The sequence below is a fragment of the Saccoglossus kowalevskii genome, chromosome 1, assembly GCF_978046115.1.
Source record: "Saccoglossus kowalevskii chromosome 1, keSacKowa6.1, whole genome shotgun sequence".
Taxonomy (NCBI): Eukaryota; Metazoa; Hemichordata; class Enteropneusta; family Harrimaniidae; genus Saccoglossus; species Saccoglossus kowalevskii.
In genome coordinates, this window is record NC_140641.1 from 17076100 (window position 1) to 17364457 (window position 288358).

The 288358-nt window shown below is 35.8% G+C and overlaps 12 protein-coding genes and 1 long non-coding RNA gene across 15 annotated transcripts in view; 6 read left to right on the forward strand and 7 right to left on the reverse strand.

The window, feature by feature from the left end:
• Positions 1-4956, reverse strand: part of LOC102810083 (cytochrome P450 3A29-like) — a 6646-nt gene extending 1690 nt beyond the window's left edge. Inside the window, exons 1-9 of the mRNA XM_078014292.2 lie at positions 4870-4956; positions 4313-4365; positions 3494-3590; positions 3233-3349; positions 2154-2242; positions 1659-1807; positions 949-1082; positions 634-813; positions 153-373 (exon numbers count right to left, since the gene is read on the reverse strand). Of these exons, the coding sequence (XP_077870418.2) occupies positions 153-373; positions 634-813; positions 949-1082; positions 1659-1807; positions 2154-2242; positions 3233-3349; positions 3494-3590; positions 4313-4365; positions 4870-4929 (1100 nt within the window). The 5' untranslated portion in view covers positions 4930-4956. The remainder of the gene's footprint in view (positions 1-152; positions 374-633; positions 814-948; positions 1083-1658; positions 1808-2153; positions 2243-3232; positions 3350-3493; positions 3591-4312; positions 4366-4869) is intronic.
• Positions 4957-28575: 23619 nt separating this feature from the next.
• Positions 28576-67947, reverse strand: LOC144343823 (arrestin domain-containing protein 4-like). The gene is made up of 7 exons (XM_085499684.1): positions 67672-67947; positions 48311-48430; positions 41695-41936; positions 35005-35184; positions 33649-33882; positions 32675-32912; positions 28576-31143 (listed from the first exon to the last, which is right to left on the reverse strand). Exons 1-7 carry the CDS (start codon positions 67796-67798, stop codon positions 31109-31111), a joined length of 1176 nt encoding a protein of 391 aa, XP_085355810.1. The 5' UTR covers positions 67799-67947; the 3' UTR covers positions 28576-31108.
• Positions 67948-69415: 1468 nt separating this feature from the next.
• Positions 69416-79495, reverse strand: LOC102802297 (transmembrane protein 183-like). Its single transcript, XM_085499688.1, has 5 exons — positions 79304-79495; positions 77742-77834; positions 76209-76370; positions 72874-73072; positions 69416-72154 (listed from the first exon to the last, which is right to left on the reverse strand). The coding sequence occupies exons 1-5, from the start codon at positions 79371-79373 to the stop codon at positions 71581-71583; spliced, it is 1098 nt and encodes a 365-aa protein (XP_085355814.1). The 5' UTR covers positions 79374-79495; the 3' UTR covers positions 69416-71580.
• Positions 79496-85468: 5973 nt separating this feature from the next.
• Positions 85469-147634, reverse strand: LOC100366818 (AP-2 complex subunit alpha-2-like). The gene is made up of 25 exons (XM_085499696.1): positions 147477-147634; positions 134828-134932; positions 125475-125543; positions 123214-123356; positions 114794-114987; positions 113131-113260; positions 111715-111816; positions 111066-111236; positions 109225-109313; positions 108326-108397; positions 106846-106942; positions 105656-105793; positions 104326-104433; positions 103830-103904; positions 103005-103102; positions 102325-102454; positions 101245-101346; positions 100527-100736; positions 99900-100111; positions 97657-97830; positions 96781-96903; positions 95201-95317; positions 94489-94558; positions 90811-90945; positions 85469-90354 (listed from the first exon to the last, which is right to left on the reverse strand). The coding sequence occupies exons 2-25, from the start codon at positions 134889-134891 to the stop codon at positions 90277-90279; spliced, it is 2901 nt and encodes a 966-aa protein (XP_085355822.1). The 5' UTR covers positions 134892-134932; positions 147477-147634; the 3' UTR covers positions 85469-90276.
• Positions 147635-176148: 28514 nt separating this feature from the next.
• On the forward strand, positions 176149-179565 carry LOC100368128 (uncharacterized). The gene is made up of 9 exons (XM_078009426.1): positions 176149-176291; positions 176779-176921; positions 177061-177268; positions 177596-177835; positions 177953-178051; positions 178181-178255; positions 178358-178534; positions 178653-178868; positions 179061-179565. The coding sequence occupies exons 2-9, from the start codon at positions 176868-176870 to the stop codon at positions 179345-179347; spliced, it is 1356 nt and encodes a 451-aa protein (XP_077865552.1). The 5' UTR covers positions 176149-176291; positions 176779-176867; the 3' UTR covers positions 179348-179565.
• A 9653-nt stretch (positions 179566-189218) lies between these two features.
• LOC100368277 (cathepsin F-like) lies at positions 189219-200377 on the reverse strand. Its single transcript, XM_002734932.3, has 9 exons — positions 200171-200377; positions 195023-195077; positions 193754-193867; positions 193303-193548; positions 191907-191987; positions 191091-191210; positions 190327-190482; positions 189994-190052; positions 189219-189311 (listed from the first exon to the last, which is right to left on the reverse strand). The coding sequence occupies exons 1-9, from the start codon at positions 200321-200323 to the stop codon at positions 189237-189239; spliced, it is 1059 nt and encodes a 352-aa protein (XP_002734978.1). The 5' UTR covers positions 200324-200377; the 3' UTR covers positions 189219-189236.
• Positions 200378-205026: 4649 nt separating this feature from the next.
• Positions 205027-227637, forward strand: LOC100368422 (5'-3' exonuclease PLD3-like). Its single transcript, XM_085499709.1, has 9 exons — positions 205027-205151; positions 208571-208788; positions 211180-211360; positions 216790-217053; positions 218194-218394; positions 218883-219022; positions 223223-223382; positions 224856-224958; positions 226642-227637. Exons 1-9 carry the CDS (start codon positions 205140-205142, stop codon positions 226818-226820), a joined length of 1458 nt encoding a protein of 485 aa, XP_085355835.1. The 5' UTR covers positions 205027-205139; the 3' UTR covers positions 226821-227637.
• A 2479-nt stretch (positions 227638-230116) lies between these two features.
• LOC100368575 (5'-3' exonuclease PLD3-like) lies at positions 230117-239805 on the forward strand. 2 transcript variants are annotated; one of them, XM_085499713.1, is made up of 9 exons: positions 230117-230201; positions 230497-230735; positions 231665-231845; positions 235492-235758; positions 236130-236330; positions 236638-236777; positions 237087-237246; positions 237517-237619; positions 238405-239805. In XM_085499713.1, the coding sequence occupies exons 1-9, from the start codon at positions 230175-230177 to the stop codon at positions 238554-238556; spliced, it is 1470 nt and encodes a 489-aa protein (XP_085355839.1). In that variant the 5' UTR covers positions 230117-230174; the 3' UTR covers positions 238557-239805. The 2 variants fall into 2 exon arrangements, with proteins under 2 accessions (XP_085355839.1, XP_077865553.1); XM_078009427.2 differs by having other exon boundaries at positions 230500-230735.
• A 2266-nt stretch (positions 239806-242071) lies between these two features.
• LOC102808994 (uncharacterized) lies at positions 242072-254220 on the forward strand. The gene is made up of 3 exons (XM_078009421.1): positions 242072-242288; positions 246711-246803; positions 248311-254220. The coding sequence occupies exons 1-3, from the start codon at positions 242228-242230 to the stop codon at positions 252120-252122; spliced, it is 3966 nt and encodes a 1321-aa protein (XP_077865547.1). The 5' UTR covers positions 242072-242227; the 3' UTR covers positions 252123-254220.
• Positions 254221-255831: 1611 nt separating this feature from the next.
• On the forward strand, positions 255832-261745 carry LOC102809129 (uncharacterized). The gene is made up of 2 exons (XM_085499722.1): positions 255832-255959; positions 258148-261745. Exon 2 carries the CDS (start codon positions 258167-258169, stop codon positions 260684-260686), a length of 2520 nt encoding a protein of 839 aa, XP_085355848.1. The 5' UTR covers positions 255832-255959; positions 258148-258166; the 3' UTR covers positions 260687-261745.
• Positions 261746-263940: 2195 nt separating this feature from the next.
• LOC144352350 (uncharacterized) overlaps positions 263941-288358 on the forward strand; it is a 30479-nt gene continuing 6061 nt past the window's right edge. The window contains exon 1 of one of the 2 annotated variants that reach the window (XR_013420581.1): positions 263941-263993. This is a non-coding gene — a long non-coding RNA (uncharacterized LOC144352350). Of the gene's footprint in view, positions 263994-266019; positions 266064-288358 lie in introns of those variants that run through there. The other variant, XR_013420582.1, reaches the window with a different exon arrangement.
• Positions 264256-265733, reverse strand: LOC102809260 (uncharacterized). Its single transcript, XM_078009422.2, has one exon. It carries the CDS (start codon positions 265709-265711, stop codon positions 264449-264451), a length of 1263 nt encoding a protein of 420 aa, XP_077865548.2. The 5' UTR covers positions 265712-265733; the 3' UTR covers positions 264256-264448.
• On the reverse strand, positions 277866-286545 carry LOC146750397 (uncharacterized). The gene is made up of 6 exons (XM_085502773.1): positions 285568-286545; positions 283133-283420; positions 282842-282974; positions 282420-282556; positions 281055-281232; positions 277866-278131 (listed from the first exon to the last, which is right to left on the reverse strand). The coding sequence occupies exons 1-6, from the start codon at positions 286543-286545 to the stop codon at positions 277866-277868; spliced, it is 1980 nt and encodes a 659-aa protein (XP_085358899.1).

The window sequence follows — 288358 nt, forward strand, 5'->3', positions numbered from 1 at the left end:
ACAACCAAACAACAATCTTACATGCACATGATGTATTTAACATGGCCATTGAAAGGCCGTACCTGTGTATGCGAGGGGGGAAATAACTAAAACGCACTAAGTATCGTGAATTAATGGCAATGAAAAATTGGGTTATTTATGGTAAAGCGTACCTTGTTGCCGGTGGATATTTTCTTAATGTCTCGGAAACAACCATATCTAGATATGTCATATCGGAAACAGCATCATAACCAACCTCCTCGTAGCTGAGCATGACATTGTCGATTTCTTTATGTAACGTGTCTTGTACTTCGGGGTTTGTTGCCAGATTATAACAGACAAACGCCAATAGCGTACTTGTAGTTTCGTAACCAGCAAAGAAGAACAATAATGACTAATAACAAAATGAAAAAAATAATTGATTCGTATAAATTGAAACGGCATAATTAGTGACTTAATTAGAAATGTCAATATTTCAATCACCTTTCATTCAATTTATTTTTTGGTTAAGCGTCTTCATATGATAAATGTTTGAATGTAATTAATCTCTTTTTCACCACCCCATGTGCGACATTTAAAAACGTTTTTTCACAGTCGCTGGAAATGTTATTCGGGTTAGTCTAAAATAAATCTGTCCCCCATGTTCCCGCTCACCTGTCCCACAATTTCATCGCGGGTAAATCCTTTGTGAATTTTCATTGATGAAGATGGATCGTCTTTGACAAATTCTACTTTGTTCTCCCCTTCATGCTTATCCTCTTCATATTCTTTGTTCTTCATGTACTTTTCATATACATCGTGGGCATTCATCATCAATTGTAGAAAATCTATTCTCTGAAAGAAATACAACATACAAAATATAAAATACTTTGTAATATGTTACATACGAGTAATGTAGAAATCGAGTACATCTTCACATCTTACTGCATTTTTGACACTCATCTCACCTTTGACATTCAGTCCACTTACCTGGTTCGAATCTGCGGTTGATTTTCGCATCTGAATAGCTTCATCAGTAACTTGCACGAAGAAATTCAGAATTTTTCGCGGAATAAAGGCGACGTCGAAATAGTTCAAAATTGGAACAAGAAATGGGAAGAACACTGCAAAACAAGTATCGACATAATTACTAATGTATTCATCGATCCGCTAAATTTGTACATTGTAATCATGATGTGGATCGAGATAACTCGTTCTCTAACGTACACATCATAGAACACCACAATCCGGTTCCTGCATGATTAGATGTATTATATACAACGGTGAATAATTGTATTTATGTTGTCTACTACATTGTTCGTTTCAGAAAATTGTAAGTGTTTAATTTAATATTGCTGTTGTTATCAAGTCAGACTTGGTAATTATGGTGAATTATTATAATTGAACATTATCGTTTTTATCTTATAATCTTATAACTAGTCCTCCTTGCCACGCAGTAATATAACGAGGTGTATGGTTATATTCAGAATAAGTAGTTACTGTACATATGGGTTTCACGTGAGGAGAAAAATGTGCGCACTATTTTATTTCAAAACATGCGACAACACTTGAATTGTTTGGCCCGTACATTTTCCCATGCAATATGGTGTGTGTGTTTGTCGGTTGTTTTGTTTTTTCGAGCTAGTGAATTCTATTAGTTTACAAATATTCGCTTGTTAGACTACGTTGGTGATACTTACATACAATTAATACCACAGGACTAAACAAACTGAACTTGAAGGCTTTCTTTATATTCACCACAAACGGGTGGTCTGGTTGCGACTGCGAATTAACATCGAGTCCAAATCCAGCACTACCAATGCTGTCAATTACAAAACTTCCAAACATTCTGCAATATGAGCGACAGAACATCATTATTAAATCTTTCACTACAGAACATAGTGTTGAAATTTAAAAATCAAATGCCTGTACGATATTTTATATTTGTTTTATGCAATGTTTAATTCCCAGAATTATTGAGGTGAAAATCCGAAAAAGACAGCACTGAAAATCGGTATTCCTACTCCTAAAATAAATCAATTGTTTACACTGGTAATGCAGTCATATGATTGCCTTAACCGAATACGTGATTCAAAATGGCTGCTTATTTGATGGGTAAACGACTAGAGGTACGCAAATGACATCAACATTCTGTGATTTTTTTCGAGGTTATTTTCATTAAATTAAATACTTACTCTTTGATTTCAACTGGTTTTTCCGAGTCACAGTGATTTTTCAAGTTATTCACCAACTCAGTGGCACACCGATTTATAAGAGGGGACATCTGTAAATTGCAATCAAACACAGTGAATTGTTAAACGGAATATATGAATACTTTTTGGAGGATTCAATGATGCCTTTGTTAGATTCATGCTTATTGTCGTGGTCCACCCGTGATTCAACACCTATTGTTTTTCCAACTAACTTGAAATGCAATACAAGTAAAATATAGCTAGTTGGCAGACGTAGACGGGGTGGGGATTTTCCGAAAGATGTATGTCGTGTCTAAAGTACATGCATGTGCATGATGGCTGAGAAGTGCTAAGCTGTGCATTGCAGCTAGTGAACATGACAATAACAATTTTGCAATTGTAATTAGCGATGTGAAGGGGTTACATGCTCATTTATGCCCATAGGATAATAAATGAATGCGATAGAACTAATCAACTGACAGTGTTTAATTTGCTAAATGTTCACTTATGTTTGGCCTTTAAATACGAGGTACTCTAAGGATACATTGGCAGGTTACTTGTCCCTTGACGTTCTCGGGGTGGGACAATATCACAGAGCGTTTAAGTTGCTCATCCCTGTTGTACATCGAGCTGCTGTGGAAAAACAGCAAAAGTCGAAAAAACGGCACAAACTCAACATTGGGGAAACAAACAAATTAATTAGGGATAGTCTTGGCATGCTGTTCAGGAGAGTCTCAATAGTTAGCCCAAAGTGTCGTTGTTTTCACCGGTTGTGTGTGCTGCGTAGTGAAAATGCCACCATGTTCGCTCCCGAGAATATGTCGACAAATTAGGTTAATAATAGGCAACCACCCTCTGCTCGCATAAGCTTATTGATATTACTGACCAAGTTAGTGAACGTAAGTCGACGTGTCTCGCTATATACTATGCTGTGATATACGTACTCGATCACTTTTTGGAGAATGCAAATACCAATGTCGAAACTGTAAATTGTCGGCATACTGTGACGTATGTCGTAGTAAAATATGACCCAGTTAGTTTCCATAATGTGAATGCGTCATTATTCACGATGTTAAACTTACCAGTTTCATTTTAGCGCCACTGAATGAAGGGGTCAGAGTGTTCCGCGCCCCTCTCCAGTGGTCATCGAGTAGCACAGTAAGGCCTGAATCTAAAGGTCTACTTTTCAGTGGGAGTACCTGTGATATGCGAGGCAAAAATAATGAAATAAGCATTTCAATGTATTCTTAGTTTCGTGTTTACAGTTAAATATCAGTAGCAAAACAGGTTGTCTGACGATACGCGATTATGGCACCTGAAATAGCTATGTAATCTGAACATACCCGTCTGTTGACGAAAGACCCAAAGTGTTTGACACATATCTGTTTACATATCTCTGGGTCGGCGAAGGTTATTACTGGTGTACGCCCTTCGTAGGCCCTATGTATTTGGAGAAAAAAAAACATTCAAGATTATATTTCAGATGTATAACATATCCATTTCTAATATTGTGTTGGAATATAGGAAACATACATATACTGGCATATAACCATCATGTTCTAAGCTACGCAGGTCATTTCTAATAGAATCGATCTGTATTTGTTGTGCATATTGATTTTTTAAAATATATGTTATCCTTCGACAGTTCAGAGTTGATATGACTGAACTTCTACAGTGATTCTGTTTAACCAACAATTTTTCCGTAATCACTAGTATGTCATTCTTTGGGTCAGAAATAACTCACGAAAGGAAGATTTAGTCTGACGACCACAGTTTGACATTTGTAGTTCACGTCCGATTGCCAGTCATTGAGTATTATCGTAGAATGAATTGCATACGTTCAATTGTTGCGTTAAAAGCTGATAAAACACATTTTGTATTGTGAATCTACTTTAAATAAAATATATGTTGTGAAAAAGGTTTGAAGCAATTATTTTCACAACTAGTGTGTCTTTAGGTCGGGTTGGCCAAAGACTATAAAGACTATCTTCTCTATAGTCTTTGGGTTGACATAATGAATATTCTCCTCGTTTACACATTAAAATAGCTCAAAGTAGCCCAATGTGTAACAAATGAAGTTGACACGAGTTTGGCGAATATTTATACAAATCATTTAGCAAATACTGGCAAAAATATTAACGATTATCGTGAGGCATACATACCCATATACTTTGCCATATTTCTTTATCCATTCCAGATCCTTGTACTGAATCCCCTGTAGTGAAATGAGTTAACCAATCGTTGACTCGTTGCATGTATTGGTTAGTATGCAAAAACCTGTATCCAAGTAATCTGATTGGACCATGACAGACTATCTCAAAATACACCAAAATTCATACATACACAAATTACATATTAAACTTAACGGAGATGGATTATAGAAAGACTCTTTTGCATTTAAAATACCACACCAGTCACTCGGCTTCACCATATATTATTAAACGCATCTAGTAATGTTTGAATTGGTCAAGAATTCAAAGGAAAGGAAAAATCAAATTATGTGTATTCAATTCATATATAGCAATTGATACCAATTGTATGTGGTATAGTGGTAATCGCATGAAGAGATTTCCTACAGGAAACATAGTCGTCATAAATCAGTGTGTTGCTAATTGTGGCGCCCTCTGTTATGCAATTCGATACAGGCACAGTGCTACGGTAAATTATGAACCTATTATTTTATAGTAGGTCCTTGGGTAAATGTAGTGCAAAAATCTACCTCTCTGTATTGCAGCATGTTACCAAATAGTGGCCATGGTGACGGACCGGGGATTCCCATTTTCTTTAAAGTTGAAAACGTCCATGTTGAATATCTACGGGAATATAGAAATGTATAAGATTGTGTTTGCCCATCGTCCGATTTGCACGGTTTCGCTAGAACCGACCATCAATGACCGTCCTTACGAAACCGTGCGTGGTCGTGTTGGGAAAAGCTTTATTTGACCTCAGTTACATGAATGATTGGATTGAACGCAGTTGGATTCGATACAATAACAGCAAGCCTCATAAATTTCAAATTAAACCAATAGATTGTGTCATCGTATATCACGCCATAGCTTAACTGACAAAAACATGTGACCCGCGGTTGATTTCACATGGAAACGTGCCACAGCACGAGACTACGTATTCGAGACTTTGTATTCGTATACCACTGAAACGCAGAGGATCACGCACCGTTGTTTTACAGGTGCATTGTGGGAATTGTGCCAACTTGAAGGTATAATGGTGAGGCGACGGCCAAATAAATGAAACTTGACAGGTAACGATGGTTTATGCCTGTCCTACCTGCTCACAATTTTACTGCTATAATAACAAATAATTCCAATTTTACAGATGAATGTATCTTTCAGTAAAAGATACGTACTTTGTAGTGCGGTTTCATATCATGAAGAAATGCAAACCATTATGACATTAAAATGATGTGTCACCTGGACAGGTCGGTCTCCTTGGTTTCAAAGGAATGGATTTATATACATAATGTACACATACCGGATATGATTCAGATAGGTAGCGTTGGTATGTACTGACTAGCATAAGCCTATACTATCTGAGGCTGGTGAGGTCACACCTGGTAATATCAGAAGCATTGTAGTATGAATATCGAACATGATGTGCCTCTGATGCAAGTCATTTGATTCAAAATAGCCGACTGACAGACTTACTAACGGTATTTTAAATTGGTTTACTCTCCTGTAATATTTTGTACGAAGGCAGAAAAAAAGCGCGACGGACTCACTGGAATGCTAAATATACAGATAATATAAAGGTTTTTTTTAGTATTCCCCAATCATCGGGAACCACAAATTTGCCATCAACGGCAATAATCAGTCGACCACAGTCGTCAGGGAACGACAAATTCCCGATGTTTGATAACAATCGTGACTGTGCCATACCATACTATTTTTAGAATAGCTTTTATATTACGAAATCATTGATAATCGGCAACCTGTAACCAAATATGTAGCCTATATAATATGCGTTTATATCCGTCGATTCAATTCAGTGGTGGCGCAAGGTTGGTGAGCAGACCCCCCTCCCCTCTCCATGCATAATTTCGTGCCGCCGGCTCTGTAATTTCTTTGTTTGATCATGAGTTACCACGGGGTTAACATGAGATCTGTGTTAACATCGATCTTAAGACAAAGTGGTCTGGTAAGTTTGAATCGTCAGCACTTCATTTTGAGTCATATTGCCAGTCGCCCCAGTCATAATCGTCATCGTCATCCTCTCAGTCCCATAGTCATCACGTTACTGTGTGTATAGAGAGAACATAATATATACACGGCCACCACGACAAAGAAACTAATTTCATATGTACAAGTAAAACGAGCATAATGGCATACTAATATGATACAGTGTGGTTGGTGTGACAAGACCACATGCTATTGACACGTTATCAATGACCCAACCGTGAACCATTTGGACTTTACACTACGTAGAGTCAATGCGCATGTCGCATGCGATTGAACAATTGCATTTGAAATGTATACATAAATACTACTCACAGAAGACTGTTCTTCACACAGTTCACACACGGACAAAGGCACCGCGTTAATACATACTTGGTCTATGTTTAGGTAGAACATGGCATCTACATAGCTACCACAAAATAATAATCTAGTTTCCTACTTACATGTAAAATAAGCATAACGTCATAAAAGCAAGAAACAGGGTGGTTGGTGTGACAATACCGCATGCTATTGATAGGTCCATGTTAACTGCATTCAATAGTGTCCTTGCTTCTACGACGACACGTTATCAATGACCCAACCGTGAAACATTTGCACTTTATATTAGGTGGGGTTAATGCGCATGTCTCATGCGATCGAGAAATTGCACAATTCATATGCAACACACGGAAGACGGCCACGATTATTATCTTATAGAGGGTGTGTCATCAGAAACTGTACAAAATATTTGCCCCCTTAGGTTTGTACTAATCGATTGTTTCCACGATGAATTTTCTGTATTCGTTTTTACACTATGTGAAGATTGTTTTCTGCTATTCCATTTCCAGTTCTGTCATCAGCCAATGCAGAGTTTCCATCGGTGACGCGTGAAAATAAATCTAACAAAATAAAAAACATTATGGTAATTTATGGTAACATACATAATGTAAGTTTGTAAAAAGTAACGTTGGCCGGTGATTGATGATCTTTTTTCTGGCTTGTATTCTAAAAACTCTTGTCACACCGCCAACGATGTGAGTGATACAGGGCGGTTCGTAAAATATTTATCATCACCAGGGCAACAATAATGGCCAAGACCCCGGGCCAAAACCGTAAGCTAATATGACAGTTTTTTTATGTGTTTCATAATTAATAATCGGCAACTTGACATGTAGCATGCTTTTTGACGCTGATGTGAAAACAACCGACGATTTTCTTGTTAGATAATGTATTAGACTATTAGAAGGTAACATGGGATGAACTCAAAGGTCGATCTGAGACACAACGCTGTCTGGTAAGTTTGAATTGTCAGCGCTTCTTTTAGGTGCAGGAAACTCTCATTGTCGACCTTCTCCGAGTCCTCATAAAAATCGTCCCCTAGAATAGCTTCCCTTTCATAATCGTCATCGTCCCAGTCAACAAATTCACTCGGAAAACGATTTTCTTTCGCTTGGACATAGTCGCCGCGTTACTGCATGATCTATTCGTAAATGGAACATGGCATCTACACAGCTACCACAACTAATGTATTTTACATGTAAAATAACTATAATGACATACAGACACGAAATACAGTGTAGCTGGTGTAACAAGAACGCAAGCTATAGATAGGTCCATGTTAAAATTCAATATCGTCTTTGCTTCAACGAAGATACGTTATCGATGTCACGACCGTGAACCGTTTGGGCATTATATCAGGTAGGGTCAAATCATATGTCACACACTATCAAAACATTGCACGATTCATATGCAATATATACGTACTACACAGGACACCACTAATGTTTATTTTGTGAACGCATCGTATTGAAAAAGATGTGTATAGTAATAAAAAATACATTAAAGTTAACTGACACGTAAAAATGAATCTAACAAAATATAATAGTTTTATCGTAAAATATACACATGCATTCTATCCTGTTTAAATTATTTTATTATTTTCATGTTAACTGCATCCAATGTCATCTTTGCTTCCACGAATGACCCGATCGACCGTGGACCATTTGGACCTTGCATAGATAGGGCCAATGCGCGTATGTAAGTGTATTGATGCGTCCAGGGCAAAAACGTGTCCAATATGTAACGATTTCCATTGAAACATGTTAACCACCTGCTTTTAATTTCATTCCTTTTTATACCAGATTTGAAGCTGTGGGAATTAAATATAAAAACAGTCCCGAGTTCATATTGCAGCCTGGATGTGTACCCGGCCCCTGTGCGTCAAGTGTTTAACGTAATGAAAAATTACACAATGACTGCTGGTTGGTATCAAATGTATGTTTTGAGAAACGTAATGTAATATATGAAAATCGAAAAATGACAGACGTGTCTAACCGTGACATTGGATATAGCTGAACAATAACATATATTTAAAAATGAAAATCTCCCACCTGCAAATCATTCACTACAAAATAAAATGATTAGTAAAGCACATTCGCGCATGGTTAGTACTTGCATGGGAGACATTCTGAGTAAACAAGCTGTTGGAATTTATTCCTTTTCTTTCATCACACACATGGTAAAAATATAAAGCAACGTTCCTGCATTCTTTCTTACTGTGATGTCAATCATTTACAGTGGAGTATCGTGGAATTGTATATTTTTAAATTAATGAAACTTTTCAAATTCCTTCTAATTTTCAAGAATAGGTTGATGCTATCGGCTCGCAGTAGGGTTTAAACTGCTAAAACACCGTGCAAAGTTGTTTAAAGTGAAAGCAAAATTGTGCAAAGTTGGTACATGTATTTGTATTATATATGACCTAAACTGTTGATATACAGAAACGCGCAGTTGTAATGTCGACAACTTTAATAAAAGCCAGTAGACAGCAGCCTATATATGTTCACATTATCTGACTGTAAAATGTGCGAAAACAGTGTGCAAAGTTGGAAAAACGATTAAAATCTTGGCGGCGTTGCTTGTATATTTAACATAAGTCATTGTCATGACAACCCCGCAGTTAAATTTCGAAAACATTAAGTAAATGTCTCTAAAATGCCTCACGTATATGCGATTATCACAATAGCGAAACGAGAAATCAACAACAAAATGCTTACAAAGTTGAGAAAAGCGATTTCAAAGTAAGTAGATTCATTCAGGATTGTTACCTGTGATGTCATACTAACAAGTCCTACAGTTAAAAGTTCGAAAATATGAATAGACATTTTGTAAATTGCCGTTAAACAAGCGCAGTGTTACTCGAAGCTTGTAGAGGTCATAGGTCAATTCTAGAAGGTACTTGTGCAAGCGATGTCAATTTTAAAACATTCAAAAACATGAAATAGTCACCAATTCGAATAAATTTCAAATAACTAATGCTGCTGTGTAGTTAGATGGTCGACCAATTTCGAAAGTAAAGCACAATCGGGCGTGGTTAGTACTCGCATGGGAGACTCCATGAGTGAACAACCCGTTGGATATTTTACTTTTTGTTTCATCACACACATGGAAACGTATAAGGCAACGTTCTTCTATTCTTTCTTACTGTGATGTCAATCATTTATTATAATAGTAGAGAATCGTAGATTTTCAGTAACTTTTAAAATTAATGGAAAGTTTTCAAATTCCCTCTAATTTTTACGAATACATTGTTGATGCTGTCGGCTTGTAGTATGTTTTAAACTACTAACACACCATGCAAAGTTGCTCAAAGTCATTGCAAAGTTGTGCAAAGTGATTGCAAAGTTGGCAGATGTATTTGTATATATCACCTAAGTTATTGGTATACAGAATCGCGCAGTTGTAATGTCGACAACTTTAATAAAAGTCAGTAGACAGTAGCCTATATATGTTCTGATTATCTGAATGTAAAATGTGCAAAAACAGTGTTCAAAGTTGGAAAAACGATTGAAATCTTGGCGGAGTTGCTTCTATATTTAACCTAAGTCTTTGTCATGACAACCCCACAGTTAAATTTCGAAATCATTAAGTAAATGTCTCGAAAATATCTCACGTATATGCAGATTATTACAATAGCCAACCGAGAAATCGACGACAAACTGCTTACAAAGTTGTGAAAATCGATTGCAAAGTTGGTAGATTCATTAAGGATTGTTACCTGTAATGTCATAAAAACAAGTCCCACAGTTAAAAGTTCGAAAATGTGGATAAATATTTCGTAAATTGCTGTGGAATTAGCGCAGTGTTACTCGAAGTTTGTAAAGGTCACAGGTCAATTCTAGAAGGTACTTGTACAAGTGATGTCAATTTTAAAACATTACAAAACGTGAAATAGTCGCCAATGCAACTTGTGGTTAGATGGTCGACCAATATCTAAAGTAAAGCACAATCGGGCATGGTTAGTACTTGCATGGGAGACTCCCTGAGTGAACAACCCGTTGGATATTTTACTTTTTGTTTCATCACACACATGGAAACGTATAAGGCAACGTTCTTCTATTCTTTCTTACTGTGATGTAAATCATTTATTATAATAGTAGAGAATCGTAGATTTTCAGTAACTTTTAAAAATAATGGAAAGCTTTCAAATTCCCTCTAATTTTTACGAATACGTTGTTGATGCTGTCGGCTCGTAGTAGGTTTTAAGCTATTAACACACTATGCGAAGTTGCTCAAAGTGATTGCAAAGTTGACAGATGTATTTGTATATATGACCTAAGTTGTTGGTATACAAAAACGCGCAGTTGTAACGTCAACAGCTTTAATAAAAGCCAGTACACAGCAGCCTATGGATGTTCACATTATCTGGCTGGAAAATGTGAGAAAACAGTGTGAAAAGTTAGAAAAAGCGATTGAAATCTTGGCGGAGTTGCTTGTATATTTAACATAAGTCATTGTCATGACAGCCCCGCCGTTAAATTTCGAAAACATTAAGTAAATGTCTCGAAAATACCTCACGTATATGCAGACTATCACAATAGCGAAATGAGAAATCGACGACAAACTGCTTACAAAGTTGTTAAAATCGATTGCAAAGTAGGTAGATTCATTCAGGATTGTTACCTGTGATGTCATATTAACAAGTCCCACAGTTAAAAGCTCGAAAATGTGAATAAATATTTCGTAGATTTAACAGAACAAGACCACAATCAATTATATTAATGTAATTATAATATATTTTCGTTGTTTCATGTTAATTTTTTGAAGTCTATCCGAACATTTTGATGACCTGGCCACATATGAATCGATAACAGATTTCCAATTATAGGTCTAACAGAAACTTGATGTTGATAAATGTTGATTAATTAAAATTAAGCAATTACAATACTGAATTTCAAAATAGATTAGACAGAGAAGAGGTGGTTTTGCCTTGTATATAAACCTAGAAATTGCATATACAGTGAAAAGTGATTTAAATTCGTTTAATGTTAACAGTCAAATTGAATCTGCCTTAATCTACCTAATCACTCAAATCATAATTTCACAAACGAATTTGTACATATACTTAACAGCTATTCATTAATTCACCTATAGACAAACCAACCATAACCACATTACACTCGGTTACACTGATTGATAATATATTCACCAACAGCTTACAACCCTAAACCAGTAATATTTTACTTACAAATATCTCAAACCGTCTTCCAAATTATATTTGCCAACAAAACGTCATCACCCACAATGAAGCAAAATTCATGATGCAAAATCATTTTCCGCTAAGATTGTGAAAAGCTCTCCATTCGTTATGACACACAAACTTAGAGAGATGTTATTACTGATAAAAACAAACAAAGCATATGATGCATTTGATAACAAATTGGATTCTGTTATTGATAAGTGCATTCCAATAAAACAATGTGATTATAAAGAATGTAGTAAGTGTTAAAACTAATGTAATGTATTTGATTGAACCACTTACACACATTTACCTCTGTGAAGTGGACAAGTTCCACTCCAATATTCATAAAAAAGAAACCGCATATTCTGAACAACTATGGTCCATTACAAGATCTGTCACGTATTTCGAAAATATGAGAACGTGTAATTTATAACAGAACAGTTCATATTCACTGATGAACATTACTGTATTAGGGCCATGATTAACACAGTTTAAATTAAAATAATTTAATTGGTTAAGAAATTCACAGTGCAGTACAAACAGTTTATTACCAAATAAAAGAATTAAATTTACGATAATGTACAGAAAATTTGTCATATGTTTGACATGTTTTAACAATGGCATGCTGAAGATAACCTAGGTGTCGTGCAACAAACAACTAAATAATGAAATTTTAGTGATGATATTCACGCCATGTATCAACAATGTAAACAGATGTATTCACAAACTAACATTTAAATATACAAAGTTAGTGCGATGTGAAGTAAATTAACTCACTCACGGGTTCTCGCTGCCCTTTTCTCAGAGCTTGTAAGCCCAAATTCTACGGCGAATATAAAAATCCACTCTTATAATCACAAAACATTTCGTTGTAAAACACATATAACCCTGGGAAAAACAGTTGATTAAGTCGACGCAGACAGACTTTTCTCCGTCTGGCACAAAACAGCCACTGCTTTGATATTTATTCGTGGCAATTCGTGACAATTAACAATTTTAAATGTTTGCATGATTCTCCCTCCACGGTCGATGAAGACCATATATTTTAATGTATTAACTAGCATAGTTGTTACTTAGGATTTGATGGTTCAGCGGTGTCCCCGATCAAGCATGATTTGGATCCAGTGATTCAACTTGTCTCAAATTATTTTAGATGTTCTTGTTGCGGATCAATATTTCTGGTCATAATTACCCTCTCAATCACAATTGCGATTTGCAATAGCCTCTATACTAGTGACACACATCTTATCAAAAATCGCGGTAACCGTTGTCTAAATATTACAAATATCTGATAAAATACAAGTTATACTATATATAATTAACGGATCGTAATGTATTAGAGATAAAAATCAGGTCGAAATGAACCTTTTTATTTGTGTTCTAATGTCCACAGTAATGTGATATTTATTTATGCACTTGGCAATTAAAAACGTTATTGTATTGCTCATGGTCGATAAAACGTTCAGTTCAAACAGGCGGTTGTCATATCAAATACGGATAATCAAATAGTGTTCGGATATTATGGGAAATGTGCTTGTATTGTATTGTATACAACATATTTCACGTTTTACAAATCACTTCAAAGTCAGTAGTTATATATATTATGCGTTCAAGGTGGATTAGGAGCTTCGAATTCAAGCAAAACACGCTGAAGTCCGTATGTGTAGAGAAATCCAAAACTATTTGGCATTGTTATCACATTAAATATAGTGTGTACACATTCGGTGTATATATTATACAAATAAAAAAAACTAGAACTAAGCGTCTTTGGTTCAGCCAACCCAGCATTAATACGGTGTCAACTAAGGTATTCTTGAATGCGACCATCTATTACCTCTTTCCCGCGAATGTCTACAGTAGCAGAAAATATAAAGATGATTACAATTCTAAGGTAGCCACTTTAATTCATATCAGGGATCAATAACTTCATTAGTGTATGTCAGTTTAGAATTATTGAAGTCAGGTCATCTTCCGACATGATGAAATCTGCATTTGGTGTATTCGCCTCGCAGTTTCACTCGTAGCTTGCATTCATTGGGGGGAAATTCGCCAGGCTGCAAATGTCTCGTCAAATATGAGAGCAAAAGCAACGATGATGCCTTTTGATTTGATTTTTTTAACTTGAACCCAAAAATTCGAATCTAATATCTGAATCAAAATAACAAAATTAATAGTAGCAATATCAACTATTAACATAATAACAACAACGCGAAAAATATGGCGAGTGTCAAAAATTGTGGTATGTTTCAGTATATATGTCAATATTTGGTACAAAAAACGACTTATCCACTTTAACAAATAACTGACACGTCCACACTTAATGTAGTTGCACAGCAAGTATATGATTATGTGTATTGCAGCTTGTTATAGTGTAGTAAAATAATAGCTATATATTAAATGATATATGTTGTCCTTTAATGTATTAATACATATTAGTAATAATAATGCTGTTTCAAAAATGTAACGCGGTCATCGTGATTATTTTGTCAAAGGTTCATCGTGGATGTGTCGGTCAATACGTGGACATAAGATTGAGCTGTCACCGTGGTTTAATTATTCAAATTAATATAAATGAAACAAGGCGTGTTTCTTGTTGGTAACATGATACATCATACTCAATGTTATTGCCAAGAATCAACTCAATAATACATTTTGTCGGAAGTAAACACATTAAATTACACGTGTTTTGGCGTGAAGTGTAATATTCGTCATTTGTCATGAATGTGACCTTCTAGTAACAGATATGAATATAGATAATTGTTTTGACGTAGTTACATTAATTAAACGGGGATCAATATCATGTGCTAGGGTCGACTAAATGACATTAGCTACCCTTCTAGCAAGATGAAAGCTATTATTGGTGTAATCGCTGTGTTACTTTTATCGCCTGGATTTTTGCAACTCAAGGAGGATAATTCATCAGAAGAAAATTCATCGTCTTCTGAAAAAGATGAAATCGAAAGCAACGAAGAAAATATGCAAATTGAAGACCATGGATTCGAATTGTATACATTCAAATTAGTGATAGAAAATGTCTCGGATACTTTTCTGGGCGGTAGAAACAACAACATCACCACCACCATCAAGAGCATCATCAATAACAATGCCAGCAGCATCAACATTACCACCAGCAATAATAATAATAATAATAATAACAACAACAACAAGGTAAAGTAAATTGGAGATGTCTTACAAATTGGCTAATTGCAATTTTCAAACCAATACAATACAATACAATACAATACAATACAATTTCAGTCAATCCAGCCAACACTTTTTCTACTGATCTTACATAATGTTCTTTTATTTATAATGATGATTGTCTATTTAAATGTTTGCAGCAGTGTACTGATACCAAGCCATACACAGCTGTGTGTGAAAAGAAACCATGTGAGCCGCCATCCACTTGTGAACCGTCGTGTGGTCAAGACAACTTCATATGCATATGCCATACGGATGTTTTTACTGGGTCTTACTGTGATAAGACAGCTATCTACTCCGGTACAGACTAATAACACATAATCCCTGGGAGACATTTTTGTCGAAATCATGGTGTGATATATGTATGATTTGGTCCTCCCGATTGACATGAATATTAAAAATTGATATAGTTGAAAACCCATTTTGTACTATTTCATACGGGGTTCATACATTTAAAAAGCAATTGTTAGCACACTGACAAAATGAAGGCTTTTCGCGTGAATATGATGACGCTTAATACCGAATAGCGAGTGGCGCATTATCGCGTGCTTTAGTCATGTGGTATCGTTTGATATTTGAACGGTTTTGTGCCTTGTGTCGTATATACATTATCGAATAACTTATTATTCTTTAAATATAGTATCACAGTAGTATTGTGTGTCGTATATTCATTGGTCTAGAGAAATTGACACCCAAAATTTTGAAATGTACTTTATGTCACTTATTTCTTGTTTGTTTTTGTTTATTCTCAGAGAACGTGACTTACATTGGATGCCACAGTGATGTTTCATCAGGTAGTTATCAACAGTCGACCTGGGTGTATATAGACTCCGTATCCCTTACACCTGGCATATGTGTTCAACAGTGTGCTGAATATGGAACTTATTTTGCGACACTTTTCGTTAATGACCACGGTGTAGTGAAATGTAAATGCGTTAACTTCTATGATAAAACCAGGCCAATCAGTGAGTCTCTGTGTGTCACACCATGTCCGGGTAATACACTTTATTATTGCGGTGGAATTGAGAGTGAAGCTGTTTATTACACCGGAATAGGTACGTCAATGTGATGATCATGCTCTGTCGTCAGGGTAACCACTGTCCCCGTATGCATTAACAATTAATTCATTAGCATTGTTTCAATTATACTTAAAGGGTGGCAGTCGTCGTGCCGCGTCCTGTTCGACATGGGACTCATAGCGACGTATACAACGCGTATAAAATACATTGTTTATTTACATGAAATTCGAACAAGCGCTGCGCGACGACCACCGCGCTTTAATGTAGGTCTTTTTATATATATATTTTCGTAACATTGCATTGTCGATGCTTTCGTTTTTTATCATTTAGGTTTTCCAGAGCTCGGTAACTGTATTTTCGGTGATATGAAGAGTTTCTCCTATGGCACCCAATGTTTTGGGATATCACCTATACCACGACCATGGATGGAAGCTGAAATAAATTGTATCACCAACGGAGGAAACTTAGCCACTATATATGATCAAACAACACTGGTGTAGTATTTCTTCTGTTTTATTAAAGTAGTATATATGTTCATTCCCAACTTGTGATGGGCATTTATGGGCAGTATTTTCTCAGAAATATTCCCACCGACATGGACCCTTAGTACTACATATATTACGTATGTAGTAATTTTTGTTATTTAAGGGCGGTAGTCGTTGTGTCGCGTCTCGTTCGATATGGGACTCATAGCGACGTATGAAACGCGTGTAAAATACATTGTTTATTTACATGAAATTCGAACACGCGCTGCGCGACGACCACCGCGTTTTAAAAGTAATGAATTTGGGTGATATATAAATTGTTAGTGTTTTTTTTTTTTTCTTTTTTTTTTCTTTTTTTTTTGGAAAATCATTTCATAATCAGTTGATTAGATTCTAGAACCGTTACTTGAATACTTTGGCATCACATGATCTGCTGTTTATATATTAAAATATTGTATTACCCTTGTATTGGTTTTGTGACGCCTTCCGCAATAGACAATTCACTTATTTTTAAATGTGTAGAATTATTAATTCCATGATAATGGTATGGTGTCTGCCGTCCCTAATTATCTCCATGATGTAAACGGTAGAGGTAACACTTGCGTATTACGTCTTTTCTCAGCAAGCAATAATATACTTCTTACATCGAAACTATGATGGTGGTATATTGACTGACTTTGCTATCGGTGGTAACAACTTAGACACTGGCGAGACTTACAAGTATACCGACGGAGTAGAGGGGATTCTAGATCCAGTCTTAGATTTGTTTGGTGTTGGTGATCCATCCGGTGACTTGCATCATTGTGTGGGTACGTAGAAACATCACTATCGTATTTTGTATTGTGTATACGAATATTTGTTCTTGGCACCTTTGACCAAAATGGCCGCCGAGATTTCGTTGAGAGAAAGACACGAGACTTGATTTTACCCCTCAAACATCATACCATTCTCACCCGTCATATCGTATAAATGTTCAGTTGATCTATCTAAACATGTGGTATTTGGAACAGTGGACGCAATGGCGGGGAGAATGAAATAGTATTGGAGGGATTGCGGCACCATTTGCGTCTTGTGACTAATCCTAATTCGACCTGCGCTTAGAGTGTTTTGGATAGCATTTGTGGAGGATTAATTTAATGGAACAATTTGCGTGTGGTCCTCGCCTGTTACATTGTTTTTATCAGTTGGCGGATATTCGACTCAAAATACTCATCACTTCCTTTCAGGACTGTTTTCTATATTCGGTTATAAGATGGGAACATACAATTGTTCTACCAGCATCTGTTTCATATGTTCCTCTGGTAAATACATCTCTATATACTTTCATCAGTCTATAATAATAAGGTTAAGTTCAAGTTTCTCGTGGAATGTTGCAATGTGTCTGAATGTATAGCTTTAAATTAAAAAATAGCATGCTAGGTATGACACATAATTTAGTGAAAACCCAACGAAACAAATGTCATAATTTAATCAGATTGGCTAAATGTGTAATTTACTTTTTACCAGATGCTATGAACATCAAGTACACATTAAACAAGACGTCAAGTGTGACCACAGTGAATCAAATAACAGTGTTGGATAATGTCACCATATGTACATGGGTGAAACTATTACGTCCTGGTTGTTTATATGCATACCAAAGCACGAATGGAACTGTTGGCATCGGGGTGTACCAGACCGAAAATAACAGTATCAATGTATACATAACATCGATAAAAATTACGATAAATGCGGTAATCGGTGATGATGGTTGGCATTCCATTTGTACATCCTGGTCGTCGACGCTCGGTCGGTTGGTGATGTTTAAAGATGGAGTCTTTGTAGAGAAATTCGAAAATCTTCTTCTTGAAACACAAGTTTCAACTACTGGACACATTGTCATAGGCCGATTCCAACGCACATTAACATCGAACGCACGTGGTTTCACGGGTGATATCTCACAATTCAACGTATGGAATGTACTTTTGAGCGAGGAGGACGTTAACAACTGTAGATGGGACATCACGTTAGGTGGAAACCTATATGCATGGAACAGTAACAATGTGTTACCACCACAAACGTACTGGGCTTCTTTCTTTGAGGGAGTCGATGGTAAGAAACAAACATGCAGTTGCCAGTTATGATGATAATACATATTCACTATGGCTTTGTAACAATACCAATCAATGATGTGTATATAATGTTATAAGTTAAAATTACAGAATATCACGAATTGAATTACGTAAATGTATTATATCGATTTGTTGCAATGTCACAGAAGAAGAAAACAACGGTTTCAAACGTAATCACCAGTGTTTACTTTAGTTAATACTTGTTCACCCACTTGCAATATTATTGTTGATGCCTTGCTCTATAATTTGCGATTGAGCTATTAAAACGAGTTTTGCTTTTAGTAATATACTAGGTCTTTCACAAACCATATTTTGCAGATAATACTAACGAAAGTTTGAACAATCCCACTACGTCCTACCATTGTTTTGATGCATAGGATTGTTTGTAAACAGCGTATCCATCTCGTTGTTAGGTATTCCATGTGGTTATAATGGAAGCGGCATTCTGTATCGAGATACGTGTTATCATTTAGTAGAAGAGGCACGTGATTGGTTCACAGCTAATATGGCGTGTGTGCCGCGCGGTGGTAGACTGACAAGTATAGACGTGGGTGACGTACAGGTAAACAAATATATGGTTGATAACGTGCAATGCATTCGTTCATTCATTTATTCATTCATACGTTACAATATACACATTTATTCTTAGACGAGTAAAACACACATAACCGAATAGGCAATGGAGCTTTCTCCATAGTTAGATGGGTTAGAAAATTAGTAATGTATCGATAAAAAATAATAATAATTATTATTCATCCTTTGAAATTATTTGACACAAATAATATTGTAGCAAAACAATATTAAATATATAAAACACAATGTAAATAATAAGTACAAATAACAAAATCTAGTTTTTGTTTTTAATTTCAAACAAAATAATTATGAACATATTCCTGAATCTGTTTACTTTAAGGTTTCCACGTTTACTTTAACATCCAGAAGCTAGTATATTTATTAATTTTAGTCAAATTAGATTTCACCGTGTTTATATTTTTTTAATATATTTGTAAAAGAAAAGGAATAGTGGATTCAAAGTTAACTAAAACCACTTTCCTTTAAAATATTGTTAGCTGATGACATTTGCATTTGCCGTTTTCAGTTTTCCCAATAAGCGTATTATGTAGTATTATCATTCGAGAGTTGTCTCATACAAAAACAATATTTTAGTAGTATAATTTATAGTAAAGACATTCCGCCAAGCTCACTTCTAGGCAGCATTGCATGTGTGTCTGTTTATTCCTAAGTGTTTTTTTGCAGAAATGTAGGTGCACTGAAAATTTATATCATTATTTGATTGTCACTATTTTCTTGTACGGTTTTCTTAAAACGGATGGGTCGTCACATGCGCGTGCGGGGAAATTGAGTTCCAAGCGACGATAACAACACACGCGAAAAACGCAAAGGATTTTTAATACAGATCGAAACAGAAATGTTACTGGGGTCATTATTATCTCTTTGCTTATATAGATGTGTTTATATAATTATATTTCAAGTATCAAGTATGATGACGTGGTGATCTAGATGATAACATCTTTTTTCAGTCTTTTCTCAGGTGTCATGCTCTGTTGACAGGAAGCAATATTGACTGGTGGTTCGGTGTGTACAAAGGACTGTTTTCATTGAGTACCACAAGAAACACATACGTGGGTGGTTATACTGTATTCACCAATCAGGTCGCAGAACGCGGAGACTGTGCGGGTAAAACAATATTTTTTATTTCTTTTAGAGTTTCCAGACTTGCGATATTATAGGAAACTATATTAATACATCTAGAAGGCAACAGATCAATCTTGTTTAACTGAATATTGCTTTCAAAGAACATTGATAAAGATCTGTAGCCGATTGAAGTGTTAATAATCAAATTATAGAAAGAAAAAAAATAACATTAAACCAGCAAAATATTTCATTGTTTTTACATGAAGAATGGTGCCGCTGAGGGCGGTATCACATTCTTAGTGCCAACATTTCAAACCCCTTCTAGTCATATATGGATACACCAAACAACTAGCAGTCCTGTTTAATTTGATATAAAATATTGAGCAAATGACCTCCGTAATTGAAACATGTTAGAAATAAATGAGCTACTACAGAAAGTACGCCCATATGCTGGCGTATAATTATAAACAAGTGAATTGTAATGCATGTTTTATTTTACGTTACATAGAAATGAACTTCGAGTACAATATGTTTTGGTCGTTGGAAAACTGTTCTGAGGAGAATTTCTTTATTTGTCAAGAGGGTAAGTAAGTCGCGGCCATGTTGCATTCTTTTGTACAAATATGGCGAGGTACTTGTACATCTTGTACTGGTATGTTATATATCAAGTTGTGTCATCTTTATTTAACTAAATTTATACGATATATTGCTAATATTTTGCGCATAATATTTGTCATTGTTATAAATATGAAACAGAAAAGCATATTGCAGGTTTAGAATACATTTTCCTGGTGAATTGACTTGATGTGTCAATCTGCGCTCACAGTTAACCAATTCTCTCTCTATTTCTGTCTACCTCGCTTTGTTGGTGTTATTCAACGTGTCATAGTGTACAACTGTTTCTTTCCGTGACTGACCACTCTTTAATGCATGTGTAGTAAATATATATTTACTTTGTGTGTTTGGTTATGGGAAATTTAATGCGATCGCTCCCCTATTGTCTGTTTACCAATATCTCCGCGTCATTATGCCATGCTGGAGACGTATTTGAGAAGACAAAAATTAAATTAATCTTTTATTTTATTTTGTATCATCGTCTTTTTCAGATATCGATGAGTATGGGTGTCCGTTTGGTGAGTGAATATATCACGTTTAGGCTCCATGTGGGTCAGTAATACAATTCCAGTAGGTAACACTAATGCTAACTAGATCGATATCAGAAATATCGTCCAGCCAAAATACGTGTGTGCCATGCAATCAGACAATAGAAATCAAGTTTTTGCATGTCAAATAATGGGTTACAGTAGTGGTTGGGAAGAAAGAAAAGATGGAAAGATGGTGATGAGTGTTTGCTTGTAATTTATGAAACACTTTTGTAAATGTCACGTGACCGCAGTGCGATAGTTTATTGCATAAACCACAGTTTCTCTATCCCAGAGGGACTGTGCATAAACCTCTGAGCTATATGCCTCCGCGGCGAAAACGACAGTGATTTCACCGATAATGAAACTATTACAATGGGTAGGAAATCTTAAGATTGAGAGAGCTGAGCGCCAACATTTATGTTTCTTACGACTAATGTATAGTCCTGTCCGCGTATAGCAATGTTGATAAATATCGGGACGATGTTCAAGGGAAAAAAACATGCATTGAAAATGAGCGACGTTAGACAACGCAATAAACATCGAAACATGGACTGAATTGGTGAAAAAGATATTAACAGTTATTAAATTTTGTACAATTGAACAGAGAAAAGCATCTTCCCTTATAAAAATCAACAACATTTTTGTATAGACTGCAACTGTTGGGTTTGTAATTGCGAAGATTTCTGTTGACTTGGAATGCTTGGTCAGGCCTGGTTTTATCCCATGTGTTTTTGAAGATAGTAAATTTAGGGTCGCAACCGGCATTGTCGACTATAGTAGATACAAGTGATAGTATGTCTGTTAGTATACGGATAAACTCAGGACAGTGCCATTACACCACTTTCATCTCAATTGCCTACTTCAAAATTCACAGTCAGATCTAGTTTTTAGTAACATAATTACTTCAAATTCGCTATATTTCCTGAGCTTCGAGTCCTAACACCATGCAACACCGAACTCACATTCATCAGGGCTCATTTCACCAAATATACCAGACACCTGTTCCTCATACTTTCGTTGAGACTTCATTGGTCACAATAAATTGAACCGATACGTCATGACTTCAATCTCATGAAAGTGAGAAAGTAATATAACATAATTTATGTAATTTTAATGTTGTGACACAATGTTTATTTCTGTTTTAGATTGGGAACATTTCAATGGTAGCTGTTACCATATTGTTAATGGAAGGCACGAGACCGATTTCGTGGACAGCCAGCGACTATGCAATGTGTATGTAATAAAATCAGTTATTTTTTTATCGAACCATGGAGGTAAAATACATGATCGAACATTGAGCATTGAGCAAAATATTTGTGTTTAGCTCCATAGGCGTTTAGCCGAATCATGTCAAAATACCTTCCTTATTTCATACACTGGCAACATTTCTGTGTATTAAATATACTGATTTACATTTAAATGCTTATAATAGAGCTGGTGCTCAGTTGGTGCATATAGATACTAATGAAGAATCAAAGCACGTAGTTGGATTGATAGCTAAAACAATACTGGGATGTGGCGTTGTATGGATAGGTAAGTTTGTTTCTTTTATTATAGAAAATAAAACCATACTTCAGCATACATCTTATGCTAATGTGTTCAGCACAATACTGGATTAATGTGTGCGTACTTCAAATAAAGCGCCATAGTCGTCACGTCGTGTGCGTTATTTCGTCTACAGTGCTTTCAGAAATGCTGTTTACATAATTTACGCTTTAATAAACATAAAACATTTATAAATTTGAAAACTGAAGTTGAGCAATCAGAATGATCGCCATGGCGACACCGCGGATAAATATATGCTCCTGAATGGGACGACAAGTCTGAGCGTGTGCGCAGGCGTATCGTGAATTATATCACTAGTATAGTAGTTTATAAATTAATAAACGCTGCTCGGACTGATAAATATGATATATAGAAGATAATATTTGGTAATCGTAGTTATTTAGGACTACGATTATCAAATATTATCTTCCATATATCATATTTACTAGTATACTGTATAGTGAAACGTTTGGTTACTATGTTATAAATTATTTATCAAATAAGTAAATTGCTTTTCTGAAAGCAAATAATTGCATTTGGCACACGTCGAGCTGTGCTAGGGGAGTATATATACATAGTTAATATTTATATGTATACACATATCATTTCTTTTATTAGCTGGTAATGACGATAACTGCTTGCTATTAAAGTGCGATGAGGACCAGGTGAAAGCTGATTGTCTGGAAAAGCATGCTTTTGTTTGTGAAATATAGTCCCGGGAATATAGTACATAAAGTTGTACGAACTTTTTCAAAAGCAATACTACAGGTGTACCCAAGCTGTTGGTTTGTTATATAATTTGATCTACTTATTCTAGGATTTCTCTATCAAATATTTTTCTTGCTATTATGTGTGTATAATTATAATGTGATAACTGAATATATCGACTTGATATAAAATGTTGATCCAAGCTCAAAGATAGATTGCCTTCATTTTGTTATTGTATATGTGTGTTTCGGTTTGTTCGTGTCAGCCACTTCTCGTTTTTGGTAAAAAGTGATATTTCCACAATCAGATTACTTTGATATATTACTTTGATATGCATAGGTACTACAGGCGGGCCTCTCTCAGATTTGCTCATTTCAAGATACCTTCAACTCTTTAATTGAAATGTGCATTGCTAACATGGGAGCTATCTGTCGAGAGGCTGCTTGTTTAACATTAAAATTGTCTCAACCATATTGATTTGGATACAAGTCAAATCTGCTAAGATAGTGTCTTGATTTGGGTGAGCGATAGGGCGAGTGGAGGGATCACTCGTCTTTGAAAATAAGGTCTGATGTAAGGTTTGATGATGTGTACTCGCTTTATAAGATAGTGTCTTGATTTGGGTGAGCGATAGGGCGAGTGGAGGGATCACTCGTCTTTGAAAATAAGGTCTGATGTAAGGTTTGATGATGTGTACTCTCTTTATAAGATAGTGTCTTGATTTGGGTGAGCGATAGGGCGAGTGGAGGAATCACTCGTCTTTGAAAATAAGGTCTGATGTAAGGTTTGATGATGTGTACTCTCTTTATAAGATAGTATCTTGATTTGGGTGAGCGATAGGGCGAGTGGAGGGATCACTCGTCTTTGAAAATAAGGTCTGATGTAAGGTTTAATGATGTGTACTCTCTTTATAAGATAGTGTCTTGATTTGGGTGAGCGATAGGGCGAGTGGAGGGATCACTCGTCTTTGAAAATAAGGTCTGATGTAAGGTTTGATGATGTGTACTCTATAAGATAGTGTCTTGATTTGGGTGAGCAATAGGGCGAGTGGCGAGTGGAGGGATCACTTGTCTTTGAAAATAAGTTCTGATGTAAGGTTTGATGATGTGTACTCTATAAGATAGTGTCTTGATTTGGGTGAGCGATAGGGCGAGTGGAGGGATCACTTGTCTTTGAAAATAAGGTCTGATGTAAGGTTTGATGATGTGTACTCTCTTTATAAGATAGTGTCTTGATTTGGGTGAGCGATAGGGCGAGTGGAGGGATCACTCGTCTTTGAAAATAAGGTCTGATGTAAGGTTTGATGATGTGTACTCTCTTTATAAGATAGTGTCTTGATTTGGGTGAACGATAGGGCCAGTGGAGGCATCACGCTTCTTTGAAAATAAGGTCTGATGTAAGGTTTGATGATGTGTACTCTCTTTATAAGATAGTGTCTTGATTTGGGTGAGCGATAGGGCGAGTGGAGGGATCACTCGTCTTTGAAAATAAGGTCTGATGTAAGGTCTGATGATGTGTACTCTCTTTATAAGATAGTGTCTTGATTTGGGTGAGCGATAGGGCGAGTGGAGGGATCACTCGTCTTTGAAAATAAGGTCTGATGTAAGGTTTGATGATGTGTACTCTCTTTATAAGATAGTGTCTTGATTTGGGTGAGCGATAGGGCGAGTGGAGGGATCACTCGCCTTTGAAAATAAGGTCTGATGTAAGGTTTGATGATGTGTACTCTCTTTATAAGATAGTGTCTTGATTTGGGTGAACGATAGGGCGAGTGGAGGGATCACTCGTCTTTAAAAATAAGGTCTGATGTAAGGTTTGATGATGTGTACTCTCTTTATAAGATAGTGTCTTGATTTGGGTGAGCGATAGGGCGAGTGGAGGGATCACTCGTCTTTGAAAATAAGGTCTGATGTAAGGTTTGATGATGTGTACTCTCTTTATAAGATAGTGTCTTGATTTGGGTGAGCGATAGGGCGAGTGGAGGGATCACTCGTCTTTGAAAATAAGGTCTGATGTAAGGTTTGATGATGTGTACTCTCTTTATAAGATAGTGTCTTGATTTGGGTGAACGATAGGGCGAGTGGAGGGATCACTCGTCTTTAAAAATAAGGTCTGATGTAAGGTTTGATGATGAGTACTCTCTTTATAAGATAGTGTCTTGATTTGGGTGAGCGATAGGGCGAGTGGAGGGATCACTCGTCTTTGAAAATAAGGTCTGATGTAAAGTTTGATGATGTGTACTCTCTTTATAAGATAGTGTCTTGATTTGGGTGAGCGATAGGGCGAGTGGAGGGATCACTCGTCTTTGAAAATAAGGTCTGATGTAAGGTTTGATGATGTGTACTCTCTTTATAAGATAGTGTCTTGATTTGGGTGAACGATAGGGCGAGTGGAGGGATCACTCGTCTTTAAAAATAAGGTCTGATGTAAGGTTTGATGATGTGTACTCTCTTTATAAGATAGTGTCTTGATTTGGGTGAGCGATAGGGCGAGTGGAGGGATCACTCGTCTTTGAAAATAAGGTCTGATGTAAAGTTTGATGATGTGTACTCTCTTTATAAGATAGTGTCTTGATTTGGGTGAACGATAGGGCGAGTGGAGGGATCACTCGTCTTTAAAAATAAGGTCTGATGTAAGGTTTGATGATGTGTACTCTTTATAAGATAGTGTCTTGATTTGGGTGAGCAATAGGGCGAGTGGAGGGATCACTCGTCTTTGAAAATAAGGTCTGATGTAAGGTTTGATGATGTGTACTCTCTTTATAAGAGGTGTCTTGATTTGGGTGAACGATAGGGCGAGTGGAGGCATCACTCGTCTTTGAAAATAAGGTCTGATGTAAGGTTTGATGATGTGTACTCTCTTTATAAGATAGTGTCTTGATTTGGGTGAGCAATAGGGCGAGTGGAGGGATCACTCGTCTTTGAAAATAAGGTCTGATGTAAGGTTTGATGATGTGTACTCTCTTTATGAGATAGTGTCTTGATTTGGGTGAGCGATAGGGCAAGTGGAGGGATCACTCGTCTTTGAAAATAAGGTCTGATGTAAGGTTTGATGATGTGTACTCTATAAGATAGTGTCTTGATTTGGGTGAGCAATAGGGCGAGTGGCGAGTGGAGGGATCACTTGTCTTTGAAAATAAGGTCTGATGTAAGGTTTGATGATGTGTACTCTATAAGATAGTGTCTTGATTTGGGTGAGCGATAGGGCGAGTGGAGGGATCACTTGTCTTTGAAAATAAGGTCTGATGTAAGGTTTGATGATGTGTACTCTCTTTATAAGATAGTGTCTTGATTTGGGTGAGCGATAGGGCGAGTGGAGGGATCACTCGTCTTTGAAAATAAGGTCTGATGATGTGTACTCTATAAGATAGTGTCTTGATTTTGGTGAGCGATAGGGTGAGTGGAGGGATCACTTGTCTTTGAAAATAAGGTCTGATGATGTGTACTCTATAAGATAGTGTCTTGATTTTGGTGAGCGATAGGGTGAGTGGAGGGATCACTTGTCTTTGAAAATAAGGTCTGATGTAAGGTTTGATGATGTGTACTCTCTTTATAAGATAGTGTCTTGATTTTGGTGAGCGATAGGGCGAGTGGAGGAATCACTTGTCTTTGAAAATAAGGTCTGATGTAAGGTCTGATGATGTGTACTCTCTTTATGAGATAGTGTCTTGATTTGGGTGAGCGATAGGGAAAGTGGAGGGATCACTCGTCTTTGAAAATAAGGTCTGATGATGTGTACTCTATAAGATAGTGTCTTGATTTTGGTGAGCGATAGGGTGAGTGGAGGGATCACTTGTCTTTGAAAATAAGGTCTGATGTAAGGTTTGATGATGTGTACTCTCTTTATAAGATAGTGTCTTGATTTTGGTGAGCGATAGGGCGAGTGGAGGGATCACTTGTCTTTGAAAATAAGGTCTGATGTAAGGTCTGATGATGTGTACTCTCTTTGAGATAGTGTCTTGATTTGGGTGAGCGATAGGGCAAGTGGAGGGATCACTTGTCTTTGAAAATAAGGTCTGATGTAAGGTTTAATGATGTGTACTCTCTTTATAAGATAGTGTCTTGATTTTGGTGAGCGATAGGGCGAGTGGAGGGATCACTTGTCTTTGAAAATAAGGTCTGATGTAAGGTCTGATGATGTGTACTCTCTTTATGAGATAGTGTCTTGATTTGGGTGAGCGATAGGGCAAGTGGAGGGATCACTCGTCTTTGAAAATAAGGTCTGATGATGTGTACTCTATAAGATAGTGTCTTGATTTTGGTGAGCGATAGGGTGAGTGGAGGGATCACTTGTCTTTGAAAATAAGGTCTGATGTAAGGTTTGATGATGTGTACTCTCTTTATAAGATAGTGTCTTGATTTTGGTGAGCGATAGGGCGAGTTGAGGGATCACTCGTCTTTAAAAATAAGGTCGGATGTAAGGTTTGATGATGTGTACTCTCTTTATAAGATAGTGTCTTGATTTGGGTGAGCGATAGGGCGAGTGGAGGGATCACTCGTCTTTGAAAATAAGGTCTGATGTAAGGTTTGATGTGTACTCTCTTTATAAGATAGTGTATTGATTTGGGCGAGCAATAGGGCGAGTGGAGGGATCACTCGTCTTTGAAAATAAGGTCTGATGTAAGGTTTGATGATGTGTACTCTCTTTATGAGATAGTGTCTTGATTTGGGTGAGCGATAGGGCGAGTGGAGGGATCACTCGTCTTTGAAAATAAGGTCTGATGTAAGGTTTGATGATGTGTACTCTCTTTATAAGATAGTGTCTTGATAAAACCCAAGAAATGTATACTTGTGGTTGAATCAAATATTTAATGGATGTGTACGTTTTTGATACAAAATGTGAACAAACGGATAACCACAAAAAGATTGTTTTCTTTTAAGTATTTGAGATATCTTTTCTTCTCAAAATAATCATATAAAAATCCATTCTTTGTAAAAATTGTTCGCTACAGCATAGATACCGATGACACAAAACATCTAGAGCTTTCTTTTCTACACACAGACACATAATATGTATATAAATATAAAATGTGATCATGGCTGTAATATGCTCAATGGGGCACATAAGACATGGGTTTAGCAAAAACCACTGTTGCTAAATAAATACTATTTCCAAGTCTGCACAGTTTTAAGAACTAAAGTTAGTAAAAACATTGATGAAGACAATTACAATGTACCAACAAAATGCATATATGAAACAAGTTCAGTTTTTTCAAATGAGAAATTTCAATCATTTTTTGTTGTTAGGAATTTTTGCTGTGTACAAATTTTGAAATTTTTGATGACTTGCGAAAATATGTTTCTCTCAAATCAATTTATACAGTAATCAGTTAGACATTTCAATTGTATATGAAAGACATAGTAATGTACATTCATTGATTCAATATTTTGCAATAAACGCTAGTTACAACATAGATTGTAGAATCCTTGGAACATGTTGAAGTACAAGAGTCTCCAACATGAAAAGTATTATAACATTTGATGTACATATTTTGTGCCAATCAGATGAACTTGCAGCTGCTCCATAAGTTTCTCCTCTAGCAAATCAATTAAATCTGAATAGTATTTTAAAAATTTCACGGTCGTATTAGGTTGTCCATCAGTTCAAACTCTTGGCCCCGGAACAACAGGTAGTGTTGTCTTAGGCGTCATCACCCCTTTGATGATAACATAAATAGATTTCCCAAGGACTTGTGTTTTTTTTTTCGCTGAATATAACTACTAAAATCACATCTTCATTGATAGAAAAATACAAAGTATTTTGATAGGTATGTCATGGCAGTGCCTGCAACCCAAGCAATCTAAAAGAGCTCTATAACTCCATTAGTGTGGAATAAAGCATCAAAGACATATAAATATAAGAAATACATATTCTTTAGAATGACTGATTACAGCAATATTCCAGTTTGAATCCACGAACTAAAAGTGCCACGTCAGATATATTAAAATTCACCATTATTGTACATTGTAAAAGGGATAAAAAGTACAAAGTTATTCGATATCAAATTTAGAATATAAATGTCATTTAAGTCTTTATTTAGGGTATATAATATCAAGGCACAGTTTATTTACTTTTTTTAAGAGAAGAATCATGCTGTTTGTATCACATTCTGTAATAAGAAACATAATTTTGTAATGCATTAATAGCTTTCATGATTCCTTATAAAAAATATGAAAAATACTGTTTTGTGTTAAATGCTCGTTATTATAAAGATTTTGTCCGATCAGTTCAACTGAATCAAGAATTTTTGGACAGAAATACAAAATCAAAATGTCAGTCATTTTGAATCAAAATAGGACAGAATGAAAATTCATTATAGCAATCGCTATCACAGTTGGAACCCAGAGCAGTCTCCAAGTTAAGGTCACCCTCAGATTTTGCGAGTCAGAAATTTGTTTTCAAGGTATCATAATGTTACTCACGTAAGTACATAGTAAAAATAGTAGAAACATAGAAGCTGGTAGTCAGCCATTTTGAAATGGGCAGTTGCTAGGTGGCAGGCTACACAATGCCTGGCGCGTATTAGACACATATATTAAAAAAAAAACATATAAGCCATAAAGTATAAAATACATCAGAATGCGGCATAACATTAAACTTACATGGTTACAATGTAACTTCATTTTTGTAAAAAATAAAAACAAAGTAATAAAATAAATAAAGCATGATGACTGAATACCCCTCTTCCTTCCTTCCTTCCCTCCCTCCCACCCTCCTTTCTTACTTTTTCTACAAAAAACTAATACTGTACTGCAGTGTCAGTTGATGGCTGGAATGAGTATTCTACTTTATAGGGTAGTAATCTTCCCTTATATTCCTGGTTGGTATACTATACACAGTATGAAGTATCATACAATATCATCATGGGATATGGTTTCTCAGCGATTAGTTTAAAGCCAATGCCTTACGTTGGAGTGCTATGAAATGGCTACTTTGCATCACTGACTGTCGAATATTTTGAATATAATGTGTCATGGATTACTTCTGCTGAGGGAATATTCTGTCGACTGGTGTAGCTAATCCATGGTAGTACAAGCAGGAATCAGCAAATAGTTGGCACATTTGGCACTTTGAACATTTTATTAAGGCAATATTCCTACAGTTGGCAAGGTTCTATGGGTACATGGAAGCACATGTTGGCTTTATAATGGCGCTGACATTCATACATTGCGAGAATTCCTTGGAGCGATTCCTTTCACCACATATTCCAAAGATCTGTTGTAGATCTTGCAAATTATGTCATTCAGTGTTACATTTCATCAATGTAATTATTGTGGACACACATGGCAACAATACTGCAGAATATCACCGGAAAACATTGGATACACCATGTTTTGTAATAAATAGTACATTTAGAGTTCATTTGGTGGTCAAACAGTGTTTGTAACGACTCCATGTCTAAACAATAGCAAGAACATCACCAGCTGATAAGTCTGTAATGAGAATGATTACATAACATAATGAGATAATAAATAGGATCAAAGAAAGCTTAGAAAGAACTCCCATGTGTTGAGAGTATTGGAGACACATTAAAAATAATTCGAAATTACTTGTACTTGAGATATTGAAAACTGAAAACCAATTATGCAACTCAGAAAATTAATATGAACAGATTTGAATGTAAAACTAATGAGGTCTGTGCAATGTAACAGAAAATCTATGTACCAAGTTTTATTGAAATGTGATTGGAACCAAACAAAATTATAAATTATTATGAACAGATTTTTACCCCAAACTAATCAGGTCTGTACATTGTCCTAGAGCATCTTTGTACTAAGTTTCATTGAAATGGAATAATTAGTACTTTAGATATAAGTGTGATAGCTTGGAATTGGTTAATTATGTAAATTAGGTAGTTAATATGCACATTTAGTTACCCTGAAAATAATCAGGTCTCTGCATAGTCCTTAGTCATCTATGTATCAAGTTTTATTGAAATGTAATGCTTACTACTTGAAATATCAAAAGCTGCAAATTAATTAATTATGCAAATTAGGTAATAAATATGTACTGATATTACCCTAAAAACTATCAGGTCTGCGCAGTGTCCTATGATATCTATGTACGAAATTTCATTGAAATCTCATGATTAGTACTTGAGGTATCAGTGGTAAAAAAACCGAAAATTGACTAATTGTTATGCAAATTAGGTAATTAATATGCACAGATTTTTACCAAAAACTAATCAAATCTGCGCATAAGTTTAGAGCATCTATGTACCAAGTTTCATCAAAATCCAATGAGTGGTGGTTTAGATATCAGTGGAACAGTCATGGAACAGCTAAAAATTAGCTAATTATCATGCAAATTAGATAATTAATATGCACGAATTTTTACCAAAACCTAATCAAATCTGCGCATTGGCCCAGAGCATCTATGCACAAAGTTTCATCAAAAACTGATGTATGGTTCTTGAGATAGCAGTGGAACAGACTGACACACACACACACACACACACACACACACACACACACACACACACACACACACACACACACACACCCACCCACACAGACAGACTAACTGCAAAAAATGACATTTACAATAACAAACGATGTAGTTGTTTACTTCAAAATAATACAACAAGCAGCAAGTAGTTTAGCTGATGTTGGTCCATTATATTAAAGTGATCTGATCTAAATTCAAAAGAAGTTAATCACTTTCACTGCGGTTAAAACAAGTTATCAACTGATGAAGTCGAAAGCAAAATGACAAGCGAAAAAGACGAGAAATAAAATTAAATTTGTTCAGCTTTCTAAAAAATAATTCTCATGAAAAAAATCCAACAAAAAACAAAAGAAATTATCGATGTGACCACTGATGGCCCTATTTCACTAGAGTTGTCCACCATGACAATTGGACTACATTTTTGTACTTGCGTTTTAAGACACCACATTTGAAGTTGAATGCAAGGAATGGAAAAAGCATAAACTATTTATAGATATCATTAAAAAAAATACTTACTTAAGCTTTGTTCTATTTGGCTTTGCATTGCACTAAGATCAGCTGGTAGACCCTCGGATGTTGGAACAGTTGTACCAGTTGTATTTGCTGTAGAATTGATTCCACCAGAAGCATTATGATGATTGTGATGTCTATGATGATGATGATGTCTCCGCCTATGTCTATTAAATACTCCAAGTGTTACTGGGCATTTCATAATTAAATCTGGATTACAAAACCCTGTGAATGAGGCCTGCAACTGAAATATGAGATACCAAGTTAGTTACTAGTGTCTACTATACTTATTCACACTGAGGCCAGACAAAAATAAAATCTTGTTCATAAGATCTTTCTTGAGAAAACATTTGGGCAGTGATTTTTTATGCCAAAAAGGGTAAATGTTTATACTCATCTTGTATGTCTTTTAAATAATGTACACAAGGCAGAAACTTCAAAGGAAATATTAGCAAACAATGAACAGGCTGATCAACGGTAGTGAACAAAGCCTATGAATGCAGTTGGGAAGTCGCACAGACAACCCTCGACAATCCTTTTGTTGAAGCTAAATCAATGAACAATAAAGTTTATTTGTCTTGCCTTACTGTTTTGTACATTTATACCCAACATACTTTTGCCCAACAAGCCTTTGATAATTCACATACATGTACAGTGTTTAGTAAATTATGATTTAAAGCGGGAGGGTCGTCACCTGCGTACGCACGGGGAAACAACACACACTAAGAACGCTAAGGCTCATGGGTAGATGCTTGTTTGTAAACAATGACACGCTATGGCCATCTGACGCATGCGCAGGTGACGACTCCCCCCGCTTTAAGCTTGACCAAAAAGAAGGCTGCAACTGTACTCGCAAATGTAAGTTGAACATTTCAGACAAATCATGTATCTACTGGTCTTGCATAAAGTTCCTCTAACAGACAAGAAGTAAGTTACATATATGAAAACAATTGTTCATTATTAATATCATACACACTGACCTCGACGTGGTATTTCACGTCAATGAATGCACATCCTTCTAGTCCCGTCGTTGCGCAGGCAATTGGAATCTTGAGTTCTTTTTGAACCCAACTTTTTGAACTTCTTGCTCCACATCCTTCCTCTTCAAGTCTGCTCATAACCTGCCTACATGACCTAGTTTGTGTGGCTCTACCAAAGACACCCTTTGCTATAGCGCCACTCAGGCCTGGAGGTGACGCCGTAAATGACGATATCTATCGAAGAATACACATATATATTGAAGGGACATGACACAATTTTTTCACCAACTTTTATTGTATTTTTTCAGTTCAATAGTGAGCTAAAATGACTGTCATAATGTACACATGTTAATATATTACAACAAATGCTGTATGTGATGGCACTGACAATACCATATGATAATAGCATGCATATAGTTTGGAAATGGGTGGTGTTCCATTCAGTGCCAGATCTTGCGTATTGCAAAAATCGAATGATTTGGTGTTTTTTTTTTAATTCAAATTCTACTTCATAGCTCAATGACAAATAAATATTGCATTGCAATACTTCATCAAAATTGACCGATACATCAACAATGCATAGCACATTATTGAGCATAGAATTACCCAAAAAATATTTTCGCATATGCCAAACCCAACATGATATTTTGACGCCAGTATGACACTGACGTTTGTTTGTCAATTTTTTTACTTATGGCTCTTTAATGTACTCCAAGTGAATGGCGTTTTACATAGTATTCAGTGTAGAAAAACAATACCAGGTTTCTGTTTTCACTCATTGGTGATTTTCTAAAAAAATTGCAACAACACAGTTTGCAAATGCAGCTGTAAAATATGTTTTGCAATACGCGATATTTCAACTGTACTGTGAAAGCTCTTAATTCCCAGTAATATAATTAATGAAAACCCAGTAAACAGAAATCCCAGGTGCATAACAACTCGGAATTTGATACTATTTAAAGTAGTTGCCATTCTGTGGTACTTTAGTTACCATAGTTACAAAGTCAATGTATATTCTCGTAATCATCATTATAACAATATTATGTCCACCTAGTGGCCATTTATATTATCATTATCAATTAATTTCACATCCCATGTAAAGATAAAGATGTAAAATCTTTTCAAATCACCACAAAATGAAATGAGACTTAAATCCAGGATATTTGTCCTATTTGTTTCTGTCACGGAATGATTGACCTCAATCCATAACTGTACACCTATGTTAATTATTTACTTTAATTTTCCAGATTTGTGAGCTCAAAATAGTGAAATTAAACATCAGTGAAAATTACAGCTGTCCCTATTTTGCTGCCATACTGAATGGCTTTTGAAACAATGGCACACAGGGTTGCTTACCTGAACTAATAGTAATGACACTGATGATATCCTAGTTCTACTATTATTATGTAGCTGCATATTTATATACATGCTTTCACCGGGTTGATAGCCTTTTTTGTCCAATTCTATTTTTATTGATAAATTACCAGTTTTATTGCAACAACCTATCGCTCTTTCTTCTTCTCGTTCTAGAGGTTCCTGTTAAGACAAAACAAATAATAAAATTAAGCGACGCAAGATAAATTAGATTCAAATTAGGATTAATTGGAATGATTTAATATTATTTAACCTCAATCAACAGTGACCCGTTTTTATGAAAAAGAACTCTTGAAGAGCGTCCTCTTTGGTGGGTTTGTATAGGTTTCAGGTTATCAAATTTCAAACCTTTCAAGGAAGCAAGTGAAATTGAGACCAGTTAATCTCCATGACCAGGTAAAAAGATAATTAAGCACATCAGCTTTCAAAGCGCTGATTGCAAGGATATTATATTCAATCACAGAAACATTTATTTTTTCAGGGTTTTTTATAAAACTCATCAACAAACTGTGAATCTTTCAATGCCGTCCCTCAAGACAAAGTAAAGTTAAGTTACAGGTACACAACAGGAGCACCATATTAGTTAGAAGCAAATATTTGTCAAGCTTGAACACTTTAAGTTCACTGAACTCACATTTACAAATCTAATTATTAGCAGGTGATCTTGGGGACATGGATGAATAAAACAGCAAACACAAGTGGTGTTCACATTACAGATTTTAGCACATGCTGACTCTGTCCCGACTGTCGGCACCGTCAACAAAAATAGATCTTGGTGCCAATGGAGAGTCGGCATTAAAATTTGGCTACTACATAGATTTGCTGCCTGAACATTGGTCACTAGCCAAAGTCACACCCTCAATGGTGGATTTATAAGATCATATACTGATTCATACTAGTATGAAATAACGATGGAGGGAAAGGCATCTAGATATGGTTGGATGTTGTAGTAATGAATGCAGAACGTTTATGGCGATGCATGATGTGCTGCTGTATTATGTGCATGATGACTCATAAAAAATACCATAACAGCAATCGAATATAAACAAAAATTTGAAGTGTGAAATAAATGCAACAAACAATATAAAAAACACACAACACAGTATGATTTTTGAACAAAGTAATTAAAATCATCCATGACCATTGCATCCCCCTAAACAAATAGACTACATTTATTTTTCATATTATTTGACAATATGAAATAAATGAAATTATTTGACTATACACACTACCGTAAAATCTGTATTAGAAGCCGCATCCCTAATAGAAGTCGCAACCATTCTTTTTGAAAAATTGAGAACCAAAAAATCATCATTTCTCATATGTGTAGATGCTCTAATAGAAGCCGCATCCCCTCTATTGCATTGTACCATTTTAATAGAAGCCGCGGTTTCTAATACAGATTTGACAGTACTACATGTAGCTCTTAGCCTTGTATAGGTTACTGATTCGGGTTGAATAAACAGACCACCACAGAGTACAGACCAACATGGTTAAGCAAGACATTCCCCACTCGCATGACTGTGATATGATTTTGGTGGAATAATTAGAAGTAATCATCAAAGTAATAAAAACAATTTATCTTAAAAGTTTATGGATTGACTATTTAAGATCAGTTATCTAATGGCTCAACACAGCATGCACACACACAGTCTGACTTATCTGTTATTATAAGGTCTGGTTTCTGTGCAGAAATGTTATCTATTTTTTCTCAAAAATACTCACAATTCCTACAAATACCAACACTAGTATTTAACCCCTGTCAATGCAATTATGTTTTCCCACCATATTACTGGTTTGGTATTTTGCAAAATGTTAACTTCTGCAAACAACTTTAAGATAAATGCTGCAGTAACAATAACGCCAGCCAACTTTTATTATTTTTTTTTTTTTAATTTTGTTATCAAATCATGTAACCAATAGGAAAGTTATGTCAGTTTGATTGAAAATTAATTAAGATTGTCAGAAAACATTTGAAGGGTTACTGAGTATAGCCCACATGACAGACAAAGCGGGTCTGCAAAGCAAGGCAAATTATTTCACCAATTTGACTAATCCACATAGACTGGGCAATTTTAGCAAGAATGAAATAATACTTGTCACTGTTGAGATTCAATTGAGTTTCACAGTATAGCATAAAACCAGATAAACAGCTGAAATCTTTTAAATACAAAATTACATCATGTGGTGCCTGCAAGTGGGGGAATACCTATAGGACCTAGTTGCAGTAACATGACCGGACAACTAACCTCATGTGGTCATCTCTAAGACCACACAATCCAATCATGTCTCCCATGGATTGTTTACATAACACACTAATACTAATGAGTGCAAGATATTCAACAACATTCCCTACTGGACATACTGAACACCAGACCTGACAGGATTATTTATACTGTACATGCTGGTATCTATACAAGCATGTCATTACTACAGCATGTATGTATGTATGTATGTGGCTGAATACAAATATAACAGCAAGTGCATTAACCCATATCCTGCCAGCTCCATGTACAGGTATATGTACTTTGACATGGACTTGACCAAATATGGGTTCAAGGGCGCAGTTATATACTGAAAAATAAAAATAAAACAAGTCAACAAAAATGACATAATGCACATCAATATTTAAAGTACTTTAACTTTCTCATCACCAGACTTTCTCGCCCAAATTATTCTGCACTTATGTTATCATACTTACATGTATATTTCTGGAAATGAACCCTAATTTTGGGGGCAACAGACACAATTTTAATCAATTTTCACTCCAAAAATTACACTATTTTTGTCCCAATCTTCTGGAGGAATGTGAAGACTATAAACAGGACTATTTTGTGAATTTGTGATGAAAAGTAGGAACTGGTGGTGAAAAGGTTAACATTCTGAAATAATTTTTCGGAGAAATAGTTTTGTGTCAGGCAACAATTTTGACCACTGAAGTAACTGCTGTGCCTACTTTTTTGCAAGTACAAACCAGACTCCCAAACCTAATACCACAAGTTCGGTAGGCAGGGCAGAATATACTCGAAAATCATGTTAAGTCACTGAGATTAAACTTAACAGTGAAGATTTGATCCAGAGAAACAGGTATAGTGAAAAAAACAAAATGATTGACAGCAGACCCATCAAAAATTAGCAATGTGAACCTGCAACTGCAAACAGTCACTATACCAAATTTGATGAAATCAGCAGACAGTAGATGAAACCCAAACTAATAGTCCCTGTTTTTACTCTTTGTTGTACAGGGCCTAATTACTAGCTAATCATCTAAAAACTGAGGGTGTAATATTCCCAGTAAAACTGTTTTTGTTCTGTTAAAGGTGCATAAACCAAAATTATATTCATTATAAACTAAATTGTACAAATATTACTTATTTGAACTAGAGAAACACCTTTTATTACAAAATCTCTGACAGAAATACACTCAAACCAAAATTCACATATACAGGATTATTGAAACATACTTCGTATGACCATAGTAGACACACCTCTGTCATTCATGAGTACATGCGTTACTAATAGAGCAATTACTGTATTTAGTAATAAGAGAGTAGTGACTTAAAGACTTCCTGTTCATGGCCAAATTAATTCCACACAAGATTTACAGAAGATTACGGACTCAAAAGTGGATCATTTGGTGCCCTGATAAACACTACTCACTGTAGGCAATGCTATGGATTACAATCCATAGGGAAGATAAGTCAAAATACCCAATATGTCATCTGTTTTTACTCTCCCATCAAAGTACTTATACACATTATCTTACCATACACATTCCATACTGCCCTCACTAATCAATTGGTTTTGATATTATTATATCCTGCCATTAAAAACAATCAATATTGATGTATTCAAATATACCGGTATATGTTTCAACACCAGGGAGGAAAACAAGCCACCAGTTCTATTTTATAAGACTGGTATTAGACAAGTACATGTAGGCCCTATGCCAACTTGACCCCTCCTTTCAAGTCTTTTTCATAGTTGCAGTTTTTACAGTGTACAGGGGGTGCCACTCCTGCAAGGTTTGGACATATAGCCTATATTAATAACTCCCTGGTAACGTTTAGTTAAGTTCATATAATGACACATTTTAAAACAATATGGTATATTGAATATTTTTACATGGAGTGAACTTGTTTATTTGTTAATGGGTCAGCAATACAACAATGAGAATCAAAAACTGAAATTGAACAACAGCAAATAGGACATACAGTGTACCAATTTGGTTTTACGAGAGACTGATTTTCACAAATTCTGTGAGGCTGTGAAAATTATAACATTTTGTAACATAGTGTGACTGTTGTGAAATTTACCCATAAAATCTTGCAATTGCCCAAATTCCAAGCAGTGAAAGTCCATCTACATGTATGAAGCAACCTTTATTTTAATTTGTATTGGTTAAAAGGAGAGTAGGAAATCAAACGGGCGGTTCACCATGGTAATCACAGCGACTCTCCGCGGTACACCGGGGAGAGCCGCGGACTGCTTATAATTAAGGGTCTCTACGGCGGTGGCAACCAGTACCGGTTGCAACCGCGGTCGTAGGAAAGGTGTGAAATACGTACTTAACAGTTTCCTTTGTAATTCCATGAGTCTTTGTTTCAAATAGCTGGCATGGAAATACTAAGCATATGGTAATATTATCGGCCCACATATTTTATTAATATAAAAATCCATCCAAGTCCAATGCTGCATACGAATTGTTGTTGCGTGAAACAATGTTGTATTTTATGCATGTATTTATCACCAATTCCAAGAGTAAAAGTCGTAACTTTCGAAGGTACGAGTATTATGACTCGTCCATACATTTCACTTACATTTGTTACACTTGAATAAAGTCTACCACATGAAAAGAATGTTATTTACGAAGTTTTAAATAGTCGAGCCTTCCTGATTCGAGCCTCTTGTTGATTTGACAACGGTGGGTATCATTAATGTTTATTCTTTGCCTTGTATCGCATTCCAGACAAAAAGTTTAAGATCGGTAAACAAGAAATGGACGAACTAAAATGTCTCCTTTGTTTCACGTGTGACATGATTATTAAAAAAAAAACAGAGTTAAGCGGTCATGTACGTTTTATAAATCCAACCTCGCACACATAATCTTATATTGACGTGTTTTTGTTTTTTTGGTCAAAAACGATGTTGCCTTTCAGTTAACTCTTCACGAGAGTTTACCGATTTGTTGAAGAAATGTTAAGTAACTATATCGTTTTGCGTCAAACTGGGTGGCCCGAATTTAAATGTCAGTGCGTGAACTCATTGAGGTCATTGCCCATTGCCGCACGTAATTCAAACACATGGTTATTAGAGTTCAGTCGTAATGTACGCGAGTAATGCGATCGAAGTGCGCTGCGAATTTATTATAGAAAAAATTAACATTACGCATGATATTGTATGTTATTGTATGGTTAATATTACATATTCACTTTATTTCGAATAAAATAATTCACCGATGAGTCACAAGTATTTAAAATATTTTCTCGACTTTCGTTAGACACCTGACTCCGGGACCTGACTATCTTTTTCAATGATTTAAATGCGCCCATGTTTATATTTGCGTAATAATTACGAATGCAACGCACTATCAAGTCGGTAATATTGAAATATTCACAGACCCAATAGCCCGGGTAAGTGTTCCAACAATAATAAAAATAACTTAGTTTGCGTAATTATTATAAAAGCAATACATTGCAAAGTTGAAATACGTAGAGCCCGTGCAATACTGTAAACATATTTGCATTATTAGAAAAGCAGCACACTTAGTAAACGATGTTGAAATATTCAAAGCCAATACAGAGTTGGATACAAGTTGTGTTATTACAGTACCGTCGGATATAATAACAAATTTACGAGATCGAAGCGCGGACCAAGAAAGAAAAGGGTTGCTAAGGTAACGCACCAGTTCAGTGCGTGACTTGGGGTCAAACTTCGGTCAACACACACTTGATGTCAGCATCGCCGCATAGCAAGTTTCGCAACGTACTTGAAGTTCAATTGTGCCCCAAAATGATGTCGACAATCACTCAATTGTCGCAGCGCATGTTGTACCAAGTCCATGATACACCCCGTTTCGACTTTGGCTTGCTTTTCCTTCTTAGTGCATGTTCTTGTTCACGTAAATGCGACCTCTCACCAATGTATTAAAACACTTTGAATTTATACTTATGCGTGATTATATTTGGTCTACGCGAAAGATTAATCTTTCTAAACATTTTCTGAGACCATGCATGATATATATTCACAAAATAATGCAATCATATTTTATATTATGTTGATTTCTACGTCTTTCTGGATCGTTTTGTGATTTCATTCCAAGGCTCAGGCAAATAAAATAATGTCAACTATTATAGACTAGTTTCCTAGCTTTTGGCTCAGCCAAATTGGTTTAATTTTTCATTAGAACTTTGTGATCCTTTTAATTTCCCAGTTCTTTGTGTTCATTAATGGTCTTGACAATAAGTGTGAATTGCTGTGCGAGCCCACCGCGGAAGACCGCGGTCAGCCGGCGTCATGGAATCTATGCATAAATTTGCAGAAAATGGGGTCGAACGGCGAGCACCCACCACCACCGCGGTAATGACCGCGGTGCACCGCCCGTTTGATTTCCTACTCTCCCCTAAGTTAAGTTTTTCAACAATACATAGTTAGAAAATAGTTCATACTTACTATTAAGTCAATAACCTGTGTCAAATCTGGAGACGTTCCTAAAACTAAAAACCTCCTATCTTTATGTAAATTGTATTTTCCACGTATACAGTCCAATAGAGTTGCTTCTATATTATACCGGACGTATCCTTTATCAGTCGTTAAGGAACAAGGTAACGGACCATCTGGTAATGGGAAATTAAATTTGAATTTATGCACGCCAGGGTCAAGGGTCAGCAATTTAGGATCATCAACATCAGGGTCTGAAAAAAATAACACGAAAGTTCAAAATTGTAAAATGTACTTTGTGACAAATGTAGGCACTTAACACGCAAAACCTTATATTAATATTATAATAAAAATGTAATACTGTGTTTGCTCTATTAGTAGCACACACTCAAATAAATAACAGTTATGTTTTAATGATGAAGTATTCAACGAATGCGATTTAGGGTTGGATTTTGGAGATGCATTTTTAATAGAGCAAATACAGTAACATTTATCAGTGAAATGTTAAATATCATACATAAATGTTGTTATAGCTGAAAATGAATGAACATGTCTGATTATGATCACAATACCTTGCCTCACATTGTCATTCAGAACATAAGATAAAATAAGATAATTCTTTATTACAACCTTATAGAATGAATTACATATCTATTTTGGTTTATGAAATGCAATAAAGGTGTTAAAATAAACATAACAAGTTAGATATCTAAAATCTACTACAATACAGTTACATGAAATAATGTTAAAAAAAAAAATATTAATGACCCATTAGGTGGTTTTCTCTAATGGTATTTGCTGTTTTTATAAATTTGATAAGCTCTGTTAGTAAATATTTGTTGTTTGTATTCAATATATGAATGAATTTTTCTTTGTTTGTACAGTGTTGAAAATTGTTAATTTTCTTTGAAAAATGTGAATATAACAACTCTCTTTCATCTGTGTAAAGTTCACATTTTGTGATGTAATGAATTTCATCCTCAAGTAGGTTGCATTTAGTACATTTTCTGTCTTCTGTTTTTATTTTTGGTCTTTTGTGCCTTCCCATCTCGATGTTTAGTTTATGGGCACTTAGTCTCAATTTTGCTAATAGACCAATGTTTTCTTTATATATATAGAATGGTGGTTCATGAACATACACATACATGTACCCGTTAAAACATAGTGCCTGATTTGCATATTCACAATTAACATATCATTAAATTACAATATTTCCTTGAAATCAAAGCATTCATGAACCAAATCAATGTTTTCAAGAATTTGCTCATATAGCAGACTTTGACAGAGTTCCTCAGGAAACTCCAGACATGAGATTACAATCTCTACCAATTAGCATTGGTTCCACATTAATACTCAGACATTCAGACATTGTACATGTACATGTACATACATGGTGCAAATGAGAGTTGAGGTCAACACATGCAGACATGTGACCCCCGATAGTTCAAACAGAAGTCAGTCAAATTGAAGTTCATGAAACAAAAGGGTGTCAATTACAATGTCATTGATTTTAATAGTAACTTATCAGAATCAAATTCTGGAATTTCTTTTTTCCACAAAATGGATTGCTAATAATTGCAATGAGAAAAACAAACTAGGGATAGAGTTGAAAAGAAAATTTTTAGGAAATTAATAATGGCAGTTATGCTAGTTTTTTGTACTGCCATATATGAAAACGATTCCCGGCATATCTCTTAACTTATCATTAAGCAGCGATACTAGACACTTTATTTCTAGTGATAACTTATCAAAGTCCATATTTGTTTGATTTATTGTATTATCTTAGTTCTTTAATCATTGTATAAAATACACACTACCAGAAAATGATGCTTATCTTCAACATTCTTTTGAGCACACGTTTTTATTGTTCCCCACGACTACATGTTTCTACTGTTGCCTAAAATATGCCAAATAATTTGCATACTCATATAATTTGCAAGTTTAATTTTTTTAAATCTTTCCAAAAAATATTTCATGCTAAAATACCTTTTTTTCATCATGTCTATAACGCAATATTAGGTATGTTTTTGTTGAGTTCTATGCAATGATTTGACGTCAATACGACGATATAAAACTTGTTTGACCTTGTTGTGATGTTCGATTTCACACATAACGTGGGATCCCACAGTAAACAACAGGTGCATATGCATGTTAGATTAGCAGCTTGTGTAAATTAATATTCAGTAAACAAATAATTTTTAATATAAAAATTAATGTGTTTTTTTTTTTATTTTCTCCTGGCACTTAATTGCATTTGTTGTAGTTAATTTATTTGCTACAGTGCTTAATGTTGTTGACATAATATACACATGACAGTTACATTTATATAAAGTACTACAGCATACTTTATTTTTATTTTTTTTATTTAAATTATTTTCACTGATTTTTAATTAGCTGAAGGTAAAATTTAGCAAAAATAAATTAGTTTACAGTACTGTAACCCGCTTTAATTTCAGAAGACAAATTTTTATGAATTTCACGAGTCAGTTAAAATAGTGAAGTTTGTTAGTTTGTATGATGTGCATACATGTACTGTATCTGCACTATTGGAGGTAGAATAACAGGTGTGCATTTGACAATTGTTATGAGTTTTGTTTGCACTTCTATTAGAGTAAATATAGCATGATTTCTTTGTTTTATGGTGAGAAAGCATGCCTGTACAACTTTTGGTTTATGAGCGCATCTAATGGAATAAATACAGCATATTTTTGTTTTGTTCCATGGTGAGAAAGATTACCGGTACATACATGTACATATTAAGAAATTAAGTAAATCCCAACACGTAGACTGTACAGCAACACAGTGTATACACTGCTTAAAATAACCCCACCTCAATTACAATGTTCTGTGGAATAATACACTCAGTAGTTACAAAGAATGTGTCCAATGACCTAAACTTATCAGTAGGTCAAAGGTCACGCACTGGGATTTACGACAAAGCTTTGCGGGGTTTTAGTATATTAAGACGGGAATACATTCTAATTTATAAACGATGAAGTAAAACACCAACGCATGGTGTTTATATTATACCGCCATTGTCTCTGGTCTCCTGGTAATTTTCGGTCAGTTACCACCTGGGGTTTTCCATCAATGCATTCTGCGCGAGTGTAAATTTTGATCAGAGAACGACACGTAGTTGTTCACATAGTGATACTGTCAAACTACTGTTCCATGTTTGTTTACCAGTCAACAATAGAGATGCAGAATGAATTTAGATTTTTCAATTTCAGTTGATACTGATACGTTGCATTGTGATGGCGCTGTATTTGCTTATTTCATGTCAATTAGCAAACAACATGTATGCTGTCTGAGGATTCTTTAACCTTTTCACCACCAGACTTCGTTTGCAAACATTTTTCTGCACGTTTTTCTTATATTCTTCAATATTTCTGGAAATAAACCTTAATTTTGGAGCCAACAGACAAAAATGTGAGTCAATTTTCAGTTTTACTTCAAAAATTTGGTTATTTTTCTCCCAATCTTTTTAAGGAAAGTGCAGACTATAAACAGGACTATTTTGTAAATTTGTGATGAAAAGAGGTAACTGGCATGAAAAGGTTAACATGAGGGAGGCAAGCTAGGTCATGTGTGGTTGAATCTATGTGAAGTAGTTATGAACATAGGTGTGTCTATCATTGGCATAGATTATATACTACACATGTCAATATGAGGGGCTCTGTGGCAAAAAACATTCATGGCTACAGAGACATCAGAGAAATTAGAATTAGCCTTATACAGGAAAGGAATAAAAATTGAGCACATATACAAACCGGTATAGATTATCGCATTTGTTTAAGTTTTGAGAGCCTATATAGTGAGTGGGTTACCAAGAACTGGACAAGTCGGACCCAAAGATAAAATGATAAAGTTGTTCGCTGCTGTTAAATATTAAATGTACTTGTATGTGTCCTTTGTGTTGGTAAAACAACTATTGAGTGACAATTTTTATCAGAAATTAGCATATATGTTAGCAAATAAATGACGTCACAGTGTGACATCCTATATAGCCAGTAATGAAAAACACTCACCCATACAGGGAATTACACTGCTATTCTACAGTGGTATTGGTAGTACATGTATATATTAATTTGGATAGACAGAAAACAGGCAACAAATCCCTAGGCGTCTCCTCTCAGTTTTAATGCAGGACACAGCACTACATTCACAGAACAGAGGTAGTGTTATAGTCTGTTTCCAATTAATGTCAAGTCATATGCACATGTACCTAAAGTGCACATAATAATGTCAAAACCATTGCTCAACAGCCATATTAAAAGCAAAACATGCAACACATACTTTAGTCACCTTTCACCAAGAAATGCCATCCATTTCTATTTCTGGATATTTTCATCCAAAATTCAAGCTACAAGCTCTAAAATAATCCTCTCGCTAATGGAGGTTTGAGTGGGTATTATGAAGTGACCACTTCTTAAATAGTAAAACGTGACATCATTTACAGTAAACAGGAAAAAGCCTGCACTATCAGGTTTCAATGGCTCAGTATTGGCAACTATTTTATTCTGGGCTGGATGAATAAAATTTCGTGAGCAAATTTCACTGAGCCAGATTACGACCTTGGCGTAAAACGATGAGCAAGGTTTCCCAGTGAAACTGATAAGGGACCACACACTGAAATAAGTAGGAGTCAGCAGTTTATTAATGATTTAAGGTCAGTGAGTTCTTTAAAATGTTATTCGCAAATATATATATGGCTATATTGAAAAAAGTCCAAAAGTTCTGGGTATACGAGGATGAAAAATACCCCCCCCCCCCCAATTTTGATTTCAAATTGTCAACTACCCGGTATTAATCATTTTAGGAGAAGATTTTGCTGACTGTTTATGATAAGGATTCCTTATCTAATTTGGAGAGCAATATTCTGTTGATTGGCTCACTACTCATTTTATTTTCACTGACAAACCACAAATTGAGTGAACACATATACTTGATTTTATTGATCAATATTATACAAACAATGATGGAATAGCTGCAGATGGCCAGGAATGAAAGTAACAACTTAGGCAAAACGTTACTGGCAAAGAGAGTGTGTGTATTGTGGCTGTTTATGATAATGCATCATTTATGTTATTGTGAGCCCTCTATCTGCATTGAATAACCACCAAACCACACACTCAATAGGAAGTTCAAATGGTTGAGGTGAAACTCAGTCTCTCAGTGATCTGATTGGTCATTAAATTGAAGAAGAAAGACAGTGAAGAAACTTCACAACAACATGTATATGTGTGTACAACATACAGGTAACTAGTATTGGTGCATTTGCAAGGAATGCTTGCGAGAGGAGATCACTAAATCTTGTTCTTTGAAATTCCCTGTATTTCAGATGCAAAAACAAAAGTCACTTAAAAACAACTTTTTACCTATGGGAGTTACTGTAGATGATGAACAGACAACAGCTTGCGCCACTGGCATGCAGTAAACTGACACCACAATAGACTTGTAGTACTGGGAACAGGTCAAACACAATTGCAAGACACAGAGAACGCCTCAACAGACAATAGAAATATAGTGATAATACTGAGTGCATGAGAAAGCACACCCATAGGTCAATAAGCCAGATTCACAATGACCTGATACAATACAAAACAGACTTCATGCAATATATAGCATTGATAAAACAAGCAGCCTCTCGGCTGAGATAGCTCCGCTGTTAGCAATGCACATTTCAATTAAAGAACAGAAGATATCATTAGAAAATGAACAATAGGTATAGTATCAAAGCAATTGCGGTTTTCAACAAGAAGTCGAAAATATCACTTTTTACCAAAAATTACAAAAAAAATTCACCAAAATTAGAGAATTAAGGATATCATTGCAAAATGAACAAATCTGAGAGAGGTCCACATGTAGTACCTATATATGTAATATCAAAGCAAATGGACTTGCGGTTTTTAACAAGAAGTTGAAAATATCACTTTTTACCAAAAATGACAAAAATATTCCCCAAAATTAGTGAATTGAAGATATCATCATGAAATGAACAAATCTAAGAAGGGTCTACCCAAGGTACATATACACCAAGTATCAAAGCATTCAGGCTTGTAGTTTTCAAGAAGAAGTCGAAAAAGTAAAACATTGACACAAACGACGACGGACATTCACTCATATGATAAGCTCCGCTCAACAAAGTCGACAGCGGAGCTAAAGATGAGCAAGTACATTAAATTACAGACTAACAAATAAGCCATACATTTTTACACACTGACAGTCATTTGAATCAATAGGTGATTTTCCGTACAATTGCGAGATCTCGTGAGATGTATGAAAGATGCGCGTCGAAGGTCTGCCGCAAAAGTCGAACGATTTGATTTTGAACTAGAATTTCTTTATTTCGTAACTCACATCAACTGGCCGATCTTCGACAGAGAAATATTGCTTCCAAATATTCTTACTTAATTGAAATTGCCTATCATGAAATGTGGACAGCACATAATTATGCATGGAAATGTCCCCCAAAATACTTTGTGTTTGTCGAATCCCACGCAATGTTTGATGCCACTACGACGCTATGACCTTTGTTTGTCCTGTTTTTATGTTCGATTTCACGCATAACGCGCGATTCTCACAGTGAACGGAAAATGGTCTATTATCATACTGAATATATACTTACTTTGTCCCCATAGCGTTATAAGTTCATCAAAGTATATTTCAGATGATTGGAATACACCACCACGCTTTGAGCTGGCTGTCCACTCCACCTTGGCTTCACAGTGAATTCTCAAATGTATACCTGTATATGAAAATAAATTAAACATATTTATCACATTTCTATACAACTAATTTTTATTCCACTCTCCCAATCTGTATTGGTGATTTAATTACAATGACTTGTAAACAAATAATATTATATATCTGTCATCGTAAGGCCATAAGTTACAGCATGCCTTAATTTTGCGGTATTGCACTGGATATTTTTTATTCTACCATATTAGGAAAAGCAAATTCCAAAAATAAAACAATTTCCAAGATTGTGGATAGTAATTATTCTCTTGGTATACGTTGGCATTGATGCATTTTGTGTCTATTCATTCAGTCACATCAACATTATTTTGCGAGCATCCTTAACACAGACATTTAACATAAACTTGACATTGAACACATTAGTTAGATGTTGTACACAGTAAGTAGTAACCAGACTACCAACTTGCTGGAGCTACACAATGTACAGAACACTTATAAAGCCATCCGACCTATAAAGGTATATGTATATGACACCATTCTTTGTACTACACACTTACACACAATAGAATATATTGTTACATTCTGTCTCAGTAACGCTAGCTTTTTTTTTTGTGTGGTCTGTATGCTTGTGGGGCTATGAATACCTAAAAACACATGAATGAGTGATATCCATAAGGAACACTAGCTGATTCTTAATTCTTTGCCTTTTCAGACCTACGGTATATACAATGTTTAAAGTGTGTCCTTAAGGGAACGATTAGGATCACATTTACGACTGGATGAACCCCCAGACATGTGTACCCAGAGAATCCATACAGGCATGTACATAAATACGGCCCCTCTCAAGTTTGTAGATTGTGTGTAGGAAATAATAAACAGTGGTATGATCAGATTCTTGTGCAATGAGATGCAATAACAATAAACACAGTACTCAAAAGTTAAAAAGGGGGAGAAAAGTAACCTTATCCAGTTTCAATCTAACACACCCCCCTAGGCTATGGTGCCAGCAATATGCAAGCAAGCTGCCTACTTCATGAAAGCTGATTTTGTGGGACTCCATTGAAAACATATTTATATATGATTCCAAACAGATGATATAAATATTTTCATACAATCATGTAAATAGATTCTGATTTTGTTTTTGAAAGGAAGGAGGAGTTAAAGTACAATGCACCACTTGGCAATATCAGTGATTGATGAGTTTCTCATTGAAACTTTGTGTCAAATCATGTATTTTATGAGACCAATTTGTCACAGAATAGTAATATGTCAGCACTGAAGCAAGGCTTTGCGCTGATAATGATTTGTTATTAATTATAAAACATAACAAATGAAACACAAATGAAACACAAAAGACACATATACAACCACCACCACCACCACCCACAACCCCCCTGACAGCTTCACAAGGCAATGGAATGGCCACATGAATAATTTCAACTCAATTAAATGGGGGATAAACCGATTTGATTAGGGCAACGTGTAGGAGCATCGTGACATTTGGGGAAGGCCTCTACAAAACTAATAAAATCAAGACACAAACAGAATGAAAACCCATCAACACAGAATTCAAAAAATTTAATGCAGCACTCGAAACGAAGCTAGGTAAATAGATTTACCCGGCAATTCAACACCCAACATTGTGGAGTGTGTTTAAACAAGGTTCAAAAGGTCAGCACACCTTTTGAAAAATACAAACTATTCATTCATATAAAATATATTTACAAATTTGAGTGGCTTTGGAATAAGAATCCTCGGAATGCTATCTGTCACATAAACGAGAGGAGGCAAGATAAATGTACTGCACTCGTCCAGATCGCTAGTCACTCAATGCACAAATGTTTAAATGGTGTCCGAATACCTGGACTAATGTGGGTTGCTCCATTTTAGTTTGGGTGTATAAGAGCAGGCCTATCAAATTCTACTCTACAGAAGAAGTACCAGTACAATGAATTATCGAATACATGCCATGCAGTGAGACACGTATACGTGTAAAACGGTGATATTTACCATTACTGTGCATCTGAATCCCCATAATTTACAAATGTACAGCATACCCTTACTTTGTATTAATGTAAATGGCTTTAATTTAGCGACATTTTCATCAGTCAATAAAAATCATAAAATTTTGTAGTACGGTAGTGTTGACAACTTTCATGAAAATTTGTCTTCAATGAACATTATAAATTCATCAAAATAGCGAAAATTCTTAGCAACAAAAATTAAATGCCTTAAATTATGTTATTTTTTATTAAACACTATAAACCATTATCGATCAACAGGGTGTCTGTCTTTTAACTTATCAACAAACTTGCAAATATGGAATGAACATGGTGAGCTGCGATTATGATGATTCAACAGCCTCAACCTCCACTACACGTTGATATCTTTAAAATAACCTTGTATTCTTCTGTGTAAGATGCAAGAACATGCATGCAATATGCAAGTAACATGTATGCACGGTGCAAGTAACATGTATGCACGGTGCAAGTAACATGTAGGCACGGTGCAAGTAACATGTAGGCACGGTGCAAGTAACATGTATGCACGGTGCAAGTAACATGTATGCACGGTGCAAGTAACATGTATGCACGGTGCAAGTAACATGTATGCACGGTGCAAGTAACATGTATGCACGGTGCAAGTAACATGTATGCACGGTGCAAGTAACATGTATGCACGGTGCAAGTAACATGTATGCACGGTGCAAGTAACATGTATGCACGGTGCAAGTAACATGTAGGCACGGTGCAAGTAACATGTAGGCACGGTGCAAGTAACATGTAGGCACGGTGCAAGTAACATGTAGGCACGGTGCAAGTAACATGTATGCATGGTGCAAGTAACATGTATGCATGGTGCAAGTAACATGTACGCATGGTGCAAGTAACATGTACATGTATGCACGGTGCAAGTAACGTATGCACGGTGCAAGTAACATGTATGCAACATGCAAATAACATGTATGCAACATGCAATTAACATGTATGCACGGTGCAAGTAACATGTATGCACGGTGCAAGTAACATGTATGCATGATGCAAGTAACATGTACATGTATGCACGGTGCAAGTAACATGTATGCACGGTGCAAGTAACATGTATGCAACATGCAAATAACATGTATGCAACATACAAGTAACATGTATGCACGATGCAAGTAACATGTTTGCAACATACAAGTAACATGTATGCACGGTGCAAGTAACATGTATGCACGGTGCAAGTAACATGTATGCACGGTGCAAGTAACATGTATGCACGGTGCAAGTAACATGTATGCATGGTGCAAGTAACATGTATGCATGGTGCAAGTAACATGTATGCATGGTGCAAGTAACATGTACATGTATGCATGGTGCAAGTAACATGTATGCATGGTGCAAGTAACATGTATGCACGGTGCAAGTAACATGTATGCACGGTGCAAGTAACATGTATGCAACATGCAATTAACATGTATGCACGGTGCAAGTAACATGTATGCACGGTGCAAGTAACATGTATGCACGGTGCAAGTAACATGTACATGTATGCACGGTGCAAGTAACATGTATGCACGGTGCAAGTAACATGTATGCACGGTGCAAGTAACATGTACATGTATGCACGGTGCAAGTAACATGTATGCACGGTGCAAGTAACATGTATGCATGGTGCAAGTAACATGTATGCATGGTGCAAGTAACATGTACATGTATGCACGGTGCAAGTAACGTATGCACGGTGCAAGTAACATGTATGCAACATGCAAATAACATGTATGCAACATACATGTAACATGTATGCACGGTGCAAGTAACATGTTTGCAACATACAAGTAACATCTATGCACGGTGCAAGTAACATGTATACAACATGCAAGTAACATGTATGCAACATGCAATTAACATGTATGCACGGTGCAAGTAACATGTTTGCAACATACAAGTAACATCTATTCACAGTGCAAGTAACATGTATGCAACATGCAATTAACATGTATGCAACATGCAATTAACATGTATGCAACATGCAATTAACATGTATGCATGGTGCAAGTAACATGTATGTACGGTCTGTGCTCTCGCTGTCGCTCGCAAATGTCGTAAATTACGAAATTTGGACAAGATTTACGAACAAAATAAATATATATTAGTAGGATTTACGAACACATTTTGTACAAAATACCCTTTGCAAATCGCCCTCATTTAATTGTCAAGACTCGACTGTGATCATCACGCGTGTTACAGTTTGAGTGATTGCCATTTTAAAGTTAAATAATGTCCCGTTACTTCTAAAATTGTAACAATTGTTACATGGTGATCGCGATCAACACGGAACTGCCACTGAATGTATTTTTCCACTCTAAAGTTATTTTGGTGTCATCGCACATGCGTAGTTTAGTCGACATGCGTTTCAAGAAACCCCGCGACAATTACTCTCAGTATGGTATATAGAAGATAATATTTGGTAATCGTAGTCCTAAATAACTATTAAAAATAGCTAGACGTTTCGAGCAATGGCTCTTTATCGATAGCATAGAAGAAACTCTCAGTATGGGACGGTTTCATGTCGCCCTTATCAAACACGTGATTTGTTTATTTATTGAAAATGGAGACTACGTCAAAAAAGAGCAGACAACTGCTCGACGAGTATTTTTCACGACAAGATGGAGAAACCGCTAAATCGTGTTCAGAACCAGATCCCCATGGGTGTCCTAACCCTGACAGCACCAAGAAACGGAAAGTTGATCGTACTGCAGCACGATTTCAGAAATAATGGAAGGTTAGCTGCGGTTCCGTAGCTCTTCGGTGCGACATACAATCTAATTTTGCCCTAACAATTTCATTCGGACGTCTTGTTTTTATTTTTGCTGTTGTATGTCGAACATGGGCTGGCCAGAGTCTGTCACATAAATTATGCAGTCGGCAACATAGGGCTATGATTCCACAGCTAATGGAAGGCGAGACAATGTTAGCGAATCGATCGACAAATACTATAATTTGTGTAACATTTTTACCGGGCATTCTTAGCATTGAGATCGAGTTACAAGACCGAAAGTTACTTTAGTTACTTTTTCACTTTAATTCAGAAATTTCGATGAAAATAAATAGTCATAGTGCATGATGAGCACGGGATATTACTTCATAATAATATACAGCTTTTTGATTGACATAGAGTTTTTTTCTGAGAAATTTCCCGTGAAAATTTATTCACAGGATGACTTGTGTTCTTGGCAGTGAACTTAGTAAACTTTTGAATGATGACTATTTTTCCCACTGTTAACAATGTGAGCTTAATCATGAATATGTTTAATTAATACTGAGTTATTCAAATAAAGGTTCTGGTGTCTACATTGCATATTTTGTTGTGATGTTTTGTTGTACCATCATAAATGGTACATTTTGTGTAGCAGACTGCCTAATTTGATGTCATGAAATTACACACAAAATTAGAGCTCAGGTTGCACCAGCAAGCACCATTTTCAGCATGCTGTTCTTGTTTTCGGCGGACGACAGAGGGGACACCTCCCTCTCCTTCTCTCTTTCCCGTTGTGCCCGGTCGCGGGAAAATGCTCTACAGTTTCCAGACAAAGTTTACTAATACTTTTTTTTCTTGATTAGTAAATTTACTATTACCAAGCAAATTTCAGAGAGAGCCCAGACGGTGCAAGTAACATGTATGCACGGTGCAAGTAACATGTATGCACGGTGCAAGTAACATGTATGCACGGTGCAAGTAACATGTATGCACGGTACAAGTAACATGTATGCACGGTGCAAATAACATGTATGCACGGTGCAAGTAACATGTATGCACGGTGCAAGTAACATGTATGCACGGTGCAAGTAACATGTAGGCACGGTGCAAGTAACATGTAGGCACGGTGCAAGTAACATGTAGGCACGGTGCAAGTAACATGTAGGCACGGTGCAAGTAACATGTATGCACGGTGCAAGTAACATGTATGCACGGTGCAAGTAACATGTATGCACGGTGCAAGTAACATGTATGCACGGTGCAAGTAACATGTATGCACTGTGCAAGTAACATGTAGGCACGGTGCAAGTAACATGTAGGCACGGTGCAAGTAACATGTAGGCACGGTGCAAGTAACATGTAGGCACGGTGCAAGTAACATGTAGGCACGGTGCAAGTAACATGTAGGCACGGTGCAAGTAACATTTAGGCACGGTGCAAGTAACATGTATGCAACATGCAATTAACATGTATGCATGGTGCAAGTAACATGTACATGTATGCACGGTGCAAGTAACATGTATGCACGGTGCAAGTAACATGTATGCATGGTGCAAGTAACATGTATGCATGATGCAAGTAACATGTACATGTATGCACGGTGCAAGTAACATGTATGCACGGTGCAAGTAACATGTATGCACGGTGCAAGTAACATGTATGCACGGTGCAAGTAACATGTATGCACGGTGCAAGTAACATGTATGCACGGTACAAGTAACATGTAGGCACGGTGCAAGTAACATGTATGCAACATGCAATTAACATGTATGCACGGTGCAAGTAACATGTATGCACGGTGCAAGTAACATGTATGCACGGTGCAAGTAACATGTATGCACGGTGCAAGTAACATGTAGGCACGGTGCAAGTAACATGTATGCAACATGCAATTAACATGTATGCACGGTGCAAGTAACATGTATGCACGGTGCAATTAACATGTATGCACGGTGCAATTAACATGTATGCACGGTGCAAGTAACATGTACATGTATGCACGATGCAAGTAACATGTATGCACGGTGCAAGTAACATGTATGCAACATGCAAATAATATGTATGCAACATACAAGTAACATGTATGCACGATGCAAGTAACATGTTTGCAACATACAAGTAACATGTATTCACGGTGCAAGTAACATGTATGCACGGTGCAAGTAACATGTATGCACGGTGCAAGTAACATGTATGCACAGTGCAAGTAACATGTATGCACGGTGCAAGTAACATGTATGCACGGTGCAAGTAACATGTATGCACGGTGCAAGTAACATGTAGGCACGGTGCAAGTAACATGTAGGCACGGTGCAAGTAACATGTATGCACGGTGCAAGTAACATGTATGCACGGTGCAAGTAACATGTATGCACGGTGCAAGTAACATGTATGCACGGTGCAAGTAACATGTATGCACGGTGCAAGTAACATGTATGCACGGTGCAAGTAACATGTATGCACGGTGCAAGTAACATGTATGCACGGTGCAAGTAACATGTATGCACGGTGCAAGTAACATGTAGGCACGGTGCAAGTAACATGTATGCAACATGCAATTAACATGTATGCATGGTGCAAGTAACATGTATGCACGGTGCAAGTAACATCTATGCACAGTGCAAGTAACATGTATCCACGGTGCAAGTAACATGTAGGCACGGTGCAAGTAACATGTATGCAACATGCAATTAACATGTATGCATGGTGCAAGTAACATGTACATGTATGCACGGTGCAAGTAACATGTATGCACGGTGCAAGTAACATGTATGCACGGTGCAAGTAACATGTATGCACGGTGCAAGTAACATGTACATGTATGCACGGTGCAAGTAACATGTATGCACGGTGCAAGTAACATGTATGCACGGTGCAAGTAACATGTATGCACTGTGCAAGTAACATGTATGCAACATGCAAATAACATGTATGCACGGTGCAAGTAACATGTATGCACGATGCAAGTAACATGTATGCACGGTGCAAGTAACATGTATGCACGGTGCAAGTAACATGTATGCACGGTGCAAGTAACATGTATGCATGATTGCAAGTAACATGTAGGCATGGCGCAAGTAACATGTAGGCACGGTGCAAGTAACATGTATGCAACATGCAATTAACATGTATGCACGGTGCAAGTAACATGTATGCACGGTGCAAGTAACATGTATGCACGGTGCAAGTAACATGTACATGTATGCACGGTGCAAGTAACATGTATGCAACATGCAAAGAACATGCATGCAATATGCAAGTAACATGTATGCACGGTGCAAGTAACATGTATGCACGGTGCAAGTAACATGTATGCACGGTGCAAGTAACATGTATGCACGGTGCAAGTAACATGTATGCACGGTGCAAGTAACATGTATGCACGGTGCAAGTAACATGTATGCACGGTGCAAGTAACATGTATGCACGGTGCAAGTAACATGTATGCACGGTGCAAGTAACATGTATGCACGGTGCAAGTAACATGTATGCACGATGCAAGTAACATGTATGCACAGTGCAAGTAACATGTATGCAACATACAAGTAACATGTTTGCAACATACAAGTAACATGTATGCACGGTGCAAGTAACATGTATGCACGATGCAAGTAACATGTATGCACAGTGCAAGTAACATGTATGCACAGTGCAAGTAACATGTACGCAACACGCAAACAGCATAAACATGTACTACGTTCACGTTACGGGATCTCAGCACGTGTCGAAATTTTTAATCAGTTGTGTTTGCAGAGGGATTACAGCAGCTGTGTTCACGTTATTCAGGACCCACTTAGGACCGACTGGGCTTGTGCCGAAATCACGCTCTCATTCGTCGATCTTTTGGCCCAAACGATACGCATATGATGATAATAGTAATAATTGTTATAGTGAAATCATATCCATTTGTTGCAATGGTGTTTATTACGAGCCATCGTGCACATGAACGGCAAAGAAGATTCGAAACACAATTATTTTTTTCACGTCAATGTAAAATGTGCAAGAAAATAGAGGTTGTAGCAGCACATAAATATGCATCGCTGATGACGGTTTGCATTCATTACTACAGCATCCGACCATCTACTAGTATATCCGAATTTCCTGTCATCGTCATTTCATGCTAGTATCAATCAACTTATGTTTTTCTTAAATTTACCAATGAGGGCGTGATTTCGGCTCGTGCCGACTGTTCAGGCAGCAAATCTCAACCTGTGCTGAGTTTCGGTCCCAAGCTCCCATCGGGACCGAGATCGAGTTCTTTTCAGCATGTGCCGACTCGGTCCCGACCGTTCACATACAATTTTCGGCACGTGCCGAGATCTCTAACGTGAACTCCACTATGTATGCAACATGCAAGTAACGTGTTGACTTTAGGATTAGAGTTTCACTGTGAGAATTCATAGAGCTTTGTCGAAGGTCTAAGGACATGACATTTATTTGATAGTCTGGAATTGCAGAAATTGTGGGAAATACACAATAAACGTTCAAATTACAATGTTTTGCAGCATGTCCAAATACCTGCATTTATTTTGGCTTCCCTTTGAATGTGTGCTTGAAATTTTTATACTTGAATAGAGTTCCAAAGCACATAGATTCACAGTGATTTGATTTTGTTCCAAATTACTGCAGTTAGCAGTAATTTGATCCTGATGAATCCTCATTTTTCCCCCAAAATGCCCACATACATGTATTCTGAATATCTAACATGTCACATAATAATCCGAAGACCCCAATAAAGCTATAGGAATACTCAGACTTGTATTTAGGATAGATTGACATTTTCACTATGCTTTTATTAAAATGGCTGCCATTTGGCCATTTTGAACATTATCCAAAAAATATAATGGCATACACCAAGGTCCCATTATGTTCAATAATAAGTTTAAACAAATCTGTTCACACAGGACATAAGCGTCACTACTTTCGACACAAAACACAAACACAAATGCAAACATTCGTAAAAATGGTGACTTTGAGCTATTTATCAGTGGTTCCTAAGTTGCAAAAGTTCTCATGATATCTGAAAAATCAGTTTGGTTACATATGGATAAAAAATTATACATAAAATTATTATGTGGTTATCAGATGGGTAAAGTACATTACTGGTATAAGGACATTTTTTTACAAAATAATGCAGTTTTCCTCCAAACATATTTTGTACTGGAAAAAAACTGAAAATCAACAATTAACACTCTTGAAACAAAATATTGTGATCACATTTTTGCCAGTTATTTACTAAACGTAGGTTTAATAGTGACGGTTTACCTTAAAAGGGTTATTTGCACATTAGTGGTATTGGTAAAGAGAAATAAATGTACAAGTTCATTGGCAGCTTGTAATAATGTCAACAGAATTTAAGAGACATTTATTTCAATTAGCAATTAATTTAATATTTGAGAGTATTGAATTTAAAAATGTTTGTCACAAATGTTATAATTCTGTAGAATTTTACAAAGATTATATTCAGGAATCAAATAAGAAATGCTCAAAACTTGTTCCTTGTTGCATTTTAAAAATGTGAAGTGTGATGAAATTCTACAGTTTCATTTACTTCCCACCACTAGACAGTAGAGGGGAAACTATCAAGGTCTGTTTTATGAGAAAGTAGCCCCTACCCTGGTGAAATCAGTGACCCTGGATTAAAGGCAAATATAAAGCCATGCCGGCAAGGTACAACAAGGAGTAATGAGCAGTTGAATGGTAAAAGTCATATATTGAAGACTGTATAGTTGAGTAGTGCTTGCATGGTGACATGACCAATTGCACAAGGAACAATCACACAATTCGTTTTAGAAAACCTACATTACACATGTCTATAGTTGTATTATTTCCTATTTATTTTCACTCTACTTGCTCACAAATGAAGTTTATAATCTTGATGCACATATTCTTAACTAGGCCATATGTTGTTTAAATTGTTAAATTCTTAAATACATGTATATAGATTATGAAAACAAACAATTGCTGAAACTGGATTTATTTTTTCCATTTTGTGATATTTTTTCTTTGTTGAATTTATTATGCTTTATTCTCACTGTGTGTATGTAGGTGATGTGTGAATATATAATAAATACATGTACATTGTATAAAAGTAAATACTATAAAATGCTTTTTTCAATTCCCAAAACATGGGAAAATTTTTCTGGGGTCTTCTAAATGTGTCAGTGATTCTCAGAACATATTTTGTCTTAACGATTCTGTGAAAGAACAGGTTAGTGTACTTGCTTATTTCCAAAGTGCATACATGTATTACCGGTATGTACATACATGTACATCAAAAATCTCACTCATTCGGTTTACGCAATCAAACGTTTCCAAACATAACTGTTCTGTGAAACTGTTAATAACCCCTGGTTACAAGTGCATTCGATTGAAGCACACACGAAATAGGATTTTCATCACACATAACTGTACATCTAATATTTGAAAAATCATAATTATAAAAAAAAAAAAACAGCAATGTGCAGATTTACACAAAACCTGATTCAGAACTCTACATATATTGATTCTCCATTAATTTGCCTGCAGATGTCTGTGTTTACTACTAACATACAACAAGGAACCCCTACATGTGCATGAGGAAAACAAAGAATTCTTTGAAATCACCTTAACACAACTCAGAGAATCAATATACAAAAAGATCTCATCTCCTCAGACATGAGAAATGATCCTTGTACTGTGTACACACATGTACACGTCCACACCCCCAGATATCCAAGCCTCCTTCACTGGATCATGCCATCATGCTATACCATTCATAGTAAGACACCTCATTTCAATGTGAATGACATGTGTACACTAGAGTATTTAAAAACGTCAATGAAGTGAATTGGTACTTTGGATACTTTTTTTTTTTGTAATGCCAAGGTCAAACAATACAGCATGTTAGTGACATTTGACTGATTTCTCTTCTTTTTATTGTCCTATGGAAACCTACACACGGTAATAAAAGTGAAGTACTTGAATAGGGATGTATTCATAGGAATAAAACAAGCTGCCTGTTATATAATGTACGTTTGGCTCCCAGTTAAAACATCAAATGTCATAAGAAATTATCACATATCTATACTTTGTTTTTAAATGACAAAAGTTTACCAGTGAATATGGAAATGACTACAGGTGTTGTAAATGTTTAACTAAGTTAAAAACACATTTTTATATCATGACCATAAACCTTGAGACTACAGCAGTTGCCTTTAGCTGGAATGGGGCCATTATTTTTATGTACACACCATGTAATATGACCTTGACTATGTCCTGGAGATACAAGCAGGTGAAACCCATACACTATTCAATTTCAAATCAAGTCCTATTAATTTAGTCTTTGACTGCTGGTTATACATTCCACTATTTATACACTGGAAACTGAATGATGTACAACCATGTGCATTCAAGCTTAGAATGGCTTATTCTGTTAAAAATACTACAAAGCATTCTAATTTCACTCTTGTCATTTTATTTATGGTTGATTATTTTTTTTACAATATCAATGAGTCAAGTAAAATAGTATAATGTAAAATACTTTATTTTAGCTGTAATTAATTTTTTGCTGCAAAGACTTTTTGGATGTTTTCAATGGAATTTATATCACTGATTTTTGATGAGTTGAAAATATAGGAAAAAAGGGATATTCGCTGGATTTTTATTTTCACTGAATCATTCCTTCAGCGAAAATTAATTCCAAACGAAAGTATTTTACAGTAGTAGTAGTGAATATTTCACAGGTGTCAATTATTTTTACAGTAGTGAAGAATTAACAATTGCGAGTAATTTCTCCAAAAACTAATTGTCCTAAAAGTACTGAGATTACTTACATGGGTTCACATCATGTCATACTCTCTAAGAGCATGGAACTAAAAAAAACAAGCAGCCTATCGGCTGAGATAGCTCCGCTGTTAGCAATGCACATTTCAATTAAAGAACTGAAGACATCATTAGAAAATGAACAATATGTATAGTATCAAAGCAATGGGACTTGCGGTTTTTAACAAGAAGTCGAAAATATCATTTTCTACCAAAAATGACAAAAATATTCACCAAAATTAGAGAATTGAAGATATCATCACAAAATGAACAAATCTGAGAAAAGTCTACATGTAGTATCTATATACGTAATACCAATGCAATTGAACTATTGGTTTTTAACAAGAAGTCGAAAATATCACTTTTTAGCAAAAATTACAAAAATATTCACCAAAATTAGAGACTTGAAGACATCATCACAAAATGAACAAATCTGAGAGAGGTACACATGTAGTACCTATATATGTAATATCAAAGCAATTGGACTTGCGGTTTTTAACAAGAAGTCGAAAATATCACTTTTTACCAAAAATATTCACCAAAATTAGAGAATTGAAGATATCATCACGAAATGAACAAATCTGAGAAAGGTCTACATGTAGTATCTATATATGTAATATCAAAGCAATTGAACTTTTGTTTTTTAAGAAGAAGTCGAAAATATCACTTTTTACCAAAAATGACAAAAATATTCACCAAAATTAGAGAATTGAAGATATCATCACGAAATGAACAAATCTGAGAGAGGTCCACATGTAGTACCTATATATGTAGTATCAAAGCAATTGGACTTGCGTTTTTTAACAAGAAGTCGAAAATATCACTTTTTACCAAAAATGACAAAAATATTCACCAAAATTAGAGAATTAAAGATATCATTACAAAATGAACAAATCTGAGAGAGATCCACATGTAGTACCTATATATGTAATATCAAAGCAATTGCACTTGCGGTTTTTAACAAGAAGTCGAAAATATCACTTTTTACCAAAAATGACAAAAATATTCACCAAAATTAGAGACTTGAAGATATCAACATGAAATGAACAAATCTCAGAGAGGTCTACCCAAAGTACATATACACCAAGTATCAAAGCATTCAGGCTTGTAATTTTCAAGAAGAAGTCGAAAAAGTAAAACATTAACACGGACGACGACGGACAATCACTCATATGATAAGCTCCGCTCGACAAAGTCGACAGCGGAGCTAAAAACAGGCCGAACAGGAAGTAAGAAGTGGTTATTTGCATTAGGAGGAAAAATGGTTAGTGTGGGTTGAAGAGAAGTTGTTAATCTAGAGAGGCACTGTGTTATCTTCTTTGTGATTGGGACTGGCAATGTTTGGGCTAAGACAACAAAATAGTTGTCAGAGGCTTGTGGGATTGTCAACCTCAGATAGAGAATCGTGTGGTAGTAGATGAAAAATATATTACATTAAATGAGTAATGTTGCAATGTTAGCATAGCTTTAGTATTAATACGGTTTCAATGAATATTATTATTATTATTAAAAGTCATTGTATAATGGGGATGAGCCAAACAACTGTTACTTTGTTGTAGAAAATAAGAGTGTAATTTTAGCCAAGCTGGGAGGGAAAGAAACAAGTGAAACACTTAGAGCATGTGTGCCCTTGATTACATCCTGAACTTAAAAATAAACAAAGCATTAAAAATTAGCTGGGGGATTTCATCCAGGATTTATTTGCCAAGTATTTAGTTTATAATTCTAAGACTAACAGTAGCAATAACCACCTGGTGCAGTGGTATAGACCCTGGATGAGTAACAAAGTTAATATTTTCAATTATTTTTATTCTAATAAATTTATGTTAAGTTCATAAAATAGTTTCAACTTCATACCACCAACGTAACTAATTTTAAACATTAATTTGATTAACAGTATTTTAATTTTATTAACATTTTATTAATATTACCCACTTAAAAAGTCTTGGATATGATTGGTTGTGACCATGAAAGATAACAGATAATAAAGTATCAACTTTATTAACCAGACAGTCTGATTTTTGATATACCACAAATTCATGAGCAAATGTACATAACAATTTATACGACCATGTAACAATGACTGGACACAACTGAATTTCAATTTTGAGCACCAAAATTTAATTTTAATTTCCAGTTACTAGACAGTTGAATTCCAGTCAGTCTGATTAAAAAAATACAATTACCAGCAAAACTAATTTTCTTTTTCAGTAAATTCATTATACCTAAAAATCTAGAAACTGGTTTAAATGCAAAATAGCTTGAAAATTGACAGGTCAAGTGTCAACTAACATGGAAATGAAGAAACCATGGAAACCAAATGAAATCCATACAAGAATCAAATCAAAGAAAATAATATATATCAATTTGAGATTTACAAAAATCTTTCCCACTGAGAAGAATCATTAAAATATACAGTTTTCACTGAAAAATTTGTACTGGGATGGTAATATATTTGAAATATAATTGCATATCTTATCTGGGTTACGAAGAGCAAAAACGCATGCAAAGAGAGATAGTGTTGACAATTTTTTTTTCCACTCAATTTACCGGTAATTGTTTTAAATAAATTACACTTTCGTTTATAATTTTGATTCATCTCAAAGCAACAGTCAGGACAATGTGTAAACAAAGTATGTTACATACCAGTGGTATTTACGTCACATGGGACCCATATCGAACATGACGCTATGACGATTTTAAAATATGACACACCCAGATATAATAAAATAATATTACTACTGGTAGTCTGGTATGTGCATCAAGTAGGAATGGTATATGTAATTGAGCATGGTACATACTCTAGAAGTATATGTAACATATTGTGAACTAAGCAATTATTTTACTATTTTGGACATCATTCAGAGGCTAGATTTTGTAATGGAACTAAAAAAATAACTAATTTGTAAGAGTCAAATCAAAATTAAAAAAAATAAAGGTTTCTCTGAAGACGTGAAAGTTTACCACTCTTGAGAACAGCCAGAACTCTGACATTGAGTGAAACCAGCTTAAAATTAAAGATACTAGTATTCGAAGATACAGTACTGTTCCATCTCACTACATAGTATACTGTAAAATACTTTATTTTCACTGGAAATAATTTTCGCTGAAAAGACTTTTTGGACAATTTGTATGGGATTTATTTTCACTGATTTTAGACGAGATGAATATACAAGCAGCCTCTCGGCTGAGATAGCTCCGCTGTTAGCAATGCACATTTCAATTAAAGAACAGAAGATATCATTAGAAAATGAACAATATGTATAGTATCAAAACAATGGGACTTGCTGTTTTCAACAAGAATTCAAAAATATCATTTTTCACCATAAATGATTGTGGTTTTTAACAAGAAGAAAATATCACTTTTTACCAAAAATGATAAAAATATTCATCAAAATTAGAGAATTTGAAATATCATGAAATAAACAAATTTGAGAGTGGTCCACATGTAGTACCTATATATGTAAATAATATCAAAGCAATTGGACTTGCGGTTTTCAACAAGAAGTCGAAAATATCACTTTTTACCAAAAATGACAAAAATATTCACCAAAATTAGAAAATTAAAGATATCATTACAAAATGAACAAATCTGAGAGAGGTCCACATGTAGTACCTATATATGTAATATCAAAGCAATTGGACTTGCGCTTTTTAACAAGAAGTCGAAAATATCACTTTTTACCAAAAATGACAAAAATATTCACTAAAATTAGAGAATTGAAGATATCATTACAAAATGAACAAATCTGAGAGAGGTATATATACACCAAGTATCAAAACATTCAAGCTTGTAGTTTTCAAGAAGAAGTCGAAAAAGTAAAACATTGACACGGACGACGCCGGACAATCACTCATATGATAAGCTCCGCTCGACAAAGTCGACAGCGGAGCTAAAAATATAGGAAAAAAGATATATTCCAAAAAATTTATTCCAAGCGAGAATAAAGTATTTTACAGTACAAAACTTCAAACAATCACTGAATCAGAGCAATAAATGCATTTATCATTTATTGTCATAACAGACAGACACTATAAAACAATATGTACTCAAGGATTACATGTAGTTGTCTGCCCAGAAAAGAAATAGAGAAGTGAAGTGAATGAATTTCAATCAATCAGAGTTTGGAATTAGAGAATCTTCCAATCATCTTTGCTGCATGTACCCCATTGAGTATAACATTGACAATACAATGACAACATGGGAGACTGTTAAAGCTATTGTTACGCATGAATGAACTCCTAAGTGGATAGTAAAATAGATCAAATGTTGGTACATAACAAGTCACGGTGTTAGTTATTGCGGTGAATACTAATTTACAGTAAAAAGTTTCAGCCTTACTAGAAGTTTTGATTTTTGCTTGGAATTTAATTTCGCTATTTTCGCTGAAGGGATGATTCCGTGAAAATAAAATCCAGCGAATATACTTTTTTCCTATATTTCACATTAAACTAATAAAAAAATCAGTGAAAATAAATTCCATCCAAAACGCCCAAAAAACTCTTTTCGCAAAATAAAGTATTCCACAGTATATGCCGAACTTCCTCTATTTTTGTAGTGCATACATTAATGTAAATCATATTTCAATAATTCAGTGATATAATGCAATGAATACATTTAGTAGTACTAGTAGTTTGAGTGTGTGCTTTAATAAAATATATAGTTTACTATAGTTTAGGACAATTCTTATATGAAAATATCAAGCCTAATTATAACATCCCTGTTAAGTCTACTACATCCTTATAAACAGCAAACACATGCATGTAAATTCTGTGTCATGCCGATTTCAAAAGCATCTCAACATGTATACAGTAATTGATAAAGGACTGTGAAATAAAATCTAGTGAAAATACTATTTCCCAACTGGTTTGCATTTAGTCTGGGCCAAATGAATTAAAATGAATTACTGTTTAGCCAATCATTTTTTCACTTGGTAATTTAGCTTATAACTGAAATCCGCCATATTAAATTCATGTGAACACATAAAACTACAATAGAACTCATTGTTTTCCATGAATCTTAAATCCAGTGAATATGCTTGTATCATCAATATTATAATAATATTAAGTATTGTCAAATACTTTATTTTAGCTGGAAATAATTTTCGATGAAAAGACATTTTGGATGTTTTGTACAGAATTTATTTTCACTGATTTTTGATGAATTGAATGCAAATTATAGGAAAAAAGGTATATTCGCTGGATTATATTTTGACTGAATCATTCCTTCAGCGAAAATAGCGAAAATTAGTTTCAAGCGAAAATAAAGTATTTTACAGTACCAGTGGAAATTACAGCTTTTAGAGTCTGCATGTTAACCAAGTTTGCAGTAAAAATAAATTCAAGCTAAAATATAGTGATCAACAGTGGGCTATAATTTACTTTATGTTGAATGTACCCAAGTAAATAAATACAGCACTGTACATTTTATGATATTTTTATTAATTATGAATTAACCCTATTCAATATTTCCATGAACTGGTAACCCCAATTACAAAAGATATAGCCATTTTTTTTATGCAGAGCATATGAAATTAGGAATGCCTAAAATATGGTGTGTGTATGATTAGGACAAATAATTGGGTGCAATGTCTCAAGGAATACATCTTTACACCATATAGTCTGTGTTAAAGTGATTAGGATCCAGTGATGTCTTGGACTGGTATAACAAGTAGTAAGCTCAAGCTGAGAATACATCAAGGGTCAATGAGTTTTAAATGACCTCGACTACATGCAGCTTGGATTACCCTTCACAGCTTTGCCAGAATAGTATATATATATGTGCCTCTGTCAGGGAATACCTCTGTGTAAAAGACCATGACAAATTCTTGCTGCAGTCCATTTGGTGGTTAAATCATAGACTTTATAGAATCTATGTTTAACTGCAACACACTACCGTATTAATGATGGCATTTTATTGAGAATGACAGACAGGATATTCACACAGACAACTATAGTGTGAATAACATCTGTCTGGATTTATTCTTTATAATAACTTGCAATAAATTCTTAATAATGAGCTAATCATCTGTTTATTGAAACTAGACAAGGTTCAACCCCACAAAATTCAGACTGTGCAGATTTAATATCATACTTGTTGTAAACTCATTTAAAATAAAGGGGAACCACATGAAATAATGCAAACAAAACACAAGTCATGGCCATAGTTTGGTATCAGCATGGGGGTCAACATCTATTAGTATATGGCCTCAAAACAGAATACTCAAATTGCACCAAGTACCAAGTTTTAATTTGGAGGATCAAGTACAAAATACAAAGCCAAATTTACAGGGTCAATGACAAGTGCAAGAATCAGCTGTCAAGGATTTGACATTGCAATAGATGAAACCATTTTTTGACGTTCCCACAACGTTACAGCTGTTGCACACGATATTGATACGTTATAAAAGAGTATTAAAGCACTTTGGATAAATTGAAATGAAATGGAAATTGAAGTTTTTTAGGTGAACTTAGGGTCGTGAATTATGAACACCCGTATGACACGCCGGGGTTAGGAAACTGACTTCATCGCTAATCAAGCTATTGTACTTAAAAAAAAATGCAGCGTATTGATCAGTGTTGTGGTGTGTCAACTGCCGATAACTAAAACGGGTCGGGTCTACGAGATAGTTGGTATTATGATATCATATGTTAGCATAATTCATATAAAATACAACAGCGAACGTCATTTAAACACACACATGCAGATAAGATTTTCCAACAGAAACTCATACGCGTTCTTACCTCTTAGCGTAAGCGGTTCGCTATGTGAAAGCAAAACATGTCCTTTGAGTGAGTCGCCCAAACGATAGACGCTTTTGTGATCGTGTAAAACAATAGCAAATGCACCAGGTTTGGCTGTTCTTGCCATGTTAATGGACGACCTAGTACACTCCTACAGAGTTTCCAGGCTCTTCCAGACGGCATAGGGCCGAATTCCGATAACTATCCACCATAATAAACGAAAGTTTTCACAAAGTATACGAGTCTAATCATTCCACAACTCCGAGGTCATAAAAGAGGTCAACGCGATTGATTGTTTGGAATTTCACTACTCTTCAGAAGGGCGGGACAAGTTTGGTTGAGAAAACAACTGAGGTAGCACATTCAATGAATGTTCCCGATAGAGTGCCAACGGGAATTATCCTCATTTACAAATTGTGTACTGTTAGCTTTTTGGCTGAAATAAAATAAAATAAACTGCCATTATTGGCGTAGAACCTCTGTCAAGAAACAGGTCAAGAAAGCAAAGTTTACTCCCGATTATGAAGTACGCCACCATGGGATGTGTTCACAATCAAATAGTGCCATTTGTTTTCACAAATGTTTTCTCATACAAAAAAAGGAAGATAACGCAAAAACCAAATAATTAGTTTATATTTATTTTCGATTCACTTCTTTTTATGTAGATCTACAAATCTGAAGCTTATTACTGAATTTAGACAGGGGACATAATGTACTAAGTACTCTAAATTTTTAAAACTTTGACATCACTGGACAGAAGAAAAGGTTTTCAAAGTGAATTCCTGATGGGAAAAAAATCAATCCACAATGGAATAATATATTCAGATGGCAAGTATATCCAGCACTGCCACAGCACTGACAGCAGTAACCATGTAGTGGTTTCAGAGTTAATTTTATTATTTGTAGATAGAAAATAAGGCAAAATAATTAAAATAGATATTCACTAGGTTTTAAATTCACTGGTTTGTAAAGAAAAAATGCATTCCAATGTTAATTTTGCATCTTCACCTTTTAATTAAGTGCATATTGCTATCAGCAAAATGCAACAGTATACTATGCATTTCATGAAGACTTGAAATTGTTTTATGAACATTCATAAGTTATTTATTTACTCTGGAAGATCTTCACAGATCACTAAAATCCAAAAAAGATGCTTCCATGCCTATAGAATTCATTTGGTAATGCCCATTACCCACAAGCCTTTGCAAGTTCCTTCAGTCATTGGCCGATTTACAGCCATGCATTCTAAACACATGGTGATTTGTCCAATCACTGCTTTTCTTGACGAAAGGAGTTGACATAGAATTCTAGGCCAAGTAATGTTCTATACAGGAAGTGTATATATAAACAGCCAAGCTGGTCCAAAAAAAAAAAAAAAAAAAAAAGATCTTGCACAACCAGCATACTGTGTGGAAGGCAAATAAACTTTGCAGATAATACAACTTTAAGGCATGACAATGATTGATGTATGCTTATTCGTGCCCGTCCATCTGAATAGAATACTTTTCTTTCCAAATTTTAGTTTGTTTTTTATTAACTTTATTGGAACTATCAAAATAATCTGAAATGTCCAAGTAGATCAGTATCCAATTACACTAGTAATTTCCACTCGCCGACATTCTTATTGAATGTAATCTGATTGTACGTCTGAAAAGCTCAGGTTTAAATTCTTCAGTTACAACACACCCCAATGAGACACTTTTTTCACTTACATCTGAGCCAGACACCAAGATTAAGTGAACTGTTATGATACAATGATAATTTATTCAAGTTTTTGCACAAAGTGATCATGGCAACAAGACATGAAATTGTTATCGATGACATCGACATACACGATAACTACAATACCGTTAAAAACCTTTATTATCATTGCAGGAAAAGTAATAAAAGAGACAAAGTGTACAAATAAACTCAAACTTGGTCCAGCTGACAAGAATTGATGTAAAATACATTGAAATATATGTCAATTGTCCATGCAATCCTTTTGCATGAACAACCCAACTTTACCAAACCAAAGTAGCAGGCAGATTACCAGGAAAATTGTTTCACAAGAAAACATTAATATTCAATCTAATTATGCAAAAATAAAATATTAATAGTAAATTTTTTATTGTTAACCTCATGATTTTTTTTGCAATGTGAATATTTATAACAAGATCAGTTAAGAAACTACCTGCTTTCACTCAATATACCCGGTATTGTAAATTACGAAAGACAAATTTTTGTAGCAGTAAGACGATAAGATGTGTTCTACGATACAAAGTGTCAGTCACTTAGATGAGATTTGTTCTTAATGAATGCCATAAAATCATGAACATATTTCAGCAGTGAAAATTTAATGATTCACTACCTTCAGCACATTAAATGGCATGGCTTGCATACATTAACAAATGCCCTCTTCAAAATGGCAATTCTCTAATCAAGCCAAACTTAAATTACAAGTGCCTGTAATCCCAAATATTTTCTATTTTATAAGCTTAGAATATACCATTATCACTTTTCATAGTTCTTCATATTAAAGTTCACACTCAGACCATTCCTAAAGCTAGATTTGGAATTTATGTGAAATACAGGATGGTCTGAAGGCGCAAAAAGCACAGGGAATGAATGTTCAATATTCAATGATTTTAAGCATCTCCAAATGTTGGCAAATGTTTTTTTTCCCCATTAAGGCAGTTTTTTTTTTCAAATTCAAAATTCAAAGGCATTAGCAGAGGAAAATTTGAATAAACAAGTTGAAGCAAACCAAAGCATTTGAACATGCAGATAAGCATTCAATATACATTTCCCCCAGTTTGCACATATTCAGACTACTGTTATACTTTATTTTCTCTTGGAATCAATTTTCGCTGAAAAAATAATTCAGTGAAAATAAAATCAAGCGAATATACCATTTTTTCTATATTTTACATTCAACTCGTCAAAAATAAGTGAAAATAAATTCCATACAAAACACCTAAAAAATCTCTTCAGCGAAAATTAATACCAGCTAAAATAAAGTATTTTACAGTATCAAATATTTTTTTATAATATAATAGTACCAATAAAGCTCTTTGAGAGAATTTTTGTACTCTACTTGTATTAAGGGAACAGGTTTTATATGTACAAACTCAACTTAACACTGGGACACTAATGAAAAGGATTCAGCCAAATTATGTTGAGCAGAGAATATTCTGTACAGGGGAACACATTAAGTAATACAAGTTAATAATCAGGGTTTGTTTACAGTTTCATAGTAGTAGAGGACATTCATTCATTTATTTATTCATTCCTTCCTTCCTTCCTTCATTCATTTATGGTGGATCAAACATCCCAGTTTGTGAAACCAGATCCCTGTGACATTAAACTGCTGCAGAAGATAGCAGACCAACAAACTAATTCTATATCAGATTTTCTCCTTCAGAAGCCAAAGTGAATGAAAAATGATATTAATCCATAAATTAAATCCCAAAACGTTTTCACAAGAAATTATCAGATATACTTTTGAAGCTAGAGCTTATAAACTGATAATTTTAATGTTCAATGATAGAAATCACACACTTACGATTTCTAGTGTTAAGAATGATATCATACTTACTGGGAAACACCACCTCATAACACAGGTCTGATTAGTGTGTTTATGTCCTCTAGTAGTGGGCTTCTCATGACCCACCACGACAGTATATGGACCAATATACATGTAACAAGAGAACATTTTTATGAACATTTTTTAAATTTCCCAGATACTGAGACTTTCGACATGTACGTATGACATCATTAATAACATCACAAGAGTATGCACAGGGTATGCTTTCTTTTCTTTTTCTTCTTCAGAAACATGAAGAATTGAATATATGATTTTAGTTTCTTTTTCAGGGACATATGCCGTGTAAGATGGAGGAGTCTCTGTAGCATTACTATTGGTAACAATTACTCATTTCCTGCATAATGAGGATGCCACCAATGCAGTACTTTAGCATTTATAACTGGATCCAACGTGACTGTAACTCCATTATTTTTACTGTACGAGCCTTTCTCTCGTAATGTGTGAAAAACTAATTTAAGATTAAAGAACCTCATATCTCTGCTCACATTGAGGTAGACTTTAGTCAGTATCATTCCCATGATGGCTGGAACACGGATAAAATGACTACAGACCACACTCAAGATGCAGCAGTTTTCCTCACTGTTGGCCCACAAATGATCGTAGTTGACGCCAAGATCTGAAAACTTCTGGTTTTTCAGAGATGGCATTTGAAATTTGAAGGAAAAGTTCCATGTCTTGTTGGTTTGATGTTTGTGGGAGACCCACATGTACAGGCACTTGGAGTGTTCTAAGCTGTGGGGGGTCTCTGAATCTAACGGCACGGTGCTTCGGGTACGGCTCCTGTACGGTGGATACGTGAAAAACAGTGACCGTATCACGCAAGCCCTCAGCTTAAATATCTTCTGCATTGCATTCGGTTTCAGAGAGACTGGCAGTTCATCATGCGTGGCACAAAACCTGAATTGCAGAAATACAATAGCAAATTAAACACAATCAAAATACAAAGTTAAGGATGTAACTGACAATAAGGAAAGAAAATTGTAATCTATGGCAAAACAGCCAAATTTGTTTCTTCCACTGCAATTCGGTACCATTGATATCTTGAACTGGCCTGCACAAAAACAAATTTACATTCCGCCGCCAATGACGAGAAGCACACAATCAACTTTTATGTTGTGGACCGCCATTTTAGAATATACAACACAAACCTAACTACAGAGGGCATGCTACACAGACATAATATAGAATTACTTGTACACTAGTGTTTTTAGTGTTGTTTGATCGCAATCAAAATAAGCCGTTGTAGGGCCAGTGTGAATGCTGGTGTTCTCTCTATTTCTACAATGATGTATTTCTAATCTATGTGAACCAGGTAATAGTTCTAAAAAAAAACACAGTTTGTTCTAGATAGTTCCAGAACTACATAAAATTTGTTCTAAAACTCTTCATAGAATTCACCTGGACATTTCTCATGATGAAAGTTGAAGTGTAATTTCCTCCTCAATTTTGGTAATACCCAGCAATAAACCAGATTCTAAGCCAACAGCTCTTGGTGTTGTGAATTCTCTATTATTAAGCTGTGGTGACTACTTTAAGAGTATAAGATCTACTACTTTGCTCATTTACTTGGTAAACCATGAATATACTATGTATACGCAGTAAAGAGTATACTGTACCTATGATAAAGGCGAGACCAGAATTGAGTTGTACTCGTTACATAGTATGAAGCCTTGCAAATACTGGCAAATCTACCCACATCTTCTGGTCGGATGTAATTGGACACCAGAAACCAGACGTCTATGGGATACTCACAACCTTTGATAATATTGTCTGAAGTACCGATAATGCTGGTTGTCTTCTTTTGTCTTTGTGTACCTGTGATAGAAAGCAGGACTAGAATGTAAATACACATAAAATATCCTGTAAAAGGTTCAATTTTCATTGTGATTAAGTTTTCTATGACTTTAATACACAAAAACAATCAAGAGAGTTCATATAATGAACCAGAGTGAGCTGAGATTAAAACATGGGTGGGCATACTAGAGATAACAAAATATTAATAATAATAAGCCTATACATACTGTAGTAAGTTGTTGAGATCACTGGCAATAACAAAACATTAAATAGAAGAATGTGTCGCAACTTCCAATGGAATCAAAAGAATGAACCTTCCACTTCCCACCACCCTTCCCCAGCCCAGAATAAGGCAGAAATTAATAAAAAATAAACAAATTAAAAATTGTATTGGTTAAATTTGAAGTTGCTGTACTTGACCAACTTAGCGCCCATGCTTGGCCAAGCACCCCCCACCCCCCACTTTTGGGTCATTTCTAATTTCTGGTTTTTGATCATTGTTTGACTTTTCCCAAATATAGGTAATTGTATTTATATAATACAGCATGGTTATCGAAAGATGTGAATAACATATGAATACGTAAAAATGGTAACCGTAGATGAACTACACTAATGACCTGTTAACAAATGATGGTAAATACTTCATTCCATATTTAGTTTATTTACCTTTAAAAAATTGCTAATTACCAGTTTTAAAAAAAAATCATTTTTTTGGCTGAAATCAGTTCCAACAGATCATACTTTGACATCGATAATTCACTTTTGCATATCATTAGCAAGAATGCCCTTGGAAATTCCCAAAGAAATGCAATGGTACAATACAGCATTCTGATTATTAGTATAACAAGTCAAAGGCCGTTGTTGCAGGTCATATCGTGTAAGAAAACATCCTGGCAGAAAATGTTTTTCATCAAGAGTTTGCGTAGAATCAAACGCATTCGTCAATGGAGTTGAATATTTTGACTTTGACTGTGTTCCAACAGACTCTAATAATTTTAATCTCGTAAATTCTGGTGGTACTTAATTAATATTGTAATAAAATGTGCATATTTTTGTGACCATTTCTGTTTCATTGTAAAAGTATTGGTGAAATCAAATGACGACGGAACTAATTTCGCAATTTAATTTTTCCCTGGGCGCTAAGTCAGTCGAATATGGTAATTGGTTAATCATTTGAAGAATTCAATAATATACTTATATAATGATTCCCATTAAAATGAAGTATAATCAAAGAAAGCTTAGAAAGAACTCCCGTGTGCTGAGAGTATTGAAGACACATTAAAAATTAATTCAAAATTACTTGTACTTGAGATATTGATGGAATAGCTGAAAACTAATTATGTAAATCAGGTAACTGATATGAACAGATTTATGTGTAAAACTAATAAGGTCTGCACAATGTACCAAGTTTCATTGAAATGTGATTAGAACCCCAAAAATATTAATTATTATGCTAATTAGAGAGTTAATATGAACAGGAACAGATTTTAACCCAAAATTAATCAGGCTGTCTATTGTCCTAGAGCATTTATGCACCAAGTTTTATTCAAATGTGATGATCAATACTTGAGATATCAGTATTAATTAATTATGTTAATTAAGTGATTAAGAAGCATACATATTTACCAAAAACTAATATGGTGTATAGTCCTAGGTTTATTGAAATGTGATGGGTACTCTTTAAAAGTTTCATTGAAATCCAATGAGTGGTTTGTAGATATCAGTGCAACAGCCATAGAACAGCAAAAAATTAACTAATTATGCAAATTAGGTAATTAATAGGCACAATTATTTATCCCAAAATTAATCAGGTCTCTGCATAGTCCTAGAAAATGTCGCAAGTCTCATTGAAATGTGATGATTAGTACTTGAGATATCAGGTGAAAAGCTGAAAATTAACTAATTATGCTAATAAGGTGATTAATATGCACAAATATTTACCCAAAAACTAATTAGGTCTCTGCACAGTCCTCAAGTAACTATGTACCAAGTTTCATTGAAATGTGATCATTACTACTCGAAATATCAAAAGCTGAAAATTAATTAATTATGCAAATTAGGTAATTAATATGTACTGATATTACCCTAAACACTACCAGGTCTGTGCAGTGTCATATGACATCTATGTACCAAGTTTTATTGAAATGTTATGATTAGTACTTGAGATATCAGTGGAAAAGCCGAAAATTGATTAATCATTATGTAAATTAGGTAATTAATAATATTAACAGATTTTTACCCAAAACTAATCAAATCTGCGCATTAGTTCACAGAGCATCCATGTGCCAAGTTTCATTGAAATCCAATGAGTGGTTCTTCAAAAATCAGTGGAACAGTCATAGAACAACTTAAAATCAGTTAATTATCATGCAAATTAGGTAACTAATATTTATAGATTTTTACCCAAAACTAATCAAATTTGCGTATTGGTTCAGAGCATCCCTGTGCCAAGTTTCATCAAAAACCAATGAGTGGTTCTTCAAATATCAGTGGAACAGTCATGGAACAGCTTGAAATCAGTTAATTATCATTCAAATTAGATAATTAATATTCATAGATTTTTACCCAAAACTAATCAAATCTGCGCATTAGTTCAGAGCATCCATGTGCCAAGTTTCATCAAAATCCAATGAGTGGTTCTTCAGATATCAGTGGAACAGTCTTGGAACAGCTAAAAATCAGCTAATTATCATGCAAATTAGGTAATTAATATTCATAGATTTTTACCAAAACCTAATCAACTCTGTGCATTATCCCAGAGCATCTATGTACCAAGTTTCACCAAAATTTGATTAGTGGTTCTTGAGATAACGGTGGAAGAAAAAAAGTGACATACATACATACATACATACAGACATACATACAGACATACAGACAGGGTAACTGCAAAGACTCCCTTTTGTGCTTCGCACACGGGAGTCAAAAAAATACAGTAATCAACTTAAGAACAGTTATCCCAATCTTTGCTTTGTCACTATTGTTTCAAGCATGTAGCCTTTGTTCGATACAATTTTCATTTTGAATCAGGTAAGATTTTACTAGTAGAAGAGAATTCTTTGTTAAAAACGGTTTGCATTTCTCATAAGCAAAACAGGAATATTCTTATACGAATGTAGGGCTTGTAATAGAGCTAATACAGTTTTTGACCTACCCATACCTTGATTTGGAAGACTCAAAACTGTATGATTGTGATTTTCATCCAAAGTACCATTGTCTTCATCATCTTCAAAATCAGAGAGATTTTTATCGTACCAAGCTGTATCGCCTTCGTCTAGTATTGCACTGTTCATTTCACACACTGGGCCTGATATTTTCTTCACTGTAACAGTAATACGTCAATGTATGAGTAAACAAATTATATATTACACAGAGAGATGAAACATCTTTTGAGATTAATGACTTCGCGTGAATTCTATTTTCACTTGTTTTTGCTTGATCACCACCAAGGGGCACTTTTGTTGACAACAGATATTTGCCCTACTTTTTAGCAGTGTGTTTCACTAAACAAGGCATGTCATGACATATTGTTAGTTTAATAGTAAACAACACTGAAATGTATCAGCCATCTTCAATAACAACATTAAACAAATGATACGATATATAATGTAGTTGTAAAATGTGATTGCGATCAGTCAATGTACCGGTATGTCAGTGACATGGCCTTAGAACATCATTTGCATTTAGTCATTTTAAATCCGATCTGAAGAAAACATTATGGTCACGTGATATACATGTTTAATGTACTGGGTATTTATCAAGATGAACAATAGCTGTCCATATAATAACTGAGATCTTGGTCCTAAGTGTTAGAAATGCTTTATTTTGATGGATATTTAACATTAAAATGACAACCAGTCAGATCATCGAACAAATTAACGTGCATATATGTGACATGATGTATGATATCACTATGGAACAGTGTTCATTAAAAAAAATGGCCACCAGTTGGTCACTTTAAATTTGATCCGAGAAACAAAATGATGTGCATCAAGGTCCCATAATTTTGCACAAAATGTATACACGACCAATTTCTGTTTCCGGAATGAGAAAAAAATGCTATATTTTGATAAATTTTTAACATTAAAATGGCTACCATTCAGCCATCTCGAATCAAACAAATATACATGCATATGTGCAAAAAAATGTATTATGTATAAATAAAGTTTGTACATGATCAGTCAAGACATATCAGAGACTCACTTTGGAACCACACTCATAAAACAAAATGGCCACCAGTCAGCCATTTTGAACCTGATCTGAAAAACAAAATGAAGTGCATCAAGATCTCATAATGTCCAATGTATATACAAAGTTTGAACAAAATCCATCCATACACAACAGAGATCTGGTTGTGGAATGGCAGAAATGCTTGAAATTTTTAATGAATTTTTAACATTAAAATGTCTGCCAATCAGCTATGCTGGAAAAGATCATAAAAAGAATGGATATGCGTATGCATTTCAAGATACATTTTGCGTGAAGTTAGAATATTATCAGCTAAAGCAAGTCCAAGATACAGGTCTGGACAGACTGGCTGACAGGCAAATGCATATACGCATGCCAATCAATATGTGTCTATTTTTGAATAGGGAGAAAAAGATTCTAATTCTAGAAAATAAATTCAGTCTTGATCAAAATACAAGCTTTAATAAATTGTAAATCACAGGATAGAAAGAGTTGTGTGTTTTACCTTCTTTGATCAATGAATTAGCTGTAGCTTTGGTAATTCTGCCACTTTTAGCATGCTCAGGTTTACAATTGGCAAAGTCATTCACGGTTACATCTGTGGAACACATTAAAGTAACGAACGTTAGCAATAATAGAAAAGTGATGGAGGCTTTCAGCAGGCAATGTGTAGAATGCAATCAGATTTCTGCTATTATTTTATTCACTTAGCTTAACTTGTTCAATAAGGCATAAGGTCAACATTTCCTAATAAATTAGAATAACTCATGATAAATTATGCCACATGACATAATGACATAATAATACAGTAAAGAGATTTAGGGGTATACGGGTTACTGGACATCTCGACCCATTTTTCATTAGACAAATCAACCTAGTAACCCTTAGACATCTCGACCCACCTATTTCAGATGACTCGTGTCTCGACCCGTTCTCAATAACGTTGTTCTTTTCCCAGTGCTCGCAGACTGCAGTGTTTGTGTTTTCTACTTACTGTGGAATACTTTATTTTCGCTGGAATTAATTTTCGCTGAAAAGGCTTTTTGGGCGTTTTGCTTGGAATTTATTTTCACTGATTTTTGATGAGTTTAATATGAAATATAGGAAAAAAAGTATATTCGCTGGATTTTATTTTCACGGAATCATCCCTTCAGCGAAAATAAAGTATTCTACAGTATGTTGTTCATTTCACAGCACGCAACCCCTGAAAATGTAGTCATCGTCGGATTGATCCATTGCACTGGATTGCATTCAAGGATTGGTTCGATCAGGCTCTCTGTGGCAGATGTTTTGAATCAATAGATGTTGATCAACGTTGAACTAGATAAAGGTTCACGTCACCACATTGAGATAGGGTTGCATTGATGCGGTGGGTCAAGATGTCCAAAGTGTCTGGGTCAAGATGTCCAATTTGGGACGAAGTGTCTTGGGTCAAGATGTCTACAAATCAGGTAGACCATTAAAAACTTTAGAGAGATAGATTTGGAAAAATAAATAATTTGCACAGAAAAAAAATTCTGCAGGGATAATTTAATAAATAATTTGCATAGAAAAAAATAATCCGCAAAACAGTGCATGAATCAATAGCAGAAAAAAAATCTGCACGCCTATATCTTAGGGGAAAAAAATACTGGAATTCTACAGGGAGTGACAAAGTTGGACGCATCCAAACCACGCACATCTTCGCAAGCCAAGGAACCTTTGTTTCGGGTCAACCCCTCCAGTGAGTCATCAATGAGTTAGCTGCAGTTCTGTAGCTCGCATGGTTTCACCGTGTGTTATTTCGTTCGTTGTGCTGTTAACGCTAATTGCAGCTAGCAATAAGTCGGCACCAACAAACCGTGCGATTCGGACTGCTGTTTTATTACATTGCAACTGGTCCAGAGAATCAATAATGCGATATCGTACTCACCAAACCACTTCTTGTTCATCTAATATCTAACGTGTGTTAGAAGACGATTACGAAACCACAACGGATTCTGCGTGTCAGCTGGGTAACAAATAATACGCAAATAAAACGACTAACTCCTACATATCACAGTCCCTCCACTGTGTACATATGCTCACCTGCCTGGTGGATAACACCTAATTGTCTGTGTTTTCTCTTTCCCTTGCCCCTCCGGGACTTTTTCGGCATTGCGTTTTCAACACTGGCAAAACTATTATTCTATAGTTTTCCATGACGACAGTGTATTAATTAAAACCAGAGGCAATGTTTTGAATAGTTTGCTGACTCCATCTTCTTCCATGACGGTAGTGTGTTTACTATTTCGTTACTCACACAACTATGTTTAGCGCCCTCATTTACAAATGAGACCACTTTCCCGGAAGTAGCAAAATTGGGGTGCAAAAATACTCCTGCTTTGTCATGGCGGAAAAAACAAACATGTCAGTATGCTGATAGTCGATAAAAGGGAAGGCAGAGCTCCAGAAGGAGTACCTACACTTTATGCAATTTTTTTTTTAATTATGCTAATTTATTCATGACGTAGCAGTTTCTGTGCTCATGAATATTCATTAATTTGTGGGTCAATACATTTTAAAAGGGGCGATATATTATTTTTGGGGGAAGAGTTAGAAAGGGGGATTAGCAATCCTTAGGGGGTCAATACAAAAGAAGGGACCCATTTGGAGAGCAGCCATGCTCCTCGTGTCTGTTGTTGCACGTGACCTACAGCTGTCAACTGTGTTCGTTCTTCGACTGTGTTTGTTCTTCGACGACTTCGACTGGCTTCCATGTGGGGTAGTATTCTTGTGTTATGTTTGACTTGAGTTTTTGAATCCGCTGTTTATGTTTTTAACGTCTTTCATGTCTTTTGTAGGAGTGTCCAATCCGTGATTCGAACTTGCGATCTTTGAGTTCCCAGCGCACTGTCTTGTCCTCTGTACCACGAGTGTCTTCACACAGGAGTTAGGATTTAAGTCCTATTCATAGGAGCACTGTCTTCACTAGCATTCAAAAATCTAACTAAACATACTGGATTCGAACCAGCGATCGCTCACATTGCTGACATAGTACAAATCAACTGAGCTATGTGGGTAGTCATGCAAATTAAATAATTTGTTGTCATATTTAGCTTTATTGCCAAATGGTGTTTGCGAGAAAAAGATGGGCAGGCAAGGGAATTGAACCCAGGTCCTCCTGATCACTATGCAGGAAACTGACCCACAAGACCACATTGGATTGACTGGATGTGTTTGCATTTGATAAGACTATATAGTGTGTATATATATATAGAAATACAACATATTTCTATTATTGAGTTACAATTGTCCAAAAAATTGCCAATTTTGTGTTTTTACTTGTGTAAACTATATGCATGCCATAACCCATTAGTGTACATCTTGCCAATTGGGTGTTTGCCATTTGCGTTGCCCATACCTGACCCGACCCTAACCCTAATGTCAAGACACATTCCTGTTAATAATTCCGTTGCCCATACCTGACCCGACCCTAACCCTAATGCCAAGACACGTTCTTGTTTATAATTGCTCAATAATGATACTCTGTTGTGCACTGTCTGCGGGTAAGTTGCATTGATGTCAACTGATTAAACAAGTCGCATTTAAGTAATTTCCACTATTAACAAGTGGTTAAATTGTGACAATAAATGTGTGGACAAATATTTGAGATTAATTTTGGTGTAGACAACTCTCGTTTAATTATTTTACACCATTACAAGTTGTTAAATTGAGAGAATAAATGTCTCAACAAATATTAAATACTTAGTTTGATGTAAACAACTCACGTTTGATTAATTCCCACAATTACATGTTGTTAAATTGAGAAAATAAATGTGCGGACAAATATTTTAGACTTATTTTTGTGTAGACATCTCTCGTTTGATTATTTTACACCATTACAAGTTGTTAAATTGAGAGAATAAATGTCTCAACAAATATTAAATACTTAGTTTGATGTAAACAACTCACGTTTGATTAATTCCCACAATTACATGTTGTTAAATTGAGAAAATAAATGTGCGGACAAATATTTTAGACTTATTTTGGTGTAGACAGCTCTCGTTTAATTATTTTACACCATTCCAAGTTGTTAAATTGAGAGAATAAATGTATGGACAAATATTTTAGACTTATTTTGGTGTAGACAGCTCTCGTTTAATTATTTTACACCATTACAAGTTGTTAAATTGAGAGAATAAATGTGCGGACAAATATTTTAGACTTATTTTGGTGTAGACAGCTCTCGTTTAATTATTTTACACCATTACAAGTTGTTAAATTGAGAGAATAAATGTGCGGACAAATATTTTAGACTTATTTTGGTGTAGACAGCTCTCGTTTAATTATTTTACACCATTACAAGTTGTTAAATTGAGAGAATAAATGTGCGGACAAATATTTTAGACTTATTTTGGTGTAGACAGCTCTCGTTTAATTATTTTACACCATTACAAGTTGTTAAATTGAGAGAATAAATGTGCGGACAAATATTTTAGACTTATTTTGGTGTAGACAACTCTCGTTTAATTATTTTACACCATTACAAGTTGTTAAATTGACAGAATAAATGTGTGGACAAATATTTTAGACTTATTTTGGTGTAGACAACTCTCGTTTAATTATTTTACACCATTACAAGTTGTTAAATTGAGAGAATAAATGTATGGACAAGTATTTGAAACTTATTTTGGTGTAGACAACTCTCATTTGATTAATTCCAACAATTACAAGTTCTTAAATTGACAGAATGAATGTATGGACAAATATTGACCATTATATTTGTGAGTAAATACCTGTTGTTTAATTAATTTCCACCTCTACAAGGTTGAGAGAATAAATGTGTCGACAAATATTTGATACTTATTTAGGTGTAAGAACTCGTGTTTGACCAACTTCCACCATTGCAAGTTGTTAAAATAATGAAATAAATATACTGGTATTATTGGATATTTGATTTAATTGTGAAACTTTCTAACAAAATGTTAACTGCTGGCTTCGAACCCTCAATCAACAATTCCGCAGACACGGTATAAATTCAACAACACCACAGAAGATATTCGTCTGTTGCCTGAATTGTTTTCGTAATATAGGGAACGCCATCGACACTTTAACAAAACTTACCTTGACTTGGGTCTTGTTTATCTCTTGTCACAATCTGGAAACTGTTGAACAAATTGCGCGTCGTCCAGTTTAAGACGTTAGTTATTTTATTATTTATTCATTCAGTTTTGTATGGTGGAGTTTTGTGAGGTTTATTATTTTTTTGCGACGTTCTTTGTTTACTTGTTTACGGTTTGAGAGATTTCAGTTTATTTGATTTACGTTTTTACGGTAGCTCTGAGCGGGACTCGAACCCACTGTCCTTTCAAGCTAATTTTGTTTTATTTTGATGGCACGCTTGTGTACCACGCCACGACGTTGGTCGTTAAGTGATGTTCATTTTTCTAACTACTCCAGTGTTCCGATGAGTTGAACGGAAAAGCCAAAACGATTGCTGGTTTCTGATTGCTTCGGTTCTGGTGAGTGTGTATCTAGTGTGATTCGAACCCATGTCGTTTGTATTGGGCGTTTTTTTATTTCCCATGTTAGCTACGCCGTAATATGCAACCACTTCCCCGTTTTATTGTGATTTTGAGTGTTTAATGATGTCTTCCTCACGCGTCACGCCATGACCCAGTTTCAACCACACGGCCATTTTGCAACACAGTTCGTGACCCTCGGCGTCACCCAACTGACTATATGAGCGTTCTCTTCAACTGTTAAGCTAGTAGGATTTATTACCGTTATTATCATTATATTGTCACGTGATTTGTTTTACCTTATGTGTAATGTCTTAAGTATCTTTATTGTAATTTGTATATACCAATTCGTATATACCGAGGAAACGACCCCGATTGAAGGTCATGTATTTTATGACGTCACCAATTCGTGTGTAGGTACTGCTTCTAGATCTGTGCCAAAGGGAATTTTATATTTGTGACGTCGATTGTTACACCTAGAAGCACAATATCACGCGTACAAGTGTACATGACCCCCCCAAAACGGCATGCGCACGCATGCGAAACGCCGTATCTTCCACTTCCGAGAAGTGGGCTTTATTACAACATTGGCACAGACACACTATATCAGTTTGGTGATGGTCTGCAGGCAATGTGTCAAAAAAATGACATTTATATAAGGAAAAAGGCATGTTCACAAACAGATAGGGGCCCAAACTTTCAATGGGAAAGGGTAGAAGTGTCAGCTACCATTTAATATTTCTATTTAAAAGTCATTAAGGAATTAATAATTAGAAACTCTGGGGGGGGGGCGATGGCAGAATTTGAAAAAAAAAATGATTTGCACAGGAAAGAAACAAATAAAAGTTAGCGCAAAACTAAGTGAGAAAAAACTATTTTGCACATTTTTTAAGCAGTGCATTTTTTTTTGCTTTGCCAACAATTATTCCTAACACCTTGCATGCAATTTCTTTTTCTCCATGTCTAGCTTGCAATTTTTTTGTTCAACAAATCTTCCAGCCACATTCATGACTTCAAATAATTTAATTCTTAATTTGTTTCAGGAGAAACTTTTGCTCACTGTTTAAAACACAAATCATACAATTTAAAATTGGTGAGAAAATATGTTGCTGACTTGCAACATTAATTAAGCTCACTAACTTTTTCTCACCTGTTATTCAACCTCACTGAGGGCATTCATGATACATATACAGCATATAAACTTGTTGTCGTTGAAACTGATGGCATTTGTAAACAAGGAATATACAGTAAAGGGCATAAAGCTGTGGTTGTTATAACTGTTTTATAAATACACATTTTTCTAAATCAACATGGATGTTTGAATTCAAGTTTATGTGTGCATGCATGCCCTCATGTGACATAGCTGTAACATTTCCAAAATAAGACTTGTTGATTGGACAGTGTTGAACGATCTCATTAGTATTAACTAGTACTTCTATGACATGGTGTTTGTGTTGTTCACATTTTAAATGTGTCTACAAAAATGTATGTGGAATTATTCAGTACAAGTTTTATCCCATTTCTTATTTGTGCACAGGCCACATACACACCTCTCTTGCATATGTCAAAATTAGAATTTGTGTGGTCTTCAAAAGTTTGCTTTCAATAGATTTTGTTTTCTTGATGTTTACTTGCAGTCCCCATTTGTTTGCATAGCTGTCCAGACCCTGCATGGAAGTTTGTAGGCCTTTTTCGACAGGAATTATTTTGAATAAATTTGATGTTTTGCATAAATCAATCATGACTGAGGGAAAGGCATAGGCTTTTGGGTAATAATAACTACCAAACACCTTCTCTAGCCAATTAATATCATCCAATTTGCATGGTTTTGCGGAAGCCATGGTCATTCTTATGAACCTGAGTGATTGTAATAGGAAAAGCTGTATTTGACCTCAGTTAATTGGCAGTGGTGGCCGCGACACGTCCTGTTTGTATATGCCGGTAAAATACCATGTTTGTTTACATGAAATTTGAACACACGTTGTACGACGACCACCGCACTTTAAATTGAATGATTTGATTGAACATACCACAAAGCTGGATTCACCAATCAGAGTCCCTGTAAAAACAACTATCAATTTCAAAATTAAACCAATGGAGTTTGCCGTCTTACATCAAGTCATAGCTTAACTGATAAAAACACTTGACTTTGTGTTTTATTTAGCATGGGAATGCCCAAGAGCACATCGATGTGTTTGATTTTGTCAACAGTGAATACAGGTTTATAGTGGCCATTCTGCAAAGTATAATCAAGAGGCGACAGATAAATAAATGGATATTGGCTGGTGAAGATGGCCAATTAATAGTAAAGGATTTTCTGGAGGTATTGTGGCATCCAACCTGGCTTTCAAATTTCCTACATTATTTCTAGGGTGATGAATTTGAGTTGCAGGTGTTAATCTGGTAAATATCTTATTTATACCACATTGAGGTCAACAAATCATGTACTTTATAAACTCAAAACAGTCACACATTGTATGAGTGTATACAATGATTTGGGATGTTCTAATTTCTGCGTGATGCATGTACGCATTGTGGTATAGAGGAGACTATGTAGCATATCCAATTCAACTGTCTTGTGTGATTTCAATGAAACTGATTTCAAACAAAAACAGTTGGGTTTCACAGAATGGGTTTGTTTGTTTGTTGACCTCAGCCACTGTCCTCAACCCACTGTCCCAGTTGAGGGACGGCGCTCCAGGATACAATAATCTGTTGGTACGTTATCAAATAAACAATCTCTTACACATTTAGTTTCTATTTGTGGGTTATTTTATTTCTTGTAAGCCTCTGTTACGACAACATGGTTTCATTATTTCTGTCAACCATTTTCTTAAGTTCTCATATTAAATGTGTTTTTGTTGTTGAGAATTTAATACCACAGATATACAGATTCTATAAAAGGAGTAATAATATCATACGTAATATACCATAGATCTTAATTTGAAACAAGGATGCACGTCAAATGGCTGTTTCCAGCATGTCAACACCTAGGTAACATAGCTTTGTTTTTGGCTTTAGTGCCGTGCCATAACTGCAACAGAAGACTATAGGGATTTTAATTAATTGGTTATATACATAATAATCATGTAAACAGATCCAATTAAAAAAATTTTGTTAGCATTTACTATGCCAAAAAATTATTATATAAATAGGAGACAAGTACCAGGTAGTAGAGCTTGGTCACACATCACCATCACCACAGATTACAACAACCAGTGTTTTGTAAAAAGGTGGGGGATAGAGTGACAGTAGAACTGCTGAGGTGAGGTGAGTTTGAGCACTACTATACAGAAGGCAGGTGAGGGGGAGGGGGGGATAAGTGAAATTTTTGATTTAAGGAAATTCAGTTACTGCCTCAGAATATCATTTTATATAGGTAAGCTTCTTACAAGTTGTTTGACTATTAAGAAACCAAATTATTTTGTCAAAAAAACATATATGAAGGCAATACTTTTGATACATATCTGTGGACATTTTACTGTTGATGACATCTGGATTCATTTCATTTGCCTATTTGACCTATTGACACCATCAATATGTTACATAAAATAACTTCTTTTTTTTTAACAAGTGTAATACACAAAACCATTGATGGGAAATGTTGCTGATCAATGTCATCAACAGTAAAACTGCCAATGAAATACTGAGTTGCATACCAAACAACACTTTTCTACATTTCCATGCTGCCTTTAAAAATGTACATAATATTCAATAAACTTGAGCAACTACAAAAAAAAAAAAATCCCTTCAAGACAGATAATATTCGACAAGGTTACAGTAATTGAAGAGAAAAAAAGCAAAGTATTATTTTTTTTTTTTTTTTTAAATCAACAGTCATTAAATTTATCACATATTATCACTTCACATAACTCCATAATATCAGTCTGTCAATTATATTTCCATTTTATATTTGAAAGATACAAACCAGATCAATCTAGTTTGAACCAGTTTAGGTCACTTCCTCTAAAGTATCTATCATCTACTAATACTTGATACAATTACATAAATCGCATGTCATACACTCACGTAATTACGAGATGATAAGTTATTCACGTCACCATTTTATTCACATCACAATTTTTCCCCCTCTATCTAACAGTATTGCTTTTTATGATTCAATAAATTCAATAAAACACTTCACAACTTAATTTTGTTACTCGTATTTGCATGCGCATTCACCGTCTCACACTCACTGGTAGAAAACACTGCAACCAAACAGTACCTGGAGTACATGTATGAATTACCCAATAGTTCGCAACTACTGAATCTATTCAGAAACACCAGCTTGATTCAAAAATATAAACAAAAATCACAATTACAAATAATATTCAAAATCAGAGCAGCTGTACACAATGCAAAGCAGTGGCCAAGATAAAAAAAAAACTCTGAGAAGAATCATCTTCGATAACAATCACAAGTGAAATAAAAGATGGTTGCCAAGAAATGATTCAAGAATGTGACAAACTGCACTTTGACACTCCGTCGTGGCAGTACAGCTGGATAAATGTGTGGCAGTTTCTGTTTCAGTACATATATATGATGTAAGCTTTTTATGACAAAAAGGATTTATCAGCTTTGCCAAATTTAGGGGATGCTACCACAAGATGCAATATTAAGTCAACCACATTGACAACTCTCAGGGTATCCCTTACTCTTCAAAATCCCTGTGTCATCATAATATTGTAAATTGTTCAGTAATCATTAACTGAATTATAGAGAAAAACAATAGTACTACTTCACAAGGTAAGTGAAATACCACTGATATTTTAGCATGGAATATGCCCTCAATGGTAGACCTCATTAATCAACAAAATCTAGCCATAGAAGGAGGGCTTCAAACCTGACTGACATTTAACTTCCCAAATACCTGGGCTTTTAACCTTTTCACCACCAGTTCCCACTTTTCATCCCAATTTCACAAAACAGTCCAGTTCATAGTCTGTACTTTCCTCAGAAGATTAGGACAAAAATAGTAAATTTTTTTTACGCCGAAATTCTTTTCCAGAAATATTGAAGAATATATGAACAAGCCATGCATGGCACAGTCCCCGTTAGTTATCAAATTTGAGATATATAGTTATGTTTATCGTAATATAGCTGGAATATAACCATGTCAGGAATATGATTTTTTTAACACTAAAATGATTGACATTTGTATCTGATCCTCAAACAAGTAGATATTGCTCTGGAACAGCATTCAAAATCAGCCATTTTGAATACATGTATATATATATATATATATATATATATATATATATATAACATGATGTATAACGAATATATAAAATTTGAATATAATCAGTCAAAGTATTTAAGAGATATGGCTCTAGAAGCCCAATCATTAAAACAAAATGGCCACCAGTCAGCTATTTTGAATCCAATCTGAAAATAAAATGACATGCATCAGGAACCTGTAATGTCTAATGTGTGTTATAAGTTTGAACAAAATCCATCCATAAATGCAAGAAATGCTTGATATTCGAGGATTTCTTTAGCACAAAAATAGCACACTTTGAAAAAGATCATCAAACCAATATATCCGTATATCTGTGACATGATGTATAATGAATATTAAAAATTTGAACATAATCAGACAAAACAAGTCAGACATATGGGTCTGGAAACCCATTCATTAAAACAAAATGGCCGCCAGACAGCCATTTTGAATCTGATCTGAAAAATAAAATGACCTGCATCAGGAACCCGTAATGTCTAATGTATGTACCAAGTTTGAACGAAATCCATCTATAAATGCCAGAAATGCTTAATATTTAATGATTTTTTAGTACAGAAATGACAACCATTCGGCCATTTTGAATAGGATCGTCAAACTAATATATCTATGACATGATGTATAATGAATATTTAAAATTTGAACATAATCAGTCAAAACAATATATTGGAGATATGGCACGAGAACCACATTGATTAATACAAAATGGCCGCCTGTCGGCCATTTTGAATGTTATCTGAAAAACAAAATTATTTGCATCAAGGTCCCATAATGTCTAATGTATATACCAAGTTTGAGCAAAATCCATCTGTAAACAACCAGGAAATGCTCGATTTTGATGATTTTTAGCACAAAAATGGCCGCCATTTGACCATCTTGAATCAGATCATGAAACAAATTGACGTGCATATGTATGATATCATGTATGATGTATGTGTGAAGTTTGATTGTGATTGGTCCAGGCATTTCTAAGATACAGGTCCGGACGCACGCACGCACGCACAGACGCACACATGCACAGAGGTCAAAACATAAGTCCGTTTTCGAACTGCATCCGAACGGGGACTAAAAAAGTGCAGAAAAATTTAGGCTAGAAAGTCTGGTAGTGAAAAGATTAATTACACACCATAGACAAAGCACTTAGAACTGAACCATGGCTTCAGTGACCTTGGTGTACAATGTTTAGTTAAATTTATTAAGTGATAAGTTTTTTTTCTTGGAGAAGCATTTTAAGGAAGTGATCCTTCTGTGAGCGAAGCGAACGTTTTTAAATAACAGAACAAACTACATAATGTACATATTGATGCATAAATCTAAAGTAAACAAAGTAAACAAGCTTCGTATGCATGTTGCTACATCAATTGCTCATCAAGCAATAAATGTGCGTTCATGGGTAACAATTTTTTTACTATCTAACTTAAAAAAAGATCACCAAATTTCAACAATGATTTCCTAAGGGTGGTACAGTAGTCAGTCATCACGAAAGTGATAAAGAGAAATTAAAATAACAAAACTGCATGATATAGATGCGAGACTAATCCCGGACACTAATCAATTCCAAGCGCCACCATAATTGACATAAAAACACACATTTATTTTAAAGTTGCATTCCTACTTTGCAAGGTACCATCCTCAAACCAATATAAATGTTGTGGGTGGGTAATACAAAATTAAATGCAGAATAAAAATTTAAACGAGCACCTCTCCTAAATGAAGTTTTGTAAATATTAGACACTTGCTCAGTTTAATAGGAGACTTTGTCCTTGAAGGCCATTTACATTGCAGGTATGGTTGTTTAAGGGATATGACCCTTCCGTATTCTCAAATTAAATTACTGTAAAATGACTAATTTTCTCTGGGTTTACCATTTCAGGCATATTCAGTGGGTTTTAAATTCACGATCTAATCATTTAGATAATGCGTTCTATGCTAAATTTTACATATTCAGCGCAATAAACAAAATTAAAACCCAGTGAATAATTAACCCTTTTACAGTAGCAGAAAAGTGAGGGCAGAATATCTACTTTTTAATATAGCATATTTGTTCACGTAAAATAGCATCACTTTATTAATGCATCATATGTTTTTAATTTGTTCTGGGAGTGTTATTACACAGACTTGTAAAGTGGGAATGCAAGGCAGAAAAAACTGACCAGTGACGTCTATTTTCTAAAACGAATTACTCAATAGTAAAGATATTAATCCTGCACAATGATTTGTATCTTGTCGTACAAACTATCAAGTTTTTTTCAGCAGACAAAAGTCAGTGGCTGTAAGTATGACCTTTAACCTTCTACTGTACATTCAATATTTGTCTGATTTTAAAACTGGACGCTTAGCAATTCGCACAGTCGTTTAGAGACAGATTCTTTACTGGTCCTCAGCGTAAGGCGATACATCTGAAACAGAACAAAAGCCAAACACAATTTAGACACCAGATGCGCTTTTATGGAAGGTGAATACCCAATTAAATCAGTTTCACTAATTTTCAGCTGCAAGTTTAGGAAAATATCATTAGGAGAGAATAGCAAATAAGCTTCTCACTGACTATGCCATTCTATGACCAATCAGAAAACTACATGTATAAACTTATTTAAATTCATAGACAATTTTTAGCAAATACAAAAAACGCAAAATGTACCGGTAGTCAAAGTGAACTTTCATCAAACAATTTTTTCTGTATTTTCTTTTATATGAAAATGGACCACAAGGTTGGCTTAAAAAGGGTTAAAAAATTCACAACAAAAATTCAATACAAAACATTTAAAATCATGACATGAAGTAAACAAGTAATCTGTAGTGCAATGAAAATGACCGTGACAAAACACCACAAAAAAGGGGAAATAGAAGTATACCTGTGCTTGTAGGTTGGGTTCCAGTCTCATTAGACATCCTATTTGCATGGCTTTTGTGTGAATAACACCAGCACCAACGTAATTATCAGGATTAGGATCAACGCCTTCTAACGAACTTAAACCAAAGCCAATTATCTATAATGGAAATTAAAAACAACTTTTAAATATTCAAGAGTTGCCTGACATGATTGGCTGAAAAAATTGTAATATTTGTGTACCGGTAAATTAGAAACAGAAAAAAATTATTGAAAAATTGTTGGAACATTGATCCAGCAAACTGTTGAAAGTAACCATGAGTTTATGAAATTCATGGATAATGAGAGAGACACGTTTATATTTCACTAGTACTATTGCTTAGATAGTATGATAGTATGCTTTCCGAAAAATCACCTTGTGTGTACATGTGTTGTTTGAACACAATCATGTATCATGCATGGAACGCACTCTAGGAATTAGCGACATAAAACACATCACTGATTGAATCGTTTTGCGATATACCCAATGCAATGAAATTGACAATTATTTATCAATGCATGGTTGAAGTTAGCACTTGATTCACAGGTTTGTTTTGAATACTGTAAAATACTTCATTTTAGCTGGAATTAATTTTCGCTGAATAGACTTTTTGAGTGTTATGTATGGTATTTATTTTCTCTGATTTTCGATGAGTTGAATGTCAAATATAGGTAAAAAGATATATTCGCTGGATTCTATTATTACTGAATTATTCCTTCAGCGAAAATAGCAAAAATTACTTCAAAGCAAAAAAAAGTATTCTACAGTAGATTTGATACTCAAAACATTAGAACTACAGGCATAGTTTGTAATCAAAACATTTGTAGTTTTTTGAATTGTTGTCATCAATTAGGGGGTAAATGGGGAGGTACCGTTAAAGTCCTAATATAAACTGCATACCGTAATAGTAACCGCACCCCCAATTCCGGCTTCAGGGTTGAAGAGTTCTTAACAAAAATTGACAAGTCATTGTCAATGACACGTCCCCGTTCCGTTCATATTTGAGTGACATATACATTCAAAGCAGATCATGACCGAAATGCACCTGCATATGTACAACACATTGTACTAAATCTGAACAAAATCCATCCATGCATGACTGAGATCTGGTTCCGGAATTGTGAAAATACGTGATTTTAATGCATTTTCGGTCTTAAAATGGCCATCATTCAGCTATTGTTAAGCGGATCATGAAACAAATGCACATATCTATTTGTGACATGATGCACCATGTGTGTGTGAAGTTTGAACTTGATCAATCCAGACATGTCTTGGATACGGATCCAGAACTGAATTCTTTAAGAAAATGGCCGCCAGTCGGCCATTTCGAACTTGATCCAGAAAAAAAAATGACGTGCATCAAGGTCCTATTATGTTTAATGTAAGTACCAAATTTGAATGAAATCCGTCCATGCATAACTGAGATCCGGGTTCGGAATGGTGAAAATGTGCGATTTCAATGCATTTTCGGCCTTAAAGCAGCCGCCATTTGGCTATCGTTAATGGGATCATGAAACAAATGCACATACATATTTGTGACATGATGTACCTTGTGTGTGTGAAGTTTGAACTTGATCAATCCAGACATGTCTCGGATACGGATCCAGAACTGAATTCTTTAAAACAAAATGGCCGCCAGTCGGCCATTTCGAACTTGATCTGAAAAAAAAAATGACGTGCATCAAGGTCCTATTATGTTTAATGTATGTACCAAATTTGAATGAAATCCGTCCATGCATAACTGAGATCTGGGTCCGGAATGGTGAAAATGTGCGATTTCAATGCATTTTCGGCCTTAAAGCGGCCGCCATTTGGCTATCGTTAATGGGATCATGAAACAAATGCACATACATATTTGTGACATGATGTACCTTGTGTGTGTGAAGTTTGAACTTGATCAATCAAGACATGTCTCGGATACGGATCCAGAACTGAATTCTTTAAAACAAAATGGCCGCCAGTCGGCCATTTCGAACTTGATCCGAAAAAAAAATGACGTGCATCAAGGTCCTATTATGTTTAATGTATGTACCAAATTTGAACGAAATCCGTCCATGCATAACTGAGATCTGGGTCCGGAATGGTGAAAATGTGCGATTTTGATGCATTTTCGGCCTTAAAATGGCCGCTATTCGGCTATCGTTAATCGGATCATGAAAAAAATGCATGTGCATATGTCCCATATAATGTGTGATGTATGAGTGAAGTTTGAACATAATCGGTCCATGCATGTTCAAGATACAGGTGATCACGGAGGGACGAACGCACGGACGGAGGGACGGGCGGACAGACGGACGGACGCACACAGGGCAAAACATAAGTCCCCGTTTTCGGACTCCGTCCAAACGGGGACTAAAAACTTGAAAAGTACCTATTACTAACCGCACCCCCAATTCAACAAGACCGTGACTGACTTCATTGTTTCAACCAGCTGGTCCAAAACGGCATTGTTCCTAAACCTATTCATTTGTTTCGACAACGTGCCTAAAAATATTCACACCTATTTATTTGTTCAGCGGTGATAGGATGTCAGACACGCAATGAAACTGCTTTTGTTCTGGCGGCAACCCCCGGCGGCAACCTCTGTCAATACTCTTTCTGAATACGTCTGTGTTTCGCAAGTTTTCGACAATAAGCTGTTATCACCGTAAAAGTGTTAAATTCTTCTTCAATGCTCAGTTTATCTTTCGAAAACAAATAATTTCTTGATTTACAAAAAAAATCATATTGTTTTCCCATGGAAATCAAAGCCAAGACATCGCACTACATTATCGGTAAATCTCTTCCGTGTTCACCATGAGGTCGCTGAACTTTCATTAACATATTTAAATGACTATGTAATTTAGACACGTGGGCACCATCCAGCATTTTGATTGGTTAATTAGCGACATGACCTATTCGGTCAATAAAACGTCACGTGTGCATTCAAAAACATGGTCGGTATCGTATTGACCGTTTACATGCGACTGAAATCATTCGTTTACGGTGAAACTACTTGCATTTCATAACAATTCAACGGATTTATTTTTCGTGCGTTATTGTAATCACTAATGAATAATAATTGCCAATTTAAACACTTTGAAAACAAGTAAGTTATTCACTTGTGAACCACAGCATGGCCGGATTGCGCTACCGTTTTGTGATCATGTGCTACTAAGCAGTGCATTCGTGTTTGTTTTTACTTGAAACTTCTGTTAGAATATACTTTTCGTTAACAAGAAAATTAAAAAAAAAAATTATTACATTAAATATAGTGAGTATTTTTTTTTCATGTGTACAGTTTTTTTGATTGACTGTAACTGTAACATTTCGTAATGCCTATTTTAGAACCAAAGTAAAGCCTCTCGTTCTTCCCTGACGCCTATTCAAGAGATTGTACGGTGTATTGTTTGTTTTGTGCAAGTGTTGTGGGCAAAAAATGACCACGCCCATTTAGTGATTGCAATATGTACGTAATAGAAACCGCACCCCGAACTTGAGCTTTTGATCCCAATTTTTAAATTGATATATTGTAATATAAACCGCGGTTTATATTAGGACTTTAACGGTAATCATGATGCGGAATAATATAACGGTAAAATAGTACTACGGGTGAATGACTCGTTCGTTTTTTTGGCATTCAACACCAGGTACAGTTTTAATTGCATCACGATGAAAACTCACCTTCGCTTTATTTACTTCTTTGTCAATTGGAAACTGCGCTTTAAATATTTTCTGTTCTTCTTGTGCAGGGCTATGAAAAAAACAATACAAGGAAGTTTATACTCAATTATAACATCAAGTTGGACAAGTTAACTAATTCCCCAATGATAATTTGTTGGGGGATGTGGTAGGGATTCGCACTAACTGAGCACTCTATTGTTCAAAGCATGCTTTCATTCATCATGGATGACCAGAGAGTACAGTACTGATCAAACATATAATCCTCTGATGCTACAGCTGTTTGCACGTTGTTTCACATGTAATTTTGTGAAAAGTGAAACAAAAAAAGCCATGCGAGGCACAGTCCACGTTAGTTATCAAATTTAAGATATATAGTTTTGTTTATAGTAATATAGTTGGAACATAAACATGTCAGCGATGTGGATCCAGAAGCTGATGCTACTCAGAACCCTTATTTCACGTTTCCCGAAACACCGATACTATTAGATTGTACACAGCACATTTCAGTTATCCTGTGGTAATCTGTTACCATTACATTAAGGATAACATGAATTCATTACGTCCCCAGGGAAAACATGCATGGCCATCTTTTGAGTACCTATCTCCCAACCAGGAATGCGGTTAGATAGTACTGGTACTCCTTATTTTCACACCTAAGTGACATACAACTATGGCACATAATCTTTGTGATGCAACATCAAGAGTTACTTACTTGCTGAGTAGTTTCCACCTTGAGAAGAAAATTTGTGAACCCATTTCAGTTTGTTCAAAAAATTTATTGACCATGACAGGCAGTTTTAGGCTGATACTCTGTGGGATACTACAATACCTATAGAGCAAAGAAAACAAACATAAAAACATACTCAAAATCACATGGCAGTATACTTTACTAGCTTGAGCACAGTGATTCATTGGGTACATATAATGAAATAAAAAATTGCATGGATGTGTATCCTTCTTAGTAAAATTGTTTTGTTTTTCAATTCTAATCAAATATATAGTCCACCACAATAAAATTGCATCACCATAGTTATCTTACCTGCAGTTGATTTGGTTCTGACCAAAGTATTATAAAATAATGACAGAACATCTTACAGTTTTACATTAATCAAAAGTTGACTCAACTGGTGGTGCAACCGTAATTGTACAATTATAGAAGTATAGTAATCCAAGAGCATAGAGCTTTCTTGAATGTCATCAGATAGTGTATTAGGTTAAATTACAAAAGATATGGGCACCAATTTGCTTAAATCCCTCTGGTGAGAAAACGACAGTGAACTACCCTTTTAATATATTTTTAGTGGTAGTTTGTTTTACATGCTACATTAAAATAACACTCATTATGATTATGGCGTTATAGTTATCGATATGTTAACAAAACTCCAACACAATGCCACAAGTAATGTCAACATAACACTCATAATACAGAATCTTTAGCAATTTATTTAGCTTAGCACACAACCTCTTAGGCTAATTATAACCAGTGCATATAGTCAACATAGAGTTAGTTTGTAAATCTCCATCCAATCAAGAATAACTGACCGATCTGCACTTTGTCCCGATGAATTAGGTCCCTTCAGTACGCTGCAAAAGAATCAGCCTAACATCAGAGCAATTTAAACCATCCAATTCATGTCCTAACAACCAAACATTTTCTCATATATTGACCTGTACTCTTTACTTTTTTTCCCTCTGGTATCTATCGCAAACTCTGTCTTGCATTCTCAACCATTTGAATGGCTTGTTTAGAATTCTAAAACAATTATGAAGGATACCGATACTGAAATTTTACAATATGTATCGTATCAAAGCAAGTCGGACTTGTTGTTTTCAACAAGAATTCAAAATACCACTTTTTACCAAAAATATTCATCAAAATTAGATGATTGAAGATATCATAACAAAATGAAGATATCATGACGAAATGAACATATCTGAGAAAGGTCTACCTGAGGTACCTATATGTATAGTATCAAAGCAATCACACTTGCGTTTTTTTAACAAGAAGTCGAAAATATCACTTTTTACCAAAAATGACAAAAATATTCATTAAAATTAGAGAATTAAAAATAACATCACAAAATGAACAAGTCTAAGAGAGGTCTGTCCAAGGTACATATACACCAAGTATCAAAACAAAAAAGAATTGTAGTTTTCAGAAAGAAGTCGTAAAAGTTAAAAGTTGACACAGACGACGACGGGCAATCACTCATATGATAAGATCCGCTCGACAAAGTCGACAGCAGAGCTAAAAAAAAAATTATAGATATGTTTACTTGGTTCTGTACTTACGTGAAATTAACAATCAGAATGGGTGCTTCATCAAAGGAAGTGTTACACTCCACATTTATAAGTTGTTGAACTTGAGCTCCAGCATCAACTGTAGAATCTACAGTATTAGACTGAACACTGAGTTGTGAAATTACGGTTAAGAAAACATCACAACAATTATTACTTAAGATCAGCAGTTGATTTACTGCAGGTGACAATGTTTAGGGTTTTGTCTCTATTAAATATTTTAAATCATTCTTTAAACATTATTTTTGCTGATTCAAATCCTTGTTCAAATTGTCACTATTAAGAGCATATTCACTGGGTTTTGATTTTATGGATTCACAATATTGAGTTCTATTGTAATTTCACATGTTCATGTGGATTTCATAATTTACAGTAGCAGGTTTTTTCTTAAATAATTCTCCCAAACACAGACTACCTCACTCCCCACTCCCAAACAGACTACCTCAATCCCCACTCCTAAACACAGACTACCTCAATCCCCACTCCTAAACACAGACTACCTTACTCCCCACTCCCAAACACAGACTACGTCACTCCCTACTCACAAACACAGACTACCTCACTCCCCACTCCCAAACACAGACTACCTCACTCCCCACTCCCAAACACAGACTACCTGCCACCCCACTCCCAAACACAGACTACCTGCCACCCCACTCCCAAACACAGACTACCTGCCACCCCACTCCCAAACACAGACTACCTGCCACCCCACTCCCAAACACAGACTACCTGCCACCCCACTCCCAAACACAGACTACCTGCCACCCCACTCCAAAACACAGACCACCCTACTCCCCTTTTCCAAACACAAACCACCTCACTCCCCTTTAAGAAACACACACCACCTTACTCATTAATAAAAGGATATCTGTTTTTAGATTTCCTGGTGATGAAAGTACTGGCATGAAATTCATGAATTGGTAACTCGTCTTATTACCATAGAATAGTCCTAATCTGCCAAGGGACTGACGGAACTCAGACTTCACCCCTATCTGTAGGACCTCATTTTCAAACAATACACCATTGTTTTTACAAATAAACCTGTGTAGAATACAAGTCATACATTAGAATAATAATAATAAGTATAAGGTATAAACATGCAAGATTACCGTACATATGTATAGTGTTATTATTGTTTGTAATTAATTACCGTACTTACCCCGAGCATAAGCCCCTCCCAGAGTATAAGCCCACCCTCTGTTTTTAGACATTTAACAGGTTGAGGGCATCCCCGAGTATAGGCCCAGGGTGTTTTTACCGTGCGACATTTATTACAAATATGCATGTAAAAAGTGTATTTCATTGAATAATAATCATGATTGATACGGGACTTTGGTTCCTGCTTCTACGAGAAAACTTGCATTAATTTCAGAGTGCATGGCCGGCGAACCTTTTCTATTCTGTTATTTACACAGGATGAACCCCGATGTTGTAATACTGAAGCAATCCATATTTCGTTTGAGTAGTAGTTTTAGAAAAACCAAAAATGTGATCGTCAAGTCTTGAAACCTGATCATTGAACATCGTTTTACTTTTTCGAATAATCGTGTCCAGACTATCGTGAATGGGATGTGAATGAGCAAACTATTCTTCGACATGACTTGTTGGCGACCGTGAAAATATTAAAATACTTCCTCCACCCTTAGTTTACCTTTCAAAAATTAAGAATCGACAGCTTAAGGGGGAAAAAAATCCCAGTTTTTTGTCGAAATCAGATCGCATTTTAACATCGCTGTAATTCACTTCCGCATTGCATTGTAAAAATGACTTCGTCAATAATCGGAAAACTTCGTCTGTATGACACAGCATTTTGATTGGTTAACGAAAGACATGACCTGTAAGGTCAAAGAAAGTTGTTCAGGTTAAATCATGATGAAAAACACCATGGCGGAAATTGCATTGTATCGAGAGTTTGCGTACGATCCAAAACATTCAACAACGAAGATATTCACGATAAAGTTTTGCCTTCGACTGTTTTCCCACAGACCCTACCCATTTTTGCACCGCAAATTCCGACGGTATGTAAACCGCATTGTAATAAAATGTGTGTATTTTTATGAACATATTTGTTTCTTTCTTCATCAAAAAATGTAATTTGGATAATTTTTCGTGGTTGGGAAGATGGTTACAATTTTAAACCCCCCAAAAAATTATCTTTTCTGAGGTGGTCTTCGAGTATAAGCCCACCCCCTAATTTTCCCGATTTTACATGTTCAGACCCCTGGGCTTATACTCGGGGAAGTACGGTATTCATGAAGTCATTCTATTCAAACTGATAACAAAATAAACAGATGAAATAACATTTCTCTACAGCAAATTTTATCAAAATCCTGTATATCAGGACACTTGAAAACAACGACAAAATTAACTGCTGAAAGCATCCAGAATCAGACTGATATTAGCAGTGACATTGAGCTTGAATATCACAGTAATTTGATCAAAATCATGTACGAAGCAGTACAGTCGTTATTCAAAGCTAAGTCCGAAGAAAGAAATTGTTGTAAGTAATAAATCATCTTTGAGTCATGTCCTGAAGCAATGAAGCACATCTGTGGTGTAATTGAGTGTAACATTGATCAGTGTCAATATTGCAATATTGATTTGATCTTTGCTCAACTTATTTCTAAGGTATGTTCATCAGAACTACAGATTGGGAATATTGTTGCAGAGAAAAGAGTCAGAAGAAATTGTGCACACCTGTTGCTTTGAAATGAATTGTTATAGCCTTTTTTTGGCTATTTTAAGAAGACTGGCAAATTTCTAACAGCAAACCTTACATTTTTGGCCAAAAAAAAATCACAAATCTGTCTTGTCACTAAGACTGAAAACTGTTTTTAACTGCCTTCATATAGATAATTGAATCCATAATTAAATGTTGTGATTTCATCCCCCAAACCACCTTAAATCATGAAATCAATGTTTCTAAGATTGTCACAGTTCATTGTAAATTTTGTGACAATAAAAGAAATGCATCAAACAACTTTTTGTCTCTGAATTTCCCAACTCATGCATATTTCTTAATATAATTTCCTGAAGAAAATTGCTTCATGACTTCTACTATTTCCCTCTGTATATCCACCACATGGAAAGGGACTGGATTGTCTACTTACTTAGTAAAACTCTCTTCGGATCCTGGAGCCAAGTCATCAAAGCCTGTAGCAGAACTGGTTGGGGCTGTGGCTGGTTGTTCACCAAACACATCAACCAGAAATCCACCACCCCCTCCAGCAACAGCAGCTTCACTTGTAGTTGTGCTGTTAATCGGTTGACTTGCTCCAATACCCAGGAGGTCCACTGAAGCAGGTGCTGTAGTAGTAACAGGCTATAAATAACACACCAATATCAGATTAGCGTGCATTCAAAACAAATAATGTGTGGAACCCATTTCAAATACAATAGATTGATGACTAGCTAGCTTCTAAAGTTATTACAGTAACCCTTAACGATTTCCCGTCAAAATTTGTTATTTCTCTTTGATCTTCAAACATGTGTATTAAGTATATTCTTCATTGCTCAATTTATAATAGGAGTCACTGAAATGGTAGCGATAGCAACGAAACAAATAAAATCATGCATAAAACTATAAAGTGAAGATGTTAACTAAGGTGGTTCACACAGATTAAAATCCCATTTCTAAAAAGAAGTCAATTTGATATAATATATGGACTAAGTAAACTCATCAGTAATTCAAAATTGAAAACAAGGATAAATCAACAGTGACTGATGGTTTATCTTACCGTATCTGGTGACATCAAATTATGAGGTAAATCATCACTAGATTCTCCAAGTGTATTCTGAACACTGACTTTACTGACATGTGTTCTAGCTATTACTGCGTCATCAGTCGCTCCATCACCAGGAGCAATCACACCTTTCTTCTTTTTCAACTTTGCTAAGATTGATGATTCCCTTTCAGGAAATGGTGGCATCTCTTCAAGTACAGTAGCCTGTTAAGAAGAACACCAAGTGTAAATGCAAGTGTAAATGCATGTGTTCGCAACGCTACAGCCAAGAAAATCTGTTTTTCCTTCTCTTAAAATTAATTTCTTGAGATTTTTAGATTCATTTGTGTTATTGGACTACAATGCACTACGTATTGGATGGAATGAATGTGGACAAATTACAGAACGACCAAGTGTTGCGGATCAATGCACCTCCCTGAATTTTCAATTGCTTCAACACTTTTGAGTACCGGTGATATTCACATATTGATCTGTCGCACTATATAGTTCCAAATTACTGCAGCCTTAAGTAATTTGCAACATGGAGGATTCCACAGTAATTTCTTGCAATTCAGATTTATCCACACCATCAAGTTTGACTGAAATTACTAATACAAGCATTACATCAGAGTACATACATGTATACATTAAGAGTTGTTTAAACATTTTGCACACATACTCAATTTCCTGCTATTACATGGATCATTAACAGAAGTCAATTACTAAGACTTACCAGTACATCAGGTGATGCTAACGTACTCAACTGTAAATATTCGACAGCTCTCTGTTGCAATTCAGCATCAGCATTTCTCAATTGATTATCGTTGCGGAGAACCTAATCATCAGAAAATAACATCAATCAATAATATGACATGATGAAACTGATCTGCCAAAGTGGAAAAATTTGTCAAGCTCAGGTAACTTCTCCAGACTGGTTCTTATGCCTATAACACCTTGTATTTTGGTACTATATGGAGATAGAACAGTGTCACACGTCATTGACATAAAATATTTCCTCTCATGCAATAGTAAACTAAACTGAAATAAGTCAAACATATCAAAATCTGAAATGAAATTCATGACAATCTGTGACACGATGTATAAAATACGTGTAAGGTTTGATTACAATCTGTGACGGCATGTCAAAGATATGGCTTCGGAACTGCATTTCTTAAAACAAAATGGCCACTGGTCAGTCGTTTTGAATCAGATTTGTAAAACAAAATGATGGAGATTACAGTCCTATGATTTAAATGTTTGTACAAAGACTATTTAAATCTGTCAATGCACAACCAGATTTTGTTATGAAATGGACAAAATGCTCAATTTAGATGCAATATTAACTTTAAAATAATCATCATTTGATCAATTTGAATAGGATCATAAAACAAATACAATGGATATGTGTGACATAATGTATGATGTATTTGATCAGTCAAGGCATGGCAGAGATGACTGTGAAATAGCATTCATTGCAAACAAAATGTCTGACTGGCAAATATTTTCATTTGATTGTTGGCAACTTCAAAAGCTCATTGGATTATCACAATGGAATAAATTTCATTGAAATCTGGGTGGAGAGTCACCGCGTCCACTGCTTAAATACCATGGTTACATAGGTCAGAGCAAAAACAGTCCTTGTAGCTTTCTCACTGAGACGTATGCATGTTAGGTATATATTGACAATATATTCAGTGCTTATTCATCATAATTATGATCCTTTCTTGTTTCAAAACTGAGTCAATCCTTTAATATTGGGGGTGTGGCAAGCAAGATCTGGGATTATTGTGGCAGACTTATTACTGTTTCTTACCTCCTGTATCACCACCTTCATCTCATGGAATAGATTGATGAACTTTACATAGGATGAGAGAAGTAATCCTCTTGTTGTGATACTGCATAGATGAAACTTAGAATGCAGTAGGTTGAATTGAACTTGAGGGCTGAAAATACAAAACAAAACAGATAAAACATATTGCTTTTCATATAACTCACTTGGCGAAATTCAATTGCAAAAACAATATTTATTTTTTATTTACACCTTTGCTCACAAGATTTTCTTCATTGTGGTTTACAAAGTTTCGAAATTTGTTGGTGGACAAATAAGATTGGCGGGATAAAGAATGTTTGCTTGACATATAACCAAAATATTTCAACATTTGTACCAGTGCATGTGGTGTGTTGAAAATGAAGTGCATCACATTCAAACTCATAACTGTGAGGGCAGTAGACATGAAATCTAAAAATGAGATACATTTTATGGTTATGGGTAGTAGAAAAGATTCAGGAATACTAGGTTGCCAGAATCCAAACTGAGTACTGCTGTCTAAGTTCATCATTAATGTATGAAATAAAATCTTAAATATGTTCAGTGAGATGCAATTGCAAAACACGTCACAAGCACATGCTAAATTACTGAGATAATTGTGTATGAACTTTGACCTGTACAGCTTCACACATGACCATTAACAACAAATATGTGAATTTCATTACCTCGATCTTGGATCACCAGCAATCAAATTACCAAATTCTCCTAGAATATAGCCGCCAACTTTAACCATGTTTTCATGACATGCTGGTGCTTGCAAGGACTACAGATAGAAAAACAATTATTCACGGTACTATAACTAGAAACCTATTAGAATCAGGGCTTTTGATATACATTGTTTATGTGAACTTGCATATAAATACATGATTCATTTGACTCTATTCAACATCACATCTCTTGTTAACATGAAATTTCAACACATACCGTATTTGCTCTATTAGTAGCGTATGCGCGTACTAAATCATGTGCATCTGTGGTCAAAATAAATCAAATTCTAAGGATCCAGTAAACAATAAATGCAATAGACCATTTTCCATTCACTGCGAGAATCGCGCGTTATGTGTGAAATTGAACGTAAAAACAGGACAAACAAATGTCATAGCGTCGTAGTGGTGTCAAACATCGCGTGGGATTCGACAAACGATAAAGTATTTTGGGGGACATTTCCATCCTTAATAATGTGCTGTCCACATTTGATGATAGGCAATTTCGATTAAGTAAGGGTATTCAAAAGCAATATTCCTCTGTCGAAGATCGGCCGGTCGATGTGAGCTACAAAATAAAGAAATTCAAGTTCAAAATCAAATCATTCGATTTTTGCACCAGACGTTCGACACACGTCTTACATGCAACTCGCGCGATCTCGCAATTGAACAGAAAATCACATATTTCTAGTTTATATACACTTCTAATAGAGCAAATACAGTACAGTTATAAACACTCGATCTAATGAAATTTCAGCTCAGTCAATATTTTTTTTCAAATCTTACCTCAAACACTGTCTTAGCAGCATAGCCCTGTACATCATCCCTATTGATAACTATTTGTATTACACGATACCACACCTGAAATATAAGAATACAGACACAATAGGAACCATCTACCAGAATGATGCCCACAAAATGTGCGAGCCATGCAATACATCATAATGCTAAAATCATTTCAAAGTAACAGACAGCAAAGTTCTCCTACCAAGCAAATAACATGCAAATTTGTACTTTAAATTGGAAGGGTTGTTACCTGCACTCACAGGATTTGAACCACAAAGGCTTGTTAGTATTTGTAAACAATGATACACTATGGCAATCTGCCGCAGGCGCAGGTGGTGCAGGCTTTAACTTTAAGATATTAACAAATCACCTAGGGCTTTGTTTTCATAATGTTATGATTTTCAGGCAAGAGAAGCCTTAAAGTGTAACATATTTGTCACACTATAATAAACTGTCTAGACAAACTATTAACTAGGGCATGATATTCAACACTCACCTCCTCACTAACGTAATCCCCAGCAATTCTTATCAGATTCAGTATAGTGTCCACATACCATGTGTAATCAGTGGCATATTTCTCAGCTAAAATAGCAACCTTCAACACCTATAATAATATGCAGTCATTAGAAAGATACGTCAGTGACAAGTGTGTAGCCATTTTTGATGATTCACTATAGCACACCTTCGAAACAGATTCAACACATAAATTGATGAAGACGATTCCACCACAGGGATGTGTATGTAAATTTTATTTAGTAATTTCTACAAGTTTTCAAGTAAACAGAGACCTGTACATTCCTATTCCTCACTTATATTTCACACCACTAAATATTTCTGAGTTTGGTTTGGTGTAAATAGATAAAAGCTGCTAAAACTTATAAATAGGATATATAATAGACAACATTTGATAATCATAGTCCTACGTAACCACTAGTATTCAAAATAGCTAGGTGTTTTTAATAGCAAATCTTAGGTCGCATAAAAAAGTGCAAGAAAGCCAATAGATAGCATAAGAAGTGCTGCTGAGGAAAAGCCATTACTCGATACATCTTGCTATTTTGAATAGTTAATTAAAACACTGATTACCAACATAACACAAATGTTAATGAAATGATTTTGAAATGAGACTGATGAATTAATTGCTATACAATACACAGCACTCAATGTATTATTTCAAACTGGGCCAATTGATGGTTTTATATTTGTTTAATCAAGTATTATATATTCTAAATTAAATTATTACAAGTAATCACCAGAAATTTGATTACCAGTGGTTTCCTGTTGAACTTGGCCAACCCTCTACGGTTAAGTTAACTTAATGACCCACTTATTTGATTATTAGTGCTTTTGCTTCACATATCACACATGATAAACTCCTTTGAAATCAGTGTATTATTATTATAACACTTTAAACTTCATAATTTTTCTTGCCAAAAATTGTTTTGCCATATAGTTTGCACATTTTTATATATTTAACAGTACCGTAAAATCTGTATTAGAAGCTGCATCCCTAATAGAAGTCCCACCCATTCCTTTTGAATAATTGATAATCAAAAATTCATCATTTCTCATAAGTGTAGATGCTCTAATAGAAGCAGCATCCCCTCTGTTGCATTGTACCATTTTAATAGAAGCCGGGGCTTCTAATACAGATTTTACAGTAATTTCCTGTTAATTGTGGACAAGATGAACATAATTTCGTATTGATATACTAGTAGTTCTTCATCAACAAACGTGAAAACAAAATTATTTTGTGAAATGTGACTTTGGTCGAATTATGTGCTCAAAAGGTGAACAGACAACTAATGAGAAATTGATCAACTTACCATTTCTTCCCTAATAGAATAATCAGCCGTTTCCAGATAGTTTAACATCTCAGAAACAATCTCTTCAACATTGCCTTTATCGCACATAGCATAAAGCAGGTCTACCGCTCGCTGACGGACACTAACATCACGTTCCGTCTAATAGAGACACAGAATAAACCACAATTAACACACAATACTACCACTGATTGACTAAAGGATTATCCAGTTCAGTGAGCAATTCTTTTTTCCACTCATCAAAAAGTGGGATTATTAACGCCAATGGACATTTCACAGCAAAAGATTTAAAAGGAAGTAATACAATCACACAACTTGCGTTGATTTGCACTTGTGCCGTCGTAGTATGTAATCAAATCATCTTAGCCACTCATCATGCTGTATCTACCCAGCATATAATAAGGTGGTATTTTGAATTTAATTCCAATTTTTCACACAATTATGCATAAGAATACAGATTTAATTTAATATTGTGGAGGTCGTTTTTAATTCAATTTCAGAGTAAACATGATCATCTTATGTTCTGTATAAATAATTTTTCTTTTCTTTTTTTTTAAATTGGTTTAGATGTAAAGGAGCTGAAGGCACAATATTGAGACAGTAAAACAACACAAGTGTGCTTCAACTCTCTAGGAATGAACGATTCAAACTGCTCTAACTCACATCACATTTAAGGTTGTTTGCGGACGTTTGACCATACGAGCCAAAAAACTGTCACATTTATTTGTTTCAAATATTGCATAGTTGATTTAGACACATGATTTTTAGGCTTTTTTTAAATGGTGCCCAATATTTTTTTTGGACAAACAGTCTAAAATATGCAAAAATGAGTCTTTTTTTCAAAATTACTATAAAATAGTATTTCCCAATAACTGAAAAAAAACTAGAAGAACCTATTTTATACATGTAACTATATATTATTTATCACCATATGTATTCTAAATTTTTGAGATATGACACAACCTTTTTAACCATAGAAACTAATAATGAGTGACTCAAAAAATCACTTTTTTCATGAATACTAAACATAATTTTTGTGTAAAAACAGTTTGGTGATGATAAATTTTGTTCTGGATTTTGTGGGCAACAGCATAAAATAAAATAAAATCATAAGAAAAAAGAGAAGTTTTAATGATAGTCAACTACCTTAGCATCTAGAACATCAGTATTCACACAGTGCAACCCATGCCTACCTTAAGAGCTGTGATCACAGTTTCTTGATGTTTTTTCACAGCTTCACGTGAGAACTCCGATGAAGCCAAGAGACACATGCTTTCTAAAGCGAGGTACCTGAAAAACACAGTCAGTGGCATAAATAACAGAGACATGTCATGAAAAGCGAATCTTGTAATCATGTAACAGGAAGTGGTTAATGTTAGATAACTAAGGCTCCACAATTGTCACGAAAAATTTTTTTTCAGACAGGTACTATTGCCAGAAGGGAAGAGGGGCTTATTGGGAAATTTTGAATGCAACTGAGGAATTTGTTATGATTTGACTACCGTAATATAAAATGAAATAACTATTCTATTCAAACGGTTCAGAATTAACAGCAGAATTTTGGCAGTGAAATAGTTGCCACATGATTTATCTCTATTTGTGGAATATCATGCAGCATAAATATAATATGTAGTACAAAATGCATGGAACAGAAATTATTGTAATCTTACAAAGCTACAGGCATTCTCTACTTAATGCATAATGTACATGTTCATTCAATTAGAGTACCTTGATATATGTACCTTGTTGATGATACCCTAACGCATGTTATTGCATGTTCCATACCTTAAAGTATTTCAGTATCTTTCTGCCACATCATATCGCGTGTTACGTAATTAGTCTAAGCTTTGTGTTAGAAATGTTCATGATTGGATGATACAAGGGTATTCGTGAGAAAAAATTTTGCCAAAGTAACTGATTATTACGATCCAAAATGAGTGAAAGTTTCATCATTTTCCCTAATCATAAATTTAAAAAATTTGTCACTCACATAATAGACCTCATGCATGACAATCAAAAGGTCACACATCCTGGTACTTTGCATGACCATCAAAAGGTCACACATCCTGGTACTTTGCATGACCGTCAAAAGGTCACACATCCTGGTATTTTGCATGACCATCAAAAGTTCACACATCCTGGTACTTTGCATGACCATCAAAAGTTCACACATCCTGGTACTTTGCATGACCATCAAAAGGTCACACATCCTGGTACTTTGCATGACCATCAAAAGGTCACACATCCTGGTACTTTGCACAACCATCAAAAGGTCACACATCTTGGTACTTTGCACGACCATCAAAAGGTCACACATCCTGGTATTTTCTGGCGATAAAATTGTCAATTTTGTTTTCACAAAGTACAAGTTGTCGTTGATGTTTGAAAACAAACACAGCAAAAAGTGACATAGTGAGTGTGACCTTTAGATTTCATGCATACTTCATATTACAGTGGTTTACAGTTATCTCAACCATGTATATTTCTCACTTAAAACACATTTGCATTATATAGTCCTACAACACTGCAACTAAATAGTTATGATGAAAGAGCCCAAAACAATGCAATCTGCATTTGTGTTATTCTCAAAATTTACGAAATCATTTATTCTGCACGCATGAAAAATACTTGAGACCTAGTTTTTATTCATATTTTCACACAGTGATAACTTACCTAAGGTTGGTTTCCCTGTGTTGTAGAAACTGGCCCAACTGATTACATGCACGTACCAACAGATTTGGCTCACTGTCAAAACAAGAGATGGCTTAAGTTTGAAAGTTACCACCATAGTTACAGTAGGAAGTTAACACATGGCCTGCTAACGGCCATTTTTACCATTGATTTCCATGGAGGTTTTTTAAAAGGTTAAGTGGGACTAATAGTACCATAAAATCTGTATTAGAAGCTGCACCCATTCTTTTTGAACAATTAGGAACCAAACATTCTTTATTTCTGATATGTGTAGATGTTCTAATAGGAGCTGCATTCCTTCTGTTGCAATGTACCATTTTAATAGAAGCCACAGCTTCAAATACAGATTTTACAGTATGTGGTGTTACTGAGCTAACATCCTGCATGAAATTCTGCATGCCTCTAGATGAGGATTCGGCCACATTAGAATAATAGTCTTATGCTGCAGTATATTTTATGACTGTTCATTATGTGTGGTGTACAAATGTTGACACTTGCATTGCTACCACAGCAATGACTGACAAAACACTTGACACATAATGGATATGACACAATAATAAGCTAGACAATTAATATCATCTAATTGCCCCCAATTTTTGCATTGGTTCTTTGGCGAAAATATGTTAAATATTGCGAATGTGAAAATTAGCTTCATTGTGATTATTGAGAATGATCATGAGTGTTATAGCAAAGTGTTCAACACTGGAATAATTGCAGATTATTGCTGAGGATTCAGAGTTGCTTTCTGTGTCAAACAAACATGCAGAGTAAAAACGTATAGTGTGGATAGAATACTACAAAATATCACTGCAGGTAAAACAATAAGACCATGAATATCACATTGTTCATATGATAATAATTAAAATCACAGCGTAACTTACCAGTCATGGTGAATGATGAGGTTGATAGCTTCAAATAATACAGAATTTTTCGCATTCGAGTGCTGAACTTTCTTGGATTTTGGCGGCTCCTAAAAAACAATCAAATGGCCATTTTAACCATAACACACTTTCTAATTTTACATAGACATAGTAACTTTAGTTTGATCAGCAGTTGTTTTTCTTGTAAGGGCAAACTTCTTGGGCATTGAGAAATTGCCTTCAATGCCACCAAACTATATAGGACATTGAGATACTGAGTGAACATTGGCCAAACTTCTAACTTAACTTTTCTACCACTAATAGATCTGGGTTCCCCTTTAATACACTGCTGTAGATGATAGCAATTTGCATAAATACACTCAAAACATTCATCATAATATTTGAATAGTATCTATAAGGGCAAATAAATTGCACAGATTGTCGATCATCTCAACAACTTTGATTTTAAAGAATATTATTACAAACTTCTAAAAGCACAAGTATTTCTCCAAACTAAAGTAGTTTCATTATATTGTATATGGCTAATGGCTAAACATAATGAAACTTTTTATGGCTAATGGGTATACATAACGACTATACATGGCTAATGGGTATACATAACGGCTATACATGGCTAATGGGTATACATAACGGCTATACATGGCTTATGGGTATACATAACGGCTATACATGGCTAATGCGTATACATGGCTAATGCGTATATATATATATATATATATATATATATATATATATATATATATATATATATATATATATATATATATATATATGGCCAATGGCTAAACAATGAATCTATGGCTAATGGTTATATATAATGGCTATGCATAGCTAATGGGTATATATAATATCTATACATGGCTAATGGGTATATATAATGGCTATACATGGCTAATGGGTATATATATAATGGCTAATGGGTGTATATATGACTATACATGGCTAATGGGTATATATAATGGCTATACATGGCTAATGGGTATATACAATGGCTATACATGGCTAATGGGTATACATAACGGCTATACATGGCTTATGGGTATACATAACGGCTATACATGGCTAATGCGTATACATGGCTAATGCGTATATATAATGGCTTATGGATATATATATATATATATATATATATATATGGCCAATGGCTAAACAATGAATCTATGGCTAATGGTTATATATAATGGCTATGCATAGCTAATGGGTATATATAATATCTATACATGGCTAATGGGTATATATAATGGCTATACATGGCTAATGGGTATATATATAATGGCTAATGGGTGTATATATGACTATACATGGCTAATGGGTATATATAATGGCTATACATGGCTAATGGGTATATACAATGGCTATACATGGCTAATGGGTATATATAATGGCTATACATGGCTAATGTGTATATATAATGGCCTATGGGTGTATATATGGCTATACATAGCTAATGGGTATATATAATATCTATACATGGCTAATGGGTATATATAATGGCTATACATGGCTAATGTGTATATATAATGGCTTATGGGTATATATATTGCTAATGGCTAAACATAATGAATCTATTTATGGCTAATGGGTATATACAATTATTATACATGGCTAATGGGTATATATAATGGCTATACATAGCTAATGGGTATATATATAATATCTATACATGGCTAATGGGTATATATAATGTCTATACATAGCTAATGGGTATATATATTATCTATACATGGCTAATGGGTATATATAATGGCTATACATGGCTAATGGGTATATATAATGGCTATACATGGCTAATGGGTATATATAATGGCTATACATGGCTAATGGGTAGGGGGACAACTGACCTGTGCTTTATTGAGTATTGTCTCCAGACATTCACTAAGACGCCCTCTAACAGCTGGATCCTCAGGAGGTGGATAACACTGTAACAATCGGAGTAACTTGACAGACAACCAGGGTGCTGGTACAAAGTAGTATGTATAGTCTTGTAGATCAGTATATGATGATGTCACAATCTACAAATAACCAATAAACCACACTCGCATATATTATATGACAACACAAGTGAAGTATAATAGGCGGGGGTTAAAATAAAGCATGACATCACCATCAATGTCATCTGGGATTGGATCACAATTAACGCTTCAATTTTAATTTTATTTCCATGGAGGCCTCTATTCATTCAATCTACTTCCCGACCTTCGCTTTGGCAAATGATTTCATTCTGACCTCCATCCAGGAGTCCATTCACCATCCTCATATGGCGACCTTCCACAATTGGCACTCTTGTTTGGCTAACACCTGCGCTCAAAAGCAGGCCACCGGCCCTCAAAGTCAGGCCACCTGCCCAAATTTTGTAGATTATTATGTATTTTATTTTTACAAGTGTATTCAATGGTGGGTATCGAAAGATCAGCTCAGTGTATTATTCAACACACCCTAGTACTACGAGTTACGTATAGACAAGTCGTATAGATTTTTGACACTGCTTACCCTGCTTAGTCTTGAGACGGCTAGTGATACACATCCTTTACATTCATCAGGATTCTTACCAGCTAGTTCATGAATCAAACTAGTGGCAGCTGTAACAACTCCCTGTGAAAGAAAAACAAAACAAGTCATTTTAAATGACGTGACCAATCTTTTTAATACATTTGACATGCATTCTGAAATTGTATGAAGCTGTGATGATTTTGATCCAGAGAAAGTGTGACAAAAACAAAATGCCGGTCAACTGGGTATCTTGAGAAAAATATGCACATGCTATACATAGTGTGATCAAGTTTGATTGATTGAAATTGTCCAAGTAATCTCAATTAACCACTAGCAGAAACATTCAAGGATTCACAAAACAAAATTAGGTGTAAATGTGTAATATGTGATATCATATCTGCGTATCAACTTTGAACATAATTGGTTACTGCACGCCAGGAGAACAGCATAGTGAAGAGGGAAAAAAATGGCTGCTAGTCAGCCATCTTGAATCAGATCTTTACAAACTAATCGTACAGGAACAAACAAACTCTTTTTCATCACAATCACGCTGTACGAGAATACAAGATCCATTAACATAATATGTTTCTGGGTATTATTAAGAACAGATACAAGTTGCCTCACTGAATCAGCACTAGTGTCAAGAGTCAAACTGAGATTAAGGCAGTAAAAAGTGGTAATTTCCCAAGAGTAGCTACACAGGGCTGCCTGTATGATGTGGTATTGCCATGACAAGATCTAGTCAGACAATTTATTCTCACAGGAATTGCCTTCCGCGTGAAAGTGATACACGCCCATAAAGAGACAGTAACAAAATTTAATATCATCACTAAGTACATGTATTTATACATATATTATCGATACATTATGTAAATAATTCAATAAGGGCAACAAGGTTATGTTGTAATCCTAGAAACAGTAGCGTTCGGGGATGCTTACTGTTATTTCTACATTCAGAAGCACACGTACACCATAACATGATTCTGATGACTACTAACAGTGCCAAATGCCTACTTAAAGTTTGGAGTGTCTTGCGTTGCCTAGCCAACTAGTCTGAATCTCCATAGCTAATGTATGCACACAAAAACAACTTTTGTCTCGGAAAGCATAAAAGATCTCTGGTCAAATTGTTTTCCAAAATCAATGTGAATGCGCATTTTTGTTTTGTTTTTGAAAAATTTCATGAAAACTGAATTTCTCTTTAATTTTTAATTTTATTTTTAACTGACATGCATAATGATCAGAAACAGGAATATTTTTTTAGACGTTTGATATTGTGAATGACAAGCATATACCGGCAATCACAGTGTAAATAAAAACTTCCACTGACATTGACGATGTATGGTTTATTTCGTACAAAAGTATACAATACAGTGTGCCAGTAGAAAATTATAAATACACATTTTGTATACCCACCATATGTTGATCATTCAACAGATGCACAGCTCTGTTAATCCATTCACCAGGCTCAATAGAATCCGGTGAGGTTCTCAACATGCGTAACAAACATAAAGATGCACTCTGTTTTACAGTGTCCAGAGTCTCTCTGAAATAAAAAGGAAATGAATTTATTTTAGTGCTACCAGCAATTGATAACAACTCTTAGTGGCAGGGCATATGCTTTAACTGTTCTGTGCAGACATTTTATTATTGCAAGTACTATTAGGCAACAAAGTAAGCAAACTTGTTCACTTGATCACCAATTCAACGATAACTTTGGTTTTGAGTGAACAGGTGAACAGATGGCCTACAACTCAACTATCATAGACACTTGAGTGACTGCAGTAGACAAACAGTTCCATTTTGAAGAGATATACTGGTAGAGAAATGAGCATTTTTCAGTCACTATTCACTACTAATTAATCTCCAAAAAATATCCAGTTTTACTGGGCAGAAGAGTATGACAAAATAGAAATATACAAAAATGTGTAATATACATACAAAATATAATTTAATATTAATTTTTAATTCAAATTAATTGTAACCCTTGTCATCTCTTCTGAGGGATGTTATGTGTTAAAGAAAACTTGGAAAGAACTATTGTGCACTCAGAGTTTTGGAGACATATTAAAAATTAATTCAAAATTTAAGATTAGCCCTTAAAACAAAAGCTTGGCAACTAATATTTGTCTGTTGTTTCATATAGACAATGTGAAAACAATGTGATCCACATTATTGAAGTTTATAATATCGGTACTTACAGATAATAATTGATTAATTGTGTTTAAAAATGCTAAGTTTCCAAAATCAGAACATTGAAACAGTTGAAGTCTGATGTAACAATGTGACGACGACATAAAAAAATATTGCCAAATTAAAAGAACCCGACAAGTAATATTCACTGTGATTAAATCAAAACGTTGAAATCGCAGAAGTCTGTTTGTTTACCAGCTATATACAAGGTGGCAACGATGTGAAAAACACATTAATTAAAAGAAACAGCCACGCTAACATAAGAATGATTTACGCTTTCGTAATCAATGGGTACAATCACACTCTCATTTGTTTGGTCTACAGGGCTTGCCTATTAATACAGAAATTACTGTGTTTACCATTATTTCTCAAGTTGGCTTAGTGGCACCTAGGGTTCACTTTCGGGTGTGTGCAAGTGAGCTCTGTTTTCGAACGGGTGAGGTTTATTGATGTGTTGGATTCGAGTTGTACCATACACATGAGAAATGGTGATTTTTCATTTTTTTGATTGTTCAAAATTGGTGTGGATTATGTTATAGAATTCAAAACTGCAGTTAGGGACCCATCTGTCACAGTATTACAAAACATGAATTTTACCCAACTTTTATTTTAAGAACTAAGACTCGTTACAAATAAATAATAACACAGTCATTGGTGATAACATAGACTGCATAAAACACGTACACACGGCAATAATGAGTACATTTTGCATTCAACATAGGAATCAGTCATAAATTATGTAAAAAACAATCACATTGATAATCAAGCTAATGCAGGAGAAAACATAAAATGTATTTATAAGCAATCCCTAGTGTGTTCATTAAGCTTTTATTGATGTACACAAGACTCTCATTCCAGAGTGAAAATAATCAAACATAATACTTACGCAGAGACGAGCAGTTTTGGAATCTCGTTACCTAGTGCCTCTGCCATTTCCTTGCTACCAATATTAGCAATACAATGCAACGCTAGACATGTGTGTACCGAGTTGCGGCTTATTAAGTCATTCTTAATATTCTGGATAATTAATTTCATCAAATCACTGTTTTCACTCACCAGCACAGATATAAACAAATAACCCTGAAAATACAGACAAAAAGGTAATCAGAATAGTTTTGATGATAACCGTCTATTACAAGGCTATTACAAACAGTACTACCATGTGTTCATCACTTATTTTTACTTGCATATCAAATTCATGATGTAACTGTACTACCGGAGTAATCACGATGAAGGCAGTGCTTGCATGAAAAATTGCAGATCTAGGGACTGAATTACACCTCTGTCTCAGGACAGTGTAGCAAGAGGCAAATGGATTTGGAATTACAACATTTACTAGCAAATCAAATTTATAATGTAACTGTACTATATAAATCACACTACAGGAAGTGCTTGTATGAAAAAATGTAGATCTACACTGTATGTGTCGTCACCATGTATTTTTATGTTAGTAGAATCACACCTCTGTCTCAGGACAGTGTAGCAAGAGGGAAATGGATTTGGAATTAATGCATTGCCTGCTGAAAGCCTTCATGGACATACAAAAGTAATTGAAAAAAAGGACACCAACAGACAATGTGTTAAAAACATTTTTTTAAGCATATCAAGTTTATAGTGTAACAAACCTAATCATGATGAAGTGTTTGTATGAGAACTTGTTACTTTAAAGCAGCAACAGCTGTAACTATCTATTTTTTATCTCTGATTTTTAATAAAACATTTCATGTGTCATAAGAACCGACAATTCCCAAAATGTGGACACTGAACGCATAGCATATACGCTATATATCGACGTTGTGTATTAAATCACTTGCAAGAGGAAAAAGATGGCGGTGTGGTTGAGCCCTGAACTCAAGAGGGCGCTATCTATATAAAAATAATAATAGTGTGCGTCATAGTTTTCTACACCCTATAAAAAGGGTACTACTAGTGACTACTCAACCCTAAGTTTTCACATCACATTTTATGCAACAATAGATTCGTACATGTGTACATGTAGGGTCACTTTGCCCATGCAATTGTATCTAAAATAATATTTTGGTAAGATTTGGCCATTTTTGTATGGTAATATTTAAACAAAAGAAAAAGTTCAAAATTACAGATAATGCCACTTTAATAGAAAGACTGTGAAATTTTATTAGTCGTTCTTATAAGATTTATCTCCATATCCAGCGTGGACATTGTATAAATCAACTAAGAGCACTACTGGTAGTAATGTAACAATAAGATACTCAAAACCAACATAACTTTTATTTTATTAGATTTATTAAAATGTGGAAATAGCTTGAACCAATAGATTTTTAATATGCATGTCCCTTAGAGGCCATACATCCAGGTACTGACTAGGAAGCAAATTCTATGAATGCAAATTCTGCAATTATTTTTCAAGTCAATCAAAATCAACATTTCCAAAATTGAATATATATTCGATACATGTATATATGAAATAATTGCCATTATAGCAAATGTGTGTGTAAAGTACCAGGATGTGTGACCTTTAGGGGTCATACATAAATAAGGTTCCTTGTCCCTTGCTTCGTCACATCACACGCCATCTCAGGACACACCAGACGCCTTACTAGCATATTTTGGCTAAAATGGTGCTCCATTGATTTTCTACACGAGTGTTTATACATGGAACTTGATCCTTCTTTTTACAATTAATAAATAAATGTGAAAATCCTAATTTTCAACACAAATAATAGTCTCGCTACCTTAAATTGCTTTTTAATCACATATTTGAGTGAAATATTGTTTAGTGAGTGAAACTTTAATGTCCTACATAATTTAAACAGCAGAAACTAACACGTAACAATGATAACAAGCCATGCATGGCACAGTCCCCGTTAGTTATCAAATTTAAGATATATAGTTTTGTTTATAGTAATATAGCTGGAATATAACCATGTCAGGAATATGATTTTTTTAACATTAAAATGATTGACATTTGTATCTGATCGTCAAACAAGTACTTGTCCATATTGAGAGAAATTGCTCTGGAACAGCATTCAAAATCAGCCATTTTGAATACATGTATGTATATAACATGATGTATAACGAATATATAAAGTTTCAATATAATAAGTCAAAGCATTTAAGAGATATGGCTCTAGAAGCCCAATCATTAAAACAAAATGGCCGCCAGTCAGCCATTTTGAATCCAATCTGAAAAATAAAATGACGAGCATCAGGAACCCGTAATGTCTAATGTATGTACCAAGTTTGAACAAAATCCACCCATAAATGCTTGATATTTGATGATTTTTTAGCACAAAAATGACCACCATTATTCGGCCATTTTGAATAGGATAGTCAAACCAATATATCTGTTTATCTATAATGAATATTTCAAATTTGAAAATATTATCAGTCAAAACAAGTCAGAGATATGGGTCTAGAAGCCCATTCATTAAAACAAAATGGCCGCCAGACAGCCATTTTTAATTCGAACTGAAAAATAAATGATGTGCATCAGGAACCTGTGATGTCTAATATATGTACCAAGTTTGAACGAAATCCATCCATAAATGCCAGAAATGCTTGATATTTGATGATTGTTTATCACAAAAAAGGCCACCATTTGGCCATTTTGAATAGGATCGTCAAAATCTATATATCTGTCTATGACATTATGTATAATGAATATTTAAAATTTGAAAATAATCAGTAAAAGCAAGTCAGAGATATGGCACGAGAACCAAATTCATTAATACAAAATGGCCACCAGTCGGCCATTTTGAATCTTATCTGAAAAACAAAATTATTTGAATCAAGGTCCCATAATGTCTAATGTATATACCAAGTCTGAACAAAATCCATCTGTAAACAGCAGAGAAATGGTTGATTTTTAGGATTTTTTAGCACAAAAATGGCCGCCATTCGGCCATCTTGAATCAGATCGTGAAACAAATTGAGGTGCATATGTATAATATCACGTATGATGTATGTTTGAAGTTTGATTGTGATTGGTCCAGGCATCTCTAAGATACAGGTCCGGATGCACGCACAGACGCACACACACACGTACGCATGCACGCACTGACACACGGAGGTCAAAACATAAGTCCCAAGGGGACTAATAAAAGTTGTGTTTGAAATTCCCACGATGATGTCAGGTTTGAACTAGCTTGAAATAGAACGTCTGACAATGTGCACTGGTCTATATGCTGTTTTCCATTATAAATAAATTTCGGGCAGCTTGTTGAGTGACTCTTTCTAGCAATATAATTTACCTACGGTGCACGTTGTGTATTGAAGGCACATGAAAATATTTTAAAATGAGCTGCTGCTGCTAAACCATTGGTCTGAATGCAATTATGAAATGACACAGGTGGAACTCTGTGAAAAGGTGAATTAAATCCAGATACGAAGCCATTTATTATTTTCCTGATGTACATGTTGAAAAATTAAATTCCAAAAAATAATGAACTCCAATAAATGGATTGTAAATATACATTAACTTTTTCCACTATGCTGTCAATTGCAGCAAATAACCCCAATGAAATAAACATTTTTTAATAATGGATCAGGAATTCAGAAAAATTGGTGACCTACCACAAGCCACAATACCATCAAAAAGACATTAATTCATCTCTCCGTGACTCCCAGTCAGGATTAGGATTATGTAGTTGAAAATAGATTCACATCGAAACAGAATGCCTCAGCGGGATGGGTTTTCCAGCAACATTATATTACATTTTAGGATCACAGGACAACCTTGTGAATGTAAAATGATGCGACTGCTGTGATTACCACCGGACAGTCACTGAACAGTAATCCTGAATCGCCTTGCAATTCAACAGTTCACTATTTAATTGAACAGAAAGGATAAACCTACTTAGTCTTCAAAATACAAATGTGAGTGTAGCCTTGACAACAGATGGGAATGTTTCCATCCATCTTTCCACAGTCAAGACATATGATTACCAGTAAATATGACCTATCAATTTTGTTCCATAAATTTTTAACTCTCCATTTTCACAATACTGACACACAAGTTTCAATTTTAACAGTTACCATTTTGAAAAATAAGAAATAAAATTAGAATAGATACATGTATTATCAGATATACATTCAACTGCCTCAGTGAACTGATCTTCATAATCAGGACTTACATTTCATCCAAGATATCAGATTCATTTGCAGATTTTAAGCCTTGTTCATACATACTGATGAATGCAGAACTAGATAGCTTTGTGAATATTATTTATCAGTAGGCTAAACATGCATTACTATATTTACCTCACATTCACATCTATTCCCGTACTCATCATCTATGACTACATCCAAAGTTTAAACACGGAAATCTGGTTCAAGATTGAGACCAGCCTTCTGACTCTGTGCTAACTAAAACAAATCTATATCGGGTTAGTCTGTTCACACTTGTTTTTCAACAGTGAGATAAACTGACTCCGACTCAAACCAACTTATGTGTGAACACCAGATTACATGTATATCAAAAAGTTTTCTGAATTGATGAGCGGCAGGAGAAGATGACAGAAGAGAACCAAGTCACAAGTTGAATTTCTTCTTCTCATTTTCTAAATTTATTTTAAAGAAACACTAAATATATTATTTTAGAGTTGAGATCAATGTTTGTGCAAACATGGCTTTTGTTGACAATTAAGGGTACAAATATGTTTGTACCCCAGGTGGACAGACAACTTGTGCATCATCTCAGTTTTAAACGATGAAGATAAAGACCGTGATTTATTCTAATTTAATCCAGGACTTTGCAATATATAGGTCTAAGTCAGTGACTGCATTAAAAAGATAAGCTTGTTCGATTATATGGTCCTGCTTTTGGTATTTTTACTAGTAAATAAAATAATTGCATTGAAGGGTCACAGTCAGTGAGCCATACAAATACAGTTCATTAAAACAAATAATCTATTTTACCCAGCAGTAAAGTATGTATTGATCACACATGGAACAACTCACCTTTAATTAACCCACACAGTGTCTCATCCGGAATTCCATTTCAAATTTTTTTTTTTATTGAATCAGCATCATTATGAATCAAGAGCAAGGGGATAAAGCTGCATAAGCATTAAAATCCTCCATCTATTCACTGATTTTAACCAGTTGGCACTTTTATTTTATAAGTAATCTGACAAAAAGCATTTTTTCAAAACGAGATTGTGACATGTGCGTCAGCCATGTTGGCATTGAAAAGATCAGCCTAGGGAGTCAAAGGGTTAAAATTCTCCAGGTCATAAATATGAGACCCTAGCTAGAGGTTAATATTGACAAAATTGCTCGCTGCATCGGAAAGACGCTGTTGGTATGTCGTGTCAAAGAGAGAGATGTTTCAAAGACGAGTTGATAGTGATTTTTTGTTTCCCAAACAAAATTTACAGTTACTTAATTATTAACTGTATTTAGAACATGAATGAATATAAATTAGTGCTTCTAGACTTTTGATTTTTTTTCTTGTGTGGAAATTTAGAACTCTCCATATGTATTCATTACAAACTGTCTCCTAACTTTGTTGTTTTAAACTAACTTTTTGAAGTAACACAAATCAGTTAGGATTTTAGCCATATATCTAATGCTTCTCGCACACATTAGCCACAATGTCACATATCAGCTACTGCTACAACTACATAGCTGGTGATTCCTTAAAGTCAGGAAAAAATGTGCGAAAATCACACACACAGAAGAAATAGAGATGACGCAAAAATAGGTGTCAATCGCACAATTGAGGGTCAGTAATTTCTAAACTGTACTGACAACACTTAGTAGCGATTTAGTGAATTGGTGTTGATATTTATTTTAATTGTAATGACTGAACATGTACATCTTAAGAATTCTCTAGTAAAGAAACTAGACTCCTTACTCTTCAAGGGTGATGTATAATACACATAAGGGAACTGATCATTACCACCCAGCCGGTTTCCTGTGAGTTTGACTCGGTTTACCGTACCGGTCGTTGCTTTACCGTACCGACCGTTGCGTTACCGTACCGACCGTTGCGTTACCGTACCGACCGTTGCGTTACCGTACCGGCCGGTGCTTTACTGTACCGGCTGGACAATTACCGTACTGATAGGACCAATACCGACTATTTATCACCTTCGATTAATGAATGCATGGTAAACAAAGCCCCGGTAACTGATCGGCGCCCTGCCGGTAACCGTGAGTCATGCATGAATTAATTGGGCATTTTGCAAACAATAAGAATTTTTTTTTAGGACTTGTACAACAAAGTGTTACGTCCCAGTCGACTAGAGGACTCGATGGTTTAATTATTTGTTTATATTTGTCAGTAGCTCACACAGTGGAAAGAAAGTCGGGCAACCGTCGAAATACAAATAAATAAATAAATTAAATAAAAAAGTCTTTCTGAAATTCTTCGCATGTGTTTTTTTCAATATATGTGTGTTATTCACATATTCATGATCGCCTGTAACGCTATAAAACGACAGTCCTAAATCGTAGCTTACCCACAACGTTGAATAAAACGTCTCAACCTGTCGCATGAATTCGATGATACTTGCATAATCTGTCAGCGTGACTCGCTTGGCCGAGCTCACATGTATTTAAATTCGGGCTTGGGCGTTCGAAAATCTGTTTTGATACTTTGTTGACAATAACACGCGCAACGCGTGCACGTAGTCCAGATAAAATTCAAGTGCGTAAAACGGAATTTGACCTTGCTCTAGTTCAACATTTTTCCATTGCTTTTCGACCTCATTTTGTGATTTTGCTTATGGAATTGACCAAACATATTTACACATCCCTTCCAACAATCCCCAATGTAACTTTATTATAACAAAACAGAGTGTGCAAGTGTGCCGGTACATCTCTTTTTGGAACATGTGATTGGCCCTGAAAAGGGCTGTTTGGTTTGGGGCAGAATACGTTTTAGACTGGAAAGGTCGGGACTTTTTTTTGTTTTACAAAAAAAAAAATATAATTACAGCCAATACAAAGTCAGCTTGGACATTCAGTTGTGAGACATAACAAAATAAACGGTGCCAGCGATAGATTTTGCGAATGAAAGAACAAACTAAACGCAATCAAAGGCGCCGACCACTCGCGTTGGAAATAAACTAATAAAACGCGTTGCGACGAGAAATCTCGTCTGCATCTATCATTCGCGCACACGCACACACATGCTATTTTCGTATGTTGAATACGTTGGCAACGTCGTCAAATATTTAGCCCAATCACTGAATAAAAAAACATCCAAGCACACGTGCACTGGCGCCAGATAAAGTGAAAAAATGAAAACAAAATTACGTCTGCACTGTGCATTTGTAACAATAACCAAAACCATTAGGTTACATGCCAAAACTACCGACTCAGGATTCATCATACACAAATATAGCCACTTTCATGGAACTGTTATTTTTGTAATCCACTTTGTCGGCTCAGTTGATTTGGGAGCACTGATCCCGATTTAAAAAAAAAATCGTATAAAATAAAGACGCAGTTCCGTCTGTAGTCATATCCAACAGTTCACTTGGACGTACTGGGAGCTCCATGGTCTCACAAAAATCATGTGTAGCATTATCACGCGCAACTTGAATGTAAATATTATGCAATAATAATGGTAAAGTTTAATCTCTGACAAATAAAAAGACGCAACAAATTGCTCTGGTGGTGTATTTGACCTCGAAAGCTACCGTATAGCAAACATGAACAAAATGATTTATAAACAGACTATAACTACAAACTAAACAAATTCTACTCAAATTAATTCTACAGTTCTGCTTTCTCTGGCGATCCTGTGCATAAAACTGAAATTTAAACAGGTCGGCATTTTACCTGTAAACCGGAAAATCAATGCATAAATTAACTTGTCAGAAGTGTGAATTGCCTCCTGCCAGTACGGTAACGGCCTTGCCGGTACGGCTAATGACCTTCGGGTACGGTAAAGCAGCGGCCGGTACGGTAAAGCAACGGCCGGTACGGTAAAGCAGCGGCCGGTATGGTAAAGCAACGACCGGTACGGTAAAGAAACGCATGCCGCAGGAGACTCACAGGAAACCGGCTTGGTGGTAATGATCAGTTCCCTAAGGCTGAGAAAAAAAATATTTCTGTTTCTCGCTTCCGCCCATCATGTTGAACTATGCGTCAAACGTGTTTTTTTTTCTTTCTGAAGCATTCCTCACCTCGCCGCCTCATTTTAATATTTCCATGAAACGAGAAACAAAGAATTGTTTTTTCCTGGGTTAAACAACACCCATTGCATACATCACATGGAACCAATATCAAACACAACAACCAGCCTCCTTTAATATATTTACACAAACCATCAAAATAATGAATAAATTGTAGTGATAACAAAAATAAACTTACAATTTGTTTCTCTGTGTATTTATTTGAGCTGAGTAGATTGACCGCTTCCATGTGTCCAAAATCAATATCATGCCCCAGTAGGAATATAAACAACAGTTTACAAACGTACTTCTTTTTCTGGTATCCATCTAATGTTTTATCTCCTATTAATAAACATATACATGCACAAATTAACGTGTGAAATATACGGTAAAACCTGTCATTTTAGCTCACATTATTTTAGCTAATTTAACTAATCTGTAGTTTCATCAATTCAAGACGTAGCTAATTTAACAGAATTTGATCACAATAAGATAGTTGACACTTAAATTAAGATTCTGTTGTACAGACGATCAAATGTGGACAACGTGCAGAGATAATTTCAATTTTGACCAAAACCGTATTACTTTGCAGTGGCTTTTCAGCGATTGCTTGAGAATTCCAAGGAACTTTACCATCTGAATGAAACTCCAGGTAAATTATTTCAATACAACAACAGTTATGACAAAAACTAGTTATTCTAGTATTTTATTATCTGAATCAAACAATTTTATGAATAATTATTCACATAGATAATGCTGAATTACTAGATATTTTTATGACTTAAAGACCAAATGTACATTTTTGAGATCATTCCTAAAGCTTTATTGGTACGTGTATTTTGGCACTATTTATGTGAAAAATTTGTTGAAAAAATTGTTTTGAAATGTCGTGCAACATCCATAGATTTAAAAACATTCACCACTGTTCTGAATTAAAAACAATGATGATGATTAATTCAATATTCCAGGCATTTTATGCAAATTCAGATCACCAAATACATCACATATTAGTTTCCAAGACCCTAATAAAACTATATGAATGATTTCAGTGTCACTTTAAGGAGGTTCACAATAGTAACTTTAAAGATCACAAAAATATGCGTCAAAAATATTCAGAACCTCACACTTGTTGAATATTTCCTAATTTACGGTTAACATAAGGTGCCAACATGTAAACTGCATAATACATTAGTCATAATCATAAGTGTTAAAGGTATACATTTGACCCCTGAAAGACTAATAGTGACAGCAGTAATTGCAATAAGTACCGTCTGTGCAATAAAAAAAAATAATCTACTGATTTTTATTCACTAACTATATTTACATGCACATTGATTTAGCAAATTGTTTGAATTCCAGCGTTGAAACATAGCGTAACTATCACAACATGAATGGTGAAAAAGTCCCTACAAAATAATAGTACAGCAACATATCGAAGCAAAATTTGGAATTATTGTAACCACAAGACGAAGACAATTATCTTGAAAAATACAAAATAAAACACATTAAAATTGAGCTTTGGTAAGATCACAAACTGCTTAATATAATATCGAAATCGGTAAAAGTGTTTACAACAGAGTCAACAACAACAAGGGCAGACATGTTCTACCAGTATACCTTGATCTTCATCTACATTGATACTGACAAGGTAAAAATCATTTTTTTTTAATAAAACAGAGAGAGTAAACTAATTTCATATTTTTTTGTATGTACATTCTTGTCAATCTTATAAATCAAAAATCTTGACCGGGAAAAATATATTTTCAAATTATACATACAACTGCCAAGTAATATGAAATGTTGCAATTCTCAGATTATGCACAGAATTTAAGTAATGTCTCGTAAGCTCCAACTTGTAGCATATTAATATATTTCACAGTTTATAATCTTGCATAGCAGTATTAATATTACTTGAATTATGTAACAAGATATTATTTCATCTGAATTTGTTGTCCAGGGTAGATTTTTGTCGTCCACTGCATAATGCATAACGTCCATATGACACTGAGCCATCTGGTGTTTGTATGAGATTTGTTTACATCATTTGCTTTCAGCGAAAAATTTATAAATACACATAGTTAGTCACATAGTACTTTCTAACTATTTCATAGATTTTTTAGTCTATACATGTATGTTTGGTAAAAAAAAATGCTGTTACTGTCAATTACTGGGAATTAATTTTTCGCTACTTTCACTAAAAATACCGTTTTTCCTATATTTTACATGCAACTCTTGAAATATCAGTGAAAATATACTTATTACAAACAGGAATAATGTCCTTTCGAGCAAAAACTATTGCCAACTAGAATATTTTACAGTATTTGCCAGAAGTAAGAGATACAATGAAAATAATGACGACTGAATAAAAATAACAAACAAAGAAAACTGTCAATTGCAGACATACAGAGGAATTGTATTCAACACTATAAATGGCAGCTATACAACATACAAATTAATTACCTTTGAATTTGGATCTAATATTGGCCAGTTCTTTATTGATTCTTTTGATTTCTGCTTCTTTGCTTTTACCTGCAACAAAATAATGTGAAAAATTGAGCCATGAGGTTGTGCTGAACCAGAACTTACATTCATTTTGACATGCACTTGACATCATATAAATGAAAGTCAAATTCACCTTACATATGCTTATTACAATTATGAATGCGCATGCATAATTCATCAAAAGTTGGCAAGAAAAATGATGGCATTCAAGTTAGTCATCCAAGAATTGTAAATCATTAAAAAAAATAGACACCTGTTAAACACGAGAGACTACATTCACACACGTAGATCAGTCAGCGAATGTATATAGTGTTATATACAGTTCAAACTGATCGGTTTTTGCATTACATTTGATCAACTCAATCATGATATCACAACCAATCAGGCGTGCACATGTGGTATGAAGCGAAACAATTTGCAACAAAAGAGAAAACGTTTAAAGCTAAATTGCTGTCATAAAATAGCTATGCAAGAGTCACAATGAGAAATTACTACAACGTTTGGTAAGGTATGATAAATGGCTACTGTCAATTAAGTCTGAACGCAGCAATTGTACGATTTAGTACTCTAGACATATGCAAGTAATACATTATAGGGTTCTCAGACACACATTGTGTATTTTTGCCAATATTTTGCATAGTTAACATGTATCACTATGGTGATTTTCAAGCTACATGTACAGAGGAAGCATATTATTTATCTAATTTAGCTACCTTTAAATTTGTCTAATTCAAGGTGTAGCTAATCAAGCATGAAGTCCACTCTAAGTAATGATATTGCTCTTCAGCTGAATTGAAATTCGGCTAATTCATACAATTTGTTCTAAAATAACATGTAGTTTATTTGAAGGTGTTTGACAGTATGATTATACATGTACTAGAAGTAGCCTGGCAAATATTCATTTATTTATGTATTTATTACTACATTTTCATCCCCAGAGGAAACGATAAAGATTTCATTTCATGAATACGCAAGGTACTAAGTAATAGAGCAACTACTTAACTATCTAGTAAGCCTGATCTGGAAGATATATGTAGTAACCAACGGCAAATTACATTTGATATTAATAATCACAAATCATGAATTATGTCACTATGAATTTCTTGTCTGAAAATCAATCGACTAATTTGTATACTAATATACAAGTATTATGTTAATTACCCCCATAGTATTTACTGTTATATTGTAATTTTAGTGGGGTCAACACACTATAATACTCAACTGGAGGAAGGAGATCCCTAACCTATCATAACATTTTCTATGAGATAAAATAGGCATTCCTTGTTCATTGTTTTGAAATAGAGGAGATAATAACAAAATGAGATGCTGATGAATCTATGGTATAAAATGTGTGTGCCACTATAAATCACTGTTACTTGTACTAGAAACACAAAATGACCACCAATCGAGCCATGTATCAGTACATTGCCTGAAATAATAAAATTTCCAGTATTTCAGTTTGGGATGAGTTAGTATACCCTGTCATATTTACAAACCAAAAATTCCAGTATTTCAGTTTTGGATGAATTAGTATACCCTGTCATATCTAGAAACCAAAATTTCCAGTATTTCAATTTTTGATGTATTAGTATACCTTTTCATATCTACAAACCAAAACAAAACAAAATTTTCAGTTTTGGATGAATAAGTATAACTGTTACCGGTATATCTAGAAAAAAAATTTACAGTATTTCAGTTTTGGATGAATAAGTATACCCTGTCATATCTAGAAACCAAAATTTCCAGTATTTCAGTTTTGGATGAATAAGTATACCCTGTCACATCTAGAAACCAAAATTTCAAGTATTTCAGTTTTGGATGAATAAGTATACCCTGTCATATCTAGAAACCAAAATTTCCAGTATTTCAGTTTTTGATGAATTAGTATACCTTTTCATATCTACAAACCAAAACAAAACAAAATTTTCAGTTTTGGATGAATAAGTATACCCTGTCATATCTACAAACCAAAATTTCCAGTATTTCAGTTTTGGATGAATAAGTATACCTTGTCATATCTAGAAACCAAAATTTTGAGTATTTCATTTTGGGATGAATTACCGTAAAAATCCGCAAATAAGCGCCACCCTCAATTAAGAGCCACTCAGTGAAAATTTGTTACATTTGACCCTCCATTAAGGGCCACCAAGAGTTGAGTGGTTTTGTCAATAAGAAACCAGAAATAAGCGCCAGCCGCCCGGTTGTTTACAATCAGGCAGACACAAGCTTGTCGTGCCTCACTTCCACCCTGCATTGTTTATTGCCCCACAGAAGGTGTGAGACAAATAAAGATTATTCCCATAGCTTGCCTGATGTCCAGTATAATTGAGAACGGGAGAATGACAGACGAAAGAAATACACTGAGAGCGTGAATGTGACTGTCAACTTGTCTATTTTAAATTTCTGACACGCAATCGACCAATTCACAAACTATTTAGTAGTAACTATGTTTTTTTGCCGAAACACCGAAGGACACGTTGAGATATTCATTGCCAATGTTGTCTTTATAACCAAGTAAAAAACGTCACGATTTTAGAACGCCTTTATCGGAAAATCGGAGGTATCGAAAATACTTTCTCACAGACGGACCGGAACAGGAAGTCAATAGAAAACAAAAGATTTTTTCCTTAGCGTGGGGGGGGGGGGGGCAGAGGTGTTAATCCGGTCCTGGCAACGTTTGAGGGATTGTGACTTAGCTCCGACTGTGAGAATGTAATGATTACGCAGCCCACTCTCGCTGATCGTGATTTTGGGTTATTTTTGGCAATTCATTTGAGACGTTCGTTTTGGGGTGATTCGAGACAAAATGTTCAGGGAAGTGACAAAATAACTGGCATTAGTTTGGAGAGGACTCTCTTGCCGAAAATAATCAAAATTGAAGTCGAATGGATTAGTTCCACAAACTTGCGCGATCAACTTGTCTTACAGCAAAGCGAAGTCGACGTGACCCGCCTGACCCAAATATTTAAATTAGCTATTTGTGAGAATTGAAAATAATCTGGACTTGTACCAATTAGAAAATGCCTTGTAACAGGCCTGGGCTTTCGTAAATGATTTAGTCTCTTCGATTGGTCACAGGAAATTATTTTTAATACATGTAATTGTTACTTTCTCGGTATCGTTTTGTATTTGGTTATATAGGGGTGGGGCTATAGTTTGACCCCATTTGCCTGGACAGTGAAGTACGTGAATATCATTAACATATCATTATAAGCTGGCTTGATTATGAAACAGGAAATGTATAAACCAAAGCTGTACTTTCAGACGTCTAGCGCAATTAAAACAATGCCCAAGTACCCAAGTACCCAAGCTGTAAAAATCTATAGAAAAACGTGTTTTTCTTTATTGTTTTTGCCATAAATACAAATGATTGGGCATCATTTTTTTCATTCGTTCCATGCTCCTGTCGCTGCTGGTCAGATAAATTCTATCGAAACTATTTTATATCGTCACCAAATCAACCACCACGCCAGCCACAGCCACGCAAGTTATTCCCAGTTTTCAAGAAAAAAATTGGAGTTTGCCGTACCAGACTTGGTAAACAATTGTACAACGGAAGTACAAGTGTGGGTCAGACCCTGAGAGTGCTACCAAATCCGACTTCAGGCATCGCTACGCATTGTCGGTGAAACGTCGAATCATCGCGTACGCTAAGCAGCACGGTCAGCGAGCAGCCGTTCTTATTTATTTGACATTTGTTTTTCCCATAACAGTATTTTTACAGAATAAATTAATTGCAATGATACATCATTAATAATTATTTGTCTGTTTTGGTTGTGTGTGTGTTTGCCTATCCCTTCCCCATTTCACAATGAAAAAGTTTGATCACCCTGGTTTAAGAGCCACTGGCTACAAAGTTGTCAAAATGTTACCTCAAATAAGCACCACCCAGAAATGAAAGTGTTACAAAGTGGCTCTTATTTGAGGGTTTTTACGGTAGTATACCTTTTCTCACATCTACCAACCAAAATTTCCAGTGTGTTTCAGTTTTGGATGAATTACATGTAGTATACCTTGTCACATCTACAAACCAAAATTACCAGTGTATTTCAGTTTTGGATGAATTAGTACACCTTTTCATATCTACAAACCAAAACAAAACAAAATTTTCAGTTTTGGATGAATAAGTATACCCTGTCACATCTACAAACCAAAATTTCCAGTATTTCAGTTTTGGGATGAATTAGTATACCTTTTATCACATCTACCAACCAAAATTTCCAGTGTGTTTCAGTTTTGGATGAATTACATGTAGTATACCTTGTCACATCTACAAACCAAAATTACCAGTGTATTTCAGTTTTGGATGAATTAGTATACCCTGTCACATCTACCAACCAAAATTTCCAGTGTTTCAGTTTTGGATGAATTAGTACGGTATACCCAGTTTGATTTAAACAAATTTGATAGTGCAGAGATACTGACATCAGCACAGGATTTAAATTCATTGGTTGGTGAAGGAAAAAAAATGCATACTATTGTTTGCATACTCACAAGGTTTTAATTTAGGGTTTCCATGTACAGATGTCAGTGAAAATAAAACCCAGTGTATAACTAGGCCCTCCAGTTAGGGCGTATATAATACACTATGACATAACTAAACTTTAAAAGGGAATGCTGACAAACCCTGTGACAGCAAGAATGAATGTGACCCATTAAACTGCTACTGTAAAAACTGTATTAGAAGCTGCATCCTGAATAGAAGTCGCACCCACTCTTTTTTAACAATTAGGGATCAAAAATTCACCATTTCTCATATGTGTAGATAATAATAGAATCTACACAATAGAATAGAAGCCTCATCCCCTGTGTTGCATTGTACCATTTTATAAATAAACCATGGCTTCTAATAGAGATTTTCAGTAATCAGTCAATTTTCTTCCATTGTAGATCCAATTCTAAATTGGATTGAAAGTTTGACTACATTGCGACTGCTAGCGATACTCCACGGTGTTACACCTACGTATATACATGTAACTTCAGGCATGGATATTCACAAATAACAAATAACTGAGATAACTATCACGTAAAGAAACAAAGCAGTGAAGTCATTTACTAGATATCTTGGGGCTGCCAGGAATATGTGTCGGCTTCATTTCACATTGCATTACATATACACAAATGATTTGAAAAATACTTGCAATGGTGTGATAGAGGACATGGGGCTGGCAGGATAAGGGTCAAGTCAATATAAAAGTATGTACTTTTACACTGACTTGACCAGATAAGGAGTGGCAGGATAAGGGTTAATAAATTTATCAAGGCTTACTTTACATCATACTTTGGTCACAAGTATTTATAATTTACAAATTGCAAGTAAATAAATAAATAAATTTAAGTGATTAGTAAATGAATATGAATAAGCCATACTTGTAACCCTAGATTTTAAAAGTCTGGGGGTGGTGTCTGATCAGCCTTGATAAAGTTGATTAAAAGTGCTACATGTATAGAAAGTGACACAGTCCTTGTTTTTCATTTGTACATGTATGATCATGTCTTGCAACAAAACTGTAATAAGACTGTGACTTATTACGTCAGGCCATTTTCACTGTGCCATTTTTTACCTGTGCAGCGTGATAAAAACACAAGCATGTGAACACCATATAGATGCCTTCTTCCACCAAAACAATACCATGCATACCAAACTAAAACAAGTCATTGAAAATGACACAGTCCCCGTTAAGTTCTCTTTGTGCTTGTCATATTAAAGCGGAGGGGTTGTCGCGAGCATGTCCTTGAAACTTGAGTTCCAAGTGGCATATACAACAGATTGTTTATTTACATCAAAACGTGTGTTTCGTGTCATAGTAATATGGCCAAAATAAAAACAGTCGTTATTCAGCCATCTTTGATCTGATTATGAAACACACTGATATGTATGATGTGTGTGCCAAATACGAATGAAAATGGTACATAAATTGTGGAAATATAGTAGTAAGGCCAAAAAGTCAGATGGCTGTCAATCGGCCATCCTTGACCAGATTTTGAAACAAATTGTCATGGACATGCATCCTAACATGTATAAAGTACATGTATGTGCCAAATTTGAATGAAAACTGACAGAGCACGTCCAAGATACTGCATAAAAAAACAAAAACAAGATGCCTACCAGTCGACCATCTTTGATCCAATTGCAAAATAAATCGTCATGGACATGTATCCTAACATGTATAATCTATGTACCAAGTTTGAATGACAACTGACAAAGCATGTCCAAAATACAACATTTTCAAAAAACAAGATGGCTGCCAGTCGGCCATTTTGAATTGAATCGCTAAACCACTGCATGTGCATATGTCCCACATAAGGTACTAGACACATGCAAAGAATGAACGGAATCGGTCCACAGGATTCTGAAATATGACGTTGGATAGACTAACACACGGACAGACGGACACACAGATGGTCGGACAGACAAACTCAGGAACTCACGGACGGTCGGGGACATGTATCCTAACATGTATGATCTATGTACTAAATTTGAATGAAAACTGACAAAGCATGTCCAGAATACGACATTTTCAAAAAATAAGATGGCTGCCAGTCGGCCATCTTTGATCCAATTGTGAAATAAATCATCATGGACATGTATCCTGACATGTATAATCTATGTACCAAGTTTGAATGAAAACTGACAAAGCATGTCCAAAATACAACATTTTCAAAAAACAAGATGGCTGCCAGTCGGCCATTTTGAATCGAATCGCTAAACCACTGCATGTGCATATGTCCCACATAAAGTACTAGGCACATGCAAAGAATGAACAGAATCGGTCCAAGGGATTCTGAGATATGACTCCGGACGGACACACGGACGCACGAACGGACACCGAATTATAAGTCCCTGTTTTCGGACTTCGTCCGAATGGGGACTAAAAAATATTATACATTCAAACCTGTGTTTAACAGTGATCACATCTATTACAAATACCACCTGTCTAAAGTTAAGTGACGACTTTTAGGCAATTGCAAGACATAAAGTATGAGCAACCTGTGTATAAAAACCACTTGGCTTATTTATGTGAGCACCCTTTCAGCAATATATTTTGCAGATTCGCTTTTATTTCAAGACCAAAATACTAATTAGTGTTCATAAAACAACCTCCATATAAAAATCACCTGTAAAGACAATTTTAATGAAGTCCCTCAGGTGGTCATTATACATGGGTTTGACAGTACTGTATTAGAAGCCGCATCCCTAATAGAAGTCGCACACATTCTTTTTGAATAATTGGAAACCAAAAATTCATCATTTCTCACATGTTCAGATGCTCTAATAGAAAACTAATCCCCTCTGGTGTATTGTACCATTTCACTAGAATCTGCGGCTACTAATAAAGATTTTACAGTAATAATAATGCCATTTTATATGCAATTCAATACATCACATTGAATCTATATTGAACATGACATCGTGCAAGACTGGCACTTTAAAAATATTTATCAAATTTTACACAGCAGTGAAAATAACAAAATTATAAATACATGTATATGGAGTATTATTTGTGTGTCCTGCATGCAGAGCTGACAACTGCTGTCAAATCATTTTGGCCGGAAAGCGTTTCCCAATACTTTGTATACATTTATATTTCTCCTGTACAATGTCACTATGTTATCTATGCTACCCCACTGTATGGGTGTGTATCCTGCTTCCGGTGCGTTCCACAGGAAACATTACAACTGTTCCCCAAATTATAATGGCTTACATGTACATGTACCTGATGAACTAAGCTAATTTGGTAAAAAATTAAAAAAATTTAAAAGCACTACAAATTTGATATTTTAGTGTTCCATTTAGTAAATGTCAAGGAGTAAGTACAGACACTTGTTTATTATGAAATTTCTCATTATGTTGAAGCCTATTCTTGTGGCTTTGTGAATTGCAAAATGGCCAAAAGAGGTTACCGATTCAAGATATAGTTAGTTTCAAAAAGTAGTATTCCAATTTGTTCTTCTGACTTTTAAAAAATCAATCACAGGGAATGAATTCCCAAAATTTCAGGAAATTTCCATATCATAGTGTTAGCAACCACCCACCCTTTAACCAGTGATGTTAACTGTCAAATTTTAGCCACTGTAAAAGTGCTCTAAATTTCATGAAAAAATCATGCGACTTCATAGTTTAAAAAACTTGAGTGAAATTTCCACTGTTTAACAAAATTATCTCATTTTCTCAGACTTGTGAAATGTTTAAACTTGTCTCCTGCAAAATAAATGTATTTTTACGAACATGAAGCACAAAGCAGCCTTATGTGATAATTAACTATGTGATGTTCACATATTAGACCGATCTCTGAATGCATATTTTGTATACCCCTGATGGCCTACAGGGTATATTGAATTACATTACATCTATCCAGATCAGCAGATTCAGAAATTGCCAAAAGCATGAATTAAATTATAATGCAAGAAACATTGGTTGCATAATGCCATCAGATAACACTCTTGTTTGTACACAAGACACTTCTTTTAGCATTCGCTAAAACAGACAGACAGGTGTCACAGATCATTAGTATTTGATACATCGAGTACATCTCTGACATGTGGAACATCACATTTTTTTAAGATGAACAAAGATGGTGGAATTCATCCTTTCATTTGTGAAGAAGAAGAAAAAAAATAATTAACATGTCACAAAGTACTTGTTTTGCATTGCAATCATAAATAATTGATGGTCGTGATGAAAATAACCATTAAGAATGCATGAACACAGATAGCCAAAGACATTAAATTCACTGATATGTTGCCATGTGATAAAAAAGTCAGGGGGTATATTCACCATTCGAAGATCAGAACAAAAGAAAATGACACCTGATTTATGCTTTGGCTATTTATAATGCCCAATAGCAAAATAAACACACAGCGTCAGTCCCTGTTATGTGTGCTGTAGTAGAAAACAAACAGCATGTGTATGTACTGAGTGGAGACAGTGAATGCGTGGGAGCAACACGTGACTGTACAGCAAATTACTATTCTAGAGAGACAATCCTGCACTCCTGTGGCTGTTATATATACATGTACCCTGGTATCTGAGGAGAGGCAGTGAATATTACAAACACAGATTTGCACAGTTATGAATAAAATCACAGTTGCAGTAAATATTCCACTATCACACTCTTCATCGGAGCTGTATGCTTCAGCCCATAGTACATAAGAGTCAAATTAGAGAGGGGACCAATACAACGCAAGAAGAATAACTGTATGTGTGCATGTGATTACAAATATATCAAGACACTACATATAATTCTCTGTAGAACAAATAGCTTACTGTTGATATAAATTAATGGAGAAGCTATGATTACTTGACTTACAGTTTCTTATATCGGAAATGAAGACGGCAAGGCCTCTCATTCCATCTCCTTTCACTGCAGGCATTGTGTACTACTTTATATTACATCAACGCAGTACTTAGTAATCTGAAATCAAAACACATCATCATCAATACATCAAAAAAATAATTACAAAAATTAAATAATTAATGAGTATTCTTCAAGATTAATGACCATGGAAGTATGAAGTATGATGGACAGACGACTGACTAATAATTGTCTACACATACACAGCCAATGTGTATGCATTTAAATAGTTTTAAGCACTTTTTTTTACAAATATGATCAATGCTATATAATAGAGTACTATAAAACCAATTATTTTCACTGTATTTTCATTTCACTATATTGATATTTGAGCCTTTTCACAAGGTTTTAAATTCACCCATTTTGGCAGAGAAACAGTGAGTTCTACTGCTATTTTAAATTTTCATGATGATTTTGATTCAACAGATTTTACTTATCAGCGAAAATAAAACACGGTGAATAATTAATACCTTTACAGTTCACAGTTTGTAAAGTGTCTCAATTATGCTGGCTATTCAGTGGTACAAACAGTGGCTTAGGTGCACAATATTCAGTAATCGTCAGTCAATTTGACACAACATTTTACCATACATGTAGACCTTGTTTTCTAAGGTCTATGATTTTACACAGGAAATTATGTAATATTGCAATTAAAAGAAATAAATATTTAAAGTAGCAAGAGCAATTGGTATGGTTGATTGACTTCTGAAGATATTTGCAGTTACAAACAGAACACAGAAAATGTGAGTATCGTATTTGCTCTATTAGCCAAGCATGTACAACATACTTATGTAAATGTCAGAAGTGTTTCTAGGATAAAAAAAAAAAAGTCATAATAAAAATTCAGTGAGCAATAAATACCATTTGCGTTTATATGCACATCTATATCTATTAGAGATTGCGCTTCTAATAGAGCAAATACTGATTTGTTTTATTAAGAGCACATGGACAAACCTGAGAATCAGTGTCATTGTGAATTAAGAGCAAGGTGTTAAATGTTAAACAAGTGCTAAAATCTTCCATTCATCCACTGAATATAACTACCTCAGTAGTTGACACTTTTATCGAATTTGTCTAAAAGCATTCTTTTTAACTCATTTTGTGACATATACTTCAGCAGTGTTGGTTTTGAAAAGAATGATGTAGGAAGTCAAGGTGATTAACTTCTACAGGTCATAAGGTCAAAAAGATGGAACTCTCGCTGGAGGCAAATTTTGGGTAGTGCTTTTAAGACTCTGATTTTCTTGTGTGGAAATTACAAAAAGAATTCTTCATATGCACTCATTACAAACAGCCACAGATTTGTGGTTTTGAACTAACTTTTAAGGTTACAGCAATGTAACATAAACCAGTTAGTAATAAATGTATGATTTTTAACAGTACTGTAGAATTTGTATTATAATCCGCGACTTCTATTGAAATGGTACAATGCAACAGAGAGGATACAGCTTCTATTAGAGCATCTACACATATGAGAAATGATGAATTTTTGGTTCCAAATTGTTCAAAAAGAATGGGAGTGAATTCTATTAAGGATGCGGCTTCTAATACAGATTTTACGGTAACAGTTTTAAATAGAATATTTTCCAGACTGGCCCAAAAAAAATCACTTTGTTTTTTTCTGGGTATACAAATCTACAGATAGAAGTACCCTAATAATTTAATAATACCTGGTAATAGTAAACTGATTCCATTAAAGCAAAGCAACCAGTTTGCATAATTATATTCCATGGATGAGGTACTAGTATCATGTTAAGTTGATTATAAGGCTAGACAGAACACTGTACTTGAGAGTTGAATTTTAATTCCCATATTATTATACATTTATTCTTTACAAAGACAGCCTGTAACTGAGCACTGAATAAATTCTAGAAAGTCTGTGCTGAATTGACATACCGTAAAATATTTCATTTTAGCTGGAATTATTCTTCACTGAAAAGACTTTTTGAATGTTTTGTATGGAATTTATTTTCACTGATTTCTTACGAGTTGAATGTAAAACATAGGAAAAAGGGTATATTCGCTGGATTTTATTTTAACTGAATCATTCCTTCAGTGAAAAATAGCGAAAATTAAATCCAAGCGAAAATAAAGTATTTTACAGTACATGTGTAATGGTAACACACACGAAGAATGATATTTGGGAGAAGGGGAATGTTTGGATAGACATACTGATACATAAGCTGAACAGAATTTGTCCTGAATATTAAAGCTCTACAGGAATTTCATGTAAACTATGTATTTTACACGCGTTGTATACATCGCTATGAGTCCCATATCAAACAGAACATGGTGTGGCGACTGTAATGCATGTACATGTACATTATTTTATTTTATTTTTTATTTTAGAGATGCAATTTAAATTCTAGCAATTCTGGAAAATTACATTGTAACCCCATGTGTATAACTACAAGTTTCTATGGAAATCCCCTCACAGGCTTTACTGGAATAAAATATCAATCATTTTCATTCCTAAAACTGACTATGAACTGTAAATGTAGCTCAGTGAATTTCCATTACAAATATCTTTATTTACTTGTACAGGACCATTTCCCAGTGCATTCAACAGTGAGATCTTGGGCATAGTGCACAAAATGTGCAGACTGAACATTTGCTGTTATGAATGTAATTCACAACTACATGTATACTTTTTCCTAATACTACTATTGCCTGTGCTTACATAAAGAGACACGAGAGGCATGTCTACGGTCTAAATAATTTGTATTTCTAAAGATCAACCAAACATACAATGTACTGGTAGAATGCATGCAATTTTCGGTTTTATGTGCAATTGTATTGGAGATGTATATCTAATATAGCAAATACGGTATCAGCTGAAACAGTCCTTTCTGTGGTACTAAAGGGGCAATCAAACTGTGTAAAGCTATGGGTCAATTAACCTTCTTGGCAATTTGTAATAAGTCAGAGGGCAATCCACAACGTGCAAGTCACGCTAGACTAATAGCTTCCCTCTCTTTGAAAGATTTTTCCAGAATATCATCACAATCCACAGAATACTTTTATATGTAGAAAGAATCGTGTCTGAGCATACTAAGAGTATGTTGATTTCCAATAGTACTGATAGAACTGAACAATAAGTAAAGTATACATAAAATATCCATCCTGGTCATGAATCGAGATTACTTTCATTAGACTTCGCTTGGGCAGATACCATTGGCCTGTTATCAACTGAAGAGTTTTATAGTTATTATATTTAGATTCGATAGATGTGTTACACATTAGTCACTTAGTTTCAAGGCCAAGTTGTTGTTTTTTTTAAATTACATGTAGTGAGTTTCCATGACAAAATTAAATTATTTAAAATTAGATCAAATTGAACGAGAAAAACTAATAAAACTATGTGCATACGTAAACATCATGTATTGTCTATAAATGTATGCACCTCTAACTTTGGAACTTTTTTTTTTCATTTTATTGAGGAGTAATTTGCATACTAATAACATTTATTTTGCGTATTGTAAGGATCAATATAAAAAAAATGCATTGTCACAATTCAAATAGTAAACTTGTCAGTACTAAATTTGGTCCATTAGAAAAACATCTCCAATAAAGGTAAATATAGTTTACTCAAATAAAAAATTAAACTTAATGGATAAGGAATCATTAAAATATGAATTATTATGAACATAGACACACCTCTATCATATGCATAAGTGCAAGCGCTACTAACAGAGCAAATATATCAATTGTTTTCATGATCTTTCATGAGTGACGTTTCTGTGGATATACATGATAAAAGGCCTGGGGAGAAAACTATCAAGTACACGCCCACATGAATCACAACTGTACCTAGACTCAAACCAATAATCCTTAATTAATCAAACGAAATGAAAAATCCTAAAAATCTGACAATATTCATTCTATTTTGTCTGTATAAAAGTATAAATCTGATAGTCACAACAAAGTTCAATTAGGGCAATGTACTCTAAGTCACCTCTTACAAAATAAATATGACTTGCATGTACATGTAAGTTATGTATGTGCAACTCTTACTATAGAATAATACTTTAAAAGTTGCATCAACATTATGGGATGTGAAGAGTAAAAAGTACTAGCATCAATGACTGAGTTAAGTACAAACATGTATGAATCTTATACAGTGGATACAGCAAGTCATAATAAAAGATTATTACAAGAATACCTTAAAGTATGCACAAAGACAGTACAGTACAGCTGGAATATCGACCGACATGCATACTTTGAGGTATTCTCGTAATAACCTTATTATTATACATCTTTTCCTTCCAAGGATACACTATGGGAATGCCGAAATTCAAAGTGTTTAGAACAGAATCAGCATACTTCTTTGTGTGGAGTCCGGTCAAACTCTGGTGGCAGCCATGTTTGTTTTTATTATTAGAGGACACTTATGCACGTAATCATTCCATATTTGGAATTCGCATTTCTTAATATGATAGGATGACCCCGTAAAATATCGCAAAATTACGGCACGCTGTAACTTGTGGCGTTATGGTGACAGATGTATAATAATACAGTATAATCACCAAAAGCATTTTGAATAATGTTTATTGTGAAGTATGGCTACATGTTATTGTATGATTAGTCCCAAATAAACCATCTGTACTAAATTTCTGTACAGTATTCTGATTGGTCAATGGCATTTGTGACCTATCAGGTCGAAGGGAGGTCAACTTCTACCCAAAAAATCATGGCAGCTTTCCGCTTTGTACATAATCAATCAAGTGTTCTAAATTTATACATGATAAAACAAATTTTTTTTCCATGTATTTCATATTTATTGAACCATGACTGAATAATAAGCAATCCTGTTAGAATTTTTAGAGAGCGAACAATTCTTAGGCAAAATCTAAATTGTGTGATATACTGTACAATTTGACCTCCTACTTAAGTTAATGCAGCTCAACCTTCTACTGAAGATTATAGAGATGCAAGACATCACCCTAGAGTCGAGCAATATTTATAATATATCTTCTTCTTTTTTTAAATCTCTAAATATTTAAAATCATAATATTTAAAAAATAATTTGAAACTTTCACAAGAGAAATTGAAATAAAGTTTTGAACTTCTCCGACAGAAAAATAATTTGCCTGAATGGAATGACCCAAGACAATTTTTTTATAAACAAAGCAGAATAAGGATCAATAAAACATATTTTGTGTTTATGGTACAGGCTAAAAAACAAGCAGCCTGTCGGCTGAGATAGCTCCGCTGTTAGCAATGCACATGGCAATTAAAGAACAGAAGATATCATTAGAAAATGAACAAATCTGAGAGAGGTCCACATGTAGTACCTATATGTATAATATATCAAAGCAATTGGACTTGCGGTTTTCAACAAGAAGTCGAAAATATCACTTTTTACGAAAAATTACAAAAATATTCATCAAAATTAGAGAATTAAAGATATCATCATGAAATGAACAAATCTGAGAGAGGTCCACATGTAGTACCTATATACGTAATATCAAAGCAATTGCACTTGCGGTTTTCAACAAGAAGTCGAAAATATCACTTTTTACCAAAAATTACAAAAATATTCACCGAAATTAGAGAATTAAAGATATCATTACAAAATGAACAAATCTGAGAGAGGTCCACATGTAGTACCTATATATGTAATATCAAAGCAATTGGACTTGCGGTTTTCAACAAGAAGTCGAAAATATCACTTTTTACCAAAAATTACAAAAATATTCACCAAAATTAGAGAATTAAAGATATCATTACAAAATGAACAAATCTGAGAGAGGTCCACATGTAGTACCTATATATGTAATATCAAAGCAATTGGACTTGCGGTTTTCAACAAGAGGTCGAAAATATCACTTTTTACCAAAAATTACAAAAATATTCACCAAAATTAGAGAATTGAAGATATCATTACAAAATGAACAAATCTGAGAGAGGTCGACATGTAGTACCTATATATGTAAATATCAAAGCAATTGGACTTGCGGTTTTCAACAAGAAGTCGAAAATATCACTTTTTACCAAAAATGACAAAAATATTCACCAAAATTAGAGAATTAAAGATATCATTACAAAATGAACAAATCTGAGAGAGGTCCACATGTAGTACCTATATATGTAATATCAAAGCAATTGCACTTGCGGTTTTCAACAAGAAGTCGAAAATATCACTTTTTACTAAAAATGACAAAAATATTCACCAAAATTAGAGAATTGAAGATATCATCATGAAATGAACAAATCTGAGAGAGGTCTACCCAAGGTACATATACACCAAGTATCAAAGCATTCAGGCTTGTAGTTTTCAAGAAGAAGTCGAAAAAGTAAAACATTGACACGGACGACGGAGACGGACGACGACGACGGACAATCACTCATATGATAAGCTCCGCTCGACAAAGTCGACAGCGGAGCTAAAAATAATGGTCTTTTTTTTCTTTCCATTTATTTTTTACTTATTTTTTATGGTTTAATTACAGATGTAAGTAAGTAATCACGTAATATTTCATAGGACATAAATGAAATAAAAAATTACAATAATTTGGTGCCCATTTGCACACAAAAAAATACAAATTATTTTATTTGGCTTAAGCAATAAATGAATTCCAAATAGACTGGCACGCTGAGTAAAGAGAAAATATTAGAATCCTCAAAAAAAACTAAAAGATTTCTAATGAGAAGTTAAACTTTATTGAGCTATTATAAACACAGGACTTGCACACTTGTAAGAGAAGTCAAAGTTTATTAACACAAATGTATATGATATAGGAATATTCCATTGACTGGTTCCGGTCATGTACATGTATGTATTTTATCTTTCGTAAAAAATGCAAGGAATTCTCATTTCTAATAATCAAGTTTCAAAGTAGATTGGCAACTCTGGTGATTTACTGATAATATGACCTTTGACCCCCAGTAGGTCTATTAAAGTACTATAGGGTCACAATGATAATCAATAATATGGAATTTGAATAATATCCACACTACGCTAATTCAGTAAAATTCACAATTTAAGTTTATTTCATTAAAGACTCCCTATTGGTTGGTTATACATGTATTTGATGATTTTCTTGGTACCATGCACATGTCACGGTGTTGTCTAGAGCCATAGATTGTACAGGTGCAAGAATCAATTGAAACTAGTGACAGGAATCATTCACACAAACAATGCACATAAGAAGCCAAACAACTATAACTATTAAAGACAGACATCTGTGATTTGTTGGATAGCATCACATACTCTAATAGGAAAACTATATTTTTCAGCCAATTTCTGCCAGTAAAATGTTACGCCTGTATCATGCAAGTCAATGGGTTTCAAACAGCTAGAAATACCACATAGTTCAAACAGTTGAGATTCTGATATCTCAAACTCACTACTACATGTACATGTAATAAATCTATAAAGCACTCTGACATACCCAGGGGTTGCATTAGTGTTTGATAATGTGGAGTCCCTGGGACCCACCCCTTATAAAATGTGTGGGTCCCTTAAAAATATGTGGGGTCCCTGCCGCTACCGCACTTTATTTTTTTTAAATACTTTTTTGCACGAACTATTACACAATAAACATAAACAGGCATTAATCACATTTATATTGTACTTTATTTACATGTTCATTCCACCCTATACATGTCAGCAATCAGCATTATTTACATGGTTTTCTTCTATTTTTACAGTTATTAAAATATAATGATGCTTTTACAAATTTTAAATCATTACTGGGTTTAAACTCAAGTTCTTCATAAGCCAAGATAAATGAACTGGTGTCAGACTTAACTTAGACTTAATACGGTTCTGGCAAGAAAAGGCATGGCCTCATAGAACCTGCCGGGGAGGAGATCTTTCAAATAACTAATCGATCCATGGCTTCTAGAAAAGTTATTTTTTCTCCCATAGTCACTTGTGTTATATAATTAAATAGTTCATTGTTTCGATTAATATTGTCACCAGAAAACAATACACCCAAAATTTGTACATACTAGTACTAGATTCTGCAGTTAATTCGCCTCTGGGCAGTTTTGGTTTAATTTTAAAAAAATAAAATGAGACCAAGAAATCGGCGATTTTTCGGCAGATTTTATTTAATATTTGTTATTTAAATATTTTGGCGTAATTTTTCGAACATTACAATCTCCTGACGCCTAAAAAGAGTTTTTATTCAAGAGTATGTTTTTTGTGACTAGCGAGAGTGCGTAATCTTTGTTTCGGTTCGAGTTGTTGTCACTGTAAACGATGTTAAATTAGTCTTCAAATGCGCAGTTTATCTTTTGAAAACAACTATTTTTTTATTTGAAAAAAAAATCATACTGTTTTTCCATGAAAATCCAATCATTCCTGACGGCTAAAATAGTCTTAAGTTTTACCGTAGTCATTGACGTCTACTCAAGAGTATGATTTTTATCGAGACTAGCGTGAACGGGTGAGCTTAGTTTTGACAATGAACTGTTATCACTGTAAACAATGTTAAATTATTCTTCAAATGCTCAGTTTATTTTTTAAAAAGAACTATTTTTTTGATTTAAAAAAAATCATGCGTTTTTCCATCAAAATACAAGCCAAAAGATCGTACTACAACATCGGCAAATCTCTTCCGCGTTGCGTTCAATAACATTAACATATTTAAATGAGCTATGGTAATTTGAACACGTTGGCGTCATCCAGCATTTTTATTGGTTAATTAGCGATTTGACCTATTAGGTCAACCATGCAAGACAAGGAACATGGCGGTTACTCGAAAGCATCGAGCGTTAATTTGCGACCGGAATTATTTGCTTACGACGAAACGAAGTTGAATTTTATTTGCATTTCATAACAATTCAACAAATTTGTTTTTTGTACGTTATTATAATCACTACTGAGTAATACCGGTAATCAACAATCTTGAAACGCAGCATGACTGGATTGCGCAACCGTGATCATTTGTTGCTCGGCAGTTGTGTTCGTTTTTACTTCGTTTAGAATATAATTTCGTTACCAATAAAATTAGGAAAAAAAGTGTATTTGACGTACCAGGTTCGTTTTTTTTTTTTTTTGAAAACATTGCAAGTTTTAGGCGGATAAATTAGGTCACATTACATTCTACTTGTCTCAGTATTGACTGTCTCGCCGTACTTCAGACGGGACTTCACACTTTCCATTGTGACATGTAGATGCTAATAGGTGTTTTTGAAGACAATGGCACAGTATTGTAAGCGAATTTAAAAGCTCTATGAACTTTGTATGCGGGACAATGGCATCGCAAATGTACACAATGCCTTTAGACCTATCATAATACGACCGAGTTGCGTGCTCACCGGATGCGTCCCAGGGACTCACCAGTTAAAAAATTCATGCGTCCCACAGAAAAACTATGCTTCCCGGACGCGAAATTCCGCGTTAACGCAATCCCTGCATACCTCAACAAAATAAACAAGTCATTATCAATTACATAGACGCGATTTATATTATTGGCACAAGATGTATGACCTATTGTGATGGATGCGTGAAGTTTAAACTCGATTGGCCAGGACCTGTACGAGATATGGATCTATGGAACTGCATTTGTTTAAGCAATATGGGCACCAGTCGGCCATTTTGAAGTCGATCCGAAAAATATAATGATGTGCATCAAGGTTCTATTGTGTGTAATGTACATGTATGTACCAAGTTTAAACTGAATTCAACCATAGACAACTGAGGTTCGGTTCTGTAATGGTGAAAATATACGATTCTGATTTTTTGTCGCAAAATGGCTACCATTTGATAACCTTGAATCATACAATGAAACAAATGCATGTTCAGATGTTTGAAGTATGTGTGAAGGTCAATCCAAGCAGGTGTAAGATACTGCAGGATATGAACAAATGCACTTGCACAGGAAGCACACACAAAGGTCAATCCATAAGTCCCTGTTTTTGGAAATCCCTATTTTCAGGCGTTGTCTGAACGGGAACTAATTAAACATACCGTAACTTCATAACTTTCTTCTCTAGATGGAGTGGGTAAATAACAAATAGATGAACATACATGTACATGTGATATAGTGAGTAACATAATCTAGACAAACATTTGTGGAGAAAATTGATGATCAAACTTTAAGTACCTACATAAATTAATTAACACCAAAGGATTGCAGGGGTTCTTTCAGACAGAGGAACAGGCGCTCAGCGCCCTCTTACAGAATGTGGAACAGTCAATAGATTATAATCAGTTATAACAAATATAGTGTGTTACCAATGGTAACAAAGGTGTACTTCTTCTTAAACAAAATTTCTAAAAAACTCCTGGCATTGGATTGCATTGTTCCTTCTCTTGCATGATAATATAACCCAGAAATATAGATTCACCAACCAGACAAAAATAACCTTGAATATGAGTGAAAGAAGAGCCCCTATCTGATACTGTCAGCAATATTAGGCCTAACAACTTTCATGCTGTCGATAACAGTCTACAGGGGTTTTTCTAGAAAAAAACTGCAAGAGGGAGCACTGCAATTCAGGGTGGGTGAGATAGGGTTCTCCCTACCAGGGTGTGGAGTTTTGCATAATTCTAAGTTAAAATGGAGCATTCTATGGCTTCCTTGGGGCCAAAATTACTATCAGACAGGTTATAGTTGAAGACAGTGGCCACATGTGATCTCTGGTCAATCAGAATTTGCCAGAGAATCTGCTTCCCAGGGTAAGGGGGAACATGGCCATGGCATGAGGACACTGCACCCCTGTTCCCTTGTTTAAAAAAATCCCTGGTCTAAACAAATACTGGGTAGGGAGATAGGAAGAGACTATTATTTGATATTATATTTTTATTTTTTCTCACTGAGTTGTACTGTTTTCAATACAACACAATCATGGTTTAACTACTGATGCGAAAAAAGTCTGTCGGTAAGTTAGTTTAAAGAAGATATTTCTTTTCAACAACTGAGTGCTAGTCATTCACTACATAGAAAGAAGTAAATAAAATAAAATATGACAATATTAGTGTTATGACCTTCAGTGATTTGTATAAAAGGAAATATAAGTCATTTGCATAAAATAAACTTTTCAATTTCCTAAAAAAAAAATGGGTAGATAGGGTTTAACTGAAAACACATTATTTAATATCACTATATGACCATGTGAATTGTTTGACATTCTCACTTTGTCCAGTGATCAGCTGATTGTTGTACTGTCGAATAATGACATTTTGCTAGTGTTTGTTTTATTTATTTAATTCGGTAGGTATTTCACTGTTTAACATTAATGTAATAAAAAATCCCAGCAGATATGCAATCGCGATTATGATTGGGCAACATTACCTGTTTTTAATTTCATGATTTTCGGTTGTTTGCAAAAAACAAGGACTTAAAAACATGCAAATATTTAATGGTTCTTTAAGTTATTATGAGGAGAAGCCATTAGAATTGCCAGATTACTATCCACATGTACTATGTAGTAATATTTATTGAACTATATGTATATAATTCAAGTAAAGTGAGGCAATGTTTCAAATTTCTCATGGTTAAAAAAGACGCAGCCATTGTGGACTGGTTTACTTTCTTTTACACGAGACGCACGATTTCCCACACTGGCAATAGAGACAGATGTTCAGAAGTAAAACATTTACTATGAGAAATCTTCCAGACAAGTCACCAATAACATTAGTAGGATACGATCCACAAGACCAGAACCTACAAACATCCAAATAGGCATGGATCTTCTTAATTTTATAAACAGTTTTGGTGGATTACAAATGTATTTTACAACAGTTCCCAAAATATTTACCATGCTTAACTGCGGTACAAGCAGAAATATGGTAAATGACTGCATATCAGTTGACATTCTCTCAATTGTAACAAATATCAACACAATGAGAAAGAGATATGGGTCTAATTCAAGCATTGACATTTAATTTCAAGTGTCTTGTCATGTTCTATTAGAAAGTCATCACAGGCTACTGATTATTAAGGCTCAATACATGTATTAAAAAAAATAAGAGTATTATAAAAAAAAAAAACATAAATTTAGCTCAGCATTTTAATTTGCATTATTAAAAATAACACTTTAATTAATGATTAATAAATCTTGTTATTTTTGCTTTAAAAAATACATGTACATTTGTACACATGAAATGTACAAATAAACCTGTCTCGTATTATAAGGTCAATGAATTGACTAAAGACGAGTAGTATGAACGAGTGCAATCGCTAAGGTAATCGCTTTCCATGGGTGGGAGGTGTTACTTTTACTTATTACAACCTTGCGGGTATTAAAGAGTGTGGTCATCAAATCGATTGATACAAATCATTCCTTGAAGTGTTTGCTGAAGTGGGTGGATCGAGTCAAAGCGCTGAGAGGTGTTCTCACTGCAGTAGGTTGTTTGGTGGGTGGAGATCGAAAGACTGCCCTCAGAGCACACCAGTCATACCACAGACCAGGATTTTCTTTACCCATACTTGAGAAATTTCTAAATATGAGATACAATTAATCAGGAAACGTACCCGTTCCTATGGGTTCGGCAATCGTTCTGGCCAATGATCTGTTAAAAGGGGAGGTAGTGTCTCGGTGTAGAAAGCATGGCCCGAACCACACAGGAAATGACACTTCTGACTACCAACGCAAATATCACCATTTGTGGTAATTGAAACTAAGCAAATTAAAGACATAAACTTACTTGTAAGTGGTGTGAGTCTTGCGGGACTCTCCGATAAGAAAGCGTTTCAATATTGATAATATTCTAGTTAAAATCAGATTTTAGCAGCCACATAAGAGAAAATGTCCGCCATTACAGAGACCACAACGAGGCTACTCCACCTTGTCACGTGGCCGAGCCAAAATACATTGGCCGTAAAGGGCGCCATATACGGTTAGTAAGATACTAAATTCTGTTTTTATTATTAATTGTTCAGATTCGTATACGTATATATCAGCAAATATTAGCTTAAATAAAATATAGTATTACGGATGGCCATTTCTGATACGTAATGTCATTTTATTTTGATACACTTTCTTCAGCCACTTTAGAGTTGTTCATTTGTATATCCTCGGGGGCGGAGCTACGTCACAAGACGTTCCACGTTGCTAAGACGCGCACCACCGTACATGCATTTCTAGGGGCTCTTTTCGCGCTGCTGTGGAACACCGGTCGAGCCGGTGAAAATTCGAGAAAACAACACAAACTCAACTTTGAAGTAATCTCTGAACAACCAAATTTATATATGTTACACACGCAGGGCTAATCTTATTATACTGTTCAGGGGAGTCTCAACCACCATCCCAAAGTACCGTTTTCTGCGAGTTTTTGGCCTTTGTTTTTACCGCCAGGGTTGCCAAGCGGTGAAAATGCCCGATATCCGTCCCGAGGATAGAAATTAAGTAATAAATTAAATTGAAAGGATATCAGATCCGTTTAATACCCCAATCATAGGTGCGATATCGAAATTACGTAATTATGCATCGAAATACTATATTAGTGACGCTATATAATTCAGTCAAGTTGTATGTATTGTATATAAATATGAGTCAATTATGAAACATATTTTCATATTGCAAAAACAGATAACATTTTCAAGCTATATTGCACATGCAGATCGACAGCATCCAGATTTAAAAAAAAAAGTATCGAATTTTATATAGATATATTATATTATTAGGTAAACTTGCCTCTTGATATTCAATTTAAAATGAAGTTATGACAATTCAGTAACAAATAAATATGATTATTTCATGCCGATTTCACATTTATATAACACAAGATCGTTTCTTAAATAAAATTTGTTCATTAAAATTCTGTTCAATGTAAACGTAGTTACAGTGGTATTTTTCTCTTGGAGTTCAATATCCATGTCAACATGATGAAAGAGAATTTCTCACGGAACAATTTTAAAAGTACCATGAACCTAAAATGCACCTACTATTTTTGTTTTAGTTTGAAAGGTGGCATATACTAGTAGAATGTTTTTTTATCAATAATTCGACGCAAAATTGATATTTTATGTTATTATAATGGTTGAACATAATGTATGTTTCTCTGATTTTCGTTCTTGTATTATGTTCAATTTAGTTTTTGATGTTGGAAAAACAAATAGTTTTGATAATTTACTATATCTCAGCATAATGTAGATCATTGAAGCCCGAGCATTTCATTCCATTCGCTTCTACGTGACATGAATTTCTAACGAGACACATGACTACTGGATGGCGCCCTCTGTGTTAGAATTATGGGAATCTTAATTGGTCAACTTCAAGTCGGCGTCACGTATAGGGCTTGCCAGTTGCATGTTCGTTCTGAAAGCGATCCGAAATATCTTGGTTATTTGTCTTCGCTGGCGTCATCTTTAAACTTATAAATATCAAAACCGTAACATTGCTTTTCCAGGTAGATTGGTCTTATGTATATTTTCAATTTTTTATTTTAGTGAACATTGCTGTGGTAAATATGGTACAAATATTCATTTGTTGTACTTTTTTTTTTTCATTTTTAAGCATTACGTTTCATAAGCTGCACATCTGAAATATAAATCAGAATCAAAACTGATTTAATAATATGATGATAAGGAAGATCTTACAGACCTGGCATCATTGGGATGGAACATTATCCAAGTCTTGTACGCCTGTCTTGTGGAAAAATAAAGATTTCTAAAACCAAATTATGTACTCATAACCGGGACCATTAATGGCGTGAATCACGATTACTAGAAGTGCTTGAATGAATATGACTATGCGTCAAATATTGTCTGCAATGCGTGTAAATTCAGACAACCTAATGAATTATCGAACCCGTCACTACATTATAAACATACACCACAGTCCCTCTAGGGGCTGTGCATACACGTACGCTTGTTTTTTGTATGTTTCTATTTTCTCTGAGCTGTTACTCTGACATTAATATGTTATATATAGACTAGATATTGGAGTGATTGTATGTCTATAAAGTATACATATATATGTCTTAATGTCGATTTATTTCTATCCGTATGGTAATGAAGAAGATATACCCAGGAATATAACCCTGTCGCCCAAATCGCGCGGTTTCGCAAGCTCGATGTAAACATACTCTCCCACAGGGCTCTAACGAACCCGTGCGGGATTGCACTGATAAGTCGCGTATTTTACCTCGCTAAAATCCGTAGATCTGATTGGAGGCGCCTCTAAAGAATGCGCCCAATCAAGGTTGGCATAACAACCTTATGACAACTGGTAGTAAATATAATTTAGCATCTAGTGGGGTGGGAGGTTCTTTGGGTCCGGGAGACCCTCCCCCCCGTTGAAAAATGCATTTGTTTTTGTATAATATAAAAAAATCATTAACTTAGTCTGTCGATTTTAAAGTTTGGACCCCACCCCACCCCCCATAAACAGATCCTGTATCCGCCCCTGCACTGTGTTGCATTTTGGCGGCCTTTCCACATTTCCCACTTGCCAGGATTGTTTTCGGTACATGACCTAGTACTGAACAAAATCTACAGTTGGTCGAACTATTTATGTAGACTATCACGTGATTCGGTTACAATGCACCGCAGTCGATTCCATGAGTCCGTTTCTTCAACGCACCACACGGAGACCGGCACGGAGCCTCCGCCTCAAGCAAGGGTCGGTCTGCGCAAAGTTTTATCGGTTCACAGTTCTTACCTCAGAGATATACAGTTGCTATTTTTTCTAACGTGCGATGATTGAAAATTTATGTTGAACTGGGAGCACATAGTTTGCATCATGCAGACGAATGTTACCGTGCATTTCAAGGTGGCCGTATGTCATAACTGTGTTTCGTTATTATAGTGAAAAAAAATGGGTAAACAAAATAATAAAATGTATTAATCTAATCAGTTGGATTTTGAGCCCTCATGTAAAATTTCAGTTCAATCTCTGGTTGTACAATTGTTCGTGAAGTAGCTATGACAAGTAATTTGAATGGACAATGATGAATTGAAGAAAATATCTCAAGTATTGCCAGAGAGGGCGCACTTAAATACGTTACCATAGAGTCCGGGACACTACGTTACCATATGTCAGGGTGTAGTGGGGAGGTGATGGCCGAATAAATGTACCTTGACTAGCGAAGATGATATAACCCACGAACGAACGTTGTCTGCGCCTGTGAACTGTTCAGTGCTGGTGTGTAAAACTGGGCTTGTTTCATACGTGGGAGGGGGAAGTCCGTAGAGAATATATGTGAGGATTTGTCGCGCAAATGGCTGCGTATATTTTTGTCCAAAAGTAGCTATGGTCTATCTCATTCTATCGCCCCAAGAGAGTGAACTTGTCAAACATGCACGTGGGACAAAAATAGCCCTACCTGTCTCGTAAAATACCCCTCCTCAGGCTCTCCTGCCATGTATATATACAAGTATAGCAGCTTGGCCAATTGTTGTGGTATGCAGAAGTGTTCAGTAGATGTCATAGAACTGTTTCGAGGCATATTAAAGTATTTAGCAAAAAAATTACACAATCTTGTGCCCACTTCACATACCAGAGTTGGTATGAACCACTTTCCTTTGAAGTTTTTGAATCGGATTTTATTATTTATTTTTTTTCATTTTTAGCAACAGGTGTTCACAAAACACCAGTTTTATTTCATATTAAACGACTACAGGTGGGTGGGCAGTAACCTAGAAAAACAACTGACCTTGCCCATACAACGATAAAACACGCTGATAAACTAAATCATTATTAAACGCAGTCGCTGCAATCAACAAACCACTGTTGCCTAGTTACAACAAACAGTCTAAAAATGCGATCGATGAAATTAAGCTCTTGGCATGTAGACGGGAGCCATACGATTATTTTACAGCCACTTTCGCCAAACTACTTGTATTCGCACAGTTATGCGTGTAATTCAGTGACATGTCTATTTGGGCCATACAAATTGGGTAATATTAAAAGATATATTGTAACTGCGCGGCGAATACGGTGAGTGAACACGTGGGTCGATATTTGAGGGTGTCGCCAGAATTGCTTGAATTCAACAAGTCGTATTCAACAAGTGAAATATATTATAACTATGATATCAGTAGCTTGTGTTATGTTATGTTTTCAACGATATCACTTGTTTGAACAAAGATATATATAATATCGCTACCGCATTGTGTTGGGCGTAGGCGTTGAATGTACCACCCAAACAACAAATAATTAGTCAACCAATCAATCATCGAAAGATAGCCATATGTACTACTTGGTGCCGTTCCTCGTTGAATACATATATACCGGCTTCCCCACCGGGTTGCGTGCGTGCATATGCGTAGATCACACACTAGCTGAACACATCAAATGTCCTTATTACGTTCAAAATCAAGCTGATTTGAGAGAATACAATCTACACTTTTTGTGATTATGATGGTAATGGTTAGTTAAATTTTCTAATTGGGGGCAAATTGAGAATATCAGCCTCGTTCTCCAACAGTTTTCGTGTCTGCATTTTGTAAAGTCGCGTTCTTCTGTATAATCATGATGGAATATAACAAATAATTTATATCGAACGCGACACCCCTTAAATGCTCGTTTCACAATTTCGCCGATCACTCTATCAATTCTAGTTTGCGAAACACTATTTCGGTTTCAGTCCAATTACAGCTGTATGATTTTTATTAAGGTGAAACATTTAATATTTTATATGAATTCACCTTCGTGGGTGTGTCTTTTAGTCACGGTGTGGAACGTGGATTTTACACCGCCCTCTTGTGGTCGTATCTGTTACGAAATAACCATTAGCATACAATAGTGTGGTGTATGCCAAATTAGTGCATTCCCCACCCCCTCCCCACTCTACCACCACCAACCTTCGCCAACACCCGCTCTCCTCGGAGGAATCTTAATAATTCTGCCTTGGAACAATAGCGGGAAAAAATCGTTTAAATTCACTGGTCAGCTGACAACTTTACTAGCCCACAGCGATCGAGCTGATGACGGCACGTTCGTCAAAAAGCTTTGCGAATGTATTCAACGCAGGTTAAAAGGCTGTAAAACATGTCATTTTAGCTAATTTAGCTAATCGTAGTTTTGCTCATTCAAGATGTCGCTAATTAAACTTTAGCTAAATTAAAATTCTGTTAATTCATGCATTGAGTCAAAGCCTTGTATGTAGATATTTCAACAAGTTTTACAGTGTGCAGCAACTTGCATAGGTCCAAAGGCAACTTTTATTCCGGGCTTTGTGCCAGGCAGTCGAGCCCCACTCTCTTACGCTTTCGTAAACGGTAATTGTATGTAGCCGTATTTTGAAACAAGTCGTGTGTACAGTTTATTCGCAGTCTGTATTTTAACTATACAGTATACATACTGAAAGGCGATCGGAGACAATGTACCCGTAAAGCTTTTTTGTTTACCGCAGAAAGGCATTGTACTGTTCTGAGTACGATTGAAGTATTGTAACTATCGTGTGGCGACTAGCACGTGACAACGTACGAAAGTTATAGCAGACTATAAATACACAATGACGTAATTGTTAGTGGGGTCCGCGTCAATAATGGATATACCATTCGTGGTATCACATGATGCTCTTCATCATACAGCCTGGGAGGAACAGGGACTTCCCCTTTACTGTACTTGTATACAATAACCTGAATAACTCAAAAACTAAACTTACGGCGATTGCGATAATAAACACTGTTGCTCGGCACTTGATTGCTAGATTCGAGTAGTAAACAATCAAGGGTTATGATATGAAATTACAATTGTTGATATATAAATTTAATAAAGAAAGAATAAGACAAAATTAGGGACGCGCGTTTCAGTCGCAGTTTCACGTAAGTACAGCGGAATGGCGGAGTCATTTCAGGTAAGTTATATGTTGTAAGGTATATGTACACCTGAGAAAACGTAGTGCGGCTATAACTACGTGGTATGCCACATTTATGCTACCAATGCGAGGGAACCAAGCATACTGATATTAATATATAACTATAACCCAAAATAGTTACTTTGTAATAACACACCGCTCACCACAACATGCGATTACGTACGCCATGGATACCACCTGTGCCGTACAGACATCGATTGCGCAAGTGAGATGTGTTCTGCATACCTTTGGCACAGATCATTTAGGTGAACCCGGTCTGAACGCGTTGAGACTACGTGTCTTTATCTAACCTTTGTTGTCGTCATGTGTATGTAATTAGAATTCTCAGTGTAAATGTTGTTTACCAAAAAAAACTCTTGAGCTCCTGGGATATGAACTTGCGAAATCGCTAGTCACTTTGGACAATGTCCATCAGGTTCGTAAGTGTTTCATGGTGGGGTTGTCAGTCCCAGGTTGACAACAATGTCATGTGCCAGGCTGCTTCTTCGATGCCGTTATTTCATCCCCCTAAAAAAACGTCGAAGTCGATGTTTCTGCTAATACTCATCGTAGTCGTACAATCCACACACAGAACAGTCTTGCAGTATTTAGGCCACTGATACTAATGTGTTGTGTTGTGTTGTGTTGTGTTGTGTTGTGTTGTGCTGAGCATTCTATTGTCTGACACAATAGACATATGAAAACATTGAAATTGAGCTAATTAATATGCACAAATTTGTGACATTATAGCACTGAATCAGATGGCTGGACGCTATTAAATAAGTGATTTTGCTGAATTGGTCAGTATGTATGCTGAGCCGATTAACAAACTAGAAACATCTTGCGTACTGTGACGTCTGTATACCAGTATTTGAGAATTTGTTTGATTTGCTCCGATCAATTACGGTCATATTTTTATAACATGAATCAGGGGTATGCAATAAACGATCCAATCGATGCCATGATTCATACACATACCGATTTGATGAACCTTAGGTCCATTCATGTTATACTATGTATGCATGTATTGGCCTGAATACTCTAGTGTATCCACAATAGCGTTGATGTGTTGGATTTATTGTTGATGTGTGGGTACCTTTTGTACATATCGCGTGAATTGGGCGCATCATTGGTCTGCACGTTGACCTCACGAGTCGTGACAATGGAAAACACCCAAAGTAGTACATGTGACGCCGGGGTATATCATCCCTTATCTCCAAGTTATTCCAATATAGCGTAGTGCCCTCTGAACTGTATTGTGACAATGCAGTAGACCGTGTAGAGGGAATGTCGAACAGCTTTTAATTTATGACTTGGGAGCTGCAGTGGCTTTACTGGTAATTTTAGAGACTAGTCGGTCACAGAAAGACAAATCACGTTTTTTTGTAACCGTTGACAAATCGATCTTTACCACCAACTGGCGAAAACAAATTCAGCATAGGGAATCTGAGCCTCCACTTTGAAATTACAGTGTGTATTAACAAACTTGTTTTCTCTGACTTGACAAATTTGAGATTTTTAATTCGTTGAAGGGATCTTTTTTATTCAATGCACATGTTATTTTGCACATAACAGCGCAGTCGAAGTAGCGTCCCTATTTATAGACCATTTAAATCGTCTATCAGTCCGAGTCAGTCACGACTCACGATAAAACCAATTGGCAAATTGCCAAACACGGCAATAGCAATACATCTTTGGTCACATCTAAGTGTTGTCCACAAGTGTTGTCAAAGTATCTCGTAAAATATGACTGATTTTGATATTATTGCTAACAAAGTAACAATTTTCTATAATAATTTATTCAAGTGGGTATCATTGTGTAGTCAGATCTAATTTTCAAGTTGGTCACGGTAACTACAATAATACTAGATAATGTGACTCTGTGAGCCGTGGCTGGATCGTACTATTTCGGCACAGTTCCAGCATTGTTTTGTTAGTAACAGGCCAAAGAAGGGCGTATATCAGATACCTTTTGTGTGTATGTAATCATCGTCTGGTTATTATTATGTATTAATCTGTGTATCCATTATTCCAGGGGCTTAAGTCTTCCAACAGTGCACGAGATTACTAGTAATTGTTCCGTAAATAATAAGAATGAGAATAATGATAATAGAAAAAGTTACTGTGCAGCGCTCGTTTTCAGAGAGTTTTACGTTCTTTGTGTCATAACTAAATATTTAAATGCAAAATAAAATAATATACAGTCACAGTATCATTACGATAAATTGTGTGTCGTGTGCATTAGAAGCAAGTTCAGAGGAAGTTCCCGAGCATATAGCCATGTTTTCTAAGGTCTAGGTCCCGAGGTGTAAACTCGTGAAAGACGAGACTCCTTTTCAGTAATACTAGTACTTCGTATGAATGCGACTGTGGCGCTTTTTTAGATCACTAAACTTTCCGACTGACTGGACGACTGAACTATTATTCCAGTACCGATCTAGCATTATATCTCGATATTGGTCCATAGCTCTATTTGTCCCCATTCTCGTACATGCTTTATTGTACTTAGATCTATGTCCATTTTTAGGATACTACTTCAATAAAGATTATTATTATTATTCAACCGATTATTGTTACATTATGGCCCATTTTATTTTATTCACACTAACAGGCAAAGAACCTAATTTCAGATGTAGAAAATCTTACGAGCGCTGACAAAGAAACAGTCATCAGGCAGTATTTGCTTTGGCGAGTTGTTTAGATGACAGCGCTGCACTGGCAGAAACCACACGCCGGACCCGGGATCGTTTTATCGTATTTTCCGTGCGATACGGGACGCCACTAATACCACATGCTTTGAGACCTACGCAAATGCATTGATTGTTCGCTGTTTTTTTTTTTGTTTTTTTTTTTTTAATTTGGCTGTTTTTGTTGATAATTAAATTTGCTAAATTGAATCCAAATGTAAAATAACAATAAAACTATTTGTTTCTCTGTGCCAAGTTCATGAACTTAAAAACCCAGTGAAATTGTGTAAAGCATCAACATAGTGGAAATAATTGGTTTTACAATATACAAAACACTATAACTATTTATACTCATAAGTAAGTGCCAAGTGATTAGTTAGTTGACGAGACAATAATGCGGTTAAACACGCTACAACTGCGCTACACTAAGATAAAAAAAAATAACATCTCAGGCTAGAGAAAACAACTTTTGTTGTCCAGTTATTTGCATGCAACTCATTGTAAATCAGTGGACATTAACTTTGTTAAAGAGAGGGGGGTAAAACAATTGTAGACGTCAAGATATACAGTGCGTGAAAAGTATTGAACTTTATGTTATCATTTACGAATAAAATTGCATCATCCCCTCCTAATTTTGACTGCTTTTCAGTAGCATTCAGTTGAGATTACATAATTTATGTTAATCTTATCTTTGTTTTCATATCCAAACCCTTGCACAAAACACTGTGGTGGCGGTAGAGGGCGGCGATCATAGCGATGGTAGGGGAAATAAAAAAAAAAACTGGAAGACCTAACTTATCTTTCTAGATTTGAGTACCCGCCAAAATAACTAAACACTTTTCATATTCAAGTTCTGCCCAGGATTGACGATACTGCATGTGTCACATTATTCGACTGATTTCAAAGTTGTCGGTGAGAAAATGTTTGTTTCGAAATGCCCGTCATGCTTTGCTTCCAAATGTCGGCCTGAAAATTGAAAAATAGTCAGTGCGACAAAATGCTATGGATTTTAACGTTGAGTGGGTGCATTTTTGTGGTTTAGATGGGTTACGATTGCCTAACCCTAGATCAATAATTACTAATTGTACTGCATGGCACTGCCGTCTATAAATGCCTAGGAACAAAACCGTCGAATACAATTGAATGCCAAGGTATCGATCTGCCTGTGATCGTCGAATGAAATGTGCACCGTATTTAGGACATGGGCCGAAACAACTGACATCTGAGTTTAATTATAGGCGCCCGTTACTACGAAGTGCCATGCTGTTTTGACAAGGTCCTGATATTACTCATAACTACAGTGTAAGGGAAAGTCCCTTGATGTCTCCCGGCCTATAATCGGCATGTCCGTATATTGTTGCACGTGATGTCCGTTCACTATAAGCCAAAACTTCAGTTACCAATCGTACCCGAGGATTGTCAAGTGAATGTAGGTTTTACTCCATCATTATTGTGGAATGACGCACTGCCAACCGACGCATGTATGATTTTTAAACTGAATTCTCAAAATCTGTGTTTAACAGAAAGTTACAATCAAATTAATGTGCTGTTATCAATATTATTAATTTTGGACATGTTGTCACCAGGAGCATGTTATTCATCGGTTCATTCACTTTAATTTGGGGGGCACGAGCAGCGTAGTCTCACGAATCTCCAAATTCTCACACGAAAGTTACTAGTGCCCTGAGAGATACTACATTGATCACGTGATAGTGGTGTGACAACCCCAAAAGAGAAAAAAAAATACTTTTGCAAAAAATTAATATTTTTTTATAGACAACCGTCCTGTTTGGTGGTTTGTAATGTGTTGTACGAACTTGCATAAGCTTCACTGGCATACGCCTTTTTGTTAATTTTCAACTTGAAGGTTTCTTTTGCGTACAAGGTACTGGATTCAGGCCCTTTCATACTCCGTAGTCCAGCAAATCGACCCCATTTGGCAGTATATTTACGTTTCCGGGCGTTGTGTAACGAAACTTTGGCGTCTTTGCAGCACGTGAATTCGTGTAAGAAATTCGTGACACTTACATATAACCGTCTATGTTGACCACAACCTGTTAACAACTACATAAGTACTTTACTTGTAAATGTAGTAAATTATGTGATTTTTATTGGAATTCAATGTATATAGCTGTTTCCTGTCATGACAACAAATACAATTCGTTTAAGTGGTTACGTCAAATGTTATAACTACATTCTGGTCACCATATCCAAGATGTCAGGTTCAACGACACTCTCGTGGCCGGTAATTTTTAAATCCAGTTTCAACTGACCGCCGTGCCGTGCCGTGCTTATTGCTGAACTTCACCGGCAGCACAGAATCTTAAAATGTTAAAGGGAGGTGGTTTTCTTGTCACGCATGTGCGAGATATGGGTCTCATATTAACAAAGATAGCGACTTTGCGCAGATCAACAATTACGCGATTAGAAGAAATCGTAGAAGTCAATGACGGAGATTAGTGCAAGTCGCGCCCAGGTCAAAAGTCATACTTGTGATTTCCATTAGAATCAATGTTTATCAAAACAAATGTCGCACATATATATATAATATATAGAATGTTACGAAGCACCAGGCAGCACAATACTAGTATTCGAAATCGCGCACACGGCTTAGCGCCCGCCACTGTAGGCGAACGCCACTCGACCATGCCAGAGACGGCAATAAGAAATGTTGCATATGGTGGCGAGATCTGCTCACCAACCTCGCACCGAAGGCGCGATCGTATTAGGGGGTCCGGGACATGCTCTTCTTAACAATTGAAACGCTATTTCCTGCATTTTGACAGGCAAATTTTGGTGACACAAAGGGTTACAGCTTGATTTTGGAGGGCGACGCCCCAAACATTTTTTTTTTTCGAGGGGAGACCCCCCCCCCCCGTGCTGCCGCCACTGCATACTAACGTAACTGTATCCACAGTTACTAAAAGTAAGAGTCCCTCTGGGAGGGAGGGAGGGACTGTGCTGTGATGTAACGAAACAAATCTCGGTGTTAAATAGATTGACATTATTCTGCACCAAAAAGATAACGAATGATGTCACCGGAAACGGTTTGTATTCGCATAAACCATGGAAGGTACTAACGGTTAGTACCTTCCATGCATAAACCAAACCATTCACAAGGCCTGGGGAATGAAAATCCACACGGCATCAAATTTACAAACCGTTTCTACTAAAAAATATACGTACAACATTTGGCGTATACTGAAAGCACTTTGCAATAGCGACATGCAAATTATGGGATGCATTAATTAACAGGTTCTTAATTAACTTAGCTAAACTGGCAAAACACACACTGTGAGAATATACTTTGGTTTAAATTAGCTACATCTTGAAACGTTCACTTAAAAATGCGGTACGGATGGGACTATGCAATTCTTAATATCGTTGTTTGACATTGTGTGCTGAATATATTTCGTTCGACGAATCAATGACATAATCTGCGGTGCGCTGTAATGCACTGATTGTTTTAGTACATATAATGACAGTCACTGCGCATCCGTATTAGTGGTTTTCATGTTCCGTCGAACGAATACTGTTATAAGAGCTACAACAGCAACATTTGTAGCACCGTTGTAGTTAACGATATATCAAAATCCACTTTGGCTATCAACAAGCAGAAACAGATAACATTATTTAAAAATAATTATGTTTTTAACACAGTGTATCTTCAATAGCCATATACTGTAATTGGTAATAGACGTATAAAATATCTCTTATGAATATTGTTTAGATTCATTATAATATATATTTCCAAAATATGCATTAAAAATTGTAGATGTTTGTTAAAAGAAGATATTAGTACGTATCAGATGTGAAATAGGAACTACTTAACTAGTAGATTTACTCAACAGCAGAGTTGCTGATGAACTGTGTTAGTCCGCTCTGAAGTTCCCAACGGTAAATACAGTATATGTATCACACCCAATTTAGATATTGTATTCATGCGCGCAGTAATGTAGTTAATATGGACGATTCTATATATTTTTTCTGTTTATGATCATACTAGAATTATGCAAATTTGTTGAGTAAGAATTTATCGAAAACCAAACAGTTTTAAAATTACAGCATCACGAATCACTCAGTGAGTCTACTCGCAAAGTTACCAACTCGAATGTCAATGTGCTTGCTGCTCTACTGTGGGACATTTAGAGTTGCATTCTCACTTTGTAAAACTAACCGTGAACACGCTAAGTATGAGCGAAGACGTGACATAGAATTATGATGGATTGAATAATAACACAACAGTCAACTCAATTAAGATCAAGGGGCTGCAAGACAGAAAATGTCTGAAGACAAACAAATCGAGATGAATGTCATTCTTGATAAAATGTACTATACACTACTCCCAAAGTGGAAGTTTTTGACACCGAGACAACAAATAAAATAGAAAATATCACGTGCATCATGAAAACAAATGAAAAACACATTCTTATGGAGCTTATTAAATACATTTCCAAGTGTTCCACTTTAAGAAGTGTCACTGCTAGTCACCAAGAGAAATTTAACACCTGCCTAGTAAATTCTTTCTTTATTTCTTCAATTCTCATTTTAATTTTTTTTCTTGCTGTTTTGTTCGCCCAACCTTGAGTTATTTTCGCCATTTATACTTTGATATTTTATTTTATTTAAAAAAAAAACACCAAAAAACAATGCAAGTCTACATTGCAGCCATACGAAGCAACAATCAGCACACATTAAGGGCATGTATGCGCATGTGTACGTTCTTCTCTCTGATTGGTTGTTACCCACTTCACATAGTAAGTGGTCAACATGGTTGACAACCGGAATACAATGTGTTACCGTCAAAACAAGTCTATTATCGACACTAACATTACGTGTGATATTTATACACCCAATAAGACATAAGAAAATGCTCAAAACTGAGATCATTCACAACATATTTCGTGATGGTAGAAATAATTAGAGAATGATTTGATGATGGAGAAATTATGCTAATCTTGCCTAATATTCAAATTAAATTAAAGCAGCCAATGAACAGACAGCTTACATCACGGGTCATGGAGAGTTGTTTCGTGCTATGCTACCATCAAATGTGCACAAAACGCTCTGCAACGGTGTACGAAATATATATATAGAGTAATTATGAATCGTAACCTATTTCTGAAAGACATTAACCTCGTGGTATGCGGCCAGTTATTGTACTGTGTTAAATACGTTACGATGTGCATTTAAAAAAGTGTGTATAGCCAAGTAGTACTGATGCGTTCAACTTAGGGACAAAGACAAATGTTTTCCTACAGTGCTCGTGCCCTGGACACTTGTCATTCATAACGTGAACCAGTGTTGGTGCAATCGGTTATGAGCAAGAATGCAATAATGGGCTTCAACCTTGGGGGGTGGGGGTGGGGGTGTGGACCATACCGAAAGACAGTCGAACGTATTCATTCATTCATTCATTCATTCATTCATTCATTCATTCATTTAGTATTCGTTTGTTTGTTTGTTTATATGTCTATTTATTACAATCGTGCAGCAAATCCGCTCCTTTCATTTTTCGAAACATTTATGAATTGAAAAAGCAGTTGATTCCAACCAGCCTATCAGATATTGAATGTTCAAGGTTGAATCATGGATTTTTAGCCGCGGAGAGAGGGATGAACGGACATGAAACTTTGCGAGGAAGCGATGAGCCTGCTCAACGAGTGCAATGCGCGATGTCCTTATTTGAACACGTTCCAATATTGGTCAATAGAAATCTCTCGTTTCAAGTTTGGTTTGCAGAGGTGGCGGCACGAAAATTGCATGGGGCGTGAGATCTGCTCACCACCCCTTGCGTCAAAGGCGCGAACTTTCTAGGGGTTCCGGAGGCATGCTACCCCTTAAAATTTTTGAAATCTAGACTCTCTGAACGCTATTTCCTGCATTTTGCAAATTTTGCTGACATAAAGGGCTTCACCATGAATTTAGGGAGCGACACCACCCCGCCCAAAATTTTTTCGAGGGGCAATTGCTCCCTCTCTGCCGCCCCTCCCGTGTCGCCGCCACTGGTTTGTGAAATAAAAATGGAGTAGGTTTGTTGTGCAAATCTTTATAAACTGTATTCGCGCATACGTTAATACCGCTTTTCCTCCACCATAACGAACGGGTAAATCAATTAAAGCCCACTATTATGCGTGATTCTGAAGTAGAATACGGTAGAAATCCGATAACCGTTTACTGCACTAACACAGCATCCTGTCTACGATGGCTCCGCTTCCGTTATTCACTTGAATGAATGTGAATTCTCAAGAATGGCGACGTCATTAATACACGTGTAAATAATATCTTTGTCAGCTGGAGTACGTTAACAATGTGGTGCCTAACGCGGCATACTACGAGTAGGGGGTGCGTTAGAAATAAACTGAAGGATTTGTTCGACTTCTAAACCTACATGGAAAATAACATGTTTATAAATTATCAGTGGGTTACCGTCTGTTTTGACTACATTCATGTTGCAATAGGAGATATAACATAACTAACGGCGCAAGAATGGTTGCGACTACCACACTTATAGGAAAGAATTTCTTCTTGTTGTGATTGGCTGTTTTAAATTCCGAAAACAAACTTGGGGTACCTGGATTTGTTTTTGAATTACCGACACATCAATTGTGTGTATTTTGCACATTTTTCAACCTCAAATGACCGCCAAAATCGAGTTTACTAATCATACTTCCCCGAGTATAAGCCAACCCCTCTGTTTTTGGACATTTAACGAGTTGAGGGCATCCCCGAGTATAGGCCCTGGGTGTTTTCACCGGGCATCAGCGACATTTATTAAAATATGCATGTAAAAAGTGTATTTCATTGCATAAAAATCATGAATGGTACAGTAGTTTGGTTCCGCTCTACGAGAAAACTCGCGTGCAAATGTATGTGACGGAACATAGTTCGCACGTTTTCTATTCTGTTATTTACGGCACTGGATGAACCCTGATGTTGCAATATTGGGGGGGGGGGCAAGGGTTATTTTCGTTCAACGTAATTGCAATATTTGTTTGTTCGTACAACGTAAATAGGAAAAATAAATTCCGTAATTCTGTAATCACAGGCTAGACGTACAACGTAATCAATCAAATATTTTTTTCGTAGTACACTGTAAAAAAGTGTCATTTTTCTCGGTACGTACAAGAATTTGTACAAATAAAACAAATCGTAAAAATAAATCCAGGGAAATTACATTTCAGAAACTGTAAAACGACCAGATGACACAATTCACTACAAAATTGAATGTCCAAGACGTAAAAGGCCCTCTAACCGAATGAAGAGCATTACGAGGGTAATATGCGCATGCGTCTCTACACACGGCGCAGTAATGGCGGAGCATTTGAGTCGGAGAGTTCTTTGGACCATTCAATGTTCCATTTTTTAACATTGTAAACTGTAAAAACGTCTTTTTTCCTTGTAAATTGTAAAAAGCCCCTTTTATTTCCCGTAAAACCGTACCAGCTACCCCCTTGCCTCCCCTCAATATTGAAATAATCCATATTTCTTTTGAGTAGTTTTACAAACGGCAAAAATGTGATCGTCAAGTCGTGAAACAGTAATCACTAGAGAAATCGCAAAATCATTGTTTACATGGAAACGAGTTCGGGTACCCACCCCCGATATTACTTTAATATAGAATAGAATAGAATAATGCTTTATTAATACCGTAAAAAAAGAGTTAACATTTCCTTTTAGGTTTTCAGATTAATAAAGTAAATAATAAAAGTACATGAAATGTAAAAATTGATTTAAAAAGAATTCAAAATTAGTGAATGACAAAAATACTACAGACAATTATTAATAATATAAGAAATATTAAAATACTGTGATATGTAAGTATCACTATATGTAGCATTGAATATGTAAAAAATATAAAAGAACATGACAAAATAAAAGAATTAGTCTTGTTTAGATTTAACTAAATATTTGCAGAGAGTGATAAGATGGTTTGTATTTGGTGACTGTAGTACAAGTTTAAATTGTTCTTTTTTGTTCAAGTTTTGGTAATCACTGTTAATTTCTTTAAGGATATTATATATGTCATCTCTGTGTTCTGTGTACAGTTTACATTCTAGTAAATGATGTAATTCATCTTCTATCTCTTTACAGTGGGTGCATAGTCTGTCTTTTATCAGTGTTTTTGGTTTTGTGTACCTTCCTGTTTCTACAGCTAGTTTGTGACTACTTGTTCTAAATTGTGCTAGTATTTTGGTGTAATGTCTGTTATCTATGTGTTTTATGTAATGTTCCATGTCTAGTGTGGTTTTGTATGTACTGTAAGTGCGCAGTTTTGCATCATCTCTTTTATTGTCATTGTTCCATGTGTTAGTGTAATATTCTCTGATTGAAATTATCACTTCTTGTATTGTTATATTATCTATATTACATTTAGTGTATATTTCTAAGTTGTCTTCTAATGACTTCAACCATGACCCCGGGTAATTATTTTTCTTCATTTCTTTCAGTGCATAGTATGCCAAGTTGTTGTAGTCAAGAGTTATTAGGTGTTTATAATACCTAACTGCTTGGCAGTATATTTTGGAGATAAGGGGTTCCCGTCCCATTTCCATCCTACAGGCTATTTTGTTTGTCTTATTATTTAAATTTAAAATTTGTCTGCAGAAACGGATGTGATACTTTTCAGTTTCTGTCTTATCTCATGTAGTAGGTTTGAGAAGGACACCCCAAATTTCTCCTGCATATGTTAGGATTGGTAATTGGGTCATATTTAACAGCTTTAATTTAATTTAATATTAATATTATTTGTATTATGTAAATATAGTTGTGATTGTATACATTGTGCTTTGTATGCCCTATCTGCTAGTCTATCAGCTGTAGTTACAATATTACTATTTGATTTAAAAATTACTCCTAGGTACGTGTATTGTTCTTTGACTTCTATTTCTTCTTTTCCATAGGTGAATTTTTGTGATAATATTTTACACCAGTTTTTCCTGAATATGACAATTTTTGTTTTTGATGTGTTGACTTGTAGCCCCCAACTAACTGTATATGTATGAAGGTAATTTAGGTAATTTTTGTAGCCCTACCTTTGTAGTAGACAATAATGCAATGTCATCTGCATATTGTAGACAGTTAATATGTTTACCATCTAAGTCTGGTGCTGGCATTTCAATATTTGACAGTCCTTCAATAAAGTCATTCATAAAGATGTTAAACAATGTTGGGCAGCCCTGTTTAACACCATTTTCTAGCTTGAAATGTGGTGTTATAACATCTCCTAATTTTATAACAAAGTCCATGTTTTTGTACATCATTTTCATAATGTTATATACTTGACCGTTGATGTTATTTTTCAGTAGTTTATATTGCAGTGCTGTTCTGAACACTGTATCAAAACATTTTCTTAAATCCACAAAGCAGCAGAATATTTTTTTCCTTTCTTAATTGATATTTTTTAATAATGGTGTGGAGTGTCAATATATGGTCAGTAGTGCGATGTTTGTTACGAAAACCTGCTTGGTTTGGATGTATGGTGAAGTTACTTTCTAAATAGCTGGATATTCTTTTGTTAATAATACTACTAAATATTTTAGCAATGATGTTGCTAACAGATATACCACGGTAGTTATTAACATTCATTTTATCACCTGTTTTGTGTACTGGTGTTATAACATTTGTGTTCCATGACTGTGGATAAATACCAGTTTCCAAGATGTGGTTATACATTTGTTGTAAAGCTTGTTGCACTATTTTGTTGCTATATTTCAACAGTTCTCCTGGTATTCCGTCTGGTCCAGTTGCTTTATTGTTTTTCAGTTTTCTTGTTGCATGAATAATTTCCTGTAATGTTATAGGTTTGTTTAGTTCATGATTGTTGTCCATTTCTTTTTCTAGATGCAACAGCCTGTCTTCAATTTCTTTTATTCTCTCAATGGGAGTTGTATCATTTCTACTGATTTTCTGAAAATGTTCAATCCATGCTGTATATGGAATTTCTTTTATTGAACTGTTTTCTTTTGTCTGTATTAATAAGTTTATCTTCTTCCAAAAAGTTTGTACTTCATCGTTCTCATCTGCTTGTTCAATGTTTGATAATCATTTTTGTTGTTTCTCTTTCTGTAGTTTCTTTACATATTTTTTGAATTTCTTCTTCTTAGTGTAGTACATTATTCTTAGTTTACCATCTGTTGGATTTTTTTGTAACATTTTTGAAAGTGTTTGTAATATTTTTTTCATCACATTACATTGTCTATCAGTGAATTTTACTTTGTTTTGTTGTTATTTATTAATGGGATAGAAGGTGACACCATGTCAAGGTCATGGTACATATGTAATGTGATGCATCCCATAATACGTGTACGATGTAATTCATCAGAAACGGGGAATGGAGGGGAAACTCCGCAACCACACACGTGGCTGGCTCTGATAAGCTACACGTAATTAGTGATTAATGTTGGGTTCAAATCTGTGTCCCCCAATTACAGTAGAGGAATTTAGGCCCCCTGGCAGGAGTTCCGTTCCAAACATAATAGATTTAAAATCTGATGTTCAATTCTCGAAATACACTTGGTCGTCATATATGGGTGTAAATGACCTAGAAAGAGCCCTAGTCGACCTTGCATACTACGCATTCAAAGTTTTCACTTAGTTTCCATTTATTTAGACTTTAGCCAGAGGGCAAAATGCCATGCATAGGAATAAACCTAAATATTATGATTTTTCCATTGATAGTTAGTCGTACGCAGGCTTCCAATACCTTATTCCATGCTATTGATTCACACAGCAACCGCTCATATTTAACTTCGAAGTTGAGCTCCGGTAATACCAGCATTTTATGATCCTACTGAAAAGGAGTAACTGCATTTTGATTCACGATTTTTAACTGCAAAAGCTGTGTTGGTATACAATATATTTAACCAATTATACCTGGAGTGTAACGAATTGTTTTCATTTGTTAGTAAAACATTTAATTGACTACGGATTGAATTTGTGACAATGAACTAGACAGCAATTTTTTTTTAGTCACGATGCTGGGAATTTATTTTATGGAGAGCAACGTATCCAGACAAACAAAGGTAACAGTATTACCCATATAGATAATGTTTGATTAAACCCATCATGATGATTTGTACAGAAAAGGAGTAATTACAAAACGAATATAATTATTGCACAAATAATTTACTCTTTAGCCTCCGCTGTGTCACTGGTTAGTCACGAAGTGTCATCCAATTTTGTACCACGCTGATAATTTATCCATACAGACGGCGGCTATGTTACCGAACACTGACACCAGACATAAATGGCAGCAGGTAACCAATAGGGGAGAAGAAGAAAAAGGAAAACGTTTCCACGTAACACAATACAAAATTCGCAGGAGTTTAAATTGCGATATCTTTGCGTGTCGCTTTATGTAACCGTGTAGCCATGATCGTTACAATAAATATTGGGACAGACAACTTCAAAATCTGTAGTCAAAAGTTATATTAACACATGGGAAGGCGTAGAAGACTACACAAGGTAAGCTAAATACTCTCCCAAAAAAAATCACAAAACTTTGTTGTAGGGGGGGGGGGTTGCTGCGAATCCGAAAATGTCTGGCCTTTTTGAAGCTGTAATTGCATTTACTGGGATAACAAACACTTATAATACAAAATACCGTCATTATTACACCGGGCTGTAAAATACTAAAACCCACCTACACATGAATACATCTGGGCCGAGACAATACTCCCCCCCCCCAAATCACAAAACTTTGTTGTAGATGGGGGGGGTGCAAATCTGAAAATGTCTGGCCTCCCAGACTGTCGCCCTTTGTTATTGAATTGACTAGGTTATACTGGCTAGACTAATTTGCAAATTAGGTCAAACAAGCAATAATTCAGCGCGACGTGAACTCTACAGGTGTGGTGCGAAAAATAACGCAAAACATTGCCATCGTGTTATGTCAACAAAGTTCGATTAAAGTGTACTCTTAAAGACAGGTGGTATCGTGATATTCATAGACGGAGCAGGCAATATAGTCTTTTTTGAAAGTTATTTGTAATTTATTGTTCTCATGGCAGATTAGTTGTTTACATACCTGCACGTAATATAACCGATAACAAACAAAGGCTTAAGCTACCTGGGGGTTGTTTGCTGATAGCTCAGGTAGTTTAATGGCCCATCTAGTGTGGGTTGTTTGTTGACAGACTAGTGTTGCGAAATCTCAGTAATTGAGGTCACGCATGTCTCACACGTAAGCATTTCGCTTTTGATCGGAGATCCAGGTATGCAATGATGATGATGAAATCTCCGTCACTTATTTACGAGATTCGGAAATTGTTGGAACCGTGACAATTTAGAAAATGCAAAATTAAAAAATTCAACATTCTGTGAATCAAATCAAATTGGTTGCTATAGAGGTATGGAAGAACGCACACATTGTGTTATGCCATGGAAACCTTTGCTTGTTATTAACACATAAATGCATTGCAAAGGTCACGTTTTTGTGTTACACAAGTATATGTTATCTACATGTGTTTTCACATAATATTACTAGTATATATCACATCTTATGAACAGAACTTTACGTTCTGTGTTCGCAGCTACATACACTAGTAGATGTAGCCATGGTAACTCTTTAGATACCCAGGACTAAGTCGCTCGAACAAACAGTACAATGGCAACGAAACATCGTATGTCATGTGAATGGAACAATACGATATTACATATCGCATAAATAATCTCTATTTAAGTTTGATGCCTATGCATTTAGTGTTTGAGTTAATTGATATGTAATTTTTTACAAAACAGTACTAGTAGTGACAATGCCCCCGCTTACTAAATGCAGGACACTGCGTAAGGTTACTGGCGCGCAGTAGCCTTTCACTGACCTTTGTAAAGTAGATTGGATACAATACGTTGCGTGCCATGTCATGTCACATACAATGAAAAACAGGGCTATTCACCAAATACAGTTATTGCAATAACTCAGTCTACATCGCTTTTAGGTTTGTTACAACTTGTGTTAATTTGTAAACAACTAAAAATAACACAAATGAATCAATATCTTATTGTTCATGACTGTTTAACTTGAAAGCATACGTTATGCAAATGACACTTTTTCCCCTCTGAAACAATTCTGATTAAAATATAAAACTGTTCTCTATAGTCTATAATAAATCCACCCGCAAGGAAAATAAAATTACACCAAAATCCCACCCACCCCAACAATCAAGCATGATTAGACGTTACTCGTAATTTGGGACAACAGGATACATATTGGTTCACGTGACAATGTTTATGTAAATTATGTGCAATCATGGAACTAAAGTTTCATGGTAACATGAAACAACATTCTTTTGTGTGCTGTGGAACTTAATTCTGAGAAGATTTGGTAAATATTATTCCAAAATGATTTTTTTAGAAAAGTTCTATAGAACACAATGTTAAAACAAAACAACATTTTGTATCACTAATTAAAATCCAAATTATATTACAATTAATTCATATAATTATATAACCAGACAACCAAGGTATGACATCCCCAGCAAAGGATCGGAGCCAGTGGTCAGAACATTCTAATTGCTGATAAAATTGTCTTCTTTACCTGAAGTATAACCATAATATTCTTACTGGTGACCCAAGACTGTTTAAAGCGCGGTGGTCGTCGCGCAGCGCGTGTTCGAATTTCATGTGAATAAACAATGTATTTTACACGCGTTGTATACGTCGCTATGAGTCCCATATCGAACAGGACGCGGCGCGACGACCACCGCGCTTTAATCTTAACAATGGAGTATGGGTCAGAAGCATAATTTAGTGCAAAATGGATACATTCTGTGTATTTTCAACCATGAGTATAGACTCCTATATAACAAGCTATAACCCCTATAACATAATCTTAGTCTAAGATGAGTATTCAAAATTAAAAGTGCTATTCTAACTTATATTGAGAAACTGAAGAATATATTATTTACTACAAGCATTAGACTGTTCAGCATAGCCCTGTATTTACCTTTACTCTTCTGGCAGCCTTCATCAATGCTCGGGTCTACATATATATCCCTAGTCACAACTAACTCTTCTTGACACTTTTTTCAATGCTAGGATCTACCAGCTGGATACATCATAGTCACAACTTACTCTTCTGGCAGCCTTTGTCAATGCCAGGGTCTACCAGCTAGATATACCCTAGTCACCATTACTCATTCTAGCAGCCTTCATCAATGTCAGGGTCTACAAGTCAGGTATATCCCAGTCACCACTTACTCTTCTGACAGCCTTCATCAATGTCAGGGTCTACCAGCTGGATATGCCCTAGTCACAACTTACTTTTCTGGCAGCCTTCATCAATGCCAGGGTCTACCGGCTGGATATGCCCTGGTCACCACTTACTCTTCTGAAAGCCCTTATCAAAGCCATTGTCTACCAGCTTGATATGTCCTAAACACAACTTACTCTTCTGGCAGCCTTTATCAATGCTAGGGTCTACCAGCTTGATATGTCCTAGTCACAACATACTATTCTAGCAGCCTTCATCAATGTCAGGGTCTACCAGCTGGATATGCTCTGGTCACCATTACTCTTCTGGCAGCCTTCATCAATGCTAGGGTCTACCAGCTGGATACACCATAGTCACCACTTACTCTTCCTGACACCTTTTTCAATGATAGGATCTACCAGCTGGATACACCATAGTCACAACTTACTCTTCTGGCAGCCTTTGTCAATGCCAGGGTCTACCAGCTAGATATACCCTAGTCACAACTTACTCTTCTAGCAGCCTTCATCAATGCCAGGGTCTACCAGCTGGATATGCCCTAGTCACAACTTACTCTTCTGAAAGCCCTTATCAAAGTGATGGTCTACCAGCTTGATATGTCCTAAACACAACTTACTCTTCTGGCAGCCTTTATCAATGCTAGGGTCTACCAGCTTGATATGTCCTAGTCACAACATACTATTCTAGCAGCCTTCATCAATGCCAGGGTCTACCAGCTGGATATGCTCTGGTCACCATTACTCTTCTGGCAGCCTTCATCAATGCTAGGGTATACCAGCTGGATACACCATAGTCACCACTTACTCTTCTAGCAGCCTTCATCGATGCCAGGGTCTACAAGCTCGATATACCCTAGTCACTGCTTACTCTTCTGACAGCCTTTATCAATGTCTGGGTCTACCAGCTGGATATGCCCTAGTCACAACTTACTCTTCTGACAGCCTTCATCAATGCCAGGGTCTACCAGCTTGATATGTCCCAGTCACAATGCCAGGGTCTACCAGCTGGATATGCCCTAGTCACAACTTACTCTTCTGACAGCCTTCATCAATGCTAGGGTCTACCAGCTGGATATGCCCTAGTCACAACTTACTCTTCTGACAGCCTTCATCAATGCCAGGGTCTACCAGCTGGATATGCCCAAGTCACCACTTACTCTTCTGGCAGCCTTCATCAATGCCAGGGTCTACCAGCTGGATATGGCCAAGTCACAACTTACTCTGCTGGCAGCCTTCATCAATGCCAGGGTCTACCAGCTGGATATGCCCTAGTCACCCTTACTCATCTGGCAGCCTTTATCAATGCCAGGGTCTACCAGCTGGATACACCATATTCACAACTTACTCTTCTGACAGCCTTTATTAATGTCAGGGTCCACAATACCCTAGTAATAACTTACTCTTACTCTTTTGACAGTAATATACCCAAATGTAGACAGTTCTCGTAATACTAACGCTAATATTTGAGAACAGACCAAATTGTAGACAGTTCTCATAATATTAACACCAATATTTCAGAATAGAACCTGTTGTAGACACAGTTTTCCGTAATACTAACACTAATAATTGATATTAGACCCAAATCTAGACACAATTTTCTTAATATAAACACTAATATTTTAGAATAAACTCCAATACCTAGTATAGACATAATAACTGTAATACAAATACTAATATTTGAAAATAGACCTAAATATAGATTACCATTACTAATATTTGCGAATATATTCCAGTGTAAACGCAATCCCACAATACGATTACTAATATTTGAGAACCAACGCCAATGTACCAACAATCTCACAATACTAATATTTGAGAGTCCACACAATACCAATATTACTATTTGAGATTAGACCCCAGTGTAGACAAAATAACTGTATTTGAGAATACACTCAAATATAGTCGCAGTCTCAATAATACCATTAATACTATTTGAGATAAGACCCAATGTAAAAACAATCCTACAATGCCAATTTGAGAATTGACCAATAGAGAATAGACGCAATCTCCATAATATCATTACTAATATTTTAGAGTGGGCCAGGCATAATAATCATTATAGCAATACTTTTATTGAGACTCGTGTGAGTTTTACGTTCACATGTTCCTGAGTCAATGAATGTATCGACAGGTTACGTGATAGTTCAATGAGCAACGATAATTCGAGTAAAACACGAATTCTTCGAAAGTCCGGCAATACAATACCTTACAAGATATGATATTACAATATTTTTCAGTAACTACATGTGCCAGGAGAATGATACTGTAACCCGAGGACACTTTTGGAGTGTACCATTTTTGCTTGATGTGGGTGGGTCTGTGTGTGTGTTATGGTGGCATCTGGGACTTTTCTGTTGCGTGACACAACTTCGGTGTATTTATAAATTATATGTCCGTATATATTTGGTAGACATATATTTTACAAAATCAGCGAAACCTGACTTTTTTGTTATGATAGTTCATTTCATCATTTTGTATTTTTGTCTAGTTTGGAATAACCACAATAAACTTATCTTTCGCGCGCATGGCTTAAGCAATCATCAGGATGAAAATATTCGAAAGTTGCGTGCGGTTGTTGATTACATAGAATGAATAGTTCCGAGAACAGGGGAAGAGACTCCTTAGTCTAACAGTGCTTATATAAGGGTGCGGTTAAATACAGCATGTATTGTAAACTTTAATCACATTTCAAAGCTGGACGTCGCTACACACACGTATGTTCACCCAGTTCTCAGTGTACCAGGTACAGCGGCTTCATATGCAAATCACGGTGATCGTAAGTACTGTATCTCACGACTCATAGCAGTTATTATGTGCTACGTCTAATGCATTGACACTGTGTAGCTGTGTGAGCCCACTGAACTCCCGCAAATCCCGATATTTCCCGTGAACCGATATTTCGACATTTTCATTTTGATCGCTATTGAAAAGAAATGAAGACTTCGTAAGGTTAGTGGGTCCCAGTCATGACGTGAAGGCGTGTCAGTTACTTTCTTTGTCTCGGTCACCTGTATCACGCGTAATAGTCATTCCTATATTTCGGTCAAAATAAAGATCACCCGCCTAGAAAAAAAAAAAAACTGCAAATCAATAGTCGTGTTCAGGCTAATATGAACTACATATAAAATGTATTTATTAACAGTTATTTATTACACGTGTACTTAAACTTCAAGGTCACTTCACGAAAGTGAAATACGGTGAGGTAGAATGTTTATTATTGTCATAGTTTCGTTGCTAGGCGAAACTCTGAAACGTTGACAAGTTTGTAAAATAAGACCATGAGTTATCAACTAGTTACATGGAATATAATTTTAACTGAATCTTTATATGTTTATTTAAATGTTTACGTGCTGACACTTCGAGCTTGTTATCAGGTGATAACAGGCGGTGATACATAGTAAGCGTAACGTCCGGTCACTAAATATGTGTGTAGATTATATAAAAAATTCAAATTACATTTCCAGTTAGAAAGGAACGAATTTAACCGCAATACGAACTTTAGCATCGTGCGCGGCTGTAATGGACATGTTGGGCTATTACAAGTCAACCTGAAAAGGTGATGGGAAAATTCCCGAACTTACAATGCCGAGAGTACTGAACCGGCACTTTTACGCCGTGACCTTAGATGATCAGTGTCTATGAACCGGTAATGTGATGCGATGTGATAGGAGTTTACATCAGTTTCTGTTTACATGGCTAATGATGCGCCTATTAATGTTTACCACGCGGGGGGGGGGGGGGTATTGGAATTAGCTGCATCTTATTTCCCGCCTAATGGATCTGAATACCTATCAAAAAGTGGGATAAAGTTTCACTGTCGATTTTCCACACATACGGGTACACCATGACATTCAAAAACTCGTGTCAGAATTTTGTTTTTAAGTCAGATCATGGAGGTAAAAGGCAGTGTCATGGTCAGATTGATTATTTAAACACATATCCAACAACTGTGTTCGCTACATACAGAAAAAAATACACTGCTATGTGAGCGCTGAAAATCGTTCCTGTTAGATATGACGGTGTTTTGTTTTATTTGACCCTTTTAAAATCCAGCTAGCCAAGGAGTCTTGATGATTGATTGAACGCGTGGGGGAAGTTGTGATTTTAAAAAAACAAACTTCTGCTTAGGGGCATGAAAGCCATGTAAACAGCTAGACCGAATGTTTCACTTCAAGAAGACACAAGTAATCTTGCCTTAGGTTGAATCGCTGGGAACTCTGGGTTGGGGTGATGGCAGAAACACTGTGCAAAATATTATTGTTGTGTTACTCCCTCACTGTGTTAAAGATGTCCCCCCCCCTGAGATTTAGGCGTGCGGATTGTTTTGTTTCACTGTCACTGATCCGTGCAGGATTTTTTGCTCTATTTTTTTCTGTGCACTTGATTTTTCAATTCTGACACTTTTCGAAATTGTCATCAGCGGGTCTCTCCAATCACTGCGTTGATGACATCAGGGGTCAACCATTGAAATAATAGAGGGTGGCTGAAAAAACGATGTTTCAAAAATGACACTCAAGACACCGAGGGGGCAATGCATGCAACGTGTGGGTACAATAGGAAAAGAAAAATGTACTAACAAGACTCCTTACTTTAAAAAAAATATGCACTGGCTCCATTCTCCCCCCCCCCATGAATTCAAATTGTTTACCCCTTGCTAAATACAGTGCTTAGGTCTAGCATATACATTAGAGAAGATGGGTCATGGGATCAAGCTTTACAGCCACGACGTAGGCGTACCATGATACTTTTGTTGTCACACTCGCAAATCGGGGCTGTGCCACGGAAACTTCAGACGACAATATATAAGAACCGGATGCCAGTCTGTTTCTGCGAAACTTATAAAAACACATACACATGTTTTGCTTTGAGTCGTCGTTAAGCTGCGATAAGCCACAGTGTTAGAATGTGATCAGGATAGTTTCTTAGCTGGTTGGGAAGTGTTTTTTTTTTTTTCACATGGCATGTGTCAATGTTGTAGTGCTCTATTTTTCGCCGATAAAAGATTTTATGTTATCTAAGATTATTACCTTGATTTGACGACGAGTGTCTGAATCAAGCTTATCCGCGGTAAACATAATGGTACGCCCCTTGACAATCTTTTCGTTTCGGTGTTCGCCATGGTTACATAGTGGACAATGAATACTAGTATATGATTGCTTACTATCGGTAAATCGCGTACGCGCATGCGTCATGAGTCGATCAGCACCCTAGCAACTGACGGTGGAATTTTTATATTATTTTTTGCGTAATTTCACTTGGAGGTATTGAAATACAAATATCAACAAAAAAAAGAAAAACAGTGCGTGTCACATGCGTCCCCTGACTTCAAGCTATGATCGAAACTAGGGTATTAGATCACACACTCTGAAGGGCGAAACCGGTGGTATGATATCCTCCGTAGCAGGGAAATTTTAGATCTATAAATAGATTGTAACAAAGGCTGTCATACATGCCACAATTGATTGGGATTTCCACGAAGTACCGTACCTGGAACTCAATTATTACAAAAGCTCAGTGTTGATTGGCTTGCATGTTAATTGATGAGCTCAGACCAATCTGACCAATCATCTCTCACAGCAAGGTGATCGGTGGAAATAAGGGACTTTCCCTACGCAGTACCGTTCACGTATATAAATAAGGAAGCGAGTGGGCGGGTATTCATAGTCACTAGCAAACTTGGAGTCACACCAGTTGTGAGACAGCGCTTTCTGCAAATGTTGGGACACTTAGCGTGTTACTCAGCGCGCAATCACCCGGACTAGCAGCGAATTATCGGGCCTCAACGAAACTCACCGTCACTGAAGTGAAATTTTCACAGGTAAATTAACCATTCATGTGTACTACCTGTTCTTCTGGATCTGATCTTTTTTAACTGGTCGTATGGTTGGATTATAGTAGTAGTTGCGTCCCGTTGCAGTGTTTTGAACGTCACGGGCCGATCAAGTCGGTTGACCACCGAGACTCCGAGGTTGAGCAGTCTCCGCCGATCATAATGCCCGATACTCTGACCACTACTACTAGTAGTTGCACACATATTTCGGTCCTGTGTGTCACGACACTGTACTGTTTCGTATCGTATTTGTTGCCTGATCATCCTGGGTCGCTTCGCGTGTATCTACTCCCACCCCCCGCATAATATTTACTCACCCACGGAGTGACTGAAAAAAAAAAGTTTTCATTTAAGTTGAGTGGGCGTCATCATACCAAGTACGTTTGTTGACTCACCTGGTCTGCTGTAAGATCTCCAAATATGGCAAGCATTTTTTTTCTCCTCCCTCATGTTCTTGTTACTCATTTTGTTTCAGTTATTGTGATAAAAAACCAAGTGTTCGCAAATCCTTACCCGTATCGAAGAATATCACTGTTACAGCCAGTTTTGAGTTTGAATAGCAACATGAACTCATCGTGGATCCTGGACGAACTGAGCCTGTTGGAGGACTTCCCTGCGGTAAGAACCTTAACTATTTTAAACGAAATTAAAATATAAGTTAAATTAAAATTAAAAGCCATACGGAGCTGGGTGGCCATGTGTATTGTGGTGATTTTTCAGTTACTTACTTCATTTGGCATTTGCTTAATTCTTGCAGAGGCCGCGAGTGGAAGTGAGGCCAACTTATGATCAGTTCTACGCAGACCCCCCGATGTCAAACGATAGATTGAGTGACATTGGCCTCGGATGTAAGGTCAACTTGCCACAGTCATCACCACCTGTATCTCCTGTGTATACTACTTTACGTTCTGCCTCCAGTACGGGCACCATTAACATGCAAGAAAGATACACCGAGTCGGGAACAGGTGGGTGCTGTTTTTTTATTGCGCATGGCAGTTACCATAACATCTTGCAGTTCACATCACACTATCTGTATAATGTATCATTCTGAGTAAGACGTGTTTGTTCTTGCCACACCCTAGATTAAACGTTGATTCATTGCGTTGCTCGAGTTGCTAATGAACTTTGACCTGCAACTCATTAGCATATGAATACCTAAATAACTTTGAAGCTTGCTTTTTGTTTTCATGTTAATGAACTTGAAGAACACCATTGTATCCTATTAAACTTAAATGTAAAACATTTTTCTTCCAAAACTCAATTTGAATTTATTTTTTGGTTTGTTTTTTTAGGTTTGTATGATGAATGGAAAAGCATGTCACCTTACCTGTGGACGCAGGAGCACGTGCTGAGCTGGTTACGCCAATGTATGTACGAGATTGACGATTACAGCGACATACAGATGCAAGATTTCAACTTAACTGGTCAACAGTTAATGCAGATGACGAAAGACGATTTCATGCAGAATGCCACAAAGAATGGTGCCATTTTGTATGAGAAATTACTTTTTCAAAGATCGCTTCATAATGAAGGTAGGAGTCTAATAATTTAATATTCAAAATGGTTGCAACCAAAAAATAAAACTTGGTAGAAGTTGATGGTTTTTTTTGTTTTTTTAATACTAAATTTGTTTTTCTTTTTTATTACAGCATGCTATATTAATGAACCCTCTATCTTCAGTGAAGATAACAGTTTTACAAATGACATGGCTCCCATGCCCTTTGATGATGATGTACTTCCTATGGAAGGTAAGTCCAAATTTATACTTGTTTACCTTAGTAGGTATTGTTATGGCGCCCTCTACAGACAAGAAATGCAAATTTCCAATATTTGCAAAATATATCTTTTAATTATTATTTATTTTTTTACTACTATAGATATAAAGAATGCAATATTCCCAACTGAACATGAACCTTGTCAAGAATTCTTGAACTTCATAAATGAACTTGGTGGTAAGCATCTTTTACATCATCTTACTTAAGTAATAACCATAGTGCAAAGTAATAAAATGATATTCAAGTGCAAGGTTGTAATGTAATATTTCATTTTTTCAGCTGAGTCGGCACCTACCAATGCTTACGACGACGTACCTGTAGTGTCTCCTTCAGCATCCAGCTCTCAATACACTGAGTCAGAGCCATCTGAACCACCAAGCCCTGACCAACCAATGGATATATTCACTAGAATTGAAAGTGGCTTTGCAAGAACTAGAGAAGATTCGTTAGGAGAAGGTGAGGCACATCCCTGCTTAAATGAATAAGTTGTTCATTCTTAGAAATACATTCCATGTACATGCGTTTCTCGGGTTCAATTAATTCACTAGATTTGTTTTTTTCCTCTGTTCAACAGATTCGTATGAAAGTGACAGCTCAAGTGATAATCACTCTGTCTTCAGCACCGAGTCGCTGCCAGTAGATGTGAATGTACCTCCAAAACGTAGACATGTTGGTGGCAAAAACTTGAAACTGATTAAGCGCCCAGCCAGAAGACCTGGTAGACCACGCAAACAAAAGACATTCTCCAGTGATGATGATGATGAGTTCGCTTATTCCAGGAAGACAGAAGGTGAGTTACTATGATGATGGAAAACAAGGGCCACACTGCAGTTGATTGAATCAGTATTTCAAGATTGCTGTGTTGCTAGGCTGCATGATGCAGTGTTACCATGGAAATAAAATTCAAATTGAGTTCATTTCATCAGTTCAGTGCAGATGTTAAATATCTCATTTAACGTTTTTGTTTATTTTAATCTTCCAGGAATGAAAGGAAACCACTTGTGGGAATTCATTCGCGATCTCCTGAAAAACAGTCAGTTCAACCCGGAATACATAAGGTGGGAAGATGACAAAACGGGCATGTTCAAAATCGTCCAATCTGAACGTATCGCTTTTGCCTGGGGCAGGAAGAAAAACAATCCCAGAATGACGTATGAGAAACTGAGCCGAGCCATGAGGTATTACTACAAGAGAGACATTCTTGAGCGAGTTGATGGCCGTAGACTTGTTTACAAGTTCGGCAAAAATGCATATGGATGGAAAAACTGATTGCCAGAACAATAAATATGAATAATATGTGTATGTTCAGCAATATAATCAGTCATGAGCACAAAAACACTTTTACTTCCAGTGAGATTTTGTATTGTCATGATGCAATAAGAAACCAATTGTATGAGCCATAATGTGACTTAAGACATTTTTAAATGTATTTTTATATTATGCATAATGTTAGAAAGAGAAAAACGGTCTGAGACTGTGTAAAGTTATTATTTGTATTTAATTACCTTAAAATTCCATTTTTTTTTTTTGTTCTGCTGGTCAGAGCTCAGAAAGTTGTTTAATAGAATTCAATATAGGGATCCCAATTACTACAGTGATATAGGGTCACATTGTTTAGTTACTGTTAATATCAACACATTTAAGTACCTTGTTTGGTATATCATGTTTGTATCTACCTATGTATGTATGTTTTATCATACAGCAAGTAACCGTATATTCGGTAGAGTGGATTGTAAACCCGCAAGTACTTTTGTTTTAAAACTACCGTATAATTGTTGGAATTGATAGATTTACTTAAGATTTAAACAAGGACTAAATTTATTATTTAAAGCATGAATTTTTTTTATATCCGTTTTTTTTTTTAATTTACTGTACATACCAATTAACTGATTTTGTACGTCAATATTTCCACTGTAAATTTGGTCTCACTTCTGCTTTTAGTTGATTCCATTTTTAGACCAAGTTTGAGAATTTGTATTTGTCGAGTTGCATGCTGGTGGAAGTGAGACTTCCACTCAAATCAGCATTCACACTTGTGTAAATTTTTTCTATTGATTTTGATCTCAAACTTCAGACTGAAACACTTCCTCATATAAGGGAATCTTTCAAATAGTTTGAGAATAGGTATTCATTATCAACAGGCTTTAGACTGCCACTCGTATTGATTTTTCTTTTTTTTTTTGTGAAAAAGTCATTCACCTCGAACATATTTTCCATAATGTATAACAAGTGAGTTATTATTTAATAAATATTTAAAAAAAAATTGTCTACTTAGTTGGTTTCACATACACAAGCAGTATGCTATCCACTATTCACAAATAAGTTAATTCAGAGAAGTAAGTGTCAACAATCTCATTGTGAAAATACACTTTATTTTTAAAAAAAACTGCATCTTGAATTAGCATAATGACAATTTAGCTAAAATAACATTCTAGCTAAAAAAAAAAAGATGCTTTTCAGTACAAGACTCAAGTGTCCTGGCACCCCCTGGGCCTGGCACACCAAGCCACAAGCCACCCACTCCTACTTGCCATATGCAAGGGATGCTGGGAGCCAGTAAACTGAAAGTGGTGCATGAAATTGTTATACTGTAGAGGGCGCTAAATAACATTACTCATGGTCACATTACTGAATGACTCATGCCAAAGTTGTAACTAACCCACCTTGCTAAATATAGCGACGTACATACATACGTCATCAGTTATCATAAAGTCAATACCTGTATATACCGGTAGGTTACTTTCAATCCAGACTGGCACTTTCGGTTTCATGATTAGTAAAGGATGCTGTCTCAGACACGATATACCTAGGTGGTCCGGCCTCGATTCTGCCTTTTATCATGATTCCCGAGGGAGATCTTGTTTTACGGGTTATATGGATATGTGAGACACTAACTTTTGGTGACAATCACAAAGGCCAAATTCCTCAAAACAAACCCTTGAAACAAATTTTAAAAGAAACTCCACCTCTTAATCTTCTCAACGCCAGACTTGCTCGTCCAATTTATTCTGACCTTTTTTTATATTCTTCAATATTTCGAGAAATGAACCCTGAGTTTGGAGCCAACAGAAAAAAATTTGGGTAAATTTTCAGTTTTCACTTCAAAAATGTGGCTATTTTTGTCCCAATCTTCTGACGGAAAGTGCAGAATATAAACAGGACTATTTTGTGAATTTGTGATGAAAACAGAGAACTGGTGGTGAAAAGTTTAAAGGAAAAGTCAAGCCTAACAACATAATACTCCCAGATGAAAGAGCTCGGCAAATGTAAGAACATGCAATTTACAATTTTTTCACTTTTCATTCTCTAGATGTTTAACTTCAATTTAAAGTGATATAAAAAACTGTAAATTGTATTCTCATACATTTTTTTACATCAGCAAACCTATAATTGCTCACACATTATGCGTAAAAACAAAAAAAAATTCAGTAGAAAGAGGCAGGGGATTGCCTAAGCCCACTGCTATTTAATATATATGTAAATGACATTAAAGAACACATAAACATGGGGAGAACAACCTGCCATCTTTGCGAAATAATACACTGCCATGTTTACTATACGCAGATGACTTAATTCTAGTATCAGAAAGCAATTCAGGTTAGCTGAACAGTCTTCAAATGTACTGCAAAAAAAAACATAATCATGATTTTATTCGAATACTGCCTGACACATGTGATGACACATCAATTAACTAAACCGAGGGTTTATATGTGCTTTTTATATGTTTTTCAATGCACGATCTCCCTCTTTCACGACGTCCCTCGGTAAGTCGCGGCCCTCGATAAGTCACGGTTTTTGCTTGGATCCCGACACCCGCGACTTAGCGAGGGGCTACTGTATATATAAATAAATCAAAAACTATAGTATTCTACAAAATTGGCAAGCACGTTAGAAATTCAAATTTTCACATAGATGGTGTAGAATAGTGTCAACCTGCACTTATCTTAGAATTAAATTGAAAACAAATGGTAAATTTGACTTGGCACAAAAAGATTTTAAAAATAGAGCTATGAAAGAATGCTGCAATTATTCAATTATTATTCTTAGATACATATATACATATAAAAACAATACTTTTATACTATGCAGAAATCTGGTCAGATAGTTAAACTAAACATCAACAACTATATATGTATATATGTCACCAATGGAACTATTACACATAAAATACTGCAAATACCTACTCATAATTAACAGCAAAGCGATCAATGTGGAATGTCTTTTAGAATTAGGAAGGTACCCATTAATTAAAGCAGGTATAAACAGATGATCAAATGGGCTTGAATTAAAAAAATGCCTGAAAATTCTCTGGTATATGAAGCATACAGTCTTGACTTAGAACTAGACAACTCTGGCATCTACAACTGGGTCTCTGGTTTAAAACTTATCTTTAAACACAGTCCCTCAATATCGATGTTGAGGGACTGTGCCTTGAAGAAGTATAGGTATATAGACCATTTGTGGCATGAGGGGGAAAATAGAAAACGCGAACTATTTAATTATAATTAAAGTAATATCAGAAAAACTAAAAACAAAATTTTAAACAAATTGTATAAAGATTTTAGACAATGTTAACAAAGGGAAAAATCACAAAAATGAATTGTGCACTTACAGAGAACTGAAAACCGGCACTGGCTTTGAAAACTACTTACATAGTCAAAAATACTCATCACAGGTCATCAATGACAAAATTGAGGATTAGTGCTCACAGACTACAAATAGAGACTGGGAGATATAACAACACAGATACATTGTATATCTGACAAAAAGTGTTTATTTTGTGAGAAGAACGCCATAAAGAAGGAAGAACATTTTCTGCTAACATGTGATCTTTTCGCAGAGGAACGGAAAAAACTTTATCAGCGGTTACCCCAACATTCAGAAAAAAATGAAGAAAAACTAAATATTTGTTAAATAATGAAAATGATAATGCAATAAAACAAATAGCAAAATACATAGAGAACTGTTTCAAAACCAAAGTGAACAAGTCATTGTCAATGACACGTCCCCGTTCCGTTCATATTTGAGTGACATATACATTCAAAGCAGATCATGACCGAAATGCACCTGCATATGTACAACACATTGTGCTAAATCTGAACAAAATCCATCCATGCATGACTGAGATCCGGTTCTGGAATTGTGAAAATATGTGATTTTGATGCATTTTCGGCCTTAAAATGGCCATCATTCCGCTATTGTTAAGCAGATCATGAAACAAATGCACATATCTATTTGTGACATGATGTACCATGTGTGTGTGAAGTTTGAACTTGATCAATCCAGACATGTCTTGGATACGGATCCAGAACTGAATTCTTTAAAACAAAATGGCCGCCAGTCGGCTATTTCGAACTTGATCCGAAAAAAAAAGACGTGCATCAAGGTCCTATTATGTTTAATGTATGTACCAAATTTGAATGAAATCCGTCCATGCATAACTGAGATACGGGTCCGGAATGGTGAAAATGTGCGATTTCAATGCATTTTCGGCCTTAAAGCGGCCGCCATTTGGCTATCGTTAATGAGATCATGAAACAAATGCACATACATATTTGTGACATGATGTACCTTGTGTGTGTGAAGTTTGAACTCGATCAATCCAAGCATGTCTTGGATACGGATCCAGAACTGAATTCTTTAAAACAAAATGGCCGCCAGTCGGCCATTTCAAACCCGATCCAAAAAAAAAATGACGTGCATCAAGGTCCTATTATGTTTAATGTATGTACCAAATTTGAACAAAATCCGTCCATGCATAACTGAGATCCGGGTCCGGAATGGTGAAAATGTGCGATTTTGATGCATTTTCGGCCTTAAAATGGCCGCTATTCGGCTATCGTTAATGAGATTATGAAACAAATGCACATACATATTTGTGACATGATGTACCTTGTGTGTGTGAAGTTTCAACTTGATCAATCCAGACATGTCTCGGATACGGATCCAGAACTGAATTCTTTAAAACAAAATGGCCGCCAGTCGGCAATTTCGAACTTGATCCGAAAAAAAAATGACGTGCATCAAGGTCCGATTATGTTTAATGTATGTACCAAATTTGAATGAAATCCGTCCATGCATAACTGAGATCCGGGTCCGGAATGGTGAAAATGTGCGATTTCAATGCATTTTCGGCCTTAAAGCGGCCGCCATTTGGCTATCGTTAATGAGATCATGAAACAAATGCACATACATATTTGTGACATGATGTACCTTGTGTGTGTGAAGTTTGAACTCGATCAATCCAAGCATGTCTCAGATACGGATCCAGAACTGAATTCTTTAAAACAAAATGGCCGCCAGTCGGCCATTTCGAACCCGATCCAAAAAAAAAAAATGACGTGCATCAAGGTCCTATTATGTTTAATGTATGTACCAAATTTGAACGAAATCCGTCCATGCATAACTGAGATCCGGGTCCGGAATGGTGAAAATGTGCGATTTTGATGCATTTTCGGCCTTAAAATGGCCGCTATTCGGCTATCGTTAATCGGATCATGAAAAAAATGCATGTGCATATGTCCCATATAAGGTGTGATGTATGAGTGAAGTTTGAAATTAATCGGTCCATGCATGTTCGAGATACAGGTGATCACGGACGCACGGACGCACGGACGGACGGACGCACACAGGGCAAAACATAAGTCCCCGTTTTCGGACTGCGTCCGAACGGGGACTAAAAAACTGAAAATAATAAAGTCAGCTACCCCGGTACTTCAAGATAAGGTTATGTACATGTATTAGTAAATCAAATATTTCTCAAATACTTATATAATCAATTCAATAACAATTAAATTTTTGTTTGGTTGACAGTTTTGTTGTTTTTCTTTCTTATTTTGTTTGTTTCTCTTTCTTCACATCTGTATTGCATTTTATTCAAAATCCTAATAAGGATACTAACGCGATAAAGATTATTATTATTACATGCATTACTAGTATATGAACATAACATCTTGAATATTTCAAAAACGGCCCTCTTGACCCTTAATTTGAAAATGTCAAAAAATGTACCACTATTACATTTTAGACATATTTTGCAGATGTTGTGGGTGCCTCACATATTCGTTGGTAAGTTCCTACTAGTGACACACAGGCTTTTAATCGGAGTGTCATGAATTATGCTTTTATTTTATTACGCTTTAAATTATGCTTTTATGACTGTTTCGACTATTGGAAAAACCATTTTTAACACTATTATATTTATTTTTACTCACAGATGGTATCTGTAGTGTAGCAAATTTATTATTATAATTATTATACCATTTATATCATTTACTGATGACATCATTATATTGATGATATATGGAATGTTTGAGTCAGAATTTTATTTTATTTGTTGTATTTTACGACAGATTTTAAAGGTCAAAGGAGAGGGACAGTCTCATTTCATTCGCGTGGACAATATTATTTCATCCACATGGGCAATTGCCACTGAATGAAGATGCTGATTTTGTACGTGTTTTCATCGCAGAGTATTCATACGCCTATAGACTAGATTTCCAGTATCTGTCCCCATGTATATGGTTGTCATTCATGTTTGTTATACTGCCCTCAACGATACATGTGATTACACACAGGAACATGCTGAGTCATAGTGGCGGAGTTTAGTCACTCTACTAGGAGTAGTAGTTGTTGTAGAGTAACTGTGGGCGGAGTGACAAAAGAGTGGAACCCAGTCTAAGCCACACATAGGGATAAAACCAACGTAAAAAGTAAATCGCTCTAAGACAACTCTTGCATATGCACAGGAATAATACTAGATGTATAACTTAGCATTAAGGTATAAGCCTACTCATAAATTAAAATATCAGGAATTTATTCCTTTTTCAATAAACTGTACTCCAAGGCAGTATAAGGATTTTGACCGAAAAAAAGTTGGGGGTCACCAGCCTTTTGTTTGAGAAAATGATGGTTGTATTTTAGTGGAAAGTCACTATAATAACACTTTTACCATAGGTTATGGCAGAGATATTATGCAATATCTCAAAATCTAGCCTGGTGACATAGGCTGTAAAATCATATATTGTTAATGATGGAGTACTTTTTGTTGTTATTTATTATTTAAAAAATCTGGGTTTTAAAAAGTGTCAAAAAATGCAATTTTTCTTTAACATTGTGTTTTATAGAATTGTTCTAAAAATAGCAATTTTCAAGAAATATTAGGACACATTTCTCAAACACATAATTGTAATACACAAAAAATAATGCTATTTCATTGTACCATGGGACATTAGCTTCATGATTGTACATAATAAACTAATGAACATTGAAAATAATTGGGGGACGTGAATATAATATTTACAAAAACACAAAATTCATTCGGTGCAGGTATTATGAAATATTGTTTAAAATTGGCCTGTGAATTACCATTTATATATTCAATGTTCTCTGATACAATGAAATGAACATGCCCAGAATTTCAATTTTGTTCAGTTCTGCTTATGGATGCTATTACACATACATGTACAACAAAGCAACATTGAAACCAACTTGTCAATCAAAATCATTTATTAAAATAATTTACCCAGTAGCACCTGCAAATCAAAATGCAAATTTGTGGTCTCATTACCCTTCATGCAAATTATTTGGTAAAAATCCAATATTGGGGAACCACTTTCATATTCATGACAAATCAGATGTTAGGGGGTTTCCTAGTTAATAATTAATCCACTGTACAAATAGTACAGAGTCATGGACAAACCAGTGTTCACAAATTTGGGTACTGTCTCATTTTGTTTGATGGCACTTCATAATTTGTAGAGCTTTTAAAATTTCCACATTTTGTTTGTAGTTAGCCGCATTTGTAAATCATTTGTAATACTACCGCATGTTCCTAATTTCATCGTATCAAATTTGCATTTCAAGATCAAGGGCATCATGTGAACATTCCATGTTCATAGCATCATAGCAAGGAATGTGCATGTATATGCTTTTAAATATTTAAAAATAAAGTATGGATCAATTTAATAAAAAGTCATTATGAAATTTAGTGTTTTATTACATAAAAAAACTACATGATAATCTAAAAATGATCCATCCTCCATTCCCAATGAAAAATTATGAATTAGAAAAATAGTTTCTTTTGGCACCACAGTCACAGTACTGATACAATAACTGTATACAGTGTACAGAGTGAAATCTACAACAAGGGATACAATAGCGTGGTAATCATGCTGACTATAGGAATGCTTGTACCAAGGGTGTTAGGGACGACGTCAAAAGATCGATATCGGATAAAAAACTTATTTCCTTTAGTTTGGAGGTGGGGGGTTTTGACCTCAAAAAGTTTCCATCCTACAAAAACGATTTTATTTTTTAATGAAGTCAAACAAATCTTGGAGTATTTGTAGTTCGTTTTTTTTTTATCCAATCAAAAAACAGAAAAATGGTTTGGTTCGAGTGTAAATCTGTGCGTCAAATGAGGTGCATTTGTAAAATCTTTTTACACCCACCCGACAACCAACTGCTATGCAATACTACTGTCCGATTATCAATTTGGAAAAAAACTAAAGGAATTAAGTTTTTTATCCGACATCGATCTTTTGACGTCGTCCCTTACTCAAGTGTTTTCTGTAATGTTGCTGTAACATCTTATTGTTGTGCCTACCTCAACAGTGTACCCCCTGTACAGTAATTCTTCTCTGAATTAAGCTTATGAAATTATTGTGTTCATAAGACGGTATTGATAACTTGTGTATTACATGTTTCCATACTAAATGCGACAAACATACTACTGTGGAATACTTTATTTTCGCTGGAATTAATTTTCGCTGAAAAGGCTTTTTGGGCGTTTTGTGTGGAATTAATTTTCACTGATTTTTGATGAGTTTAATGTGAAATATAGGAAAAAAAGTATATTCGCTGGATTTTATTTTCACAGAAACATCCTTTCAGCGAAAATAGCGAAAATAAATTCCAAGCGAAAATAAAGTATTCTACAGTATTCGGGTCGTGGTTGTATATATGGCATCAGAATTATCCAAAAATGTGAGTTTTAGTTTGAGATTGCTAGGTTACCATGCATGTTGTGACTGTCGATTTTGTCGTGTTAAGCAATTTGATCGTTATTATTGAAAACACTGATTATTGTATTATCGAAGTTTCTTAAATACTGTACTTTATATATTTGATTACATGTATCATTTTTGCTTTAAACCACGTCTATAAATAGACATGTTGGTGACACAAGTGCAAACGTGATAGAAAACACCACTTTATTATGCATTTCTATAATGGTAACTTTCGACCAATGAGGGACATTCCCGCCTAGGGTTCAGAATCCCACCGAGCCTATAAATAGGACGCGCAAGTGTTTTAGCGCTAGTCTTTACTGTGTTGTTGTTTTCAACATTTGTTTACATATCTCTTTATGGTAAATTCTCCGGTGTATCAGTGGATATACTGTATTGATGTAATAAACTACTCTTACGCGTTTATTACTTACGTATTCGTTTCCTGTGATTGATTTGTTTGCATAGCCTGGCATTTCTTAGTTATTTTGGATATAACCCAGTCACGAATCATAACCCCACAGATTTCGCAAGCCAATCGGGGTTGATATACTTTAGTATTTATCAAGAATACACAGTTTTATGCTAGCAGTTATGCTCAGTAATTCTCAGAAAACAGGTCTATTGACCAAGAAATCGTGATTTCTTGTGGTTGCTATCAAATGTGAATCAAATGTGGATGCTATCAAAGGCAAACACCACACCAGACATATTTATAGTGCATTGAGTCAATAGAACATATAAAGAAAGTGACAAAGTAATATCAGTTGTAGAAAAATTAAATTCAGAAACAAATTTGATTCTATCCAAATGCAATTACAATGTATGATCAACACTGCCTATACATTCTGTGAATATAAACAAATTGTTTATCATAGAAATCTTTCCCAGGCAGAACTCAAGATTGTATTAAAATTAACTTTTACACAAATATTTTATAATTTATGATTTTTTAAAAATCAGTCCTGATTATTAACAGTATTGCATTAAAATAACACAGTGATTCAATACACTGTGTACCCGTAACACTACTGGGTTCTTATGCGAAGGAAGAATTGAAAAGTGTTATTTTGATAATTAATTTCACTTATAGTGGTTGTACACTAGGTAGCAATTAAAGCCACATCTGGTAGATGATGTAGTGTATTTTATTTCACTATAGCCGAAGTACACATTTCGTTTAAACCACACACTCCACCGCCGCGATATACTAAGTAATAACCCTGCAAAAGACAATAACATAAATAAATAATATTAGTACAATAATATTATAACTACTGTGATTTACTACAAGTTTTAGAAATTCTTAGTCATCTTGCTGTTTCTCGCATTTTGCGTCACACATTGTTGATTGAAAACTCATATCGGCATTGCTGTGTACATTGATTTAAAGCGGGGGAGTTGTCACTTGCGCACGGGTCAGATGGCCATAGCGTGTCATTGTTTACAAACAAGCGTCTACTCATGAGCCTTTGCATTTTTAGTGTGTGTTGTTATCGTCACTTGGAACTCAATTCCAGTGTGTACGTAGGGGACGACCCTCCCGCTTAAATCAATGAGGCAATGCACCACTGAAAGACATACACATATGATTATGACTGTTTATATATTACAATGGCACAATCTTTCTCTTTAGTCACATTCACTAATGCTCCAGTACACAATCAATTACATTAGCTGGTAAAAACACCCACTTATATACAATGTGCACTATATTGGTATTTCAGTTTTTCACAATAATCAAGTAATAACAAACAATAAAGACAATGTTCCAAGGATTATTACAGAGAGCAGTTGTCATGAGTGTGTTTTTGCATAGAGCTAAGGTCTTTGGTTTTTGGCACCTGCAGTTAAATTTTCTCCATTGTAAAAAAATAAACAAATTAGTAACATTGATGAACTTACTTCCACACCCCACGACCTGCCCCAACTATTTTTGATGATCCAATACGGAGTACCATCCTCTACAAAAGACATAAAATAAGTTTAGATTCATGATATAAAGAAGAAGACAAATCTATAAAAAAAAAATATGCAATAGTTACTTTTTGTTACCTTACACAAAATAAATCCGCATGATTGTTTTTGTATAGATATACAACTCTGCCATTTAGGTAAGTACATGTACACACGTTATTATAGCAAATATAGTTTAGAAAACTTAAGTGATTTCCAGAGTATTAAGAACAAAATTAACTCAAAATGATGTGAGAAACCATGAAAGAGACAAATCCATACTTGTTCCATATCCCACAATGAGAACGCCATGGTCTAGGTTCTCTGGATTACAGAATATCTTCCATGGATGGGACACTCCACCAAAGTAGAACTGCATGGCATTGGCGTTAATACCGATAGATATTGGTCCATTAGCAGCCAACCAACTGGCCATATCTGTAACACCAACAAAATTATGTCATTAATAATACTGGTAGTAATAACTCATACTTTTTCATTTATCTAAGACAGAGTAAAACGGAGATCTGAAACTATGGCAACTGTCAAAGAAAGAAGAATACATGCAATGTGTTGATTAAAATGATTTTGACTCAACAGTTCCGAGCAATGACTTCCATATCACAGGCAAATACCTGGTGAGAGGTGACAGGTTTACAAATAAGATATAGAACTATGGTAATTGTTACAGAGAATTATTTCATACAAGGCCGGAAGTTATACTTGTTTTTGGTCAGTGAGCACATCAATTCAAAGAAGGTTGCTCACAACTTTTTTTTTTTTGGTTTCTGCCAAAATACTGTTAAAATAAAAAATGAGCCAGATACTTTAGTAAAATGCCAGTAGAAACGTACTTTATGCATGTCATTGTTCAATGATTTGATTCTATTTTATGTCATTGTTACTACACTTGACTCAACAGGGGAAAGTGCTTAAATGCGACAGAAATAGGACCCAAATTTTGAATGTTGGAAAATATGCAAATATGAATCAAACAAATGCAAGTACTAGTACTGCTTTTTATGTCAAATGTATAATAATCTCACCTCCTTCATCCTTAGAGATGTTCATTGATCCATTGATGTAGACTTTATTTAAAGTAGCATTTAATTTACAATCTTGATCACGGCCGGTATATGGGTAGTCGTCTTCACTCATAATACCGCCTAAATAGTAATAAACATCACAAAGATGTAATTAATATGTCAGCTCATTATTAATTAGTTTGGTTTTTAGCGTAACAATAATCACCATACTCCCAGCTCCTTGACACGTTTCGTTATTGTACAAAGAAAGTACCCACAATGCAACACCATGCGTCTCAACGAAGTTGTTTACTCTAATCAATAAACGACTATGAGTATGTTATTCAAAAAATGAATATACGATAATGGTCAGACAGTACTGGTAAAGTAATAAAGTTATTATAATGATGAACCACATTGGAGAAATGCAAGACAGTGTGCCAGCCGTAGACATGTATTTGAATCCAATATAGCAATGTACATGTACGTGGTGAATTCAGTGTCATTACAATATACATTTGTACCACCAATATGGAACAAATATAACGCAGTAGAGTACATTGTAATCCTCTAATATTTGTCACACAATGTTCAAATTATGTCAATTTTGAGATGAAACAAATCTTTGCAAAATTCACAAAAACGTTGTTGCAGTGGAAACTCAAAATTTTGTAAAATTTGGTCCTTGCAAACATTTTACATTGAAATAACAGGCGGTCAAAATATAATGGTCTACAGTAATACAGAACATAACTCTCCAACTACAATGCAGTGTATAGCTATTCTTATATTTACTGTTTTTATAATTCACAAAGGAAGTAATGATGTAACACTCACCAAATCTCATGATTTCTTGGTATGCATTTGAAGGGAGTCCACCATTACAACCCTGATCAAGCTTATCACAGTCCACTAACTCTGTGCGGCGACAAACAAATTCAAACACAACCCAGTCAGTACACAGTTTGTATCTGTCATTATACACTGACTGCATGTCAGTATTGGCATTTATATGTCGCATATATGTAGTGAGACATCAAGAAAAACTTGAAAGATTAGAGCATTTTCGGTATCACACATGCATTAACTGTCTCATCAATTCTACGATGCAACAGAATCACTACAACGAAATATACAACCAGTGGACAACAAAATGCACAACTAAATATTTAAGTCACCATGCATAAATGTTTGTCTGATCAACATTGAAATCATACTGCATCTTTATGTGTTAAGAGGTTTACTGTGAAATATCACTGTGGATACAGTATACACAACCTTAGACTTCAGACTGAATAACAACAATTACTAGTACTCCCATGATGCAATGACACTAGCATGTAATAATATTGTCTACAATAGATGTGGTTTATACCCATGACATCATAAGCTAGTACCGTATTAGTATTAGCACAGTCCCTCTATAGGGACTGTGGTATTAGTATTAGTATTAGTACTGTATTAGAAGCCGCATCCCTAATAAAAGCCGCACCCATTCTTTTTGAACAATTCAGACCCCAAAATTTACTATTTCTTTTTTTTTTTTTTTTTTTTTTTTAAATATTTTTGTGTCAGGCGACAGTTCTGGACATTGAATGTCACCGTTGTCTCTCCTGACTTTTTTTTGTATGTGCAAATTGCAAGTGCTAGTGCTGACACATAGTGCATTTTGTCACAGAAGTCATATTCAAGTTTGAGACTTCATGACAGGGCTGTGTGGCCATCTCTTTGGCAAATGGCAATTTTAATGTGCTATTCTGGCGTCAACCAGGCTCGGTCGAACACAAGCACCTGCGGACCTTAACAAAGGTTCCCCCAAAGTCGCATTCGTTAGTGAATGAATCTTGGCCAGTGGAATTGGCCTTCCCATTGAGTCTGTGGCACACTCACCCAGGGTAGGGGTTAACCCTTTGATGTTCAGCCTAAGGCAGGATTTGAACTTGGGTCTACCGATCATGAGTCTGGAGCGACAACCACTATGCTACCAGTGACCAGTGACTATTTCTTATATGTGTAGAAGTCGCATCCCCTCTGTTGCATTGTATCATTTTAATAGAAGCCGCAGCTTTTAATACAGATTTTACAGTACCGAATATTATCCACTCACCCTTGGTTCATGGATAAATACTAGCCCACGACATCACTTACTTGACTCCGGAAAATTTGTTTTCAACATTATTACAAAATTCATTTCAACACAATAATGTCTAATAAGGAATGAAATTTGCTATACCTTGTTCTGAGAGAGACACTAGCGTTCCTTTCTTTATCTTCCACTGTCCTTCAATATTGCCGGTTGTAGAGAATGCCCAGCATGACCCGCATGTACCTTGATTTTTGACCTTTGTTACAGCATTCTTATCCGCATCTCTCCAATCAAAAGCTGCAGGTGGTGTACCCTTCGGTATCTCTGCCTTCTTCATGTGTGGATCACTACCTCGCCATACTGGAGTCAAATAATATTTCCTGAACTCCTCCTCTGGAAAAAAAGAATGTCTGATTTTATAGTAAAACAAACACAATGTAAAAATAACATTCAAGGATTTATTGGCAAATACAAGGATTAAATTTTGCAAAAGTCAATGCAACTCACTGTCTTATTGATCACAAAATGACATGTTTTGACCATATACTATGTAACAACTGAAACCAATTGGTCATTATTTAAAGCCGATATACTACACCTGAAAGATCCATGAACTTGGTGACGCCATATTGTCCTGTAGCTTGTTCAGTTTGTTGTAACCGTTCAGCTTTCAGCAAGTTATCTTGGAAAATCTGGTAGCGTAATTGATGTTCTAGTTGTACAATTATAGAAATATATATGGTGTTAGAAGTGTATATGCAAAATCTTAAATCCACATAATATTTTCTGAATTTTTTTCAAAATACGAAATTTGGTAAATAAAATAAAGAACACATCATTGTCAATGACATAGTCCTTGTTCAGTTTCAGCCTAGGCATGCCTGAAAAACATGCAGGACAAAAGCGTGGATCATCATAAAAATGAACAGAAACAAAATGGCAGCCAATCATGGATGTCATTCAACAAATTTGATCAAATTTCACAATAACATATCCAACAGTATAACCTATGAATATAGTACTTGAGTACAAGCTTTCAATTGAATCAGGTGATAAATTAGCCAAGAATCAGCATAGAAATGAATAAAAACAAAATGGACGCCAATATGACATGCACATGTGAACCAATATGCTGATCCTCATACAAAGTTTTGAATGAAATTTTCCTGTTCTTTCCCACGGAATGATTCAGACACATTTAACCATGAGAAATGAGCAAATTTGATGACTAAAATGGCCGCCAGACAGCCATATTTCACCGAATAACAAAAATAATCAGTGTGCATATGTAAGTCACCATACATTGTCTTTATTTGGAGTTTTAATGAGATTGGTCAAAGCATGTCTGAGAAATAGCATACATGGACCTTAAATTGGTAGTTGCATCAAAATTTTGACAACAAAAATTATGGTTTTCAAATGGTAATGGTGCTGACTTGCAATTGACAAAATTTGAACCAGATCTCCAATTTTGAAATGATTCATGGGTGTCATTTTAACAAAGGTAATGTTTTGTAATTTTATGATATTGTCCGAGGTAATTAATAATAAAAAATAATAAAATAAAAATAAAAACAATTTGAAATAAATATATAAAAATATTGAAAATAAAATAATTCTAACAAAAACACAAACAAAGATCTCATTTTAATCAGTCTAACAAAGAGTATATGGTCACATCAACTCCTGCTACACACTGCTCAATACTCCCTATACTGAAATTGTATACACATTTCTTGGTTTCTAAACAATAACCTCATACTACTGATCACAGATCTGATCTGTGACTGAAAATAAATTCTATTAAAAATCCTGCTAAGCATATATTTCTGTAGCATATATCAGGTACATGTGGAAGGGAGCTCACCTTCTTCTGTATCATACTTTTTATCATAAGTCTTCATAAAATCTTGAAATAGATCCTGCCAAAATATAAATACAAACATCAAAATGAATATTTTTCATTTTTTGAAAGAAAGGAACATGAACATGCTTAGAATTATTTTCGCTATTTTCGCTGAAGGGATGATTCAGTGAAAATAAAATCCAGTCAATATACCTTTTTTCTATATTTTACATTCATCTCGCCAAAAATCAGGGGAACAAAAATATCAAACAAAACACCCAAAATATCTTTTCAGTGAAAATTAATTTACAGCTAATATTTTACAGTATTTTACAGTATCTTGGTATAGTTAGCAGTCCAAATGAACATTTATCACTATCAATTTTTGATAAATTAATCAGACCAAATATTGTCTGTGGTAGTGACTTCTGGGCTGATGAATGTAATATGAAAGCTAGTATTAGGCGTATTAATGCATACCTCCAAATTAGCTATTCATAGCAAAAGTTTTCATCCAAAAAACAATTTTAACTGATAAAATTTTACAATCAGGTCAGTAACAGCGAAAACACATTACTGAATGAAACAAACAAAAGTTCAAGGGCAAATCATGGTACTCTGAAAATAGAATCAACATTAAAAAAACAGCAGATAAATACAAACATGAAACCTTGAAGGAATTTTTAAAAACAAAATTTGGCAAAAGAAATTTATAATGAAAACAGAGCAAATCCAAATGCAAGAAATAAACCATGGTTACCAGTAACCGTGAACAAATTAAGAACATACATGCACAGGGTATTTAAAAAGAATATCCACTTAGAAAGTTACCTAACTGGTTTGAAAAATAATGTTCTATGTAAGTCTCTCACCACATTCCACCAACTAAAAATTGAATGTGGTCGTCATAATAATATGTCTGTTATTGATATATGAAAATTGTGATGTCAGTGACATTGAAGATGAATAGCATTTCTCCATGTCTTTATCATACACAAAGGAAAGAATTGTTTTTAGAAGCTTACAAAATTAATGATATGATAATAGTATTCAATTAAACAAAACCTTGCTCAGTTTGAAGGTATGCAACACAGACAACAACACACACATTAATTGTTTTATTTTAAAAGTTTATAAAACTGTATTTCCTTTACTTTTTTGGGCACAGATCTAGAAGCAGTACCTACACACGAATTGGTGACGTCATAAAATACATGACCTTCAATCGGGGTCGTTTCCTCGGTATATACGAATTGGTATATACAAATTACAATAAAAATACTTAAGACATTACACATAAGGTAAAACAAATCACGTGACAATATAATGATAATAACGGTAATAAATCCTAGCTTAACAGTTGAACAGAACGCTCATATAGTCAGTCGGGTGACGCCGAGGGTCACGAACTGTGTTGCAAAATGGTCGTGTGGTTGAAACTGGGTCATGGCGTGACGGGTGAGGAAGACATCATTAAACACTCAAAATCACAATAAAACGGGGAAGTGGTTGCATATTACGGCGTAGCTAACATGGGAAATAAAAAAACGCCCAATACAAACGACATGGGTTCAAATCACACTAGATACACACTCACCAGAACCGAAGCAATCAGAAACGAGCAATCGTTTTGGCTTTTCCGTTCAACTCATCGGAACACTGGAGTAGTTAGAAAAATGAACACCACTTAACGACCAACGTCGTGGCGTGGTACACAAGCGTGCCACAAAATAAAACAAAATTAGCTTGAAAAGAACAGTGGGTTCGAGTCCCGCTCAGAGCTACCGTAAAAACGTAAATCAAATAAACTGAAATCTCTCAAACCGTAAACAAGTAAACAAAGAACGTCGCAAAAAAATAATAAACCTCACAAAACTTCACCATACAAAACTGAATGAATAAATAATAAAATAACTAACGTCTTAAAATGGACGACGCAACAGTTTCCAGATTGTGACAAGAGATAAACAAGACCCAAGTCAAGGTAAGTTTTGTTAAAGTGTCAATGGCGTTCCCTATATTACGAAAACAATTCAGGCAACAGAAGATTATCTTCTGTGGTGTTGTTGAATTTATACTGTGTCTGCGGAATTGTTGATTGAGGGTTCGAAGCCAGCAGTTAAAATTTTGTTAGAAAGTTTCACAATTAAATCAAATATCCAACAATACCAGTATATTTATTTCATTATTTTAACAACTTGCAATGGTGGAAGTTGGTCAAACACGAGTTCTTACACCTAAATAAGTATCAAATATTTGTCGACACATTTATTCTCTCAACCTTGTAGAGGTGGAAATTAATTAAACAACAGGTATTTACTCACAAATATAATGGTCAATATTTGTCCATACATTCATTCTGTCAATTTAAGAACTTGTAATTGTTGGAATTAATCAAATGAGAGTTGTCTTCACCAAAATAAGTTTCAAATACTTGTCCATACATTTATTCTCTCAATTTAACAACTTGTAATGGTGTAAAATAATTAAACGAGAGCTGTCTACACAAAAATAAGTCTAAAATATTTGTCCGCACATTTAGTCTCTCAATTTAACAACTTGTAATGGTGTAAAATAATTAAACGAGAGCTGTCTACACCAAAATAAGTCTAAAATATTTGTCCGCACATTTATTCTCTCAATTTAACAACTTGTAATGGTGTAAAATAATTAAACGAGAGCTGTCTACACCAAAATAAGTCTAAAATATTTGTCCGCACATTTATTCTCTCAATTTAACAACTTGTAATGGTGTAAAATAATTAAACGAGAGCTGTCTACACCAAAATAAGTCTAAAATATTTGTCCGCACATTTATTCTCTCAATTTAACAACTTGTAATGGTGTAAAATAATTAAACGAGAGCTGTCTACACCAAAATAAGTCTAAAATATTTGTCCGCACATTTATTCTCTCAATTTAACAACTTGTAATGGTGTAAAATAATTAAACGAGAGCTGTCTACACCAAAATAAGTCTAAAATATTTGTCCGCACATTTATTCTCTCAATTTAACAACATGTAATTGTGGGAATTAATCAAACGAGAGATGTCTACACAAAAATAAGTCTAAAATATTTGTCCGCACATTTATTCTCTCAATTTAACAACTTGTAATTGTGGGAATTAATCAAACGAGAGATGTCTACACAAAAATAAGTCTAAAATATTTGTCCGCACATTTATTCTCTCAATTTAACAACTTGTAATTGTGGGAATTAATCAAACGAGAGCTGTCTACACCAAAATAAGTCTAAAATATTTGTCGGCACACTTATTCTCTCAATTTAACAACTTGTAATGGTGTAAAATAATTAAACGAGAGCTTTCTACACCAAAATAAGTCTAAAATATTTGTCCGCACATTTATTCTCTCAATTTAACAACATGTAATTGTGGGAATTAATCAAACGAGAGATGTCTACACAAAAATAAGTCTAAAATATTTGTCCGCACATTTATTCTCTCAATTTAACAACTTGTAATTGTGGGAATTAATCAAACGAGAGATGTCTACACCAAAATAAGTCTAAAATATTTGTCCGCACATTTATTCTCTCAATTTAACAACTTGTAATTGTGGGAATTAATCAAACGTGAGTTGTTTACATCAAACTAAGTATTAAATATTTGTTGAGACATTTATTCTCTCAATTTAACAACTTGTAATGGTGTAAAATAATTAAACGAGAGTTGTCTACACCAAAATTAATCTCAAATATTTGTCTACACATTTATTGTCACAATTTAACCACTTGTTAATAGTGGAAATTACTTAAATGCGACTTGTTTAATCAGTTGACATCAATGCAACTTACCCGCAGACAGTGCACAACAGAGTATCATTATTGAGCAATTATAAACAGGAACGTGTCTTGGCATTAGGGTTAGGGTCGGGTCAGGTATGGGCAACGGAATTATTAACAGGAACGTGTCTTGGCATTAGGGTTAGGGTCGGGTCAGGTATGGGCAACGGAATTGGCAAACACCCAATTGGCAAGATGTACACTAACGGGTTATGGCATGCATATAGTTTACACAAGTAAAAACACAAAATTGGCAATTTTTTGGACAATTGTAACTCAATAATAGAAATATGTTGTATTTCTATATATATACACACTATATAGTCTTATCAAATGCAAACACATCCAGTCAATCCATTGTGGTCTTGTGGGTCAGTTCTCTACATAGTGATCAGGAGGACCTGGGTTCAATTCCCTTGCCTGCCCATCTTTTTCTCGCAAACACCATTTGGCAATAAAGCTAAATATGACAACAAATTATTTAATTTGCATGACTACCCACATAGCTCAGTTGATTTGTACTATGTCATCAATGTGAGCGATCGCTGGTTCGAATCCAGTATGTTTAGTTAGATTTTTGAATGCTAGTGAAGACAGTGCTTCTATGAATAGGACTTAAATCCTAACTCTCGTTAGGTACAGTGGACAAGACAGTGCGCTGGAAACTCAAAGATCGCAAGTTCGAATCATGTATTGGACACTCCTACAAAAGACATGAAAGACGTTAAAATCATAAACAGCGGATTCAAAAACTCAAGTCAGGAAAACAGAACACAAGAATACTACCCCACGAACACAGTTGACAGCTGTAGGTTACGTGCAACAACAGACACGAGGAGCATGGCTGCTCTGCAAATGGGTCCCTTCTTTTGTATTGACCCCCTAAGGATTGCTAATCCCCCTATCTAACTCTTCCCCCAAAAATAATATATCGCCCCTTTTAAAATGTATTGCCCCACAAATTAATGAATATTCATGAGCACAGAAACTGCTACGTCATGAATAAATTAGCATAATTTAAAAAAAATTTGCATAAAGTGTAGGTACTCCTTCTGGAGCTCTGCCCTTTTTTTATTTATTTTCATTTCATCAGTTCCTAGTTAATAACATATAATAATATAATTATATAATAATAACATTATTACTATATTGTATACAGTGACCTTGGCATTTATAGCTACAGGGGTTGAACATTGGAAAATTGAAGGGAATAAATTTTGAGAAGAAAAAAAAATCATCATTATTCTTTTTGTATTATCCCTCCAATGGTTTATCTGGGTAGAAAGCGCGTGTACAGCAGCTGCCAGTCATTCTATCAAAACAATGGTCACGTGAATGGCAAGCTTGTTGTTGACTGCGTTACCTGTGTCTTGTCCACTGAGCCTGATTCGTTCGTATTTCTTTCGATTTCGTCAATCATTGGAACATTATTTATAGTGATGGTCCTGGGGCCAATAGCTTGAGACCCTAATGCTACAGTCGATAAAAATACCGCGATTAACGTAAGTATCGCCATAGTTGCTCGACCAAACCAGTGCAGAAACTTTGTGTAAATCACGTGATTACTGGATCGATCGCCGTATTTATTATTTTAGAAGCATATATGGGATTTACTCACAAGAATATATTAAAAATAAACACTTTGTATTTTTAAACATAGAATTTAATAAATACTACACGATGGCGAAAACTGGATTATTGTTTGAGAAAGTGTATATGATTCCAAATAAATAACATTTGGACGAGGAAGTGAAAAGAAAGACTGTGCGATTTTACAAAAGCGCCATCTTCGATGGAAAATTTGCTGTCATTGACCCTACTTCAGAGGGCGCTATACAATCTCTAATGTCTCAATGATTTTCATATACTAGCACCGGATAATACATTAAACCATAGACAGTAAAGTCCCACTATACTGTCTGTGATTAAACATGTGTAAGATTATGAAAAAAATGGTTAGAATGGTGTGAAAGTTGCTTGGGAAGTCACAAATGATTTCCAACGTTGCTTGAGTTAGCTGGAAAAGCGACAAAGGCCCATGAAAATTAAATAAAAATAGGTTGCAAAGTAAAACAAGATAGCCGAAAAGTCGGAAATTTTAGGTGAAAAGTTAAAATAGAGATTGAAAAGTGACAGAAGTAACCTCGAAAGTGGAACATTATACTTCAAAGTTACTAAAATTTGCAGGGAAAGTTTAGGTAAAGTTGACAAAGAAGTTGCAAAGGGACAAAAATTAGCAGAAACGTCGAAAATGTGAAAAAGTCGAACTATAGGTTGTAAAGTGGTAATGTTTTCTGGAAATTCGATTACATGTAGTTGGGCAGGTAGTTGAAACAACATGTAGCAAAGTTGCGAAAATTGGATGGAAAGTCGAACATCTTTTTTGGAACGTTGAAAATTGGGTTGTAGACAATTGGAAATTAGCTGGAAAGTCGAAAATGTTGGTTGGAAAGTCGATTAATTTGTTGTAACTTGCAAAATTAGCATTCAAAAGTCACAAATGTTAGATGGAAAGTCGACAAAATTGTGCGAAAGTTGAAAAATAGCTTGCAAATGAGAGAAGTTAGCTGGAAAGTAAAAAATGTTGGACGATAAGTCAAACAACTTGTCGCAAAGTTGAAAAGTCGAAGAATACATCGGAAAGTTGCGACAGTTAGCTGAGAAGGCAAAAATTGGTTGCAGAGTACCTGAGTGTATTCTGCCATATGAGATTGTTCTCGTGGAGAAAGATCACGCATGCGTATAGCAATACTACCATACCTCATCAGTTTGCGCATTTTCTTCAATGCTGTCCAAATAAATAAAGACAAACAAAGTACGAATTATATTTATATGGAGGGGTCCAGAAAAAATAGCTAGACAAACAATGATTGGTAGAACTGAAAAAGGGGGAATTTCAATGCCAGATGTTAACGCCATTTATACAGCTCAGCGTATTAATTGGTTAAGGAGGATGTGTGATAAAAATATAGGTCATCCTTGGAAAACAATTTTCAACAAGCAGCTTGAAAAAGTTGGAGGCATTCACTTTCTTTTGAGATGTAATTTCAACCTGAAAAAATTGAATATAAGGGTGTCGAGAAGCCTTGAATCTATGCTAAATGAATGGACTAAAATTAAAACAAAAATGTCAATTGAACAAGAACCAAATGAATTACAGCAGATAATATGGAATAATGAAAAAATCCTATTTGCAGGAAAATCAATATTTTTCAAAGAATTTGTAGAAAGGGAAATTATATATGTGGGACAACTTTTTAAAACTCCTGTAGAATTAAGGACATGGAAGGACTTATTACAGAATGGAATCCCACAGAATTCAATGTTACGATGGTTTGGCATTATCAATGCCATTCCACATGAATGGAAAACTAATGTAAACAGAAAGAAACTACAAAATTTTGAAATAACTGAAGAAATTATACAGGTGCAAATAGGTAATATAAATGTTCATTTAAATGATTGTAACACTAGAAATATCACGAAAAAACTTGTAGAATTTTATTTTATACCACCAAGATCTGAACTGTATTTCACCTTGACATTGAATGCACAAATAGATTGCTGGTTAGCATTATATTCACTACCATTTATAACAACAATTGACACAAAATTGAGAACTTTTCAGTTTAAGATTTTACACAATATACTGCCAACAAATGTATTATTGGCGAGATTCAAACCATGTCTTGTTGAATCTTCAAAGTGTTCCTTTTGCGGAGAACAGGATGAAACTTTGTTACATCTATTTTACGATTGTATTTTTATTAGGGAATTCTGGGATGGTTTTTACATGCTGTGGGGAAGGAAAATGGGATTGGTAAATACACTTAATCCCATACAGGTTATCCTTGGAGATGAAGATTTTTCCATTCTCTTAAATATTACATTATTGGCAGCCAGATATTACATATACAGTGCAAGGTGTAAAAAACAGAAGCCGGATTTAATGGCTTATAGAAAATACATGCAAAATGTAAAAAGTATAGAATTTCATATTGCAATCAGAAAAAATAAATTAAAAGGACACCTTAAAAAATGGGGAAATTTTCTGAAAGTTATGGGTTAGACTGATGTAATAAATGTACCTGAGGTCATTGAAGCTAGTTATAAACCAAGTATTGGAACTTATAAATGAGCAAGAAAATACAAGAAATGTAATCCTATTTTATTGTGTATTTCAAGTATTGTAATTCATATGAGATACCCCAATAAAATATTACTAAAAAAAAAAAAAAAAAAAAATAATAACATTTCGTGTTTGAATGAAAAGAAGGCTGTTGACAAAATGCAAATTCACCATATGCATTTTTTTAGGTCACTGACAATACATCCACCAAACATAAAACGTTTGTCTTGTGATAAATTTGTTTTTGCGTATCTGTTGACCGACTTAATTAGTTGATTACTAGCGAATTGCTGTGTTATGTCTGTCATCGTTTAGGGAGGCGAGGTTCTGGACGGAACTCGACTCAGTGATTTGGAACTAATTACGATATAACCGTCGCTATTCGGACTACTATTTCTGACAGTTGGAATTCGCAGTTACTAATGTAGTGAACGATTAATCAAAAGATATGACGTATCCAGTACTTAGTGTGATTGGCTTTATGATTGCAGGTTACGCCCTACAGTCTTTTTACTTCTTTGTAATTGGTCAAGGTTTTGAAAGTGAATAAAGTTGTTTTAGTTGGTCTTGGCGAGTACACCAGGACAGACTACGCAGTCCAGTCCTGGAGAGTCTTGGGGCGAGTCTTGACACAGTCTTGGGCGAGTCTTGGATCAGCCTTGCGATAGTCTTGGGGACTTTTCCCCAGGGCGCTGTTGGTTATAGAGTGCTCGACTGACCGACTAAGACGAGAGTTGAAACGTATTTCGTTGTGTGTGTCTTATTTGACTGTAAAGCTTAAGTGACTTTCCCGATCCCGTACCTCAAGGGGACGCGATAGAGAGACGAGACGAGATTTCCCCCCCCCCCCTGACACGTGCGGAGGACCCCAGAGAGAAGAATCCCCCCCCCCGTGATAGTCTACTCAACATGTCACAGGGAAATATGTGTCTTTCTGCGAATAAAAGAGAGGGACAAATGTGGCACACATTTTTTTTCGAACCTTGCATATATTCAATGTCTTTCAAAATAGACAGAGATTATCAACATTTTTTTTCGTAGCAACGCTGGGTTGAAAGATAAAAGTTTCAAGTGCCCAGTGAATGGAACATTGCTGTTCACTTCTGGGGTGTTCGAAATTAACTATGTTACCTGTTAGACGGGACCGTATTTTTCACTGCCTGAAAATTGGTTAAAATGTTCTGAAAGTTTACTTGAAAAGTCGAGAAAAGGTTCAAAAGTTGCGAAAGTTAGCTGGAAAGTCGGAAATGCTAAGTGAAAAGTCTAACAATATGTTGCAAAGTAGCGAAAGATAGCTTGAAAGTTGCTTGAAAAGACGAATCAACGCATTCTAAATTCAAAAAAGTCAAAAGTAGGTTGGAAAAAAAAAGACGTTAGCTGGAAGGTCAAAAATGTTGGATGAAAATTGCTTTTTAAGTACTTTGTTCAAATTTAGCGTACACTTATAGTTTTATTTTTCCAAAGTCGGAACTATCATTTTCTGTGAAAGTAATGATCTTGTTGTGTCGACAGTAAGTTTTGGAAATATCTATTTGAGAAATGAGGATTTTTTTTTAAATCAACTCCGAATACATTCGTGGGTGACAGTCTCCTTAATTTCTTCTTCAATTTCTTTTTTGTATCTGCAAAACAAGTTTATTTATATTTATATTTACAGATGTCAAACAAGATACCAAGCTTTAGTTTTAAATATTTTGCGCAGAATGTTTATTGCTAATAGAACAAGAAAACTTGGAAAACAGATGGGAATAATTCCTTTATATTGTGACACAGGCCTAGCCAAAATAAACACAGCGATTCGGGATGTACCTACTCGTAATTTGTAAGGTATTTTATTATTTGAGTTCACCGCTGCTGGCGCTATGCTAAGTAATGTTTGCATACATGAAATGTGCATTTGTAAAGTGTGACTCAATAAAAGAAAAAAAAAGAAAGAAAAACTTGGCCATTTTGACGTAATGTTTAGTAGGACGAAATAATCATGTTATTCAATATATCATAATACAGTTTTTTTTACAAAAAAATATTCCCACGCGTCAGTGTACGCAACGGAGTGTCTCAGATTTTTGTATTGTTATTGAAACAGCGCCCACACCATCAACGTCAAGAAATTGTCACCTGACACCCAGCTGATTACAACTGAAGTTATATAGGATGTTTCTAACTTTCAATTGAAGTTGACGCCATCCTGACAAGTTACGATATGCAACACCAGGTAGTTAGTTTTTTATGATTATATGTTCAGTCTTGACATTTTGCTTATTGTCGTTAATACTGTAAAGGGGGTAATTATTCACTGGGTTTTAAATTAGCTTATTTCGCTGACTGGAAAATGCGCTAAATTAAAACCCAGTGAATATGTAAAATTTAGCATAGAACACATTATCTAAATGATGAAACCGTGAATTTAAAACCCACTGAATATGCCTGAAATGGTAAATCAGTGAAATTTAAACCCAGTGAAAATTAGTCAAATTAGTCATCCGACATCGATATTTGTATCCAGTGTGATCAGCATGCATAAGCTGTTGTCTCATCGTCTTTCCTTTATTTGGAAAAGTTAGGTAAAAATCGAAATGGCCTGGGTATGGATTGTTGGAATTTCTCAATACTGGATTTATATCTCACAATTGTTAGCAGTACGGACGAGTAAATGTAATTTTTAATATTGTTTTTTGATACTGTATATATTTTTATTAGACGCATAAAATCCTTAGGAAAGGATAAAAAGGGTCTTACAGAAAGAAATTAAAACAAACTACAATCTAAAAAAGAAAACAAAAAAGAAAAACTTTTCTAAAAAAATAAAACAAATCAAAAACAATAAAGACAATTTGCAGCCAATGGTGAATACAGAATATGGAATGAACACAAAATGTTGCCTAATACACTGATAGTTGTTGCTGTTTTGTTCCATAGCTGTTTTTTAGGAAGACTGCTAAGGCTGGTGCTAGAGTATGGTTTGCCATAATCAAAATGAATTTATTCTGACTCTTTTCTTTATCAAAATTTGGAACTTTATTTTGTGCAGTCAGGAATAATTTGTCCCTATGGTGACTGTAAGCTGGACATTTCATTACAAAATGTTGCTCATCCTCAATTATATTTTGGCTGCACATATCACATGTTCTTTTATCCAGCGGCACATAATTATGTCTGCCTTTCTCAATTTTAAGGTCATGGTTGCTTGTCCTGAATTTTGCAATTAACCTTCTAAGACCATGGTTCTGCATATTAATTAGGTAATTTTCAATTTTTAAATCTTGTTTGAAAAGTCTGTATGTTCTTAGTTTGTTTTTAGCCAAGGTTTGTTTTCTATTATCATTATGCATGTCTAAGATCCATTGGTTCTCAAATGATTTGTTTATTTTTTTATGAATAAAGTCTAAATTTTTCTTAATTATTTTTTCACTTGAGTTTACAATGGTGACAACATCTATATCTTGCATGAGGGTTTCTGCACTAGTAAACCATTTACTTTTTACATTCTTATTTACTAAGTAGGCTTCTCTTAGTAATGTGTTATCAGAGTTTGTTACCCGGTTGAAATATTTAAGTCGTTGTTTCTTGATAAAATAGTCAATGGGGTACCTTCCTAGCTCACCATAAACAAACTGCTGTTCTTGTAACACGTCATAAGACTGTGGGAAAGTTTCCGTTGGTTTATTTTTAAATTCGCAGTTTCAGTTTAAGGGGCGGACCATTTGATATCCTAGGGGCCAGGAAGACTTTGTGAAGAAAAAAAATTCTATGACAATGCTTGAAAAAAAAAATCTTACACTATATGCATGTAAAAATTAGAGACAAGGTCTGCTGGAAAAAGGTAGGCTTCATTTCAATCTTCCTGCCCCCCAGGATATCTAATGGTCCGCCCCTAAAAACAGACGACCTTGCTGTAGTGACTGTCTTGGATATTAATTTAAAAATTACTTTAGAAAATGATAAAACCAAACGTGACAATTTGACTTTTCTCTTCCATAATTAATTAATATAAATCAATATAATTTTAAAAATTATATACATATGTCAGGGCATAGTTGCTGACACTGAATATCATAGTGTTCTTTGCAAGATCCAGGAATGAATTAAGGTACATGTACATATCCCATGTCTGCATCAAAAAAAGAATTCTATGCTACTGATCATGATATGCTTTATAACGTGTTGAAAACGAAGTGTATGTACTTTCCATCCAAGCTTAAACTGAACATTCTGGCACAGATTAGACTGATGGGCCAGAACATAGAATTTGTCTCGCAGATTACGTATCTGGGTCATAGGGTCACGTGTGACATGAAGGATAATGCAGACATTGACCACCAACGTCGCTTGTTTTGTGTGAGAGCAAACTTACTTCTTAGGAAATTCGTTAAATGCAGCTATGATGTTAAATGTATCTTGTTCAAAACGTATTGTTATAATATTTATTGTTCACAGTTGTGGTGCTTTTTTAACAAAGCAACCCTTAATTCTTTGAAGGTTTCTTATAACAACCTATTCTGTAGACTTTTTGACTATCCATATGACCACAGTGCCCGATCCATGCTTGTTGCTAACCGTGTCAAATCATTTTATGAAACTTACAGGAATATAGTATATAAACTTAGAGAGCGTGCATGCTAGTCCAACAACAGTATATTAACTAGTTTATGGAACAGTGATTTGAGATGGAGGTCAGCCTTGTTGCAGCGTTGGAATGAAATGTTGAACTGAGATGCTATGTGCAATTATGTAATAGCAAGCGAACTATCATTTCCTGTTTATGTTTCTTGTTCTTTCTAGTATTTATTTACTATTATTATTATTATTTTGTGTGTGTGTGTGTGTGTATGTGTGTATGTGTGTGTGGATATGGACTTATTTGTCTGAAATAAAAAAAATAGTATATAGTATAGTATACAGTGAATTGAAAATCTGCCCACTGATAAGTTGGCCAGTGACTTTGATTGCCAAATAAAAATGACATCTCACTCACAATCGTAAATAAAAAAAAAATGTAGAGATTTTCAACTGCATCGACTGCATTGATCATCAAACTGGCACAGAAGTCCTAGGCATCTACCAAAACGGTATTCTGTAACTTCTGTGATCACAGCTGGAAATTTGGCCACAATTTTGCTATGACACCCGATCAGATAGGGCCTCAGAAATACACATGTATGAATAGACTTACTGTATGGATTCACAGAGAGGGATGAATTTCACGGATACAAAACCATGATGTAATCAGACGATGGAAATGTAGTTGCTCAGTACACTTTTGATTTTAGATTAATAATAGTTTTTCATACATGTCTAACTATATCCTGACGAATGGTTTCATGAAACCAATTTATGAATAGATAATTACCGCTGTAGTATTTTGTGGGATAGTTTGCTATATACATGCATGTGTAGAATGGTTTAATGCATTTGATAGGATGCAATTTTTTGAGTCAAATATCCAAGATCTTTGGATATACTCATCAGTATCTATGGAGATGATCACTCACTAATATATTTTTTCACAGATGCACTGAATGATTTTATTCGCAATTCCTCATAAGTGAAAACTTCAGTACACCCTAGTTGTATGCCCTTGTCTGCTTATCCGTCCTTAGTAACATTTATGCAAATTCATTTCATTCGTTTTAGAAAAGAAATTCCATGCAATCGGACTTGATTCAGCCATTCCTCGTCAATGACAATAACACAAATGAAGTGATAACTCGTGCCAGGAAAACCATAATAACGCATCTACTATTCGCGATCTTGACTATAGCTTTGATTACTGTGGTTGTGTTATTGGTTATCTGGATGATCTGTGTACCGCCTAAGCCAGTCATCAATTATGCATGTAAAGATCCCTGCATGTAAGTAATTAATTTGAATGCCAATGTCGCATACGACTTGTTTACCACTTCCGTGTTACTGAGAATGTTCTAGAACCGTACTGTGTCTGGGTGGAATATTCTAGATTTTTTTTTACAAACTGGTTGAATAGGTAATAGGACACTGTAGAAGGCGATAGAAGGTAATGGAACATTCTAGAAATTTGTAGTAAATTTCAGACTCATTATGTATGCTGATGTAATGGTCTATTTATAGACAGTGTGGGTATATATAAGGGAGTTGTTCAGCACTGTGATCAGATCGGAGATCTCGTTGAATTGTATTGGAGTTTAAGTATCTAGTTATTGGAGTAGTGGAGTTTTACCGCGTTATTGTACTTGATGTTTGCAGAGTATAATAATACCAGTACCAGTTGAAACCTCATCTGTTGGCTCCGTGTTCGTATTTTATCATCGCCGCCAGGGAAGTCTTTCTGTTACTGTTGCCATTTTGGTATTTGAACCATCACACCTGTACTATACCAATTACGGTAATATTACGTTGCGTGTGACAGCCAAAATCAAATTTTGAAGCCTGTTGCGAAATAAAAACCCACATTATTTTTTTTCAGAATTTTTTTGAAAATTTTGCCTAAATTATGTTCAAAGATTATCAAAAAAAATATAAAAAAATGCAAAAAAAAAAATCGGCAAATGTTACACCAAAATTTTGGGAGAAAAATCATGGCACACAAAAAAATTAAATTTGTATAATAGCTGGAGTCCCCACAATATCCTGGTTGTCTGACCCCCCCCCCCCCCTGTATTGTTTTTCTTACATAGCCCCAAGTTACAGTTGAACGAGTGAACGTAGCCCTGTGATCAAATATCATATGCAAGTGTTCTAATGGACAGTATTTTATTTGAATGCAATTTCAAGACCAGACACTTTTGTTGGAGCTCTAAACGAGTGGAAATAACTATTATTTCTTAACGGGAAAACAGAACCAACATGGCGGGATACAAACAAGGAGAACAGAGTATGCGTAGAATAGTGTGAAACGAACACAAGAGGGCGTCAACACGATTCATAAACACACATAGTGGCCCTGGACAGAGAATGTTTTAACACTTAATTTATACATCATGGGCCAGATGTGTGATGTTTTATTCAAGAGAGCTGCAATTTTAATTGTGTATGTGCTTTAAACTTGAGCATTTCTACCTTTCAAAATTTGACATGCGTAGATCACGTATTCACAAGCGGGTGACATTAAACGTTTTGCCATTCATAAATCGATATTGAACATAAACATAAACATAAATTTTTTGCAAGTGTTTCCTGATTTTGTTTTTTCTACTTAATAACATAATTCCATCTGATGAGTATGTTTAAAATGATTTAAACTTTGCTGTAATATCTATCTACATGCTACCCCTGTTGTCTCAGTCTGTTTTCTCTGCTTTGCTATCGAAATATAAAAAAAAGGATGGAAGCAACTTTGGTTTGTACATGATTAAAAAAAATAATAATTTTGAATAACAGTCAAATTTTAAATAATTTCAAATGGATTTCAAAAAATGTATGGTTTGAAATTTTTTTAAATATGTACAGAGTATTAATCTTACATATTTTTTTTTATTCAATGATAGTATTTTAAATGTTTTGTTACAAAGAGCACATAATATTTAAATAATAATAATATTTAAAATAATACAAAGTAAGATATTCCGGTAGATAATGAATATAATAATAATAATAATAATAATAATAATAACTTTATTTAATTAAGCGCAACAATTCCAACATATGAAGATCAAAGGCGCTGATACAATAAACAATCAGTCAAATATTAAAAGCACATTTAAATAAGTGCGTTTTCAGTCTGGATTTAAAAATGTCTACTGAAGGACTAGAACGAACAGACAGAGGTAATTCATTAAAAAGTTTAGGACCTAAATTTTCAAAAGCACGGTCTTTGTATAACACCTTGGACTTTTTACTACACACCTGACGAGTTTTAATAAGAAACTTTGATTCAGATCTTAAACTACGACTAGGTACATAAAATTCGATTAATTCACATAGATAATTTGGGGCAAAACCATACAAAGATTTATACACTAGTAAAAGTAATTTGAAATTGATTCTTTGTACAACTGGTAACCAATGAAGTTTAATAAAAATGTCTGTAATGTGGTCATATTTTCGAGCACGAGTGACAAGGCGGGCTGCTGCATTTTGTACACGAATAAGAGGTTTTATCTTAGTTACAGGGAGACCAGACAATAATGAATTACAGCTGTCTAAGCTGTCTAATATCAACAACAAAATAAAAAATAATTGAAATAGAGTAAATATTGACATAAATAAAAAATACATGCCATATAGTACATCAGATTTGAATATAATTATAAACCCTTTTTTTTCAGAATCACATTAGTTGAAAGTATTCCTGAAAATCTGACATATCCAACGAATTTTTCCCAACATTTATCAATATTCGAAGGATGGATAAACTTGATAAACATGGCAGAACACAGTATAGACATAGCTTCATTTTACTGGTCTCTGAGAGGGTCTGATGTCATACCTGACCCATCAGACTGGCAGGTAAGTTAAATTTAGTGTGATACAGTAGAATACCACATATGTTACTTACGTCCTACTGAATTGAACATTAGAACCAGCAAAAAAAAGTTGCTGGTCAATTTTGTTTTTAAAATTGATGTGATTGCACATTTTTTATATTTTCATTTAAAAATACATATCATAAAACCAAATTGGTTTTTTGATAATTTTTTTTTTGGACCTTGGTGTATTGTCCATGCTAATTCACTACGTTCAATTACCCACCATAGACTCCGCTCAGTCAAAATGACTATTTTGAACTGTAGGCATTAATCAGCGATTCTGCCGGTTACGGAGAGATAGAATCTAGGTCAGGGGAAGCCCCATGACCTCAAGATTCTTTTACCCCTTACGTCACAAACCCATGTGACCGAGGCCACATGGCAGCTCCATAGGTAGCCGTCAATCACTCTGATTTTTTCTCCGCCTCGAGTGGAGATGAAATCTAGCGAGCTCTGCTGGATCACCTGCTTTTTTTTCCTGTCCGGGTTTCTAGCTTGGGTTGTTGCTGCTGCACGGCATCCGACATTGTAGCTGGTAGGATAAGTTTTCCTTGTCATTTTTACCCTCGTGTCGTTTTCCCCTTTGTGTGTAGTATTTTTCACAACAAAGAAATTAAAACCTGGTGCCTCTACGTAACCACTGGTTGGTTTCGCGGCGGCACCTTTTACAACTGTATTTCATTTTTTTCCCTCATGCATGTTTGACATGCTCACAGTCTGTTTTTTCAGGCGGTGGTTTACTCGATTTTTACCGGCTGCAGCGAGGCTGTGCCCCTGGAGGCTTTTCTTCTATGGGGCCCGCTGCGGGTCCCTTTTGTGGAACCTTCCTCGCACGGTGCCGGGTTTGCCTCCGAGTTGAGGGCTTTGGTCGAAGGACTGTCGGGGCAATTGCGTCTCTGGCAGGCCGGGTAGATCAGATGCAGTCGGAGCGAGCTGTCTCCACTGCGGCCCCTCAGTGGGCAAGCAGGAAGAAACTTGAAAGCATGTTTGCATTCAAATGCGTCTCTTCCGGGGAACCCCCGTTCCCAGCCATGGCTCTCCCACTAATTTTGGGTGAGGCCGAGGCTCAGGCACCAGGCCTCCTCTGCAGCCTTGGGCACTGAATGCCAACGGGGTGCTGGCAGCCAAGCCTTCGATCTCGGGGCAGGGCTTTCAGGGCAGGGCACACGTTGACCCCCCTACTTTCAGCCAGCTAGGGTTCGTCGCGCAGTAACGGTACAACGGTAACTAATTTATCCTTGTGTCTGATCTCTGCTGTGGGTTTTGACTCCCTTCTTCCCGACCCACGGGTGTCCCCAGATGGAACCGACCCTGTCATGAGACGCACAGTCGAACACGCTCCCTCTCACATATTTAAAGTGAAAGGAAACTCAGTTCGCTCGCGTCGGATACAGCTGGTACTCCGGGCGGTCCCTCAGAGTCTTCCATTCGCAATGGCTCGGTGAGCCACGCTTTTGGGGTGACCCCCACCCTTGATCCTAAGGCGACCACCTAAGGTTGCTTCAACGCTTATGGGATCACGGGCGTCGGGATCCAAAGCAACCCTGTCGGCACATCTCTCCCTGTCCGTTCGAGTGCGGAGTGGGGCGCAGAGCACGCAAATGGTGTTGATGGGCGGACGTTGGTCAGCCGCGGAGGTGGGGAAGACATTAGGCAACACTTCCCGCTGGACCAAACGCTACCCGGTCGGTGTGGTTTCGGGATCAGACCCCATAGCGTGGGATGAGACCAAAACGCCCCCAACCAGATCCCAAGGCTCCTTCCCCAGACCCCGGTACCACGAATTTCCGTTTGGCAAACCGGGTAAAAGGGGACAGCCGCATTCCATGGGCGTTCTTGCCAATCGGAAGACGACTCATCCAGCCATGAGGGCAGAGTTGCTTGAGCACATTAATGTGCGCGGCAACGACTCTAGAGACCTCGGAGGCAGAACGCACCAGCCTCCTAGAACAGGCGACACTTTTCTGGTGGGCCGCCGCACATCTACGTCCGTCACCCCCTAGTGTCACCTGGCTCTCTTGGCCAGGGCCACTACTGTGCTACGAGATGCGGCCTTAGACGCACATGTTTTCACCGACAACCTGAGTCGGGGGGAGGTACGTCCCCACCTCAGTGACACAGACTGGACATCTTCCACCCTCTTTGTTCAGGGAATGGTGGGTACAGTCTTGGAGCTTTGGAATGCAATGAACCAGAGGGTCCAGCTCGAATCCGCTAGCCAGTTGGCCCTGCCAAGGGCAAGCGGAGTGGCCAGGCGGGTGGCCAGGTCACAACTTAGTGACTACTTCAGGCCTTGGGGAACTCACCTCATGGGAGAAGAGAGCACCCCCCTTGCAACTGCCGAACCCATGGCCGCATATCCCTGTCGTACACAGATTGCGCCGGTGTAGTCCGGTTTGGAGACAGCGGGTTACCGATCCCTGGACCTTTCCAGGTGGTGACATCCTGTTATGGGATACCACTGAAATCTCCATTTCCCCTTCATTGTCTCCCCTGTTGGGCACTGCCAGGGGATTCCCCCAAGGCGGAAGCAACCAGGGTTGGGGAGCGCATCTATTGGACGAACAAGCCCAAGGATATGGCTCCCGCATTAGTTTCAGGACTACCATATCAACCGGCTCGAACTGAGAGCACTGTACTTAGCACTACCACGCTTTCTACCCGTAGTTCGAGTCCTGCTCCACACAGGCAACGCAGCGGTGGTCTCCTTCAAGAAGGAGGGGGGACGCATTCCCCATCGTTGTCGGTCCTAGCGGAGCAAATCCCCTTTGGTGCCTGGAATACAATGTAAAGCTAACCGCACACCACCCTCCAGGGGTGAGGAACAGTCTGGCGATGCCTTTTCAGGGCGACTCCGTCTCCAGAACACGGAGTGGCTGATACCCCAGTGGGTTGCCTCCAGGATGTTTCGGCTGTGGATGGTCCAAGTTTAGACCGGTTTGCCGCACCCCGGAACACCAAGCTCCCAACGTATGTAACACTCCTGCTGACTCCAGAAGCCTAGGCCAGGGTCGCTTTGCTACCTCGAGGACCCTCTTGGTTGTGTACGTCTTTCCTCCCTTCCCGCTAGTTCACCGGGCACCGGAAAAAACTTTGACAGGTGCACACCTGCATATTATCATTGGTCGCACCCAATTGGCCAAGCAGAGTCTAGTTTCCACTTCTGTCGGAAACGATAGTCATAACAGCAGCAGTGCTTCCGGACTTACCGGACCTGCCGTCCCAACCAGACTGCGCACTACCAATGAGCCAAGCGGGTATCACTTACACGCATAGATGCTCTCATTAGACCCGCACATACGAAAGCTTTATCTGAGCGGGCTGTCAACGTCCTGGCCAGGGCGAACTGGGATTCCACCAATGCAGCCTACATTTCTAGGCTGCGAGCATACACTGGTTAGTGTAGCGGAAGGGAGATTGATCGATACCATCCCTCTATTGGCCAGGTAGCAGGCTCCTTCGTCCACCTGTTTGACGAAGTGGGTTTGTCCTACGCAGCGATCATTGGCTACAGTCCGGCCTTGTCCCCCACCATTCAAACGTACGGGAACAAGACTAACCGATTGTCCTGTTATTAGGAGACTATTAACTGCTTTCAAGATGCTGAGACCCCATACAAGGGAACCGCCCAACTGGGACTTGTCGGCTGTGTTGTCCACTCTAAGCAGACCACCCTTTGAGCCTCTCCGATCAGCACCACTCAAATTTTTAAAGTGGAAATTAGTCTTCCTACTGGCCCTCGCCTCAGGTAGGCGTCGACTAGAGCTGGGGGCATTGTCCTTCTTGGATGATGTACCGCTGTTATGGACAATCAAGTTGTGCTAAAGACACGAATCTAGTTTCTCGCCTAGAACCAAATCCCAGGACACGATGCGCACCCGATCGTCATCCCCCGGCTGTCAAATTTTGTCTGCCCGGAGGGTCAGGAGGAATTGCTTCTCTACCCGGTTCGAGCACGGAGTTGCCACCAAACCGTACTAGGATTTGGAACGGGGTGCTCGGCACACATCTTTGTGTTATGGCCCAGGCAGGCAGGATAGGCCGGCCTCCCCAACTTCCATAACCAGGTGGTTTACTGCGACTGTATTAGAGGTCTAATACTTTATATTCCTCGACACTGAGCTCGCAGACACCAAGTACGAGCGCATGAGGTCTGTGCGATGGCTAACTCTCTAGTGCTAGCGTCAGGCACCCCCCCCCCTTTGAGCACACATGGAGGGCAGGCTTTATCAACTACCATCTAAGAGACACCGAATCCATTGATAAGGGTCTCTCTAGGTTGGGTCCCGTCGTAGCGGGTCAGTCTTGGTTTGCTGACCCAGCCCGAACGACCGCTAGGGTCCTTGCGCATAGGCAATAAGTCAGTCCGGCATTTTATGCGGACAGATTTCTCTACCATCAGCACTCCTCTGGGAGCTCCCAGGTCCCGCTTTATGGCCTATGCCCTCATGCAGAACTGTTTCGGTCTTTACTTCGAAAGCTTACTACCCCCCAGAATTTGGTTGGGGTCTAGCTTTCTCGAGCACACCGAACCCTGTCACCATAGCAGCATTTCGGCTCCTTGCTCCGGGGACAGCACAGGCAAGGTAAGACACCACCCTTTTTTCGGTCTTAACTAGAGTGTTGAGTTTGTTTTCTGCCCGGACTGGGAAAAGACTTTCATCATTTTTTTTCTGTTTGCTCGGAAAAACCTGCTACCTATCAGTGTCTGACTCTGCCTACAGTTCAAAATAGTCATTTTAACTGACCAGAGTCTATGGTGGGTAATTGAACGTAGTGAATTTAGGTGAGGGTTCTCCGTACCCGCCTATTCACATAGCTCATACCCACCATAGACTCCGGGTTCCCCCCAACCTCCCCACTCTTTCCGTCGCGTTGGTCTAAGTCCTCGAGGCGGAGAGAAAGGAACCAGAGTGATTGACGGCTACCTATGGCCCTGCCATGTGGCCTCGGTCACGTGGGTTCGTGACGTAAGGGATAAAAGAATTTTGAGGTCATGGGGATTCCCCTGACCTAGATTCTATCTCTCCGTCACCGGCAGAATTGCTGATTAATGCCTACAATTCAAAATAGTCATTTTGACTGACCGGAGTCTATGGTGGGTATGAACTATGTGAATAGGCGGGCTCGGAGAACCCTCGCCTAATTCAAATATGTACTACTTCCACTGTATACATCATACAGAAATAATTTTTTTTAACAAAAACGAAAATTTAAAAAAAATAAATAAAAAAAATAACTGCTTTCCATGAGACAAATGTGTATGTGTTTCACTAGCCACGGATATCGTGAAATTTTGTGGCAGTAAATATTTTAAATCATGCCCAACAAATGTTCAATTTGGATCTCATCTGTGAACATTACCGTGCACTAAAAAAATACATGAGATTCATTGATTGTTACTTTCAGGGTGAACACATTTATTCTGAAATTCTCAGAGCTGGCACAGAAAGAGGAATTGATATAAGGATTGCCCAATCACAACCAACAGACGCGGAACCCACTAAAGATACAAAAGATTTAGCCAAAGCCGGAGCTGCTGAAGTTCGTAGTTTAGATTTTGAGAGATTCATGCCATCGCATTCTGGAATCCTGCACACTAAAATGTGGCTGGTGGACGGTAAACATTTCTTTATTGGAAGCGCCAACATGGACTGGAGGTCATTGACCCAGGTGAGTATTGGGATTAAGTAACTTTTGCTGCTACACCAAATTGACCAGTCGGCACTACAAAAAAGCAAAAACAAAAATGATTTCTGCTTATCACTTTCCTCTGCAACATGTGTATAATGATGGCAGTTTCTATAATAGCTTTAATACTGTCAACCGTTGTATATGTAATAGTGTAAGCTACTTTAAAACAGGGGAGTCGTCACGTGCGCATGCGTCAGATGGCCATAGCGTGTCATTGTTTACAAACTAATGGCTACGCATGAGCCTTTGCATTTTTAGCGCGTGTTGTTATCGTCGATTGGGACTCTAATGCAGATTTTTTTTTTAATGAAAATCAAAATAATATTATTATTAGAATCTTGTTTTGCTAGCCATTATCGAAAGAATTGTTGATTTTCATTTATACAATTATCAAAATCAAAACAAACACAGACAATAATGTTTCTGGATATTTATTCCAGTATTGGTTACATTGGTGGGTCTTTATGGCACTCTCTGTAACATCATAGTCACAATATGTAAATTTGTAACAGATAATTGAATCGTTTGAGTTATGGTCATTGAGTTATGAACATCAAGTTACAAAAATGACTACGCCCACTTTTGCAAAACCACGCCCACTTTTGCAAAACCACACCAGCTTTTGCAAGACCTTGCCCAAATTATAACTTGATGTTCAATTAACAGTTAACAAAACTTTGAGTTACAGGCAACATACATTTTTTGTTTTGTTTAACAGTTAACCCAACTTCAAGTTACGAGAAAAATACAACATTAAACAAAATCTATGTTGTCAATATTAAACTCAAAGTTTTGTTGTCAGTAAATCAAACTGTTGATTAAAGTTTGTGTTACTGAATGAAACGTTCAGTAAAAAACAAAATGTGTGTTACCTAACTCAAATTTTGGTAATTGAACATTGAGTTATAATTTGGGCATGATTTCTGAAATATGGGCGTGATTACCATTATTTTTGTAACTTGATGTTCTTAACACAAACGATTCAGCATCTTGAAAAATTTCATTATCTCGATATTCTATAACTTTTTTCAGTTTTGACACCAGGTGATGACCTTTATAAAAATGTAATTTGTCAATTATTATTATTATTATTATTTCGATTACTTTTTCACTTTACAGGTGAAAGAACTTGGAGCGATTGTTTACAACTGCAGCTGTTTAGCACAGGATATGGGGAAGATATTTGAGACATACTGGTATATGGGAGAACCCAATTCACAAATACCAAAGCAGTGGCCATCTGAATATGAGACTGACTTTAATATAACCAATCCACTGCAGTTGAGTTTTAATGATACAGCAACTTCAACTTTGATTGCAGTAAGTTGCTTATTATATTTACCAATCACCGTATCATAGACCTGATTAGAAAGAAATGTATTTCCAATAGAAGTGATATATACCGGTACCCCAAATTTGTTGTATGCTGAATCATTAAGATGTTACCATAGAAACACCTCTGTAATTTACGCAAGTGTAATCGCTACTAAAAGAGCAAGTACTGTATATATGATAGAAATCAGTAAAATTCAATTACTTGATGACATTCTGAGGTAAAGTACCCTCGATCACCGGTAAATCTTGCTGAGAAATTGTTAAAATTGAACATCATATGATAATGGCTGACAATATAAATATTTTATTTACAATTTAAGGAAACAAAATTTAGTTTCCACAAATGTGTCCTGCATGCATTCCATGGCAATTCACTATATTTTGCTTAAATAAAATAATAAATAGACAGTATCCTCAAAATTTTACCAATTCAGCATTCAATATGATTATATAGCCACATTTTCTATTGACAGAGTTCCCCACCTGCGCTATGTCCATTCGGTCGTAGTTCCGATATTGACGCCATACTACATGTTATCGATTCAGCTCAGTCGTTTGTTAACATTGCCGTCATGGATTATATTCCTGCCATAGTTTTTACGAATCCTAAAAGGTTAGTCAGCTGTCACATAGTTCAAGTTATTGTGTATGTGAATCAATAAATGTTGTTGTCTTTGATTTTGGGACAGTGTATTGACCATGTGGGAACTGGAATACTTTTTAGCTCCGCTGTCGACTTTGTCGAGCGGAGCTTATCATATGAGTGATTGTCCGTCGTCGTCGTCTCCTTCGTCCGTGTCAATGTTTTACTTTTTCGACTTCTTCTTGAAAACTACAAGCCTAAATGCTTTGATACTTGGTGTATATGTACCTTGGGTAGACCTCTCTTAGGTTTGTTCATTTCATCTTTAATTTTCTAATTTTGGTGAATATTTTTGTCATTTTTGGTAAAAACTATATTTTCGACTTCTTGTTAAAAACCGCAAGTGCAATTGCTTTGATATTACATCTATAGGTACTACATGTGGACCTCTCTCAGATTTGTTAATTTTGTAATGATATCTTTAATTCTTTAATTTTGGTGAATATTTTTGTCATTTTTGGTAAAAACTGATATTTTCGACTTCTTGTTAAAAACCGCAAGTCCAATTGCTTTGATACTACATATATAGGTACTACATGTGGACCTCTCTCAGATTTGTTCATTTCGTGATGATATCTTCAATTCTCTAATTTTGGTGAATATTTTTGTCATTTTTGGTAAAAACTGATATTTTCGACTTCTTGTTAAAAACCGCAAGTGCAATTGCTTTGATATTACATATATAGGTACTACATGTGGACCTCTCTCAGATTTGTTCATTTTGTAATGATATCTTTAATTCTCTAATTTTGGTGAATATTTTTGTCATTTTTGGTAAAAACTGATATTTTCGACTTCTTGTTAAAAACCGCAAGTGCAAATGCTTTGATATTACATATATAGGTACTACATGTGGACCTCTCTCAGATTTGTTCATTTTGTAATGATATTTTTAATTCTCTAATTTTGGTGAATATTTTTGTCATTTTTTGGTGAAAAGTGATATTTTCGACTTCTTGTTAAAAACCGCAAGTCCAATTGCTTTGATATTACATATATAGGTACTACATGTGGACCTCTCTCAGATTTGTTTATTTCGTGATGATATCTTCAATTCTCTAATTTTGGTGAATATTTTTGTCATTTTTGGTAAAAAGTGATATTTTTGACTTGTTAAAAACCGCAAGTCCGATTGTTTTGATATTACATATATAGGTACTACATGTGGACCTCTCTCAGATTTGTTCATTTTGTGATGATATCTTCAATTCTCTAATTTTGGTGAATATTTTTGTCATTTTTGGTAAAAAGTGATATTTTCGACTTCTTGTTGAAAACTGTAAGTCCGATTGCTTTGATATTACATATATAGGTACTACATGTGGACCTCTCTCAAATTTGTTCGTTTTGTGATGATATCTTCAATTCTCTAATTAATTTATTTTGGTGAATATTTTTGTAATTTTTGGTAAAAAGTGATATTTTCGACTTCTTGTTAAAAACTGTAAGTCCGATTGCTTTGATACTATTCATATTGTTCATTTTCTAATGATGTCTTCACTTCTTTAATTGAAATGTGCATTGCTAACAGCGGAGCTATCTCAGCCGATAGGCTGCTTGTTTTTTTTTCCCACCATACCATTGCATTACACATGTATCTCTTACAAATGTATATATGTATTAACTACAGTATGACACCGCTCAATATTAGCTATTTGCATGTAACTTAAACAATAATGAGCAGCCCACTAACCTGAAATGGGCGAAAGTTCATTTAGTGTGACCGAGCACGCTTTAGCGCAAAGAGCAGATGCCCTCACAAAATTGTCTGATTTTGATATTGAAATCCATTGTTATTGGCAACGATCATTTTATTTCATTCCGATTTTAGTATTAAATACTTATGATCTAACAATTTCTCTTTTTAGCTCCGCTGTCGACTTTGTCGAGCCGCGCTTATCATATGAGTGATTGTCCGTCGTCGTCCGTGTCAATGTTTTACTTTTTTGACTTCTTCTTGAAAACTACAAGTCTGACTGCTTTGATACTTGATGTATATGTACCTTAGGTAGACTTCTCCCAGACTTGTTCATTTTGTAATTATATCTTTAATTCTCTAATTTTGGTGAATATTTTTGTCATTTTTGGTAAAAAGTGATATTTTCAACTTTTTGTTAAAAACCGCAAGTCAAATTGCTTTGATATTACATATATAGGTACTACATGTGGACCTCTCTCAGATTTGTTCATTTTGTAATGATATCTTTAATTCTCTAATTCTGGTGAATATTTTTGTCATTTTTGGTAAAAAATGATATTTTCGACTTCGTGTTAAAAACCGCAAGTCCAATTGCTTTGATATTACATATATAGATAGTACATGTGGACCTTTCTCAGATTTGTTCATTTTGTAATGATATCTTTAATTCTCTAATTTTGGTGAATATTTTTGTAATTTTTGGTAAAAAGTGATATTTTCAACTTCTTGTTAAAAACCGCAAGTCAAATTGCTTTGATATTACATATATAGGTACTACATGTGGACCTCTCTCAGATTTGTTCATTTTGTAATGATATCTTTAATTTTGGTGAATATTTTTGTCATTTTTGGTAAAAAGTGATATTTTCAACTTCTTGTTAAAAACCACAAGTCCAATTGCTTTGATATTACATATATAGGTACTACATGTGAACCACTCACAAATTTGTTGATTTCATGATGATATCTTCAATTCTCTAATTTTGATGAATATTTTTATCATTTTTTGTAAAAAGTGATATTTTCGACTTCTTGATAAAAACCACAATCATTTATAGTGAAAAATGATATTTTTGAATTCTTGTTGAAAACAGGAGGTCCCATTTCATTGATACTATGCATATTGTTCATTTTCTAATGATATCTTCTGTTCTTTAATTGAAATGTGCAGTGCTAACAGCGGAGCTATCTCAACCGAGAGGCTGCTTGTTTTTAAATAGCTTCTCCTTTATTTGTTTTTTCAAAAACAACATTGTATTCATATCCATGGTACAGGGCCTCGATGTTCAATAATAGGATACATTATCGCGAATAATCTGCTGCAATGACGTCATTAAATCCACTGGTTTTGGATAATGCAATAATATAATTGTAAAAAATATAAATTATGTATGTAACATGCAGTATAAATATTGTGAATAATAAATTTGTTTTGGAGAAATCTATTTGAAAGATTAAATAAGGTATCATATTTGAATTCTATACGAGATAAGATCACCTGTTGACCAAATGATGAAATGAACTTTGACAAGTATATCAACCTTGGTGATACACACTCCGGCAAAATAGTTTTGCCCTGGAAAATGCTAGCACCCTTTTTGACCTGACCTGTCCTGTTAATGAGTATTACAATGAATGTTTTAAAACTTTTCAAAATACATGTATATATTTCATTGTCAGCAATAATGTCAAAGGAAACAAAATATCCAATCCTCACAGTGCATGATAATGATACTATTGTTGTTAAAACATTATAACATGATATAAAAAATCACAGGACAAATAATATAACAATAATAGAACTTGACTTGATTCACGTTGTGGATATACTACCTCAGGACTTGAGCCAGCCTTAGAAATTGAGCAATTGTGACTATGCAATCCTGCAATGAAGCATTCTGATTGGTCCAGAAGTTCCTGGTCAATTTTAATGGCTAGTTTTAAAGTATTTCTCTGCATAATATTTTCCACCAAATTTCGATGCAACATTTTGTCCTTACGAATGTATTATTTTCAATTTCTTTGTTGATTTTGAACAAAATTAACATAGTTGAACCTTTCTCTTACACTGGACTTGATCAAAATGTTGTTTTGTTTTTTTTGAATATGGAAATAGTTATGTAGGTTTAATTGGTAGTGTGACAATTTCTTTGGCTATTAGATATACAACAGAATTTATTGAAAATGAATTGTTGGATCTTGATAACACAAATCAAATATGCATCTTTGGGATTTGTTTAGTTTAGGAGTAGGTGACTTAGAAAGTAGGCCAAAATCTACCACTTTCTATTGGTTGAGACTCCTAAAAATACAAAGTATCCAGCTGAACTGCTATTTAGCCGGCAGCCACTGCTTGACAGAACATTGTTTTCTTTTGAGTCTGTTAATTCAATCTGTACTTGAATCACTATAGAATTCAGTTCTTCCTCCATTTTTGTATCATCCAATATTGTTATTTATTTTCTCTTCAGTTTTTGGTCAATTATTGATGACAAGTTACGAAGTGTTGCTTATAATAAAAATATTCATGTACGTCTGTTAGGGAGTATATGGAATCACACAGAACCCGAAATGTTGAACTTTTTAATATCATTATCAGCTCTTGATGGCATACAGGGACGCGTTGAAGTGGTAAGTCAATGGGTGATTGCATTATACATCTGGCACCAAAAACTATATAATTTAGCATAAAAAAAAATAATTGTTCAAAATTTCACTCATTCCAACTTTCAAAATTAGTGTTTTTTTCCGTACATGGACTTAACAGACAGAAGCAGAATCGTATTTTTGAACGCAATTTTCATTTCAAAAGAGTTACATTGATTATGATACATCATCAACTTTTAAAATGCAAAAATTGACATTGGAAACCATATTACCGTAATCGATATTCAGAATAAATAAATACTTTTTTGAATTGTCTGATAATTCATTACAAACATTGATATCCAAATGATTTTTTCCACCAGATATACATATGACCAAACAATGATAAATAACCCCCAAAAATCACAATTTTCAAACAATTTCTTGCTAGAAAAGTAATTCATGATCAAATTTTTACCATCTCTGTTCAAAACTGTAACTGAAGTTTGTAGGTTCAAACTTGGTATCATCAGAGGTACATTACTTGGGGTTTGCAACTACGGTGACATGATACCAAGATCCCGTCACAATCTCGCTCTCGCATAAGCGTTCCAACTCAGAAAAATGCGAATGCGCATGCCCGAGGTAACTAGGATACTGGGATGTCCAGGTGGATCAAAATAGCTGCCCACGATATGACGGATTACAAGAACTATATTTTCTGTACATTTTCGATGTATTACATTTTTCACTATGATAGTGACAAGACAAGTTTTATTTTTTCATTACAAACCTTGAACATTGATATGTGTCATGTCAGAAGGTCGTAGCCTCAGTCTCGCTATCTACGAGAAGAGACTTGAATGGGATCTTGACATGATGTCACCACACAGTACTATGCGAGTTGCAAACCCCAAGTAATGTACCTCTGGTATCATACATGATGAGTTACGGATGCACATAAGTTTGTTTTGTTATTTGAGACAAACTGGTTGACTGGCGGCGATTTTGAATTTTATTTTCATGTGACCTTTACCATTTTAATTGACAAAACACATAATACGTTTTGTTATTTGATTCAAGATATCCAACTGGTTTATGTGGGGGTTATACAAAACCTGAATGCCTTGTGAAGTAACACCATATTTTTAACATGCTGAAATACTCTCCAATCTTTTAAGCATTATTAATTTGCACCGCTTATTGTTTATAATTGACTAAAAGACTGAACAGGGACTATGTCATCAACTATTATATTTTCCCAATTTATATACTGTAAAATACTTTATTTTAGCTGGAATTAATTTTCGCTGAAAAGGCCATTTGGGTGTTTTGTATGGAATTTATTTTCACTGATTTTTGATGAGTTGAATGTGAAATATAGGAAACAAAGTATATTCGCTCGATTTTATTTTCACGGAATTATCCCTTCAGCGAAAATAGCGGAAATTAATTCCAAGTGAAAATAAAGTATTCTACAGTATTTATCTCATTTTTATTTTCATTATAATATGACAGAAACTTTTTCAAGTGCCCGCATACACTGAAGCCCAGAAGAGAATACCCTTTGCACGTGTCAATCATAATAAATATATGGTAACTGACAATGCAGCCTATGTCGGTATGTATAGTTGAATTCATTGCTAATATTTACTTTCATTGCATGGGTTCTAAATTTTACCATAGACCTTTTCTAATGTCTCTGATTTTATAAATCGCAAATGTTTCCATGGATATATTTATTCATTATTTTAGGTAAAACAGTTTGTCAACTTATAGTGGTATGATATATGATATGATATGATATGATATGGTATGATATGGTATGATATGGTATGATATGGTATGGTATGGTATGATATGGTATGATATGGTATGATATGGTATGGTATGGTATGATATGGTATGATATGGTATGATATGATATGGTATGGTATGGTATGGTGTGGTATGATATGATATGGTATGGTATGGTATGGTATGATATGATATGATATGATATGATATGATATGATGGTTTATTACCCATATTATTCGTGAAAAACAATTCTGAAATAGGAAAAATATAAACGTATTTACAGGTAAAAGGAATTTGAAATAGCTTTAGGAAGCTAATCTTGTCAAATTCCTTTAAACATAAATAAATAAACAATAATTTAAATATTTGGCGCTAAACTGAATAAGTAAATAGAAAAAAAATGCAGTTTTTACAAGTGGAAGCTTACTTTGTTTAGAAAGTTGGTTGTAAATCACGTGACAATGTTTGTTGGTTTTATATTATTAAGTATAACGATGGAGTTATCGTTTCATGGTAATATGGTGTTTCATATTACCATTTTTTGTGTTGTGCCACATTTTGAGAAAATTGGTTACACATTACTAAAACATTGTCATTTTTTTAATAATATCTCCACCATAAGATTAACTTTTTCACCACCAGTTCCCTCTTTCCATCACAAACTCACAAAATAGTCCTGTTTATAGTCTGTACTTTCCTTCAGAAGATTGAGACAAAAAAAAGAAACTGAAATATTGAAGAATATGAAAACAAAAATGTATAGAAAACAAAGTCTGGTGGTGAAAAGTTGAACCAATTGTACAAACACTCTATTAATGAAAACTAAAACACAAGCGCTATTTGTAGCTATGTTGTTGTCTTTGTTGAGCTGATCTTATATGAGTGAAAGACCCTTGTCGTCCTCATCAACCTTTTTTCTTTTTTTCTTAAAAACCGCAAGTCTGATTGCTTTGATACTACACTTATAGGCACCTCAGGTAGACCTCTCTCAGATTTGTTCATTTCGTGATGATATCTTCAATTCTCTAATTTTGATGAATATTTTGGTAATTTTTGGTAAAAGGTGATATTTTCGACTTCTTGTTGAAAACCTCATGTGGACCTTTCTCAAATTTGTTGTTGGGGCTCTAACAACTGTTTAAATAAGGGGCTCTAACAACTGCTAAAATAAGTGGATGTATGGTACAGATTATCTGAAGTTACTTTCAGGAAGTTCCCCATTGTAAAAGACGCAAAAATATCCTTCTTTGCGAGGACCTAATTATCTCATCATTCACATAAGCACCCTCAAAACAAAATAAAAATAAAAACATTGTTTGCTTGAGGTTTCGTATGTATATGCCGAAAATCTATTCACAGCAGATTCTGTACCCAGATATAAAATATCACTCTACAGGCAAGATGACCTTAAACGGGCAAGGCTTACATAGTTTCTCTATATTTTGTTATTCTTATTTCACATCAAATATGATGAATTAATGTTTTATTTACTTTTTTTATTTCCAGGAACATCTAATTGGTCTGGTGACTACTTTGTGTCCACAGGTGGAATTGGATTTGTAGTTAACCAAACCAGTAACCATAACGATGACTCTTTGGAAGATGAAAACTTCCAGAAACAGTTATTAAGTGTATTTGAAAGAGACTGGTATTCAACATATGCAACAAATATTCCGTCAGTCTAAACAAGTGTCTTTTATTTTTCTAAATATTAATTATATATATCCAAGTAGATATTTAGACAGCTGTTCTTTCATGGCTGAAGTCATAATACATGTAGTAATAATTATAATAGCAATAATATTAATATAATAATAATAATAATAATTGTGGTAGAAAATAGACCCAACTTGTGGAGGCTGATATTTCTATAGTAGTGTATTTTAATTACAGACCTTAAAATGACAATTTCCTGCATATAATATATAAAACAACATAATCTTGGGTGTGGGAGCATGACAAAAATTGCAACTACGAAAATCAGGGCTGGAAACATTTTGTAATAATATAATTTTTGTAATTTTTGCAATAATAATAATGTCTATAATAAAAATAATTTGGAAAATAATAGAATAGAAAGGCAGTGGTTGTCATACCACGTCCTCTTTGATATGGGACTCGTTATGACATACCGGTATGTAAAATACATCGTTTATTTACATGAAATTTATGACGACTACTACCGGTACACTGTATTCGACAGGTAGGGAAGTCTGAATGTATTATCGTGCAGATAGGAAAGAACCAACAAAATAACTAATGTGAAAACAGAAAACAAGAGACGGGTACATACAAAGAAAAAAATGTCCAGTAAGAAGGATAGTCTATTTTTGATTCTCTGTTTATATACTCTTTATACCATCGCTGATATTTTTTGTACTCTTGTTAATACTTTTTGTATATTTCCTGAAATAGAAATTTGTTTGAAATATTGAAGATGTTTTTCACCTTTTTATAAAGAACAAGTTATGAATAAAATGAAGTACATATTTCTATATTTTATTTCTATATTATATTTTATTTTGTAAACGTGCATTGCACAAATGCTTTCTATCGGAAAATAAACAAACTGTATTCACTTTTCTGATTAAGTCTTCCACTACTGTCATACCTTAGGTGTATTGAAAGACTAAACTTTTAGATGCTCTGGTTGCCTGCTCCAAAACAAGTGAGGGTCAACACACATAACATTTTCCTTTGTTTTTCGAGATAAGTTACTATTTTATGTAACTTTATCAACAGTTACATGCCATTGAACATGTCACATTGCCAATACAAGTCAAATGTTTTGTGTTTTTTGTTGGAAAGTCCCTGGACTATACATTTAGTACAGGATAAAACTCTTGTACGAGAAATCTTCAAAGATATGAAGTCTGACTCGAGATAGAGTGTTGGGGCTACAGGACTTCACATGATCTACCATGCTTCAGATGCTAGTAGCTTAATGGATATCGTGTACTATTGCAATCGCACATGAGCCCTGGGTGTTAACCCAGCCAATGTGTCTTATTTTTTTTGTAATGAAGTAAAACTGGAGTTGAATTGAAGTATATATACGGAGGAGAATTTAATGTGTTGAAAAAAAAAAAACATGTCAACAAACAAACTGCTCTCTGATTGGTTGGATGGTTAGGTGCTAAGTTTGGGTAGCCAACCAGAAACCATCTTGTAAGTAGCTTCGCATTGACTCTAAATCAGTGTTTCATTTTTGATGCCACTAGATCAGTGGCGGATCTAAGGGGTCCTTGGCGTCCGGACGCCCCCCCCCCCCCCCCATTGAAAAATTTATTCAATTTGGTTTTGTATAATATAAAAAAATCATTAACTTAGTCTGGCGATTTTAAAGTTTGGACCCCCTCCATAAAAAAATCCTGTATCCGGCCCTGTAGATACACATTTTATGAGAAAAATGGGACATTTAGTGTATATAATGTGCCGCATTGGGGCATTCCGATTGGTCAGAAACGCATCTTTCACCATAACGCCACAAGTTACAGCATTTACCATATTAGGAAATGCGTATTCCAAATATGGAACGATTAATAATAAAAACAAACATGGCTGCACACAGAACGAAGTTTGATCGGACCCCACACCAAGAAGTTTGCTAAATATCAGCATACAACGTTATTCAAACACCTGGTGTTAATTGAACATCAAGTTTATGATTTGGAAGTGGTTTCTAAAATATGGACGTGGTCATTTTTGTAACTCAATTTTTTCGTAACTCTGTCCATAACTCGAACAATTCAGCATCCCCACAACCAATTACAGTTGTTTATTTGAACGACGTTGCCTACACTCGTATACGTCATTATGACGCCATAGGAGCATTCTGTCACTAGAGGGCGCAGATAATAGAAATTGTGTATTACGGCGTACACTAACAGTGTTTTAGATGTTCGGTAATTTGAGTTGAAAGATTTGTTTTATAATCTTTGAAAGGCCGTAAATCAATAGTATTAATCGACGTGCATCGATTTCATATTGTGAATATTTGGAATAAGTAGTGCTTTATAACAACTGGTTATCTGATTGTGCATTTGTCAAACAAAAATACATGTACGTAGAAATAAAATCGGTCATAATCGCAAATTTTATTTGCTGGTAGTATATGTGATTGATCATGTTTCCGATATTTCTCATTACATGTACGTTTAATTCGTGGTTTTGAAACTTCTGACAAGCACAATAGTTGTAATCAAACAGATTCTTAATTAATAATCAATTAATCAATAGACTCTCGCAACTTCACCTCAAGAGGGCGATAATTCCAATGGACATCCATCTTGTTAACAGCTTTGACATGAACGTTCCAGCAATTAAAACATGCATACATTTGCATGTATCACAGCACATAGTATATCGGTGTTTTTTCTCTGTCAAAACAATTCTGCCCTGAGATGTGATATTACTGACTGTACACCTTATTGATCTTTAGACTGTCTATCAAGATTATAGCGACCTGGCAATAACACAACTACCGGTCTTCCACAGTTTATTATTAGTTAAGCCACAGTCCCTCTATCCCTCTCCCTCTATAGAGGGACTGTGGTTAAGCCTTACGTTAACTCGCAGAAAATGGTGTTGATACTTTCAGAACTATTTTTCTGGGATTCAACTGGTATTGGCACATGTTATATCTAGTAAAACTCACTTTTTATTTCACCATGCGGCCTACAAATCATATAAGAAGTATATATACATTTCAATTTCATCGGGAATAATTTATTATTTTATCGAATCAATATGTTCGAATACAATATTTACCAATATTTACGAGGTTTGTAAATCCCACATAAATTCTAACATTTGTAAAGATGTATTTCTAAAAGCTATAAATATACTCATTGAGTACCAGTATAATATCGTACGAACCACACGCTGCCCCAGAGAGCCCAGTTTTAATCTGATCCTCATATCCTCATCTCGGTACAGAACTGTTCTATAAATACCACATTGCATACAGAAATGCAGATTTCTGTTCTATCGTCACACCCAGTAGAGCCATTATTACAGTGGTCGCCATAACGGATACGATGGAAAGGGACCAACGATACACTCAGGTAGTTGTGGTTTAATTACACGTCTGGAAAACGTGTGTGTCAGGCGTAAATTAGGACTGTGGCTGCAACTAATACACGCAGATCATTATTATTATTTGTACTATTTAGTTCCCTCTTGATATTCCATATGTGGTCATACAGATTTCAATTCTTTAGTTTTTAATGCACTTCTTTTTACATGTTAATAACAGTGTATGGGGAAATAATATTTTCTGTATTATAATTATACTTTATATTAATTTAAATTTTCAGTTATTATTATTAAATTTATTTTATTATATGTTGTTCTATTCAGCAGTTATCAGATGAACAGCCGTACCAAAGCTCTAATCGCCCGCTGCTGCTTAACAGTGTCGATCTTGACGACAGTAAACCGAACGAAGAGAATGAAGTCAAGACAAAATTAACTCCAACATCTATAGTCGTCTCATCGTTTGTTATTATACTTGTTGTCACAATATTGATTGTTTTCTGCCTTCATGATATCAAGAGATTGGCTCCTCCTGGCAAACCAACATGTGATGACCCGTGCAAGTATGTTTCATTTCATCTAGTCCATAAAAATGACGCGGTATAAAGCTATATCCTTAATATAATGCGTTAAGGGACGACGTCAAAAGATCGATGTCGGATAAAAAACTTAATTCCTTTAGTTTTTTTTCAAACCCCCCTACCCCCCACTGAAACTTAATTGATAAATATTGGTCATGGCGTCAGACTACATTCACCATTAAATACAAATTGATAATCGGACAGTAGTATTGCATAGACGTTGGTTGTCGGGTGGGTGTAAAAAGATTTTACAAATGCACCTCATTTGACGCACAGATTTACACTCGAACCAAACCATTTTTCTGTTTTTTTCCCTTTTCGCTTATTTCTGTCCATGATTGGATAGAAAAAAAACGAACTACAAATACTCCAAGATTTTTTTGACTTCATTAAAAAATAAAATCGTTTTTGTAGGATGGAAACTTTTTGAGGTTAAAACCCCCCACCCCCAAACTAAAGGAAATAAGTTTTTTATCCGACATCGATCTTTTGACGTCGTCCCTAACTACAACTATAACAATCAACTTGATTTGAAATATATCCAGTGTAGCGCCAATTGAGAATTATACATATTTTTATATAATTCACTGCTGTTTGTATATAATTGTGCATTATTATTCACCACTACCCCACTCGCAAGTAAATTCACTTTAACAAAACAAAAACAAATTCAACTAAATTTATTTATATCTGATGGAGGTATAACAACAGTGATGATTCCACAACGGGGTCATATTGAATTCTGAGAAGGGTCCACGTCACGCGGTTTCACCCTCACACAATATCTTGCCGACCCATCTCCTTATTCAATATGGTATTGTGGGGGATTCAATATTATTTAAATAAGTTCATGCATTCATTCAATCAACACGTTATGTTTATTTACTGTACTTTTATATTATTTTAACCAGAATCACAATAGTTGAAAGTATACCAGAAAATCACACCTATGTAGAAGGATCTCCCACGCATTTATCACTATTTCAAGGGTGGAAGAATTTGATAAGCATTTCAGAAGATAGTATAGATATTGCGTCACATTACTTTTCTTTGAGAGGGGTTGATGTGGCACCAGGCCCCTCTGCTTGGCAGGTAAGTTGAACTTATTAAATAAGCAAACATGGCGGCGATGTCAACATATATGTTGACCTCTGACCTCAAATGTTGGTGCCGCATAAACATAAAATCTTTATGCATGCTGGTTACCTGTAATGCACATTTATATTTTTCTTCCCCTCGTGTAATACTCAAGTTGATCAATTTAAAATTTTGAGACAACTAAATAAACGTTTTCAGGAGGGGAAAGGGGGGCTAGCTGGTACCGGTTACAGGAAATAAAAACGGCATTTTACATTTTCACAGAAATAAAATGAAAGTTTCGTTTACAGTAAAAAATAGGTTCTTACACTTTACAGATAAAGCAGATTGTGTACGAATTACGACATTTAATATGGAAAATGCTTTAGACGCTTACAAAAAAATATTATTTTTGTACAAATTACGGACGAATAAAATAGCTGATTACATTTTACACCTTGTCCATGTCTACAAATTTACGTTTTTTTATTTAAATTAATTATTACGAAAATAAAAACAAATGATTACTGCTTACGAAAATACCCCTTGCCGACCCCTTTTCACTATCGCCCGAACAGTTCATTTGTCATCACAACTTATTTACGACACTTCTCAAAAAGCGAGTACTGTCTGTAAAGGCCTAAAAGTGCGCCACGTTGAGAGGCTAAAATGGCAAACCGCCTGAGACTGAAAAAACAGCCTATATCTGTATACACAAATAGGGTGATAGGATTGGATCTAATTGTAAAATGTTTTCGTATTAATTCAAATATTGTTATATGAATAAGTAGACGAATTCTAACACATTAGGGATCATATACCTACCAAACTGTTCAAAACATCATTAGGGGGATAAATAAATAACAACAAGCTAAATTATTCAAAAATGGCGTTTCAATATTCCACATTATATTTAGAAATGTCTCACCTTTCTACTATAAAATTAAGGAGACCAGTACAAGTACATTGTTAACAGACTCAGTTTTAGCAATATTTATGGTAGAAATTACTAGGATGATATTATTCATCAAGTGAATCATAACTGCAAATTTGCGTTAATACGTTTTATATATAAATATAGTACTATCACATAAATAATGCGGATAACTTGACAGGTCAAAGGTCAATCTGTTTTAACGTGACGGTACAATATAAATTGCATAAACTTAAAGCATCATTACTAAATAATAACCAATGTCAGCCTTCTCTCCACTTTAAATAACTGTAAATTTATTTGTAATGATACGGTTGATTAATGACGTCATAAATGATGTGATGCTGTCATGTTTAGATCTGACAGCAAACAGAAAATTACACTTTAAACACGTGATAAAAACGGCATTTTGGGGGGCAACACATCTAAAACAGCAATTAGCATAGGCTAAATAATTCATAATTACATGAATCCGAAAAATTAAATGTTGGCTGCTAAGTAATATCACCCTTGCTGATTTATATTGAGCCAGTGGGTTAATCATGAGAACTCCAGGCGCTCTACCTTGGACGAACATTCTGTCATCGATTTTAGGACCAAATTCTATTATCAATGTGACTGTATATGTATAATATTAGTAAAGTTGTTGTTGTTTTATTTATGGATCTATTGTTATTGAACAAGATGGAGATGGATTTGCTTTTCTCTATTTAGTCAATTTTTATTTACTTTTTCAATAAATTGTTTCTTTAATTGCTGAAGTCACGTGTACCTTGCATACTACTAGTATTTACCGATATGAGAAATGTCGCCATTAATCTACTAGATATAGATTTTATAACACACTGATATACCGATTATAGTAGGGTTTATGCACATATAAAAATAGCATATGAGTACATTTCATAAAAAAGTCCACTTTGAACTATTTTGAGAGTTGAATTTCTGAATTCCCTCGACTCACATTTGAATATATGTGCTTTAATGAATGTCAATCTTACATTCCGGTTATTATTGATGAATACTAATATTTTCGCCCTTTCAGATATTCAAACATCCTGGGTCAGACTTTTATTTTTATTTTTAGTGAATCTTGTACTTATTTTCGTGAAAATATTATTTCAGACACACCATTCTTCTTATCATTCTTCTTATATTGATTCGGTATTTATTATTTTATAGACCTCTTAGATTTGTATTTATACTACAACCCAGATATGCTTACCATATGTGATGTTAATTAATGTTAGCATTAAATAAGTGTATCGCTCAACACAGAAACATTAAGTCCGATAATTGCAAATTCGTATAGCGGCGACACCAAATTGCACGTGTTGAGCACCCCTTAAGCTACTGTTTATTGGCTATCGAGTTGAGGTGTGCTGTATCTAAGCTGTACTATTATGAATAAGAACTAAGTAAACTCAGAGTTCAAACAGTGAAAAATGTCTTGGAAAGTTTGAAAGCTTATATCCAGAAGAGCCACCCGACCTTTCTGCGCGTTCTCCTGCCATACAGGAAAACATTCACCACGATGAGCGAAATTTCAAGTCTGGCTTATAAAAAATACACGTGCGATGGCCTGGTAATATTTTTTAATGGAGTTTTACTAAATAACATTATTGCGTTCTCCCACTACAACAATTAAAATTGGGTAATTTAAATTATTTTTTTAAGTAATCTTGCTTTAATTTTTGTTTTTTCGAAAATTCTGCGGAATTCAATATCCACATTTGATTCATACCATAGAAAATATTACATATCTTTGAGGGTAGAAAGAAATACATGTTAATATTTTAGACACAGCAGCATAAAATCTGGCTGGCGTTGTATTCTGTTTTATGGAGTTTGGGTATCCAATACAAGGTAGACAAGTCATCAATTTGTATTGTGATCAATAAGATTTTCATTTCTCTTAAAAGACAGTCTGTCTTTATAGAAATTTATTTTCCAAATAAACCAAATTGCTATACTAAAGTATACACTAAAGTAACAGAAAATGCGAAATATTGTGAAAACCAAAAGTTGGAGATTCTACAAGGCACGAGCATGACTTTCGAGCAAACATTAAGAAATAAACATGATTTTATTCAACAACTTGTCCCAACTTTTGGCAGACTGTTGATATGTTGTGTAGGGAGATAGTTGTGAAAACAACTTTCTGTTGCAATTTGTGGCAGGTCAGGATTTGTAGCTAAATTGACCGGAAAATGATTGAAAAAAATACTCAAAGATGCGTGGGTAATGGGCGTACAAAATGGTTTAAACGGTCAATCAAAGCAACATTTTGTATTATAAATGTTTATAATTTATAAATGTCGATAAAACAAATTCACGCCTCCATGAAACTTGATGTATATCAGGAACATATATTCATACTTACACACATACATACAAACGACACTTAAAGCCCGACCTGCATGCTGCTTCGCGCAGGCGCAGTTGATTAATAAAATCACATATTAGCCTTTGATGTAGTTTTGCTATTGAAAACAGAATTTCACTTCCATTCTTAAATGAAAATTAATTACGAAGTTTGCAATCTCAATAATCATTATTATACTGTTTTGTCAATTACACATACGTTACCTAACTTATTGGTGATGTCTACTTTTGTGTGAGCAGCCGCTGGTCGAACATGCTTGTGTTTTAGAGCTATTATAGAGTTATATAAGTTGCACCACTGAACACAACAAAAATGAAACTGCTATGTCTTTTAACTTGCAGGGTGAACAGATTTTCACTGATATTTTAGAAGCTGGGACTACAAGGGGCATAAACATACGCATGGTAGAATCGACACCAATAGGAGACAGACAAGCGTTTAAAGATACCGGTGACTTGTCCGATGCCGGTGCGGCGGAAGTAAGACGTTTAGACATGTCTGGATTCATGCAATCCAATACAGGTATCCTACATTCTAAAATGATGTTGGTTGATGGCAAGCATTTTTATATTGGAAGTGCCAACTTAGACTGGAGATCACTGACTCAGGTGCGACTTTTTATATTTCAATCTGCAATTTCAATAATTAGCTGGTGGGGCAATGCGTTATTGCCGCGGCGTAATGGGGAGCGCGTCTTCGTAAGATGATGAGGAGCATCGATTGTTGTGTGTTTATGTTTCTTTTATTTTTAAACATTTTTATTTGTGTCTTAATGTGCCTGTAATTTAAAATACGCACTTACTTGTTTTAATTTTTTGTCAGTCTTTACTTTAAACTGTCCGATTCTTTTAGAAAATATAAATACCTTTTACTGGAGGTACACATGTGAGTATTCTAGAATTTAGTTGAGATAGGGGTGATCGACACATGGAGTCCCATGGTCGAGGTTATAAAACGCCCGTCTAATCCTCAATTGCAGAAAAAAGATCTGGGAGTTATTGTTTACAACTGTAGCTGTTTGGCACAAGATATTGGTAAAATATTTGAGATTTATTGGTATATGAGCTCCCCTGATGCTATTTTACCATTCGAATGGTCAGTGCAATATGATACTCGGTACAATGCCGTGACGCCACTCGAGCTGAAACTTAATAACACAAACGCCAAAGCACTGCTGTCTGTAAGTATACGATTAATACGACTCGGTATAATGACACACAGTATCCATATGGTGCTCGTATGCAGAAAGTTACTAGCATGTCTATAGTTGTTTTTATTGTGGGTGGTATTTGCAGTGTTACTGATTATGTTAATGAGCCGGGGACTTTAAATGTCATGACGTCATACGATTACAGTCTTCCCCATGCTTAATATGTATTCTTGGTCAAATATGAGTGGGAGGGGTCTGAATTGATTTAGAAAATACACACATTGTCAATGGTGATCAAAATATGTCTTCATTCGGTGGGTTTGTATATTAATTGCAGAGTTCTCCTCCTGAGTTAACTCCCGCCGGTCGCAGTACTGGAATGGACGCGGTTTTGGATGTTATCGGGTCCGCCAAAACGTTTGTCAGCATTAGCGTGACAAGCTATCTGCCTGCTTTGAAAAACAAAAATCCACAGAGGTAATATCGTCATATCGCGAGAGGGCGAGAGACGGGCACGAATATGTTACACATTTTGGAAAGACAAAACGTGTTATGTTTGGGGATAATCTTCATATCCCGACTTCGAGCAAACCGTCCATGTCGACTTAGTTTTTTCTAAATTCGTCTAACGTTAGTGAATGATTCTTGCCAGGTCGCTACGGTGTCTCAAGGAGAACCCTGTTTGGTGTTCTGGTAGGGCTTGAATTTTAGTCTGCTCGGTTTAACAACCATTGTACTACAATAATTATTGTGTATTGTATGCCTCGATACGTTCTACTTTTGTAGGTACTGGTCTCTTATTGATGACAAACTGCGGACTGTAGCCTTCAACAAGAACATCCATATCCGTCTTTTAGTTGATGCAGAGAACAACGCGAGCACAGAAGCAACTAAGTTTCTACACTCGTTAGTTGACCTCGATGGAATAAGAGGAAGAATAGAGATCGTGAGTACGCTGTATATTTCAGTCTGGATTATATTAATTATATTACTTAACCCTTTCATCACTAGACTTTCTCGCCTCAATTTTCCTGCACTTTTTTTTTCCTTGTATTCTTTAATATTTCTGGAAATGAACCAACATTTTTGAGCCAAAAGACAATATTTTTCGTTTTTACTCAAAAAATAATCTCCACTCGTTTTAGTTAACGTTAAAGTCTATGTTGACAGAATAAACAAATGTTCACTTATCAAGTTTATCCAATGTTGTTTACAGAAATTATATACAGTTCCATCGTACACTGAAGAACAGCGGAACATACCACGTGCTCGACTTAATCATAACAAATTCATGGTGACAGACAGAGCAGTATATATCGGTGAGTTATCTCTTTTCCGATGTGGTTTTCAGTACCTGTCTCCATTAAAATAAACATGATTGGTTATACATTGTACTAATCCATAGACCTTAGAATATCTATGACTAAACTATCAAGGCGGGAATATTTGTCCTGTCACACATACTAATCTACAGTATGAACAATTCTATATGGTAATGCCGGCTACTGCAATTCGTACAGAGACTAATAGTTAAAGCAGGGGATTCGTCACCTGCGCACGCATCAGATGGCCATAGCGTGTCATTGTTTACAAACAAGCGTCTACCCATGAGCCTTTGCGTTTTTAGCGTGTGTTGTTATCGTCGCTTGGGACTGAATTACCGCGCATGCGCGGGTGACGGCCCTCCCGCTTTAACACTTCAATGGTAACACAACGAGATGCACCGTGGATATTACGAGAAGTGTTGGCTTTACTTTATGCCTCAATCTTTTTTTCTCCAAGATGAACTAAAGTACATGGTCAATTCAGTGTATATTAGCGTTTGATAGGTGTGCTTAGACTTGTGATTTCGACTTGTGAATTTACAATTCGACTTGTGATTTCGACTTGTGATTGATATCTACCTTACGGTTAGGGATTTAATTTGGTATATCTAATATTTATATTTAATACTTATTACGTTGATGTCACGCGAAAAAGAATATTTCTGGAAGTCTAATTAAATTAGATTAATTACAGCATGTAAATAAAATCATAAATACCAATTTCATGACTCCATCATGATATTGTGTTCACACGGACTGACAGACTTTTAAACTTACAGGAAACTCCGACTGGGAAGGCGATTTTTTTATTAATGATAGTGGAATTGGGTTTGTTATCTATGAAAATGGACAACTACAGCAGCAGTTACTTGATGTTTTTGACAGGGATTGGAACTCACAGTACGCAGCTTCGCTGAATGCAACTCACTGAATCTTAAACCATTGCTTCTTATGTACAAACACAGTTGGATTCCAAGTGCTTCGAAAATAAAAATAAAAGCAATTCTAACATTTATTATCCAAATGCACACTAAATAAAGATCCACCAGCATTCGCATGAATTCATCATAGCACTTAATAACGAATGCTGGTGGATCTTTATTTAGTGTGCATTTGGATAATAAATGTTAGAATTGCTTTTTTTTTCCTGCCGTGTTGCATTGGACCATTTTGCTTTTTCACCTTCACAAATTTATTATGTTATGTTAGTTTTCTTCATTTCTAAACTGTTTAGTAATTACCTTCATGTTAGCCCAAGTGACGTGTTTTTGTATACTGAATGTGACACCGTTCTTAGCACGTGACACATATAGTGTAGTTTATTTTTTATAACATATAAATATTATTATATTATTTTCATTTGCGTGCCTTTAAAGGAAGACCCCCTCAGTCAGAAATGTTTTATTATATTGTTTATTGTATGACGTAATCATATTCGCAGTGTTTGCGCGCATGCGCATGATTCTTGAGTATTCTTGGGACAACTCTTATTTAGTTGGCATGCAGGACCATTGGTACACGTTAATTTGCCAGGTTGAGCTTTACGCAAGATTGGACAATTATGTAATCGGTCAGTTCTTATGCTCATATTGGGTAAAGCAGACTTGAGTCCGATATATGGTAGGATGGCGTCCTGCTCCGTTTACATACTACTCCTGAGATGTAAGTTTGTGAAAGAAACAAATGTAAAACGGTCATGTCACGATTATTATATAGATATTTTCACTGTTGTTTTAACGCACAGAATTCTGACTGTCATGCGATTTTTATATACTAGTATCACGGTAGAAATTGGTTCATGTCTTGTCAGGTAAGGTATGTGTAAATGTGGTATCTAGTTTTAATTTGAAGTTATTCAATCGAATTGTTTACTCATATAAAAGAATATTTTGTTGTATGAGCACTCCAGGCACAAGCAAGAAATCAGTGAAACTTATTGAGAAAAAAAATAGATCATTTAATGTTTTAGCATAGATTACGTTGTCTAGGGTTCCCATGGTAACCGAAAAATTGCAACTTATAATTGTTTTGCATATTAGGCGTATTTATTGATTTATATTTAGTAAATCAATTATGTTAAATATTTGATTTCTCTGGTTGGGTTTGTCTTATTCTGTTTAGGTGATTGGTATTGTAATAGCTTAACGTAATTTATTAGAATAAATTTTCATATTAGTTAATTATCTTTGTTTCATCTTTTTTTTTCGAAATTATTAAACAAATGGTGCAACACTCACTTATTCTGACTGGAAGAAGCGGAGTAATCAGAATCGACACGTGGCGTGTAATACAAACTGCGACATGCCCAGTCATGTGGTATCAACCGCTCAACCAACTCACCGCCTTACCTGAAATGATGAATCATGAATCCCATCACTACTGTATTTATGCTAGGATGTCGACAGTCTTTCGTACCTAATATTAATCTGTTATTATTATTAAATATTGTGTCAATGTCTAGAATACACAATTACATTAGGCCCGAGGACTGCCGACAGTCTATATTTATGTCTGCTTCAACGCTACCCAAAAACAAAGAAAATAGAAATACTAGTACCGTAACTAGTATGGGCGCCCTCTGGAGTCAGTTATATAAACTGGATTGTCATAATCAAGGATTTAGATTTGTCGCACGAAGCATCTGTATACCGTGTATAGATATACACAATATACACATATAGGAAGATGTCTGTTGGCACTAGTTACTGCAAATCTAGTCATTGACAACAATGTTTTAGTGCAATGTTTTTGTGGATCATGACAAAATTGAAGGGAAAATCGTACAGGAAAAAACAATGAAAAATAAATGTTATGGAGAATATTCATCATAGAAAAATAACTAAATGAAAGAAAAATATGAGCAGTTTTTCTACCATCGCCTCCATCTTCCAGATTTTCTAAAGGTCAACCTTTGTTCATGTACGTATCACACCTGTATCAGAGTAGGCAACACCTACTTTAGTGACCTCAGTAGAGTGACCGTATATAGCACCCATTCAACTTTTTCAACGGGCACTGTTGGGAACAATCAAACTAAAAAAATGTGGGTTGCTCAATTGGTTGGTTAATGCAGACAACGGATCTAAAAAGTAAACTATTTGCTAAAAAAAAGCATCCCATTTATAACAATTAGCATGAAGAAAAGAGTGGTATAACTTATATTTAGTGATTTTTAATTACCCAGAATTTATTCATTTTTGATTAAATTGTACCTCCGTCGGGCAATATAAGGACTTTAAAAAGTTGGAGGTCACCAGCCTAATTTTCGAGGAAATGGTGGTTGTATTTTTAATTAGTGGATAGTGGCCATTTTGGCAGTATTACAGTGCTTTCATGATCATAGGTTCATGTGGGATAATATGTCATATCTTGAATTGTAGTCCGGTGACTGAACAATTTATATGCAGAATGATCTGGGTTTTAAAAAGTGACAAAATATGCATTTTTCTTTAATCGCTTTTTTATGGAATTGTTCTAAAATAGCGATTGTTGAAAAATATTAGGAATAGGTCATTGTAACACAAAATAATGCTATTTCATGGCTCCATGATTTTACGAAATAAATTAATGAACATTGTCATGCAATTTATAACCGACTTTCTCAAAAAATATGAGGAGGCTTATACTTTTGTGTAGCTGGTCACGAATTCGGCCCCATGATGCTCTCTGTTGCCATAGTAATGTAAAACGACCATCGGGGAATACTAGCTAATCGTGCTTTGACCGTAAACTATATTTCTAGGTGATGTTTATACAGTGTATACTGTGCTATTCTATTTTACGACACTGGTGTCTATGAAACCAACATTCCTAAGTTTATTATTACTCTTCATTTTATTGTTATTCACTATTCATTTTAACTTCCCCGCAGCTCGAAACATGGTACATAAATTCCTAAGTTACCTGAAAATAAAATATGCGTTTCAAACAATCTTCCGAAGTGTAATTTCATAAAATCGGTTACCAACAAACGATTATTTGATAATAATACGAGTCATGTCATGTTGTTCGCGAGTACAAACGTAAACAAGATTCAAACAAGCCTAAACGGTGTATTCGGTTCAGTGTTTGAGTTCAAATATTTCTATAAATGTATGCTTTTAACTCAATTACCAACACATAATTTTCTTTATTGAGCTTGAAAGCAATATGCAGGCAGTGGAATGCTTGTTGTACCCTTTATTCAGACAGGGCCCACAACGATCCGAGAGAAGCGGTCAGAGAGATAAAGTAGCCTTCTCGGAGTAAAGTCAAGAGAGTTTCGATTTACAGATTTTGTCCGTATACCCTATACAATATTCTATACCCCCTCCCATCCCACGTACAGAGTCTAGCAGTCTATTTTATCAACAGTATTATTACAACTACATGTACTACGGTATTCATGCAATGCACGTCGCTTCTCAGTTACGTTCACCTTTGAACCTTGACGTCACTTCCGCACAGTTGAGATACTAATAATAAACGTAAATGTGTTACGGCTGCTGGTGCTATCACTAGCCCGTATCATATATGTTCGACGAGTATGCCTTGCAAGAACTGCTCGCTGCGTCCAAACTGAAAGCGGCTGGCGATGGTGTCGATTAGTGACAGTTGCCGCTCATGCCAGACGTCCACTCACGCTTTCTGCGAAACACGATGGACGACCAACGAGCCACAACCGGTAAGTATACATTTTATTAGTGCGCAACGTCTTATTCCCTATTGTTTATTGCACTTTCATTCGCGCATGCGTGATTTGTGTTTTCGGTCGTCTCGTACGTGACGTGAAAATATTCGAAAGAATATATATATATTGCTATATTACGTTGTAAATAAATCGTACATAAACACCGATAAGTTTGCGTACAAGCACAAAAATCGATAACTAATTATAAATCATTATGATATTACCGCTCATACATGATTTTAATTATGTCGTTTAAAAGCTCGGCGACTCGTACCTGATAACATATTTGACCTGTATACGTAAAACTTGAACGATGGAGGCAATTATTGACGTCATTGTTATTGACATTCAACAAGGTTGAAATTGACTTGCTTTCGGCAATCGACTTGGTTAAAAGTGTGGCCCGTGATTTGCAACATCCGGGCGTTATAAATAATTAATGCCATCATTGACATTAACGTTGACTAACACTGGCATTGACATCATAATGCATATAATTACCATCGTACATGATGAGGGCATTGAACCCTGGGTGATATTTGTATCATCAACAACGTAGCGACCTGAATATTTTTAAAGTCATCATTGACAACCGTGGTAATACTGTTAGCTCCAAAAATTGTACTTGCTGTCTGGAATAGAATAAATGTGTTGTTTTAATTTTTCATTTCCTTCTTAACATTTTCTAACTCGTCTATACACGCACCACTCCGTTACGTGCGTTTTGTTGCATTGTATTATTCTATAATATATTGATTTTATCTCCGTAGTTGATTTGGTTTATGTGTACAATATAAGTTATGTATATAATGTGTGACGTTATCATGGGAGTGGGCTTGATGAGTGTGGAATGTGGTTTGTGCAGTCATCACGTGATAGAGTAAGCGGCGTTAATTTTAGTTCGGACACCATGTTTTCTTGCTCAAGCGGTGTCGTTATATACACTGGTATATACAAATCTTTACAACAACTTTGATTCAGTTTAGTTCCTTATTTATCTCCAAGTCAAGTAACGGTATAAATAAAGCGCTTTTATAAATTTAATATTTTTTTTCCTTCTTACAACAGTGTCTTACATTTTTTTTAGTGATATGTGTGTGGGGGGGGGGGGTTAGAAATAAACCATTTCATTTACGTCAATTGAACAACAATGCTGTAACTTGGCAACACCGTAAGGAAAGTCAGCATTTCGCAACGATAAACCCTACTACTTGTAACAAAGTCGCCGGTGATTTGTTTTCAATATTGCTAAAAATGCGAACTGGTACAATGCGTTAGTCTCGTGAGATAAACTGAAAGTTAGAATACATTATACTGTCATCACTCAATACTTCCGGGATTAGGACTTCTGAAATTGTAATTTTGGTAGATGTGCCCGTATTAATCATAATCGTACGTATTTAGCCAAAGACATCTTTTCTATTGCCTTTGATTTAGCCTACATACAAATATAATTAATAGAATGTGCCGAACATCAAGTACCTGAATCACACCTTAGTGTGTACGAAATATTGTCGGCAGATTGGATAAACAGAGGCCGTTTGTTACTATCCATAGTTATTGTTTTAGGCTTTTAGCCAGCTTATGAGTGATTGTCCGTCGGCGTCCGTCGTCGTCTGTCGTTCGTCGTCGTCTGTCGTCCGTCGCCGTCTGTCGTTCGTCGTCGTCCGTCGTCCGTGTCAATGTTTTACTCTTTCGACTTCTTCTTGAAAACTACAATCCTGAATGCTTTGATACTTGGTGTATATATGTATATATACCTTGGGTAGACCTCCTTTAGATTTGTTCATTTCGTGATGATTTTAGTGAATATCTTTGTAATTTTTGGTAAAAAGTGATATTTTCGACTTCTTTTAAAAAAACGCAAGTCCAATTGCTTTGATATTAAATGTATTGGTACTACATTTGGACCTCTCTCAGATTTGTTCATTTTGTGGTGATATCTTCAATTATCTAATTTTGATGAATATTTTTGTTATTTTTGGTGAAAAATGATATTTTTGAATTCTTGTTTGATTGCTTTGATACTATACATATTGTTCATTTTGTAATGATATCTTCTGTTCTTTAATTGCAGTGTGCATTGCTAACAGCGGAGCTATCTTAACCGACAGGCTGCTTGTTCGACTTTTTACATTCAATTGATCAAAAATCGGTGAAAATAAATTCCATACAAAACACCAAAAAGCCTTTTCAATGAAAATTAATTCCAGCTAAAATGAGCTACAGTTGAGCATCTGCTATTTTTTTTTATTTCGATAAAGTTTTTGGACAGACTCATTTTTATTTTCTGGCCTAAAACCCTGGTTACCATTTTACAAATGTTGTTCTCGTAGACAATAATAAATAAATTAAGAATAAAAATATTACTAACGCAGATGAAACATTGGCATTCATTTAATGGCGTCCTCTCAAAATTCTCTTATATTGACCGCTATTTATCACGAATTCTGTTCGTGTAACTAGAGCGATATGCGTGATTTTCTGCAATGATGGAACTCCGCCATTGCGTGATTGCATGCAAGTAATATAGTTTTTCAGTTTGAGGTGATCTAGTATTCGCTAAACCATCTGACTGTTGTTGCTTCAATTCTAATAATAGAATATAGATATCTGGCTGGATGCCCGGGGTCATTCGGTCTAGAGTCGGGATGTTGACCGAAATAATATTCATTGGAATCTCTCTGAAGTCGTTACCGTTGCAATTATCGTCTGCTGGAGGCAGTGTTTTCGTACATGTTAATAACGGTGTCCCGTTGTGTGACTATGTCATCCAATTCGGTCACGATATAGTGATGTTCAGTATAAATTGTCAGCTTATTGGAGTTATTGATTGGTGGTAAAGATTACATCGCTACAGCACACACACGAACATTTTAAAAAAAATATCAAATTTACATTTAAACATTAATCTGTTTATTTTAATCTTAACCGATGTGAATTGAGGCATGATTATGGAGTGCGCCACCTACCGATTGAATTTTGTCTCGATGTCAAAGTTTTCTCACCTGCGCATGATCCGTGGCATGTGTCGGTTGAAATGCGAGGTAATTTACGCTTTGTCATTAGCACAAATATAGACAGTAATGTATGGGTCCCGGCAGACGGTAAAGCACGTGATACGACTACCAATAACTCAGCAACGTAATTTGCATAATAGATTTCAATGTAATAAAAACGCGTTATTTTAAATTTGACACAAATAGACGCCTTTTTGGTAGATATCGGTGCCGGGAAATGGCGGGTTCGGTCCATGATATTTGTATTTGAGAGAGTGTACTGACACCGTGCAATTAATGTAAGTACAAATGTAGATTCAGTTTGCTTTGGGTGTTTCAGAAACCCTGGAACAGTATTATAACGATTAACTGGTTTCTATGAACGCATTGTCGCACATCGTGAATGGTTAAAAAAAACATACGATAACGCTGGTATCACTCAAACTCGATTAAACGCCATTCAATCGCTATTATTTCCATCTTCGTGGATTTATTGTGATTAGTGGTGTCGATGTGAGAAACTGATACGCGGATGTGCAGTTTGAACATCGTCCGTCGTCAGTGACGTTGCATAATTATTAGAACAGAGTATCTCCTACCTAAAAGGGGGTGTCTATATTTTACCCACGTGAACACTTGCAAATTACCAAGCAACGAGTTGTCTACTACTTAGAATGGAATTCGGGTTCAGTTAAAATAATACGATTTCATGTTTGCCTTGTTCGAATCCGTAGTGGGGGGGGGGCAATGTCACGTGATTGTATTTACATTCACACGATCATGTCGTTACCTGTCGACCAATTTGAATTCGGTTAGAGTCGTGTACAAATATTGATTCCAACATTTCTGGTGATTTATTATATTCACGCAACGGGAAAGAAATTAATATTGACACAACATAAATATTATTCTATATATAACCGTCGGTATTCAGTTGTACCATCTATTGCACTGCCGAGGGACTGCGACTCACTCCCAAATGACGTTAGTTTTTAGTTCGTTCAATGAGGCAAAAACCATTTTGTATATTTTTATTTATTTATTCTATAAAATGGTCCAAAACCCCATTGCATGTAGGTTTAATCAATATTTTCGTTAAAAAAATATAATAAAAAAAAAACACAAAAAAATGAAAAAAAAAATATGCGGGTTTGTTTTGTGAGAGGTAGCAATTGCTGGACTGGTAAACGCTAGATATACTATGTGTACGGCTATTGTTCAACGTCCAAGCCATCAAGGGTCGTACAAAGGAGAACTGTTTTGTAGCGATCTACTGGTGTCTGGGGTCTTTCACACTACATCGAACTATACTCCACAGTTTACAATGAATAGGGTGGTTGGCGCGTGGGATGACGTAAAGAAAAATATGAATATGTATGTTCTTTCACCCACCTCCGTCTTTTGTCCATATTTGCAGATTCAATTGGTACCGTCGCCATTTGGGGACTTGGTTTCGCGCCGATACTGACAATATATTATGCCTTGAGAGGCGAGATTTTTCCACGAGCAGGTACGTTGTGATTGTACTTTTTTGTGTTGGGTTTCACTCGGTCCTTACACAAAGTGTGGGTTACACTTTCAGGGCCCTACTCAGTTACACTGCGCGGTTCAGGCGTGACAGGCGTCATACAATTCTACAACGGTCATCACGAATGAAAGGGAATGACACTATTCTTCAAGTTAGTACTGGCCACGTTGTCGATCAACAAACACACGAGAATTCTAACGGACTTTTGTTATTATTCTTGTATGTTTGCTATAGATCACCCGCGTAATTCATCTGCATATGGAAAACAGTGCAGTATGTTTTGATTTCATAATTATCGTTTATTTATTCCTGAATATTCGACGCACTTGTACGAATAGTATCGATTTTTGAGGAAAATGGTGTCAGGTTTTTCTTCTCCAAAACTGGCAAAATGTGTGGTATATATAAAATATAATGTCAAAATAACTAAATTTAAAGGTACTCCAAAACCCAGAACAAATGGTTTTGTCTGGGGCGTCACGTGTTACAGACTATAACACAACTGTCAACGTATGATGTTGTCATATTCCCGGACATCATTTCAATACATAACTCATTATTTTAAATTTTATCGAAAATTCCATATTTATACGAATAAAAAATGTCATACTTATTTTTTTGGGGGATGACGTTTTATCTCAGTACTAGTGCGGGTACTCTGTTTAAATTTGGAAGATCGCATCCCTCGAATAATCCGAACCGATCCAGGTACTTGGAATAATCTGCTGCTTTGAATATATAATGAGTGTAAATAACAGATGTTGTACGACAGGATGTTCACTCTGTCATGTCATGTCAACGAAATGTTTGAACGTCCATGAAAGCAATGAGCGAACGTGTTCGTTCCGCGATATGTACCTTTCCTAAAATGTCGCGCCCTCTATCGACGAAGCGCTTTTGCGCACACCTATCACGTCACGGAAGCGTTTATCGCTAGAGGGCGCAATTTCACACTGGGCACTTAGTTTTATTTATTGTTTGCATAATGACATCATGCAGATTTATTATTTCATGTGAGTGTATGTTTCTAACTATTTATGGTTCACCTAAAGAATCATGCAAGCTACATGTGTGGTACTAGTATTGATAACACCTTGATTGTTGTTTATTATAAAGTAATACAAATTAAGGAGTACGTGTTCTGAAAAGGTGATGTTTTCCACACAATAAATACATGAAAAACTTCATATAAATAGTGTAATGTCAAACTTCTTACTGATAATAAAACATTAATTAGAAAAAGAGAAAGAAAGATACATTTCATCTCTAATGAAAATATGTGACTAATTATTTAGTTAGTTATGTATTATTAATTAATTAGGTGAGTGAGTGAAACAGTTACACATATATCATGTAATTAATTAAAATTAATTTTTATTCATTGATACATACATTTTTACGATTCTGTGAAATTGTTTTTTTAAATATAGAAAATAATGCAGGTTTGAACATAATCCGTTTACTTATTCCGTTTTCGATTCTTTTTCAGCCAATCAGCGAAAAGATAAATCAGGAGGACTGCCGTTCCAGGGAACGTCCAACACCCCCTTCGTTAAAAACAATCTCCGTGGCGTTTACACTGAATGCTTCCAGTGGCTGAAAGGGTACAATATCAACTCATCTTCCTTGGGTATTTCTTCGCGAACGAGTAATAACGCGTCGATTGCCTTACCTTCATTAATAGTCACAGATCATACGTTTGGTGTGGATGCAGTGAGCAGCTGCGATAACATGAACACCGATACCGAGGCTCTCTTGCCAACTTGTGTTGACGTTCCAGGGATGTTGACATCGGCAACGAGTAGTTCCGTCGTTGTTGATGAACTGGGTGACGAAACTAAAGGCCTACCATCGGACGTCGATCCCGCTAACACAAGTCGCCGAATGCGAAACAGAAGCTTTCTGCGTAAGCATTCAAATCTCACCATGAGTACCGATGAAGGAATCGACATGGACAGCGAACATGATATCTTCAGCTCCAAAGACAGTGGACCTGACGATTCGCCTACCGAACCTTCAAGTTCAGGTAGTGGTGGTTTTCCGCTTCCAAATGACGATGGTGAAGACATTACACATCAATTAGAGAGTCTTCTAAGTCGAAATAAAGAAGAATTCGCGACTCTGTTTCAGGGCAGAAATTGCGATGCGGGGGATATGCCTGGCACTCCCGGCAGCGGAGACTATCTGGATGTTCCCGGCGACGGAACTACCCTTTCTCAATCTAGTCTCAGCTATGAGGATGAGCTGGAATACGAAGACGAGATGGAATTATTTAAATCAAAAGACTATGAGTTAGAGGATGAATTACAACGCATATCACTCAATGATCGAGGTAATGCTGGACAACAAGACATCGTTCCTGGCACAAATGAAGAATTCGAACCATATAACGAATGGTCAGAATTTTTGCACATTGTGACTGTGAGCGGAGAACGCCGCGATGGTGACACGGTGGATGGCGGGCTGGGGAAACCCACAGAAAGAACGGGATTTACCCAGAATCGGCTTCATGAACAGAACGAGGGTGATGATGATAGCTTTGCTGTTGAGTTGAAGGATGAAACGACAAATGAAAAGACTCTATTACTAAAAGAACAATCGGAGACTGTGGAAACTCGTTTATTCGCTGCTATCGAGGGCGGGGACATCGATGAAGCTCGGAAATTGATAAGAGAGGCGAAACTGTTATTTTATATTGATGGCATGACTGTTTTACACCAGGTAGCCATGTACAACATGGCCGGCGTCGTACCGGCACTTTTTTATTTCAGCGATTTCTCCCAATTGATGGATGTAGCTGTGCGTAACCCCGCAAGTCGTTTCCATGGTTACTCTGCCATCCGCATCGCCGAGAATATGTCGCATAATAAAGTCATTGAGTCGATCAATCAATATATCGAAGTGGAGCAAAGTCTGACCGATCTTCACCGTGCAGTCAGAGGTGGACACATGAATATGATTAAAAAACTGTGCAAAGCAGGAGCGTTGGTGAATGCTAGGGCCAAGAAACACATCACCCCCTTGTATTTAGCATGTACGATCGGACGGTTAGACATCATAAAATTATTAGCTGGGTTCGGCGGAAATCTTAGAGGAAAAACCGAGCAAGGTGATTCTTTACTTCACCGAGCAGCTCAGCTGGGCTTTGTGGGCATAGCTGAGTTTCTGCTGACTAGAAGGTATGACTACGTGGATATCGACTGCCAAAACGTTAATAACGAAACAGCCCTGCACAAAGCTACGCTACAGGGCAATTCGGAAATGGTCGAGTACCTTCTCCAACGTGGGGCATCGCCTAATATCAAAGACGACTGCGTGTACACCCCTTTACACATTGTTGCTTGCGGCGGAGACGCGGATGTGGCGCAACATTTACTCCGCTATGGCGCTATCGTCGACGCATGCGACGCTGATAACTGGACCCCACTGCACTGCGCCTGCAAGTACGGCAATTTAGAAATTGAGGAGTTGCTGCTGCAAAAGAAAGCGTCGGTATTTGCGGAAACCAAAGGGCTTAACAATACTCCATTACATATTGCAGTTGAAAATGGTAATTGTAAAATAGCAGAGAACTTAATCGAGACTGGCGCTAACGTGGAAGCCCGTAACTTGTACGGCCATACTCCACTACATATATCCGCTATTATGGACAATCTAAATATGGCGGAGCTTTTGGTCGCAAATGGTGCAGATGTTGATTCTATGGATCCAGGCCAGACGAAGATCAAATCTAAGCCTCGGAGATTATACCCAATGGGAAATGTTGTCGTCCAGATAGAAAGTGTGCAGAAAATTGCGGAAATTTATTACTCAGCAACGCCGCTCCATTTTGCATCTAAACATGGCGGTATGTCAGTTGTATTGTTTTTGATTGAGAAGGCAGCCGATGTTGACGCCAAAGACCAACATGGAAAAACTCCCCTGCACTACGCCGCGGAAAGTGGACAGCTGAATGTGGTCGAGACACTGATTGACCACGCGGCGACTATCGATGCAACAGACAATAGGTGTGGAACTCCGCTGCATTATGCGTCGGTGAACGGACATGTTGCGATCGTCGAATTGCTGCTGTCTGTCGGCGCAAGCGTACAGGCCACGACAGAGAGGCGGCACACTGCGCTGCACTGCGCGGCTAATAAGGGACATGTCTCGATAGTGGAAAAATTAGTACAGAAAGGTGCTGGGGCAACAGATGTGGATGTGTACAACTGGACACCGCTACACTGGGCCGCTGCGAAAGAACAACAGCGAACTTTAGAAATGTTGATCGAGAAAGGCGCCAATGTCAACGGTGGTACAGCGGGGATGACACCTTTGCACATCGCTTGTGCACACGGCTATCTACCAACGGTCGAACAACTGATCGCTAGTGGGTCCAACGTCAATGCAAAAGACAAAGACGGTTGGAGTGCTTTACATCACGCTGCGAACGAGGGAAATCTGGCTTTAGTAAAATTTTTGATCAGAAAGGGTGCGTTGGTCGGAGAAATTGACAACGACGGGAAAACACCTTTGCACTGTGCATGCATGAATGGCAGTGAATACGTTGTGGATTACCTGCTGACCAGAGGGGTAGACGTTAATTCTCTGGACAGATTTAGGCGTTCTCCGTTACACGTAGCTGCTGGCGAGGGGCAAACAGATGTGATACAGCTCTTGATTAATGACGGGGCAGATGTAAACGCGTTTGACGATGAAGATTTGACCCCGCTTCATGAAGCAGCAAAGTATGGAAAAACAGGAGCAGTTGATATTTTGATCATTAGTGGCGCTGTTATCCACGCTCCTGATGCCGATAACTGGACGGCACTTCACTATGCCGCGTACAACGGACATACCGATGTTATTACAGCTCTCGTGAAACACGGGGCAAACGTTGAGTCGATTACGAGCTATCGCGCGACCGCTCTTCATCTCGCTGCCATGCGATCCCACCCATCAGCTGTGGAGTGTCTGATGGCTAACCGCGCTATAGTCGACCAGAAAAACCAAGCTTGTAGCACACCACTCATATTAGCCACGAGAGCTGGCAGCTCCGCGATCGTGCGCAAACTTATCAAGAATGGCGCTTCGGTGAACGCGAGAGATTCGAAAAAACGGACGTCACTTCACTACGCCGCCGAAAAGGGTCACGAAGTAATAGTCAATATACTATTGAACCACGAAGCTGACGCCTCTATCCGAGATAGCAACTGTGAGACTGCTTTGAATCTGTCCATGAAATACGACAGAAAAGACATATCTGGTTTACTCGCTGACGCATCGTATCGATCGTCGATATGTGCGTGTAGCGTACAATAACAGTTCGTACAGACCGTATTCAGAAATTAACAGTATGCGTTATCGTGGCGTAACGATTCGAGCATGCACAGTCAAATCATTACGAGTTTGTTTTTAAGGAAGTTTTAGATTTTAACTTAAATTGGTTTTAATTGAAATATGTGATTGATGCAAGTCCTCTGGTCTTTTAAAAAAACGACACTAAATTCAAATAAAGCAGCATTATGCTGCACACTGAGTTCAATACATGTAATTGCAATGGATCAAATGACCGAATGATTGCTTAAAGGGTGGTGTGCAGCGCGTGTTCGAATTTCATTTTACACGCGCTGTGTACATCGCTATACAGTCCCATATCGAACACGACGCGGCGCGACGACCGTCGCCCTTTAACCATTTCACAATTTGCACGTGTGAGCTCGTCTTTAAAGGCAGACGACTTGATTTAATTCTGTACTACATTTTTAATACCACAGTTAACTACCAAAATTAACTACTTTGTCTACCAACAAATCTTGTAATATCTACTAAGGTAGTACATATTCAAATTTTAAGTAAATAATTGCCAGACCTTTTAGTATGATTGCATAGTGTAATGTCACATAGCGATCTTACAAATATGGTTAATTTAATTCGGGGAAGTAATTCTATCTAAACATGGTTGCAGATACTAGTATTGTGAAAAAGCAGAAGAATAAATTTTCATTCCTGTTGGGAACCTATTTAATTCACTTTTTTATAAACATTACGTATGTATCTGTCGAGCTGTGCGTTTCAGAGCAGAACCTATGACGACATCGCATCGCATATATATGCTTTACGGCAACAGCGCACGAATTTCACTAAAAGTACACAATTGTATAAATCAAAACAAGTTTAGTTTTGGATTTTAGATTTCTGGAACTACCGTGCGTATTTTATTGAATGTTTTTATTATGGGCAGTGCAATTAACTACCGTTAAAGTAATAATTTTCACTGGGATTGTTCACTATTATTATTTTGAGCATATATTCACTGTGATTTAATTTAATGCATTTACTGGGGGAAATATTGTTTTCAGTGGTCATCTTCACGTCAATTTAATTTTGAGATTTTATTCTTGTGAACATTAGAATTAATGCATTTACAGTAGTCACAAGAGGCTCGTATTTACAAAGAAAAATTGTAATTTGCTGGGAATTTGAGGATAACAAGTTTAGTTTCAATTTTATGTCAAATTGTTGATTTTAAATAGCGTGATGTTTTCGTTATTCGCACAATCTAGTATGAGAAAGGCAATTATAGCATTTTAACCAAATTGATAAATGTCAATGTATTATGCGTGCAAGCTCCCGACCGTTGTTCATTTGTTTGTCATGTGAGATCAGGTACGTAATGGTCAATTTTGTACCATGGCACAGAGTTGACACCCCGAGTCGGAGCTCTCTGCCAGTTTGTTTCAAATAAATGACCTGAATAGCTTCGTTGATCTGTTCAGACCAGGGCACATGCATCTCATGCAGCATGGTTTTAAATCTGATGTAATATAGTTTAAAATAACATGAAATATATAATTTATAATGTCGGAATGAATGGCACAGCATTTTAATAAATAGCCCAGTGCTAAAACATGATAAGAATACTATGTTTTCGTTTTAAAAACGCCGCTAGTTGGCGCTTTTTCGTCACTCGTTGTATTAACATTTACAAGCGTATGTTTTAATGAGCACTTTTTGATAGGATGTTTTTGGTTTCTCGGTGCGAACTTAGAACACGCCGTCAAATACCGGAGTTTTAATCTTTAGTGTGTTAGGTCTTGTATGTAACTTACAGTCTGATATCTGCCGACAGAGGGCGTAATATTGACTGGCTAGAACTGCTATTTATTTGACGAGTGTAATTATTAGCATTAAATGTGATTCGAATAGGATGGATTGTGTTACTATTGTTTTATAATGCACGAATACACACTGCCTATACTGATACAATACAACTACGCCCCCTAGTGACGGAAAACTTAGGTGACGTCAGCGTAACGTATCTGTGTACAAATGGGCAATTGTGTTCGGCTGGTGTTGTATTACGTCATTTAGAATGTAGCAAATTTCTAAACAATAAATGATGTTCTTTTCTCTCTAATCTGTTACAAAGCGCGGTATCGCTAGAGGGCGCAACTTATGGGACAACTTACTACTCGTTGTATTGAGTGTAAGGCCAGACTTTTTTATTCCTTGTTTTTCGAGTTTTTATAAGGCATTTTTTTTGAGGAGGGCGACTTGGATTTAGTATGCGGCGGGCGGTAAAAAAATGAAGATAAAAATTAAATTTTTTTAGAAATTTTTTGCGCTTTCAAGTCGGCGGGCGCGAGAAATTATGCTGAAATAACATTTTATCTTTATTTCATTTTCGGCTCCTGTTGATTCGGCGGGTTCGCGAAACAAGGGATATTAAAAGTCTGGCCTAAACTAGGTTTACAACTTTCTGAGATTTAATGAAAACAAAATAACGAAGGGTGATTATTCAGAATTGTTCGTGTCGTCACAGCCATGACCTTATACAACATTTAATCTAATTACCCATACAACATACATGGCACAGTGATTTCCTTTCCCGTTGAAGCCAGTAATTAATGTGATTACGATAAGACCAATATTACAGTCAACTACGGCGCGTGACCTCTGAACTATGTCATGTGATTAAACACCAGACGTAATAATTGGAATGGTGAACATAGAATAGGCGCCGTTTTTTATACGGAAAACAGATTACGATGACATAAAACAGTTATACGTGATGAATGAAAATCCTACATGATTCTGAAGAGGTCATATAGGCTCTCAGAATTGAACCTGTCTCGAATCTGTACAATATAACTCTACGTTAGTAACTCCCCTTTCTCTTTACAGCTCATCGCAGTAGCCCATTACGACATTAATTGTATTTGAGGGGACAGTCGAGGCCTAGAAGTGCTACATATACCCACTGATTCGTGAATTTCATGTGTACTTCTGACATCTCCATGGGTTTATACTGTAAAACATGTCTTTTTAGCTAATCCACAATTCCGCTAAATTAAGATATCGCTAATTTGAATAGAGTTTATTCTCATAGTAAGATTATTGGTACTTTAGCTAAATCAAGATTCAGTTAATTCATGCATTGAGTCAAATTCGCTAAAATAATATGTAGCTATTTCAAAGTGTTTTACAGTATTTAATTTAATTTAATCATAGTATACTAGTATAGTATATAGTATATAGTATATAGAATCATAGTAGTTTCATGACGTCATACCATTACTTCTTGAATATGTATCGAATATGGAAAACAAAAGTACTCGGCAATTGGTATAAATCTGTACTAAAGAACCAAGATAAATAAGATAGACAGATGACTCTCAAGTATGCGAAGTACTGTCTGTGCTCAGTGACCTGACAAAATTTCATGACTTGCGCCCTCTGTCGACAGTTATGTTGGCTTCGTAAACATCGGTGGGTCGTAACATGTAAACCTGCGCGCAATAAATGTTTGTTGGATAATAAGCGGCACTGGCTAGCTGTGACCAAGATGTCACTGTGAATGAGTTTTACACAGTACGCGCGAGGCAGTAAACAATGAATCCCCTGTGTTATCCCCAGTCATCTATGGCTTCTGTCACTCAGACACGCAGTATCGAGGTAATGTTTGGTGGAATTGACGCGCTTTGTATAATAAGTACCGTATTAAAACTTAATACGCATGCGTAGATCAAATCGATAAGAAGTCACGTCAACGGTCTGGGACACGACTGCGATCAACTCAAACTTACGTTCTACTGGAGAATCTAACGACTTCTCGATGTAGTGGTGACTATACAGACAGACTAAAGATACATCAAGGTAGGTTTAGACGGGGGATACACTCGATGTAGCCTAAGTTTAGTCGATAAGCACCAACTTGGTTGCCGTTGGATATGGCGGAAGTATTAAGGTGTTAACATGAGACAGGCACGACAGTTGTGTTTGTGAAGATCAAAGTCCACAAACGAATATACGGTTATGGATGCCATTTTAAATAATTTCAAAGCACGTCACAAAGGAACAAAAACACATAGAAGTTATAAAATAGGTCAGCGTTGAAGTTAAGAAAACACAATCGGTGTTGTGTTTCCGTCGCCGCGGGACCGGAACAGCTGTTTGAATGAAAGAACATTGTTTGGAAAACTCTGGTGACTGACTTAGGAAATAAACACGATAGGTTTCAAGTAACGGTACAGTTACGTACAGTATACGGGGCAAATCTATGGAACTAAAAGCCAATGCCGCTGTATAGATAATCGAAACAGGGTCATGGCTATATGATAACAGTACCAGTGTATACACCCAGTTTATCATTTCTCTTCCTGTTTCGAAGTGATACGCCAATTATACCTCCGTTGTTTACTTGGTCATTATTTTTAATTGACTATAATGTTGAAAACACAGCCGCTCTGTCTAGAACCAATGACCACACCGCCCACATTCAAGTTAATCGACCATTAATCCGACATTTCTTTAGATTGAGTATATTTGCTGTTTAATTTAATCGTTTTAAGACTTCACACTGCTTATTACGTTCCCATTCAGAAATTGACAAGTTCAGATTCCAGTGTCAGGGACCCACAGTCTCCCTGCCAGAGACTGTGTATCACCTCGGACATCGCATATTGGTCGTTTTCTGACTGCGGTATCAGCCTTGATCGGCAGCACTAAACAATTAGTTCACGGTCAAATAGATTACTGCGTTAATATGTGATCGGACGTTTACTAGGTTTTAAATTATAAATTTAAATTTTTGAAGGACACAATGTGAGTTATTAAAATGTACATATGTTCAAGCATTTACTTATATGGTTCAGAAGGATGTCTAATTTTAGCAGATTTCACATATCAGCAAAAACCCAGTGAATAATTATTGTGTTTTTTCGACCAAAAATTGCATTAGTCACGAGAGGTGATGACTCGCACGACACTCAAATAAACTTCAAACAGAGGACGCGTAGACATATTGACAAAGAAAAGAAAATAGTTAGTTATTAACCATGGAATTCGACCTGCCTTAGTATACGTACATGCTTTTGTGTTCCCAGTGAATGATTGACCGCTATATTTATATATGTATATACTATATATGTAATATGTGGGCTGGTGGGGACAACTATAAAAAAAAGGCAGGCTTGCTCACAACAGAAGAATGTGAAAAATAAAAAAAATAGATAACAGTCTTTTTTATTATTTACTTTAGGTACTAGTATACAATTATATACGCCTGTAACAATTTTAGCGTGTTTTATCTTTGTGAGTTATTTTGTATGTATATTCGTAATCGTGAAAAGCTCGTTTTACCACGGGTACGTATATGTGGTATACGCAGGTATTGGTGCCCTAAGCAATGAAGGGTGGGATAGGTCTAATCTTATCAGAGTTCAAAACAAATTACTGGTACTGGAATTTTGGCTATTTTAATACTGTTTTTTTTTGGTCATAACTACGATATGATCATGACATAATTGGATCACCACCCTTTTAAGTATGAAAATACGACATTAACACGAGATGTCGTAGTAATGACATCGAGATATCGTGAAAAATACGATTTATCGCGTTATTATGACGTACAAAATAGCTTTGCATGTGATTAGCCTGGTAACGTATCTTGAAAAAAAAATCGCTTATGAACGCATCCTACCACTCTGACGTCACGTGATTTCCACTGGGTGACATATTAATTGTAATTCTACGCGTGATTTATTCATTATTAATATTAGGTAGCCGATATAAATTTGAGTAAATTGTCTGCTTTTTTAAAAATTGTAGATGTATTTTCGTGTTATAATCGTTTGACTATTTGCTTTTGTCGAGAATCATGAAGGTGGCGATGACATGTAATTGCATATATCACTGTTCATATGGGCAGTAAATTTGCATGCTGATTGCTATAAAATTGCTACTTGTTGTGTGTTTTTTAATTGCATGACATACCAGAAATTGAGCTTTTGTAAAAGGTGTAATTATCTTTTTTTATTAATACGTTCTCGTGTTTTTACAGATAGTCTAACCCTGCCACCATGAATTACAGTCAAGCGGTGGAGCTGCGGCTCTACGAAGCCATCAAGATTGGCGACCAATTCACCGCCTTGGAGCTGGCGAAGGTAGCCGATCTCTACACGACACGAGATGGGTTCACTCTTCTGCACCATGCTGCGTATTACAATCGGGCGCAGTTCATAGCCGCTCTGTACGTCTATGTTGATTTCGCAAAATTGAAAGACGAACTTGTTAACGACACGTCCAACGATTTCTATGGACTCTCGTCGATGGATATCGCCGAAAAGATGAACCACATGGACGTAGTGAACATTATTAAAGAGGTTGCCCAGTCGGAAAGGTTCTTGACTCCCCTGCACCGAGCGGCGAGAGCTGGGGACACGAAAGCTATTGGCAAACTCGTTAAGGCCGGGCAGCAAGTGAACGCGACGAGCAAATACGGGAACACGCCGCTACATATGGCATGTAGCGCGGGAAAGTTAGGTGCGGTGAAAAAGCTAATCAAACTGGGCGGACACGTCAATGCAAGGACCTCGCGGGGAGAGACGGTGCTGCATCGAGCGGCAAGCTGGGGACACTACGATATAGTTGTATATTTGATTACGAAAGAAGGATTCCGCGACGTCAACGTCTTGAATGAAGATTTAGAGACGCCGCTACACAGAGCTGCCTACTACGGCGCTGCCAATATCGCCGAGCTTTTGATACAGAAAGGAGCATGGGTTGACGCTAGAAATAAGCATAAAATAACCCCGCTACATCGAGCGTCTTATAACGGCCATTTGCGAATCGTCCAGCTGTTGGTGCAGCGTGGAGCGCAGTTAAACCGACCGAACTACAACGGTAACTCTCCGGTTCATCTCGCGGCCGAAAAGGGACATTTGGGCGTAGTAGACTACTTGTTGAGGAAAGGCTCTGATGTGAATATGGTCGGTGAGTTCGGAAATACATCACTGCATTTCGCCGCAGGAAATGGCCATGTATCTGTAACGGACATGATTTTACAAAACAATGCATTGCCCAATATAAGAAACAAGGATGAATCCACACCACTCCACCTGGCTGCAATTCATGGTCACACGGGTGCCGTGCGAGTTCTCCTTCAACATGGAGCCCAGGTGGACGCCATCGGCGAACATCGCGCAACGCCTCTCCTTATGGCTTGCTCCAGCGGCAAACTGGACACCGTTGAAGTGTTACTGCATGGCGGCGCATTGGTAAATGCGACAACGGATAAACGAAATACGCCGCTGCACTATTCGTCGGGAAAGGGACACACGCTCGTCGCGGAGCTACTCATACAAGAGGGCGCTATCGTCGATTCTACAGATAGTTACGATGCCACTCCGCTGCACCACGCGTCCGACCAGGGCCATTCCAGTGTGGCACAGCTTTTGTTGGAAGAAGGTGCAAATGTGGATGCCATGAACCAGTATAATCGGACCCCTCTTCACTATTCTGCTGAAAAAGGCCATTCCATGGTTGCAGAAGTACTGCTAAAACATGATGCCATGGTGAACGCCAGTAATACGTACCTCGCTACTCCACTCCATCTTGCGGCCGATAAGGGGCACCTTGACGTTGCCCGCCAGCTACTACGAGCTAACGCTGATGTAGAAGCAAAGGACAAAGAGGACTGGACACCATTACATTTTGCTTCAGAACGAGGTCACCTGCACATCGTTAAGTTATTGGTAGAGAAAAACGCCCCAGTTGATGCGGAGAATAAATTCAAAGACACTCCACTGTTAATGGCTTCAGCAAACGGGCATCTCCAAACATGCGATTACCTAATCCGCAGCGGCGCGTGCGTGAACGCTATCGGTGACGAAGATGAGCAAGGGTGCAAAATTACACCTATCCACGCAGCTGTCTCTGGTGGACATCTCCCGGTGGTGGAACTCTTAATCAAGAATGGCGCCGAGGTGAACCCATCCGAGGAAGGCATCGTTACTCCGTGTCACCTGGCGGCATCCAGTGGTAACACCCTCGTTCTCGAAAGTCTGATTCAACATGGTGCGAATATTAACAGAATTGCCGAAGTCGACGGCTGGCAACACCGACCGATCCACGTTGCTGCCGAGGAGGGCCACCTGGCTATGGTCGAGCTGCTTGTTCACAAAGGAGCTGTCATAAACGCGCCCGATACTGACAGACCGCTGCACCGAGCTGCAGCTAACGGTAGACTGCCTGTCGTCGAGATGCTACTGTTGAAGGGTGCGGTTATTGACGCCCCAAATCGCTACCACTCGACGCCCCTGCACGTCGCGTCTGACAACGGTCACGCCGATGTCGTCCAGTGTCTACTTGAGAAAGGCGCCAACTTTACTCGTATCAATTCATACGGCCGCACGCCTCTTCATTACGCCGCCGAGAAGGGCCACGTTCAAGTGTCTCACATATTAATCAAAGCTGGCTCACGTGTCAATGTACCGGATAAAAATCGTGAAACCCCAATGGACCTGGCGTTACGAAATAACCACTCCGATATGGTGGACTACTTGCAACAGAGAAGTGGCAAGAACTGTGTCATACAGTAATACAGACTAACATACCGCCAACCTTTTCCCGCCATCTAACGTTATGCTTATCATTGCCATATTGAATAATATTAATGTTGATACAATTTAAGCGGCAGTGGTCACAGGATAAACCGCCGTACACGACGGCTGAAACCGAGACACGTGTATGCAAATTATATATCCAACTACCTGGTGAACCTGTCAATCAAATCGTTGTATCATCGGCTGGTTTTGTTTATAAAGCCCCTCACACGCTCGTCAATTATTGATATTCAACTGTCGCCTGTATATTGTCTCATAGGCAGTGGAGGGTATGGCATTACGATTTAGTATAATTCAACGTCGGCGCATTCACCCAGACATGCGTTGTAATTTTAATAGTTTAGATATTGAAACTCCAAAAACACATTCTTTTAACTAGAGTGAGCAGTTTAGTTTCCATACTGTTTTAGAAATAACACTTTTCTTTTTATGTGCCGTTTTACTGGTGCCGAGATGCAATTTCAGACGAAGAAATTAAAAAAGAAATCCCCCAACGAACTCAGATTAGTTTATGGGTCGAAACTGAACTCTGATTTGGCTATAAAAAGTCATTAATTTCTTATGCTAAATTGGACCTGCTTTAATGTAAATACAAATCACTGATCATGTACAGTTTTACTTTTCAATCTACTTTTTTTTTCAAAATACGTCCGTAGAAACGAAGTAAATGATACCATAGGCTATACATCTTATAAAATATATTATACAAATCTATAATAATTGTGTGCAATAAACACGAAAACTTCTGATCTGACATGGCATCTTCTTGCCGTTGAGCGCCCTCTTTAGCGAAAAATTAGCCTCTTGTGCGCAGTGCCTTTGAGGGCAGCAAACAAAACGCAAGAAAGCAACATGAAGCTGCCATTGGCTCTCCTGTAATATATTATGGGCCAATTGGACCCATATGAAACAGAGAATCATTCACTTGAAAGCGACACACTTTTAATTACAAGTCATGTGATTTTAATAAATATGTTTGTATATAAAATAGAGATAATGATTGAGATTGCAATAAAGGCATGCCTTTGATTACCATACGATGGTCAGTTGTTTTGTTCGTTGTTGCCGTGGTAACAATACTACTTTATGACTGCAGTACATACTTATGTTTCCTAATAAGTAAAGAAATGTTTAACTTGGATAGATATATCTTTCTTTTATTGAGAGGTGTACATCCTTTCACAAAACACCACGGCATACAACAAGATTGGGCCACCAAAGTGGCATAGAAAATAAGTAATGTAAATGTGACAAATTTTGAACGTGTTCAATAAGTAGCAAAACAGATCACTGGATAACATCGTCGTAAGTGAATTTTGAAGATACCCAAATTTCATTTCTACTGCCAGACTTAGTAAATTACTTGGCTAAGCTAATCAATATGGATAGTAATAGATAATCTCGTAAATGCCATGACATGTTGTATAACACAGAAGAATCGGCCGCAGATAAAAACAAAATACGTAAGAGACAGTCCCAAGACAGTCAATTGTGTGAGTCCGGACGGAGTGTCCAAACACGTATACTAGTATATGCATAATAATTTTGTTGCGATCATTTCAACATTGATTGGTTCTTATTTTCCCGCCACCGTGACGTCATATCAACCATTCCTTACTGTGACCAATTTATATTATTACAAGATCTATCAAATGCTCAGTTATTTCGATTGAAACCACTAACTTACACGTCTCATTGAACTAGCTGTCATACGAGGCCAACTCCATCTGTAGACTAGCGACATTTAATTTAATTTGTTTAGTTTTCTTGACAAATACAATTATAGTAAACTGTAAAACAATCTCTCCAAAATGTTGTTTCAAAATTGGACTTTCATGCAAAATCCACTTCCTCCCATCACAGGCTATTTTACAACGCGTGGTTATACGTTCGAAAAAGACGTGCAAGTAGCCTTGGGGCTCAGCCAAGATGAATTCTGGGACATAAAATATGCAATACTTAGGATAGGTGCAGGAAGACAGGATGTTGTTGATAGTCAGGTCGATATTGATAATTTAAATTTATTCGCAAAAGCAATCATAATATATGGTGTGGCGTCCCCAGGCTGCATGCGTCTTGAAAACCGTGCTGGGAAACCCCAAAGACTCAAAGGGGTGAGGGTGTATATGTATTCCGTATTATGTAATACTCATCATATTGTCAAATACAAAAATGGCCAAGATTGACCACCCATAGGCGCACCTCAGTGCACATCGCTTATAGACGATGAACTTCATGTTCATATAACAGATAGAAGCTGATTGTTTTTAATATCCCAATTAGGAGAGACATTTACCAGAGTAAACAGGCGCGTATTTTATCCGAACTATTCCTGATGGCGGCGATTGGTCACGAATCGAAGTATCATACTTTCGTAAAGTATTTTTCTTACGCAAGTTTCTTATCACGTTTTCGATGCAACTAATTGTTTTCAAATTGAATGATGTCGAGGCGCAAACAAAGGAAACTAAGCACGAAAGTGTCAACTTTGAAATTTCCACCAAATCGAATACGAATTCCAATTTCTCATAGTTTTCTTTGTATTTATTAACTTCTGCCAGTCAATGACCTTGTATATAAGCGAATAAATTGAGTAAGACAATTTTAGTATAAGGTTCAAATTCTAATTTTGCAATGGTTTCATTTTTCGGATTCATATTTAGTTTTCTGTCGTGTAATATTCACTAATATTGTACTCATATTGTACTAAAAAATTCATTACTACGCGATAGGTAAATGTTTAGTTTGTAACACCGCGAAATCCTGAAAAAGTTATATTGTAAATTACTTTATTTTTGCTTGAAATTAATTTTCGCTGAAGGAACGATTCAGTGAAAAATAAAAACCAGCGATTATATTTTTTTTCTTATATTTTACATTCAACTCGTCAAAAATCAGTGAAAATAAAATCCACACAAAACACCAAAAAAGTTTTTTCAGCGAAAATTACTTCCGGCTAAAATAAAGTATTTCACAGTACTAGTATTCATTTGATTCCTTTGTTTGTATGCACGGGATGGGGTCGTGTACGTCATCCATCAACTGAGAGTTGATGACGTAATCGTACACAGAATAACACGAGCACCAGCAACCACCGAATGGTAGATTGGTCTTTGATCTGCTCTTCCATTGGACAATTAGTTCACGTGACTCTGAAATAGCTCCTCAATGCATGAATGAGCATTCTCGCGAGCCAGAATACTAGTATGTGTTTTTCCTCTATTAACAACACAGTAAGTAGCCGCTGCAAGAGGGCATGGAAAACGGTGATATGAAGTAGCAGGTAAAGTGCTAGCAATCTTATTGTAAGAACACATCTTAGCAAACGTGCAGTGGAACTAAATTAGGGAAATACGTAATTATGTTGTGAATTATATCTGTCAACAGTCCACAATCAATGCCAAATTATTAAAACATCAAACAAACAATAAACCCCGTTGAACCTCTGTCAGTTTTTTTTCCGTTGTTCCAATCTTTCATTCCATCTTCTGTTGTCAATTTTATTGGAATAACCTCCAATAACAATGCAATTACTCACAGATATATTTCGGTATTTTTCAGTTTAATATCAATGCACAAAAATATTATTCTGTCGACAGCAAAATATTATTTGAAACAGTCCCCAGTGCTGTCAATAGTCAACAGTTCACCGTTGCAATCTCTGTACCTCGTTATCATTGTTGACCTAAAAAAACATTTTATTTGTTATAATTTTAATATTATTTTATTCCACCTGATCTATTTTGTTAAAACCACGCCTAGCATTAAACTTATTAGAACTTGAATCGAATGAAACATAATACTGGTATCCATGGAGCTCAAGGAGGAGGATGTTTGGGGACTTGATGATTGGGGACACTGATCTTTTGTTATAAGCTCTTCCGGCGATGTGACGTCAGAGTACATCGCTCCCTGGATCTTCAGAGAGACTCTGTAGAGTGCCACGTCGGCCAAAATATACAACTCGTTTCCGTACTTTCCGCCAAAGACCAAATTAGGCGACCCCCTTCCAAGTAAGATTTTCCCAATCAGCGCGCCATCTGGGTTAAAAACCTCGACACCGTCGCCGCCGCTGACATACACGTTACCGCAAATATCCACCTTTATCCCGTCAGGAATTCCTGGCATCACACCTTCTGCTACGTTTACACATTCCGTAGTAATTGCGAACAGTTCGCTGTTTCTCAAATACTTGTTATCATGTACTTCGAATCGACGAATGTGGTGGGGCAGATCTGTACGATAAGGACCGGACCCTTGGATGGCACCACTGTCACTTACGTATAAATAATCTTCAGAAGGAGAAAACGCCAATCCATTCGGTCGCTCGAAGTCGTCAGCAACTATAGTTAACTTCGGGTCTGGTCCTTCGGGGTCGTAGCGATACAAGAAACTCCCTATTTCCGGCGAAGGTTTAAATGCCTGCTGATATCCGTACTCCGGATCCGTGAACCAAATAGTCCCGTCACTTTTCATCACAACGTCGTTGGGAGAGTTGAACTTCCTGCCATAATAGGAATCGATAACTACTTCGACCTCACCCGTTGACATGTCAGTCCGTGTGATTCGTCCAGGGGCTGTATCTCTGAAACCTTGCTCACAAGTTAATAGCTTGCCGTCCAAATCTTTGCTCTGGCCATTCGGCATATTTGCGAAAGACGCATTCCGGAAAGTTGCAATGGTATCGCTTGCTATATCGTATTGCTGGATGGTGATCTGAGGTTCTACATTCTCGTCAGTGTAGTCTGCCGGTGGTTGTGTTGTGTACATTAGATAACTGTTCTGTCCATTGGAATAGTAAACTGGGCCTTCGTGAAACTCGGCCGGTTTACTGCTGTTATGCAGAAGTTCGAGCGTAGGTGAATCGCCAAGAATTTCACTAAACATTTCATCAAATACCTGAAATGGTTCCGATGCGGGATCGACTTCGCATATAGCAATAACACGAAGGCTTTGCGTTAGAAATACAACCAAAGCGACGAACGAGACTTTAGCAGACATGTTGTTGTCGTTGTAGATGCATATGCGTACCTCGCGGCTATGTAAACACCCAGGCTAGCTAAATAGATCTCACCACAATGGTATCAATGGCAACGAAGATATTCAAATCTACAGGCAAATAACTCTCACGTTTGAAAAGACACGTCTATTATTTGACGAGAGAAGCGCTGTCACATCGAGCAGTTACAGAATAAATTGATCTCTCGACAATTGTCGTGTCCTTGCCAAAAGAGTTTCTTGTCAATAGTCAGTAAACGAACACACCTAGTGTTGAAGTAGTCTGTTGCCCACTTACGTAACGGGCGTAACGCTATCTTGGAACAATGGGCAATGAGGTTCCCCGACTATCCCGGTTTGTTGCACGTTCTTTCTTTAATATGAAATAATCAAATATGAAACATATGTAATAAAAACAGAATCCCACCCCCACTCCGTGGCTTTCGTTGCGTATGGAAGTTATTTTCACTCGAGATGCGGTGTACTAGTATTCTGCTGTACTTTCACAGTACGGTCGCAGGATACACCGCATCACTCGTGAAACTCGTGAAAATAACTTTCATACGCAACGAACGCCACAAGGAGGGTGTGGGGATTCTGTCATAGTATTTTTTTCAGTTCCAAAGCTATTTGTGTTTTGAAAAAATAGAACAGCTTTATTTCCAAAACGTTTTCGACACGCAAGTAATTGAGATCTCTCGTGGAAAAAAGAGAGTATTCGCCAGTGTAACAATATAACATGATATAGATATGAACATCGGATACAGCCACATTTACTGTGATTATCCTCTGTGCGGATGAAGAAATCGAAGATGAAATTCAATATGTCATGATATGCCCTTCTTACAATGAAAGATAATCACTATATGAAAAATTTACTAACAAATTTTAACGTAACAAATTTTACAAATTTCACGACCCTCTCGAAAAATGACAAATTTATGTCTTCAATGAGTAATGAAAATACTAGCGTGAACATTGCATTTTCCAAATTTATCAAAATGAATATTTATACAAGACACCTCAATTTGTAGATTTGTTTGTTTATAATATTGTACTGTCATTTGTTTTTATATTTATTTTTTGTATAACCATTTTATGTACACTCAGGAAATTTTGTTTTTAACTACAACTTTTAACATAGTTGGTTTGCGATCACAGATCACATTACTACGCCATTCAATTGTAATTGTATGAGTCCGCAATACTGCACGGATGTTTCGTCACTCCTCAAGCCCACCTCAGTCGTAGTTGTTAATTCGTGTGTAGACTTGTTGTGCACTGAACATTCAATCATTGAAAAATCATAATGAAAAACACGTCGGTGACTCGGTTATTTAATGATCCCATAAGTGTTTTTTTGATTACTTTATTTTTCTTCACGCCTTGAAATGATTGACATACACAGCACTGCGACCAACAAGTTTTCCCAGTCTCGCCGCAAGCGGTCCACCGGGTACCAGAGGCTGAGTCGCAGTAATCCCCCGGCAGATTTAGCGTTGTTTCGCACAAGCGCAAAAAAATCATTTTTTAGAGCACTTTTCGATGAAATTTCAGGAGTTTACGTAACGACATGCCCGGACGGCGCCAACAATACATATTAACATATTGAGTGATCTAAAACAATATTAAAACAGCAGTTTGAAATACATGTACTGTATATGCATTTGCACCACTTTATGAACTCACCACAGTTATAGTAGTAGTATCACACCGTCACCATCGTCCAAATAGCGCGATTTCGTAGATTTGGTGTAGACATACCCACCCACAAACTGATGAGGCGATGGCTGAATAACTATATTTGTTGCGTTTGTCTTTTACTCGACAGTGGCGGTGGCACGGGGGGGGGGCAAATGGGCGGTCAACAAAAATATTGAGGGCGTCGCCCCTCCAAAATCAAGCTGAAACCCTTTGTGCCAGCAAAATTTGCCCCTTAAAATGCTGTAAATAGCGTTTTAGAGGTTTAGATTTCAAATGTGGTAAAGTCGCGCAACATTTCGTGCCGCTGCCTCTGTTGGAAACGATGTATTTGGTCTTGAATCCCGTAATGTTGACGCGGCATTAACTCTATCTAGCCACATGAGTATTGGGCTTGACGGTGCTTCCTGAAGGCGCTGCCAACCTTTGCTGACAGCCTGAACATATGATCTGTAAAATGGCAACGATAGAGAGAAAGATGGAGCATTGAGTCAGTAAACGAAAAACCATGACATTTCTGATAATTTTAACCCGACCACCTGCAATGACGCAACAGCCATTATCATAAAAAACATTTTATTTGTTATAATTATAATATTATTCTATTCCACCTGATCTATTTTGTTAAAACCACGCCTAGCATTAAACTTATTAGAACTTGAATCGAATGAAACATAATATTGGTATACATGGAGCTCAAGGAGGAGGATGTTTGGGGACTTGATGATTGGGGACACTGATCTTTTTTTATAAGCTCTTCCGGCGATGTGACGTCAGAGTACATCGCTCCCTGGATCTTCAGAGAGACTCTGTAGAGTGCCACGTCGGCCAAAATATACAACTCGTTTCCGTACTTTCCGCCAAAGACCAAATTAGGCGACCCCCTTCCAAGTAAGATTTTCCCAATCAGCGCGCCATCTGGGTTAAAAACCTCGACACCGTCGCCGCCGCTGACATACACGTTACCGCAAATATCCACCTTTATCCCGTCAGGAATTCCTGGCATCACACCTTCTGCTACGTTTACACATTCCGTAGTAATTGCGAACAGTTCGCTGTTTCTCAAATACTTGTTATCATGTACTTCGAATCGACGAATGTGGTGGGGCAGATCTGTACGATAAGGACCGGACCCTTGGATGGCACCACTGTCACTTACGTATAAATAATCTTCAGAAGGAGAAAACGCCAATCCATTCGGTCGCTCGAAGTCGTCAGCAACTATAGTTAACTTCGGGTCTGGTCCTTCGGGATCGTAGCGATACAAGTAATTCCCTATTTCCGGCGAAGGTTTAAATGCCTGCTGATATCCGTACTCCGGATCCGTGAACCAAATAGTCCCGTCACTTTTCATCACAACGTCGTTGGGAGAGTTGAACTTCCTGCCATAATAGGAATCGATAACTACTTCGACCTCCCCCGTTGACATGTCAGTCCGTGTGATCCGCCCAAGGGCTGTATCTCTGAAACCTTGCTCACAGGTTAATAGCTTGCCATCCAAATCCTTGCTCTGGCCATTCGGCATATTTGCTAAAGACGCATTCCGGAAAGTTGCAATGGTATCGCTTGCTATGTCGTATTGCTGGATGGTGATCTGTGGTTCTACATTCTCGTCAGTGTAGTCTGCCGGTGGTTGTGTTGTGTACAACAGATAACTGCTTTGTCCGTTGGAATAGTAAACTGGGCCTTCGTGAAACTCGGCCGGTTCACTGCTGTTATGGAGAAGTTCGAGCGTAGGTGAATCGCCAAGAATTTCTCTAAACATTTCATCAAATACCTGAAATGGTTCCGATGCGGGATCGACTTCGCATATAGCAATAACACGAAGGCTTTGCGTTAGAAATACGACCAAAGCGACGAGCGAGACTTTAGCGTGCATGTCTGTAAAGTATGATAGATATGAACAGGTCACGAAAGGGCAAATTATGAATACGTAAAAAGGACTATGTTTATATTAGAAATTAGACTGGCTAAATACATCTTGCTATCACGTCGGTATCAATGGCAACAAAGAAAAGCGAAATAACTGGTTAATAACGTGTGTCACAGTGTTTAAAACAGTCATGCAATCCAAAGTGGCCATGAAACCGTCAATCTCCGGTCAACATCTTGGTTCGGTTGATAAAGCGATGATGTGAACTGTACTACACTTCCAACATTACACATCACTACATTTAACTATTCTCTGAAGGGGCATTGTATACCGTTAGTAGTTTGCGAGGCAAAACTGGAAATCTGTCTTATGAAAAATGTTCTTCAGATGCCATTGTTGGCGTATCTCCAATATCAAAAAAAAAAAAAAAAAAAAGTCGAATCAATTTAAAGCGAACCTAAATGCGGCCTTAATTTATAGTTGTGTATATTCTTAACTGTATTCGAAATAATATTGCAGTGGTTTAATTTTGTTTTAATTATAACTGTAGCTTGGATAGGCATTTGAAGTGCTTGCCATGGAGGCCATTCATGGAGGGGAATAATTAACGAACAAACATATTTAACATCCGGGTACTTTTCAAAGCTATGACGTTTTAGTATCTGATCGCATTCGTATACGCCATTGTACATAGCCGTTCATGCTGCCAAGCATTGCGTACTATTAGTATAAACTCAACTTTTATATGCACAATGTGCTTTTTAAAACTTGGGTTAGAGCCTTATGCGTTTGAACCACAGTATTCTGAGAGTGAAAGCCCAGTTGCGTTAAAGTACCGTACTTCCCCGATCGTAAGCCCCTCCCGAGTATGAAGCCCATCCCTATGTTTTTATATGGAACGCCGTCACTGTCTTATGTGTTTGTCATTAAGTATATGACGACATTGCTGCACTATATAACGACTTGCTTTTAATATATGATGACAAAACGTTTATATATGGTGTCGTTTGACCAATATATGGTGACGTTGCTTCTATATATGATGGTGTGTTTTTAATATATGATGACAAAACGTATATATATGGTGTCGTTTGACCAATATATGGTGACATTGCTTCTATATATGATTATGTGTTTTCAATATATGATGACAATACGTTTATATATGGTGTCGTTTGACCAATATATGGTGACATTGCTTCTATATATGATGGTGTGTTTTCAATATATGATGACAAAACGTTTATATATGGTGTCGTTTGACCAATATATGGTGACATTGCTTCTATATATGATGGTGTGTATTCAATATATGATGACACCACGTTTATATATGGTGTCGTTTGACCAATATATGGTGACATTGCTTCTATATATAATGGTGTGTTTTCAATATATGATGACAACACGTTTATATATGGTGTCGTTTGACCAATATATGGTGACATTGCTTCTATATATGATGGTGTGTTTTCAATATATGATGACATTACGTTTATATATGGTGTCGTTTGACCAATATATGGTGACATTGCTTCTATATATGATGGTGTGTTTACAATATATGATGACATTACGTTTATATATGGTGTCGTTTGACCAATATATGGTGACATTGCTTCTATATATGATGGAGTGTTTTCAATATATGATGACATTACGTTTATATATGGTGTCGTTTGACCAATATATGGTGACATTGCTTCTATATATGATGGTGTGTTTACAATATATGATGACATTACGTTTATATATGGTGTCGTTTGACCAATATATGGTGACATTGCTTCTATATATGATGGTGTGTTTTCAATATATATTATGACATTACGTTTATATATGGTGTCGTTTGACCAATATATGGTGACATTGCTTCTATATATGATGGTGTGTTTACAATATATGATGACATTACGTTTATATATGGTGTCGTTTGACCAATATATGGTGACATTGCTTCTATATATGATGGTGTGTTTACAATATATGATGACACCACGTTTATATATGGTGTCGTTTGACCAATACATGGTGACATTGCTTCTATATATGATGGATTATCTGATGCATATTTTATTGTATGTGTACCACAACTACGAATTTTCGTTCAATTTTCCCATAATAACATTTGCGCATGCTCGTTTAATTGGCATCCATATTGAATTTTTAGAAGATAGGTTCATCATGGAATCGATGGCAGATGTTTTAAACCGGCTGAATTTGAACAACTTGATCGGCAGATTTGAAAATGAGAAAATAACGCCAAATCTAGTTCCCAAGCTCTCTGTACATGAAATGGAATTTCTTGGTGTAAGTAATCGTACTGACATGATGTCTCTGCGGTCTGTATGCAGTATCTTTGGAAGTGAAGCACCGCGTAAAGTGCAAACTTGTGGAGCTCTACAATTTGACATCCCGAAAACTGTACTAAAGAATCTCGTAGATGAGGGTTTCCTTATTCGAGAAATAGCTTCACTTTTAAGTGTATCTGAAAGTACTATTTACCGTAGGATGAGTCAATTCAAACTATCGAAGATGGATTTTACCGAGATCTCCGATGACCACCTTGATATCAATGTCAAAGAATTAACAACAGAGTATCCATATTGTGGAGAGAATATGCTAAAACATATGCTTGTCAAAAAATACAGCATTAAAGTCCAAAGAATGAGACTGAGAGACAGCATCCATAGAATCGATGAGATTGGAGTTGAGGGAAGGAAACGGGGAAGGTTACAAAGGAGAATATACAATGTTAAAGGACCCAATCATCTATGGCATGTAGATACAAACCATAAACTGATTCGATGGAATTTCATCATAGTTGGTGGAATCGATGGATTCAGTCGTTTACCCGTCATGTTGGACTGCACAGATAATAATACATCAACTACACTTTTACAATGTTTCAAAACTGCTGTCGATATGTATGGTGTTCCTAGTAGAGTACGCAGTGACATGGGAATGGAAAATATTCTGATAGCAGACTATATGATTGCACAAAGAGGACCAGAACGTGGAAGCATGATCACTGGCAAAAGTGTCCATAATCAGCGTATTGAAAGACTTTGGAGAGATGTGTTCGATGGCGTATTGAGTTTGTATCACCAACTGTTCTATTTTATGGAAGATCAAGGTCTCTTAGATCCCTTGAGCAAAATTCATATAATTGCTCTTCACTATATCTTCAAGCCAAGAATCAATGAGAAATTGAATACCTGGAAAAATGCTTGGTCACAACACAGAATGCGGACCACAAGATCCTCACCTCTACGCCTCTGGATAGGAGGGCAGTTACACAACCCCATGGGGATTGAGCTATCTGGTAGTTTAATAGAGGAGTATGGTGTTGAAGGAATGGTTGATGGAGCCTCTGAAGGTGATACAAGACCAGTAGTGGACTCTCTATCACATGAATTTAGTGAGCATTGCTTACAGGAGTTGACCACACATGTACCTCAGACATCAACTTCTGATTGTTATGGTATTGATTTGTATGTAAAAGCAAGAGACATAATTAATAACCATATGCATGTTGATGTGCCACACAGTCAATAAATACACTGTAGTGTTTCTCTGATATGAGCTTCCTGAAATGCTTTTACTCATAATCATGATTATTAGTACAGTAAACAAAAATAGCTTGTGTGATTGACAGTGCCTCCTCAAAAACATAAATGGAAAATATGCAAGGCTCCCTTGTACACTGTCTTTTGTCAACTACGATATAGACATATACTTAAATGCATTAAAAATAATTACAGGAATAGTGATTAAAATAATTTGTATTGTTAGTCCCTGAACTATTAATTAGGACTTCATCTGTCTGGGGCCATTTCTTTGACATTCGACTGATCTCGTTCAAACTTGATAATGTATTGGGACATACATATGCACGTCAATTTTCATTACAGTTTTATATAATATGATCAACTGGCGGCCATTTTGGACCTAAAATATGCTAAATTCTGACATTTAAAAGCAGTTTCTCAGATATTGAACAATTTCATTCAAACTGATTATGCAAATTGGGTTACAGGTGCATGTCAATTTTTTTTCAGATTTGAACAAAAACTGATGACTGGTGGTCATTTTGATTTTATTCATGTCAATTCCGATTTATCACATAAATATTGTCAGATTCAGTTGAAAAATTTGCACACAATACTCACACATAATACAGTGAGTTTTGTTATTTCAATCAAATTTGACGAATTTACTGCCATTTTGTCCAAAATCGTTAAACTACAAATGTGTCCATAGCTATTTCTTGGAGATGGGCATTTCATTCAAGCAGTACACCAAGAGATGGATTAGCACAAAGTTGTTTTGAGATATGATTTAATATGGACAATCAGTCAATATTGATGCAAAAGTGTTAAATATCCATTTTGGCGTGTCCCTCTGTTTCACAAAGTAGGAATAGCCACAAGCAGCCCATTAATTGTGAATCACTGCTAGTGATAGACATACTAAATACAGAGTGGGAATTCTCAATGCATTCTTTATTCATGATACTGTAACCAAGTAATTGCAGTCCTTCTCAATTACCAAGTTCAAGAAATATTGTTTTGTTAAAGTTACATAACAAAGTAACTGAATCATTAAACATCTTTATCTAAACATAATAACCATTATCACATATTCATCATAACACAGTAACCAGTGTAATATATGTCACAATTAAACATCTTTATCCAAACATAGTAACTATTGTTACATATTCATCATAACAAAGTAACCAATGTAAAAAATGTCACAATTAAACATCTTTATCTAAACATAGTAACTATTGTTACATATTCATCATAACACAGTAACCAATATAAAAAATGTCACAATAATTTTTAAATAGTAGTCGTAGAACATCTCTATCTAAATACAGTAACCATTGTTACTTATTCACTGCAACAAAGTAAACATTGAATACCACTATTTAAACATAGTAACAATCATTATACATATGCCATAACACAATCAAAGGAAGCTTAGAAAGAACTCCCGTGTGCTGAAAGTATTGGAGACACATTAAAATTAATTAAAAATTTGCTTTTCAAACCAGAAGTGTGGCAACTAAGATTTGTCTGCTATTTGAGATGCACGACATGAAAACAATGTGATTCACATTATCAAAATTTTCATCCATGGTTTTTAGTCTAATTGTTTCCAGAGCACCTCTTGACAATTTCAATTTAAATCTGAGTTTTTTAGATATCAGAAATAGGCTAATAGATAATCAATATAGATTCAGGTCTGTATATAGTTTCAGAACTCACATGTACAAAATTTAATTATAATGTGATGAGTAATCCTGACTGAATTAGCAGAAAGCTGAAAAGTAAATTATTATGCAAATTAGGTAATTATTATTGATGTGTACAAACCTAAAACTAATTAGACCATCTATGTACGAAGTTTTATTGAAATGTGATTAGAACCAACAAATATGAATTATTATGCAAATTAGGTTAATATGATCTGATTTTAACCCAAAACTAATCAGGTCTGTGCATTGTCCTTGAACATCTATGTACCAAGATTCATTGAAACGGGACAATTAGTACTTGCAATATCAGTGAAAATCCGAAAACTAACTAATTATGCAAATTAGTTGATTAATATGCAGTTTTACCAAAATTAATCAGGTCTCTGCGATGTTCTAGATCATCTATGTACCAAGTTTCATTGAAACGAAATGAAGTAATAGTACTTGAAATATCAAAAGCCGAAAATTGATTAATTATGCAAAATTAGGTAATTAATATTTCACATATCTGTCTGTGCATTGTCCTAAGTTCCATTGAAATGTGATGATTAGTACCAGAGACATAAGAGGAAGAGCCGAAAATTTACTAATCATTATGCAAATTAGGAGAATTATATGCATGAATTTTTACCAAAAACTAATCAAATCTGTGCATTAGTCCAGAGCATCTATGTGCCAAGTTTCATCAAAATCCAAAGAATGGCCTTTTAGATATCAGTGGAACAGTTAAAAATTAGCTAATTATCATGCAAATCAGCACTCTCGCTTGCAGAGTCTTCGTGACCTAGGGAGCCACAGAGAGCCGCAACTAGACTCTGCCACAGGCAACATTTTACACCAAAATTGTTGGTATTCCGCGTTTTTTTTTAAAACTTGTTTCTTATATCCTAAGCTTCTGTTGAAAAAAAATGCGTGTTATTTTAAATAAATATATCAAACATTTTTACATTCAGTGGTTAATTTTTTTCAAAATGTTAAATGAAAAGTAAATCATGCGGTAGTAGACGTAGATGTGAATAGTCAGTTCAAATCGTAGGTGCGTTCGCGTTGTTGCCTCGAGGTAACGCGGGCGGCTCGGGCCTGCCCAGTTTTCGTTCTACTGCTATGTGACGTGACAACTGGGCAACTTTGGGAAAAAGATAACAAACTACAAAATCGATGTGTAAAAAGGTGTTTAGATAATTTTCTCAAACATAAAATGCTAGTGGGCGTGATTTCAAAATAAATGTATACATTTTATACAAGTTTCGCTCACATAGCAACAGCAAATACATCTACTCCCTGTCACGTCGCTTGGGCACCCCCAGGGAGAGACGCGAATGCACTCATGGCAAAGCAAAAAGTAGGTCCGGTCATTAGTATTTAAATAAGCTTGTGGCAGAGACTAGTGGGACGTTCATTGGCGACTTCCTAGCTTAGCGATAAAAGACCCATAGTCTCTGTGACGGAGAATGGCAAATCAGGTTCAACCAAAACCTATTCAGAATTGCGCATTAGCTCAGAGCATCTATGTACCAAGTTTCATTGAAAACCAACATGCGGTTCTTGAGATATCAGTGGAATGGACGGACACACACACACACACACACACACACATACACATACAGACTAACCGCAAAGACTTCCATTGTGTGCTTCACGGGAGTCAAAACCACTGTAAAGTTTCACAAGAAAAGAAAACAAAACATGAATTTCAGTTCTCGTCATTTAATTATAAAATACTCATGTTGAAATAATACATGGAACCTCTCCAAACAACTTCCATTGACCCATGTCCAAAATCTCAGAGTACAACCAAAGTGCAACCAAACTATGTCTCATACATGCTCAAAAAACTGCATTCATAAATCTGAGTAAACCTTGATGTACCTTTAATAATAACTTGACTTTTTTGTTAATTCAGGTCTTTGTATATTACCAGGACCTTGGTTTGTTTCTGTATCACCACTATAAATCACCTCAAAATGTAACCATTACACCCCTCTACAGTTTCCAGAGATTGGTAATGGTACGACCCATCTGTCACTGATTCAGATCAAGGTCATGACATCACTAAAAACCCTGGCATTACAATCTAAGCTAATTAATTTTTCTGAGCATGCTCAGTGGTGTTGGGATAGGTAATTTTGAATAAAAATCATGAAAAAGACCCATTTAGGATTTTCAGATCTGGCAAAAAAAATTATGTGCACATTCGGCAGAGACTTATTCATCAACCTGCAAAGTTTCATCGATATCTGCTGCATAATTTCTGAGAAAATGCTAGAAACCGGGAATAAGAAACTATACTCTGGACTTTTTTGTTTTACAAAAAAAATATAATTAATTGTCAATTCAGCCTTTTTAACACGATCACGAAAACTAACGCGACTGCGAAAGTAATCCCGACTGGATGCATCTGCAGGCGACCCCCTGCGTTGGAATGAAAACCGGAGCGGAATCACTCCAGTGATTATGCTAATTAAAAGATGTTGACGAGCATCCATCTCTGCAATCGAATCGAATCAACCTTTAAAAGGACACGTTTACTTTCACACACCCACTCATGAATAATCATTGACATCATGAATAATTAATATCAGTCAAATACCCGCAGATGCGTCCAGTCGGGATTTTTTTAGCGGTCAGGTTAGTTTTCGCGATCACGCTAATAGGACTAAAAAAAACAATTATTTCTTTTTGTAAAAAAAGCAAGCAGCTTGACGGCTGAGATAGCCCCGCTGTTAGCAATGAACATTTCAATTAAAGAACTGAAGATATCATTAGAAAATGAACAATATGTATAGTATCAAAGCAATCGGACTGTTTTCAACAAGAATTCAAAAATATCACTTTTCACCAAAAATGACAAAAATATTCATCAAAGTTAGAGAATTTAAGATATCATCATGAAATGAACAAATCTGAGAGAGGTACACATGTAGTACCTATATATGTAATATCAAAGTAATTGGTTTTTTACAAGAAGTCGAAAAGTTTACTTTTTCCCAAAAATATTCACCAAAAATGAGATTTTGACATGAACTGAACAAATCTGAGAAAGAACCATCAAAGGTACTAGCATATCAAATTAAAAAACATTCTAACTTGCGGTTTTGAAGAAGAAGTTGAGGTTGTAAAGTTGATGACGACGGACAATCAGTAATATGAACAGCTGTGTCAACTTTGTCGATAGCGGAGCTAAAAGTTGACGCGGACGACGGAAAATTACTCATATGATAAGCCCCGCTTGACAAAGTCGACAGCGGAGCTAAAAAGTGATTAATGTAGTCATAGTATATCATGCTGGGAAAAAGTAAATTAAAAGAAGCAACATTTTATATATTTCCAAAAAAATGGTTTAAAAAGGCTTCATCATACAGGCCCAACAGTATTTTTTTTTCTGGAAGTTGTTGATCAAGACATGCTCTTGGGAGCTTCAGCATATTAATACAGGTGTTTGCAGTAGGAAAGAATAATGCATCTTTTGGCTTTTCATAGAACGATAATGAAGGACCTTCTCTATATCCTAAAATTGGCTCATGGTAGTCACATGTAACAAACTTCAGAATGTGGTTCAATGTAATCCCCGATCTTCTACCACCTACAATAAATTAAGAAATAGAATGATGTATTGGGGTCAATTTTACATTGTCAAGAATTATGTATCTGCACCGCACACAACACCACCCTACACCACACCACACCAGACCATACACCACACTACACCACACTACACTACACCACACAACCCGAACACCACACCACCCAACACCACACCACCCTACACCACACTACACCACACCACCCTACACCACACCACACCACACCATACCATACCCCACACTACACTACACCACACAACCGGAACACCACACCACCCTACACCACACCACACCACCCTACACCACACCAGACCAGACCACACCACCCTACACCAGACCACACCACCCTACACCACACTACACTACACTACAGAATTGATGAAGTAGAGTTCTAAATATTATTGGTCCTGTAGCGAAGTAGCAAATAAACAAGCAGCCTGTATGTAATTAAAGATATTGTCACAAAATGAACACATCTGATGCTGGTCAATTCAAGGAATGTACTTATACGAATCAAAGCAATCAGCAACAGTTTTTTTGAGAAATTGTTGAAAGTATCAAAATTAAATTATTGAAGATATTGCCACAAAATTAACAAGTAATTGAAAATGACACAGTCCCCATTAAATTTTTTAAAGTTCTTTTTGTGCTCGTCATATTAAAGTGGAGGGGTTTTCGCAAGCTTGTCCTTGAAACTTGAATCCCAAGTGACGTTTACAACAGATGGTTTATTTACATCAAATTCGAACATGTGTTGCGTGAAGACCCCTCCGGTTTAAGACATAGCAAAGAAAAAGTGACATTTTAATCAAACAAGATGGTTGCCGGTCGACCAAATTTGATCAAATTGCAAATTGAATTGACATGTACATGTATCCATTTATGACATGCTAAATATCAATGAAAATGATACATGGGTGACAGAGATACAGTAACATGGATTCAAATAAATCTTTGATCTGATTATGAAACAAAGTGACATGTGTATGATGTATGTGCCAAATACGAATGAAAATGGCACATAAATCTTGGAAATATAGTAGTAAGGCCAAAAAGTCAGATGGCTGTCAATTGGCCATCCTTAATCCGATTTTGAAACAAATTTGAATGAAACAAAACAAGATGCCTGCCAGTCGGCCATCTTTGATCCAATTGCAAAAGAAATTGGACATGTATCCTAACATGTATAATCTATGTACCAAATTTGAATGAAAACTGACAAAGCATGTCCAAAATACAACATTTTCAAAAAACAAGATGGCTGCCAGTCGGCCATTTCGAATCAATTCGCTAAACCACTGCATGTTCCACATAAAGTACTAGACACATGCTAAGAACGAACGGAATCGGTCCAAAGGATTCTGAAATATGACTATGGACGGACGGACTGAGACCGAATTATAAGTCCCCCTTTTCAGACTTCGTCCGAACAGAGACTAATAAAATCAGAAATGCTCCTTTTAGGTGCCTACATATAAAATACTACAGCAATTGAGTCAGAAATAGTATTTTTTACATAAAAGCACAAAAATATCATCAAAATTAGAGTATTGTCACAAAATGAAATCAAAGAAAGCTTAGAAAGAACTCCCGTGTGCTGAGAGTATTGAAGACACATTAAAAATTAATTCAAAATTACTTGTACATGAGATATTGATGGAAAAGCTGAAAACTAATTATGTAAATCAGGTAACTAATATGAACAGAACAGAACAAAAAAATTATGAATTATTATGCTAATTAGAGAATTAATATTAATCAAAATTAATCAGACCTGTCTATTGTCCTAGAGCATTTATGTAGAAAATTTTATTCAAATGTGATGATCAGTAATTGAGATATCAGTGTTAATTAATTATTAATTATTATTATTAATTATGTTAATTAGGTGATTAAAGCATAAATATTTACCAAAAACTAATTGGGTTTCTGCATAGTTCTCTTTAAAAGTTTCATTAAAATCCAATTTGTGGTTCTTTATATATCAGTGGAACATTATGCAAATTAGGTAATTAATATCCAATTAAAACTAATCAGGTGTCTGCATAATCCAAGAAGATCTATGTAGCAAGTCTCATTGAAATATGATGATTACTACTTGATATATCAAAAGCTGAAAATTAATTAATTATGCAAATTAGGTAATTAATATTGCACAGATTTTTACCCAAAACTAATAAAATCTGCGCATTAGTTTGGAGCATCTGTGTGCCAAGTTTTATCAAAATCCAATGAGTGGTTCTTTAGAACAGCTAAAAATCAGCTACTGTAAAAGGATTAATTTTTCACTGGGTTTTAGTTTTGCTTATTTCGCTGACTGGAAATTGCGCTAAATTAAAACCCAGTGAATATGTAAAATTTAGCATAGAACACATTATCTAAATGACGAACCCGTGAATTTAAAACCCACTGAATATGCCTGATATGGTAAATCAGCGAAATTTTAACCCAGTGAAAATAAGTCATTTTACAGTAATTATCATGCAAATTAGGTAATTAATATGCATGGATGTTCACCAAAACCTAATCAAATCTGCGCATTGGCCCAGAGCATCTATGCATCAAGTTTCATCAAAAACTGATGTATGGTTCTTGAGATATCAGTGGAACAGATGGACACACACACACACACACACACACACACACACTAACTGCAAAGACTCCCTTTTTGTGCTTCGCACACGGGAGTCAAAAAACGGCTCAACAATTGAAACAGTTTTTGGCAAGCAAAAGCCAAACCAATGCATTAAGTTCAGGCCCACTTCAGTTACCTGGAACTGCATTTGTTTGTTAAAACAACTAAGCTATCAGTCTATTCTAATATGATTTACACAATCTGAATATTATATTTCTTAATATGCAATCATCATTTGACATACTAGAACATGTATGCAAAGATTTATAAAAATTCAATCCACTTGCCTGCTACTTCTCTCAGGTATGCAATGAAGACTGCATAAACTTCATTTTCATACTTGCGGCTGTTTGATCCCTCAGGACTGAAGTCAGGCTTTAAGAGAAACTTTAGTTTCCGAAAGGTCAAAATGCTATTTTCATTTGGTACAAACAAATACATAAACTGTGGCAGCTTCTTACAAAGCTACAATAAAATCAAAGAAGGAATATTTAAAAAATAAAATAACTGACATTTCTGAAAAAAAGTTATTCAACATGTAATATGTAAATATGTACAATTTGCTGAACACCCAGTGTTCTCCACAAAGCGTTTCTGAGTAGAAGGTACAACTCTGACAACTGACAGGTTGTCTGTAACTACCGGTGTATATAGATATTCCATCTCAACTGATTTAAACTTGACTTTTATTGTCAACCTGTTAAAGACATTTATTAATTCTGATGTTAACGCATTAAACTAAACAAACGTGCTAACACTGGCTAGCTTATTGAGAGAACTTTGTTTGTGTTGCATTTAAAAGTTGAAAGCAAAAAACATGACAATGCACAAAACCTAGATTTTTTCTGAAATTGTTGAAGTCAAAATTGACCGTTCAAAAGAGACTGCTTGAATAAAATTGAGAAAAAAATTCAATAAATTCACCATCACTTTTAAATTAATGGCCGACATCATTGACATTGATGAGACAAAGCGTATCACATGTTTGCATAATCAGTCGTTAATAATCAATACAGGAATACATGAATGAAATGTTTAGAAAGCAGAATTAAACCACGCTTTGAGTGGGAAAAATAAATCATGTAACTAATTCTGTCGTTCTGTATCCATCAACTATTTTTTTTAAATGGCTATTTTATTTAAACTACCAGCTTAAATGCTTTGACAAGTGGTATGTTGACCTCTATTTGAATTGTTCATTTTGTGACAATATGATCACTTCTCTATTTTTAGTGAATATCTTTGTGATTTTTGGTGAAAAAATGCTATTTTTGACTTCTTTAAATTAACAGCACTGATACCTTGTCTTGCTGAAGACACCATACAAACACAGTGGACCTATTTTGGTCGTCAGGTCACTAGTTGATAAATGGCTAGGCCTTTGAAGTCAAAAGACAGTTTCAGGTCAATCGGATATCAGTTCTCAGCATTCAATCTACAACATTCGCTTACGATGAAACTAAGTTGAGTTTTACTTGCATTTCATAACTGAGTAATAATAATCAATACTTGTAACTTCTCAAAAACAAGGAAGTTGTTCGCTGGTAAAATGCTGTAACTGGGCGTAACCCATGACAAAGTTTAAGCTAAAACGTTGTTTTTAGTGATTTGAGATTTAAAATCTGCATTCTTACAACAATGCCCATACATACCTTGCATATGCCAAGTTTATCAAAACCAATTCTGAGCTTTTTAATACAAAGTGATGGCATGGTACTTTCAAAAAGTTCTTGTCGAACCTCTTCTTTCATGAACTGTGGTATTCTACCATTTTGCAATGTACTAAGTCCTATAAAAAGAGAGGCAAAATATTGGTCAATTGCACAAATGAAGAATGATATATGGTAATTATTTTATTAAAATTGTTTTTTTGAATAAGTATAAAAATTGGTATCAATATAAAGAACCATAGAAGTTTAATATTTTATTTCTGACACCATCAACCTATTTTTTGAGGAAAATGTAAGACAATGAGTTGTACATTTTTAATATGCATCTACTCAGAGATGGCTAGTATAACTGAATCATGCCATGTATTTTCATTCACAAGTTAATGTAAATCCAATGAACTTACCCATTATGATACCAACAACCTCATAGTCATCTGCAAGGTGAAGCTTTAAACCATTTTCAAAATATTTATCATTTATTTCCCTCAATACTTCTGTAAAGAATTCTTTCCTTGGACCACCAAAATCATGGGCTTCCTGTAATTGTAGATATAGTAACTGATAACATTCTAGCTATAGGTTACAATAGTGAATTTTAAGAAGCAATAAACCAGTTCAGTTATATATAGTTATATACAACTCAGCAAAGGCTTTTTATACACTTGAGATGAGATGCTGTTGTCACCAGAACCTACCTCACCATAGAATTCTACTTCTAATGTCAATCTCAGGTTGTTGAGTAAGGCAATTTCATCCATTCCAGTACTTAAAATTTCAAATCTGTCAACCATTATGAAATTGGTTTGGCCTTCTAAGACTTCACTTGAATCATCAATGTCCAATTTCCTTCCAGTCACCATTTGACTTTGAAAATATTTCAATATTTCTACTGGGTCTGAAATATTGTTTTTTTCGCAATAGTCAAAGGTTACAGTTACTGCTATATCCACAGAGTTGGATGGAGGTTTAGTTTCTTCATCAGACTGAAAATAATCATAACTAGTGAGTAATGAATGAGTAAAGTCATTGAAAACCAAGTCTTATTAAAATACAACAATTGATTTTGACATGTAGGTAGAAAAATTGGGTAATTATTATGCAAATTAAGCAATTATTGTGCATAGATTTCAAGCCAAAACTTATTAGGTCTGTGTATTGTTCAGAGGCACAAATGTACCAAATTTCATTATAATGTGATGATTAATTCTTAAAAAAATATGTGGAAAGTAATTATGCAAATTAGATAATTATTATGAATACATATACATATAAACCCCAAACAATATAGATTGACTGCAAATGAGGCAATTACTATGCACAGATTCTAATGTGAAACTAATAAGGTCTGTGTAATGTCACAGAGCATCTATGTACCAAGTTTCATTAAAATGTGATGATTAGTACTTGAGATACAATGTATGAGTGACAAAGTCAAAAATTTACTAATTATTATGGAAAAAGGGAAATTAATATGCACATGATTTTTACCCAAAATTAATCAGGTGCATTGTCCCAGAGCAGCTATGTAGCAAGTTTCATTGAAATCAAACCAGCGGTTCTTGAGACATCGGTAGAAAAGATGCACACAGACAGGGTAAACACAAAAGACTCCCATTGTGTTCTTTGCACTCAGGAGTCAAAAAAAAAGCCTCAGGCCTATAGCAAATACTAATACAGAAAAAAAAAGCCACTGGTCTGCCATTTTGAATACATCTATATATCTATAACATGATGTATAGTAAATATATAAAATTTTAACGTAATTAGTCAAATCATGTCAGAAATACGGCTCCAGAACTGCATTCAGCCAGCCATTTTGAATCCAAATTCAAGAATAAAATGATATACATCGAGGTCCCATAATGTTCAACATATGTACCAAGTTTGAATTCTTGATTTTGATGATTTTTCAGCACAAAAATGGACGCCATTTGGCCATCTTGAATCAGATCGTGAAACAAATTGATGTGCATATGCATAATATTATGTATGATGTGTGTGTGAAGTTTGAACATAATCGGTCTAGCCATGTGTAAGATACAGGTCCGGACACACACATGCGCAGATATAAAAGTAATCAGAGTCACAATTCATGCGAAACTTTTGGAATTATACTGTCTGTAATTATTACGGTTGCAAAAATAATTGTGATCTGAATTTGGGAATTTTTTTTTTTTAATGTTACCTTGTCTGAAGTAAAAAAAACAAAGTCTCCATAAGAATTGAATTTCTAATATTGGTACAAACCAAAATCTTACAGCCAAAATTACATAGTTTGTGAAAATCATTTCACACAAGATCAGATGCTGTGTACAAAATGCATGATAGTAAAATATATATTGTGTTAATTCCAGAAATAGAAATGAGTTTTGATGGATTTTCAAAATTATAGCTGTTATGCATCTTATGATTTGTTATTGTTTACTGTGATAAATATCCATATTTTGTTGTTGAAAGTCATAAACAAATTTGCAGTTGGGCTGTGTCGTGTGTAATGTACATGTATATGACAATGAGACAAAGGGGAATCCCCTGCAGGAAAACTTGAACTCTTCTATGTGTTAACCAACAACGATTAGCCCAGAATGAAATAAATTTTAAGTTGTTTAAAAACAGTGAGTGTTGATTTGTATGCTATTGCCTGTACTAGGTGTCGAAGAAGCAATATGCCATGTACTGTTAGGTTAATGAGTTAATTAGTATACAAGCAGCTCTGGTCATAAGTATTTCATTAGTTTGAAGCTGCTGGTAGTGAGACTTCACTGTTGGAATATTCTGGCTCAAAAGACAGGAACCAATCCCAGTTCCAAATTATCCATAATGATACAAGTGAACGTAAAAAACAATACAAGAACAGCAGAGAATGTACAATTTATAAGCAATGGATTGACCTTGAATGAACCTAGCCTAATATGTCACAGAAGTACCCCAATGTAGTTTGTTACTTTGTTAATTGGTTGTGTTTGTTTTATTGTGGAATGATGTTTGTTAACATAGCGATTGGTATAATTGGTCGTTGGTCTTTCACACCTGTTTAGTTTATTTAATTTTGGATAATTTTCTATTTTCTATGCTGCACCTGACACAGAAATATTTTTTAAATAAAAAACTATGTTCAAAAAATACTCACCAAAGGTGGATTATTTTCAATTTCACCAGAAACTTCCAAAGAAACATTACTACTTCCAGAGCTACTTCTTTGTTCCAAAGCGATGTTGGCTGTAGATATATCCATGTTGTGGCTTGATTCAGTGGTTTCAATATTGGGTGTATTTTTTTCAGAAGGCATGTCATCTTCACTTACATCAAAAACAGCAGTACACTCCCACAGGTGTGATCGTAATTCTCGAACCAAGAAACTTTTTTTGCATCCTTTGCATATTTCTTGAAGAGTGGATATTGTTACTGGTGCAGCGGATTTAGTGTCCAGATTTGTCTGTATTGGACGCAGGTAGATCTTAGATTGGGGTCCCAAACTGGCCTTCAAGTCACTCACGGTCCATGGACAGGAAATGAGTGTCAGTAATCTAGAACCAGACACACAATGTAATAACTCAAATCCACCGCAACAACGTAACTGAGGAAAACCTTTATCGTCGTCTGTCAATCTCTGCATTACAGTTTCTTCGTCGTCAGCGGCAAAAAACTGAATTTTCTTGGCGCCAAGACCTGCTTTATGAAGTTCGGCTCGTTCACTTTGTGAAGGAACAGTCGTTGTATTTCTATTCGCTAAGCAAAACAAGTTAGCCGTCCATGTTCTCGGACGGGTAGTTTCAGCTGGATGATTTCTTTTTCGAGATGTCCTACGACCTGAATTCGATGTCCTACTACTGGTACCAGGCCTAAACAACATGTTTCTTTCATGTGAAACACGTCTTGCCAAACTCATGTGCGGCGTATTTGACTCACCGGTATCGGCACTGTCATTTCCACTTTCATGATTCGGCTTGCACATCTCTCGAATACGTATCCTATCCCCAATCGTAGTTATGCCTAGACGAACAAGTTCACCATCCGTTATGGCTAATACAGTAGAAGGTTCTATTCTTTCGTCGGAAAACCGTTGAGATAAATTTCCTAAACCAAGTTTCTCTAGTATTCCCTCCATCATGGTCCGCTGTTAATAATAGCACACGCATGCGCGAAGCAGGGGCGCTGCATTCTGGGATATCCTTCATATATTGAAGTGCGCACCCCATCATATATTGACATTTCACCTTCGTATATTGACGTCTCGTGAACATATGTTGAAGCATGCGCACTGTATATAAAACTAACGTCACTGTATAAGAAAAGAGCGCCACCATATATTAAAAACACACCATCATATATAGAAGCAATGTCACCATATATTGGTCAAACAACACCATATATAAACGTTTTGTCATCGTATATTGAAAACACACCATCATATACAGAAGCAGTGTCACCATATATTGGTCAAACGACACCATATATAAACGTAATGTCATCATATATTGAAAACACACCATCATATATAGAAGCAATGTCACCATATATTGGTCAAACGACACCATATATAAACGTTTTGTCATCATATATTGAAAACACACCATCATATATAGAAGCAATGTCACCATATATTGGTCAAACGACACCATATATAAACGTTTTGTCATCGTATATTGAAAACACACCATCATATATTGAAACAATGTCGCCATATATTGGTCAAACGTCACCATATATAAACGTTTTGTCATCATATATTAAAAACACACCATCATATATAGAAGCAATGTCGCCATATATTGGTCAAACGACACCATATATAAACGTATTTTCATCATATATTAAAAGCAACTCGTGATATAATGCAGCAATGTCGCCATATACTTAGTGACAACCACATAAGACAGTGACGGCGTTCCATATTTTTACTTGGTATTTATCGAGTTGAGGGCATTCACGATTATAAGCCCAGAGTGTTTTTACTGGGCGTCGACGATATTCTTTAAAATATGCATGTAAAAGGTGTGTTTCATTTCATAATAATCGTGATTGGCATGTTAGTTTGGTTCATGCTTTTAGTTTTATGAGAAAACTCGCATTAATTTCAAGTTCAGAGTGCATGGCGAACGTACACAACGTGATTCGCATCGTTTCTATTCTGTCATTTACTCAGGATGAACATCGATGTTGCAATTCTGGAGTAATCCATATTTCTTTGAGTAGTAGCCTTCGAAAAGCCAAAAGTTTGATCGTCAAGGCGTGTACCTGGTTATTGGGCATGGTTTACTTTGAGACTAGGGGTTTGAACGATGAGACATGATGGCGACCGAGAAAGGTGTTTAAATTCTTCCTCCACACTCAGTTTACCCACGGTTACTATTAACCGTCGTTTATATTTCGGAAATTGCGAATCGCCAGTTTTTAGGGGAAAAATTATCGTTTTTTCGTTGCAATCAGTGCTACAGATCGCATTTTAACATTGCGGTAATTCACTTCCGCATTGCGCTAAAAAATCATCGTCAATAATCGGAAAATGTCATCATTACGACACATCATTTTGATTGGTTAATGAAAGACATGACCTGTTATGTCAAAGGAAGTTGTTCCAAGTCAAATCGTGCTGAAAAACCTCATGGTGGAAAATTGTTTTGCGTCGAGAGTTTGCGTACGATCGAAAAAAATACCAAAACGAAGATAATGATAAATGCCTTCGTCCACTGTTTCCTCAAAGACCCTACCTATTATTTCACCGTAAATTCAGACGGTATGTGAATCGTATTGTAATAAAATGTGTGTGCTTTTTATGAACATGTTTGTTTCTTCATTGTAAGTATCGTTCAAATCAATGACACATTTTTTTTTCAAAAATAAGTATTATTTTCCCGAGCCCGGCGTGGTGAACGAATATTTTTTTGGATAATTTTTCGTTGTTTGCAAGATGGTTACAG

Coding starts and splice junctions, on each gene's coding strand:
- LOC100368575 (XM_085499713.1), top strand. CDS start 230,175: ATGGAAAGGGACCAACGATACACTCAG. Junction 235,759..236,129: donor ACTGGAGATCACTGACTCAG/GTGCGACTTTTT, acceptor CCTCAATTGCAG/AAAAAAGATCTGGGAGTTAT. Junction 237,247..237,516: donor TAAGAGGAAGAATAGAGATC/GTGAGTACGCTG, acceptor TGTTGTTTACAG/AAATTATATACAGTTCCATC.
- LOC100366818 (XM_085499696.1), bottom strand. CDS start 134,891: ATGCCTGCAGTGAAAGGAGATGGAATGAGAGGCCTTGCCGTCTTCATT. Junction 111,817..113,130: donor TGTTGAATGATCAACATATG/GTGGGTATACAA, acceptor TTTCTTTCACAG/GGAGTTGTTACAGCTGCCAC. Junction 90,355..90,810: donor AACCCAACCTACAAGCACAG/GTATACTTCTAT, acceptor GTTCTGTTTCAG/ATGTATCGCCTTACGCTGAG.
- LOC102809260 (XM_078009422.2), bottom strand. CDS start 265,711: ATGTCTGCTAAAGTCTCGTTCGTCGCTTTGGTTGTATTTCTAACGCAA.
- LOC100368422 (XM_085499709.1), top strand. Junction 208,789..211,179: donor GCATGTAAAGATCCCTGCAT/GTAAGTAATTAA, acceptor CTTTTTTTTCAG/AATCACATTAGTTGAAAGTA. Junction 211,361..216,789: donor CTGACCCATCAGACTGGCAG/GTAAGTTAAATT, acceptor TGTTACTTTCAG/GGTGAACACATTTATTCTGA.
- LOC102809129 (XM_085499722.1), top strand. CDS start 258,167: ATGAATTACAGTCAAGCGGTGGAGCTGCGGCTCTACGAAGCCATCAAG.
- LOC146750397 (XM_085502773.1), bottom strand. CDS start 286,545: ATGGAGGGAATACTAGAGAAACTTGGTTTAGGAAATTTATCTCAACGG. Junction 281,233..282,419: donor ATAAACTTGGCATATGCAAG/GTATGTATGGGC, acceptor ATTTTATTGTAG/CTTTGTAAGAAGCTGCCACA. Junction 278,132..281,054: donor ATACCTGAGAGAAGTAGCAG/GCAAGTGGATTG, acceptor AATTTATTGTAG/GTGGTAGAAGATCGGGGATT.
- LOC102808994 (XM_078009421.1), top strand. CDS start 242,228: ATGCCAGACGTCCACTCACGCTTTCTGCGAAACACGATGGACGACCAA. Junction 242,289..246,710: donor CGACCAACGAGCCACAACCG/GTAAGTATACAT, acceptor CCATATTTGCAG/ATTCAATTGGTACCGTCGCC. Junction 246,804..248,310: donor CGAGATTTTTCCACGAGCAG/GTACGTTGTGAT, acceptor ATTCTTTTTCAG/CCAATCAGCGAAAAGATAAA.
- LOC102802297 (XM_085499688.1), bottom strand. CDS start 79,373: ATGCCGAAAAAGTCCCGGAGGGGCAAGGGAAAGAGAAAACACAGACAA. Junction 77,835..79,303: donor AGGTGTTATCCACCAGGCAG/GTGAGCATATGT, acceptor TGTGTTCCACAG/ATGTAACCGTGAATGACTTT. Junction 76,371..77,741: donor TAATTCATTGATCAAAGAAG/GTAAAACACACA, acceptor TTACTGTTACAG/TGAAGAAAATATCAGGCCCA.
- LOC100368277 (XM_002734932.3), bottom strand. CDS start 200,323: ATGGCGATACTTACGTTAATCGCGGTATTTTTATCGACTGTAGCATTA. Junction 193,868..195,022: donor AAAGTATGATACAGAAGAAG/GTGAGCTCCCTT, acceptor TTGTACAACTAG/AACATCAATTACGCTACCAG. Junction 189,312..189,993: donor GCAGGTCGTGGGGTGTGGAA/GTAAGTTCATCA, acceptor TGTCTTTTGCAG/GGTTATTACTTAGTATATCG.
- LOC144343823 (XM_085499684.1), bottom strand. CDS start 67,798: ATGGCAAGAACAGCCAAACCTGGTGCATTTGCTATTGTTTTACACGAT. Junction 35,185..41,694: donor CACAGGTTATTGACTTAATA/GTAAGTATGAAC, acceptor TTGTCTTAACAG/GAACCTCTAGAACGAGAAGA. Junction 32,913..33,648: donor ACGTGAAATACCACGTCGAG/GTCAGTGTGTAT, acceptor CTCATATTTCAG/TTGCAGGCCTCATTCACAGG.
- LOC100368128 (XM_078009426.1), top strand. CDS start 176,868: ATGAACTCATCGTGGATCCTGGACGAACTGAGCCTGTTGGAGGACTTC. Junction 176,922..177,060: donor TGTTGGAGGACTTCCCTGCG/GTAAGAACCTTA, acceptor TAATTCTTGCAG/AGGCCGCGAGTGGAAGTGAG. Junction 177,269..177,595: donor ATACACCGAGTCGGGAACAG/GTGGGTGCTGTT, acceptor TTGTTTTTTTAG/GTTTGTATGATGAATGGAAA.